The sequence below is a fragment of the Cavia porcellus genome, unplaced genomic scaffold (assembly GCF_034190915.1).
Source record: "Cavia porcellus strain 051 isolate PalLab524CR breed Dunkin Hartley unplaced genomic scaffold, mCavPor4.1 scaffold_8, whole genome shotgun sequence".
NCBI classification, from domain to species: domain Eukaryota; kingdom Metazoa; phylum Chordata; class Mammalia; order Rodentia; family Caviidae; genus Cavia; species Cavia porcellus.
The window spans coordinates 42,487,419-42,720,597 of record NW_026947491.1 but is presented as its reverse complement, the minus strand read 5'-3'; the positions used below and the strand labels follow the sequence as shown (position 1 = coordinate 42,720,597).

Here is a 233,179-nt window from a genome sequence, read left to right as displayed (position 1 = left end):
TAGTCCCCATTTGATTTTATCAAATCTGCTTGCATCCCATGTCTTCTTCAGACCCAGGGTCCATGTTACCCAGAGCCTTTGATCTACTTGGAGCATCAAGCCAAGACACAAAGTTCTTGTGATAAAGTTCAGTAGCAATACTGCACCCTTTTGCATAAAGAGCAGTAGGACATACAAAGATGAGTAAGGCACAACCAATGCACTCAAAGAATTTCTAATCCAGAGGGAGAGACCACAGACTGCAGACCAAACAGCAAGCCCATGATAATACCACATGTGTTTTAGGGGCCCATTACAGTGGGTTCAAACTATTGCAGGGGATAATGTACAACTGAGTGTAGGGTTCACGGTTTCCAAGTCTGTTTGGTTTTTTTCTTCACGAGCTAGGCTTGGTGACACATGCCCATAATTCCCTCACTTTGGAAGCCTAAGGCAGGAGGACCACAAATTCAAGCCCAACCTGGGCAATTTATGGAGAACCTGTGTCAAGAAAGTGTGGAGGGGGGCCTGGAATGGTGGCACAGTCCTGCAATCCCAGAACTTGAGAGCCCCACAATCCTCCCGTAGCCTCTTGTGTGGGGCACTGTGCCTGGATCTTTGTTTTGTTTTTGTTTTCAGACAGGGTCTTGATAAATTGCCCAGGCTGGCCTCAAATTTGGGGCTGAAAATAATCCTGTTTCAACCTTCCAAATGGAAATGGCTGGAATTACAGGAGTGAATGTGCCCTACTTTTATTACTTTTGAGGTTGTTGTTGAGACAGGCTCTTGCTATATAGTCCAGGCTGGTCTTGAATTCACTAGGTAGTCCAGATTGACCTCAAACTCGCAGTGATCCTGCCTCAGCCTTCCTTCTGTGTATCCTCCTTTTATAAGAAATGAAGTTAAATCACTTGCCCAGACTGCCAGTGGAAGAGCTGGAACGCTCCTAACCCAAGGGTTATCACAGGCTTCTCCTGAAGATGACTGGGCAAGCTGATAAGCCAGTGCTGATGGCCTGGGAAATGGTGATGCCAGGCTTCAGGAGCCCAGGGCCCATGACCAGAGCCGCTGGGCGAGGGTGAGCTCCACAGTCTTCAGAAAAGTGTGTAGGGTTGGTCTGCAGCCACCTGGTGCTGCTCCCCTCATTACCTCACCTGCAAAGGTGGGGGAGTGTTAAGCAACTGTCTTGGTCATTAAATCAAAATCGGGAGTGGGGAGGAGCACTAGAGCAGGTGTGGTGGCACAGGCCTTTAATTCTAGCACTCAGGAGACTGAGGCAGGAGTACCAATTCCATAGCAAGAACCTCCCCAAAGTGGGGGTACACTGGGCTGACAGGCTGTCTTAATGTTGGAACCCCCATTCACAGGATTTACCAAACCTGCCCTTCCCCAATTCTTATCATTCTTTCTCTGTTCTTTTGGTCTTTCAACTCCTTCCTCTTCCACTTGCCCACTACTTCTCCAATCTGCTTTCCCTCAGCCCCCAAGTCTGTGTGGTTTTTTTTTTTTTTTTTTTTTTTTTTGGTACCAGGGCTGGAACTCATGATCTGGTACTTGCCAGGCAGGTGCTCTCGCGCTGAGCTAAATTCCCGGCCTAAATCTGCCTTTTCTTAGCTCGTCCCATCTTCCACTAACTAGTCAAGCGCAGTGACACTAGCCTGTCGTCCCAGCGCCCTGAAGGCTAAGGCAGGAGGTTCACCATGAGTTTGGGGAGAGCCTGGGCTACACAGCGCATTCTAGACCAGTCCGGAGTACATACAGAGACCCAGTCTCAAAAATAAGCCACTTAATAAGCAAAACCCCTCCCACCATCAAGACAGCCAAACCAGAACATTGTATTCCACTGAACTTTGTTCTCCCATTTCTCTTGTCTACTCGGACTAGAAGGCCAGGAAGCTGTTGTTCTTAGACAACGCAGCCCTCGGTCCATCCTGGGGCCAAGGCAGAAGAGGGCGCGTTCAGGACCGCAGTCCGTTCCGAGTACGCAGCCCCGCACAACTGCTGGGCGCCGGCTGAGTGGGGTCCAAGTTCCCCCTCCTTTCTGGGACCGGCGCCTAGACTTGAACCTGAACTTGACTTTAAACACTGAGAAGGCCAGTCGACCACTTAGAGAAAAGGCGGCCGCTGCGAGTCCCCGCCGTCCCTGCTCGGCCGAAGGGAAGCTGGCACAGGGACCCGCTCCTATTGCACCCCCCAAAATGAAACACCATCCAGCGGCCCCCGTCCCCGCCGACCCTACACTCCCTTCCGAGGACGGAGCCCCCGGGGCCTGCGGGGCTACCGGCCGAGGGTCCCCTCCCTCGCCACCCTCGCCAGGGCTCCCCACGGCCCCTCCCTCCCTCCCTCCCTCCTCGCCAGCCCGCCGCCCCCGGCGGCCGGCGCGGGCGGTGCAGCATGCGGCAAAGCTCTTTGCATAAATTATGCTCATGACGCAGCAGCTAAAAAAACCCAAGTAGCAGAAGGAGGGAAAAAAGGGGGAGGGAAAGGGGGGGGCGTGCAAAGGGGGGAGAGGAAAAACATAGACAGTACCTGCCCGCCCCCCCCCCGCGCTCCCGCCCTCTGCCCGCGCGGCCCCCCGAACCCCGCGGCGAGGCCCGGCCCGTGGGCCCGGGGCGGCGGCGGGTCCCGACCGGCTCCCGGGCCGAGCCGAGCCGCGCTGGCTTCTTTGTCTGCGGGCGGCGGCCGCCCCGGCCCCGGCCCCCTGGCCCGGGCCCTGAGACGAAGCCCTGATCGCTGGCCGCCGGGCACGGGGACGCAGGCTCGGGCTTCGGTGAGTAGCGGGGTCCGGGGCGGGGAGGGGTTTGCACGGAGGGGGAGGGGGCCGGGCAGGGGAGGCTTCGGGTTTGGTTAATATGCAATGCCCGTAATTAGCATAATTTATATATTTATGATAAAGAGAGAAAAAGGCGCGGGGCCGGGGCGGCGGGCGCTCTGGAGCGGGGCGCGCGCGGTGCCCACCTGGGGCTGCGGACCCGGGCCGCGCCCTCGCCCGCCCGCCCGCCTGCTCCGGCCCCGCTCAGACCGAGGGAGGCGCGGCCGCCAGGTGGACCCGGCGGGACCTGGCCCTGGCCCTTCAGCCCTCGAAGCCCAGGCGTGGGACGCAGCGCCAGAAAGCTCTGCACCGACCCTGTGGCGGCCGGGGCCGATTGCGCCCCGCAGGGGACTTCGTCGTTCGCTCGGGTTCCCCGCAGTCAGGTCCAACCGAGGCGGCCTGGGCGACCTGACGCCGGTCTCCTCCCAGATGAACCTACTGGGGAACGACGGAGGGACCCGGGGTTAGAGCCCGGAGTGTCCCTGGAAGGCTGAGGGAGTGACGGGAGGGTCACCGTCGAGCAGCGCGAGAGCGCTTCATAAATATTTAATCACGGTATTATTATTAATAATAGTCAGAATAATGGGACCTGTATATGCTTCCTCAGTATTCGCACCTGGTGAGGCCGAGGAAGCCTAGAGGGCCTTCTAGCGTCCACTTTAGCCTGGCAATCCGCCACTCAGCTGCCTAAAACTGGCACAGAGCAGCGGCTGCCGGACAGAGGGACGTAAGAGTCAAGCAGCCTTCCTTGACCAGAGACGGGAGGCTCTGCGCTGAGATTATAGCCTCTTCCGTTCCTCTCATTCCTTGTTTCCAGAGGAGAGGGCTGCTCTTCCTTTCAGCGCATGCATATCTCTTCCCCTTACCTTGGCAGTCAAGGTAGCCAGCGCCAACAGGCAGAGGCCCTCGGAGGAATGATTCCAAGAATTCCATTTCGAGGGAAGCCCTGGTGCCCAGGGTGCTGTTTCTGTAACCTGGGACTCCTTTGCATTCCTGCTGAGGAATTTCATTCATTCCTTCATTGGTTCGAGGAAAGTAGCCACTAAGTGTCATACCTTGAACAATCCAGGTAAAGCTTTTTCTTCTGTCCTGCAGCTTTCATTCTGTGTCAGGCAAGCAGATCATAATAAACATGAGCACAAATAAAATGATACTATAACCCAAGTGGGATGTGCGTGTGTGTCTGTGATGAGCTTTTTCTTCCTGGAGGTACTTACCTGGCAGTTTGGAAAAGGGAAGCTGAGGATGTGGCTCAGTGGTAGAGGTAGGAGGCAGGCAGCTTGTGCAGGTCCCAGGTTCAATCCCCAGAACCACAAAGAAGCAAATTGGAGCCAGATGCGATGGTGCATAGCTCTAATCCCAACACTTGGAAGACTGAGGCAGGAGGATGGCACACGCAAGGCCAATCTCAGCAATATCTAGACTCTGTTTTAAAGTAAAATAAAAAAGGGGTTAGGATATAGTTCAGTATAGAGCACTCTGGATTTGGTTCCTAGCACTGAAATAGATAAACATCTAGCTAGATAGGCTAAGAATGTGGCGCAGTGGTAGAGAACTTATCCAGCATGTATAAGTACTTGTGTTCAATCCCCAGCATAGCAAAATAAACAAACAAAATAGCCGTTTCATGGACACCTTCTATCTTTCCTGGGATGAATCTAATTGAGTACAAGGGAGTAGGCAGCAGCAGAAGAAATGAATTTTTTTTAAGAAGCTAAATTTAATCTGCCTTTATTAAACTGGTCTTTGCTAGAGCTGGCCAAGGTGAAGCACACCTGTAATCCCAGCACTTGGGAGTGTGAGGCAGGAGGATCACTGTGAGTTTGAGACCAGCCCAGGCACTACGTAAAGGAGTTCAAGGCCATCCTGACCTGTACCGTGAGATGCTATCTCAAAACTCACCCATTCCAAAAAAAAGAAAGAAAGAATGAACGAACTGAAGAAAGAAAGAAACTAGTCTTGACTCTTTGTGGTGAGTGTTTTAGAAAGAAAAGACCAGTTGCTACCACTCCTATCTCTGTGTCACTTCCCACTGTGAACGTTGCACATGCTTCTGGCCTGTGTGCCTCGCTGGTCCACAGACAACTTGTAGCCAGCCATTGCCTCCCCCCAGGGCTCCAGGGTTGGGATGGGTGCTTCTGGAGCAGAACTAAAAACCTGTTTTCAGTTCCTCCTCATCCCGGGGCCAGAGCAGTACCCACTGACCTGCCTGTTTCCTGAGAGGCCCTGCTGGGGTCAGGAGGCAGGTAGGTGTGGCTGCTCTCCTAGGCTCTCTAGGTAAACATGGGGACAGGGAGAAGGGTACTATGCTAAGCATTTCACTGACATGCACTCGTGGGATCCTTAGAACAGCCTGCTTAAAGCTCAACTGTTTAATCCATGAGGATCCCATCTTACCTAGTCAGCATGACTATCATCAATACAAAAATCAATAAATACTGGTGGGGAGGCTAATTACCATTTTAAAAATAAAGAGATCAAAACTCAGAGAGGCTAAGTAAGTTGCCCAAGATCACCCAACTGTTTCAGGACTGAATGAGCCAGTATTTGAATCTAGATTTTCCTTGAAAATGGTACCCCATCTTTTTCCTTCCTTCCTTCCTTCCTTCCTTCCTTCCTTCCTTCCTGAGAAGGCTCTTGCTATGTGACCTTGAGCTTGTGACCATCCTCCTGCCTCAGCGTCCCAAGTGCTAGGATTACAAGCATGCGCCATCATACCTGACCCGTACCTTGCTCTGACTTTCAGCTTTTTTTATCTATAAGATGGGGATAATGTTCACTGATTATGGTTCTTTTGTTTGCTGTTGTTGTTTTTTTGGTTTTGGGGATTTTTTTTTTTTTTTTTTTTTTTGAGACAGCGTCTTGCTGTATAGTTCAGACTAGCCTTGAACTCACTGTGTAGTCCAGGCTGGCCTCGAACTCTTGGCAGTCAGTCCTCTTACCTCAGTCTCACCACCATGCTGGGTAAGTTAATACTGTTCTTGGTGTCTAGTGGAATAATTTCAAAGTAAGCTTTGTAGGATTTTTCAGTGAGAAAGTAGAGAAATAGGACTGGGGTCGTAGCTCAGTAGTAGAGTGCTTGCCTATCATGCTTAGGGCCATGGGTTCTGTTCCTAGCACTGTGAATACACACATATACAAGCACATGTGTGCATGCACACACATACACACAAATAAAAAGAGAAAAAAATTAGATAACAAAGAAGTACAAACCTACCTACAAACAGTCTACCTACAAACAGTCACACAGTTGGTCAAACTGTATTGTTTATTTACTTAATCACTGGGTCTGTGGCTTTGTAGGGCTGGTATTAGAACTGAATAATAGCATTTATTGAACTCCTATACAGTCTCCTACAATATTACCTCCTTCATTATGCAACACTATACCTTCATTATAGAAGGTGGGCCCTTGTTCAGGACCTCACAGCTAAGCAATGGTGAACCTGAGAGGTGAATCTAAATTCTTAACTCTTACACTAAAGTGAAATATGTTATTAAGATAATATATGTAAATTGTTATACCTGCCACTTTCTGAGCACTTTGCATGTGCGAGGCATTGATGTGAATGTTGTACATGCATTAATTTATGTCCTAGGCAGGCATGGTGACCCATGCCTATAATCCCAGCACTCAAGAGGCTGAGGCAGGAGGATTGCCAGAGTTCAAGTTCAGCCTGGACTTCATAGTGAGAGGCTGTCTCAAAAAGACCAAAAAAAATATTATTTGGTCTTCACAGTAGTCCTAAGTATGTGCTGTTATTTCTGTTTTTACAGATAAGGAAACTGAGAAGTGGACATTAAATCTTTTCTCCAAAATCCTGTACCTGGTAAATATCAAAGTTGAGGTTACTGCAAAGGGTGAGGCAGGAGGATCAAAAGTTTGAGACCAGTTTTCCTTAGTGAGACCCTGAATCAGAGTAAAAATTAAAAAAGACGAGAGTAGCCCTGTGGTAGACCGCCCTGCGGTTGGACCCCCAAGGGTGTAACAAAAAAAGCTGGAATTAGGAGCTCAGTGATCTTACTTCAGAGGGTGCACCCAACTCTAATAGTCCATGTAAAGGCCCTGAATGATTATTATCTTTCAGCAGGTAGCATGGGGCCAGGAATAGGAAAGGTAAGAAAACATACAGAAAATCCACAAGGCAGCGACAACTTGACATCTCATCTGCTTGGAGCCTGGCACAGGGCAGGTACTACTCTGGTGCAGGAGGGCTGAACTGAAGCCGTATGGAGTGGGTGGTGTGGTGAGCACAGGGAGGGCTCTGGGTCTCTGACCTGTGAGCCAGTGAGTGGGATTTGCTGCTGGAGAAGCAAGTGTGAGGTGGCCTCCAAAGGGAAGGGCAGGCTGACAGCAAGGCCCGAGCATCTGCTAGAAAGCTGAAGCTGCCCTTTGCCGAGACGGGGAAGGCTGCGTGCGAAAGGCGCAGTTTGGGGATAGAAATTGGGAGTTTGGCTTTGGCGTGTGAAGAGGGAGATGATGTACACAGTGTGCAGGCAGTTGGATGTATGAACCCAGAGTTCCCAGATACAGTCCAGGCTGCAGATTGAGGCTTGGCAGTTGTGGGACTGGATGAGACCCCCTGGGGAGGGAGAGCAGACTGGACAGGCTGCACCATTCAGCTCAGCCCCAGCTGCCTGTGGTCCCAGTCTTTTTTTTTTTTTTTTGGTCTTTTTCCTTTTTATCGGTACCAGGGATCGAACTCACGACTGCCTGCTTGCAAGGCAGGCGCTTATGCCGCTGAGCTAAATCCCCAGCCCCGGGTCCCAGTCTTTTTAAAAATTACAAATAAATAAAGAGCTGAGAGATGTAGCTCAGTGGAAACATCCTGGGTGGTGGTGAGGGGAAGGTGACTTCCCAATAAATGTGACTTTCCTTCACATGAAAATGGTTAGACTGAAATTAAGTTAGTTTCTGAAGTGAAGTTAGCAACGGAAAAAAAAAAAAGAAAGAAATTAAGTTAGTCTACCCAGCCATTCCTCAGAGTCTGCTAACTTTGCACAGGGAAACCCCCATCAAAGACTATAGTGAGGAGGTGTTTTAACATCAGAAACTCCAACCACATTGAGCGAGGGATTAAAACCACCCAAATGTGTCTGAGTAACAAATATGCGTCCCATACACAAGTTCCATTTTCCTACATAGGGTAAGATTCTTCTTATATGAATTGTCAGGCTTGAAACAGCTTCCTGGGAACAAGGATCTTGGGGTCTTCCACTGTCTACTGTGACACTTAAGCATACCCTATCCTAACTTTTTCTTTTGCACCAGGAATCGAACTCAGGACCTCACTCTTTCCAGGCAGATGCCAAATCACTGAGCTAAATCCTCAATCTCTAACATACCCTATAGGATTTACCTTTTTATTTCCTTTACCTCCATGGTGGACTGGAGGCTTGTCAAAGAAGAGAAATTTTTTCCATTGCATCCCAAAAGCCCAGCACAGAGTAGCCACAGACATACTTGTTGCTTAAACAGAGGCCAAGCCATCTCAGGAATTCTCTTAGTAGGAGCTCAGGCTGCTCTAGGAAGTTCTGAGTTGGGGTTTCTCAGCATTCCTCCCGCGTTTGGGGTTTCTCAGCATTCCTCCCGCGTACCTCGGGATATTGCCTTAAACTGTGGCAGTTCCCAGAGAAGAGGGGCAAGCAAGCCAATCCTCTAGCTCATCCCTTTGTACTGAATCTCCTGGATGGCCTTGGACCTGTTTGGTTCTTAGGTTAGGGCAAATGTCTCCGCACCCACAGATCACTCTGTTCTGGGGTTGCTTGAGTTTTAGACACCAGCACCAGAGAGCAAGGATAAGTGAACCATCTGGATGCCTTGCCAGGCTGGCTTCAAGAGCTTATCAAACTTAACTCTCTGAAGAAAGAAGATGAGAAGGCGCTGTGGGGCTCAGTTCCTGCCCCACCCAGCTTAAACCAGAGCAGTTGCACTGTGATCTGTTTATGCTGTCTTGAAACAGACAGTTGATTGTCTCTCTTCCCTGATCTCAGGATGACATGATATGGCATCCTGACATCAAAGGAGGCCACTGCAGTGTCCTTTCCCCAGTCACTAGGGAAATGGTCAAAAAGCAAACTGAAGATGGCTGTTAGTCAGTGGGATGCCAACTTGAGGCTCGGGGGAACAAAGTTCCGGGCAAGGAAAGGAGCAGGCCCAGGAAAAGCATAGGGAAGGAGAACACCTGGTGAACGGTCACAGTGCTAGGTATCTACAGAGGCGTTTGTTATTTGAGAGACAAATGTGTCTTTAGGCTGCCATTCAGCCTGGATTTCCAATGGCTGAAGTCTGGTTAGTCTGGTTAGTGGACTTAGGTGAGGCCAGAGACTCTAGCTCAGGCCTGACCTTGCCCTTGACACAGAGGATCAGACACTGAGCACACAAATCTTCATAACTCAACAGACTCAAGGGAAGAGGAGCTCTGAGAATCACCCATGCCAATCTGTCACTTGTATCTGATAGAGTGAGACAAGCCAGCAGTAGGCAATGGATGTGCAAATGCAGAGTTCCCCAGTGAAGTCCAGGCTGGATGGAGATGTAGATCTGACAGTTATCAGACTGGCTGCAAAGACCTCAAGAGGAAGTGAAGAGGGGAGGGGATGAGCTGCACTGTTCAGCTCAGCCCCAATAACACAGTCACAAAGTGGACGCTTCCCTCTCCCTAACTATGCCTTGGCGTGGCCGTGGCTGACAGCAGTGAACCAAAGGTCTCAGGAGGACCATGAGCAGGTTTTCAGCCCCTCTGGAGCAGATGCCTCAATGGCTGGCTACTGCCGCCTTTGCCTGATGGCCTTCATTGGAACAGAAATTTCTTCTCCCCGTGAAATGTGTGTATCAAGCTATAAGGAACCCAATTCACCATGTACACCTTTCCTTTCAAGTTTATCTCTGCCTCTTATTTTAATTTGCAGATGGCTTTCTTTTTGACTTCTGTTTATAGCAATCTCAAATCTCACCCAGAAGTGGTGGTAAATTGCCAAGTTGTCTGAAAAAGTCATGGAAGACTCCCATGTGCAACATTTGGGCAGGCACAGGAACATCGTCCAGTCGTGAAGCCAGAGCCCCAGTGAGGTAGGCAGATGCTCACCTGTTCTTCTAGAAAATTCCTCTGCCCCTCCTAAACCCCTGTCCTACTTAAAGAGGGAAAGCTGGTTTACTTTTTTTTCAAATGGCTCCTTATCTTTAGTTGCTTGTCCTTCCCTGACCCCAGCTTTAGAAGTGTTGGAGAGAGGAGAGGAGGGAAGGCACCTCATGGTTCTCCTTGACTGCTTGACTGGGGAACATTTTGCCTAGGGGCAAAGATGCTAAAACCCAAGCATTTCTCCTCCTATGTACACACCCCAAAGAATTAGAAATTGATGTTTAAACAAACTGTGTGCAAATATTCATGGACGCACTATGGACAATAGCCAAAGGCAGATACAATCCAAATATTCAACTAGTGAATGGATAGACAAAATGTATTTGATCCACACAGTAAAATATTATTTAACCATTGAAATGAATGAAATTCTAATACTACGTACCACTGCAAGGGTGAATGTTAAAAACGTTATGCTGAGGAGAAAGAAGGCCACATATTGTACAATTTCATTTCTATGAAATATCCACAAATCCATAAAGAGAGAAAGCAGAGTGGTTGCCAAGAGCTGGCAGAAGGTGTGTGCGAGTGGACATGGGTTTTCCTTTTGGGTTAATGCAGTTGTTCTAGAATGAGAGACAGTGATGGTTGCACATCATTGCAAATGTGTGCAATTTCACTGAATTGTATGCTGTGGAATGGCTAAGCAGAGGCCAGGAATGTGGCTTAGTGATAAATAGAGCACTTGCTCTGGGTTCAGTCCCCAGCACAACAAATATTTTAAAAAATGGCTAATTTTATGTTCTGTGCCTTGTCTTTGTCTGCTTGGGCTGCTGTAATGAAATATCATAAACTAGTTAGTTTATAAACAACTCACATCTCACAGCTCCGAGGCCTGAGAAGTCCATGGAGGAAGGCCTGTTCCTTCCTTTTTGCTGTGACCTCGCACAGTGGAAGGGATTAGGGTGTCTTATAAAGACACTAATCCTATTCATGAGGGCTCTTCCCTCATAGCCTGGTCATCTTGACATCATCATCTTGAGGGGTAGGATTTCAGCATACAAATTTGGAGGAGACACAAACTTCAGACCATAGAGTGGGTGGCTGGGTGAGTTCAATGGTAGGGTGCTTATCTAGTCCAAGTAAGGCCTTGGGTTCCATCCCCAGCTCCACAAACAACAGCAACAAGCAAACCTAGGGGCAAAAGAGGGAAAAGTATGGAATCCAGAATACCTCTCTTGGTTTCCCCAAGTATAATTCGGTGAATAATGTCTTTACCTCCCACCCTGTATTGGCATGTGTAATACATCAATTAGTGTTACGTATTTAGCCCAAGGTAGGCACTCAGAGGAAATGTTAATCGACCTGTTTCCTATATAAATGTCTAAACCTATGTATCCCTTTTATTTCTTATGACTGATTTGTGGCTGCAGTCAACCTGTCCCACATGGGGCTCACCCATTCCTCACTGCGTGTGGCAGGCTGCTTGCACCATCTGGGATGTCCTGCCTCTCATATGTGTATAGGCCATCGGGGTCCTTAGGTCACTGCTGCAGAATCACCTAGGTAGGAGTTAATTCTGTGGGATTCATCCACTGTGTCAGAGTTCCTGAGGGTTTTAGGGGAAAGGGGCCTGGAGAGATGAATTTTTAATAAGTGTCCAGATGGTAATCACACATATTAAAGTCTAAAACCACTGTGTCAATTTGTGCCTTTTTTATTTTTTTGAGATGCTTATTGCTACATTGCCAAGGCTGGTGTGGACCCTGGGCTCGAGATCTTCCTGTCTTAGCCTCTTGAGTAACTGGGTCTACAAGCATGTGCCACTAGCTAATTTATGTCCTTACTATCTTTTTCCAGAAGTTCTATCCAGACTTCTTCCCCAAGAAGCACTTTTGTCTGAGCTTCCGAGTGTCTGTCAGGTCATTTCGGTACTGCTGAGTATGCTGTCTTCCACTGGACCAAGGAAGCCCCAAGGACAGATGCCTGGCCCTGCCTTTCCTTTGTCACTCTAAGCACATTACCTCCTGTGTGTAGGTTCCCTTGGGAAGCTGTAGGAAGCAAGATCCTACAGTTCTTAGAATCCTGTTCTAGCCAGGCATAGTGGTGCATGTCTGTAATCTCAGTACTCAGGTGGCTGAGACAGGAGGATCGATGCAAGTCTGAGACCAACCTGGGCTACAAAGTGAGCTCAAGGCTAGCCTGAACTGCATAGTGCGACCCCGTCCCAAAAAGACAAAAAAAAGAAGAAAACCAATATACAGGCTGGGCATGGTGGCTAACGCCTGTAATGCCAGTACTCAGGAGGTTGAGGCAGGAGAATCATTGCAAGTCTGAGACCAGTCTGGGCTACAAAGTGAGCTCAAGGCTAGCCTGAACTGCATAGCAAGACCCTGTCTCAAAAAGACAAAAAAAAAAAAATCCTTTTCTCTTTTGTAGTTTTACCTTCCTACCATTCTATTTTTGATTTTTCTAGGTGGTCTGGGAATTTCATTACTGTGTCACATCAGCGCTTGCTTTTCCAATCCTATCTTACCCAGGATACGCTAGGTGTGGGCCAGCTACTACCCTAGCCTGACCAGCAACCATGGATCCTGGGACCGGGTCCGAGTCATCTCTGACTGTCAATGAGCAGGTATTTTCCGGGCCAAGACGAGGTGAAGATGGTGGGCCAAGGGATTCGGGCAAGGGAGGAGGACTCCACAAAGCCCCCCAGCATGGGTTTCAGACCAAGTTTACAGCTACTTTACTTGTCCAGGAGAAATTGCTCAGCCTGGATTTCTCAGGAGCTAAGTTTGGTGATTTAAGCTGTGACTTTAAAATAAAAATTAGAGTACATAGATATATTTGAGTTTACATGAAGAAAGAGTTGATCATCAGGTGATTTAATCTATTTTCTTCTCACTTATGTTTTGTGATATTTTTGCAATGGCTATTTAATCTCTGTATCATTTTTAAAGGGAGAAAAAAGACTAGCACCTCTTAAAATGTAACTGGAGTGAGATCCCTCATAGGTCAAGTTTGAGTCAGCAGAAGTGACCTGCTTTGCAGGATTTATTTCACACACACTCTCCCGATGGATCACATTGTCACTTTGTCCACCCAGTCTCTGGCTGGGTACAGTTTTCAGGTTCAGAAGTGTGTTGTGGGAGGTTTCAGACACTGTTTGAGTGCCAGAGATGACGGACACAAAGCTCTTTCATGCATGTTTTTCTCTGATCTCTCTCTCTCTCTGATTCTCAAAGGGCCCAAATGGCAGCACTTCAATGCTGAGATAAGGAGCTGAATGTAGGGAGTAGGAGCAGGAAACCGAGTGTCCAAAGGGCCCAGGGTCTACTTGGTCCTGGGTGCATGGGTGGCAGATGTGCAGGACTGAGCAGGCCAGTGTGGGGCAGGAGAGGCTGTATCTTCAGGATGCCCAACCCTTTTTCCAGGAAGTTAACTTGCAGAAAAATCTTGGCCCTTCACTGTATGGTTTTGCCAATAAAAGTATCCTGAGTTTAAAAAGTCAGGCAGCGTTGTAGGCTTCAATTCCCAGCCCTTTATGTTGAGAATCTTCCTGGTGGTTTCAAGGGAAGAACAGATGAATTTGTTCCCTGGCCCAATTGAAGGTGTGAATGTCATGTCAGGAGGCCATGCTGCAGTGTCCTAGTTCCCCAGAGGACATCCCCGCAAGTTGTGGGTAGGTCATTTCCTACTCCTTTCCTGAGTTCAGAAAGGGAAGCAAATAGAAGTAACTCCCAAGGAGTTTGACTCTGTGGGACTCTGCGCAGTTCCTGTCAGACCCTCTTCCCTGTCCCCAGGGCCTGCTTTCTCCTAGCAGCTCTTTCTCTGGAATCAGGGAGAATGGTGGTTTAGCCTTGGCCATGGCCAACTAAGAGCAAGCATGTTTCTGGGTATGAGGTCTGCTTCCTGAAGTGTTCATTTGTCTGTCCCCTAGCCACACCCAGAACTTAACCCCAAGGTCCATGCAAACCCCTCCCCCAGAAATGTCTCCATCTTCTCCTTGTAGGTCATCGTGATGTCAGGCCACGAGACCATCCGAGTGTTGGAAGTTGGTGTGGATGCCCAACTCCCTGTTGAGGAAGATGGCAAAGGACTGGAGAATGTGGCTGCCGAGAACTCCCATGGCAGGGGTCCTGCTGAAGCCAGTGAACCTGCTGGTGAAGCTGGGCCAGGCAACCCAGATCCCTCTGCAGAGTCTGCTGGTATGAGCCCATCACTCCGATCTGGTAGCACACCCCTGGGCCCCTCCTGTGGAAAGCTAACACCCTGGTCCCAGGGTCCAGATGACATCAGGATCTTGTCTTCCTGTCCATTGGACAGCCTTTGGCCTTGGGCTGTACTGCTGGCCAGCAGGGATACTCTACACTCCTTTGCCTAGCTTTCCTTGCAGTCACTACCAGGCCTAAACTGGGATCATTCAGGATAAGATGGAAAGAAATGTCAGGGCTCAGTTTAGGGGATTAAATCAACTTTAGAGGGGTCCTAAGTCCAAACCACACTGTGAGGCCCAATGCAGAGGACTGGGCTCTCAGAATCCTGCCAACCTTTCCAACTCCATCCTTTTGTGGTTGGGCCAGGAGGTCTTGGAGCTAAGCATGGAACGACATCTTATCTTCCTCAGACTAAGGGTGTAGATTAGGTAGAAGCCTGAGAAAGTTTGCTCCTTCTTCTCAGATGTATAGGTACGGTCCCTCTGTAAAGGTGACCTTATGGTGACAGCCAGATTCTGATGCAAGACACTTGTGAAAGTGAGGCCTGTCTGGAGGGCAAGTGTGGTTGCAGCCCTGCTTGTGGCCCTGGAGTGCCCTTTTGTTAACTTTCCTTGTCGGCACCTTGCAGACATCTCTTTTGTAGGAAGTCTTGGCTTCGTTCACCAGTTTCCCTAGAATCCCATGACTCATCCCTCCTTCATCTCCTCTTGTCTTCTGCTGCATTCACCCATTCCCTAGATGGGAGATTTGGGCTGGCAGTTTGAGGCCAGAGCTGAGAGGAAGAGCTGAGAACAGATGGGAACAGACAACCTCAGAGGAGCAGCAGCTCCTGAACAAGGAAACCGTGTGGCCTCACTGTGCTCTCCTACAGGTTGGCATGCAGGTCCTTTGGGACCTTAGTGACCTCAGTTACTTCTTCTTTTGAATAAAGGAGTGACAAGAGACAGGACCATCTTTCCCTAGCCTGGAAATGCTCTGCATATGCAGGCTGAGGCCTGGATGGACCCTTACATGCTTCCAAGAGGCAGTTCCCTGGACAGTGGGCAGGACAGACAAAGATTCTTACGTCTCTGTCACCCTTTCTATTCAGTAAAGCCATTATGAGGTTGCTCAGGAGGTTTCTTGGGGTTATCCATGGTGCCCCAACTTCAGTTTCTTCTTCTGATGCTGCGGATTGAACCCAGGGCCTTTGTGCTGAACTACATTCCCTGCCCTCTCCCTCCCTCCCTCCCTTTTCCCCTCCTTTCTTTTTTCCTTTTCCACCTCCTTCCTTTTTCTTTCCTTTCTTTCTGTCTTCCTTTCTTTTCCTTTTTTTTAATTTTGAGAAAGGATTTCACTAAATCACTAAATTGCCAACTGGGCTTGAACTTACAGTCCTCCTGCCTCAGCCTCCTGGAGTGCTGGAATTACAGGTGTGCACCACTGTGCTCAGCCCCAACTTCACTTTTCTTATCTTTTGATCCATTTTTCATCTCATTTTTTTTCTAATGCCTTAATTCTACTCCTTATCAAATTTACTTTAGGAAGTGGATTCTAAGCCAGGAGTGGTGGTACATGCCTGTAATCCCAGCACTCTGCCAGTTGAGGCAAGAGGACTACAAGTTTGAGTCCGACCTGTGTTAACAAGACTATAGCTCATAATTTTTTTTTTCCTACTGGGTATCGAACTCATGACCTCATGCTTGTCAGGCAGGTGCTTATACTGCTGAACCAAATCCATGGCCTTAGTGTATCTCATAATTTAAAAAGGGATTGGGGTGTAGCTCAGTACAGAGGCCCTGGATTCAATCCAGTAGGGGGAAGGGAATCCTAAATTGATTATTAACACGTTAGCATGAATGTATAAATGTTTATGGTAGTATACCTCTTCTTTTAGAGGTTTGTATTTTTAAAACATTTTATGAAAGTTTTTCTTCCCATGAAATAATTTTACTGTTTGTGTGTGTATGTGGTATCGAGGGTTGAACCCAGGGGCATTGCTATGAGCTATATTCCCAACCCATTTTTTTATTTTAGACAAGATCTCACCCAGTTGCCTAGACTGGGCTCCAACTTCTAATCCTCCTGCCTCAGCCTCCCAGAGTGCTGAGATTGTAGCAGAATCCCAGCTAGAAACTGTATTCATTGTCAGGCAGATGCAGAAGTATTTCAGTTGAACTAAGAAGCTGCCAATTTAGATTGATGGGACCTTTCTGGTTGTACAATATGAAGAAAGATTTCCTTTTATTAAAACAAAACTAAGTAATAGGAAATTTTTTCAGAATTAAAAACAATCCAGTGATTTGTGTCACTCTTACTGTCTACTCCTTGTCAGACAATATATACCACCAAAGGTAGAATATGGAGTGTGACACTTGATTCTTTCCCTTTCTTTTCTTTTTTCTTCTCTCTCTCTCTCTCTTTCTTTCTTTCTTTCTTTGCACAAGGAATCGAATGCAGGACCTTGTACTTGCCATAAAGCTGCTTCTGCCACTGACCTATATCCCAGGCCCATCCCATCCCATTTCTTTTTTTTTTTTCCTTCACTCCATTTCTTGATGTGCTCATTTCCCTTATTGACATAGACCCATATACCTGCTTCTGATTTTGGCAATCATCAAATTGATTTTTTTCATTCTCATAAATGATGCTGCCTTGAACATTTTGTATTGTTCCTTTAACTTTTTAAAATTCTTATTTGTGATGTAGTCCACTCACATTCCTTTTGATAAGAGGTTAATTGTTGACATAAGTCATCATATGGAAAGATAAAAATGTTGTATTATCACTGCAAAGAAAAGCAGTTGGCTTTAAAGTACCACATGTCCGTTAGCTCAGAAAATAAACAATGATAAAACCTCAATTGAGTGGTCCTGTGAAAGAAAGAAACTCCATATGTATGTAAATGCTTGGGTTCTGGGGTCCTAGTCTGGAAATACATTCTTATTTTTAAAAATGTTTCATTTCTTTAGAGGTTAAGCAGTTCTCATTGACAGCTGTCAGGTTCACATTTTTTCACTTAGCTTTTTGTGTCTCATTACATTTTGTTTAACACAATTCTTTTTTCTTCCTTTCAAATCCATTTTATTTCAAAGAGAAAAAAATAAAACACAATTTCAAAACACAACAATCAGGAGGCAACAATGGTACATACATTGTGCACTGCCTTCTCTAAATTATTCACCCAGAGCACAAGACATCTGCATTCAGTTGTTGGAACAGTATCAGCACAAATCCTTCTCTTCAATGAACTCAGAGCAATTAGTAGTACAACTATCTTAATTATAATGTATATAAATATATTTATATACGCACATATACATATACATATACTGTTTCTTTCAGCTTCTCATACTAGTGAGACAATATGATGTTTACACATGACTGTCTGATTTACTTTACTTATGAGTATGGGTTCAAGTTGTATCTATTTACCTGAAGAAGACTCCAGTTTGTCCTTTATGGCTGAGTAGGGCTCCATTTTATAAAAATATCACATCTTTTTTATCCATTCCTCAGTTGCTGGGCATTTTGGTTGTTTCCCAGATTGTGCTGTTACAAATTGTGCTGCTATAAATATGAGTGCACATATATTGCTATAGTGTGATGTTTTTAATTCTTCTGGGAAGATACCCAGAAGGGGAATAACTGGGTCAAACGGATGGATCTCCAATCCTAGTTTTTTGAGGAATCTCCACACTGATTTCCACAGTGGTTGCACCAGTCTGCATTCCCACCAGCAGTGGAGAAGGGTTCCTTTCCCCTTGCAGCATTTGTTATTGCTTGATTTCTTGATAGTAGCCATTCTTTGGAGTGAGGTGGAATCTCACTCAGGGTTGTTTTTTTTTTTTTTTTTTTGGTCTTTTTCCTTTTTACCGGTACCGGGGATCGAACTCACGACTGCCTGCTTTCAAGGCAGGCGCTTATGCCGCTGAGCTAAACCCCCAGCCCCACTCAGGGTTGTTTTAATGTGCATTTCTTGAATGCTCACTGATGTTTAACTGTTTTTTGTATTTCTTCATCTGAGAAGTGTATACTCATCTCAGATGCCCATTTTTGGACTGGATTTTTAAATCTGGGAGGACTGATTTTTTTGAGTTCTTTATATGTTTTTGATAGTAATCCTTGGGCTGTCTCTTCACTCTGTTGGTGGTTTCTCTTTCTGTGCAAAAGCTTTTTAGTAAGGTGAGATCCCAGCTGTTGATTCTTTGTGATAGTTCCTGTGCAATTGGGGTTTGTTTGTTCATAAAGCTTTTGCCTACCCCAATGTCTGTAAGAGCTTTACCTACCCTATCTTCCAGCAGATTTAATGTGTCTGTTTTTAATATTTAGATCTCTGATCCATTTCAAATTTAGTTTAGTACATGGTGAAAGATATGGGTCCAATTTTAATCTTTGGCCTATGCAGAGCCAGTTTTTTCAGCACCATTTATTAAAGAGTCTACCTTTCTTCTAGTGAATGTGTTTGGCATCTTTGTCAAAGATAAGGTGACTTAGTGTGCCTGGAGTTGTTTCTGTATCTTCTAATCTGTTCCATTGATCTTTGGGTCTGTTGTTTATTGCCAATACCACACTTTTTTTATCACAGTAGCTTTTTAGCATAATTCCAGTCAGGGAGTATGATACACTCTGCCTTGCCTTTGTTGTCCAGAATTACTTTTTGTTCCAGAAGAATTTTAGGATTATTTTCTCTAATTTTGTGAGATATGCTATTGGGATTGCATTGAATCTGTATAAGAGTTTCAGAAGTATGGCCATTTTCACTATATTGGTTCTTCGTACCCAAGAACATAAGATATTATCTCCATTTTCTAATATCTTCTTTAGTCTCCATTTTCAAAGTATTGTAGTTTTCAATGTAGAGATCTTTTATATCCTTCATTAAAGTGATTCTAGGTATTTCATTTTTTGGGGTGCTATTGTGAAAGGTGTTGGTTCCCTGATTTTTCTCAATGAGTTTGTTATTTATGTATAGGAAGGCTATTGATTTTTGAGTGTCGACTTTGTATCCAGCTACCCTACTGAATTTGTTTATTAAAATCTAGCAGTTTTTTAGTAGAGTTTTTGGGGTCTTCTAAGTAGAGTATCATGTCATTTGCAAATAATGATAGTTTAACTTCTTCCTTTCCTGTCTTTGTTTTATTTCTTTCTCTTGTCTAATTACTCCAGCTAAAGTTTCGAGGACTATATGTTAATATATAGTCTCTCTCTCTCTCTCTCTCTCTCTCTCTCTCTCTTTTTTTTTTTTTTGTACTGGGAGTCAAACTCAGGACCTTGTGCTTGCCAGACAGGCACCTGTGCTGCTGAGCTATATCTTTGGCACACAAGTCTTTTAAATTTTCCTATGCTCAGATTACCTGTTCCTTCCTTGACCTTTTTTCAATAGTTAAACTGTTTCTTACCCCTGAAGACAAGATAATCCTTTTGTTTCCATTCTTTTACTGTTTTGCAAGGTTTTGTTGTATACCTCATGTCACTTTAATTTCCTGAACATGCTGGTTTTATTATTCTATGCTGTGAATTGTACTCTGAGTTAGGTTGATACCTTTCCAAATGGAAACATGAACTAAGATTGCAAGGTTGGGCAAAGCCCTTAACTTTATTTAATTCAGTGGTTCCCACTACTAGCCATGTGCTGTATCACAAGGAGTGTCAGTTGCTGGCCTCTGCTACTAAACATTCTAAATACTAGGCCTAGGAATGTATGCCTAGCCAGTGTGAAGAAGCTGGGAGTTGTGGTGCATATCTGCATACCTGTAATCCCATCTATAAGAGGCTGAGAAAGAAGAATTGAAAGTATGAGACCATCCTGGGCATTTTAGTAAGATGCTATCTCAAAAGAACTGGAGATGCAGTGTCTTGGTTACTCTTCTCTCTTTGCTGAGACAAAACATTCAACATCCAAAATGAAGGAAGGAAAGGTTTATTTAGCTCACTGTTTGTGGAGGTCAGTCCAGAATCAGCTGGCTCCAAGGTAGGGTGGCATGGTACTGGGTAACACTTCAAGGTAGCAGCCAGAGCAAAAGAGGTAGAAGCAGGCTACTTCCCGCTCCAGGGCAGGTATAGCATTCACAAAATCTCCTTGCCCTCCTTTTGCACAGAATAAGGATATGACTGTCTGCTGAGTCTCTTAGTTAAACTTCTGAAGGTCTCAAGTTGATATACTACATCAGCCATCCATGTAGCTCTATGGCAATGTGTCGGCCATTTGTGTGCAAGACGCTGGGTTTGATCTCTGACAGAGCAAAAAAAAAAGAAAGAAAAATAGAAAAAAGCAAGCCACTGATGTGTCCAATAGCCATCTAAATTCCTTTCAGCATGTATCCTTGTGTGAATTGTAACCCTTTTTTTCACCATTTGTGACTGCTGCGAGGTTTCCTGCTGGGCGCATCCTATATCTTTACCAAGGTAGCAAGAGGAGGTGAAAATCTCTAGTTCTGGTGGTTCCCTTGGAAGCTTGCAGAAACTGCTCATCTGAGTTCAGATTTGGGGGGGGGGGGTGGCAGAGAAAAGTGGTGGGCCTGGAGACGCCTGAGAGCCTGTAGTGTGGTGAGGACATGTCCAGTTTTCAAGAACTTTGCCCTGTAGGAACTCCTGCCTCTTCCCTAAACAGCAATTCTGTTGATGTCAGGGCCCAGAATACCTTCTCCTGTCAGTTCTAGCTCTTTGCCTCTCTGCGTTTTGTCTGCTTCAGGTCCTTCTGCTGTTATGCGGCAGGTCTTAAGTGTCCTATAGAGCCAGGAGATGAGGGACTGATCCCCAGCTGTGCAGAGACCTGCCTTGTCTTCATCTAGATGAGGGAAGAGGGTAGCCTGTCATCCAGATGTGGCATGGGATTCCCCAGCCTCCTTGTGTCACTGCAAGTGGCACTGGGCAAGCTGCCTTATGGGTCAGGGAAGGTCATCAACTGGCCCTGAGTTCTGTAGAAATATGTCCCGGGGCTGAGAGTGTCGCTTGAGGCTGTAGACAGGATGTTCCACTCCACCAGGCTCACTCTGCTTGTTCTTCTTTCTCTCAATGCCATCTGAAGTGAAGTCAATCCCAGGGATTCCTCCGGGCCCTGCCCCTGCCCCTGCCATTGCTACCTTCAGCCAAGCCCCAAGCCAGCCTCAAGCATCGCAGACCTTGACACCACTGGCTGTACAAGCTGCCCCCCAGGTAAGGGCCACCCCAGAAGCTGGACAGAGCAAGAGATGGGGGGGTCATGGAGCCCTGCATGAGGTGGTCCTGGGAAGAAGCTATGGCTCAAGGTCTTGCTAGGTTCCCTGGTCTACTCCTGACCTAGGACCAAAAACGAGGAACCATTCTTAGGCCATCTGCTGGGGTCCAGAAAGGATTATAAAAGCTGTATTAACTCTTTCATGCTGTCAGAGTTCCTGTTTATCCAATACTGAGGGAATATCCTTGTCAGTCCGGCCAGCCAATGCGTGGAAGAGTTAATGGATTATTCAGAGTCCTCATTTAGAGCCAGAGAGTGGCCCCAGCACAGTGAGCAATTGCTTCAGGGATCCTGCAGGCATGCGGAGCCCTGTGGCCTTTGCTGCATGCCCTAATCTCCAGCCAGCCAGTCAGGGACTTCCTTCCCCAGAACTTCTTGGAGGCCTCTTTGGGCTCCTGACTACTTGGTTGCAGCCTCTTCCCCTGATGCTTGACCACAAAGCACTAGTCCTGTGGGCCATGGCCCAGGGAAGGTCCAGGAGATAGCAGACTGTGGGAGAAGAGGCCTGGGTTGGGGTAGGCCCAGCCCTGACTTGGTCTGGAGGATTCCTCTGCAGGCAGAATAGTGTGATCCAGGCACTCCTCAGGCTTGGGCTCCAGCTAAGGCCTGGCTCCGCCCGCCCTCTGTGGCCTTTCCCCATTGCCCTCAGAATGCTTTGTGTGTACTCACCTGGGTCTGACAGACCCAGTTTTTGCACTGTCAATGTTGATTTTTTATTTTTTCTTTTCTTTTTGAAATCTTGTTTACTTTTACAGGTCTTGACTCAGGAAAACTTAGCCACAGTTCTGACAGGAGTTATGGTTCCAGCAGGGGCAGTTACTCAACCTCTTCTTATCCCCATCAGTATTGCAGGTCAAGTGGCTGGGCAGCAGGGGCTGGCCGTGTGGACAATACCTACAGCAACTGTGGCTGCCCTCCCAGGACTGACTGCTGCTTCTCCTACGGGGGGAATTTTCAAGCCACCGTTAGCTGGTCTCCAAGGTAACGGCCACTCTCCCCAGGACTGCACCAGGCCCCCAACACCCTTCACTACCGCCCCTGCACGTGTGCTTGCCATGTTGGACTCAGAACCCGCAGCCCACCCAGGGTGACTGCCCTGGAGTCTGGATCCAGTGTCCCAGGCGCCCAGTCACAGAGCCGCTGCTGCTCCATCTTGGGACTCTAGGCCAGGACACCAGGCTGGCCAGCAGGCCTTTCTTTCTTCAGCGACTGTCTGAGACTGCCCCCTACCCCCACGCCAGAATCCACCCAGTGACCAGCCTCCTGCGAAGGACTGCAAGAAGAGTCGACATTTGGTTCTTGATGTTGGCATGTGCCAGCCCTTCAAGGATCGAGGGACCCGTGGCTGCCTGCCCCATGCCCGCTGCCCCGACCCCTGTCCTTCTCGTGCCAGATCCCTTAGGATTGGAGCTACTCCGGGCTGTGGCTAGGCATTTGAGCACCTCTATCTCTGCCTTGCTCCGTAGCAGCTGCTGTGCTGAACACCGCTCTCCCGGCACCCGTACAAGCTACCCCACCAGCCCAGACCTCCACGCCAGCCCAGCCCCGGCCACCAGCCCAGCCCCAGACGCTGTTCCAGACCCAGCCACTGCTGCAGACCACGCCTGCCATTCTACCGCAGCCCACCGCTGCCACCGCTGCTGCCCCCACCCCCAAGCCAGTGGACACCACCCCACAGATCACCGTCCAGCCTGCAGGCTTTGCATTTAGCCCTGGAATCGTAAGCTGCTGCCCACACCCCGGGCTGACCAGGGATGGACCAAATCTTGGCCAGTGGAGGAACAGCCCTTTGCCAAGGGTTCAGCAGCGCCCTCACAGAGATGGGTTCCTTCTGAGTTCTCTTTGGAGCTATCAGCTTGTCCAGCCCAGACAAAAGAGGACATCCTCTGCCCAGAGACCTGGGCAGATGCTCCAGAACCTGAGCCAGTAGACCAACCTGGTGGGTGGGATGGTGTCTTAGGGATTGCAAACTAAGGTGCAGCCAGAAGCTCCCACCCCCGTGCCAGTGTGTGTCCAGTGTGGCTCCTGGCTTGGTAGCAGGGCTGCTAAATGTGACCTGAAGCTCATCAGCTAACTCCAGTCTGACCCTTCTACCCTCGCAGCCTGGCACAGCCTGACCGGTTCCATGGCTGTGACCCCACTTCCCCTCTGCCTCTGTAGTCCCTGTATACTGTTCAGTTAATGGACGTGGGCATTTGCCCACCCTGTGCCCTTGGCCCACTTCCCTCTGTCCAGGTCTCTTTTTTGCCTTGTGGTCTCTGAGCAGTGCTCTTCCTCCACCCACAGATCAGCGCTGCTTCTCTCGGGGCACAGACCCAGATCCTGGGCTCCCTTACTACAACTCCGGTTATTACCAGCGCCATCCCCAGCATGCCGGGGATCAGCAGTCAGATCCTCACCAATGCTCAGGGACAGGCAAGTGATCAAAGCGAGGGCTTTGGAGCTGGGGGTGGAGGTCTGTTAAAGCTCACAGGAGGCAGCCAGGATCAGGCTGCTCTTCATAGGTCTCTGCCACTACCGAGGGGAGCAGGGGTACAGCCACCATTCTGCCTTAGCGGCATTCGTTCTAGTTGAGGAATTTCCTTTATGGAGCACCCACTCAGAGCAGGGACTGGCATTGAAGTCTCTCTGGTTCATAAACAGACCTGCTGCTGTCCTGCCACAGGCCCGGGGGGAGAATAAAGACAGGACCCTGCAAGTAAAGAGCCTTCATTTTCTTGAAGAGGAAACAGGGCAGAAGGAGTTTGTCCAGCTCAGTCTCTTTTCCTGCCAGTGTGGGGACTTGGGTTGGGGTGGAGCTGGACTCTACCTTTACATCCGGTTCCCTGCCTTATTTCCTCCTAGGTCATTGGAACACTTCCATGGGTGGTGAACTCAGCTAGCGTGGCAGCCCCAACACCAGCTCAAAGCCTGCAGGTCCAGGCTGTGACCCCCCAACTGTTGTTGAATGCCCAGGGCCAGGTGATTGCAACTCTGGCCAGCAGCACCCTGCCTCCTCCTGTGACTGTCCGGAAGCCCAGCACACCTGAGTCCCCTGCTAAGAGTGAGGTACTGGGGGTGGGGTGTGGGTAGGGAGGCATGGGCGCCTTCCTTTTAGCCTGCCGTGCAGGGTAACATCTTGTAAAACTCCTGGGAAAGCAGGGGCCCTCCCAAAAGTGAAGGGGAGCCTCCAGGTAGAAGGTTTACATGAGTCCACACGCAGGTCCTACCCAGGGAAGCTGCCCTCTCTAATCCCCTACCACACATGCACTAAAACCTGTCTATACCCTCAGAGGCCAGTGCCACTCTGAAGAAGTCCAGGGAGGAGGATGTGGTCAAAGCAGCCTGGGCTTCGGGCCGCTTCAGGGTAAACAAACTGCTAGGAAAGCCTTAGGAGTATTCCTTACCCCTTCTCCTCTCTCCCTCTTTACCCTGTAACATGGCTTTGATTATTCATTTATTTGTTCATTACAGAAGTTTGTTGTTGTTCAGTGCTGGCGACTGATCCCGGGGCCTTCACATTGAGCTGCATTCCCTGGCACTCTTTTTTTATTAAATCTTGAGACAGGGTGTCACTAAGTTGCCCAGGCTGGGCTCAAACTTGCTGCTGTCCTGTCTCAGCTTTCCAGAGGGACTACCAACGTGAACCACCAATAAGCATTTATTTATTTATTGCCCACTGTATTCCTTTGCTGGCTCAGCGTTGGTGATGATTACAAGTGAGCACAAAAGTCTATGCCAGGGACAGGAATAAGCCACTTGAGAGTCCCAGAGAAGTAGAGCTCTGACCTCCCAGGGCATCTGGCAGGGATCCATGGAGCAAGAGCTTTGAACAATCCAGAGGGATGGGTTGAATGCGACAGTGCTGTTTTGGGGGAACTATAGCAAGTGGCCACCCTAGAGTGATTGTTCTCGAGCCTGTGTCTCAGAAACTCTTGGAGGACCCACCAGGCGAAAAGTTGCTTTTTCCAAAGGCCTGAAGTGGGGCCCCAGAATGTGCATTCTGAGTTACCAGGTGACGCTGAGGCCAGAGGTTCTCAAATATGTTACAGTGCTCCTGAGCTTTGTAAGTAACCACTTAGCTTCATCTGAAAAATAGGAATTATAAAGGTGCTCATTTCAGAAGGCACAAAGGCCACTGACACTTTGGTACACAAAGACCATTTGCAAAAAGTTGTTTTAAAATTTTGTTGCAGATTTTTTCCTTTTTATCTGTGAAATTAAACGGATTTGGGAAAAAAACACAATTGTTCTCACTGATATTACTATTATTAAGCAGTGAGGTGCTAAGGTTTTTTGTTTGTTTGTTTTGGTACTGGGAATCAAACTTACGACCTTGTGCTTTCCAAGGCAGGCACGGTGCCACTGAGCTACATCCCTGGCCTGTCTAGGTTTTTTAAACATGGAAATAGTTGACCAGATGTGCTTAAAAAAGAAATCACTGTGTCACCCAGGTGGATCCAAGGTCTGGACAGTTATGAAGTTGGGATGATTGTCACCGGATAGGAGGCACTTCTGTAGTTTTGAACTAGAGCAGAGCCATGGGCATGGAGAGAGGATAGATAGAGCTATTGGACACAGAATTCAGTGACTTGAACCATCCTAGAGAAATCTGCATTCACTTCCTAGAAAGTTCTTTTTTCCCATCTCACTAAAAGTACTGATTTCACATATTTATGGTTTCTCCTGATGTATGTGTTTGTTAATGTGTGTGTGTGTGTGTGGTGGTGGTGTTTTTTTGAGATAGTGTCTTGGTATGTAGTCTAAGCTGGTCTTGAATTTGAGGCAATCTTCCTGCCTCAGCCTCCTAAACACCGAGATTACAGGCAAGTGCCACCACACCTGTATGTTTGTTAAAATTCTAATGTTATATGTCATGCAAAAATGTAAAATCCCTTGGGTTGGGGATGTTGCTCAGTGGTAGATGTTTGCACTGGGCCCTGGGTTCAATTCCCAAGACCATCAAAAATAATAATAAAAGAAAAATCCTTCTTTTTTGCTCTCCAAAGTTGATTTCTGTTGGTAGCTTGCTTAATATGATTACAGATTTTTCTGAAAATGCATTTGTACTTTTAAAGGTATTATTCCGGAAAAATTGCTTTACACTTAATTCAAGGTAGTTAAGAGAGACACTGTATTGTTCTTACTGACATTGGTGATGCTGGTGATGAAGTCACACCCCAGGAAAGCGTCCCACTTCTGAGCTGCTGCCTCAGCCCTACGTTACCTTTTGAACAGCTCTGTGTTCCCCTGTAGAGAGGTCCCGCACTTACCTGCTGGCTCCCTCTGCATAGATACTGGGGGCCTGGGAGGCTCTAGAATCGGGTTTAAGTTTCTCCTTTGAGGCAGAGAAAGGAGAGACATTACCGCCAGCGGGGGCACTTGGGATTTGCCTGAGTGTACGGGAGCACTGTGATCTGCTCCCTGCCTGCTCCACAGGAGCTCCAGCTTGGCAGGGATAGTTGCTGTCTTATTCCGAAGGTCATTACCAAGGAAAGGGTATTAATTAGCAGCTTCTAATCTTGCTTTTCCATATGACACAGGTGGGAGTGCGCTGGGGCATGATGAGGATTTTAATGCCCATTTCTGCTCTGCCTCTGGTCCATGCAGGGACTTCAAGCCCTTAAGCCAGGTAGAGGGCAACAGGGGCTTCCTGTCTCTCTTTTCGTAGGTGCAGGCCATCCAGCCCACACCAGCCGTGCCCCAGCCTGGTGTGGTCATCGCCAGCCCGGCTCCAGCAGTCAAGCCATCTGCTTCTGCTCCCGTCCCAATTACCTGCTCAGAGACCCCCACAGTCAGCCAGTTGGTGTCCAGTAAGTGGGTCCCACAGTGGAAGAGTGGAGAAGTGGGAGAAGGCATTTATTTGAGCACCTTGACCTCCTCAGCTACTGTTTCCCTTAATAAACCCTGTAGATATGGATTGCTCAGTGGGAGGCTGAGGTAGGAGAGTCCCTTAAGTCTAAGAGTTCAAGGCCAGCCTGGGCAACAGAGTCGGACTCCATCTCAAGTAAATAAACTTCCTGGAACTGAAAGGGAAAAGACCCAGTATGAGAGGCAGGCCTTTTCCTCCTCCCCTCCCTTCCCACCTCCTTCCCTTCCTTCTTCTATCTTCTCTCCTTCCTCTTCTTACCCTTTTTTTCCTCTTCTGGTTGTTCTCCTCTTCCTGCTTCGTGTGGTACCAAGGATTGAATCTAGGGCTTTGTGCATGCCAGTCAAGTGCTTTACTCCAGGATACCTCCCCAGCTCTTTTTATTTTGAAACAGAGTCTCACTAAATTGTCTAAGCTGGCTTCCAGCTTTTGATCCTCCTGCCCTGGCCTTTGGAAGCTGAGATTATAGGCATGTGCCACCATGCCAGCAAGGGCTTGGTTTCTTTCTTTCTTTCTTTCTTTCTTTCTTTCTTTCTTTCTTTCTTTCTTTCTTCTTTCTTTCTTTCTTCCCTTCTTTTTTTTGAGATAGGATCTTGCTATCTAGTACAGGCTGGCCTTGAACCCTTGAACTCACTATGTACCACAGGCTAGCCTCAAACACAAGGCGATCCTCCTGCCTCTGCCTCCCCAGGGCTGAGATTACAGGCTGCACCACGAACCCTGGGAGGGGGTTGGCCTTGTTCCCATTCCTGCTGGACTGAATTCTGGGTATGATGACGGTGGAAGCTGCTCGGCTGGCTGTTTGGCTGCCTCTCCGTGAGGCTGAGTCCTTGGCTGCCTCTGCTGTGGTCTTGTAACCCAGCGTTGGAGGGAAGTGGATGGCCAGCTGATGTGCTTGGGGAAGACCAGGGAGCATGGGGCAGGGTCAGCAGTTAGAGCTCATCCCTGATAGGATGTCTCAGAGGCCTTTCCCACATCTTCCTTGGCAAGAGTGACAAGGTATCAAGGTGCCACGAGCCTTTCCAGTGCCCTTGTCCCTTACCCCTGCACCAGTCCATACTAATGGGCAGATAAGCAGTGACGTGGCCCATCTTATACACTTTTCCCTGGTGCCTTCCTCTGGCCTAGAGCCGCACACTCCAAACCTGGATGAGGATGGGATCAACTTAGAAGAGATCCGGGAGTTTGCCAAGAACTTTAAGATCCGGCGCCTCTCTCTGGGCCTTACACAGACCCAGGTGGGCCAGGCTCTGACAGCGACAGAAGGTCCAGCCTACAGCCAGTCAGCCATCTGCCGGTGAGTGAAGCTGTCCTGGACAGGTCGGAGCCTACTTTGTACCTGTGGCCCCCTGGGCACTCATGGGAACCTGGACCTCCAGCCTCTTCCTGTATCCCTCTGCTCCTGTCTTCTTCCAGATAAGGAAGACTGTCCTAAGGAGGAGCATGAACCCCGGTGTAGCCAGAGACTCCCCTTACCCTCTGAAATTTGCCCTCCAATCCTCAGGATCCTGAGTTCTATCTTTTTTGGTAAAACCCAAGACCCAAATCAAATTCAGGAATCCTAGCAGGAAAGGAACACAGCTTCTCATATCAGTTAGAAACCAGGACTGCAGTTCTGTCTCTGCCCTCAGCTGTGCCATATCTGGTCACGAAGCCATTCCCGCTTGGTACTTAACCTTAAAGTATTAGACCCGAGTTTCCCATGAGCTATCTACAAACTAATTATATGTCGACATCAGAACCAGAGGTGGGATGGCAAAGTTTCAGACACGAGTAAGTGTGTTGCTCAGTGATAGCCAAATGGTTTTGTCTGCTCTATGGCAAGACTAGAGTGACTATTAGAGCAACCCCTGTGACACTTCGGCTCAGCCAGAAAGAGCAGGCTGGTCAGTACTGAGAGCCTTCAGAGGCCACTCCTCAAAAAGGCTTGCCCTCTGGATGTGAAAGTTCTAGTGAGGTTGTTTAGCGCACTGTCAATCACCCTGCTGAGCTGGCCACGGAAATGGTTTCCCTGTGTGGGCCTGGGAATCTGAAGAGTCTGAGAAGCTTGGATTCTCAGAGGAGGTGGTGAGGGGACACTGGGTCAAATCTCAGCAGCCCTTGAGGAGCAGTCCCTTGAGGTAGTGCTTCCTCGAAGGTTTGCATGTGCTAAAGAGACCGAGATGCTCTCTCTGTCTATTCCCTCACGTGTGTTGGCCACAGGTTTGAGAAGCTGGACATCACACCTAAGAGTGCCCAGAAGCTGAAGCCGGTGCTGGAGAAGTGGCTGAATGAGGCTGAACTCCGGAACCAGGAAGGCCAGCAGAACCTGATGGAATTTGTGGGAGGTGAGCCCTCCAAGAAACGCAAGCGCCGCACTTCCTTCACCCCCCAGGCCATAGAGGCTCTCAATGCCTACTTTGAGAAGAACCCACTGCCCACGGGCCAGGAGATCACCGAGATTGCTAAGGAGCTCAACTATGACCGCGAGGTTGTGCGTGTCTGGTTCTGCAATCGGCGCCAGACCCTCAAGAACACCAGCAAGCTGAATGTCTTTCAGATCCCCTAGGGCTCAGCTCCAGCCCTGTGTTCCAGCACTTTGTACTGTCCCTCTCTTGGCACCCAGCTGTCGCCACTGCCATGACAGTGCCTGTCATCTTGCAATGTGCGACTGTGCCATGCTTGCCCTCAGTCATGAGACTCCACTGTGTGCATGTATGTCGACGCCTTCCTCGTCTTCCCCCCATATCTTACATCCCGGGGAGGGCAGAGGGGACCCCAGGAGAGCCCCAGGCTCTAGGCTGGGCATGCCGCAGGAAGAGGTTTGCGGTGATACCCAGAAAAGCACTTTGCTAACATGGTATTGGAAAGTGAAGCTTCTGTCTGAGCCAGGTCTGTAGCAGCTCCTGAAGACCCTTGGCCATTAGCTCTTGTTTTCCATGGCATTCTCTTCCTTCTTTCTTTTCTCCTTGGCTTGTTTGTACTACTGTGGTAGGTGTGACCATTGATCCAGTGGACCCACAGCCTCCTACTGCCCTCCCCACTTTGACTACAGGCACGTGGAACCCCTGAGAGGACCCAGGAGATAAAATTTAGAAAAGTGTGAATTGCTGCTCAGAAAGCTGGACACAATGTCTGGCTTCAAGGTCCCTAACCCCTGGGGCCGGAACATGTGAGCGCCTCTCCAGTTCATTTGTGGGAGAATATTGCACTAAAGCAGAATCTTTTTATTTTGTGATCCATTGTGGGAGGAACAGGACCTGGAGTTGTCCTGGGTCTGCTGCTGGAATTTAGTGACAGACCATACTCCCAGATTTTAATCCAATCTTTGTACTTGCAGCCTGGGGAAAAAAAAATAAACTACATTGCCCAAGCCCACAGGCAGCTCTGAAAAAACATGAGGAAAGGAATGCTGAGTTTCTGTCTCTTTTTTCTTTTTTATACTTAGCTCAATCCTATACTGAAGCAAATGCAACAAAAGGCCAGGTAGGAGGTATGGAATTTAGCTCAGAGGCACAGTGCCTGCCTGGCAAGTGTGAGCTCATGAGTTTGATTTCCCCTAGACACCCCCCCACCCCCCCACCCAAACCCCCCCAACCCCCCCCCCCCCCCCCCGCCAAAAAAAAAGACAAAAGAGGCCAACCAAGAAGGAAGGCCCTGGGGAAAAGGACAACATCTAGAAGGAAAGGATCCCCAGGGAAGTTTCTGCTGGGAGTTGACTTACTCAAATTTCCTTTTTACCTTTAAGCCTTGGACACTGGAGAAGTCTCTTTGTTGGGTTGTAGACTGGTGCTGCATCAGAGTTTACTAGAAAAACAGATATAACACAAGATATACAAATGTATAAAAAATTACAAGATTGGTTTACAGTAGTCAGCCACAAATGGAATGAGGGAGCGTGCAGAGGGTGCCTACAGCTAGAGGTTGAAGGCTCTAGCCTAAGGGCTAGAGCTTACGGCAGTGTCCATGCAAGTCTGTATCAGGAGGCCATGGGTCTAGGATGGAAGGCTGAAGAGTCCCAGGCAGAAGCCGAACAAATCTATGCCAGAAGCCAGGAGACTGCGATCAAGCTGAAGGGGAAGAGGAGCTCCTCTGGAGCAGCAGTATGTAGGCTGCTCCCCTGGGGTAGGTGTAGCACTCAGGCCATCTATGTGGCCTCCACTTGCACAGGCTGAGAACCTTACAAACCAGGGACCTTGGCCCCCTGCTGAATCACTGTTTCAGTTCTGACCTTCTCAAATTGACACAATGAACAATATCCTAGGAAGGGTAACTGCTTGTCCTCTGCACCCTGGGGTGTAGAACTGCTGGGTGAGTTAAGCTTCTAGACTTCTCAAATTGACACAGTGTATAAACTGTAACAGCAAGCAACCCCCACAGTGCTCTTCTCAGTCAGCATTGCCCCAGATTAGGATGGCTTTAGCCTCTAGAGGGAGTAGCTATGTGCAAGGTGAGTTGACGTCTCATCAAGCTGCTAAGTGAGCTGACTTCCTTATTGTGACTAGCCAGCCCTGAGAAATCAGTGGGTAAGCCCAGGAGGTCAGAAAAGAACTAGGAGATTTGCATGGGTGAACCCAAACTTGCTGTGGAAGCTGTCCTTGAAGACCACCAGTCCCTGGAGTGACCCACGCTCTCTACTTGCATCCTTACAGAACCTGGTCCCAAGCAGGTCCTCTACTGCACCTCATGTCACCTACCATGAGGGAGTGACCCCAGGAAAGGGCATATCTTTTTCTCTGTGGGTCATGCGCAGAGCTACCTCTTAGCTTAGCTTGCTCTGGGCTGCTGTGTTTCTTCTCACACCTCCTGCTGGTCCCTTCAAAGCCCTACAGTGCCAGTGTGGTCACCCTCTTGGGATTCCTGCCAGGGAGAGGATAGTTGTGTATATCTACGTTTGTCCCCAGGTACGTTTGTACTAGCCAGACCTGGCAAGTGTGCGGAAGGGTGAGGAGGAAGGTGGGCAGCTCGCCTGATCCAGCCTCCCAGGAGCAAGTATGTCTCCAACAGGGAGGCTTCACATGCTGGGTCCGGGGACACATGTGCCTCTAGGAGAGGATGACTCACTTGAGAAGAATCTCATACACATGTTCGGTCGGAATCATGACCATATCAGAGTTTGTTAAGGATTTTGCAGATTACCCTTCAGGAAATTAGAGAGACATAAGTTTTCACACTCAAATGCTTGCAGTCAGGGGTGTGTGTGTGTGTGCGTGTGCGTGTGTGTGTGTGAAACAAATCAGTTATATCTGGTGCCCTGGGAATAGCATAGAAAACAGGGTGTGGACGTGCAGGAGGATACCGTCTGTTCTGCGGCATGGCAGGAAAGAAAAATCATGAACCATGGGTCTAAATCAGGGTTTGCTATATTTTCTCAGCTTCTCTCTCATCTAAATCTGTCTTCCCCAAGCTGGCTAAAACTAATCTTTCCTTTCCTCCACTGGAAAGATGCGTTGGTCTTCCAGAGAGATGGAGTATTTGCAGCTGAACTCCCCAGGTAGCGGGGCACAAGATGGTCTGAAGCACACTGAAAGCAGAGCTCCCTGTTGTGCTATGACCTCTACCCTTGCTCCCCTAAACTTATGACCCCAAGAAAGCAGGTGGGGCCTAGGCCACTCACCGATGAGGTTTTTTTTGTTTGTTTGTTTTTATTTTTAACTACTGATCAAACTCATGACCTCTTGCTTGTCAGGCAGGCACTTATGCCGCTGAGCTAAATCCCTGGCGATGAGATGGCTTTTGTGGTTGGTTTTTGTTTTTCTTTAGGATCAGGCTCTGAAATGAGTTCATATTAATTTGATTTTGAAAGCCTCCTTTTGGTGTTAAGCCAGAACATGGTGGTTCCTTTGCCCTGGAAAGACAGGAGAACGGGCAGAAATGGCTAACTGTATAATTTGTGTTTGTTTTGTTTTGAAGTGAAAGAACAAAACTTTTTTCTTTTTTTTTTTCCCCTTTTTTTATCAGTACCAGGGATCAAACTCACAACTGCCTGCTTGCAAAGCAGGCGCTTATGCTGCTGAGATAAATCTCCAGGCCCCACTTTCTTTGTGTGTGTGTGTGTGTGTGTGTGTGTGTGTGTGTGTTTAGAACAAAACTTACTATGGCCCACTGAATCAGCTGGGGCCTTTGACCCTGCACTGACCATGCCATTCTGTTCAGGCGGAGTCCAGGGAAGAATTTGGTCAAGGAACTAAGGAACACACTTGAGTTTGGAACGAGAAACACTGATGTTTTTGTGTTCTTGGGAATCCAGTCATTTTCCTATGCCCAGATTCCCTTTCCTGCCTCACAGACAAGATTCTGACCTTGGGGTTCAGACTGTTGCCCAGCATGGACAGCACCTACTGACCGGCTAGAGGGAAGGGTGGGGAGGGCAGACTAGGGCAGAAGCACTTGATGTAGTTGTGTGGAATAAACAGTATTTTTTCTTTTGTAACTGGTACGCCTGTTTCTTGGTTACTGCCTAAGATGGAACTGTAAGGGACCCAGTGACAGAGGCCGGGGAAGTAGCAAGGTGTGTCTTTGCCCTCAGCACACAGCCTGGATAATCCCGGTGCAAGATGAGGACCAGTGCCTGGATTCTCCCTGCATGGGCCTTTTCAAGGCTCGGCCACAACCTTTCCTGTGGAGCTAAACTACCATCTCGTGCACAGGACTCCAGAACCCTCTGAGGCCTATCTGGACCCCAAGCACAGATTGTGCTATTGTGTACACTTGTAAGTTCAAGGGATGGAGATCTTATATCGGGCTGACATAACAAAATACCTTGGACTGGGTAATTTGTAAACCACAGAAGTTTCCTGCTCATGGTTATGGAGACTGAGAAATCTAAGATCCAGGAACTAGAAGATTGGTATCTGATGAGGACACTCTTTCCCATTGATAGACATCTTTACACTGTAACCTCACATGATGGAAGGACATCATGGCTTTTTTCTTTATTTTTTTGTGGCAGGGCAGGGGAAGATTCTCACATGTAGTGTAGACTGGGCCTCAACCTTGCGGCAATCCTCCTGCCTAAACCTGCTGAGTGCTGGGATTACAAGTGTGTATCACCATTCCCAACTTCCACGTCTCTTTTTTAAAGGCACTGATTCTGATCACAAGAGCTCCATTCCTCTGTTTTAACCACTTTCCCAAAGCCCTCATCTCTCAATTCTATCACTTTGCATTGGAAATTATGTTCCAACATAGATTTGAGGAAACAAAAATTCAGACCAGCAGTTGCCAAGAGGTGTGTCAGAAAGATGAGTGACAGCGCTTGTGTATCAGACTGAGGGCTGCACCTGTGTATGTGTGAGGTCCTTTGCCGAGTAAAGTGGGGAGACCAAGGTAGCCTGTAGGCTGGGCCTGGGTCTGGGGTACATTCTGGTATGGAACATCAAGGAGCACTAGATATCTAAATTCTATCTATTTTAATTTTAAGTACTTAAAATTTTAATTTTAAGTACATGTTTGTGGTATGTAATGTCTGCATTCACTCTGGGGAATTGATACAGGTTCATAACACATTTTTTTTTCTCTTTTTCATTTTTATCGGTATCAGGGATCGAACTCATGACGGCACATTTGCAAGGCAGGTGCTTATGCCGCTGAGCTAAATCCTCAGCCCCATCCATAACACATTTTAATTCTTTTTAAAAAAAATCTCCTTCGCCTCTCTCTTCGCTAAACATCTAAATCTTCCAGGTCATATAAGGCACATTTATGAAGGTATATTGAAAGCTGCCCCAGGGCTGCCACCTGAGCTAAAAGATGGGCGAGTGTGGCTGGCATGAGTGTGGAGGGAAGTTCATGCCGTGTCCCCTCCTGCCCTCCGGGGGAAGGGGATCCAGGCTGCAGAATCTAACCTAGTGGGAGACCGTTCCCACCCTCTACTCCCTTTAACTCTAACCAGCCGTGCTGCACGATGATGCCACCATCCTCCACGGCCCTTATCCAGGGAGGTGATGATGTCTAAGACTCCAACACAAAGCTAGGGATCCGAGGAGCTTTGTGGTCCTTTAAAATGCTAGGACAAAATATCAAATAAAAGCCGGCATTTATGCCAACATAATCTCACATCCCTGGCACTTGCTGCCACTCTGGGCTATGACTCTTAGCACACAGGCCAGAGACACCATAGCTACTCGATGATTGTCAGATAGGTAACAATGCATTCTTCTCCTCCCCTTCAAAGAAATAGTGAGACCCTGACTTCAGGCTCCTGGGAGATTGCAGGGACAGGGACTTCTGCCTAGCTCTGCAGGCTTTGGATTGTGAAACGTGGGAGTGGATGGAATCTGACCCAATAGTGCCAGTGGCTCCACTGGGAGAGTTCTGGGAGCTGCTATCTCTGGCTCAGACTAGTTGAGAGTGGCTCCTGGCAGCTGGCCCAGGAAGGCCTTAAAGCCAAGGAGGGGTGTGTGTGTGTGTGTGTGTGTGTGTGTGTGTGTGTGTAGGGATTGCAGCTCTAATTCCCAGGCATAGGAACCTCATTGCTCTATGGATGGTTGTGTGGGGTGGAGGCGGTGGAGGGAAGACGACCAGCCTTTTATGGACTGGAGATGTGGGTTGCCTTCTTGTCTAGAGAGCAGACAGGAGAAGAACCTGAGATTGCTTAGGCTGTGGAGACTGCTGTGGAAACTTAAAAATTTCGTTTCATTTCAACCAAAGAGAAGCTAGACTGGGTCTTGGTCTTCTTGGCTGGGTTGCAGTAGGATGGGAAGAGTAGTCGGGGCTGGATGGTCAGTACTCAACACAGCCTTCTGGGTTTGCAGTTCTTCTGTACCTGGAGGAAAATGCCAGGGAGTGACTTAGGAACCCAGAAGTTCTGACTGGCTTGAGGAACAAAATAGAAAGGGAAGCCTGGGAGTAGAAGGGTACTGACTGCAGGAGTCTGAGTCCTCACTTCTCCAAGAGAACTGATTTGTCTTAAGACTTAGGCGGCAGGATTTGTGCTCCCAGCACTCAGGAAGCTGAGGCAGGCGAATTGCTGAGAATTCAAAGATAGCCTAAACTAAACTACACAGCCAGACCCTGTCTCAAAAAAAAAAAAGACTTAGGAAAGATAGGCGCTAGGGTCTTCTTTTTGTCTATAATAATAACTGCTAACCCCAACCCACCACTAGGCACTCCTCTAAGCACTTAACATCAACTTAAGTGCCTCTAAGCACTTAACATCCATTACTCAGTTAATTCCCACAATATTCTATAAACTGAGAAGTATTATGATACCCATTTTATAGCTAGGAAATTGAGTTCAGGCAAGGTAAAGAATCTACTTAAAGTTGCTTTGCTATGAGCAGCTGACCCAGGATTTGAACCCGGGGGAACTCTCTAAGGTTTTTGTTCTCCACTTTGCCCCAAACGGGTTATAAGAGGTGGGCAGCATCCAGGATTTGCTGTCTTCCTGATCTTTTCAGTACCGTTGCCCTAAGTTTTCAATCTCCAGGGTAGAGCTGGCTCTATCTCATCTATATAGTGCCTGAGAGCTTGGCGTGATGGCACATGCCTGTAGTCCCAGCACTTAGGAAGCTGAGGTAGGAGGATTGCAGGGAGTTTGAAGCCAGCCTGACTACATTGTGAGGCCCTGTCTCCCAAAAGTAAGACAAACAAATAAAACAAAACAACAGCGTCTGCTTCCAGGACTTACTCTAAGAAAATGAACTCTTTATACAGAGTTTTAAATTTATTCAATAGGCTAGAACACCTCACTTGGAGGTGTTTAATTATTGTTTGATAGGAGTCATGATTTTTGTTTTGGGATGAATTTATGGGTACAAAAATTTAGTCTCTTGATTGGTGTGGCTGGATTCCTAGAATATGGCTGCCCTGGAGTCTTTGTTTGCAGTCTTGGTTCTCCAGTTTCACTCTTAGTTACGGTGAGGAAGGGAGAAGAAAGGAAAAGTCACTCCTCTAGTGACAACTCTAAGGGGAACTCTAAGGGGAAAGGCTGCTAAATTCTTTTCTGAGGGGAAACTGGCCTCAAAGGCCTGAGGCTGTGGGGCTGACCTGAAAGTTGGGATGGGCCAAAGCTGAGGAGTCATTTGTTATTTCACCTCTGTTTACTCTAGCATTAATAAATATAAGGAGGGCCTCTGGGAAAGTTTTCTATTTTGGTTCAAAATTTAGACTTAGACTCAAAACATCTCCAAGACATATATGTTCACTATTTTTTAATACTTTTCGGAGGACAAAGCTCACGGTAGTCCTGAGTAGGGTACAGTTATCTCTTCCAGACCTCTACTATGACATCCTGGAAAAATCCTCCTGCCTGAGCCTCATGCTTGCTCCACTTCCGAGGCAGACCACTAGCCCTAAGCCTTTTTAAATCTACCTTTTGAAGTATGTTGGATCTAGGGTGAGTTGCAGTGTATTTTTTATGTGAAAATAAATTTAATTTTATATAGTGTTTAAACTATTTTCTGAGTAAATGTCCATTAAATAATAATTTTTAAAAACCCATTCCCTTTGAACTAGTCTTCTATGGATGAAAAATGCGTTTCATTCAATATTTCTTCATAGGTTCAATTTACTGAAAAGTCAGTGTACTTATCTCTACAAGCTTCAGAACTTGTCTCAAAAAGGAAAAATAAGCAAATTTCTTTTGGGTTAGAATCAGCTGCAGAGCCTGCATAGCATGATGCCTGTTGTGCAGCAGGCCAGGTCAGTCATAGTTTGCTGGGGGACTCTGGACAAGCCATTTAATTTTCCTAAGTCATTGTTTCATTCTATGTGAAATCAATCTAATAATGATATTTTCCTTATAGAGGCAGGTGAAGATTAAATGAAGAACCTACGCAGCTCCTCAGGGCTTGTGCTTAGGAAGTACTCAGTAAATATGACCCTATCATTTTTTTGTTGTTATTTGCTCACGGAATGTCTAGGACAAAGAGGCACTTAGCTGCTAGTTTATGTAAGATCTGTCACATAGTTAAGAATATGTTCTGTAAGTTGTGAACATAATGAAGCAGTCACTCGTGGACCTACTATTCAGTGTGAGTAAACTATTACAACTGTTGAAATACTTTCAAGTTCCTTTCTTTTTTTATCGGTACCGCAGATCAAACTCACGACTGCCTGCTTGCAAGGCAGGCACTTATGCCACTGAGCTAAATCCCCAGCCCCCCAAGTTCCTCTCTTAATTGCTTCTCTTGTCTTGCCTCACCTGGGATCCCCACCTAAGATCGTTTTTTTTTAAGGGAATGCCCTAAATGATATGTTGAATAATTTTTCTAGTTTTTGAGCTTCATTAAGTGATAGTACGTTACGTGAGGGCTTCTGTATTTCTTCCTTTCAATTCTAAGATTGATTTATTCATGCAGTTGATACAGCTTTATTCATTTTTAGTGCTGTATAATAGTCTACTGCACTCAAATTTATCCATTTTCTTGTTGGTGGACATTTTTGTTGTTGATATTGTTTTGCTACCAAAAATAGCCAGGTGTGATGACACACATTTGTAATCTCAGCACTCCAGAAGCTGAGGTAGAAGGTCATATAGCTACATAGTTAATAAATAATGTAAAAAATGAAAACTGTGCACTGTGAATATTCTAATATAAGTGCCCTGACATATACATATAAGTTTCTCTAGAATATATGTTAGAGTGGTGGTGTGGAGTCACAGGATAATTTTCAGGATAATTTCAAAAGAAGTTGTAAGTCTCTTTGATTTTGATGACTTTCCTGTTTCCTCATATCAAGAAAACAAAACAAAATTTAAAAAAAACTTTGAAGAAGATTGTGACTGTGTGTATGAATGGCTATTAAACACATAACATACCTTATGATATAAATGTTATTAATATATTAAACCAATCTCAATAGAGAAGCAGAAGTGGACTAGGTGTGGTGGCACATGCCTGTAATCCCAGCACTTGGGAGGTTGAGGCAGGAGGACCTCCATGGGTTTGAGGCCAGCCTGGGCTGCATAGTGAATTCAAAGCCAGCCTAAACTACACAGTCTTAAAAAACAAACAAAAAAGTGGACAAGTGGAATATAACATTAATTTAATCACTATTTTATGGTATTTTGGTGCTGTAATTAATTCTTACAAATTTAGGAAGTATGATTTTCACTAATTTATGGGTTAGAATAACTAAGGCTAAAAGTATAAAATTACTAGTCTAAAACTATGTAGCTGGTGGCAGAGTTGTTCAAACAGGGTATGGTTCTGTTTCATAGGTGTTTTTAGAGACTTTGGACACATTGCTAAATTACAAAAGATTCTGAACCCTTAAATCCCTGTGGGGCATCTCTCTTTTAGTCTGTGAGTCAAGAATTCATGTCTTTATCCAGAAGTACCCATTTTGAGATAAAACTAGCTCAGCAGAAGAAAAGTTGATCAAAAAGTTTTTTTTTTTTAATTGGAACTGAAACTTAGGACCTGGTGCTTGCAAGGTAGGTACAATGCCTCTCAAATAGATATTGGTTGTTTCTGGAATGAACTAAGACTTGAATTTCAGAGCTAGTGAAGATAAAATGAACATAAACTTGGAGCTCCAAAGAGGAACCCATGGCTAAGACCACAGGGCATGTTGTCATTGTCAAGTAAACCTCTTTCCTCATTCTCTTCCTTTTTAGTTCAATGCACCTTCTTCTAAAAGTATTACTGGATGCAGGAACTAAGTTACTTAGGATACAATCCTGAAAAAGGCCTATTCTCTATCCTTCAGGAGATCACAGTCTAAGGAGAGGCAGATATATACAAAATATATAATTATTTATATATATAAATATATAATTATTTATATATAAATATATAATTTATTTATAAATATATAATTTATTATATATATTTATATATAATTAATAAATTATATATTATTTTATAATAATATATTATATTTTAAATATATTACATTAAATAGATTATATTTTATAATAAATTATATATTATATTTATATAATTAATAATTATATATAAATAAATTTATATATAATTAATATAAAATATATAATTCAATCCAGATGAGGAGGTAATTAATTCTGTAATCCTAGCTATTTGGGAGACTGAGGCAGAAAGCTTGCAAGTTTGAGACCAGCATAGGCAACACAAAAAGACTCTGTCTGAAAAAAAAAAAGTGACTTTAAAAATTCAAGGTAGAATGGAATACAACAATGGACTAATAGTTACATAGATATGTCTTAAACCAAAAAACACCAGATTTAGGAAGGCATATTGAAGTTGTTACAGTAATTTAGCTTGTGCCAATTTAAACCATTAGTCTTATCTTCTTGTTGGTGAAATGACTATCATTATATTTACCTTTATCATTGTAATCACAAAATTGTCTTGCAGACTACTGACAATGTAATAACATGATTTTATGTTTTGTTTTTGGTATTGGGGATCGAACTCATGACCTCACACTTGCCAGGTAGGCACTGTGCCATTGAGCCATACTCCCTGGCATTTTTGGTCTTTTTGAAAAAGTCTCGCTATGCAGTTCAGGCTGGCTTTGAGTTCACTGTGTAGCTCAAGCTGGCCTCCAACTGGCGGCAAGTCTCCTGCCTCAGACTTCTGAGTGCTGGGGTTACAGGTGTGTGCTCCCACGCCCCTCTTGATTTTTAAAGTTCTAATATTCTTCCATTACAATCTTTAAAATACCACATACTTTTACCTGTGTCATGCTTTCCAGTCAAACTCAATAAACACAAAACATTATCAAGAGAAGTGGGTTTTAAACATGATCCTGCTTTCTCAACAGGGAAGTTTACGAAGACAAGATGAACAGTTAGCAAACGTGTGCAGGAGGGGCTGTTTGGGAAACAAAGTCCCGTCAAGAGGTAGGAGGCTAAAAGGAAAGCTCCTGCTAAGCTTTAGGGGGCCGATTTGGTTCGCAACGCGAGTCAAAATTTCGCCACACTGACAGGCACACCACATCCATTCAGAGACCGCCCAGCCCACCGCAGCGGGCGGGGAGTCGTAGCGTATCTAGCCTATCATCGCTGCAGACACTGACAAAACTCTCTTCTTCATTGGCCAGTGACTGGATGACGTCATGTTCTCCTGGCCGGGGAAGGAAGATTGGTTGGCGCTGGAGCAGCGGGTGGTGGTGGGGCATGCATGGTCTGGGTTTCTAGTTCGGGCTGGACTTTTTCCTTCCATGTTTTCATGCCGTGGGGAGCTGTGCGGTGCGGCGAGTGGGCTCAGTAAAAACCTGATTTGATTCGAAGAGCCGAAGGATTGTTTCGGGGTGAAAAGGGGTGACCGGAAGCGATCTTAGAACTGACCGGAAACAGGGCCTGGAGGGGAAAGAGCTGGTCCCTAGAGGGAGGGGGCTTCCCGCAGAAGGGGCAGAGGACGGTGGCGGGGCGGCTGGAGCGCGGAGCGGGCTGCCAGTCGCTGCTGCGGCTGGTCTGGAAGGCGGTGAGCAGCTGCCGCGAGCGAGGGGTATAGCGAGCTCGAGCTCAAGGAGCAGAGCTCAGAGCCCACCTGTCTCTGGGAAGTCTGGAGGAGTTGAGCTAGGGGCGCCTCCGGCTCCTGAGTGCCGGGCAGCAGGTTTTGTGGAAGCCGGAGCAGCCGCGAGAGTGGAGCTGCGGGCACGGGCGATTGTTAGCTGTGCGGCCAGGCAGGTCGCCCGTCGGAGTGGCCGGTGGGGACTGACTGTGTAGCCTTGGTTTGGAGTTTTGGACTCTCCTACCCCTCTGGGGGTAGAATTACGCTCCGCGCCTTTGTACCAGGAACGGTGTCCGCTGGGGCAAGGAAAGAGCCAGGATGGCCTGGGCTCTGAAGCTGCCTCTGGCGGATGAAGTGATTGAATCCGGGCTGGTGCAGGACTTTGATGCCAGCCTGTCCGGGATCGGCCAGGAGCTGGGTGCTGGTGCCTATAGCATGAGGTGAGTGAGATTTTCCTAATTCCACCTTCTGGATGAGAGAGGCAGGGTAGAGAATGTGAGAGGCCGAGGGAAAGGTGGATAAGATTAGAAAGGCAGTCTGCAGGTGGGACGAAGGGACTTTTTGTTGGCTGAGTAGTGGGTGTTGTGGAAGAAATGGAAAAGCTTGCAGGGAACGTGAAGTCTGTGCAGGGCCCGTGGAAGGAGGGAGGGAGAGGCCGGGGGAGCGCGGAGAGGCTGGGGTGCTGACGAGGTCTGGAGACGGATGAGTGCGCGGTGAAGTGCGGACTCTGGCGAGGACGGTCGGGCTCAGTGTGTGCGTGTTTATGTGGAGGCGGATCAGGCCAGGGTCGGTGAGTTGTGAGCTGGGGCTTCGCGAGGAACATCGATTGGCTGCTTGTCGGAAATAAGTGGGAACCTGGGGGAAAGAAGTCTTCGTCATTTACCTCCCCGCTAGTCCATTTTTAAAAGGCTTCACTTAATTCGAGGAAAAGCGAGCGGCAAAGAGAACTTTTAGATGTTTCTAGACCTTCATGTATCAGGCCATTTGTTAATAATAGACAATAAATCTCCTTGAAAAGAGCGTTATACTTGTGCTGCATTGGCTACTTGGTTCCCCCGTGTGTGGAAATGTCGACACATCTGCATTTTAGGGCTAGCTGGGCGGTAACTGGGGTTCTAAGGCCTTAGGAAGGTCCTTCTAAACAAGAAAATAAAGAGACTTTGGAATCGAACACTTTCATTGGCTTTATGAGTTAGTAGGGGGAAGGTGGGTGCTTTTTGGGGGGCAAAGTTGACAAAATTTTCATTCTGGTATTAAGATCCCTTGAAAATTATGTAATGTGAAATTCCTATATCCCTGCTGATTCCGAGTGGGCTTTCCTCAGAGAAATACAATTACGAGTTAAGCCTCACACTTAAACATTAGTATTCTTTGGTTACGGTTAGAATAATAAAGTATCTTAACTATTTTAGTGATTTTTCAGTGAAATTTGTTGTTACACATTTCTCTTAGTCTTGAAAAATTTAACCCTAGTTTTAACTTGAATGGGTCCTTGTTAAGGTAAATTTGACTGTAAAAAGAGATTAACTTGGTCTGAGAGTAAGTGCTCTGGCCTTGAACTTGGTCCTAATGTTTGGCAACTTACATATTATTATTCATGTGAAGAGTACCACAGCAAAAAGTTTGATTTTGTTGAGGTTGCTAGAATTTTGGATAGAAATAACAAATATAACTCTACCTGTAATACTTATCATTAACAAAATAGTTTAGTAGCAGTAAACATTTGTTCATCTGCTACATGAACTGTGTTATGCTGTGCATACCATGTGACCTTCCATTTAAGAATATTCATAACAAATTTTGGTGATCTTCACAGGTATTATGCTTGTACATTTACACATTTGGAAATTTTTTTCCAAATCAAATTCTTTTCCAGTTTTCAAACATGGCTTTATAAAACTGGGTGTGGTGGTACACACTTGTTATCCCAGCACTTGGGAGGCTGAGCAGGAGGATTGCTGAGAGGTTGAGGCCAGTCTGGGCTACATAGTGAGTTCAAGACCAGCCTGAGTTACACAGTGAGACCCTGTCTCAAGAAAAAATACCACTTTATAGAAAACATTTATTCTGGAAAGTACATCATGCCAAAATTTTAAGTACTTTATTCATCTTCTTAGCATGTATTTTTTTGACTTGTAATGCATGTTTAATCTTGTGTATTAATTGGATATTATCAAACTTTAGTGTTCAGAAGAGTCATTTAGTGCTTGTAAAATAAACTCATTTTTACATTACTTACAGTATTAAAAGTTCCTATTTCTTCACATCATTACATCATTTAATTTTCCATTAAAATTGTTTTGTTCATTAAAAGAATTATTATAACTGAATGTGCTAGTGAATACGCATTTCTCTTAGTCTTGAAAAATTTAACCCTAGTTTTAACTTGAATGGATCCTTGTTAAGGTAAATTTAACTGTAATCCCAGCAAAGGGAGACTGAGACAGAAGAAATATTGTGAGTTTGAGGCCAACCTTGGCTACATAATGAGTTCAAGGCCAGCCTGCACTGCATAATGGGAAGCTGTCTTAAATAAAAAACCAAAAAATTATTAAAGCAATCCTACAGTTGTGAAGTAGTATCTTACTGTAGTTTCTTCTCTGTCTGTGTCTTGCTCTTCCTTTTTTTTTTTTTTTTTAAATTTTTTATCGGTACTAGGGATCGAACTCATGACCGCCTACTTGCAAGGCAGGTGCTTATGCCGCTGAGCTAAATCCCCAGTCCCATCTTGCTCTTCCTTTCTTTCTCTTTTTACAGAGTCCTACTCTGTAGTCTAGGATGGTCTTGAACTTGGAACAATCTGCTTTAACCTCAGTGCTGGGATTGCAGCCCTGCCATTTGCATTTTATTATAACTAACAATGTTGAATATCATGTGTTTGTTGAATATCATATATTTATATATATGGTTTAGCGAGGTATCTATTCAGGTCTTTTGACCAGTTTTTAATTGAGTTGTGTTTTTTTTTGTTGTTGTTTGTTTTGTTTTGATCCTCCTAGCATAGCTTCCCAGAGTGCTAGGATTGTAGGTGTGTACCACTATGCTTAGTTTTTTTTTTTTTTAAATAAGCTCTCATTATAGTTCAATTTGGCCTTGAATTCACTATGTTACCCAGGCTGGCCTTAAACTCGCAGTGATTCTCCTGCCTCAGCCTCCTGAGTGCCTGGATTTGGGGTTACAGGCATGTACTACCATACCTGGTTCAAAGTATATTCTTATTTCTCTAGTGATTTCCCCTTTTTATCCATTAGGTGTTTAAGAGTATATTGTTTAGTGCTCATATCAGCAGCACATACTTGAAAATTGTTAAGACATTTGATTTTAAATGTTGTTATCATAAAAAAGTGCTGTTGTGTGGTTATGCACATATTAATCAGTTTGATTTGGACTTTGGTTACTCTGACATCACATTATGTCCCTAGGCTTTGTTCATTATTCTTTTCTAATCTTTTCCATGAGTACTTTGAATTGTCTTGCCTTCATGTTAGCTGTTTGTTTCTTCTGTCTCCTGAGATCTGCTGTTAAACCATTCTGGCGAATGGGTTTGTTCTTGTTGCTGTTTGTGTTTTGAGACAGGATTTCACCATGTTGCATAGGCTGACTAAACTGGCAGGTCTCCTGCCCCAGCCTCCCAAGTAGCTGGGACTGTAGGCACACCACTGTGCACAGTCTGCTAGTGAGTTGTAGGCGTTTAGGCTGGGGATTTAGCTCAGTGGTGTAAGCACCTGCCTGGCAAGCATGAGGTCATGAGTACAATCCCCGGTACCAAAAAACAAAAACAAACAAACAAAACGAATTGTAGGAGTTTAGCTATTGTACTTTTTGTCCAGAATTTCTGTGTTGTCCCTTTTTATAGCTTTTGATGTGTTTTATGATACATCATTCACCTGATGTCCTTTACCTTTTTAAAAAATTTTCCGTAGCTCTTTCAGCATAGTAAAGATAGCAAATTAAAGTTGTTGTCTGGCTAGTAAGTCTGGCTTACCCAAGGGTCGCATCCGTCAATTCCTTCCCTTTCTTCTTGTCTTCCTCCTTCCCTCCCTTCCTCTGGTCTTTCTTTTTTTCTGTCCTACTTTCTTGTTGCCTCATGTGCTTTGTAAAGTCTTGGGAAATGAGCATTTCTGTGCATCTTTATGTCTTGGCTCTGTAAATGAGACTTTGCTGTCTCCCTAAGGTAACTGTTACTTGGTGAAGACTGTAGCCATTTGTTTAGTGACTTTTCCAGTTTTTTTTTTTTTTTTTTTTTTTTTTTGAAATAGGGTCTTGCTATATAGTTCAGGCTGGCCTTAAACTCATGGTGAGCTTCCTGCCTCAGTCTCCCAAGTGCTGGGGTTACAGGAATGCACCACTATGCCTGGCTATAACCTCAGTTGTTAAAGGACAGGTCCTCTGTTACTCACTGTAGCACTAGCGAGCTGCAGTACCATCTTGGGCCACTGTCCCTGCCGCTCCTGTCATGGTGCTAGGAGCTGGAAGCTGACAGATGTTATGCCAAATGCTGAAATTTACCAACCTTTGCTTCATCATCCACTTTTTTTTCTCGAATGCGGTAAATGTGTGATTAGACTCTGGAGTTCTAGAATAGTTGCTCCAAATAGCTGGATGTGGTGGTATAGGTCTGTAAGAGGCTGAGACAGGAGGATCACTGTGATTTTAAGGCCAGCCTGGGTTCAGAGTGAGTCCAGAGCCAGCCTGAACTACATAGCTAGACCCTTTCTCAGAAAAACAAAACAAAACAGTTGCTTCCCATGCCAGCAGTTGTTTTAGTGATGGGACCAATTCCTGGAACTTTCTAGTCTGTTAACTTTTATGACCTCTGACCCTTTCAACAACCTTTTGATTCATTTGGTCCTACTTCCGGTCCTACATACTCTGCCTCCCCTACCCAGTCTGTGCTCTACACAGAAGCCTTTGTAAAGGCCTGTGTGTTCTGTTTACTTAAAAAATCACCTTAGCCTCGCATTTTCTGCACTTGTCTGGAGCTGGCCGCTCCCTGCATGTAGCACCCAGTGAGATGTGCCAGGCAACCACAGTGGACTTGGGCAGAGTAGTGTTGGCCAGGCTGGAGCTGCTACTCCTGGTACTGCTTCTACCCATTCATAGTTATTCAGCCAGTATTTCATCTCAGTAAATACACTCAAAATGCCTCTGCTGCCCCAAATCCAACACACGTCATCACCAAGGAACGTGGCAGTGCCCTGTAGGCAACAGCCAGTCTCCTTGTGGTCTTGATGTCTCCATGACACCAAGAGCTTCCGTGATCTGTTTAAATGTGTAGTAGGAGGAACTACCAGATGTTCTTGTAAATCCTTAATGTACCCTTTCAGTAGTAAGGATTCAGTGCTGAGTTAGTCTTGAAAAATGTTCACATTGTTGTCACTTTTGTCTTGAGAACTGAACTTTTTTAAAACTTTTTTGTCTTTGGACTTGACATTACATTTGATTTTTGACCAGTGATGTATTTGAATCCACTTCCAAAGTCAAACAAATTTGGTAAATCTTGCTTACCCTTAGTCACATGGTAGACATTTCCTATCACCTTTTTTCATTCAACAAGGGTGCCAGATTCGTTTAGTAAACTCTTCCAAAAAGTAGAATTGCACTGACTTCAGTTTATTCCAGAACGTTGTTTTTAGTCAGGTGTGGTGCCACACACCTGTAATCGTAGCACTTGAGAGGCTGAGGCTGGAAGATTGCTACGAGTTCAAGGCTACCCTGAGATACATAGTGGGCTGAAAACCAGCCTGAACCACATAGTGAGAACCTGGGTCACCAAAAAAAAAAAAAAACCATAAATGCTGATTTAGGGATGGGGATGTGGTACATGGTAGAGTGCTTGGCAAGACCCTGAGTTTTATCTCCTGTGTAGTACTAAAAAACCCAAAATCCAACAGCAAAAAAGCTAAAACAAACCCCAAAAGGCTGCTTTTCTGCATATGCTGAGTACTTTTTTATACTTTATTTATTTTTTGGATGCCAGAACTCAAACCAGAACCTCTAGATTCTAGATCTCTATAGTTCCACATTCTAGATAAGTACTCTGCCACTGAGCTATACTCCAGCCCCTTAAAATTTTTCCTAGGTCTGTTTTGAAGGTACTGTTACAAATCTTAAAACTGCAAAGACAAATGTATAGAGAAACCAAAGTTAAATCAGACATTTGGGAAGTAAAGACTGAACTAACTTGCAGTAAATTCACAAAAACTTTTAAGAATTTGTTTTTGTACTGGGGATGGAACTCATACCTTACTGGGTGTGGTGGTGCATGCCTGTAATCCCACTACTTGGGAGGCTGAGGCAGGAGGATTGCTGTGAGTTCCCAGGCCAGCTTGAGCTGCATAGGTCAAGGCCAGGTGAGCTACATACTGAGACTGTGTCTCAAACAACAATAACAAATAAAAATAAATAAGTAAATGGAACTTTTTCTGGGGCTGGGGATATAGCTCAGTGGTAGAACACACAGAGACCCTGGGTTCTGGTCCTAGCATCCCCCAAAATTTTTTTGCAGAGAAGATTCTAGAAAGATGGTAAAATAGAAAGCACCACGTATTTATGATCCTAGATAACATTTGCACTGGCAGAATCTGTATAGTGCAGCTGTTTTTCAATTTTGGAGTTTATTGACGTTTTTGCACCTGTGAGGGAAATGAGCCCCTTTACCCAAGAATTAATTCATCTTGGTCAGTGTTGGCCCTTGGCACAGTTCAGCCATCAGTGCCCAGCCCTCAAGCCCAGCAGGCAGCTGTGCACTCATGTAATGGCTTAGACAGAGCTCACAGGACCCAGGCAAAAAGGCCCCAGCTTCCAGATGTCCGGGGATCTGTGCTCTGACCTGCCTGCTGCTTCTGATCACAGTGGTGCAATGTGGCAGTGGCATGGCTGTGCCACCTCCTCCCTCTGTTGAAAGCTGGCCTGTCAAATGAAGTCTAGAGAATTTGAAGGGCTGGCATTTTTTCCCCACCTTCATTCTTTCCCTGTCTGCCCTTTGAGAGTCAGACACTGAGGACTGGTACAATCAAAGCAACCAACATATTTGTGGGGAACGAAGCAGTTCCTGTCATGTACGGAGGGTTCAGGAAAGATCTGATTTTTTGAGATGTAGTCTTGGTATGAAATTCAGGCTGGCCTTGTATTCACTATATTGCCCAGGTTGGCCTCAAAACTCACGGAGATCCTCTTGCCTCAGCTTCTCAAGTGCTGGAACTATAGAGGTCTGTCACCTTGCCTTATGATTGAGAAGATTTTTTTTTTTTTGTCTTTTTCTTTTTTATCGGTACCAGGGATCGAACTCACAACTGCCTGCTTGCAAGGCAGGCGCTTATGCCATTGAGCTAAATCCCCAGGCCCGATTGAGAAGATTTTTAGGTTTATACTTCAAGTTGGTCCTTGACACAGAGACAGTGTCAACACAAAAGCAAAAAACAGAATAAAACACCCCCCCCCCCCAAATCTCAGTGAAGGTGAAGAATGAAATTTCCAGAGTTATCAGTTATTGGATTGACATATTTAGTTTTCTTTCTTTCTTTTTTTTTTGTCTTTTTCCCTTTTATCAGTACCGGGGATCGAACTCACAGCTGCCTGCTTGCAAGGCAGGTGCTTATGCCGCTGAGCTAAATCCCCAGCCCCCGACATATTCAGTTTTCAACAAAATAATCACAAGGCATAAAAGGAATCAAGAAAGTATTTATATATGCTCTGCAGAAGTGAGGACAGAGTCAGGAAAGTATTAGCTCACCAAGTAAGTGTTTCCGGGTCCAGGGTTGCTCGCCTCTCCTTGCATTGAATTCCAGGTTATTCTAGAATTGAACAAAATGAGCAAAGAGCAGTGGCGGACTTATTCCAGAAAGTAAGAGTGAAGAGTGGGAGAAAAACTGGCTCTGCAGAGTGAGCTTGGGCCAAATAAAGAGAAAAAGGGGAAAAAGGAAAGATAAGCAACATAGAGGGTTTGTTATCACTAGACTTGTCCTGTAAGAAATGTTATAGGGAATCCTGCAGGTTGCAGTGAAAGAGTGTCAGACAGTAAGTCCTATGGGAAAAAAAAAGATCTATAAAGATAGGTACACAGGCAGTTATAAAACAGCATTGTTGTAATAATGGTGTGTAAGTGTACTTTTTGTTCCTACATTTTTATTTTATTTTTTGAGATAAGGTCTTGCTTTGTATTTCAGGCTGGTCTTGTCTTTTTCTTTTTCTTTTCTTTTCTTTTTTTTTTATGGGTACTGGAGATTGAATTCATGACCACACACTTGCAAGGCAGGCTCTTATACGGCTGAGCTAAATCCCCAGCCCCTCAGGCTGGTCTTAAACACACTATGTAGCTGAGACTGGCCTCAATCTTTAGGTGATCCTCCTGCCTCAGCCTTCTGATAAAATTATGCTTTTAAATACAAGGTAAGAAGATATAATTTCATGACATCAGCAACTTAAAAGGGACTGGGAAAGAGACAGAACTATTAAAAGAGCAAAGTTTTTGTTATTGAAATTAAACTTGTATAAGTTTGATTACTGTTTGTTAATTTTAATCATCATGATAATCACAGAAAACAGATAAAGTATATGCATAAAATTAATAAAAAACTTTCAATGTTTTACTACAAAATCAATGAAACAGGGTCTGGGGTTATAGCTCAGCAGCAAAACACCTGCCTGTTAAGCACAAGGTCATGAGTTCGATCCCCAGTACTCCTCCCAAAATATCAATAAAACACATAAGACAGTAATGCAGGAAATAAGGGACAAAAAGCAGTAGGCATAGAGAAAACAAATACCAAAGTAACAGAAGTAAGTGCTTCTTTATCAGTAATCAGTTTATATATAAGTGAATTATTTTTCCAATCAAAAGACAGGAAAGGCTATAGTATTTTTTTAAATGCAATTTTATGCTGCCTACAAGACTTTTCACCCCCTTGCTTTTTCGAGACAGTCTCCTTATCGAGTCCAGGATGGCCTTGAACTCACTATGTCCCAGGCTGGCCTCAAACTCATGGTGGTCCCTCCTGCCCTAGCCTCCAGAGTGCTGGGATTACAGGTGTGCACTACAACACTTAGTTAAGACTCAGTTTTTTTGAGACAGATTCTCACTATGTTGCTTAAGCTGGTCTCAGACTACTAGCCTCAAACAGCCCTCCTGCCTCAGCCTTCCAGGTGCTGAGACTAGAGATAATATGCCACTACACCCAGTTTAAGAGACTTATTTTAGATCTATAAACACAGGTTGAAAGTGAAAGGATGGAAGAGGATATTCCATGGAAATGACAGCCAAAAGAAATTAGGAATGACAAAACAGCTTTAAATCAAAAAAGTTTACAAGTGACAGGAGATGCTGGGGGTAGTGGCACATGCCTGTAATCCCAGTACTTGGGAGGCTGAGCCAGGAGGATCACCATGAATTCAAGGCCAGTCTGGGCAAAATACGGACTTCAAGGCCAGTCAGAACTACATAGTGAAACTGTCTCAAAAAAAAAAAAATGACAAGAGATAATATTAATAAATGGTTCAGTACAGCAAGGTGTAATAGTTGTAAACATATGCAATAACATCAACACAGTTTTCAGAGTGGGATCTGACAGATTTTGAAGAGACATAGTTGACAATAATAGAGATTTCAGTATATTATTTTTGATACTAAGTAGAACTACCAGATAAAAGTAAAAAAGTAAGGGCCAGGGATATAGGTTAGTGGCACAGTTCTTGCCTGTCAAGTATGAGGTCCTGAGTTCGATTCCTGGCACACAAAAAAAAAAGAAATAGAAGAGTTGAGCAAAACAAAAAAACTAATTTAACAGACATGTAGTATGCTCTACCCAACAACAATAGGACAGACAAGGGCTTATCTCTAAATATAGGTTATTTATTTATTTATTTATTTATTTTTTGGAGACAGGGTCTTGCTATGTAATTCAGACTGGCCTTGAACTCACCATGTAGCCCAGACTAGTCTCAAACTCATGATGATCCTCCTATCTCAGCCTCCAGAGTGCTGGAATTATAGATGTGTGCCACCATGCCTGGCTTTAAGTAGATTTTTTTTTTTAAATAGGGAAAGACACATTACCGGGGCTGGGGATTTAGCTCAGTGGCATAAGCACCTGCCTTCAATCCCCGGTACCGATAAAAAAGAAAAAGACCAAAAAACAAAACAAAATTAAATAAGACACGTTACCATTAATCATCCTCAGATATTTTCCTTCATTTTAGACACACTTACCCATCATTCTTGCCACTTCCTGAAGCAGTTCTGGAAGTCCTATTCCATGAATTCCTTTACAAGGTGTAATAAAAAATACATTGCTGCTGAGTGCCTTCCAGTGGAAGGGCAGGCTTGTAAAACATGGAGGGTCCTCATCCCCCTTACTCATAGGAGCAGGTACTGGGTGACTTCCACATCATGTCAGCCATGACAGTGCATCTAAAGGCATAAAAAAATAATTAGAGGACAATTGGTGAAAAGATGGTTCTTTTGAAAAGATCAACATTATTGATTAACCTTTAGTTAGATAGACTAGAAAAAAAGGCTCAAATTACTAAAACAGGTAAAAATGAAAGTTTTGCCAGGAATGGTGGCGTATGACTATAATCCCTGCATTTGGAAGGCTGAGGCAAGAGAATTGTCATGAATTTGAGGCCAGCTTGGGCTATATAATGAGTTCAAGGTCAACCTGAACTGCATAGCAAGACCCTGTCTTCAAAAAACAAAACAAGGGGCTGGGAATTTAGCTCAGCAGCATAAGCACCTGCCTAGCAAGCGCGAGGTTGTAAGTTCAATCCCCGGTATCAAAAAAACCCCAGACCAAACCAAAACAAAACAAAAGATGAACATACTATAAAAAACCACATGCCAACACATTGGGTAACCTAAATTCCTAGAAATTTAGACTAAACCATTACAAAATAGAAAATCTAAACAGACCCACAACTGGTAAAGAGATTCCATTTTGTAATTGCATCACAAATTTTCATGAATCTAACTGCTTCATTAGTGAATTCTGTTAATGTTCAAAGAACAGTAATCCTTCTCAGACCTTTCTAAAAAAATTAAAGAGGGAGAAACATTCCCTAATTCAGTGAGATCTGTATTATTCTACTACCAGAATTCCACAGCAAGGCTATCTGAAACTGCTCCTTGTGTGAGTCCTGGAGTCCAAAGCCTGGAGAATCTGGAGTTTTGATCTCTGGCAGGAAAAGGCTGTACCAGCTGCAGGAGAGGAGAGCACATTCACCTGTCCTTTGACCTTCTGTTCTCTCTGGATCACATATGTCCATCATCTTCCCACAAAGTTCACCAGCACACATGCCAGTCTATTCCCGAAAGTTCCTCAATGCCAGAGGTAGAAGTAATGGCTTCCCAGCTTTCTAGGTATTCCTTAATCCTGTCTTGTTGATGTGAAATCCACCATCACCCCATGTGATCCAGTGGTTCCACTTCTGGGCATATACTCAAGAGTCACAAGCAGAACCTCGAAAGGAGATTAATATGCTTGCCATTCATTGCATGATTCGCAATAGCTAAAATGTGGATATAGCCCATGTCTTCACAAGATGAATGGATAAGCATACAGTGCAACATTAATAGCTCTAAAAAGGTAGGAAATTCTGTTATATGCTACAACGTGGATAAAACTTGAGGACATCGTGAAGGAAAGTTTTGTATGATTACACTTATGTGCAATACTGAGTCAAATTCATAGAAGCAGAACGCAAAGTAAGTGGTTAGGAGGGTCTGGGAGGGAGGGGGTTTGGGTACTGGTGTGGTGGTGTGCACCTGTAGTCCTAGTTACACTGAGTCTGTGGTGGGGGGATCAGTCAGCCTGGTGACAGTGTCAAAAAAAAAAGACTACATGGATACTTTGCCACAATAAAAAGAAATTAGAGACCTGAGTATGTGGCCTAGTGACAGAGTGCTTGCCTAGCATGCAAGGAGCCTGGGTGGAGGGTAGATAAGGTAAAATAGGGAAAATAATTTTTAGAATTGGAGGTTTGCATGAATACTATAAAGATTTTGTGATTAACCTTCACCCAAGTTTCCCATAGGAATTTTGCTGTATTTGCTTTATCCTCTTTCTCAGAGTTTCTCACATAGCAATATTTTTTTTTGTTTTTGTTCTTCTGTTTGTTCTTTGGGGTCTTGCAATGCAGTTCAGGCTGACCTTGAACTCACTACATAGCCTCAAACTAGCTGTTTCCCAAGTGCTGGGATTGCAGGTACGCATCACCATGTGCAACAGGATTATTTCTTTGTTTGTTTGTTTGTTTCTTTTTTTTTTGATACTGGGGATTCAACTAATGACCTTGTGCTTGCCATTCAGACGCTTATACCACTGAGCTAAATCCCCAGCCCAGAATTATTTCTTTATGAATTATTTAAAGGTGAGTTGCAGATTTAATGTCCCTACCATATAAATACTTCAGTGTGTATTTTTAAAATTTTATTGATTTATTTACTTATTTTTTTGTGATGGAGTTTTGCTGTGTAGTTGAGGCTGGCCTTGAATTTGCTATGTAGCCCAGGCTGGCCTTGAACTGGTGATCCTACTGCCTCAACCTCCCGAGTGCTGGGATTACAGGCAGAAACCATGTTTTTGAGTACTTATTGTGGCCATTTCTTGTTGATATTAGGGTAACAAGACAAATAAAATACAAATGTGTCTTGCATTTTTATGGGAGAAGTAGAAAAGATTATAAACAAAGATAGAATAAATGGTGAAAAATACGCAAAAAATCTGGAAGTTCAGCCTTCTGGGTGGTGTGTGTGGTGGGGGTAGGGGTTAGCCAAAGCTAGTGAGTCTTACAGGTTCTTTTAGTGAACTCAGTTGACAGCGTTAGAAATACCTTGAGAACACTGGAGTCTATCATAGCTTTCCACAATAGCCTATGCTGTGTTTCCAGATGGAGCATGTACTTTAAGCTTTGGTCATATCCTCTTTTTCTTTTTACTTGGCCCAAGCGTGCTCTGCAGATTGAGTTTCAGTCTCTTCACTTTTACTTTCTTGAATAAATTTTGCCACTGCTTAAAAAAAAAGAACGTTGAATGGGCACATTGAATTATAGTGCTCTCCCTCAGAAATTGGTTTTTTTTTTTTGCTGTACTGGGTTGAACCCATGTGCATGTGAGGTAGCATATACTCTAGTGACAACCTACCCCTCGATCCTTTTTGTCTTTTATCTTGAGACAGGGTCTTGCAAAATTGCTGAGGCTGACTTGGAATTTGTGATCCTCTTGCTTCAGCCGTAGCTGGAATCACAGGCATGCACCACCACCATGCCTGGCTCAGAAATGTTTTGAACAGGTGCTGTTTTATTACAGACATTGAGTCACAGTGCAGAAGGATAAAATTTGCTTGTGTGTTCACTGTTCCCCGGCTGCCTAAAACATACCCGGGTATATACAGTATTGGATGAGTGGAATGAATAGGTAGATAAACTTGGACTCATAAACCTGCTGTTAGCTGAATAAACTTGAGCAAATTACTTGGCATTTGGAATGATGAGAGCCTCATTTTTTTGAAAGGAGTGGGGAGACAGTTCCGCCCTCTCTGTAGCCTCATTGTGTGGGTTAAATATGAATTTAAGTATAAAACTATGAATGAAAGTAATTGAGTGGGTGTAAAGGAGAGTAGCTAGGGGAGCAAAGGGAAGGAGTGAGACATGAAAAGGCAAAGGGAAACTGGCCCAGCTCTAAGTGGGAACCGACGGATGAGCTAGCATGCCGTCAGGACTGCACTGGGAAGCCACCGAAGCGTTATAAACAGAAGCGACATTTTTAGGTTTACTATTTTTTGTTTGTTTTTTGCTTTTGAGGTCCAGCGTCTCATACGCACAGCCCTAGATTGGCACTTTAAAAGGGTTACTCTGGCTAAAGATAGGAGACTGATAAAAAGCCAGTTATTAAACAAAACAAAAACCAACAAAAAAGGGAAAGTAAAACCAGTTATGATGCTGGAGAGGGGTTGAGCTTAGTGAGCTTGGTATGTTATGCTCTGTGTATCCTTAGAAATCTAAGTTAGCTCTATCAGTAAAAGACAGGGAGATGTGTCATCACCGTACTGGGGACATCTCCAGGGAATGTGCTGGCCACTTTAGAAAATGGAGCTTTTATCAAAGATGTGGTCTGTGGGAAGAGGAATTTTCATAGCCCTGTGAAGGGCTGGCGACTTCACCTTGCCATTTTGCAGGGCTAGAATTTGGTCCTCTTAGGATTTTCTCAGAACTCATTAGCAGTGAAAAGTGTGCTTGTATTTCAGTATAGAGAGGAATGGGACAGTAGAGAGACTGTCCTGCTTTAAAGCCAGATTTGGGGTGAAGGCGGGGGTACTGAACCTAAGTGATGCTTGCCTGTAAGGAGGAGAACTTCAAGGAAAAGGAAAACAAATATAAATCATAACTAGTAGACATTTGGGACCTAAAAAGTTTTGAGGTTCAGCTCTGTAAAGGGTCTTCTTTTAGTTAAAGAAAAGCCTAAAGAAGAAACAACGGTTGATGTTTTCCCAGTTGGCTTGTAGTGTGGGGAGATTCAGAGGTCACACTGGATGCTGATACGGGAGTTCTCCTTTCTGTTTCAAACTGTCAGATTCCTTGGACACAGAACCCACAAATATTTTTAAGTTGCCTTTTTTCTTGCTGTCTTTTTGAGACAGGGTCTCGCTGTGCTGTTTAGGCTGAACTTGGGCTCATTTTGTGGTCCAGGTTGGTCTCAAACTGGCAAAGATCCTCCTCTGCCTCAGCCTCCCAAATGCGAGGGTTACAGGTCTTTTCTTTGTCCTCTCCTCTTGTCTCTCCTCTCATCTCTCCTCTCTTTTCCTCTTTTTCCCACCTAGGAAGTCAGTGATTTCAGAAATTTAATAGAAGAAAGTCTTTCTAGTACCAGTAGTGCCCAGGTGATGTTTTCAATTAGCAGTAATTTAATGAGATTGAAGGGCTGGTAAGAGCTAATCCTGTCATGTGTGGAAAAAAACTGAAAAAGCAGGCCTATGTGTGACACGTCTCCTGTAGTAGGGCTTTGCTAACTCAGATTTTGATTCAATTTTTTAATATCTCACAAGGTTTCCAGAAATAAATTTGTATCTGAAATTGCTGAGATACTTTTTGGCTTCCAGAATAAGTAAAGTTAATATTATAAATCTCAAATTTATTATTTGAAATTTGAGGTTTATAATAACTTTCTAAGCTAAAGGAAGATAAAAACACATTGCTTATGTTACCAAGGACCCAGAGTCAGAGGCTTAACTGGGGAGTCCCAAGTCCTTTTTTTGGTACCGGGAATCGAACTCACAATCTCACACTGGCCAGGCAGTCACTTACACCACTGAGCTAAATCCCCAGCCCAAGTCCTTATTCTGGAGTCGAATAAAGAAAATGGTGAAGTAAGTTAGGAATTTTTTTTTTTTTCCTTTTTTATCGGTACCAGGGACTGCCTGCTTGCAAGGCAGGTGCTTATGCCGCTGAGCTAAATCCCCAACCCCAAGTTAGGAATTTTTCTGTTTGGCCAAATACGGAAGACAGAGAGGCTAGTGTGTAAATCAGTGTTTACTGGGGAAACAGGTTTAATGCAGGATATACAAGTATATGAAGATTGACAACACTGGCCTACAGTGACTGCTGAGAGTCAAAGGTGGAAAAGTGCCAAAGGGCTGGGGATCTGAAGGGTCCAGTAGAAAGCCCTGGAGCTCACTGCTGTGTCCGGTGCGAGTCTGTATCCACAGGCACCGGAAGCCAGGAGGTGATGTCCAAGGTGAAGACTGGAGCTCCAGCAAAGAAATAGAAGTGAGCCTTCCTTCTCTGTGGCCCCTTTACGCCACTCAGGTGACAACCCTACCCTGCCTGGGTCTTCCAGTTTTAGTAAATGCCCTCACCCACACCCAGAACTATCCTGATCCAGTTTAGTTGGATGTTTCTTACTCAAGATGACACAGTCAGTTAACTGTCACACATGGGAAACCTGTGGTGACAGCGGCTTTAGAATCATATGGAAGCCAGGAGCCAAGAGAGGTAGCGCAGAGCCTTGGGCCGGGGCTGGGGGCCCGTAGCCCAGTGAAGTGTGTACACAGCTTAATGGTGTCTTCAGGCTGCAGCCTAGTGGCAAGTGTGACTTTCCCTGGGTCCTCTGGAGTCTGGACTTGCTTACTGTTTTGAATCTTGCTATATTGTTCAAATGCTTTAATATGATTTTCTTTACCTGAAAAATGAAAATAAGTGTATTTTATTGACAATCAGTTCCTGAATTCACAGCATGTGTTCATTTAAATGTAATATAAGCAAAGCTGAGTTATTATTTGTATTCTGAGATGGTTTGTGCTTTATTTTGTATTTTTTCCTTAAAAGTCATGGCTTTTGGAGTGGTGTTCTTGGTTTTTCTCTGTGTGGTGGCTGGCCTACCTTTGTCCTTCCTTCCTTTGTTTTTTGCAGTATTGGAAATTGAATCCAGGGCCTCCTACTGAGCTATATCCCAGGCCTTTTTAAAGTTTCGTTTTGTGCCTGCTCTTGCTGAGTTCCTCAGGCTGGCCTTGAACTTGTGATCCTCTTGCCTCAGCCTCCTGAGTAGCTGGGAACTGGGATTATAGGTATGTGCCACCACTCATGGCCTTTTTTTTTTCTTAGTAGATCTACTCTTAAGTAATGTTAACTTAGTATCTTACTTTGCATAGTCCCTGTTTTTTTGTAGATCAGTTATTTAGAAGCTTTGTAATGAAAGGTTATTCTACTGTCTTATCACATAGTAAAGGTTATTGTACTGTCTTATCACCCCCCCAAACAATAATACTTTATCAGTTCTCATGACTCTGTTCATTGACTATGCATTGCCAGCTGTGGTGGTGCATGCCTGTAATGCCAGTACTTGGGAGGCTGAGGCAGTGGGATTGTCATGAGATTGAGGCCAGCCTGGGCTACATAGTGAGGTCAGGCCAGCCTGAACTATGTAGTGAGACCCTGTCCAAAAAATCAAAACTAACCCCCTCCCCCCCCATTGACTATTCGGGTCTGCTTTATTCAACTGAGGCTGTAGTCATCTGGGGCTCTAGGCCAGTGCATCCAGGAGGGCTCACTCTTGTGTATGGTGCTTGCTGCTGCTGGGACCCTGACATAGCTCATGTTTGCGCTCTCTCTCCATCGCTCTCTGTCTCTCTGCTTCCCTCCCTCTACCTTCCTCCTTCCCTCCTTCTCTTTCTCTGTCTCTCTCTGTGGTCTGAGTCTCTTTTTCTGTATGTTGCTTCCAGCAGAGTGGCCGTACTTTTTTTAATTCATTTTTTATTTGAGACATGGTCTTATAACGTAGTTTAAACTGGCCTTGAATGCACCTTGCAGCCTAGGCTGGCCTGGAACTTATAGCAGTCTTCCTGTCTCAGCCTACGGAGTACTGGAATTACAGGCCAGCATTATCATATCTGGCTTAACATTTTTTAAAATTAGCTGTTTCTTTCTAAGGAATTGACCATTACATTTCTTTTTTTTTTTTTTTTCATTCCTCTTCAGTGAAACCATTACATTTCTAATGCTCTGAAATGGCCAACAGATCATAGAAAAATATGTCTAGGTTCCTGCTTAAAACCACAGACTTCTTAGCTATGAAGTTCAGGGTTTCCAGAAGTGTGAAGGAGAAAATAAACTCCCCTCGAGGATTAGTCTAAAGAATGGAACTGGCATGATGGTTTCTTCCACTCTTGTTAAAATAGCTCCCCAGCCCAGGTTCAGCATGGAAGGATGGCTGTGAAAGCTAAGACAGGGGATTCAGGGCATCAGAGACCATCTCTGGAGATTAGTTACCAGAAGACATTTGGCTTAATCGTCAGGGCCAACCTGGGCTACATATTGAATTCAAGGCCAGCCTAAACTACAAGGCAAGACTGTCTCAAAAAAAAAAAAGAAAAAAAGAAAAAACAACAACAACAAACAAGCAAAACAACAAGACCCAATAAAATAAAATTAAATAAATTAATATAGCTACCACATATATAAAAGCTTAGTGTAATATTTGGCATCATTAGAATTATGAAATTTGACTGAATTTACATAGTGTTATTCATAGATCTTATCCTTGGATTATTTAATTTTCCTGGTACATAATTCATCCAAGAGACATCTGTTCTGTTCTGTTTTTCTTTTTAATTTGTTTAGATATGCAAGGCCCTCTTTGATACTCTCTTTATTTATCTTGGTCATTAATTGAGTTTTTCTAACAACTGTTCTTTTCTTCCTGCTTTCAAGATGAATGTTTGGACAGAAAACCTAGAAGCAGCCAGACAGACATAGTGGTGCATGCTCCTGATGCCAGTTACTTGGAGGTTGAGGTTGCAAGATTGCAAATTTAAGGGAGGCTTGGGCAATTGCTGGAGATGCTGTCTCAAAATAAAAATAAAAACAGAAATAAAAATAAAAAGGGATGTCGCTGTAGCTCAGTGGTAGGAACACTTGCCTTCCATGTGTGAAGCCCAGAATTTAATCCCTGCTACCCTCCCTGCCCCTCACACATACATAGGAAGGAAAGGAGGGAGGGAGGAAGAAAGGAGTTGAGAGATTCTTCTGTCTGCTTCATATTAGTTAGTAATTACATTGAAGAGTGAGCTTGTGCTTGCCTGCCTTTTCTGTAGGTCTCAGCATGTTTGACACCATTTTTATTCCTCTCTCTCTTGCGGTCTCTGTCTCCATTTCTCTTTCAGTACTGGGGATTGAACCCAGGGCCTTTGAATTGAAGTATATCCCAGGATCTTTTTTTTTATTTTTTATTTTGAGACTAAGTTTCCCAGGCTAGCTTGGAACTTGGGATTCTCCTGCCCCAGACTCCTTAAGCTCAGAAATCCAAGCTTGTACCACCACGCCTCATTTCTGTTTTGTTTCATTAACTTGCTTTTTTCCTTTATCTCAGATAATGTGAGACTTTCATTTTTGAACCTTAGATAATGTCAGAATTTCATTTTTGAACCTTGGTTCTGTTGTCTTCTCTTTTAGCAACTCAGATAATGGGCTTAGGTTCTACCCCTGCTCTGCGTGAAGCCTGTTCTCTGAGCCCAGAGGCCACAGTGGCCATGTGCCATGTTCTTTCCATCTGACTTGATTACTGCTTTTTTTAAAAATAAATACTCCACATCAAGCTGTGTCCTTAGCACTTTTTTATTTTTTATTTTGAGGCAGTTTCCTTAAATCACTAAATTGCCCAGGCTGATAAGCTTCAATATTGCCAACCTCCTGCCTCAGTTTCCCAGAGTGCTGTGATTGCAAATGGGCTCCGTCCCTGGGCTTGGTTATTGTCTTTTGAGGCTCTCCACTTTTCTGATCACTTTTTTCTTATTCTGTTTATTACTTGTACTTTCTGGGTGATAAAGCAAGGTAGACTTTAATACCTTAAGTGCTGGTTTTTAGTTGAATGAGATTTTTCAATAGTGGAAACTTTTTTTTATCATTACTTGTTATAGAGGATACCTGGGCCTACCTACAAGATAAACTTAAGTTTTGTGTTTACTGGGTAGTTAGGAAATCTCAGTGACTTCCTGTTAAAACTTTGGCCTTATCTGCTTTCCAGATCACCTCTCTGATCTGGCCTTTTTTCCTTCCTACAAATCCCAGGAAATTAGCCTACTTTCTTCTGTTAAACAAAACTATAGTAAAATTACTGCTGTAACAAACCAGGTGTCATTTATGCACACCTGTAATCCCAGCTTGTGGGAGGCAGTGGCAGGAGGATTGTGAGTTTGAGGCCAGGCTGGGCTGCATAGTGAGTTCAAGAGCAGCATGGACAATATAGAGGCCCTGTCTCTGGATATACAGAGAACCCTTTCTATTTCTTTTTTTCCTTCTGTCTTTCTTTCATTTTTAATGTTGAGGCAGAGTCTCATTAGGTCTTTAATTACCCAGGTTGGACTTGAACTTGCCATCCTCCTGCCTCAAACTCCTAGAGTGCTGAGATTACAGACATGTGTCACTATGCCCAGCTCAACTATAATTTTTAGTATCTCTCATCTTTAAAGTTGTTGCTATCAATTATTTACTGGATGTGGCTTGCCTTTTTGAGCTGTAGCTGACCTAAAAATTAGCATGCTTTATCATGTAGTGAATGCTAAATGAGGCTTGCCAGTGAGAAAATTGAAGCTCGAAGTCTGAAGATCTCAAGTTAGTTTCTTTCTTAGTTGCTATTTACTATTTTGCTTATGCCAGGTAAAAACTCTTTAAATCTCTCTCTGCCCCTTTTCAAGGCTCTTTTTAAAGACAGCACCTCAGCAACTTGTAGGTGTGAAGGGAGATTATACAGGGATGAATTAGTAGAAAGTGTTCAAGGGAACATGCCGCAAACCTTTGTAGAATCTGCTCGCTCCTGACACTGCTTCTGTTCTTCTCTTTATTCTACTCAAATGTTTTCTGCTATCCCTCCATTCTAAACTGTGGGTTTCCAGTTAGGAATGCATATTTTAAACATATTCTCAATTTATACATTTATTTACTTACTATTTTTTATTTTTGTCTTTTTGATTCAAGGTCTCTCTATGCAGTTCAGGCTGGCCTTGAGCTCACTTTGTAGCCCAGGCTGGTCTTGAACTCCCAAACCATCCTACTGCCTCTGCCTCCCACGTGCTGGAATTACAGGCGTGAGCCACCACACCCAGCTGTTTTTGTTTTGAAATAAGCATGGACCTACAGCTATTCACAGTGATCTTTAGCTTCCCTCTCTAAGAATGTAGAACTGAATGCTATTCTTTGATCCCACTCTGGAGTTAAAGAAGGGCAATATAGCAAAGATATGAATAATTCACATTTATTTGGGACTTAAAATCTTTGGTCAGGAAATACAGTTTTAGACATCTGGATTGGGTATACTATTTTGAGTTAATTTTAGCAGTAACTTTTGGAATAATTAAAAAAAATTCTAGTCCAAGTGACAGTGCTTTGCTTAGTCATGGAGTGTTCAGTGTAAAGCCAAACACATGATGCTGAGTCAAGGCCCTGTTCCTATCTGTTAACCTTGTCTGGCTAGAAGAAGAAAAAATAAAAAAAATTTGAGAAGAAGAAAAAATAATACCAGTGGTGGCAAACCAATGGCACACCCAGCCGTTTGTTATTACTGAAACTCTAAACATTTAGGTTGCCATCACTGCTTCTACTTTCCTAAAGAGTTGAGCTGTTACTACGTTGCAAAATACTATTTTCTGTAATTCCTGGTAATCTTCATTAATCTTTCAAGAAATTATGCATTGTGGTATATTTGAGAATAACATGGCAGTAAAGTCGTCCAATGACTGATGCTGTGTCTCTAAAGATTTGTGATATTTTCTTCATTTTCTATACTGTTGTGGGAATCCTACAGAGGGAGCTCCTGATTTTGAGAAGTAGACTTGAGACACAATACTTTTCTAGAATATACTGTGCTTCTATAGTTTTGAATTTTCTCCAGGGAGTTACAGTATATTTCATCTAACCCAGTGATATGAAAGGAAGAAGGACCCTCCACTCTCTCCACTCAAAACTCCATTTATGAGCAGCACACACGTCTCTATGCCTAAAGAACAGAAAAGCACCTTTTGTATTTCTGGGCTTTCTTTTGGCAAGTAGAAACTATTTAAAAACATACACATCTAGGCTAAGTGGATTCAAATAATAACATATATTCTTATAACCTTGCTATTTAGACATCCAGAGAAAGAAAAATTTCTTTTTTCTTCCTTCCTTTTTTAGTGTGCATCCCATCTTAAATTTAGATATTACTACAACTGTGTGTCTTGGCCAATGATCATAACATTTGCTGTTTCTTTTTTTAAATAAGAATTTATAATGTGGTTTTTAAGATTTACATTTTAATTCCCAGCACTGCCCAAAGAAAGTCACATGAATATAATCAATCTTCTATCAGTAGTGTTTTTGACTGCACAAATTAATTACCCTATAATCTAATGTACTTTCGGAAGGGAATGTATACTGCTGGGGATACAGGTGGGTGTAAGGAATTGCTTTTTCATCTGTATATAGTAAAATTTGATCTTGGTTTATAAGTGTAATGTTTAAATTATATTTAAAAGTTTGCATATATTCCATTTTGAATGTGGAGAATATTGAAAAGAATTACTAGACCTCTTCTAATCTTTTAGAAGAGTCTCAGTTGTTTGCATCAGGTACTCTATTTCTTTCCCTTTGTATCTAGATGTACCCTATGGCTTATATATATTTTTTATGAAAAGCTTTGTTCATAAGAAATGCACAAAATGAAGTGAATAATTTGAGGAAGCCTTTTGTACTCATCTCCCTGCTTTAAGATCATTCACATGCTATACTGATTTATACTCTCACTCATTCCTTTCCTCTATTCAGTTTTTTTAACATAGAGTTCGTATACATTGAAATACACCGATTTAAGCTGTACAGTTAGAACCATGGAGCACACTCCGATCATAGCATAAAACATTTTTTTTGTCATCCCCAAAAGTTACCATATCCCTTCCAAGAGAGTCTGTGCTTGGCCAGGGAACCATTGTTCTCTTTAGTTTTACCAGCTGTACAGTGTCACATAAATAGAAGAGTGTCATGTAATTGAATCATACATTACGCATTATGCCTAGCTTTTTAGAACTAAAAACAAAATTAAATCCTTCGCTTTTATTTTTCCTTTCTTTTTTGCAGTATCGGAGTTCAAACTTAGTTCCTCATACTTGCGAAGCAAGTGCATCTCCACTGAGCTACTCCCCTAGTCCCTTGTCTAGCTTCTTCTGTTGAGCATTGTATTTGAGATTTATTTATCTGTGTTGTTGCAGTCCTCTGTTGCTGAGTTGTAGTCTGTTGTGTGAATACAAACATAGTTTGTGTACTGGTTCTCTTAATTGTGAACGTTTGAGTTCCTCTCTTTCATTTTTTGCATTTATGTGTGATCAGTGACAATACAAGTCTTAGAATGGACTTATGCTTTCATTTTTCTTGCATAAATACCCACAAGTAGAACTGCTGGATCAAAGTACAAGTATGTATTTAATTTTATAAGAGGCTGGGGATTTAGCTCAGTGGCATAAGCACCTGCCTGGCAAGTGCAAGATCGTTTGACCCCCAGTACCAAAATAATACTAATACTAATACTAGTAATCTTACAAGAAACAACTAACACTTTTTCTAAAAGTTATATCTATCATTTTACGTTTCTATTGGCAAAATATGAGGGTCTGGTCGCTCTACCTCCTTGCCAATATTTGAGCTGTCAGTCTTTCATTTTAGCTCTTGTAATAGTATCGTTACATATTTTTCTCAGAATAGAATATATTTCATTTTAAGAATTTCATGTTTTGTTTTGAGATCATTGGAAATCATCTATAATTTAGCATAATTTTTAAGACTGATATTAAATTAGGGTAGCTAGTGATCAAGATTTAGGATGTGAGCTGGGCATTGTGCGTGCCTGTAATCCCAGCACTTAGGGGGCAAAGGCAGGAGGTTCACCATGAGTTACAGGCCAGTCTGAATTACAGCAAGATCCTATCTCAAAAAAACAACATTCAGGATAAGGCTTAGGATACTCTAACCTGCTAATCTATGACTAGAGTTTACGAGGACATGTTTTTACTAATCTTACATCTATTTTAGCATCTTATAACTCCCCAAATATTTTCTCATGTATTTGTTCTTGACAGCAAATGCAATTCCCATTTTGTAATTGAAGGAATGGGACCTTGCCTGAGATTTCAGGAACTGAAACTTAGGACTTCTGACCTCCTCCAGTTCTCTTCCCCTAGCACCTCAGAATGACTGATGTTACCATCTCAATATTAGCTTTATTCCACAGAATGCTGTGTCACTTTGAAATGTATACTGGCCATCAGTTTGTTCTTTTCATGAGACTTCTAAGGAATCCTAAAAATTGTTATAGTCTTTATAGTAGATGAACCATGTAGTCCACTCTTAGGCTCAAATGATCTTCCTGCCTCTGCCTCCTAAATCCTGGGATTGCAGGAATCTGAGCCTGACAAGAGATACATTTAGAATGGAGGCTCAAGGAGAGTGCCAAGCTCCCTATAACTCATTTTCTCAGGAACTAATCAAGCCCTACAAGCCCTACACTCACTTCTTCTTAGAGTGGTGTCCCTGATGGGTTTCACTCTGTAGTTCAGGCTGGCCTTGAACTCACTATAGGGCATGGGCTGGCCTCAAACTTGCAGTAACCCTACTGTCTCAACTTCTCAAGTTCTGGATGCCACTGTGCTCAGCAGGCCTTACTCCCTTAAAGTTTCCACTAGCTCAGCACTGAGGACTAAGCTTCTAGCATAAAACCTTTGGGGGCCATGCTCAAACCAAATTCAAATAATAGCCCTAATTATTCTTACTCTTTTTTATCCTCACTTTATATTTTGGAATTCTGCATATAATTTTCAGGGAATTTTTACGAACCCCTGTCTGTAGCTCCTCGAAATAGTGTCTTTGGCCACCTTGGTGGTTTTAGCAGTGACTATTTGTCATCACCTACATTGTTGTGGTCAGGGGAGTGTCACAGCAGGTGAGCTGATTTGAATGATTTGGATGAAAGGACCAAAGTAATACTTCAGGCTTTCCAAAGCAAGGTGCAGTTAAATCTTTTCATTACTAAACCCGCTTTTGCCCCATTGTCAGATATTTATGTTATTCATTTGTTTTATTTTAGTGATGTCCTTGCATTGCCCATTTTTAAACAAGAAGAGTCAAATCTGCCTCCTGATAATGAGAATGAAATCCCACCTTTCCAGTATGTGCTTTGCGCTGCCACTTCTCCAGCCGTGAAACTGCACGATGAAACCTTGACATACCTCAATCAAGGTTAGATGCTTCCTCATTCGTTGATATTATTACAAACTTCCTGGGTTGATGTCCCTAGAAACACACTTACGTAAAAAGCTAGATCTTTCTAGTGGGCTTGTCAGACTAGAGGCCTTACTTCAGAGATTTGAGTTTTAATGTCACACTTGATATATATTACTGGCTTTTTTGTTTATCTGCTTATTTTAGTTTTGCACTCCCTCTTTTTTGTGTGTGTTTTGAGACAAGGTCTTGCTATGTAGTTCAGGCTGACTTAGAACTCATTAGATAGCCCAAACTGACTTTGAAGTTGCAGCTGTCCTGCTGCCTCAGCCTCCCAAGTGCTGGAATCCCAGATCTGCACCACCATGCCCAGCTATTGAGCTCCCTTTTTAAATCCATATATCCTGGACATCTCCAGTGATTACTGGAAAAGTATTTTCATCTTCAGCTCTATTATGTAGCAGTTTTATAGTCTTAGCAAGTTTTAAAAAATTCTTTAATTTTCTTATCTGTCAGTGAGACTGATAATACCTCCAAAAGTTCCATCAGTTACAGGAAATAATGTATGAAAGTATTCACAGTCCCTAGCATCTGGTAAAGGCTTATTTTTGTTGTTTCTAGTACAAGGAATGTTATATAGTCAATTAACTGAATTTTATCCTTTCTGAATCTAGGTAGATTAATTTGTGATGAGTATAATAATGTAATTACATTTTCTTCTAGGACAGTCTTACGAAATCCGAATGCTAGATAATAGGAAACTTGGAGAACTTCCAGAAATTAATGGCAAATTGGTGAAGGTAAAAGAAAATGAATAAATCATTCTTCTGCATAAGTAATTTTTTGGACTAATATTCTTTTGTTTCTGTAAAGAGCTCAATGGCATCCCAGGTACCATATTTGGCTGGCAAGAGGAGCACACTGATATGTTAGGGGGGGTAAGCACCCCGCTTCACATGGGGTTTTCAGAGCTGCAGAAAGCTCACAGGTCCACATTCAGGGTGGTCCTGTGGTTTAGTAAAGTTCTATTTTGTGGAGTAAAGTAACCACCTCCAGATCTTCAGATAACTTTCTCTTCAGCTAGCTGGAGCCCAAGTAGCAAGGAAAACAGAAACCATCTGAATAGGGGGTCTCTTTGTCTAGACCAACCTTAAGGATTTTGAGAATTCACAGCACAATTGGGACAGAGTTGTATTGGAAACTGTAAAAAATGATGAGAGGGATTAACAGACACATCTAAAGAGTAAGCGAAACAAAAGGGAAATTGATACAAATAGACCCTCCCATACCTCATTGTTTAAGGGGTTGTATGATGGGTTAGCAAGCAGGTAACTTGGTGAGTTCTTCATACATCCATGAAGAGCTGAGCTGGCTGTTACATGTGTAATAGTAGAAGCACATGGAAATGCTTCACATAGATCCTGGTGTAATGGCGCATTCCTGTAATCCTAGCCACTTGGGAAGCTAAGATAAGAGTATCACAATTTCCAGGCTAGCCTGGGAAGCCTAGTGGGATGCTGTCTCAAAACCACAAAAAGCAGAGGGGAGAAATGTGGCGAAATGTGGCTCAGTGGTAGAGTAGTCGTTTGACATGCATGAAGCCCTGGGTTTAACCTCCAGTGCCCGGGGTGGGGTGGGGGGTGGGAATACTGCGTGGCCCTGGGTTTAATCTCCAGCACTGGGAGGAAGACATTTTCATGTAGGAGTCTTTTAACATTTAAGTAATTATACCAGTTAACTACAAAGATTATATGTGAAATGATAAAGTTTATCCTGCAGCTTATTTATCATAAAGCTTGGAACAATACAAGTATTAGAGAGAAATGGTACATACTTTTAAATTGTGTCTAGAAACCAACTGGTAGTAACTGCTTGTTTCCTTTGTCAGCACTGATTTTTAAGGGATCCTGTTAATCAGTTTTATTGTTCCTTTTAGAGTATATTCCGTGTAGTATTCCATGACAGAAGGCTACAGTACACTGAACATCAGCAGCTAGAGGGCTGGAGGTGGAACCGACCTGGAGATAGGATCCTTGACATTGGTGAGTTAAGAGAATAGGTTGCTTAGGAAATGCCTTCAACCACAGACTCAGAGTCGATTTTCTTTCCTAGATATTTACCTTGGTTCCTGGGCTTCAGAGACTTAATTAACATTGCCTATATGATGATGTAAAAATTCAAGTTGGAAATATAAACACTTTGATTCCTTTTTGTTTTTTTTTTGGTATTCAGAATTGAACTCAGGGCCTCAAGCTTGCCACACAGGTGCTTTACCACTGAACTACATCATGAGCCTATCCATAACATTTATATCCATTACTTCAGCCTGGTTTGTTTTGTTTTTAAATTGTAATGGCATTCAGTATAATTTGTTACAATGGCCGCCTGTGCACGCCTGTAGTCCTAGTGCTTGGGAGGCTGAGACGGGAGGATCACCATGAATTTGAGACCAGTGTGGCCTGCTTAAGCGAGTTCAAGGCTAACCTGCCCTACATTGTGAGACCCTGTCTCAAACCCATGCATCTAAAATTGTTGTAAGGTATAACAAAATGTAACATTTTAGCCATCTTGCAGTTCAGGTCATTAAACACATTCACTTGTTGTATAACTACCATTACCATCTATCTCCAGAATTTTTTTATCTTGCAAAATTGAATCTATATCTATTAGTCAATGTGTTTATCCCCACAACCCCTGGTAACCACTGATCTGTCTGTCTTTATGAATTGGATTAATCCAGGTATATATAAATGAAACCATGTATTATTTGTTGTTTTGTGATTACCTTCATTTACTTAGCTATGCCTTCAAGTTTCACCATGTTGTAACATATACATCAGAATTTCCTTTCTTGCTGGGCATAGTAATCTTAGCTACTGAGGAGGCTTGGGTTGGAGGATCAGGGTCACAAGTTTGAAGCAACCTGGGAGACTTAGATCCTGTCTCAAAATAAAAAAGATGGGGATATAACTCAGTGGTATAGCACTTGCCTAGCAGGTGTGTGAGAGCCTGGGTTCTTTCTTTAGCAACACACACACACATGTACACACACACTATTTTCTTCCTCTTCAAGGCTGAAATGTACATATATATATTATATATGATATATATTATATGTATATAAATATATATAACAGTTTGTTTACCTATTTTTCTGTTAATAAATGCTAGGATTGCTTCTACCTTTTGAGTATTATAAATAATGAATGATGCTATGAACATGAATGTACAAATGTGTTTGAATCTCTGCTTTTATTTCCTTTGGCTGTATACTCAGAAGTGAGATTGTTGGATCGTATGGTAATTCTATTTTTAATTTTTTCAAGGAAAAGCTATAGTATTTTCTACAATAATTGCTCATTTTACATTCCTACCAGTATGTTCAAAGTTTTTGGTTTTTCTTTCCTCCTCTTCTCCTCTCCTTTCTTCCTCCTCCTCTTCTTTCTTCCCTCCCTCCCTCTCTTTCTTCCTTTGTGGTACTGAGATCAACCCAGGGACTCATGCGTGCTAGCCAAGCAGTCTATCACTAAATTACACCCCAGCCTGACTGTGTATTTTTTTTGTTGTAGCTATCCTAATGTGCGTGAAATGGTGTCTCTTTGTAATTTTGATTCAATTTTCCCTGATGATTACTGAACTGAATATTTTTTCATATGCTTATTGACCATTTGTGCATCTTTTTTTGGAACCATCTATGTAAGACTTTTTCCTATTTTCAAATGGTTTTGTGGTGATTGTCATTGTATAAATTCTTTTTTTTTTAAATTAAAAAAAAATTTTTTTTTTAAATCGGTTCTGGGGATTGAACTCACAACCGTGCACTTGGAAGGCAGGTGCTTATGCCACTGAGCTAAATCCCCAGCCTCATATAAATTCTTTATATATTCTGAATGTTAATCCCATATCAGATAAATCATGCACAAATATTTTGTCCCATTCCATGGATTGCCTTTTCACTATGTTCATAATGTCATTTGATGTACAAACTTCTGAATTTAAGTGGGTGTGGTTGGTGCATGCCTATATTTCCAGCACTTCGGAAGCTGAGGCAGGAGGATTATTGCCAGTTCTAGGTCCACCTGGGTTACATAGTGATTTCAGAGCTAGCCTGAACTACATAGCAAAACCTCATCTCTAAAGACAAACAATAAAAAAAAAAGCTTTGAATTTGGGGCAGTCTTAATTTATCTGTTTTCTAAATTTACTGTGCTTATGGTGTCGTTTCTATCTAAGCACTGCGCGCTAATCAGTTGTGCCACTGGAGCTCCCTGTGGTGTCATTTCTAAGAAATATTAAAAATCTGATGTTACATAGCTTTCTTTCTATGTTTTCATCTAAAACTTTTATAGTTCTAGGCCTTACATTCAGGTCATGGATGACTTTGGAATCCATTTTTATATGTGGTACAAGGGGCCAACATTGTTTTGCATGTGAATAGGTATCCTAATACCATCTGTGAGAAAAGCTGAAAGAGTATTAGCATCCTTGTGGAAATTTATTTGACCATATATTTGACTTATTTCTGGACTTTTTATTCTACTCCACTTGTCTGTATGTCTTTTTTTTTCTTTTTTAGACAGGATCGTCTGTGTTTCCCAGGCTGACTTGCGATCTTCCTATCTTAACCTCACAAGTAGCTGGAACTGCAAATGTATAAAAGTGCACCAACTCACATGGCAATATGTTGATCTTCGTGCCTATACCATGCCACGTTGGGGTGTGTTTTTGGGTGGGCTAGTGTTTGAGATAGGATGTTACTATACAGTCCAGATTGACTTTGAACTTGCTATGATAGCCCATTCTGGCTTTGAATTTGTGATATTTCTACCTCAGCCTTCTAAATGTCAGAATTACAGATATGTATCACCATGCCTGGCTAAAATAGCTTTTTTTGGACAGTACTGAGTATTGAACCCAGAGCCTTTACAATGAGCTACAGCTTCATCTCTTTTTAAAAATTTTTTATTTTGAGACAGGATTTCATTAAATTGCTGAGTGACCCAGCCTGGGCTTAAACTTGTGATCCTCTTGCTTCAGAGTGCTAGGATTACAGCCATATGCCACTGTACCCAGATCATTTTAGTAAGTGTAGCTTTGTAGTTCATTTCAGGTCAGAAAGAATGGGATCATCCAACTTTCGTTTTTATGGATTTCTTTGGCTGTTGAGCTCTGATTTTTGTTTGAGTGGTATGTAAATGGGGCTAAGTTTTTTCACCAACATGATGATAGTTCCTTGGTTTTACTAGTGCCTGATGGACCAGATTAGTTGTATGCCATTAGCTAAAATGGATGTTCTGGGATTGGAATCTGTGTTTCTTGGTTTGCAGTTTAGTTTTTTTCTATTTGCCTCGCAGAATTTGCCTTTTCTAAGTAATAGGGTGTAAGGGGGGGATCTTTACAAATATACATCAGTCTCTATTTTTGAGGGTCCGTTTTTATTTTGTTTTGCTTTTTTTTTGGCAGTGCTGCAGATCGAGCTCAGGGTCTTGTACATACTAGGCACAGACTTTACCATGGAGCCATACCCAGCCCTCCTTAATGTACTTTTAATTCCACCATCTCCAGTTGGTTAATATTTTTATCATAAACATAGTAGCTACACTAATTTAAGTACTTCTAATTTTACCTGAGAAAATTGTGCTTCTTATACAGATATTCTGAGACCTGTATGATATATTGACCTTAAAATGAATCAAACACAATCAACCCTGTAGAGTAGGACCTACTTAATATTTCCTTCTTTCTTTCTTTTTTTTTTTTTTGGTACTGGGGATCAAACTCAGGATCTTGTGCTTGGCAGGCAGGTGCTTATGCCACTGAGCTCTTTCCCTGGCTCCCTACTTAATATTTCTTCTTTGAATCATTGATGCCAAAATAGTAGTGTACTTATCACACATTTATAATAATAAAAATATCACCTAGCCTTATCTCTTAACTTGACTATTAGAAGCCAAGGAATGATATTTGGGTATGTGCTAGGTGGAATAAGAGTCAAAGTTTTACTGAAACCCAGTAAATGTTACTCTGTTCCTGAGTATAAGATTCGTTATTGTGTTATAAGATTATTTAATAACTTGGTAAGTCAGCATCAGTCTTTGTGTTAAAATTTTCCTGTTTCTGTCTTTGAAATAATACTTTATGCTGTTGTACAGACACTGTGCTTGACATGTCTACAGTAGTCCTCTTATTATGCTTCTAGCCATAACATTGATCTTAAGACTGTACGGGAAACGCATTATAAATTACAGTTTTCATGGTAGGAGAACTAGTTTGTAGACCCAGTCCACCTTTAAGTATATATATGTTTTTATTTTGAGTCAAGGTCTCATTATGTAGTTCAGTTCAGATTGGCTTTGAACTTCCTGTATAGCGCAGGCTGGCCTTTGACTCATAATGACCTTCCTGCTTCCACCTCCCAAGTGCTGGGATTACAGCTGTGTGCAGTCATGCCTGATTTAAATAGATTTTTTTTTTTTGGGCAAATTGAAAGGAAACTGCCTTAAATTGTCTTATTTTAACAATTTAAAAGTGGAGAAAGGGTCATTTGCAGACTAGGGGTAGAAAAACAAAGAACACATCAGTGAGCAAGCAAAGCCAGTCTGGGAAGCAGCGTCATAAGCATGTCCCTGCTAGACTGGAACAGCCAGACCCCAGCCCCTTCTGGGCACCGGCTGGCAAACAAGAAGTAGCATATTCCCCCCCCCCCCCCCCCAATAAGCGACGATCATATCAGGAGAAACAGGCTGTGATGATAGCTGTGGAGGTGAAATGCAATTGGATGCCTGTAGTGCTTTGTTGTTTCAATGACCTTGCAGGTGTAGAGCCAGTGCTCTGACCATGGGTTCAGAGGATAGTGGTAAGCAGTGCGATCTCCTTCTTAGGGTTGCAGCCATTGTTTTGTTTTGGTCTTGTTTTGGAAGTCCTGTATCGTTTCCATTGTTTTGTTGGGCTGGGTTTTACTCTCTTTTGTTTGATTGTGTCCAATCTGATTGCAGGAGTAGCTGTTTCAAATATAACAAGATACATTATGGTAGCAATTTTGGATTTACTATGAGCTGGTTTTGAAGTGGTTTATTGCATTCACTGGTTTGATTTTATTGGTTATATCTTGTTCTGTTTGTTTGATTTTTAATATATCTGAAGGTACAGCTATTTTGAAGACATCAAAAGGCATTATGGTTAACTATTGTTAATTTTGTAATATTTTTAGGCCAGTACCTCTTACAGTGGTTTGATTGGTTTTATTATGTTTTATCCTTTCTAAAACAAAAAAAATTTTAAAAATTGGAGAAAGGATTCTTAGGAGGAGAATGCTTAACAATCTAACATTTTTTGTTGGTAGAAAAGGAGTTTAGGATTTGATACACAAGAATCTCAGTAACTAGAGGTTAGTGATACAAGAACCAGTGCTTTCTCACCTAAAATTGAGTAACTTTGGATGTGCTGGTTTGTACCCAGTTACTTAAGAGGCAGGAAAATTTCTTGAGAGCAAGATTTTGAGACCTGTTTGGGCAGTATAGTGAGACCTCATCTCAAAAAATAAAAATAAACAACTCTCAGTATTGTTCTCAGTGATTACTGTTTTGTTTCTCAGATATCCCAATGTCTGTGGGTATCATCGATCCTAGGGCTAATCCAACCCAGTTAAATACAGTGGAGTTCCTATGGGACCCTGCAAAGAGGACATCTGTGTTTATTCAGGTAAGGCACTGTAGATGTGGTTCAGTTCTAAACAATATTCGTCACTGCCAGTTAGTTTCTTGAAAGATAAGATGTTGTACATTTGAAATCTTTAAAGTTTTTGATGTTGGGGATTAAACCCAGGATCTCATGTATGCTGTGTAGGTTTACATCCTATCTGCACATCTGAGGTTCTAGTCTATCAGGTGCAGAGTCCTCAAAATGTGCTATGCCCTGAGTTTTCAGATTGCTTTTCTAATTACTTCAATTTATTTATTATCTCTCCAAATGCTTATAATTCTTTTTACCATAACTCACTTAACAATTATGTAGCATATAAATTGTTACAGTTTTTCATTGTTACCCATAAGGTTATTTTGAATATCTGTATACTTTTTGTTGTTGTTGTTGTTGTTGTTTTGGTACTGGGCCTTGCACTACAAACTTAAATTTTGATTTGCACCAAGTGTGGTGGTGCATGCCTGTTAATTCCAGCACTTGGGATGCTAAGGCAGGAGGATTTCCTTGAGTTGAAGGCCACGCTGGACCACATAGTGAGTTTAAGACCCTGTGTCAAAACAATAAAAATTGATTTGCATGTCTGATTATATCCTTTGGGTAGATTCTTCAAAAATTTTTATAATAATGATAATTAATAGTTCTTTGAGTACTTAACACTTAAGTAGACATTGTATTAAGTAAACACTTTGCATATGTGATTTTAAGACTAATGAGGCTTAGACTCAGGGATTTAGCTCAGTGGTGTAAGCCTGCCTGGCAAGCATGAAGTCGTGAGTTCAATCCCTGGTACCAAGAAAAAAAAAAGATATTATATACATAATATATATATTTTAAGACTTATGAGGCCTAGAGAGATCAAGTAATTTACCTAGGCTAGTGATCAGTCAGGCAAAGCTCAACTATTAATATTTACCAGTTTTAAGGTGGGGTGTGGGTCAGTGGAACAGCACTTGCCTTGTATGCATGATACCCTGGGTTCAATCACCAGCACTACAAACAAAAAACAGTCTTACACTTTATTAATAGCCAAGCAGATATTTCCCCTCCTGTTTCTGTGAGCCTTCTTATTTACAACTTTCTCTGCATCGATTGTGCTTCCTCTTTCTAAAAATCTACCATAAAGACATTTCTCTGAATGCCTTTGTGTGTGTGTTTACGTGTGTATGTGCATGTACGTGTGTGTATGTGTGTCACTGGGTATTGAACCCAAGACCTTGAGCATGCTAGACAATTGCTCTATCATTGAGATGCATCACCAGCCATTCATAGTAGCTTTTGATAACCTTTGGTCTGTGTGTTCACTTTTATTTGTAAGTCATTTAAGCTTTTTTCAAAGATCAAAAGAGAAAAAGTTTTTTTTGTAGGTATTCATAAATGCCTATTAAAAACCCATAGAGCATAACATTGTGTCCCACAAACCCATCTCTTACTTTTCTGCTGTAAAGTTTTACTTCATTGTAATGGTAGCCAGTTGTACATCTCCGTACCTTTGCCTGAGGGATACAGGAAGCAATCTATGTGTTTACTCACTTGGTGCAAAGATAAAATATGTACAAAAGTTTCAAACCAGGATTTATACCCACATGATGTTCTATGGAACAGGTTTTTGTGTAGGTTTACCTGAGCATCACAGACATATAATACACCCACACCACTCTAGGATTTGTTTCAAAAGAAAGTTTACTTGTTGAGTGTGAAGGCACAGTCCTCTAATTGCAGCACTTGGGAGACTGTACAGGAGGATCACAGTGAGTTCAAGGGCAGTCTGAACTTCATAGTGAGACATTGTCTAAAAATTCAAAAAAAAGTTGTCTTTTGATTATTCTGGTAGAAGTAGCCCAATTTGGTACAATGGCACATGAAAAACCACATTTGTAAGTTTTAGAGGAGGTCAAAAGTGAATCATCAGAGTACTCATGCATGGATAATGACAGTGATCCATTATGGAAAAATACATGATTTCACAACAGAAGAGTGGTGTGGGTGGATGATGATGATGACTTTGATGTTGGCCCTGTGAGCCAAGGTTCCTGTGACAGTGAGATGCGGCAAAAATCAACTGATAATGGACACAAGGAACACACACCTTGGTTCAGATGACGAAGAAAACACAATGTGAGTACATATATGACTAGTTGAAGTGTTACAACATAGTCATGCAACCAACTGGAACAATCCAATGTTAGAACTAGGTCTGGAAATACAGTAAGGAGCTTGGCAAGAGTGAAATGTTTTGGACAGATTGCCTGCACTGCCATTCAGTGATAGAAATTGTAGCAGGTGAAGCTACAAGATGCTGTGAAATAGCCAAAGACTGAGATAAGGTAAAATGTTTGTATGGACCAACAGCCATATTTAAAAAAAAGTCTCATTAGCCTCATTAGCTGAGCTGAAAGCATTTATAGGTCTTCTGTACTTAGTAGGGATTTCTTATCATAATCACAGGAATATAAAAGACCTACAGAAGAGCAGTGGGTCAAAGTATGGCATAAAAATTTATACCTTTGTAGATGTAAAGACTTATTCTGCTGTCAGTTTAGAAATTTTTCCTGGAACTTAGCCATCAGTTATAGTAATAAACTGCATTAATGGATGATGTTGTGAACAGACTTGTTGTTCCCATTCCCAAACAGTTGGTTTACCAATTTCCAATTGACATTACATTTGCAAACCGAGCACAAGTTGACCAGTGCAGAAATTCCAAATGAAATGTTGCAGTTTCAAAACAGAATTATATAGTACAGTCTTCGGATTTCAGAGAGATTTATATTGGCCTTGTATATGGCAAAGAAAAATGAACTGGTACTGATGATATCAACATTTCACCATGATGGAAATATTGATAGGGAAACATTGGACAAAACAGAAGACTGTGATGGAAACTTTCTGTAGCAAAACCAAATGCAGAATAGATATTGTTGATGAGTTATGTAGTAACTATGATGTCATTTGAAACACAAAGCAATGGTTTGGCCAATGGTTTCATTTTACTCTATCCTAAACGTGTGGCATAAATAGTTTGATAATTTACAAAGAAAATAACAAGTGCAAAATAGCATGGAGAAATCTTCCTAGAGGATTGGAACTGGAACTTACAAGAGCTCTGTTACAGTAAAGGAAAAATAAAATGTTTCTGCCCAGGGAACTATATAAAAAAATTGTAGACCACACTGGTGAACTCAAAAGTGAACAGGCAGGTACAGCATAACAGGAAAACCAAAAAGATGTCAGCTGTGCCCCACAAGAAAGGACAGGAAAACAAAACATCTGTGCTATCCATGTAAGTGATGCTTATCTATGGAACATGCAATTTTCTTATGTGAAGACTATGTTGAGTGTAACAATTGAGGCAAAGATTATTTTTGTTGTAGAGTTCTATTGGTATTTTTATTGTCATTCACATCGGTTTTCTTTTCATGTTATCTTGTAGATCTTGTAAGAAAGTATACACCAGATGAGAAAATGTTGATGTTTATTCTAAGTATTCGTTGCACACTTGATATTTTATTGACATCTTATTTGCTTGCTAAGTGCATGTTGTACAACATAGCAGGAATCTCCTGACAGAACAGGAAGAGAAGAGAGGTGACAAGAATGGTCTGCTTGGGCTGGATATTTAGCTCAGTGGCCTAAGAGCCTGCCTGGCAAACATAAGGTCATGAGTTCGATCCCCGGTACCACACACACACACACACACACACACACACAGAATGGCCTGCTGCATAGGAAAGGAAAGCTAAGAACATGTGCTGTCAGTGTAAGCAATATGTGTATATGGAACATGGAGTTGTCACGTGTGAAGACTGTGTTGGGTGTGACAATTGAAGCAAAGATTATTTTTGTGGTAGACTTTTGTTTGTGTTTACATTGTTGCTCATATAGCTTTTTATTTCTGATGCTATCACTTTGATTTTTTTTCTTTGTCTTTTTCCTTTTTATCGATACTGGGGATTGAATTCATGACTGCCTGCTTGCAAGGCAGGCGCTTATGCCACTGAGCTAAATCCCCAGCCCCTATCACTTGGGTTTTGAAGCAAGTAACAGTTGATGTGAAAGTTTTGTTGTCTAAATATTCATTATACATTCAATATTTTATTTTATTGGCATCTTATATTCTTATTACTTAGCTGCGGTGATTGAAGTAAAGATTTTTTGTAGAATGCTATTGGTATTTTCATTGACGTTCTTATAGGAACTTATTTAATTAATTAATTTTATTGGTACATTTTAAGTATACACAATGATTATATTCCTTATAGGGAATTTATACCTGTACTTGATTCTTTTTTTCCCATTCCTCTGCCTTACCTTCAATTGCTCTTTACCTCCTTATTTACAAACGCTTTGTTTCCATTTTTTTCTTTCTTTTCTCATCATTTTTTTCTTTCCTTTCCTTTTCCTCTCCCTCATCCCTAACTTCCCTTTCCATTTGGATATTTTCCTATTTCTCAATATCTGTTACACATTTTTGTCCTTATTTATACTTTCAGTTTCTCACACCAGAGAAACAATTCAGAATTTACACATGCATGTCCGATTTTTTTCACTTACGAGTATGGCCTTGTTGTGGTCAGGGTTTACAAGGGAAAAGATTTAATACAGGACACATAATTTAAAGGATTATTTTATGATACTTACCCCAAGAATCAAATGCAAAAGAATGTAGGAGATCTGTCCACACACTGGAGACCCAAAGAAACCAGCTGGATCCCACAGCAGTGTCCTGCATGAGTCCAGCTGAAGACCTAGAGCCCATGACAATGTCTCATGCAAGTCTGTACCAGAGATCTGCACTGGAAAGACCCAAGGTCAGTGGTGGAAGCTAGAAAGTCTGCACTAGCAGGATAAGGGATTGTGCCGGCAGGCTGGGGGATCTGCTCTGGCGCCAGGAAACAGCATCAAGATAAGGACCAGAGCTTCACTGAAAAAACCCTTAGCCACCCTTAGTGACAGTGAGGATGTAAGCTCCTCCAGTGATGAGAACAACTGATTTTATATCAGGAAAACCAGCACAACAAACTTCTCCAGGAGAATCTACAGCACACCATCTTTCCCTCCAGTTCTCCTTTTTATGTTGTTGGCAGAAATCCTCAGGTGGACCTTCCACATCTAGCACCGTGCTGATTCAGCTCAGTTGGGTGTTACAAGTTGCCCATTATTTAATCCACCACAGGCCTAAATGTGCATCCACTGAGCTAAAAGAAATGTCTCAAGCTTATCCTTCTTTGTATACTCATTGTATAAAAACTACTATAAAAAGTACTTCATTATATAAAAAAACTACATCATCTTTATTCATTCATCAGTTGCTGTTTCCAAGATTTAGCTGTTTCAAACTGAGCTGCTGTAAACATAGGTGTGTGTATATCACTGTGGTATGATGCTTTTAATTCTTTTGGGAAGATATCAAAAAGAGGAATAGCTGGGTTGAATGGAAACTCTAGTGTTTTTTTAGTAATTTCCCCACTGATTTGTACAGTGGTTGTACCAGTCTACATTCCCATTAACAGTGGAGAAGAAGGGTTCTTTTTGCCCCACAGCTCTGCCAGCATTTGTTATTGGTTGAAATCTTGATAATAGCGATTTTTTTCTGGGGTGAGATAGCATCTCAACATTGTTTTAATTTGCGTCTCTCAAATGACCAGTGATGGTGAGCATTTTCATATATTTATTTGTTGTTTGTACTTCTTTATCTGAGAAATGTATTCATTTCAGATGCCCATTTTTAGATTGGGTCTTTTTTTTTTTTTTCTGGTCTGTTCTGAATCCAAAAGATTGGGTCTTTAAATTTGGTGGGGGTTGGAAGGCTGATTTTTTTTGGTGTTCTTTGTATATTCTAGATAGTAATCCTGTATGAGGAACAGCTGGCAAAAATTAATTGCCACACTGTGGTTGTCTCTTCCCTCTGTTGGTTTCTCTTGCTATGCAAAAGCTTTTTAGTAAGATGAGATGCCAGTTGTTGATTCTTTGTGATAGTTTCTGTACAATTGAGGTTTTCTTGGTAAAGTCTTTGCCTACACTGGTGTTATCAAGAGTTCTACCTATACTATCTTCCAGCAGATTTAATGTTTCTGTTTTAATATTTAGATCTTTGATCCATTTCAATTTTAGTTTACCACATGGTGAAAGATTTGGATCTAATTTTAATTTTCAACATGTGAAAAGCCAGTTTGTCCAGCACCATTTATTAAAGAGGCTATCTTTCTTCCAGTGAATGTGTTTGGTGCCTTTATCAAAGATAAAGTGGCTTAATGTGTCTGGAGTTGTTTCTGCATCTTTTAATCTGTTCAGTTGATCCTTAGGTAGATTTTTCTTGATCATGGCTAATAGGAGTTCTGTATGCTTCATTTATCTGTATGTCAAGTTGTTTTTCCCTGCCAGGGTAATTTTTTGTCATGACATCTGTGAACAGGTTTTTAATATTATTTGTACCATCTCTTGCATTTTCATTGACTCCAATCAATTTTATGTTATTCTTCTTTGCATTGTCTAGCTGCTGCTGGAATGATTTCTTGTGGTCCTTTGCCGTTTTTAAGAAATCTTTCTTTTCATGATCACTAACTACAATCCTGTCTTCTGTGTCTGAGATTTTGTCCTCACACTGGTTCATTCTGCTGCATATACTTTAAATGTAATTTTTAATCTCCTAGATATCTGTTTTAATCTGTTTTATGGATTCCATTTCTTTCCTGTTGGGTGTTCATAGTGTCTATCATTTTCCTAAGCTCCTCTGTTTTTTTTTTTTTTTATTTGTATCTGCTCTTGGGTCACTAAACATGTCTTTCATTATAGTCACCATCTCTGTAGTTATGAGAAATTATTTCTGATTTGTTTTTTTTCTAGAACCTTGTTCATTTGCTTTGTTGTTGCCACTTCAGAGAGTCAAGGTGGATGGCTTTTGCATTGTTACATTTCATTGCCCCCTGGGTTTGCTTTTGATGAGCTGGAAGTCTGGGGCTGCATCTTGTTTGTCTTATTTTGTAATTTTTTTTTAACTCTATATCCTGGGTTGATGCTTGTAAATTTATTATGGTGAGTAGCTTTATCACTAGTATTTACAACCTTTAGAAAATGACTATTTCTTGGAGAGTCGTCCATGTGCGTCTGGCTTTTGGGTTTTGTATCTGTTGCCCAATCCTGCCACTTCAATTTAATGAGGATGAGAAGTTGCTGCCTATTTGGCCAACCACCTGTTTCTTTCTTTCTTTCTTTCTTTCTTTTTTTTTTTTTGTGCCGGGGATCGAACTCATGACTGCACCCTTGCAAGGCAGGTGCTTATGCCGCTGAGCTAAATCCCCAGCCCCATACCCCCTGTTTCTTTAGCAGTGGCCTGTAGTATTTTTCAGAGGCGATTTCAGTCTTGGTACATGAGGAAGAACAGCTGGTTAGAACAATTATATTATTTTGGCTAAGTCTTACAATCAGCAATAAAAATAGAATCAAATACAGGCTAGAAAATGACAAACTGAAATAACATTAATTTTTTTTATTTTTTTTATTGAGGTAACTATTAATTTGCTAGTAATTCATTTGAGGTAACTATTAATTTAGCTGTATGAACTAGATTTGTGGTTATATAACAAAATCTAAAATGAACCAGTAAATTATATGTAGGAAATAATCCTTCAATATGGAAATGTTACCGAGAGGAGAACATTTAAAAGGGGAAAAATAATGAAATAGAAGAAAAATGATTATTAGGAGCAAGGCTGGAGGACAAATGAGGATCTTGCAAACTTTGGGAAGCTGGTGCAGAAGATGGGGAGAAGGGAAAATGAAGAAATAAACACAAGAACAGTAAAAAACATCAACAACAAAAAAACTAGAAACCACATTCACAGTCATAGAAAAATAAGAACAAACAATGAAACTAGACCAAAAGCAAAACAAGAGAGAGAGAAAAAAAAGTTCACTTCAAGGCGTGTCTTTCCTACCACTGATAGACAATGTGGGCACAGTACAGATCTACTTCATTCAATCCCAGCAAGCCAGCAGCAGCACCATGGTGGGGCAGAGGATGATCGAGCGCATTCAGACTGGCCTCTACCTTACTAGACTACATCCAGACTCGCCCAGCCTGCAGCATTTTCCCTGTCCCCTGCTGGCTTGGACTCAGTTGGAAACCACTAGGTGGAGCCAGTAGCCTCTTAGGGACCTGAGCTTAGTTGGCTCCTCTGCAAAACTGCTCCTGGCCAATCGCCTTCTCTAATGGAATGTCTGTTTGGGACAATTCACCAGCCACAGCAATCTGCTGCATCTTCCACACCACTACACTTGTGTGCTTCTCTATGGTGGCCTCTGGGGTTGCTAATCTCTTTGATCACCAGCAGTTACTGTGCACCTGTAATTGCAAGCCACCCATCCCATGCAGTGAGTTCAAGGCTCAAGGAAAAAGTGCCACCTGTCTCCTCCTCCCTCACTGAAGTTTCTCTCTTCCCTTTCTCCATGGGCTTTAGTTCTTGCTTTTGAACTGAGTCGGGGGGTCTCACTCCCCTCCTCCTTTTCTTCCTTACATTGCTGTATGCCTGTGTTTGGACACCAAATCTCAGAGAGGCTGTTTTTCTTCTGCTCACCACTGTGCTATTTTCCCAAAAATCTCCAGGAATTTATTTTTTATGTTATCTTTTAGGGTTTGTAAACAAGCAGATACACAGTTGATGTGAAAAAGTTGATGTTTATTTTAAATGTATAATGCATGTTAAGAATTTAAATTTTTTTTTTTTGTCTTTTTGACACAGAGTCTTACTATGAGTTCAGGCCTTGAGTTCACTTTAGTAAACTGAGCTGGTCTCAAATTCACAATGATCCTCCTGCCTCAACTTCCTGAGTGCTGGCATTATAGGCATATGCCACCATACCCGGTTTAATACTTTATTTTATTGACACTTTTTGTTCTTATTAACTATACATTGCATAATATATTAAACCTCTCCTGACAAAACAGCAAGATCAGCCACATGTCAATTATGTCTCACAAAAATGCCACTACCAAAATACAGCTGTCAGTGTAAGCGATACACATGTGTGGAACATGCTGTTGTCATGTGTGAAGACTGCTTTAGGTGTGATAATTCAAGCAAATACTGTTTTTCTGTAGAGTACTATTGATATTTTAATTTTGGTTCATATAGGAATTTGCTCCTGTTAACATATAAGAATTTGCTACTGTTTTTTAGACTTAGTACACCAAAAACAAGTTTCTGTTGAAAATTTTAATGCCTTTTATAACAATAAGAATTAAAAATGCAATACTTTATTTTTATCATTTTTTTCCTGTTAAGCACTCATTGTTTAATATAATAGAACTCATAAAATTAATAATTCATCAATAGAAAGATTCTGAAGAATAAACATAGGTATGACACACCCATGGTTATGCCACTTTATGGCAAAAAAATGCGTTATCCTCTGAGGTTTTGCTGTAGTAGTCCCTCCAAAAACATTGAGACTTAGCCAGTAGTACTCAACGTTGTGTTCTTTCAGGTCCACTGCATTAGCACAGAGTTTACTATGAGGAAACATGGTGGAGAAAAGGGGGTACCATTCCGAGTACAAATTGATACCTTCAAAGAGAATGAAAACGGGGAATATACGGAACACTTACACTCAGCCAGCTGCCAGATCAAAGTCTTCAAGGTATTTGTGGGCAATGTGTGGTTTCTTGGTTTCTTCTTCCTTCTTTCTATTTTAACGTCATTTGACAAGTTAGAAAGTCAGCTTGTCTATTTTTTAAAAGCTGTGCAAACTTAGTCTAACCTAGAGTCTTCAAGTAATTGCTAAGATAATTGGTAAAGTAATTTGTGGGGGGATGGGCATAGATATAGGAACTGGAAAAGGAGCAAAACCTATCGATTGTTACTGGAGTGTGTTGAAGTTACAAGCTCTTTGGAAGTTCAAACATTTAGATGTGTTGAGTATTTTGCTTACATTCATACTGAGTATTCTTTATTTTGGTCTTTATTTTTAACACATGGATAAATCTTTTTTTAATTTTTATTTTTGGTGCTGGGGATAAACCCAGGGTCTTGTGTATGCTAGGAAAATACTATCACTAATCTATATCCCCAGCGCCCAATAAATATATGCTCCTTAAAGACATAGAATAATATAAAAGTATCCAGAAGACAACATTGAAATTCCCCATGTCCATGCTTACTCTGATTTCCCAGCCTCACCCCAGAGAGGGCCACGATACACTTTTTACACATATGCGTACATTTTCTCTTTCTTTGAAATACAAATGGGATTATAGTATGTGAATTATTTTAAGACTTTCAGTTTGAATTTTTCTCATATAGCTGTGTTCTTTCCAGGTCTTTACATTTGTCCTTTTCAGTCATTTGTCTTCCCTATTTTCACTCTTAGGTAGAGTGAAGCACTTTGTATGTACATTATTGTGCATTTGTGTTTATTTTCCGCATGACCATTTAAGTTTAAAGATAATATTGTTGGCTCAAAGGATGAGCAACTTCAGTTTAAAGTGTTTTTCTTTCCAGCCCAAAGGTGCAGATAGAAAGCAAAAAACAGATAGAGAAAAAATGGAGAAACGAACACCTCATGAAAAAGAGAAATACCAACCTTCCTATGAGACAACCATCCTCACAGAGGTAAAATTTTGGTCTATAATTTTGATGATAGTTTCAGTCCATAATTTTCATCTTTTGTGTGTATGTGTGCATGTGGTGCTGAGAATCCAACCCAGGGCCTGTGCAAACTAGGCAAGTGCTCTACCAGTGAATTATGCTCCAGATCTTTAATTTCACTTTAAAAGAAAAATCTGTTACTTTTAGCCTGTTCCAAATTTACTTTTGAGCATATTTTCTTTTGCTTATGGAGACTTCTGAGTAAGATTTGCTAATCAAATTAGAATGTACTATTTGTATAACAGTATTTTAGTGGAGCACTAGGCTGAAATGTGTCTTTTATCTAACATCCTTTGTTCTTAGTGTTCTCCATGGCCTGAGATCACATACGTCAATTCCCCATCACCTGGTTTCAACAGTTCCCATAGCAGTTTTTCTCTTGGGGAAGGGTAAGTCTGTGAAATGAAACTGGCTTGTGTTTGTACTAAATATATATTCTTCCATTATGTTTCCATAAACCAGATCTTTCTAAATCAGTAAGTACTTCTATTTGGTCATTTTTTGAGTTTTTATATTAACTGAGGTTTGGATTATTTTCAGAGGAGACTGAAAGTGTTTTATGTAGCTGTTTTTCCTCCTTTGACTCTCCTTGTCCTTGAAGTAATACTGGATATGAGAGCATATATGGTCCGTTTTTAGTGATTGAGAAACTAATTATCGGGGGTTTTTTTTGATTTATCCTATTACTGCTTATCTTGTGGTTATTTCACTTCCTGATCATACTTGCATCAGACAGAGGTCATCCGCAGTGGGAAGCACAGTTGTATGGAGGCTAACATCTGTTTTGTTACTTCTGAAGAATGCTCCTAACATGTAATTATAATGGATCTTCGATCATTGGGCAAAAAATATTGAAGCAGATAGCTAACATAAAAGTTTAGAAGTATTTATGAGATGCATTTAATCTTACCTTAGCATCTTGTACTAGGAGAGGTAATTGAATATTGATGTAAATGCCTACCTTAGTTTTAACAAAGCTCCCATATAGTCCTCACATTTAACATGTATTCCATGTAACCATATTGAAATCTGGAAATAGGCTACTAAATGTGGGGCATATTGTTTGGTTGTATTTGTTTTTGGATTTATTTAGACGTTGTGTTTGACCTGCTGCTCATCTTTTTTTTATTAGTGCACATGGACGGTACAGATTTAATGGCTGTGATCTTGGCAGATTTGTATATGCATCTTACGTACTTTGTCATTTTCACTCCTTATCACTGCTCTTGCGCCGCCCTCTCCCCAGTCTCATATTTTTGGGGGTGTTTCGATACCTTGATCTACTTCTGATTTAATTACAGCTGTGTTTTGTACAGTAACTCTTGTTTATGTAGTACTGTAATTTTTGCTGATTGTGCTGTATACTACTATAGTTTTGTATTTTGTTACACATTACAGAACTGCATATGAGTTACGCAAATCAAAGCAAAGTCATCCAGTTAGAGTCTCCTTTCACCACTTCTTTGTTTTGAATGTTGTAATGTACATACTGTATACAACTCATTTAGCAAGCAATTCATTCAACTACCTATTGTAGAAACAGAACTCACTCATTAAAGGAGCAACATCTGTAATGTAATAATTAAGAATATGCAAATTATTCAAAATGTGACACTTAAGAATAGTTGTAGAAAGAATGCATGTTACAAGGGCTCTGCGGTAAATTAATTACTGTGTTTTAATATGAAATTTAAATTTTGCAGCTAAGACTAAAAAGAAAAAAATTTTTGTTTTGCTTTTGGGATAGAGGCTCACTGTGTTGCCCACGCTGGTGTTAAGCTCCTAGGTTTAAGAGATCCTCTGGCATCAGCCTCCCTAGTAGTTGGTACTACAAGGACGTGCTAGTGCACCTGGCTAAAAAGGGATCTCTTGAAAGAAAATACTCAGCACATCTAAATTTTGGGGCAATTTTGAATATTACATAGTCTAAATTCTCAGTTTAAAAACTCTTTTGTTCTATTTGTTCTATACTTCATCATTAGGCTCAATTTTTTTCTTCTATAAGAGAAGTAAATATTAGGGAAGAGGGACAAACCATAGACAAAAGAAACTACGAAGAAACACAAGGATGCAGAGTAGCATTTACATCACAAATTAGTGCTAATTTTTGAAACTACTTTAAAAATAATTGTTTTTAGCTGAGTGTGACAGTACATGCCTGTAACCTGGAATGTTGGGAAGCTGAGGCAGGAGGATGCAAGTTTGAGCCCAGCTTGAGTAATTTAGTAACTAGGTGTATGTAATCAATAGCCACTAGTTTAAAAAAAAAAGGTGGAGAAAAACATACAGTTCAGTGTAAAGGGTAGAAAGGTAATTCAGTGTGAAGGCTCTGAGTTCAATTCCTACCAAAACCAACATGGTAAAAGTATGTGATCAAATATGATAACACTGCTTAAATTTTGTCCCAGAATTTTCCTGTATGTATATATGTGTACATATTTATATGTTTAATATAGTAGTAGAGCAATGAAACTTTTACATTTTGATATCCTTCTATAAAGATATCTTTCATAAATTCCTTACTTTTTGTGTATGTTTGTGGGTGCTAGTGTTGAACGCAGTACGGTGCACATGCTAGGAAAGTGCTGCACCACTGAGCTACATGCTCAGCCCCTTGTAAATAGTCTCTGTGCCATGCTCTATCTCCGTAATTTCAATTTGCTTACCTTTTGATATTTTTCTGTTTCCTCAGTAATAAAAATATTGCAAATGACATAGTTTCTTCTCCTTACACAAAAGTCTTCAGGTTAAATTAACACATAACTGAAGTATTGGGTCAAAGAATCAAAATGTTTTATGAGAAAATGCAGAATCTTTTAAACCTCAGCTTAAGACTTGTGAAGATGTAGAATGAGATAATGAACACTCATATGTGTCATGAACTCACCCTTTCATTTTCAATGTTTCTTTAGAAATGGTTCACCTAACCACCAGCCAGAGCCCCCACCTCCAGTCACTGACGTAAGTCTGAAGCTAAATGTGAGTTACTTGCAATGTCTAGTAATATTTTGATGACCATGATTCTATAGAAATGTCCAACTTTTGATGAATGTTGTTAATTCATTCATAAAGCAAACATTTACTGTATTTTTACTTTGAACCACTAATGTGCTAGGGACCGGAGATAAGCAAGTAATACAAGACTTGTCGATAGCTGATAGTTTTTTGTTTGTTTGTTTGTTTGATTTTTTTCCTGAGATGGGATCTGACTATTGTCCACTTTGATTTGAACTCATGGGCTTAAGTGCTTCTCCCAAGTAGCTGTGAATTTGAGGAGCTTATAACCTAGAGGAGCTGAAAGGGATAGAATAAGAATAAAAGTTTGGGTCTCTCTGATAGTTAGAGACAGAGAATGATATGGTACAGTGTAAACAATTTCCAAATAAATTAAGCTAGAATGAGAGAGAGAGAGAGGAGAGAGAGAGTGTGTGTGAGTGTGAGTGTGTGTGTGTGTGTGTGTGTGTGTGTGTTTAGCTGTGTTTACTTGGTAAGGTAACAGAATAATCTATTAAATTACCAGAAAAAAATGTTTGCTTCCTTTCAGAACCTCTTGCCAACAACCACACCTCAGGAAGCTCAGCAATGGTTGCATCGAAACCGTTTTTCTACGTTCACAAGGCTTTTCACCAACTTCTCAGGTTAAATCTGCTTTTCCTTTCACCCTAGCATGGGATATTCTTTTGCATTCTAGGAACTCTTAATATTCATATGGTGGTTTTGGTGGTATGTGTAACAGAGAGGGAGGGAGACAGAGACAGAAACAGAGAGAAATATCTTAGTGGGTTTTCTGATAAAATGAATTTCAGACTTGGACCAGCTGCAACAGGGCTTTGAGTACTTTAGAAGAAATACTTGTTTTAACTCACTTTGATTCTAAAATACTTATTTTATATAACATCCTTTTTTTTTTTGGAGAGAGAGAGTTTCACTATGCAGTTCAGGCTGATCGTGAACTCATTTTGCAGCCCTGGCTGTCCTCAAAACTCAAACTCTTAGCGATCCTCCTGCCTCACCCTGCCTAGTGCTGGGATTACAGGCATGTGCCACCATGCCAGGCTATATAACATCTTTTAAGATGTATATTCAGTACAGTATTTTATCAAAGAGCATTTGGTGGTAGTCTGAAATTTTTCCCTTGATATTTCTATATTGTATTTTATTTATACAATCCACTTTTATTTGTTGTTACTGTCTATGTTCCAGTGATGGTAGGAATACACAAATGGGTATGGCATATTTCCTGTTCAAATAGCTTATTCATCATATAATGTTGAAAAAATCAAGCTAAAATAAAAACCCATTAGATAAGTGTTCCTCCGGGAGTGTATATAAAGTGAGATGCTTATGTGAGGCTGAGTGTTAGGGAACATGTGTGATGAGGTAAAAGTTAAGAGATGAAGAGAAGAGTCATTGGGCAGAGAATGGAAAGATATTTCAAGTGAGAACAACTTGAGCATTTGGCACCATCAGAATGCTGAAAGCATATGGTTAGGTGGAGAAGTTAATTGGATGACAGTTGAGATAGGAGAAGAGGTAAGAGCCAGATCGTCAAGGACCTTATGTCATGCAAAAGATTGTGGATTGTAGTGTACTAGCCATGAGGTGTTCTTGTAATAGAGGCTATTTTAGCAAAGAGGGTTTTTGCCTTTATTGCCTGTTTTCTTACATTTATTCCAGGGGCAGACTTACTGAAACTAACTAGAGATGATGTGATCCAAATCTGTGGTCCTGCAGATGGAATCAGACTTTTTAATGCATTAAAAGGCCGGTATGTAATTAGTATTAAATTATCAATGGGGTTGGATATCACATGGATTGAGGTTCAGGGATTCTTCACAGTATTCTGTGTAGCAAATTTATGTATCAGATATAAATAGATGAAAAATGTAGTTTCATACATTTATTCTAAAGAATTCCCATAATTTCTCATTTTTCACTTCTTGGTAGTTTTTTCATTCAGTAAATGCTCATTGTGCTTATCATGAGCCAGGTAGTTTTGTAGGCCTTAGAGATTTAGCAGTGAGCAAAACAGGTAAGTTGTTAAGGAGTTTATTTTCTTATAGGAAGAGAGATAGATTTAGAAGTATTTTGCCCAATGATAATATCTTTGAAGCAAAACAATCCAAAAATCAAACAAAAACAACACTCTGGGCTGTGTAGTACCTGCAAATAGTCAAGAAAGCACTCTCTGAGTTGAATGTGGTAGCGCGTTTCCAGCTACTTAAGAAGCTTGGGCACAAAAAAAAAGAAACTTGGGTAGGAGGATCATAAGTTTCAGGCCAGCATAGGCAACTTAATGAGGCCCTATCTTGAAAGAAAAATTAAAAAGGGGCTGGAGATGCAACTCAGCAGTAGAGTGTACCTGGGTATAATCTTTAGTACTACAATAAATTGATACAGATATTTAGGTATAGATAGTGATAGAGAGATGAATATATACATACAGACAGACATAGGGAGATACATAGATCAACTGAAAAAAACTTTTTGTGGTGAGATATTGAAGCTTATAATAAGCTGGGATGTCATATGAGGCCTCAAGAGGTCATTTGTAAGCTTGGGTGAGAATTATTTAATTGTCTGCTTACATAGGTGGTACAGAAAGGAAGAGTATTTTGTAGTCTTTTTTTCCCCACTGTGGTTATAGGAGATCAGGCCCAGGGGATGATCAGACTTATGTATATTAGGCAAGCACTCTAACAAGTTATACCCTCAGCACCATGATTTGCAATTTTTTTTTTAGGTACCTGTTATGATTATATTTATCATAAGGAATTTGTACCTGCACATGATATACCTTCCTTTTTTTTTTTTTTTTCTCATTCTCTTACCCTTCTTCCCCTCCTTACTTACAAAAGCTGAGATTTGCAATTTTAAAGGGAAATAGTAATGTTGATGGAAAAAACATACAGTTACCAAATCAGTGCCTAAATAATAAAACAAATTGTGAAGAATTTGTATTTGTGCTCCTTACAAAGACTACTGAGTTTGCCTGTAATCTTGAAAAAATTTAAGGAAAGTGTTGGTGATTGGGAAAAAAGAATGGCTTTTATTTTAGGCATGTTATCTTAAAAGTGCTTAGGAATAGGAAGGAAAAGATGATCAGATCAGCATTTGACTATGAAGTAAGGTCACAAAAAGGGTTTAGTCTGCCTAAAAGTAATGGAGGAAATAAAGTTCTCCAGTTTAATCTGGGCATGGTGGTGCACACCCTTAATCCCAACTATTGAGGCAGGAGTATCACAAGTTCAAGGTCAGCTTGGGCAATTTAGCAAAACTCTTGTCTAAAAATAAAAAGAATGGGGGATAAAGGTTACTGGTTGTCTTGTTTATATAGTGTGAGGGCCTAGGTTCATTCCTCTAGCTCTGCAAAAAAAAAAAAAATCTATCTATCTATATATATAGATAGATAGATAGATAGATAGATAGATAGATATAGATAGATATAGATATCCTTTTTTTTAAAAAAGTATATCATGAACTAGGCCCACAGAACAATGATTCATACATTTTGAATACATGTTTCTAACTTTTATAACCAAGGTCATGAACCCATGCAACTACAGGCGCAATCATTATTTATGAAAAGGAATGACAGCCTAGTCTAGGGTGTTGTGAAAAATACATGCACAGTATAAGGAGAATGAGGTTTTTTTTTCATGTAAGAATCAGGACCCTGGATTGCTAAGATATGCATTTTCAAGGAAGGCAAAAGTTCAGAAATTTATATGATGCCTCCTGTTAGAACTAAGGTAACTTAAACAAATACCACCATGGAGAAAACATGACAAATGTATTGCATTTGACCCCTGAGCTGCCAATTTCAATCCCTGCTGTTTATTGTTAACACAGAAAAAATCAGTTCTTTCTGAAATTGTACTTACTGTACAGAATAGAAGACAGTGAGCTCTTCTCTTCCCCTCTCAGGATGGTGCGCCCGAGGTTAACCATTTACGTCTGTCAGGAGTCCTTGCAGTTGAGGGAGCAGCAGCAGCAGCAGCAACAGCAGCCACAACAGAAGCATGAGGATGGAGAATCAAATGGTACTTTCTTCGGTAGGTTGTTCTGGACAGACAGGACACGTGTGAAGAACGGTGAAGAAGTGACTTGTGACCATGTATGATGGGAATTAATCACACAAGATTCAGCAGTTGCTAAAAGTGGTACTAACTGCTTACATTTACTGAGCTCTCATACTTACCATGGGCTTTTCCCAACGCTTTTTACACACTTTAACATTTACCACTAGTAATCTCCTCTTTGCTGTACATTTATTGTACATTTTCTTCACCATTTAGATGAGGAAAATGAGGCTTTGGGATATTAAATAACTTGCTGTGGACACAAATTTAACAAAAAGCTGAGCCAGGATATGTACCCAGGCAGTGTGATCTTTTTGTTTGTCTGTTTGTTTTTGTTTTTTGAGACTTTGTTTAACTATGTATTTCATGCTGACTTTAGTGGCAATCCTGTGTCAGTGTCAGGTGCCAGGATTGCAGGCATGTGCCATCAAACCTGGTGACAGGCAGTGAGATTTTTAAGTCCTCCAGAAAAGTGAGCATTCCTAGTAATCAGATCACCTCTAAAAGTAGAAGTGGCACATGCCTGTAATCCCAGCACTATAGAAGCTGATGCAGGAGAATTGCATCAGAACTGTCTGGGCAGTTGAGGTACCTTTAAGACCTGTTTCAAAATAAAAGAGAAAAAGAAGAGGCTGGGGATGCAGCTCAGTGTGAAGGGCCTGGGTTCAGTCTTCAGTGCTGCCCACCCCCATCAAACAAATAAAAAGCAGAGAATTTTGTGCTGACTGCTGTCCCTCTCTCGCTCTTGCAGTGTACCATGCCATCTATCTGGAAGAACTGACAGCTGTTGAGTTGACAGAAAAAATTGCTCAGCTTTTCAGCATTTCTCCTCGACAGATCAGCCAGATTTACAAGCAGGGGCCAACAGGAATCCATGTGCTCATCAGTGATGAGGTAGGTTTTTCAGTACAACTGAATTAGGAGATGATAATTGAGCAAGGGGAGTTCTTTTGGATAGGCTGTGTTTTCTGGACCAAAGAGTTTCAAACTAACTTTCTTTTCTTGTTTACATTTGTTTTTTAAGACATAGAGTCTCACTTTGTTGCCCATACTGGCCCTGAACTCCTGGGCTAAATGATCTTCTTGCCTTAACCTCCCTAGTAACCGAGACGATAGGCCTGTGCTGAGATACCTGGTTCAGACTTTTTGCTTTCTCCTAAACTAATTTTTAAAAATCTCATGTGTATTCCTTTGTAAAGTCTTAGGTTGACTTAAATTTTTTTGTTTTAAGTTTAAATAGTTGCAAAAGACTTCCTATTTGGAGATTTGGCAAGTGCAAGATCCTGAGTTCGATCCCCGGTCCCCCCCCCCCCCCCTTAAAAAAAGTAAAAATTAAAAATAATATTCTTCCCATGGCGGCGAGGTGATGTTTTTGCAGAGCATGGTGGCACATACCTATAATCCAAGCACTCTGAGGATCACTGCAAGTTCAAGGCCAGCCTGAACTACAAAACAAAAACAACAAAAGATGTCACTCTTGGGCACATATGTGACATTTATAAATGAAAGCATTACATTGTTATTCTAACTATATTGCCTATAACCTACATATGGGGGTGACCCTTTGCCATCAATACTAGGCATTGAAATTCTGAGTGATTTAATAAAAGCATTATCCATTTATAAAATGTTACTTTGCCTGTTTATGAATTAGGATTTTTATATCAGTTCTGTTTCCTACAACTCTGCTTCCATTCACTTTTCCCATCAACTTTTATCTTACCATAACTTTTTATGCTTGAACATCATCTATTATCTCACCTTATTTCTTTGAAACAAGTTTATTTTAACCAAAAATTTTGTCTCAACAAAAGTTGAAAATCACTTCTTTTGACTAGATGTCATAATTATAAAACTGATTTAAAAAACAAAGTAGCTCCTAAATATTAAGGAAAGGACTAGGATATAGCTCAGTGCTAGAGCATGTGCTTAGTGTATATAAGACTCCGTTCAATCTCCAGTAGCCAAAAGGGGAAAAAGAAAACAATTTATTAGGCAGAAATATTGGTCTGTTATTCCCACCAATTGGAGAGGTGGAGGCTGGACAGCATGTTTGAGACTAACCTGTCTCAAAATAAAATTAAAAGGGATGGAGATACAGCTCAGTGGTAGAGCTAGGTACAGCCTAGCATGCATGAGACCCTGGATTCAGGTCCCAGTACTGCCCCAAAACGTTTATTAGGCACACTGCCATTAATGATGTTGATGGAATTATTCCATTGCTCACCCCATAGCCTAAAACACAGTTAATTCTTTTGTCGGTAAGTAGTTCCACTAATTGCCAAAAAGACCAGAGTTCAGCATCAGTTTCATCATGTTTTTCCTTCCCGATCTCAGTGCTGTGGAAACTGATTCACCTAAATTAATAGATGGATGGAATCTTATTACAAGACCCTGCATATCTTTGAACTTCTGAGTTACATACTGAAAATTACATAATGATGTTACCAAGAAATGTTTTGAGTCATCTTATCACTTGACAGTCCATGATTAGGTCACTCTTCAATTCTGGTGACTCAAATGAGGATTTGTTACCTAGTTATTATACTTTACCTCTGCAGTTCCACTTCAGCATTCTGAGGTTTTTGTACCCTCAGCAGGGTACCTTAATAGGATTCTAGAAGGGTGAAATTCATGTTTTTATTTTGTAAGTTGGGAAATGGAGACTTGGGAAGGGAAAATGGGAAGGAAAGCTAATGAATTTTTGATATGGAATATACAGTGTAGGGAAGTTGAAAAACTAGAATTCAGTTCTTCTATATGGGATGTTGCTGTCTTTGTACCCTTTGGAAAGCCTTAGTATTATCGCAGGGAAATGTATACTTCACTTTAAAGACCACAGTTCTAGATAAACATCAAACATGGGAAAGAAAAACTCAAAACCAACAAACACCAAATAGGTTTATGCACCATGCTTTTCAAAAGTGGGAGGAAAACACTTATACAATTCTATAGAAATTCATAAAATACTCTTATTTGAGACCTGTAAAACCCATCATATAAACTCCTCTGGATGTGGGATAGTCCTTAGAAACATAGAAATAAGAGAATGGTTATATTTCACCTAAATCTAATGTCATGGAAAGCCACATAGTTAAAAATAAATGGAGCAAACCAGCATTTTTAATAATCAGCAATTTTTTTGCTTGTTTTCAGATGATACAGAACTTTCAGGAAGAAGCCTGTTTTATTCTGGACACAATGAAAGGTAATAACTCAGACAAATAGCTTTTTTCCCAAGGAGGTTTATGGCTCTTTGCAGTCTGGAGTGTAGCTCAGTGATAGGGTGTGTGATTAGCACGTACCCAGTCCTGGGTTCCATCCCTTGTAGCCACTCCGCTCCACAAAAAAAAAAAAAAAAAAAGCTTTTTTCATGTTTTACTTCTTTGAGGTGGGATAGGGAAGAAACTGTGTGTTAAATAGAAAAAATAGCATTGTTAGAGATTGTTCCTTTGTGTGAGTTGGTTTCTTACTACTGTCAGAGACAAAGTACACCTGATAACTTTCATCTACTCCATCTTCTGTGGACAATGAAGAAATCAGGGTATGTTGCTTTCTAATGCATATTACAGATGTTCCTTGGCTGATGATAGAGTTATGTCTTGATAAACTCATTAAGTGGAATATACTGGGAGTTGCAAGTGCATTGAGTACACCTAACCTATCAACCATTGTACCTTGGCAACACAATGCATTGTAGAATGTCAGTTATTTACCCTGGTGACCTTGTGGCTAATTGCTACCACCTAGCATTATAAGAGTGTATCATATCACATTATTCAAAAGATCAAAATTCAAAGTTTAGTTTCTACTGAATACATACCACATTTGGATCATTGTAAAGTCAAGAAATAAGAAATCATAAATGGCATCATCATGAGTGGGGGACCATCTGTACAAGTACTCTGTGCTAAATACAGCAACGAATGTGTCGCTCTTTTCTTGCGCTGGCTTTGTTCCCTTCACAAGAACCCTACCACAGATTTTTTTCTGTGCTGTTTTAAAGGTAACTAAAGATGATTTCTCTTTCTCTCTCTTTTTTTAACAGCAGAAACCAATGACAGCTATCATATTATACTGAAGTAGGAGCGGGGCATCTCACTCTCAATGGCTGCTGTTTCCTTCACCTCCTGAAAACTGTCCCCTTGAAGGGGACATGATGGAGAATTGGTTTGAAGGTCTGCAGGAACCTGGCTCATCTGGCTGTGTGGGGGATTTAGCCCTGGACGCAGAATCCCAGCCCTGTGTGTTTTTGCCCCAGACTCCTCTTAGTACACACAGATTACTGCCCAGTGTGGAATTCTGCAGTTACCCTTTAGTTGAAATTCTGGCCCAGTTGTCAAATATCAATAGGAATTCCACATTATTTAGGATTATGTAGGCCATAGTGATGATGGGAATTGGGTGATGTTTAATAGAAAGATGTTAAATTTTGTGATATGGAGCCATATAATTTTTTCTAATATAAAAGTGAACATCTATATTCATAAGACTGGGTCCTCACTGTCTTTTGCATCAAACGTATTGTCATGTCTGCTTTTTATGCCATAGTTGGTCCCTGAAAACTTCATTAATGAGTAGGAATACAGATAGTTTTTCTTCTGGTTCATCTGTAATACTACAGCTAGTGGTCATTTTGGCTAATGTTGGAGCCAGGCAGTGCAATAAGTCTCCATATGGATCATCTTACCTCATCTTAATAACCCTATATGAAGTAGGGTTCCCTAAATGAAGACAAGAAAACAGGGACACAGAGGGGCTAAGTGGCTTGCTAGATAACAGGCAGCTAGCAAAGACTCCCTGGCTATTATTATTCACCATCCACTGTCGCCAGTGCCACCCTTTCTGTCCTGTGTTCACCATCATTTCTTACTGTGGTTTTTCTGGGGAGCTGAGGGATTAACCACAGAAGGAGATAAACCACATCTAAATGATGATGAACAAATCAAGACCTGCAGAAAAATGTTAAATGTCATCAGTTACCAGAATCCAGAATTGGAGGTGACAGAAACTCACTCAGGCTGATCTGTAACTCCCAAGTCATTGTTCTTGAGTGACATTCTCAAAATATTTATTTATAAATGAGTTTGCATCCTCTTTTGGTGTAGGAAGTTCTTTTACACATGTAGTGTTCTTTTATATAAGCTTTACAAGAAACTTATTCCTGTCCCATTCACAGTCATACAATTTGTTTTTGTGTCCTCCTTGAGAATGATAGTGTGTGGATGTCTTGTACACGTGTAAATGTGTGGCATCATGAACCTTTCTCACATGTAGTTTTATCTGGAAATCTCTTTACAAATTATGTTGAGGTGAACAAAGATTATGTTAAAAGATTCTGTATTTGGATTGTGCGTGAGTGTGTGTTTAAAGCATTTGATAAAGTTTAACTTTTACACAGAAATTTTTGTTCATTAAAATCAACTGCAACATGGTCTAGTTTCTCTTGGTTTGAAACAAATTGAAAACCTTTAAAGCAAAAAGTTAAATCAATGCCTCAATTTAAAACTGACCTGAGAAATTTGACATATTAGCACAAAATGTTTTTTAAGTTCCCATTTAATTCCCCAGTGTTCCCATTTTGGGAAGACCTTCCTAGTTATAACATACTCCCAGCACTGGCTCTCAGAACGTCTGTTGCTGTCCCTAGCAGGCTGTTCTTGGTTATAATTTTTTTCACTTTTTTTTTTTTTTTTTAATGTTAGGATGGAGGGTTGGACTAGGTGATTTTTAAGAATATTTAATTAATTAATTTATTTATGGTACTGGGGATCGAACTCATGACCTTGCACTTACAAGGCAAATCTTTGAGCCACTGAGCCAAATCCTTGGCCCCTGGAATAGGTGACTTTTAAGGTCTCTTCCAAATCTGTGAATTTGTGATTCTTGGGTACTACCCATGATGCATACAATACCATTCATATATTAACTGTAAATTATACCTTTTAATTTTACTTGAATCAGGGTTTTGTTAGAGTAGTCTTCACATTTGTGGAAATAAATTTATATAACATTTTTAGGGGGTTGTTTGCTTAGTTTTGTCTGTTTTTTGAAACAGGATCTTGCTCTAGTTTAGACTGGCTTTGAACTTAGTAGGTAGTCCAGCCTGGCCTCATACTTATGATCCTCCTGCCTCAGCCTCCTGAATATTGGGGTTGTAGGTATGTGCTACCATGCCCCACTTGAGTTTATATAACATTGTAATTATAGATCTTTAAATTTCCAGAAAATATCTTAGGCTTTTAGGCTTTCTTTAGTTCTTAATAACAACAACAGTAATAATAGTTGTTAATTATTAATGAATATACATAATAGTTATTAATATTAAGTACAGTTATTGTATCAGTGCTATATAAGAATTAGTACAGTGATAAAATATAATAACGATTTGCTTTACAAAATTACATGCTATTGATTTTTTTCAATTAAATGAAAATTTTAAACTAGCTTTTTATTGTTAGTTATAAATTCAAACAATCGAGAAAGGTCTTTTTTTCTAACCTCTCAGCCTGCCCCCATACAAATACTCATTTGTGGTCATATTATACTAATGATATGTGATTTGATTTTTGTACTTAATGTATCTTGAACATCTTTCAATATTAGAATTTATAATTCTACACATTTTAAAATATATCATTCCTATGGATATGCTTCAGGTTAAATATATTTGAACATGTGTCTTAATGAGTTTTTTGTACATATCTCTAAAATGTTCTTAGAAGTAAAGTTTACTGGATTTTATCTTTTTAACAATATGACAGTTTGTATTTAAAGTAAATGGTTTGCAGGGCATGATGGCACACATCTGTAACACCAGCACTCAGGAGGCTGAGGTGGGAGGATTGTCACGAGTTTAAGGCCAGCTTGGATTATACAGTGAGTTTGAGGCCAGCCTGAGCTACAAAGCAAAATTGTGTCTCAGAACTACTTCCCCCAAAAACTACATGGTTTAATATTTCTGTTAGAGTGAGCATATATAAAATGCAGATTGATTAGCTCTTTGGCCCTTCTGAGATGTGAAATACCCTTACATTTGATTTACCATTGTCTGTACTATCCCCTTGAAATGTAATAGATTCCATGGAGAAAAATATAAAGACATCATAGCTAAAAGGGAGTTACTGGGAAATAAAAATGGGGAGAGCTTGTTGCACAGCTCTAAGGATTGTTAGTGACCAAATAAATTATGGCTACTAAGCAATAAGATTGTTTGTCCAGAATTATGGCCCAATAAGAATGTTTGCCCACATAAATGATTTATTTAAGAAGCCCTTTAAAGGGAAGAGGAATGGACATCATGTTAAAGTATTAACTAGAAAATGATGACATCAAATAGAAGACAACCCAAGACCTGAGAAAGCAAAGTTCACATCAGGGCAGATTCTGTGACTCCTGGAAGTCTTGCCTGGGTCACTGGGTTTGTTGTACCAGAACAATGTGATCTCAACAGGGAGCTGGAGATAGTGGGGACTTGGCAGGAAGAGACAGCTCAGGGTCCTGGAGCCAGCCATTTCCAATACATATGAGATGCGTGCTTTCAAAACCCTTGGTGTCCCAGATATTCTGAGAAAGTCATGTGTAGAAGATAGCCACAAAGATTGGGACCATTCACAAATCCCCATGAAGGGATGAATGAAGCTGCTGTGTTCAATCTTCTTTTTTTTTTTTTTTGAGACAGTCTCACTATGTAGATCAGGCTGGCCTTGAACTAGCAATCTCCTGCCTCAGCCTTCTCAGTGCTGGGATTACAGATGTATGCCACCATGCCCATGATTAAATTTTTGTTTCATATCAGCATCAAAGCTGAAGTGACAGTGACTGCTGCAAAATGGAACATGCTGGGAAACATGCCCTGCGTGACATATAGAATAATGCCACCAGCACCTGTTTCGTCCCCTATAGTTTATGTTTTCTTACTTCTTTTAATGCCTTTGTTTTTTTTTTTGGTCTTTTTTCATTTTTATCGGTACTGGGGATCGAACTCAAGACTGCCTGCTTGCAAGGCAGGTGCTTATGCCGCTGAGCTAAATCCCCAGCCCCAATGCCTTTGTTTTTTACTTTCACCCTTGAACTTATATTTGTTTCCACTTTTTCTTTTGTTTTTCTACAGCTTTCTTCTTCCCCACAGAGACTTTCTCTCTGGTTTTCCTTATGAAAAAGACTAAGCTAAAATAACAACAGTATTGTCTTGGGAATTGCAGGTTTGGCATTTATATTCTCAAATTCAGAGATTGAAAAACTATATATGAATTAAGTTTTTTTTAAGTGGATTAATGTCAGTTATAAGGGAGCTTGTTACTTAAGGTGATATGTACTACGTATTTATTGTACCAATAGTAAGAGCTTTTGGGACATAAATTATAGCTGGTTTATTATGTGAATCAGTTTTCATAGACTTAAAGTAAGGTACACATTATTCATTTTAATCATTGCAGATTCCTGTTTGCTTCCTGAAATCTGATGTCTGGTTTTTCATTTAAGGATTTAGTTGATATCTTTCCCAAGTCATCTTAATAATTTTGCTTCAGATTTCCATTTGCTTCCTTGAGTTTTAAACTTGTCCTGTTTAGGACTGGGGAATGAGGCCTACTTTTCTAGCATCTGCCAGGCCCTGGTTCCATCTTCAACACAGAGCCAGGCCTAGTGAGGTGTGTCCATAATCCTAGCACTGAGGAGGCTGAGGCAGAAGGATCACTGTGAGTTCGAGGCCAGCCTAGACTATATAGTGAATTCAAAGCCAGCCAGAAATACATAGCGAGACCCTGTCTCAAAAAAACCAAACAAAATTCAGCACTGAAAAAAGATACAATAATTGTAGGGTTGTTGGGGAAATTAAAAATGTAAAGAGTATGAAACCCAGTTTTGTTGCTTTTTAGTTGCTCAATAAACTAAGAATATCAATGACTTAAAATCACCTCTCCATGCAGCTGTAACTGCAAGTCTGATATATAAACTGCCTAGAACTTAAAATCTGACTTACAGTTTCCATCTGCGGCTGCTGTTTGTAGTGCCCGTTCTTAATCTTACGTCTTTTCTTCATAATCTTTGACTTTTACTCAAAAAACCCCACCTATTTGCAATTTGTGCTTTCTAAACTAGCCCATTTGTATGTTGGAGCATGGTCTAGTGTTACTGTATTTTTGTGGCACTGGGGATTGGACCTGGGGCTTCTTTTTGAGTTATATCCCCAGCCCTCTTTATTTTGAGACAGGGTCTTAATAAATTGCCCAGAATGGTCTTCAACTTAAAATCCTCCTGGTTTAGCCTCCCAAATGCTGGGATTATAGGCCTGAGACACCAAGCCTAGCCAGTGTAAACATAGTAATACTAGCATTTCTGTCACTTTTCTTTGCAGTTCTATTGCAGCAACCTAAAAGTTCTGTTTGTATCCTTCCCTGGAGGTTTTTGAACAGCTACCATTTGACCTTTACCTTTCTTAGGTCCTATTTAGTTTTAGGCTGGAGTAGAATTGCAGTTATTATAGGTGAACTGGCACCACTAGAGTAACTTACCCAGTGGTTATATCATACAAACAAAATATGGTCTATGATAAGTAGTTGTAAAATTTGCTGCAGGTCCAGGTGACATTTTAAGTGATGTAGAGCTTACTGTCAAACTGAATTCTGCTGACTTCTGAAAGAATGAGCTGTCTTAGGTTTGGGTGTCTTTGGGCACTGGGGCTTTTGTTACTTTGATAGATCTCTATTACTGTTAGAACTCTGGATGTGTGTGGCTGTGAAATATTTATTTTTTAGCCTGCCCACCATGCTCTTTAAGTTGTTTGTTGTTTGTTACTCAGCCAGCTACAGAGTACTCTGGAGCCTTTTCTAGAAGAATAGAACTTTCTGAACAACTGAGTACAAAATTTATGATTAAAAATAACATTTACAAGCACAGACAGTTGTAAATTATGCATAGTAAAGCATAGTAGCTAATTAACTTTCACAAAACTCCTTGAGATAAATACTGTTAGGCACATTTTTCAGATGAGGAAGCTAATACTTTTCCCAGAGTTATACCACAGTGGAGTAATAGAGGTTTATAGTTAGTCTAGCTCTAGATCCATGTTCTTAATCTCATCATGGCCTCTGAATTTCAGCTATTATGATATTTCATAATATGATAAAATTTCCGCTATGATGATCAGTGCCTGGTACCCTAAGGAGTGCCTTATTGTGATCTGCTGTTGTTTTCATTTCACCATTGCCTGCTAGATGCTTGTAGTCTCTGATGTTACCCAGGGGAAGGAACTGGAATTCTTGGCATCTTTTTCTAAGCCATCCAACCTCATAATTTTAAAGAGGGGGTGGTTTGGTAGCCAGTTGATTTGGCTTCATAGTTTTTTGGATGCAGCAAAAAGTGCAGTAGGAATTGGAACCATCCTAACTTGAGGTTTGTTGATTTTTGAGACACTCTTGGTTTCTATAGCCTAGGCTGGCCTCAAGCTACACATCCTGCTTTCCAAGTGCTGGTATTATAAGCATCTCCTCCTGTAACCTGAGTTTAAATCCTGTCAGCCATCCATCGATTCAATACATATCTACTGTGCTCCCAAATGTCAAATATTGCACTGGGTTTTGTACTGGGTGCTGAGAATACAGTAAACAAAACAATTCCTTTGTCATGGAATCTAGTTAAGTGAAAGAAGACAAAAAATAAAACTAAGAACAAAATATGAGGCAAAGAGAGACCAAGAAGCATTATTTCAGAAACGTGGCTAGGGAAATTATTTGGCACACGGGCATTTGAGCAGATTAGGCAAAGGAGTAAGTATGTGGCTCGCCGGTGGAAGTGTTCCAGGCCAGTGTTCTGAAGTAGACTATGGGAGAGGGAAAGTAGGACAAAGGATGAAAGACTGAGTAGGAGGAGGAGCCACAGAATATACCTAGATCTTACAGACTTTAAGTTGAGGGAGAGACCAGAGATAAGAAACTTAGGCTGTTTGTCTTTGGCAAGTCACAACTTAAGGCTTGGAATCTTTGGTTTTCCCCATCTTGAAGAAGATGGGTTGTAAAGTTCTGAAAATCGTCAAAGACCATGGGAGGGTGTTTTTTGTTAATATGTCATCTAACTGACTCTAGCCTATGGTACATAACTGAAAATAGTTGCTTGTATTTTCTTTATAACTTGGGGGCAGGCTGCAGTGAACTGACATTGCTGCAGACTAAAACCCCATGAGCGAGAATCACGTTCCTTAGTCATGGGAGTATGATCACGGAGAAAGGAAAAGAGCTTTAGAGGAGAGTTCGTCTAGTTATTTTAAGATATGTAGCCAAGGGTCTCCCGCCTTCCCTTCAAAAGGCTGCGGTGGCACCAAACTTGCTTTTGCAGGATGCACTTCTGATTCCTCCACTTTTGCCGATTCTGCAGCCCATTTGCTAGCTTGATCCAGCTTTGCGGCACTCGCCGCCTCCAACTCCCGGCCTGCCGCTGGCTCAGGGCCGGTACGCGGACTCCATTTCCCAGCCTGCTCCGGGGCTCGGCCAGGACGTGCCGGCGCCTATAAGAGCCAGAGCGCTGCGGCCAGAGCCTATTGTTAGCCGGAGCCGGGGCGGTTCTGGGCTATTCCTGCCAGGGGAGCCCGCGCTGCCGGAGCCGCCCGCCCCACTCCGCCTGCCGGCCGGCCTGCCCATTCACCCTCCTTCCCCACCCAGCCGCCCTGGGAGCTCCCCTACCGTCGCCGCGGGGCCCGGGACTCGCTCGCTCCTCCCTGTTTCCCACCGGGCTAGGGCGGCGGCAGCAGCGGGGGCGGCAGAGACCATCACGGGAAGAGGCAGCTGCGGCGGGGCCGGTAAAGGGCCTGGGGGTGCGGGGCAGAGGGTGCCGCTTCGTCCTTTCTCGGGATCTGCCCTCAGGCGGCAGTGGAGGAGTGGTCAAGCCCAGAGACCAGCGGATGGAGGGGTCAGAAAGAGGGAAGCTCGAAGGGGAGCGGTCGGGGGGCGGGGAGCTAGGACGCCGCTGGGAAGGAACGGAGCCGGGAAGAGGCGTGGGAGCAGGGGGCAGCGAGGACGCGGCCCGGACTGTGGGGGCAGCTCGAGGGAGACTGATGGGCGGCGTGGAAGCCGGCAGGATTGCGGATGAGGATTGAGGTTCGGAATGGAGTGGAGAATGATGTAGGATGGAGGGAAGTGAAGGAGAAGGAGGGGAATAAAGGAAAATGTGGGAGGAGTGGCTGGGAATTTGTGAGTAGTAGGCAGGAAGGGATGAGGAAGGCTCATTCGGGGTTGCAGGTTAGTCGAAATCAGAATGTATTGAGAGCTGAAGGGTTCATCATGCGTGATCATTAAAGGAATCTGGTGCCTTGACGTGACTCTTCAGCTTTGGTTTTTAATGTCTCCTATTTTGCTAGCGTTGTGTGTGAAGATGAAAACATCATTTGCCCTGCTTCCTAGGTTTTTTGGTCTTGGGTTTTTGCACAGGCCCAAAACACACAGCCCACTGCGATTATCCATCCCTTTTAGTGCTGTGGTCTTGATTCATCATTTTGAAAGGGTTTTAGAGTGCAGTGTGACACACAAACCGTTCTTCAGTATGAAAGGTTAAAAGTTGTCCCTGAGAGACAACACTGTCCCCTTGTCCAGCGGTTTTCACTTGACGGTAAATCCATGGTTGATTCACATTTTCCTTCCTCACTGGTTTTCCTCCCTGTACATCTCCAAACATAGGTTGTGCCAGAGTTTTAAATAACTCGATATTCCTGAGAGGCAGTGCAGCATCATGTTCCGGTTCTCCCAAAGATCTTGTGCCCTCTCTAGGATGATAGTTTAGACATGGAAAAGCGAAATTCAAACCTTGTGTTAGTGAATGGGTAAAAACGAGTGTGGGGCTAAGAAGAGGGCTTTTTTAACAGGAGGTTTTCACTTGAGTACTTACAAGCTCGTGATCCTGGTGATCACGAGGTCACATGGAACCATGAAATTTGTAGTATTTGAGAATCAGTCACAGTAAAAGGAGAAACAGGGCAGACTATCTTACTCAGGTTTAGCGTAACACTTAGCAAGTTTTTTTTCTTTTCATTCAAGTATACAGCTAGTAATACTGATTTTACTAGGTCCATTGACCTGTAGTAGAAGATGGGGAGGCCTGGGGAAGCTCAGCGGCACAGCACCTGCTTAGCAAGCGTGAGGTCTTGAGTTCATCTCCAGTTCCAAAAAAAAAAAAAAAAATAGGTAGATTGGGTTCCACTTAAGCAAAGAGGTTTTCTCCTGTAGGATGTACCTTGTGTTAATCCTTTGGACTCATAAGAATGAGGTTTAGCCAGGAATTGCTGTAATCCCAACCCTTGGGAGGTTGAGGCAGGAGGATAGCTCTGAGTTCAAAGCCAACCTGAACTCCATAGTGAGTTCAAGGGCAGCCTAAACTGCATAGTGAGACCCTAGTTCAAGAACAAAACAAAAGAATGAGGCTTATATTATTTTTTTTTTACATTTTTTTTGTTTTTTTCTTTTTTATCGGTACCAGGGATCGAACTCATGACTGCCTGCTTGCAAGGCAGGCGCTTATGCCGCTGAGCTAAATCCCCAGCCCCGAGGCTTATATTATTTAAGCTTTGAAAATACATTCTGCTTCCACCAAATTTTTCTTGTGAAGTCCCTTTTGCTGGCTTCACGTATTCTAGGTTTTCTGGTTTGTTTTGATGGTTATGGGAGTCCCTAAAGGCCTCAAAAAGTTCTATCAAGTACTAAAATACACATGCTGGTTTTATTTTGGGCTAACCTAGTGTCTTCTATATTTCGTGAATGTGAACTATTTCTTATTGCTGTGGGCAGTGTTTAGCCAGAAACACTTGAGGAAAGACCATAAGGCAGGAAGCTAGAGAATGTCAGATAACCTTTCATTTCACTGGCTTTGAAAAGCTTTTATAGAAGGATGCATTTATTTGTCCAGTAGCATTTGTTGCTTGGATTGGTCATTTTGACAGTTAACTGACAGTTATGACCTACATTTTCATTCCTTCCTTTGATTATTTTTGTGTGGGTTTAAGTACTTGGATTATAATTTATAAACATTGATCTTGAACACAAGCATTCATCCTCTACTAGTAAGTGTTTGAGAGAGGTAAGAATGAATGATTTCTAGTTCTGGTTTAAAAGATTAATTTGGTGGATTAGAAAGTATGGAACCTATTCTAGTTGTTACTGTTGCAAAGAAAGATTTTTTCCAGGGCCTTGTGGAAGTGGATGAAAGGGTTTGTTCTTGGTGACCAAAATGAACACTTTTGTCTAATACAAAGATGTTCATACCAGAGAGTTGAAAAAAGGAAAAATGGGTTGAGATGTAACCCTGTAATTATTATTAGTACACAATAGATGGGATTTTTAAAATTTAAATAATGGCAGTGATGTCAGAAAGTGATGCCAACAGATCCTAGGTAAGGAAAATGAAGCTGGAACAGTAGAGTCTCCTTGACAATTTTCTCCCTAGTTAATGGAGTAGATTTTTTTGTTTGTTTTTGTTTTTGTGGTGCAGCAGATGAAACGCAGGGCCTCTATGCCAAGCCCTTTAATGAGATAGGTCATAGGTCATGGTGCATGTAATTTACACACAGATGGATTCTAATTAGTCTCACACAGTTTAAGGAAAGTATTTTTGTCCTGGACTTTGTATCTTTTTCTTTGTCTTTTTATTTCTTTCTTACCTATTTTCATCATTGTCGAGAAATCTGTAGAAGTGGGGGGAAAGCATACCAAATAAAGGAGCAAGAAATTGGAATAAACACTAGAGATCCCTGCTACATACTAGTACACAGAAAATAACCTGAAGAGAAGTTGTACTCTTGAGGGCAACTAGTTAAGACAGTGGAGAATTTCAGTAATAAAGGTGATTTTGGACCAAGACCATGTGGATCCTAATAAGAAATAGTGAAAAGGAAGCCACACTATCGGAAGCAAAGGGACACCTGAGAGAACAGGAGTGTACATTTGCTTCTAGTCATAAATCCCCAAGTGCTTCCTGGCCAAGGAAAGGGCCATTTATCTAATGCTACCGTTATCTGAAGTTTAGTTAAAACTGAAGGGGAATAAGCCCTTTCTGAAAAAGCAGATTTTTAGCTCAGACAGATTTCTTATGTTGATAAGGTATTGATTAAGTGGAAAGGAAAAATTAAATTCAATAGTCAATCTTACTCTGTTTTTTCATTGTACCCACGTAAGTATTTAATTACAAGTGTGTTTGTCCACACCCACTTACAGAATGGAATAAGAAATGTTTCAGTTTATAGGTATCTTTAAACCTAGCTAAAAATCCATGAAAAAGTCCAGAATATGACCTCAGATTCTGACCTAAAAAACAGAACTGATAGTTTGAGCATGTTTTAAAATTTAATCATAATCTTATCAAATACTTGATCCCTCCACCAGGCCAGATTTATCTGAGGAACATGCTTATCTGAGACCCATGATAGTGAGGTTTCTTAGGTACATCTTGTGACTTGAATGCAAAAAATTTGATGTGATCTGGATAGATTAGGAAATCACTCCTCTAAAGTACTTACTATGTTTGGTTGACTTTGTACAACTGATCCAAATTGCTTCCAAGTAGCTCTGGAAAGTAGCTTTGTAGCAGGCATCTCTTGCCACCACAGTGTATATATTCTGGGTAGCTCCTCTGCAGTAATGCAGCCCTGTCAGTCTGGGCAGTGCTGTTATTCCTGCTGCATAATTAGCAACTAGTGAGATCATAGTCTGGGGAGATTCTGGCAATGCTGAGGCGAAGCCAGGGAGTCTTCATACCTCATCACACGTGGCTTCAGCTCTGACAGCATTTCTTCTGCGCAGATCCATGTCCTTCTGGAATTTAATTGCAAAGTCAGAGAAGGAGAAAGATTTGTACCTGAGAAATGAACTCTCAAACTCATTGGTTGTGTGAAAAACGTGTTGAAAACACTAGCCGTCTTAGCGATATAACCAGAATAAATTGCCTCCTCTTTTGCTATTTATTTTCCTTGTGGTTTCTTTCCAGAGGGCAACGAGTGTAAAGCTACATTTTCCTTGCACAGAGGATGACAATAGACCAGTATGGAATTAGGAAAGATTCTGCTTTTTTGGTTGGAGGTGCTGGGGATAGAACCCAGGACCTCAAGCATTCTTGGTAAATGCTTTCCCACTGAGCTATACTTCTACCCCCAGAGTCTGTGTTTGAAGGCAGCACAAATTCTAATTTTGGGTCCTTTAGTAGAGAATTTGCCCTTTTTAGGAGGCTGGAGAGACATTTTATACTGGCGAAGATCTAGGTCAAGGGTTTTCCTGACTGCGTATGTCATTCAAAATTGAGAGCCCAGAGCAGTGTTTCCCAAAGTGTGCTCTGAAGATTATCTGCCCCCTAGCATACTTAGGAACCATGCAGGTTTGGGAAACATTGCATTGTTATGTTTTCACCCAGCTTTTGCCATGTGAATTAGTGTATGTTTTCACCCAGCTTTTGCCATGTGAATTAGTATATAAAAAGACTTCTAAACTGTTTCCACCATGAGCAGTTTTCCTTTTCTTCTTTTTTTGAGGAAGATAGTACTGGTGATTGGACCTGGGGCCTGCTCACTAAGCTATGTCCTCAGCCCTTTTTTCATTTTTCATTTTGACATTGGGTCTTGCTAAGTTGCCCAGGCTGGACTTAAACTAGTATTTCTGCCCCAGCCTCCCAGTGTGTGCTGAGATTAGAGGCCTGTGCCACCTCATCTGTCTTAAAATTTGTTTGAGATCAGATCTCACTGAATTGCCCAAATTGACCTTGAATTTGTGACTCCTCTGCCTCAGATTACTGAGTCGGCAGAATTATGCTTGTGTACCACAGTGTCCAGCCATGAGCAATTTTCTAAACTATTTTGACATAACAGTTGTGTTTCCATGTAAAGACTATTAATATCGATGGAGTTAGTATATTTAGTAAGACACACATACTTTGGTGAATGCCATGCTATGTTATCACAGGGAAGAATAATTGGGTCTTGTCAGTATAGGGAAACCGAATTCTGTCTTTGGTCCCCAGTCCATCTCCCACTGATCCCTGGAACTCTCAGAAAAGAACAGCTCTTACCCTGGGCTAATGAAGCATAAGCCAAACTGGATTGGAACCAGAGGTCTTCCTTCTAATGGGAAGGATCTACGCATCTCGTTTTTTGCAGTGATTGAGACTGGAGGAGTTTGAAAGGGAAGTAAAAGTAGGAGAACATTGACAAGAATATTGGGTAGAGAGAAATGACCTGGTCTTGAGAAATCAGAAATCAGTGCTAACTCAGCTGCTTACGAAATAGAAAGCTAAGAGTATACCCCAGGGCAGGGGTCCTGCCTTAGGATGTGAATGCTGATTCTTGTTTTCCGCTGGCAGAATCCTAATGCACCTGGCTAGCTGGTGGTGAGCAGGGGCTTTGAGGCCAAGGAGGTCGGCTTCCTGAGGAAACCCTTGGAAACCAATGGATGCATTCACGAGCTCGGGTCTCAAGAGGAAGTTTGATGATGTGGATGTGGGCTCATCAGTTTCCAACTCAGATGATGAGATCTCTAGCAGTGACAGTGCTGACAGCTGTGACAGCCTCAATCCTCCTACAACTGCCAGCTTCACACGTGAGTGAGCCACTCCTTCCTATTGGCACCCACGCTCCTCAAGTGCAGAGCCCTTCAATGCTCTTGGTCAGCTCCTGCCAGCATGGGGATTCATCCTTATGTTCCTGTGCTCTTCAGAGGACCTGGTGCTCCCATAACCTAGACTCAAGTTAATTTGAGCTGATGCTACTCATCTTGGGGTTTGTTGATCCCCAGAATGGGATGCATTAGATTGAAAAAGGAGGAATTCAGGACTCTACCGTGCCCTGGCAGATTTCCATGGGTTTTCTGAAAATTGTGGCTTACATAAATGCTTACTGCCTAGACAACCAGGGAATCTCCAGGTTTCTTAATTCTTCTTCTTCTTCTTCTTTTTTCTTCCCTTATTTTGTTTTTTGGGGACAGGTTCTTTTATGTAGCCCAGCCTGGCCTTGAACTTGGGGCATCCTCCTGCAGCCTCTGAGTGCTGGGATAATAAATATGTGCCTCCATGCTTGGCAGGTACCTTAGTTCATTTTTAATTTTATTTTAGATAGGATCTCACTTGTACTCTAGGCTGGTCTTGAACTTGGGATCTTTCTGCTTCCCAGCCTCCCCAGTGCTGGGGTTACAGGCATGTGCCACCATGCCCACCTTGGATTTTTAAATTCTTTTTGTTTTGTTTTGTTTTTTAGAGACAAGGTCTTGCTACGTAGTTCAGGCTCATCTTAAACTCACTATGTAACCTAAGTTAGTATCAAACTCCTGCCTCAGCCTTCTGAGTGCTGGGATTATAGGTGTACACCATTACACCTGGTTGGATTTTTTAATTCTCATGTCTTACTTAGTTCTTGGAAAGAACTTTTTATACGGTGGATCAGGGGTTGCCCATGGGCCACATCTGGACCACTGCCTGATTTTATAAATATGGTTTTATTGGAACACATTTAATTCATTCTGTCTGATTACTTTCATACTTTGGCTAGTAGACTAGTTTACCAGAGACCTCATGACATATGCAACCCAGAATATTTACTACCTGTATCTTTTGGGAAGAAGTTTGCCATCCTGCTGTAAATCAGTACTATCCGATAGAATTTTGTATAGGATAAAATCTGTTATATCTGCATTGTATCCAAATTGTTCAGTGGTGGCCATTAGCTGTATGTGGCTCTTGAGCTTTGGAATATGGTCAGTGCAACTGAGGACCTGATTTTTAAAATGTATTTAATTTTAATTAACTTCAATTGCCACGTGTGGCCAGTGAAACTGCAGATTATTATATCCTGAAAGATCACCTAGCAATCCTCTTCCCATCTGCTGTCTAAAAATAGATTTTGTGGTCATCTGTTTAGGTGAAGTCAATCTGGGGGCAGTGCTGTGAACCAACTGAGGTTCAAGGCCTTCCAGCCCAGTTTAGTGGCACATGCCTATCACCATAGCACTTGTGAAGCTACAACAGGTGGACTGTGAATCCGAGGATGGCCTGGGCTGCATAGTGAGGCCTCCTGTCTCTCAAACACGAAGAAGAGGACAGATTCCTTCCAACTGTGCATTTATGATTTGAAAATATTAGAAAGTTCTCTAACTTTAAAGAGTACATTTGGAGGTGAAAAGTTCAGAGCCAGGAGAGATAAAAAGAATAAAGGTCCCAAAAAGCGTATCTCTGGGTTCATAACCTCTGTCTCTGCTCCTTTCTTAGCCACATCCATTCTGAAACGGCAGAAGCAGCTTCGGAGAAAGAATGTGCGCTTTGACCAGGTGACTGTGTACTACTTCGCCCGGCGCCAGGGTTTCACCAGCGTTCCCAGTCAGGGAGGTAGCTCTCTGGGCATGGCCCAGCGGCATAACTCTGTGCGCAGCTACACACTCTGCGAGTTTGCCCAAGAGCAGGAAGTGAACCATCGAGAGATTCTTCGTGAGCACCTGAAGGAGGAGAAACTTCATGCAAAGAAAATGAAGGTGCCTAAGGGATGTGGGGTCTCTGATTCTTCCTGAATGCTAAGACAAAGTAGGAAATCTTCTAGGCTCTTTTAGATAGGGGCTCACTGTGTAGTCCAGCCCACTTTGAACGTGTAGTCCAGGCTGACCTCAAACTTGCAGTCCTCCTGCTTCAGCTTCCTGAATCCTGGGATTATAGGCATGTGCCACTATATTTGCTAGGTTCATTGATTTTTGATTTGACTGTTGTCATTGGCATGTAGGGATTTCACATCTTTCTCATAAGAGTCTCAGAGCAGGCTGGGGATTTAGCTCAGTGGCATATGTGCCTACCTTGCAAGGACACTGTCATGAGTTTGATCCCCAGTACCAAAAAAAAGTCTCAGAGTTAGAATCAAATCTCAGTCTGAGCCTCCCTTCTGTTTGCCTTAGGAGGGGATATTTACCAGAGATAGAAAAATACCTTCTCTAGAATTCTTCCTACTTACCCCCTTATCCCCCAACAAGTTTCTTTAAAAGTTTAAATGATGAATACCCAAAGTGTTTTATGTCTGTCAGTTGGAACTCAAGGAAGCACAATTTTCAATTTCTTATCAAATTATTGTCCCAGCTTGATGTGGTGGGACCTTCCTGTAATTCCAGCTACTCGGGAGGCTGAGGCAAGAGGTTTTCAGTTTAAGACCTACCTGGGCAATTTAGTGAGACCCTGACTCAAAATGAAATTTTAAAAAGGGCTGGAGATATAATTCAGTAGTAGAGTGCTTGTCTAGCGTGTGCAGGGTCCTGGGTTCAAACAGGGTAGTACCCTGGGTACTACCAAACCAAACCAAACCAAACCAAATCCTCCTTTACCTGAATGCATACAACAGGTTTAAGAACTTTCAGGTTCTCTGAAAGGATCCTTCTGTTTCTGTAACCTCCATAATCCCCAGGTGATGTCTTCTCCTTCCAAACAACAGCAGCATTATCACATAGTCATTTAGCTTTGTGTGATACTGTGCCTACCATCTGATACATTAGCAATTCTTTAGTTTAGGAGAAAGGGGCTGAGGGAACATCCAGCTCAGATCTTTTAGTTATTTATTTTTTCCTCTGATGCTAAGGTAGAACCCAGGGCCCCACGCATGCTGGGCAGGTGCTTTACCACTGATCTACACCCCAACCTCAAATGTTTCTTGATACCCACTATCCTAAGATAGTGTTAGGACTGTTTGGACACTTTAAGGCCACAGTTTCCACAAATCCTCAGAAATTAGCCTAGGGCTGGGAAGTAGCTCAGTGGTACAGCACTTACTAGCATACATGAGGCCCTGGCTTTGATCTCTCACACTGCACAAAAACACTTCTCCCAGGTTTTTGGTAGGCCCAAGTAAGCTGACGTATGTTAAAAGAGATGGCAATGTTATTTCCAGGGTTGCAGGTGACACTCACCAAGATGCAGAACTGTGGCAGAGGGAGTAGGAAAACTAGATCTTTCTCTTTTGTCTCTTTGAGAGCTCTGTCTGTCTCCCTAAGCCTGTTCCTAGGCCTCCACCTGTTTTTCTAACTAGAATGATGTCCAGGCTTCCTTGACTTCTGTCTGAGGAATTCCATCATTGACCTGTCACCTTCCTGCTATTATAGTAACAGTTGAGCAAATAAACACTCCTCATCAGTTCTAATAAAGGTCTTCTTCCTTTTTCCTAGAAGAGAACTCTTGTGTCCTAAATCTGGTAGAGGAATGACCTGTCTATTCTGTCTTCTTCTCATAGAAATTCTAGGAACAAAGCCAGACAAATCAAACACTAAGATATGATTTCTACTTATTAGCAGAATATTTAGTGAGCACCAACAGTGGTGGCACCTAAACATCTTTGCATGTCAAGAAAAATGCCTTACTTTACCTTTCTTAGAAAATTTTCCTATTTTTTTTGCACTCTATGAGGAAGGCAGTTGATCTCAAAAATATATATATTTTGTATGTCATCTAATGTTTGTTTTCTTTTTGGGTTGTTTCAATTATTCTTTGGAGCTCTGCTGCTTTAATTACCTATATTTTAAAAATTATTTTTATTATTCTAATGTTTGCATTAAGACAAATATGGAATCCATTATTATGAATGGTATGAATTAGGAATCTACTGTTCTTTTTGTTTTTGGAGACAGGGTCTTGTTATGTAGTTCCAAGTTGGCCTTGAACTCACTTTGTAGCCCAGGCTGGTCTCAAACTTGTAATGATCTTCCTGCCTCAACCTCCCACGTGCTGGGATAACAGGCATGTGCCACCATGCCTGGCTATGAATCTAACTTTTCTTTCCCAAAGAGTATTCAGTTCTCCCATTACCACTTTTTTTTCTATCCTGAGACAGGTTCTTACTATATAGAGCTTGCAGTGATCCTCCTACCTCGGCACCCAGTATCATTTAATGACTAAAAGGCTCTCAGTGATTTGAAATGCTACTTCTCTGATGATGTTAAATTCTTTCATCTTAAACATGAGGTTTTGCATCTCTATTTCCTTTTGAGAGGTTACTACGAGGGAGGGTGTTTAGGAGGAGGCCAGCCCTGGTGGCATAGACGGGAGCAAGTGTAAGGTCTACAGGAAGCCTCCAGTAGTTGCCTTTCTGGGACAGAAGTGATAGGCTGCAGACGCCTCACGTTACTTCTCTCCTCATTGCTCACCTCTACCCCAACCAGCCAGGTGTGTGGCTTCCTACTCAGGCCTGTTGCATCACATCTCTCCCAGGAGTTGTCCTTTCCCAGCACAGCTCTCTGGGTGTCTGATGAAATAAACCAAACACTTTGCTTGCTTGCTTCTCATCCTGCTGGCAGCATCCAGTGCCCTAGGGATTATTAGGCCCCGTTTTCTTTGCTTGGATTCTCTAGTGAGTTTGCAGAGCTCATTTAGCTATAGATTGTCTTCAGTCTGTCTTTCCATACACATTCCCTTTCCTGGCTCTATTTGTGTCAGCACAGAAAACCTAGATTATTGCTTGTTGGTAGCATACTCAGTATTATTTATACCATCCTATCTTACACATGGAGCTTTTCTTTAAAGTCAAAAAAGGCTTAGAAAGGAGAAAGAGTCCATTTCTTTTAGATCCTGGGCTACAAGTAAGGAATTTCTCTGGCAGCTAATAATAATTTGCTCCTACCACTAAAATGCAGCTCTTCTGAGCATGTACTGATAATTGTCCTCTGTGGGGACTCAGGCTCACTGACAAAAACCTGGTAGCCTAGTGCCACACTTCAGTGTATCCTTCCTTAAGAGATTATTTTGGAATCTATGAGATACAAGTTGAAGGGAGTTTTATAAGCTTATCTCTATATCTCAGGAACATCTAGCCAGTACTATACCGTTTCCACCCTATGTTAGGAGCAGGTGAACCCCAGTTAGGGGAAGTATTTGGGATGGGGACAATGTTTGAGGGAACAGGTTATCTCCTAGGAGAGAAGATAAGAGACAGGTTTTTGAGAAACTTGGACCCAGAAAAGTGATGTCTCTTGTGTTATCAGAGTGGAGGGTTGGGCACCATAAGATTTCTGGTCTTTCTGCTTTTATTCTCTCATTCCACACTGTCTAGCATGGTAACTACTTGTCACATGAGACTATTTAATTTAAAATTTAAAGCTCAGTTTTTCCGCTGGGCATGGTACACAACTATACTTGCAGGATTTGGGAAGGCTGGGGTAGGAGCTTTGCAACTTTGCTCCGCTGAGGCAACTTAGCAAGGTAAGGAGACTCTGTCCCAAAATTGGGGAGAGGGGCTAAGGATGTAGCTCAGTTCAGAGGCCTTGTTTCAGTCTCCAGTATCCTCTCAGCACACACACAGAAGCTCTGTCTGCTTCTTAGTTTCCATGTCGAAGAGCTCAGCAGCCGCATTGGGAGCGGCCTCTGTGTGAGGCAGTGCAGCTGTTCCCCTGACCGCAGAGGTCCAGTGTACAATGGCACTCACTGGGGGCAGGCTTGCATTGCTAATGCTCCCAAGGCTGACCTTTCTGTCTCTTGGCAGCTGACCAAGAACGGGACAGTGGAGTCCGTGGAGGCTGATGGCCTGACACTGGATGACGTTTCAGATGAAGATATTGATGTGGAAAATGTGGAGGTAGATGATTACTTCTTCCTGCAGCCTCTGCCCACCAAACGGCGACGGGCCCTGTTGAGGGCTTCTGGGGTCCACCGCATTGATGCTGAAGAAAAGCAAGAACTTCGAGCCATCCGTCTTTCTCGGGAAGAGTGTGGTTGTGATTGTCGACTGTATTGTGACCCAGAGGCGTGTGCCTGTAGCCAGGCTGGGATTAAATGCCAGGTCAGTCAAAGTTGGCCAAGGTAGTGTGTCTGCCCCAGGACCAGGGCATGTGGTATGGGTACCAGTGAGGATGGGAGGCTGCCTGTCCAGAGATGGAGTCTCTATCCGTAAACATGTTGCAGTTCCATAGCTCTCCTCCACCAACAAAGAAAACAAGCACGACAAGATTCTTAGGCTGTGGAGGTATCTATTATCTTTTTCTCTTTCAAATGAAATGAAGGAGCTGTTAGCTAAGGGAAAAACAGAGCCTAAAATACTTACACTTTTGTAACTGTTCCTTAAATACTGATAAATGTCTTGAGGTTAAAAAGAAAGAAGGTAGATCTATAGATTCTATATCTACAAATACTTGTATTACCTCTATTCCAACTTTGTACAAATCAAAATGGCTTTGAGATTCTGTAAGTCAGGATCAGGTTAATAGATCTTAATACCTGAATTAAGCATCTTTTGTCTGCTTTCTGACAAGGGACAGTTGACACGTTTTGTTAGAAAACAGCAGTATCATCCTAGAGAATGAAATTTATTTGGAACTTGTATTCTGAGAATATGGATGCTAAGTCCTTATAGTTGAACATTTCCTAATCAACCTTTTTATTTTTAGGCAAATAACTGTAGCAGATTGGGCCAATTAGTGCTTTTTATATTGAAGTCCCATATAAATCAGCCTGTTATTCACAGACCTGTGAACAGTTTTAGAAAGACATTGAGTATGCATATGTGCTTACTTGCTTATTCATGTTTTTAATGTTTAATTGTAGTGTTTGTATTTTTTACCTTTCATTTTGGATATGAAAGTGAGATAAGGTAGAAAGCATCTCCTTTCCTGGTATCTCTGGTCCAGAGATCTCCAAGCTAATTATCCTGTAACTGCTTCAGAAACTCCCTCACTAGTCTAATCCCTCTGGAAAAAAATAAAGCCGATAGGGAGAAATTCTGTTCATTGTTTGAACCTCCATTCTACCACCTTAGCAAACTAAGGTGTCTTTGCTTAGTTACATCAGAGTGTATTGCAGATCTTTGGACTAGCAGCTCTTTTCCTCACAGTCCCACACCAGTCACTGCAAAAGGCCATAGGCATGGTTCCAGCCTTTTGTTGTCCCACTGAACCAGGTAAGTTCTGGAATTCCCAAGGTATGCAGGTTTCTTCTCCTCTGAGGACTGTCAGCATTCAGAGAGGTGTCTCTGGGCTAGAGGAAGCCTTCGATGTGATTTTTGTCTACTTTTTACTTAGAAGAGGAAGCAAAGCCATAGGGAAAAGTAAATGACTCTCTTGAGGTCATGTTATTCATCAGTGGCTGAGCTGGAATCCAAATGCAAGTGGTCTGATAACTACCATCTAGTGCTCGGTTAGCTTGTGCTGCATGTTATGTTTTGAATTGGTTGTTTTTGTTCTTATAACACGTCACATGCCAACTACCTGTGTTTGCCAGTTGATGTTTCTCTGTTGGATCCGATGGTCTCCTCTTGCCTCAACCTCTTTGTGTCCCCTTAGGTGGATCGCATGTCCTTTCCATGTGGCTGCTCCAGGGATGGCTGCGGGAACATGGCTGGGCGCATTGAGTTTAATCCAATCCGAGTCCGGACTCATTACCTCCACACCATCATGAAGCTGGAGCTGGAGAGCAAGCGGCAGGTGAGCCGCCCAACAGCCCCAGAGGAGGAACCCTCACCTGCAGCTGGTTGCAGCCTGACGGGAGTGCAGGGCTCCGAGACACAGGACTTTCAGGAGTTCCTCGCTGAGAATGAGACAGCGGTGATGCACCTGCAAAGTGCAGAGGAACTGGAGCGGCTCAAGGCCGAGGAGGACTCCAGTGGTTCCAGTGCCAGCCTGGACTCGAGCATCGAGAGCCTGGGCGTGTGCATCCTGGAGGAGCCGCTGGCTGTTCCTGAAGAGCTGTGCCCAGGCCTCACAGCCCCCATTCTCATCCAGGCACAGCTGCCCCCAGGCTCCTCTGTCCTGTGTTTTGCTGAGAACTCGGACCACCCGTCAGCCTCAACAGTGAGCGGCCCACCTTACTTGAACAGTGGGCCCCTGGTCTACTACCAGGTGGAGCAGAGGTCAGTTCTGGGAGTGAAGGGAGAGCCAGGTGTGGAAGAAGGCGCAGCATCTTTCCCCAAGGAGAAGGATCTGAGTGTCTTCTCTCTCCCCGTCACTTCACTGGTGGCTTGCAGTCCCACAGACCCAGCCAGCCTCTGTAAATCAGAGGTGGAGAAAACACCTGCTCTAGAAGGGCTGTTGCCAGAAGATTGTAATGCTGAGGAGCCCGAGAATGAAGACTTCCACCCTTCTTGGTCCCCCTCAAGCCTTCCCTTCCGCACGGACAGCGAAGAGGGATGTGGGGTGGAAAAGAGCTCCCAGCTGAGTGAGGACCGGCCCCCCGAAGAATCTGCCCTAGAACTCCCTCTGGCAGTGTGACATGGGGTGTAGATGCTGCCTCTCACCCACTATTTATTCCCTTATTTTATCTAATGCCACTTCAAGGCTGTAGAAGCAGCTGCTGCTCCCATGTTATTTTATTGGGATCTTTGGGGGAGTGGGTAGGAAAGGATCGTTTGTACCAGTATTTTTTAAAAGGGAAGCAGTACCGAGAAGGTCATCTCCAGCCTGACCTGGAGATAGTCTTAGAGTCGGCCACACAGTGCCCAATACTGAGCTTTCTGGGCCATCAGAACAAAGAGGGAGGATTTCATAGGAGGAGCTGGGTAATTCAAGCAGCTATTCTTTATGTAGGGACCAAAACACAAGAATCTGAACAGCATGGCAAAGTCCTGGCTTTCCAGGGCTCCAAGGAGGGTGCAAGGTCATTTCTCTCTGGTTATTCCAATACTCCCATCGTGGTGTGTCATCATCATGCAGTCACAAAGGTCACCAGGCAGGAGCGAGGAGGGGTAGAAGGCTCTCTTGCTTCTATACAAAACCTCCAGGATTTCTAAAAACCTGCCTTCTTTGGACCCTTATTTGGTAAATAAGTTAATATTTGACATGTTTGGTCTTTTCTGACCAGCTCCCCACACTGGGGATTCCTGGTCTGTAACTTGAATTACGGTGTTTCTTTCACATGCTGTTAGGTACTAGAGTTTAACTTGTGTTCTTTTAATCCATCATTTTTCCTTTGAAGAAAAAGAGTGAGTCTGGCTGGGGATGTGGTGTAAGGAGCCGAGGCTTCTCCCTGTGTCTATCACTAGCACTATTGGGTAGCCTCAGGCAGAGTTCACCCATCTCACAGGAGACCCATGTGAAGCATTAACTGTCCAGAGGAGGCCACAGGACCAGCCTACTGTCTGGAGAGATGACTTGCTTTTTCACACTCCCCCACAACAAGCTGAGCTTTAAATAGAATGTAAGATGTGGCAATCTAAGGACAACTACTAATTTTTATTCTTTTTTTTGTATCTAACCTTGTGATCCTTGTTGGATATATGCAGGGTTAGAGTTCTTATACTATTCCAGTACAGCTCCAAAAATTGCACATGTTTACTGAACCTCCTTCATCTTGATGATACATAGATAGGAAGCCAAGCCAATTCTTAAAATGTCACACACAACTCCCAAGTTCCAAAGGATTCAAGATCTGATTGTAACTTTGGAAATGTACAGGATGGGTCTCAAATTCTGTTCTTACCTCTGTCAGTGATTCCTGTTCCTCTTATATCCAGCTTATGTTCTAAGATGTACTTCACTGAACTCCACTGATTTCTTTTTATTGTCAGATTTTATCTTCGCTTTAGTTTAAAATGGACACCTTAGGGAGCAAAACACTATTCTCTAGCATCCTGTACACCATGTTTCACTTCCAGAATGGTTTATTAACCAGGAATGAAAAGCATAAAAACTTTTGGTGGCAGGAGAGATAACTGTTCATCCTTTCTTGCTCATAAACCCTTTTCTTATGGGATAGTTAGGGCTCTGGTGTCTTAAAGTAGATTTTATGTGTGTCAGCAGCATTTCACCTATAAAACCTGAGCCTGAAGGGCCTTGTAATTGGTATAGCTACACATTTTAATCCATTCCGTCTTATCTATTCATTCCTGTTTTCATTTAGCTTTATGTTTGGAAAGGAGTTCTTTGTTAGGTGCATAGGTCCATGTCTATCCCCAGCCTCACAAAACAGAGTTTAGGCTCGTAAGTACCTGAGCTTTAGATGTTCTTCCAAACTGAGCCACACTCACCCTGACCCCTTGAGATTGGGACTGTCAAACACAGGACTGAAGCTTCCCTCAGAATTCCGCCTCATGGAGAAAAGACTCTTTTTAAAAATTTGTTGGAAGGAAAAGGAAGCTTTATAAATCGTCTCCTTAGGAAGCTCCAGCTTAATTTAGTGGAGAGATTCCAATTGCTCAGTAAGAAAGATATTAACTTTCTGGATTAAATGAATTTAAGTTTGTAATTATTAAACTCACTGTCAGCCCACAAGATATTTGATATTTCTGCAAAACTCCAGTTTCTGTCCAAACCCATCCCTTCATTAACTCTACAATTCTGACACACTAACCCCAAACTTCTGAATGCTAAATATTAGCACTCAGCATTAGCTCTTACCAAGCAAAGGGCCTTTTCTACAACCTAATCTGTCTCATTTCTGGTGCTACCTGAATTGGACAAAATGATAGCTCATGGTTGCTGGGAAAGGTAGGCCTGTGATCGGAGATGTGGATTGCTTCAGTCCCACTCAATCTAGGCCTAGATAAAAGAAATGAAGCTTCTTATCTCTTTTCCTATACTGTATACAGGTAGTATTTTCAATGTGAATCCAAAGCTTGTCTGGTTCTCTGAAAACAATTTTTTTCCCCGTTAGGTTCTTTACATTGTGATAATGCCGTATTTAAAGAGAATATTTAAATGTAATATTAAAGAAATATTCAAAAAGAATGATGTGTTATTCTTTATCTTGGTGGGCCAGTTATTCGTTAGAGAAAGGATGCTTCTGCAGTTTTATATATAAAACTAATTAGGTTAATTAAGAATTAATGCCACTAATGGGAATGTGTTGTGATGAAGTGTGGAATATTCTCTTTGGAACGCCAGGAGCCTGCTGTCCTACCTCACCTACCCATATATCCGTCTTCAGCTGGAGCAAGGCTTGCCTCTGCCCTCTTAGGCCTTTGTCCATAGTCTCTATTTCTTTGTTTCTAGTTACTACTTTAAAATGTTCACCAGAAGATCAAATCAGTTTTTTCAACACTTAGAAGTTTCTATTCTAACCAGTTAAATATTAGGTTATGTCAGTCTTACAAAAGGAGCCTTCACAAAATGATGAAAGTGTGTGTAAGCTTCGTCACCTGGTTTCAGGTAGTCTTTACTTGGATTTAAAAACAGTGCTTCATGCATTTACAATAAGTTATTACAGAACCACAGGTCACAGAGGTGTACACAAGCTATGTCCAACTTACTGTCCTGCTACAGATTGTGCTTGGCCTTCCAGGGTGGTAATCAGTACCTTTGGGTTTTGACCCATGGCCCAAAGAAGCCACTGTCAGTTACAGCTGGATTCTGCAACACAGTGGAGGTAGCAAAGAACTGAAGATCCCTAGGGCCTGTCCAACAGCCCAGAAATTAAGACAGTGTGGAAGTGAAGGCTGTATATTTTGGGGAAGGAGTCAAGCAGCACTTTTTAATCATTCCTTTGGAATGTTCCCATAAGTTTTAAGTCATTTTAAAAAAATGTTCAAAGGAATTTAGAAGGAAAGCGAGTAGTTAACCCTTGCCAGTTAGGAGGACAAAAACTCCTATTTTTGGTCATATCACAAATGAGGCAAAGGAGCACTCAAGAACATGCATAGATGTAAATGATCCAGTCCCACTAGTAATGTTCATGCCAGCTGGGAACCCTTCAACAACAAAAACCCCACCTGTTATAACGAACATGGGAGCTGATACATCTGTATGAGGTGATTCCCCCTGGGGTAAAACAGTTTATAAGACCTAAAAGGAACACTTTATGGTAAAACCTAGCACAGGTATTGCTGTCAACTCCGGCTTACTATAAGGGAGACAGGTGACACCTTATACGGGCCACCCTCGGGAAGAGTTTAGTTTGAGCTGTGAGTGGAATGTCTAGTTCCCACAAGGGTAGTGGCTGTGAAGACATGGCACCTGCTCCTCAGCACACCTAACTGCACATGGACTGCAGACAAGTGCTGTTTGGTCCCACGCCGCTATATTAAATGACTGCAGGACGGTGCTGTCCGTTCCATGGTTCACTCAGCGCCTTGTTCCAAGGTAGTTGGTGGAAAGTAGGACCACGTTGTGCAGCAAGAGGGACAGCTCGGTTTCTGAAAACACCATCAGTGTTAGTGGGTTGGCTGGCAAACAGTTTGCCTTCTAACTGCCTGTGTGTATAAGAATTGAAATGAGGCAGTGAGCCACATACCAATTAATGTGGCATTAAGAGGCTGATGTTTGTTCTCCAAGTTCTCTACTCCATATAATCCCCTGCATGCATGCTTTCCTGTGCTTCCACCGTTTATATAAACTCATCTCTTAATTCGTGATTTTCATATGATGGAAGTAGAAAATTCAGGGGCAGCAATGGTACTAAACACTATCTTCACTTTAGGATTCTGATAAGATTTGGCACTGTAAGGGACATTTCTCAGCTTCCAGATTAGTTGACTTACTCTGACATGCAAAGGCCTAGAAACCAAACAGGAGAGCAAAAGGCTTAGAACCTACCCTCAATATGGGTGTCTTGAACTGTTTGTTGAGCCAGTACAGTGTTGCTGTTTTGTTGTAACTGTGATGTCTTTGGTATTTCTCAGCTAGGACAATTTCTGCCTCTCCCTTGACTCCCCAACTCCAGGAACATTTGGCAATGTCTGGAGATACTTTTGATAGTCATAATTGAGGCAAAGGGGTCCTATGGCATCTAGTGGGTAGAGTCCAGGAATATGGCTAAACATCCTGTAATGCACAGTAGCTTCCCCACAACAAAATGTCAGTGATGTCAAAGCTGATAGAGTCTGCATCAGCTCAGCCTCCCCCGCCTTAGGTTCCCATGGTCCCATCACTGTCTCTTGTCTTACAGTTGATGCCATTCCTTGCCTAGGCATGGAGCAGGCATGTGAATTTGTGTTCTTTCAACTAGATATACATGTTAGATAAAGGCTTCACAGTACTTAATAACTACAAAATCTCAGAATAAATACAAAAATGACTTTCAGTGGCATAACAATAGAAATGTGTTACCTTTCATGTTGCAGGAAATCTGTAGCCATTCCCCCAGCCAAGTTCGACACCTGTCTTCAGCGATATGGGTAGAATTGAGGCCACGGAGGTAACAAGCCTGTAACACTCAGAAGAGAAATGGTCCTGAAAAATCACATGGCGAGTATGACAAGAAATTGGAAATCTACAAAAAATCCTAGATTTCCTTTAAATGAGTTACAACTTCATCCCCATGTGAAACCTGAATTAGTGACGGATGTGATAACAAGTAAAGAAAGGCTGCTATCATTTGGATCTTAAATGTCCCCTAGAGGTCCATGTGTTAAAGCCTTAGGCTGAAATAAGTCTGTGGAATTGAGGAAGCCTCAAAGTGCTCCACATGCTCCTGGGAGGAGGCAGAAACTGTAAGAGGCAAGGCCTCTTGAGAGTCTTTTTGGTCCTGGAGTGTGCACTGTGGGACACCTCTCTCAGTCTCTCTTGCTTCCTGGCTGTCATGAGTGCACGGCTCTGTCCTGCTACGTACTCCCTGCCATGGCGTGCTGCTGCCTTATCGGTACTAAAAGCAGCCTGGCCAACTGGTTATGGACTGAAACCTCCAAAACTGTAAGCTGAAGTAGACCTTTATTCTTTTAATTGGCTTATCTCATGTATGTGTTAAAGGAACACCTACACAGTTGAAAATGGGAGGTCTGGAGTATAATGTTCCTCAAGTACTCAGGCTGAGGCAAGAGGATCACAAGTTTTAGGCAATTTAGTGAGAACTATCTCAAAACAATAAATAAATAATTGTGTAGTATCCTTGATTTATTTTATCTTTTTTTTTTTTTTTTTTTTGAGATGAAGTCTTACTTTGTGTTAGTGGTTTACAGGCTGGCCTTAAACTTGCTATGGAGCTAAGACTGACTTCAAACTTGCACTAATCCTCCTACCTCAGCCTCTCAAGTGCTGGGATTCCAGGCATGTGCCACCACACCCAGCATGTCCTTAGTTTTTAAAGTGCTATAAGAAAAGAAATACAAAACAAAACTACTATGGGCAATTCTTCCCACTAGTTTAGTACATGAGAAACAAAAAGAGAAATAAAACTAAAGAATAAAGAGCTTTGGTTTTGATATAATAAAACAAGGAGCTTTCCTAAGCTTCCAGGCCAATGTGGGCTACTACTTGATACTTCAATTAAGCCTTTACCGATTTCACTTCCTGAGCAGTGAGCTGGCCAATCCCCAGTTTTACCAAAGCCCTGTCCAGTTGGTGAATCACAGTGATACGAGTTTTCAAACGACGTCTCAACCACGGAGGAGGCAGGTAAGGTGTGAGAAGCATGGCCCGGCTCAAGGCTTTCTGTAACAGCAGAAGAGGAGAAAGTCAAATCTTACCTCAAACATCTGAAATAGAGTGAGTCTATGGAAGAAGGAAAGCCTCAAAGTGCTCACCAGTTGCAAAGCCTGGAGCTGGTTTATGCCCAGAGGGTGGTCACAGAAACACTCCCTGAGAGCCAGGATGTCCTGTACCGCTGGGTGGGTACCATTCTGTATCTTGGGAGAGGTAAGAGGTTGGTACATGTTAGGAAGGTCATGATGGGCCCCCTTTCCTAATTTAATGCACAGCTGATCTAACGAGAAGCCTAGTTTCTAGGAAGATTAACTGGAGAAATACCTTGGTGCATAGTTCTGTCAGATGCCACTGAAGCCCTGCATCAGAAATGAGAGGGATGACACTCTCTAAATAACTAATGATTTCTGAGTGGGACTGCTTCCGCAGAGCATGATAGATATCTAAGAAGTCAATTTGTTGTTTGGGGGTCCAAAAATGTTTGATCAGTAGTTGCCTAGGAAATAAGTACCTAAAAGGAAAAAGAATCACAAAGTCACAATGGAAACTATGTTTCAGTGAGCTGAGCAAGCATCTGGCAGGCATAAATACTGGGAAAAAGGGATGGAGACACTGTTTGTCTACCTTGATGTCTTTTTTTCTTAAATAAATTTAGCCAGAGGTTTAAACATACACAGAATGAAGCACAGTTTCAAGCAACACTGCTGAAACGGGATGTGGATGGAAGTAGGAGGAAGAGCGCCTGGCATGCAGCAATCCGATAGCACTTTTGAATTGCAGCCCACGAAGAACATTTTCGGAACTGAGTTACAGACAGCTGGACACCATCTGATGTGGACGCCCTACCTGTAGCACAGTCCTTACGCGTACACATTATAAAAGGCGACAGATTTAGTTTTAATTACATCCCATGTGGTAGCTTTAAAATGGCCACAAATTTTCTGGCATTTTTCTTCTGTACATGTGAGGCTTATGTTCTGTTTTTCATTTGGGTGATTCATTTTCAGTCAATAGAATTCGGCAGAAGAAAGTCTGAACTCCAAGACTAGGCCATCAAAGGTTACCCAGATTGTCATTCAGTGGAATACTCACTCTTGGAGCCCTGACTGCCATGTAGGATCTCCTACCATCAAGGGGCCACAATCGAAGAGACCTTATGTAGGCACTCTAGTTGACAGTCTGTCTTCCAGCCATGACTGGTAAGGTGCCAGACACAGCAGCAACCTTGGGCCCTCCGGAGCAGTTCACTCAGCAGTACCACTGAGGAACCTCTGTCCACACCACATGGGTGAGAAAAATCTATCAGCTTTCTGAGCTATGCCCAAATTCATGACCCACAAAATCATGAAAACAATGGCGACTTTAAGCTATTAAGTTTTGAGGTTGTTTGTTATGTAGCAAGAGATAACTGGAACACCACGTAAGGTAGCAGTTTAGAAGTGTCATCTTTGGATATGAAGTAATAAAGTGATGACATCAGAATATGAAATACATTATGTTCCTGAAGAAAAAAAATGTGTCCCCAGTTATTAACACCTCTCAGGGAGCAAGATGCTGACTCGGACTGATGGAGAAGAGCAAGCTCTTATTTTGAATCACCCAGGATGGCAAGAACACCTATTGCTGCCATCTTGGTGTGTTCCAGGCACCAGGGTATTACTGACTGGCTTTTATGGACCTTGGGATGATGAGAAGACTGGAGCAGCAAGTTTGATAACCTCTGTCTAGCTTCTAAAATAAAAAGTTATTAAGATATTTTAAATTAAAAAATATACTTAAGATGCTAAGGAGATGCATGACTGTACTCACATTAGCAAGAAGACCAGGTAGTTGGCAAAGGGCGGAATGGAAATAATACCTAAGAAAAGACACTTGGTGACATCTTGACGGAACTAAACAGAAATAAAGACAGGAGCAGTTTTAAAGTAAGTTAAATTCATGTAACGGATCATACCTCCATCCCTCTGTGCAGTCAGCTATTATGGCCCAGAAAAAAGATCAAGTTTGTTTTTCTGACTACTACTAGCTGGAAAGGTCCCTGAGAAGAGAACCTTCAATTTGTTCACTTTGGTATGCTAAATAATATCTAGTATAAGCTCTGACACATCAAATCCCTGACGTGAATTCTCCCTGAACTGCAGAATTGGTCCTAGATTCTTACTCTCAGTTTCAAAACTGTTCATCAAGTCAGTAGCAAATACTGGCTAGCTGCCATATGTATCCTTAAAGGTTTTCATATGTGCAGAAACAAACTGGATTTTACTGCTTACAACTTTATACAGAGAGCACACCAGAAACTATGGAGTTATGCTATGGAGGCCTCCAATTCTGAATGAACTTAGTTTGACAAATAATTACACGCTCTCATTCACTTCAATACTTTGATCTCACAGCAAAGGGGAAAGGCATGATCAGAAGTGAACACAAAAGGAAAAAAATTGAGACTTTGGTTAATTGTAATTACCTCGCCATGAACTTCTGCATATCTGCCCCTGGCCCATACCTGTCTCAAATGCTCCATCTCCCGGTATGGAAGTTGATGAAACTTTATATTGTGCTTCCACATATTTGTCCTTATTCTTCTAGCCTGTTTGGCATCAGCCCAAAACATCTGTAATCCTGCCTCATTAAAGTAGAGGACACAGAGTGTGCCGTTATCCATTTCAAATCTTACCACTTCTTACTCTGTATACACATAGACACACAGACACACACACACATCCTACCCCAAGACTAGATAAAGCTTTAAACTATTTGCTTAAAATGCTCTTGAGGTTGACATCCTTCTTTCTCCAGCATATTATCTTTCTTCCAGCTATGTTAGTTTCCTGTTCTTCTGCTATGGAATGATCACCCTCATAGACTCTCACTATGTTAACCAGACTGGTCTCAAACTTGTGGGCCCAGGTGATCTTCCTGCCTCAGCTTCCCAAATAACTGAGACTATAGGCATGTGCTATCATGCCCACCTGTCATAGGGAGGTCTTGTTCCATTAACCCTATGCATTCGCCAGCCAGATACTAATATTTTCTTTCTGAAACATTTTTATAAATAATATAACTCAATATATGTCTATGATTACATTTAAAATCTTTACTATATGAAAAGTCTTACATTTATCTAGGACTTTAGTTTTTTCTTAATTTAAAATTATTGGTACATTCTACATATACATAATGATAACATTCATCATAGGCAATCAATCTGTCCCTGTACATGATATATTCCTTTTTTTTTTTTTTTTTTGTCCTTTTCCTTTTTATCGGTACCGTGGATCGAACTCACGACTCCCTGCTTTCAAGGCAGGCACTTACGCTGCTGAGCTAAACCCCCAGCCCCTATATTCCTTTTTTTCCTATTCTTATTCCTTCCCTTCAACCCCTCTTCAGCACTTCAGTTTTAAAAAAATTATTTCATATCTGTGAACAAATTTATGCCTACATTGGCTTCAAAATAAAACAAGAGAAGGCAAGCATATAAATAAGACTGGCGGCCATGAGATGATGTGCTGTTGAGTGCATGGGAGTTAACTATATTATTTTCTCTACTTTTGTGTTGTTTTAAGATTCCATAATTAAAGGTTTTTAAAAAACAAAAATGCTCTCAGACTTTTCTTATTTGGTCCTAGTGATAGACCTTGGGGACAGACAAGGCAGCTATTCTTATCTTTATAGATAAGAATAGGTAACTTAAAAAAAAAAGCTAACTTCAAATCCCTGAAATTAGTAATAATTATTATAGTATTCAGAGTTGACAATGTGTAACTTATTATATAGTGTTATAAACACAGCATATAATGATATTAATAGTTAACATTATTAGGCATCTATTATAGATTAGCCCTGTTCTAAGAATTTTACATATATTTATTTATTCACAACAAGATGAGAAGGATACGCTTGAAACCTTTCTAGGAAAATGGATGCACCTTGAGTCCATACTCTTACATGAAATAGATTAGACACACGTGTAAATATCACACTGTTTTTCTGGTGTGAGAAACTGAAGGTATAAATAAGAAGCCAAATGTATAACAGGTATTGTGAAATAGGAAGAAAATGTTCAAATGAGGAGGGGAACAAAGAAGAGGGGAAAAGGAAAGGAAAGAAGGGAAAAGTAAAAAAATATGAGAAAAGAAGGAAACCATGTAAATAAAGCTTCTGTAAATGGAGACGGACAGAGGAGTTGAAGGGAGGGGAAGGGAATGGAAGTAAAAACAAGTTATATTGTGTACAGGTATAAATTCCCTATGATGAATATTATCATTATGTACAATTAAAATGTATCAGTAAAATGACTGAAAAAAGGACAATGTAGTCAGTGGATACTTATTATTTTTATACTAAAGATACGAAATCCAAGGGACAAAGAAGTTAAGTCACTAGTTCAGTGACACAGTCACTAAGTGACAAGCCTGGATTTGATTACTTTTTTTGATACCAGGGATTGAACTCGCGACCTTGCACTTGCCAGGTAGGCGCTTATACCGCTGAGCTAAATTTCTGGCCCAAGCTGAGATTTGAATCAGGCAGTCTGGTGCAAGTGAACATTTGACATTATGTATGTAATTTCTTAGTCAAGTACATGTAGTGCTATTTCCAGTACATGATATGTAAGATAGGTTTGTGTAAAGTACCAGGCTACATTTTTTTATGATTCTATAACAATAGGTAAGTCACAGGATAGGTCTGTGCAGTTGCAGGTTCTTGCCCTTGTGCAGGACAAGAAACTTCTCTAGCCAAGAGTGTGGTTAAGAAAAATACAAGGATAGACCTACATCATCCTCCTTCTTCTGTGTTGTCACTCATAACATTTTTCTAGAAACATTTTCAAGAATGGCTAACTTAAAGGAATTAGTTGAATGCACAAACATTTGTGAAATAGAAGACATCCCAGCTCACATTCCTATAGCAGAACCTGCAAATGATCTCACTTATTCTAACTCTCTGACATTGCTGAAAACTGATTCCGGGATTTGTATCAGATCTGTTTTTACCTTTCATGAAGATTGTGTACAGGATATAGAAGCGGGGAAAATGACGATCCAAGAAACGATGGTATTTCCCATTAATCGCTCTTGTCTTGGTCACCACATAAGAGATCAAGCTCTTCATATCTGCCTTTGGAGACAGGTGAAGCTTTGACGACCTACCAGGAAGATCAAAGGGACTATCTGGGAACCAATCCTAGAAGCCCCAGCACACTTGGGGTCTCCAGTGTAAAACACAAATCTCATATACGACTTGAACCTTGGAATACAAAGAAGATCCTGAGTTCAAGGAGATATAAGCAATCGGATTGAGAGGGACAGATTCGGCAGAAAACAAGTAGTAAAAGAAGTCAGGAGGTGGTATAAGCCTGGTCGTATAAGCGTGCAAGTCCTGGGGAATCTGCATTGCAAGCTAAGGCCAGAGAGGCAGGATCTGGATAATAGCGGTAAAACCTGAGCTGAAAAGGGGATGCTGAAAAATAAACTTAGGACACGCGGGAGAGAACAGACAACAGGGCACTGGGAGTCCACAGATCAGGAACCAGTTCCTTAGCGGAGATCGGGGTGCAAATCCTGTGCAATATGAAAAAATTCCGGGCAAAAGGCGAGAAACCCCGAGAATTAAGCAAGCAGAATTGAACCACTGGAGGACTCGGACGTAAAAAAAAAAAAAGGCTTTATCTCTCCAAGTTCCTCACCGAAGGGCTCCCCAAGCAAGGCGGGAGCGACCAAGTTGTAGCCTACGGGTGACAATAGGTCCAGGAGTGATAGCCGAACCCCACAAAACAGCTCGAGCCCAACACACCCTGGACAGCGCCATCTTCACTACAAGGGTGGGGGAGAGAGAAGAGGTCGCCTCCAGGTCAAAGTTTACTGTCTCACAACGCATGCGCCCTTCCTGAGCGCTGATTGATACTGGGGAAGGATTCCACTTTCTGAGTGTGGAAGAAGGATCAGGATTGGACGAGGCGATACTTCCGGTTTTCAGACGCCGGAAATGGGCTCTCCTGGAGGGAATTTGGATTTCGACCGGTGGTGGGTTTGTAATCCAGAGGACACCGTCTCCTTGAGGGGGCTAGTACCCTCTGCGATTCCCTAGGGCCTCAGGGCCTCTCGGCGCTGCCCTTGACCTTTGCCTGTGGCCGGGTCATCGAGGCCTGGCCCGTTAGGTATCAGGTGTTAGTATGGCAGCCTGGGGCTCTAGTGCCTTGGTGAGGTGGGAGGGCCCGAGGCGCCCCCTAGTGGCTTCAGCGGGATAGGCCGGGAACTGTCCACTTTGCTGTCAGGCTGGCGGGGGTGGGGGGTGGGAGGAGCCATTGGGCAGAACAACTGCTGAACCCTTTTTCCTTTTATTTGGCATTTCTCTGAGCTAGGTTGGTGTAAAGTGTCTTTCCTTAAATACCTGCTGAAGTCCAAGCTTGATATCAATTTAGATGGTACTTTTCTAAGAGGCTTTCTCTGGCCACTCTTTCTGAAATACTGCCCACAAAAACCATATAGAGCCCCCCCATTACTGTTATCTTTTTTTTTATAGCACTTGTTACCTGTTCTGTTTATGCATTTATTCCTCATTTTTTATCATCTCCCTAAACAGTGGGCAGACACTTCTGTTCTTCCCTTTTTCATTGCTGCACCCCCAACACTGGGTGTCATACTTGACACATAGTAGGTGCTTGATAAACTGTTTTAGTAAACAAATACTTGAAACTGAGAAGTATTCCTAGAAATGACATTTAGCTGCTTCCAAGGTTAATGGTTTTCTTGGGCATGTAGGAAATTTAACTTCCATGGAGGATGGTAGAAAATCTCATCTGAAAACTGGATCTTAGTGATGCCATTTCCTTTAGTGTATGTGACCCTGGACATGTGACTTAGCTGTGTGTTTATTTTCTCCACACTAATGCCTCTGTTATGAGTTCTGGGAGGCTCTGGGGGAGGGGAGAATAGTTGTGAAAGTTTCCGAATCTGTATCATGTTTTATTGTTCGCAGAACTCTATTAGCACAAACTGTTTATGATTGTACTATTCATTTAGTGAGAGGAAAAGTTCTGGAAGTATGGTCTTGGTGTGGGCCATACTTCATATGTGTGGAATAGACATAGGTGGAATAGAAGGTTGATAAAGACATAGTCTCAGTCCTCAGGTAATGTCACAGGTCTTCTCAACTACTGTGTCAAGAATCTTCAGTTCTAAAATTCTATGACAGTTCTTTAAAGTAGGCAAATCAGAGATACTCTTGTGGAGGAAATGGGAAGGAACTATACCTGGAAGGTACCAATTTTGCCAGTCCATGAGAACATTCTAGGAACAGGTATGCTGTTAGACATTACAGACCTCTGTGGGGGATTTTAGTAAAAAATTTCAGATAGTGAAGGCAATATGGGGGAATGCAAAATGGATCCTGAGAGCCTTCTCTCTTTCCCTTTTGTCTTTTTTGGAGACGGTCTCAAGCTGAACTCGAACTCACTGTGTAGCTCAAACTGGCCTCAAACTCAGCGATCCTCTTGCTGTCAACCTCCTGTAAGTGCTGGGGTTACAGGCATGTGCCACCACACCTAGCTCTGAGGGTCTTATTTTCAATAGGAAAGCAGTACAACATACTAGGCAGTATAACTTGCCAGGTGCTGAATTTGGAGAGACCTTAAATGATTTAGAGTGGGTTGAATTTCATGACCTGCCCACAGTGCCTTCAGTAGCCCTGTCTGGCCAGTGAAAAAGCCAAATAGAACTTGGGGAATGACTCCGGCTATAAGGAATTAGATAACTTGATAGTCCTATCCGGGACCTAGGACTACTCAGGCACTTAAAGAGGATTTAGCTCAGTGGCATAAGCACCTGCCTTGCAAGCAGGCGGTTGTAAGTTCGATCCCCAGTACCAATTTAAAAAAATAAAAAGGTAGAAAAAAAATTAAGTTTAAGTAATAAGAACTGTGGGAGTAATAAAACCCAAAATGTGTAATTGTCATTGTACAAAAGAAAAGAAAGTTCTCTAAAAGATATAACTGCATATATATTTAAGTGTATAAGATAGATAACCATATTACTGAGTTTTGTTGGATCACTGAACAAAACTGTTTGCAGTCTCACTGTTTGAAAGTCCCTTCTATAGGTTTTATTTTGTAACTTCAACAACTATTTCTAAGATAACAATATGTAATTAGCTAGTGATTTCCTACTGTTTATTTTTTTCTGAAAGTCTGTATAACTTGTACGCTTTTTCTGTTTTTTTTTCTTTTTTCTCCTTAAATAAAAATTTAAAAAAATCAATTCCATTCTCCCTTGGCTGTTTGCGTGCTGCTTGGGATTTAGCTCGTGACTTTTCAGCATTTCTCTAAAACTGGACTTGCAAGATCAGTTCTGCTTTACTTGGGAGCAAAGGCAATGAATATTATTTATTTCTAATATCTGGTTTCATTATATTGATGATAGAATAACTGGTGAAGATTATACTGTGTTCCAGAACAACTGCGTACTGATCTATGCACTAGGGGATGGGTTTTCAACCCCCAAATGGTTCATGACCCTGGGCAAAAGTTCTAGAAGTGGTCTGATTGCATAATTTGATTAGGCTGGAGTGTAGCTCCATAGTAGAACACTTGCTAATCATGTGCAAGATACAAAAAACCCAAAACAAACAAAACATTGGTTCTAGAGATAGTGTAGGATAAAATGCAAACTTTCTCCATCCCTTATGTGGTAAAGGATGTGTCAGTGTAGGGATCCCTGGTTATTGGAGGAATTTCAATGCCTGTTCCCAAGATTAGGAAGAGAACCACATGTGATTGAGATGTCCTGCTGCAGGAAGCACTTGAAAAAGCAAAGACATTGACAGCCCATGTGCCAGTTCCTGGCATCCCTCCACCAGATATGTAAATGTAATTAAATGTCACCAGTACAGGAGATGGCATGAACTGGGCTGTCAGGCAAGAACGATAAGGATAAAAGTTACCTCTATATTTTTGATCACAGTTCTGGAAGGGAGCTGAAATTAGATATATCCCTTTAGAACAGCAGTATACAGTGCTTTACTACACAGGTAAAAATATTGACCAAGTCTCTATCGATCACTGTGTGAACAGGCCTACATATAAAGGATGGGTTGGATGGCCTATTTCACCAGCTCTAATCCACTTTAGTACAGATGCCTGTTGGTATGCATATTTACAACGTGTGTCCTCTCCAGTGACTCCTAATCTGGAGATAATGTTAGGCCCAGTGTCTTAGTTACTTTTCTCATTGCTGAGACAAAATACCCAACACCCAAAATTAAGGGATAAAAGGTTTATTTAGCTCATAGTTCATAGATATTTCAGTCCATAGCTGGCAGGCTGCAAAGCAGAGTGGCACGGCAGACAAGCATTGTGGAGGAAAAACAGTCTGTGGCAGGTAGAAGATAGCAAAGCAAGCAAGAGACGAGCACAGCTTTCTGTTCCTTAGATGTGATCCAGGTTACTTAGGGTGGGTAGCACTCACCTTCTTAATCTTAGTGCCCTTGAGCTAGCATCGCACTCTGAATCAATCCCAGCATTGCATTCTCTAGATCAAGCCACCTCTGAAAAGCCCCACCTATGACTGCATGAGGCTTTGGGGGGACATCTAGGCACAAGCCTTAACACTCATAGTTACCTATAAAATCACCTCACCATGCCAAGTGACTGAATGCCTGAAACCTTGCAATTGTGTTAGGGTAGTGATGGTGAACCTTTTAGAGCTTTTCAGTGATAACCCAGTTACCTGGCCAAATGATATGAAGCTTTGGGGACCACTTTAGATCTAAACTGTAACGCCAGGACACCCATTTCATAGGCCATGCTGTCTGGGTTGGGCCTAACTAAGCACATGACTTACCATGGCACATTCATTTGCCGTGTATCCTTCAGGCAGCAGGATTGGTAGAAAGAATGGCATTTTAAACATGTGGGCCCTATCAGGCAAACCTACCTTGGCCAGCTGGAATAAAGTCTTTAGACAATTGCTAGTAAATTTAAATACTCATACCATGGCATGCCTGCTTCTTAGGAGCTCTGGCCCCTGCTCCAAAGACTATCCACATCCAAACTACCTTCACTACCAGCACTAATGCAGAGCATGCTGTACACTGGACAGTGCAAACATTGAAACTCATGTAGGGGACGAGTCATTGGGGGTTGAAACAACTTGTTCTCCTTGGATTAGTCAGGTATTTCTTGCCACAGTATGAGGAGTCTGGACATTCTAATTTTGTCTTTACTCTCTTCAGACTGTGGACCTGTGGTCACAGCTTATTTCCTGAGTGCACTAAAGGAAATATCTTGAAGTGCTGTAGTTGGCCTGCTGGTCTGGTGTGCCATTTTGCCATTATGTTCAGGAATCACTCAGACCCTATCCTGTTGGCCACACGCCCTCCTGTGCTAGCCCCTAGGTGCTATCACTGAGCCATGTCATCTAACAGAGATGATGCCGCCAGTGTTGTCTTGTTGGATGGTGAGTGTTTACCTTCATCAGCACTTGATAAACATTGATTTTATTTATTTGTAGCTGTAGTCTTGCTTATGTACAGCACATGCATAGCATTCAAAGGGCAAGGGCCTGGGTTTGATCCTCCGCACCAAATAACTAAAAAATAAATATTTGTAAAACTAAAGGAATCTAGGGGCTTAAGGGCTGTATGTGTGAAATTAGGGATTTGGATTTGATATGAATAGAATTACACAAAGAAATGACAGGATGAAAGCAATGTTTTGTAAAAAGTGTGGATTGATGTCCAGGACCGATTACAATGGGAAGAGATTGGAGATTAAGTATACCAATAAGGTTATTACAAAGATATAGACCAAAAAAATGGTAAGATTCTGCCCTGAAATAGTATGGTCAGCCCCAGATTTGTGATGCAGTAAGTATAAACAAATTGCAGCTCCCCTAAATCACTCATCATTTAGCTAGTCAGCTTGTTATGGTTGATACATTGTGTCAACTGGAGAAGTTTAGAAGTTTAACTAAGAGACTCAGCAGGGAGCTAGGGTCCTTACTTTGTAAACATCCTGAGCCTGTGCAAGAGGGGGGAATGGAGATGGTGTGAGTGCTACAGGGTATCCTGCTTACAGTATAAGGAGAAGAGGCTTGTTCTTCACCTCCTTTTTTTTTGCTCTTGCTACATTTGTGTCTTCTGCCACCTGTTGCTCCTGTGCCTGCCACATTGCCTTGGAGCCAGCTGATTATGGACTGAAACCTCCACAAACTGTGAGCTAAATAAACCTTTCCTTCCTTAATTTTTAGTGTTGGGAATTTTGTCCCAGCAATGAGGTAAGAGTAACTAAATGTCATCTCTGGCCTATTATGAGCATTTGCCTCTCATTCTGCAAATATTTGAAAGCCTGCTTTATAGATGCACTGATAGGTTACAGGAAAAACAGGTGAATAAGAGGCAGGGTTTTTCTCAGAAAGCTGAGGTTTAATAGAGAAAACTGATATTCAGGAATAATCATGCTAAAGTGCAATAAGTGCTGTACTAGGGAAACAAAGTGTGGTGAGTGTGGAGAAGAGAAGCAGCAGATTGGCAAGTTCTGGTGAAGGCAGTGGTGGAGCTGCAGGCAAGGTGAAGTCAGGTGTGAACTAGGTCATGGAGGAAACTGGGCTCACCTGGAAGCCAAGTACTGGGAGGACCGTGTGCAGAGACAGGGAAGAATGCAACTTGTCTGTTTGTCCATCAGAGAAGATAACTGCCGTTTTGTCACCTTTAGATATGAATTGGTTGAGTGTGACAAAATGATGTGGGACAGGCTGTTCTTCCCAAGGCACTAGGACAGAAACACCCAAGGATAAAATAATTTAGATAGGCAGTGGTTATTACAGCATTATGAAACCTTCTGGGACCTTTAAAATTTAGTTCCAAAGTCAGTTATGGTGGTGCACGCCTGTAATGCCAATATTTCAGAGGCTGAGGCAGAAAGAGCACCATGAGTTTGAGGCCAGCCAGGACTACATAGTGAGACCCTGTCTCAAAAAACTTTTTTTTAATTTTCTTTTTAGACATTTTTTAAATATAAAATTTTGAAATCCAGATAAAATCTGTTATTTTCTGTTCAGGATTATAGCGGGAGAGGAGAATAACCAATAATATGGTGCAGTATGAAAACCTCTGCAGAATATCAAACAAACTTGACTGCATGCACATCTGTTGAACCCAGACTCCCCAAAACCCAGTCACCTGCTGCAGCACTGTATGCCCTAATGTCAGTTTCATCTCTAGGACAGTTCTCCTTTCTTTAAGTGAATACTTGTTTTCTGATCTTTTGTGATTTTACAGTTCAAGATTTCTCCCCTCTCACCCCCGTCAGTTATTCTCAGGAATATCATTTTTTTCTTTTGTAGTTTTTTTTTTAAAAATAAACCAAATGCATCTCTCATCTCCTTAAATGTGTTTAATTTCTTTGGTTCTTTTCAACCTTTCCTTTCTTTTCTGAGTCAAACCTTTTCTGATACTGTCCTTTGGTTTTTCTTTCTTTTGTTCTCTTTCTCCTCAGTTGAGTCTGAGGACAGCAGATTCTCTCTTCTCTCAATCATCTAAAACTCTGTGTTGGGACAGATGCTGTGTGGTGGTGACAGATTATGTAACTCTGTGTTATTCCTCCCTCCGTCTTGATTCCTCTGCTTTTTAGGTACATTTTCCTTGTCTTAAAAGGCATTCTTGTTTTCCAGCTTTGGGCCCTCTTTTGGTTTCTCGGCTTCTTTTTCTTTCCCCACGTCTTGCCATCAGCATCAGAACACTTTCACTGATGTACAGCTGTTTGTCAGAAATCTTCTCTTGCTCTGCATCCTCACCTACTTACTTATCTTTTGGTTTCTCTTCTGTTCTCTGTTGTTAGAATATGTCTTTACTGTCATCTTTCTGAAGAGGGGACTCGAACTCCAGTTGAGATTCAACATACTCGTTTTTTCTTGATTTTCTGTTTTCTTTGGGATCTTTTCTTATTGTTGTCTTTAAAACTCTTATTTCAATCTTTTTAACTTTAATTCATTAGTTTCTTTTATATCATCCTTTTTGGGCTTTTTGGCATCCTTTCATACTTCTTTGAATTCCAAAATTCTTTTCTTTGTCCTTAATTCACAATTCATAGTGAGAAATACGTCTTATATAAGTACCCTATTTGGATCACTAGTATCACAAACAAAAGATAACAATAAATAAAAACCAAAAAGGACAACAACAGTAAAGTACCTCTAAAGTTATATATTAAAGTTTCACAAAACACTTCATGACCCACTAATGAATTAGAAAGCCACGGTATAACTTGTAACTGGAGGTAGACTTCCTGAATCAGAGGATAGAACCTTTTTCCTCTGTGGTCTCAGGCAAGCACTCTTTATCAGTGAGCTGCTCCCAAGGAGGACAGGGGTGCATGTGTGTTTTCCAGTGCCAGGCATGAATACACTAGGAAAGCACTCTTCCACTGAACTACACCCCAGCCAAAAGGGTGCATTTTAAATACTGTCAAATTGTTCTCCAAAGTGAATATGTCAGTTTTATACTGTGTGACAGACCTGATTTCTCAGCATTCTTACCAACTTAGTAGTCAGACTATTAGTTTATTATTAGGCTAGATATGTGAAATATATCTTCTCGTGAGCTTAATTTTCATTTTCCTGATTACCAGAGAGGTGGGATAGAGTTTTGGAGATATTATTGGTCATTTGAGTTTCTTCTCAGAATCATGCATACAATTTGCACGTTTTTCTATTGGGTTGTTTATCTCCATCATCATTATTGGTACGTAGGAATCCTTGACAGTTACTGTACACCTGTAGTTGCAGATGTCTTTTACCTATCTCCTGTATATTTCTTGTATTTTGACCTTGTTTGAGAAAATAGAGACATAGATACAGATATATACATATTATTTTTTAATTTATTGAAAATTAAAATTTTATGTAGCTCAAGCTGGCCTTAAACTCATGATGATCCTTCTACCTTATTCTTCTGAGTTCTGGGATTAGAGGCATGTGCCATTACACCTGATTCTAGTTTATTTACATGTTTTGAGGCAGAGTTTCATTTTGTTTCCAGACTGGCTTTGTGCTCCCTGTGTAAACTGGGCTTGCCTCAAACTTGTGATCCTCTGCCTTACCTTCCTGAGTGCTGGGACCACTGATATTCACCTCTATGCCCAGGTTTAAGGAGTCTTTCAGATAGAAATTTTTCTTTTGGATAGTTCTTATAATCAATTTTTTGTTTTAAACTTTTATTAGTATATGTCTATAGTATATAATGATTACAGTTATTGTGGGAAGTTAGTACATAACACATAATTCTTTTTCTCATAGTTGATATAATCAAAATTGCCCACTGTTATTAATTTTTTTCACAATTTGATTTAACAATTTTGCCTTAATATCAGTAAGATTTTCCTAGAATGCACAAGGCCCTGGGTTCAATCTTCAGTAGTGCCAAAAAAAATCATAAGCATATTGTCTATTGGGTATGGAGAATATAGCTCAGTAGTGGAGAGCTTGCCAAGGGTATGTTAGCCTCTGGGTCAATCCCTAGGAGCCCCCTTCAAGAACAAACAAAACAAAATAAAGCAACCAATAAACAACAAAAAAAGAAAAGAAAAATATATTGTATACTTTTGAAATTGGGTGATTTTTTGTTTTATTTTTACAACTTGTGTTCGTTATCTCTTAGGTTTTAATTTTTCCCTTTTTTTCTTTTTAAAAATTTTTATTAGTAGTGTTTATAGTACATAATAATTACATTCATTGTGGAAGGCTGGTGAATGTACATAACACACCTCAATTATTTTTTCCCTTTCTCTCTACTTATTTTTGTTGGCCAACATCGGATTCATTTATTTATAAGTTAATAATCATACATATAGATCAACAACCACCAAATAGGCCAAAAATATATAAAACATATAAGACAATTATATTAAGTCAAGATATACTTTTAGATATATTGTTCATGCTGGATTATGAGAACTTTTTTCTCTTTTATCTTGACCTTTATATGTTGAATTTCTCAGATAAGAGAAACTATGAAATATTTATGCTTATGTGTCTGATTTAATTCACTCAACATTATGGCCTCAAGTTTTCCTACAAGTCACTCAAGTTTATCCTTCCTTATGGCAAAGTAGTTCTCCATTATGTATAAATACCACATATTCTTTGTCCGTTTATCTGCTGATGGACATACAGGTTGCTTCCAAAATTTAGCTATTATGATTTGTGTTGCTAGAAACATGTATGTGCATATATCACTGTGACATTGTCCTTAACTCTTCTGGCAAGATATGTAGGAGGGTAATAGCTGAATCAAATAGAATTTATATTTTTAAAGTTTTTGGGAACCCACATACTGATTTCCATAAAAGTATGAGTTTGTACTTCTACCAACAATAAAGAGGTACTCTTTTCTCCCCCCAGCCTTTCCAGCATTTGTTATTGGTTGATTTCAAGATGGTAGCCATTCTTTCTAGAGTAAGATGGAGTCTCAGTGTTGTTTTTATATGCATTTCTCAAATAGCCAGGAATGTTGAACATTTTTCTTGTGTATTTATTGGCTGCTTGTACTTCTTCATCTGAATAAGTATGTGTTCATTTTATATGCTCATTTTTCAATTGGGTCATTAAATATGTGGGGGAGGTCTAATTTTTTGAGTTCTTTATATAGCTAAGATATTGGAACTTTGAGGAGTAGCTGAGAAAAATGTTTTCCCATTATGTAGGCTGTCTGTTCACTCTCTTGGTGATTTTCTTTGCTATACAGAAGTTTTTTAATTTTATGTGATTCCAGTTGTTGATTCTTGGTATTATTTCTTATGCTACTGGGGTTATGTTCAGAACATCTTTTCCTAAACATATGTCTTCAAGTTTAACAGATTGTTTCTGTTTTATTTTTTATTTTTGGTACCGGGGATTGAACTCACAACCTCACGCTTGCCAGGCAGGCGCTTATCCTGCTGAACTAAATCCCCAGCCCTTTGTTTGTGTTTTAATGTTTAGATTTTTGATCCATTTTTATTTTAGTTTAGATATGGGTCTAGGTTCAGTCTTTGGCAGGTAGATAGCCAGTTTCCCCAGCACAACTTGTTGAGGAGGCTATCTTTTCTCCAGAGAAAATATTTGGCCCCTTTGTTAAAGATAACGTAGACTTATTTGAGTATCCATTGATCTACAAATCTGTTTTTTTTTTCTTTATCACTGTAGCTTTATAGTATAACTTGAAGCCTGGAATTGTGATGGTCCCTGCCTTGATCTTTGCTGTCCAGAATTGCTTTCCTCTCTTCTAGGTCTCTTCTGGTTCAAGGATTATTTTCTCAGGGAATGCTATTGTATTTTGATTGAAATTATGTTAAATCTGTATAATAGTTTTGGAAGTATGGCCATTTTGACTATATTGGTTCTACCTGTTCAAAGACAAGGCTGTTTTTCCATTTTCTGATATCTTCTTCAACCTTCATTTTCATGCTATAGTTTTCATTGTAGAGGACTTTTACTTTCTTGGTTAGGTTAGTGTTTCATTTTTCTTGATGCTATTGTAAAGGATATTGTTTTCTTAATTTCTCTCTCAGTGAATTTGTTATGGATGTACAGAGACATTATTGATTTTTGAGTGTTGACTTTGTATCCTCTTATGCTATTTAATTATTAATTCTAGGAGTCTTTTGGTAAAGATTTTGGAATCTTGTATGTAGAGGAACATGTTATCTGCAAATAAAGATAATATAACTTCTTTCATTTCTATCTATATCCATTTTATTGCTTTCTCTTATCTAATTGCTCTAGCTAATGTTTTGAGAATCATATTGAACAGGAACAACGGTAGCAGACATCCCTGTTTTGTTCCTGCTTTTGGAAGAAAGGCTTTCAGTTTCTTTCCATTTAGTATGATTTTGGTTGTTGGTTTGCCATAGAAAGCTTTTATCAGATTGAGATAAAGACCTGCTAACCCTTTTTCCCCAGGGTTTTTATCATTGAACTTTGTCAAACATTTTTTCTGTGTTTATTGAGATGATCATGTGATTTTTGTCCTTGATTCTTTTTATTCAGTTATTGATTGGAATGTATTCAGTTATTGATTTGAACCATTCCTGAATCTCTGGAATGAATTCTACCTTGTCATGATATATGATCTTTGTGATGATTTGCTGCATTCTGTTTGCCAATATCTTACTGAGGATTTTCACATCTATATTTATTAAAGGGACTGGCCTGTAGTCCTCTTTTTTGGTTGACTGATTTTCTGGCTTTGGAATCAGAGAAATGCTTCCTTCCAGGAACGACTTTGGAAACACTTCTTCTCTTTCAATTTCATTAAAGGGTTTGAGGCATATTGGCATTAGATCTTTCTCTAAAGTTCTTGTAGAATTTATCAGAGAATCTGTGGGGACCTGGGCTTTTCTTAGTTGGTAGGGTTTTTAAAAATTATTACTTCTTCTTCCTTTTTTTTTTTTTTTTGTCTTTTTCCTTTTTATTGGTACCAGGGATCGAACTCACGACTGCCTTCTTACAAGGCAGGCGCTTATGCCGCTGAGCTAAATCCCCAGCCTCAAATTATTACTTCTTCAGTTTAACTGACTGATACTGAACTATTCAGGATTTTTATTTATTCTTGGATCAGCTTTGGTAGTTCATATGTATCTAAGACTTGTCTATTTCTATTGAATTTTCCATTTTATTAGAGATTCCCAAAGCAGCTACTGATAATTCTCTGGATTTCAGCAAAATCTGTTGTAATTTTGCTTTTTTCATTTCTAATTGTATGAATTTGGGCCTTCACTTATTTTTCTGACTCTGATTCATTGTTTCTTTGTATTTTGTCAATTTCATTAATTTCTCCTATGATCTTTATAATTTCTTTCCTCATACTAACTTTGGTTCTTGTTTTTTTAAGGAGCTTGAAGCACATCATTAGGTTATTTATTTGAGCTTACTCTGTTTTTCTGGTGTGGGAATTCGCAGCTATAAACTTCCCTCTTGGGACTGCTTTCATTGTGTCCCATAGGTTCTAGTATGTTGTACTGGCATTGTTGTTTGATTGTAGAAACTTCCTAACTTATTCTTTAATTTCACCTATGACACATTGATTTATCGAGGGCATTATTTAACTTCCATGTGTTGGTTTAATTTCTGTAGTTTCTTTTCCATTGATGTCTAGTTTCATTGTACTTTAATCAGATAATGTACATGGTATAATTTTTATTCTTTTGCATTTGCTTAAGCATGCTTTCATACTAGCCAGTATGTGGTCTGTTTTGGAGAGAGTCCCATGTATTGCTGAGAAGAATGTTGTTGGATGGAATACTATGTAGATGCTATTAAGTCCATTTGTTCGAAGGTTTGGCTTACCTCATATTTTTTGTTGATGTTTTTGACTAGTTGATCTGTCCATTTATAACAGTAAGATATCGAGGTCCTTTATTACAATTGTATTGGTGTTCGTCTGATTTTTCATGTTCATTGGGTGGGTGCATATATTTTTAGAATTGTTGACTTCTCCTGTTGAATTTTTCCCTTAACCAATATGTAGTGATCTTTCTCTCTTCTCATCAGTCCTAACTTGAAATTCACACTGTTTGAAATGAGAATAGAAACTCCTACTTTTTTCTGAGTCCTGTTGCATGGACCATCCTTTGATTTTTAATTTGTGAGTTTCTTTTTGAATTGTGTCTTTTTATTTTGAAGAGAATAAAACCAAACAAAATTAAACAATAGAGTCAATCAAAACAAAACAATGAACATAGTACATGACTTTAAAACAAAATACAAGGAAATCAATAATGGTTACCATAGTGCCTCTTGTTATATTCAAAAGAACTGTCCATACCATCAGGCATAATAAAATGAAACAAAATAATACAGAATAAAATCAGTCCAAACAAAACAATGAAAGCAATACAGGTCTTCAAAATAAAATAATAGGAAGTCAATAATGGCTATCATAATATATTTTGTTATCTTTGAAATAGCTCTTCTTGCCATCAAATATAATAAAATTAGACAAACCAAAACAGAATAAAACCAAACAGAACAATGAAAACAATATGGGTTTCAAATAATGATAATAGATTAACAACGGCCACTGCCTTCCCTTTTTAGACACTTGACCTCTCCTTTCCCTTTCACAGTATCTATTGTGCATTGTGGATCCCACTAACTCCTTTAGTTTTTTATACTAGGAGACAACACAGTATTCACCCATGTGACTCTGAACCATTTCATCCATGAGCACGATCTTAAATTGTATCCATTTACCTCAAGAGCCTTGGGGTTATCTTTCTTTACAGCTGGGTAGCTTTCCATTGTATAAAAGTGCCATGTCTTTCTTATCCACTCTGCAACTGATGGGCAAGCTTCCCCCAATTCTTTCTGTCCCCTGTCACATAGGGCATTGTTCTCTCTCCTTTGACTTTCAGTTTGTAAACTCCTTTTTGAGTTAAATGTGTTTCTTGTATAAAGCATCTTGATGGATCCTGTCTCCTGATCCATTCTGCCTATGTTTCTTTATATTGTTGAATCGAGGCCATCTGTATTAGTACTTATGGCCAACCTGCTGTGCCTTGTCTCTGCCATGCTGTTTTCCTGCTGTTGGTTTCCTACTTTTCCTCTCTATTCCAATGTCTGCCCCACTTGGTAATTCCCCTTCTGCCACTGTTCCTGGAACCATGTTCTTTTTTATCTCTCTCTAGAATGTCCTTCAGTATTCTTTGTAGGGTTGGTTTGGTGGTCATGAATTCTTTCAGTTGTTCATTGTCATGAAAGTATCTTGTCTCTCCATTAATTTTGAAAGCTAGGTACGTCAATCTGAGTTGTTTTCTTTAAGGAATTGAAATACTTCAGCTTCTGCTTGACTTAATGGTTTGTGTTAAGAAGTCTATTGTGATTCTGATGGGTTTTCCTTTATAGGTGATCTGTTTCTTTTTTCTTTTTCTTTTCTTTTCTTTTTTTTTTTTTTGTCTTTTTCTTTTTCATTGGTACCAGGGATCGAACTTGCGACTGCCTGCTTGCAAGGCAGGCACTTATGCCGCTGAGCTAAATCCCCAGCCCCTGTTTCTTTTTTCTAATAGCTTTTAATATTCTGTTCTTGTGTTGAATTTCTGGGATCTTGATTATTATGTGTCTGGGTATGGATTTAATTTGGCTATGGCCATCTGGAGTTCTATAAGCCTCATTTATCTGAATGTCACTTTCTTTTCCCATACTTGGGAAGTGTCCTGATATTATTTCTGTAAATAGTCTTTTTATGTCATGTGTGTTGACTCCTGCTCTTTCACTCACACCTATTATTCTTAAATTATATTTCTTTGGGTTGTCTTGCAGCTGTTGAGTTATTATTTCCTGGTTCCTTATTATTTTTAAGAGATCTTTCCTTTTATGATCACAAGTTGCAAACCTGTCTTCAAGGTTTAAAAGTCTATCTTCAGTTTCTTTCAAGTAGTTTTGCCAGCTTTCAGTGGAGTTTTTAATTTCCTGGATATCTCTTTGAATCTGTTTCATGAATTCTAAATTTTTTTATTTTTTTATATTGTTCATTCAAGGTTTCCCTCATTTTCCTATGCTCCTCTGGTTTTTTTAAATTGATGTCTTTTTTTAGAGGTGCTTAGCAATTCTTTTATTGTGTTTTTCATTTCTTCTTTTACCTGAGATAGCATTTCTGTTCTAACTTCTTTTACACCTTATGAAGTTGTTTCTTTACTTCAGTTGCCATCCCCAGAAATTACAAGTATGTGTCTCCCAATTTCGTCCGTGTTTACATCTCCTGGGCCAGCTCTGCTTGTGTTGGAGGCCAGAATCTGCCTTTTGCTTCTTTGTCTTGATATATTCCTGGGTTCTTCCGGACAAGAGGGTAGTGGAGTCCCAGACACTTCCTGCAATGGCTACAATTTCTCTTAAGCGAGACTGTTTGCTTCTCCTGGCCTGTGCTAACTATGGGTATCTGATGGTGGCCATTGGGTGCCCTGATGCAGGGCTATCTGTTGCTTTTCCCAGCCTGCATTGGCTCCCCAATGGCTGCTGGAGTGTGTGTGTGGCAGGGCCAGCTGCTGCCTCCAGACTGATCTGGTTACTGGCGGGGAACGTTGGCGATGGCTGCTAGAATGTACGTGGGGGTGGGTTCAGTCCAAGCAGTTTCTACCGTCTGCTCCCAGCTAGGAGCTGCTGAGGGAGCCAGCCACAGTTCTGGTTCTGGGCTTATCCAGCCCAACTCCAAAATGGCTCCTGGCCAACTGATCACTCCATGGGAGGACTGAGTCCCCTGTACTTACCACCAGCCAGTGCAATCCTCTGTGTCCATCACTTCACTCCACTGCCAGTCTCTTTGCAGAGGCCTCTGGGGTCACCTGCCACCACAGCCACCATGACCATGTGTCCCCAGGTTCCAACAGCTCCTATTGCACAGTGGGTCTGGCTCTGGATGAAGGTGCTGCCAGCCATCACCTTCTTCTTTGTTTAAGTTTTTCATTTTTACTCTCTCAGTGAGCTTCAGTTCTCACTTTAGTCTCTCCCGGGGTCCAGGGGATCCATTTCCTTCCTTCTTGTCTTCCCTAAGATGCTATATTCCAGCATCTGGACTGTTTCAGAGAGGCTGTTTATTCTGTTGCTTATGTTCTGCCATCTTCCTGGAAGCTCCAAGTGTGTTTCTTATATACTGCATGTTGTTGGGTTTCTTTTCTTTTGTTTTTGGTACCTGGAATTGAACTCAGTCTTGCACTTGCCAAGCAGGTACATATGCCACTGAGCTAAACCCTTGGCCCTGGGTTTTGTTTCTTGATCCTTTCTGCCAATCTGTGTCTTTTGACTAGAAAATTGAGAATATTAACATTGAGAGTTATCACTGAGAGGTGCTGACTTGTTGACATTATTTTCCTTTTGTTGATTTCCTTACTTTTCTTCCTTTTGCTTAGTAGCTCGGCAAACCATGTGCATTCTTTTTGACTCTCTGGCATTGTTGGCTTCATTGTCTCTCTCAGGATAACATTGAGAATTTTTTTGTAACACTGATTTTGTTACAGTTGAGTGAGCTGAAAATAGTCCAGGTTCTTCTATACAACAAGGAAAGAAATACTTCATAGTATGTAACAGTATGTAGTAAGTAGCCACATTTATTGAAGACCATGGGATGGTAGCAGCAGGAACAAGCAGAAGGGCAAAGGGGAAAAAGGGACTTGATAAGTCAGGCTTCCAGTTTTAAAGGGTTGCACACCTCTCGTCCTAGGTGCCTATACTGTTATTGTTTCTGGTTTGTTTTTGTTGTTTGTCGCTTTTGCTTTTTGTTTTTCTTCTGTATCCTTTTTTTTTAAATTAAATTAAAAAAAAGAGTTTTGTTCCCATGATGATAGACTTCTGGTACTCTGAGTGTAATTTGGCATAGACAGGTTTTGTTTTGTTCATGACAACTTGGGGTTGGTTCTGTATGCCTCATTTTTTCTGCCACTATTTCTGTGAACAATTTTTTATATCATGTTGTATTGTCTTTTGATTTTTCACTTATTCCAGTTATTCTTAGTTTAGTCTTCTTTGCATCCTCTAGCAGTTGTTGGGTTCATTCATAGTGTTCTTTTGTTTTTAAAGTGTCTTTGAGTCACTGGTTTTTAAAGGCATAATTGTTTTCTAATTCTGAAATTCTGCCTCACAACTGTTGGTACTGTGAGTCATACTTTCAGTATGATTTTTAATCTCCTGGATTTCTGTTTAAAACCTTTTCAAGGCCTTTACATCTTTGGTAAACTGGTCCTATCACCCTGTTTAGCTCATCTAGCTTTTTATTGGTGTCTTCTGAAAGCACCTGCATTTTTTTGATTACTGCTTCTTTTATCTGTTCAGTTGTATATTCTTTAACCCTGCTGAGTACTTCTTTGGGTGTTTTTCTCTTGTGTTATCCTTTCCAGTAATTCATGTGTGTGGCTTATGCTGTCCACCTCTTGGTGTTCCAGGGATTGGCTTTGGGATGTTAGGACTTTGGGTAGACATCTGGCTGTCTTGTCTTCACATTTCTATTGTCTTTCTTTGTTTCATTTTGTGCTGAGGTTTGTGGGTGCTTATAATCTAATGATTTTGTTGCTAGGGTAGATATCTCTTTAGTTGCTTTTTAGTGATGTATTTTGGGTGTGACTAACTATAATCCTTTGCCATCGCCCCAAAATCTGACCAATTTGGGTAACTTGTGGAGGGAGAGTGCAGTGCAGTTAGCCCAGTAACTGAATTCTCTGGGGATATACTCTAGTATTGCCAGTGTCACAAAGGTAATCTGAGTGTTGGTTTACAGAGAAATAGTGAAAATTATGTAACCCTGTTAAAATTAAGTGAATCAGTTTTACTAGTATAATCCAAGATAAATTATATATTAACATACTATAATAACCACCTATATGCCACCCTTAATCCTAAATCAGAAATTTGCAATTATGGTGTAAACATGAAGACAGTCCAGGTATTAACTTACAGCTAGTAGGTCCTAAATGCATATGTTATATCTTCACTAATACCAATCCTTCTACCTGAGCCTCCCAAGTGCTAGGATTATAGGCATGCACCTCTATGCTCAGCCTCAACAGCATTTTTAAAGAGCTAAGTATCAAAAGGTTAACAAAGCTTTGTGGTTAGAGTATTAGAGATACTGGATTTGGAAATGCAAGAGGAAAGCTTTGCAACCTTGAGATCTATGGTATGAAAAGGAGGAAAAAGAAGTGGTACAAAGGATCTCACTGGGGAGTCGAGGGGTATTTAGAGAATTAGGTAAAGGTAAGAGAAAAAAAAAACTGGTGAGAAATAAAAGGTGAAAGAAAAAGAGGGAGAAATGAAGGAGAAACAGTAAAAATAAGAGAGAAGTAATCAAAGAGAGAAAATTTTAAAGGAAAGAGAGGGAAAAAAAAAGAAAAAGAGATAAGAAGCAAGGCAGAAGGATGAAGGTTTGCCAAACCCCAGGAAACTGGTGAAGAAGAAAGGAAGGAAGGAAAGAAGATTAAAAACAAAAGAAAGCAAAACAAAATGTAAAAAAATGAAAAAAAAATGTGCACAGTCACAAAAACACCCCCCCCCCAACAAAAAGAAATTTCTTTTTGAGTTTTGTTTTGGTTTTGGAGACAGGGTTTCACTATGTGTCCCAGACTGGCCTTGAGCTTGTGGCTATCTTTGGTCTCAGCTAGAATTACAGACCTGAGTCACCATTCCTGACTTCTTTGTAATTCTGAAAGTGTGGTTTTCTTCCAGGATCTACAATTTTGGGGTAGTGTCCAGTTTGAGACATTAAAGAAGGCTGTCAGATCCCGGATCCATGCGGATGCAATCACTAGCAGGAGGCAGGATCAGCACAAGGGTGACTTTCAAATCACAGTGATACAGGCTGAGCCTGGCCTCTGGCCATGGGGGTGGGGGGTGGGGCCTGAACCCTCTAGCTTAATCCTCTCTGGAGGTCTCTTGCTGGCCTGACCACAGTTCCCTGGCCATGGTTGTCTCCCATGGCTGTCCCTCCACAAGTCACTGTGGAAGCCTTGAAAACAAGCCAACACTCAGCTGCTGAGTCCCGGGCTGAATGGAGCCCTGGAATGGCATCCAACCGCTCTCTCCAGGGGAAATGGCAGGAGGTTGGCTGTTGCAGCAGAGAGTACCCACCAGTCCCAGTCCTGTGCATTGCTGAATTTCTCTCGGAAGACTCTATGGAGTACCCCTCGTTCACTTTGTCTCTGAGGATTTGGTTTTCCTTATTTAGGAGCCAAGAGCTAGGAAGAAAGTGCAGAATGCGCCTTCATTGTTCTGCATTGTGTTCTGCCTTTCAAAGTTTCTCTGTAAGTCCAGCGTTTCTGCCAGATCCTTCCTGGCTCCTGGGGATCCACCTCACTCCTTTTCTTCCCCAAGTTGTTATTTTCAATGTCTGACTTCTGAATCTTGGAGAGGCTGAGTTTTTGCTTGCCACTCTGCTATTTACCCAAAATTCATTTCTCCCATTTCTCCCTGTCTTCTTAGGCTTCTGGAGCTCACCACATGATTTTTCACCATCTCTGGTATTCTAAGCATCTTAGTTTCTCCTTCAAAACCTTTCTCCTGGAAAGAAGAGAATGGGAATGTAAATGAGGCCACTGGTTTAGGAGAATGGCTCTGTGAAGGCCTACAAATAAGAGATCATGGGAAAATCTGAGCATGGTGGAACATGCCTGTAATCCCAGCTCTTGGGAGGCTGAGGCAGGAAAAGTGCTTTAAATTCAAAGCCAGCCTGGGCTTAGAGAGAGAGGGAGAGAGAGAAAGAAAGAGGAGGAGGAGGAGGTGGAGGAGGAGGAGAAGTAGTCACCAATCATGGGAAAGATGAAGTAAAGAGATTTATCAGAAGAAAACTCTGTAAAAGGTGATGCCTAGTGTTGGTTCCTCACATTTCATGCCAAGGATCATGCTTCAGGGAGGAAAAAGGAGTGAATTGAAAGTGCATCTGAAACCAATTTGTTAGAGAAGCTTATAGAAGAGGAGGTAAGCACCTCTAGAAAACTGTATTCCAAAAGTTCAAGAAGTAACCTAGATTGCAGTAAATGCATTCATAATCTTCTTTAGAAAGGCATTGTTAATCCCTGTGTGCAATGGACAATTAAGGCAGTCGCTGAACTAAATTAAGAAATACTGTTGGTGAACAGACGCAGAATTTATGAAAATTAGATAAGTGAAAGATAGTCCTGTAACAGTAAGAAAGGGAGACCAGAGCTTGCTTTGGCAGCATGTATACTAAAACTGGAATGATACAGACAAAATTAGCATGGCCTCTGTGTGAGGATGACATGCAAATTCGTGAAATGTTCTATATTTTTTAAAAAAAGGAAGATCAATCTAGAACTACTGTAGATAGTGAAGAATTAGCATCAAACATTTGCACAGTCATTTCAAGGATAAGAGCATCAGTGGGTAAAGGACAGTGGCTAATAGAGACTGGTTATAGGAGTTCCAAGTTCAGGGACACTGTCACCAATCTGTTGAGGAGGGTGGGTCTCTTGCCTTCTGATTTCTCCCACCACTCACCATCCACAGATGCCCCACTCCAAGTTTTTCTCTTCCAGGCAATATGGCTTTTGTTAAGGCTTGAGAGCAGGGAATTTTTACTTTGTGTTAGTCCTTGGCTCCAAATAAGGGGACCTTTACCCAGGATCAGCAGGAACCACCCTTGGGAGCTGCTTTGTGCTGCCCGGCACGTCCACAGCAATTAGAGTAAAAGGACAAAGTTAAGGAAAGTCTTTGAGGGACCTCTCCTCAGCCAGCTTTTGCAAGGTCAGCGGGGAGCCCTGCCATCGGAGTCCACTACGGGAGCTTCACCCATCTCTCTGCTAGGGCCGTGTACAGAGCTGCTCCTCCATTTGGTTCCTACAGGAGCAAGGAAGCCCCTGCTTTGAGGTTCTCAGAATCTGGGGGCCTTAGCACATTCAGAAAGATCCTAAGTGTCTTACCCAGCTGGTCAATCAATCAGTATTAGACCTCAAGATTTTTCATTTTGTTTTTTGCTTTTTGGTGCACAGGACTGAACCCAGAACCATGTGTGTGCACATTCTTTGCCATTGAGCTATATTCCTAGCCTTCAATGACCTCAACGATTTTGTAGTTTGCTATCACTGTCAGCAAAATTGTTGCTTCCTTGTAGGAAAATATGTTAACATTTTCACATCAAGGACAAATGTACATGTTAATAAATGCAGATATGTTGCTGAGGCTAGAGTTATTGGCCCTGTCCTGGAATCTTTGCCCACACTGTTCCTTCTGAGTCCTTTCGCAGAGATGGTCATGCAGTTTGTTCTGGCTCCTCAGCCATAGGTGTGCTTCAGAGTCACTGAGCGAGCTCTTCCCTAACCATTCCTCAGAAGTGTCTTATCTCTACCTCTAGTTCTTGAGACTCCTTGATCTGCTTTTAAATTTTATTTTTAAAATGGAATTTATCACTCACTAACACATACTTATGAACTTGTGTATTGTCTGTCTCTGCCACAAAATCTGAGTTTTCTGTGGGCAGGAACATTGTATGTGTTGGTCATTGCTAGTTGCCAGTGGCTGGCACAGTGCTTGGTACTAGCAGATCCTCAGTAAATACTGTTTTTACTAAAGGAGTGAAATAAGCATATGACCCAGCTGAGGTGTCAGACCACTCCCTGCATTTTTGCTGGAACCATAGGAAAGGAGACATTTTTCACTTGGTATCTGCAGTGATCAAGGCAAAATAGAGTAAGAAGGTGGTTGTGTCCATTGTGCAGAGACCTGCCTGACAATAAAATCATGCTGGTTCCAAAGCAGAGTCCAAAGGCTGAGAGTCAGAAGACGAAAGGTGGAGAGTGGCGTGACAACATCATTTGGATTCCCAGATTCAGTCCTGCCCTAAGCAACCTGTATCATTAGGTTTCCCAGTCAGGTGAGTGATTCAGTTAACTTGAGCACAACCAGTTTCAACTGGGCTTCTATCACTGACTGTCAAAACACAAAACAAAAGTTGTTCCTGTTAAGCCTTTATCTATAAAGTATGTACCACATCCTCAGAAGGCTGAGGGAGATGGATCTCCATGAGAATGAGGCAAACCTGGACTACATAGTGAGTTCAAGGCCAGTGGAATACATAATACTTTGTCTAAAAAAAAAATGTACTATGTCAGTTTCCACTTGTTGCTTAGTATACAAAGGTCCCCTGCCCCTTTGTGACATTGGTGATTGAACCCAGTGCCTCACACTTGCTGGGTAAATGGTACACTGCTGAGCTGTGTTCCAAGTTCACTCATTCATTCACTCATGTATTTGACACAGGCTCTTGCTATATAGTGCAGGCTGGTCTGGAACTCACTATATAGCTCAAGCTGCCCTCAAACTCATAGTAATCGTCCTGCCTCAGCCTCCCAAATGCTAGGATTACAGGCATGCACCAGCACATCTGGCTTCAGGTTTTATTTTGAGGCAGAGTCCCACTGTGTTGCCTGGGCTGGCCTCCAACTTCTTGTCTTAGCCTCCTGAGTAGGTAGGTTTAAGGAATGCATCACCATGCCTGGCCGACTTATTACTCAGCTTTAACACACTTATGTATGGTAAGTAGGGGGGCAAACTGAAGGCCCTAGAAATTAAGCTATCCAACGTTGTGCAGCTAATAAATGGAGTGAGTGGGCTTTTGACTAAATCCAAGTCTTACGCTGCATCTCCCCAGTTGCTTTCTTAAATATTTGTATAGTTTCCTCATAAATTTATTTTCTCTCAGTAGAAGAGAAGCTCATTTAAAGGCAGGACATTTTTTGCCTAGTGTCTCTCATCCAGTGCAGAGAGCAGCCTGTTGGAGGAATGAGACCAAAAGTGGAGACTGAGTTTCATTGACGGGAGACAGATGATTTGCCAAGCATTCTTTTTCTCAGCAAGGAACTGCAATTAGTTGACTGAAATGATGCATTTTTCTACTTTTTTGGTGGATAGAGTAAGAAATGTATTTTAATCAACTTGGACCACACATAAGTATTAAAATACAATTTCACAAACAATACCTGCTTTATACTTGTGACATTTCTAATCTTTTCTATTATATGCTTTTAAAATTATAATTGCAACCCAGATGGTTACTTTTATAATCCAATCATGGATTGAGACTTGGTTTGAAAAAGATTGTTACAGGTCACATGTATGTCACCTTTCATTTGTTTTAGATAGGGTGTCTCTGTGATGCCCATGCTGATCTCAAACTTCTGGGCTCAAGCTATCAGTCTCCTAAGTACCTGGACTACAGATATAAGCCACTTTATCTGGCTTTAGGTCATATATATGTAGAGTCAAATTCAAGCTTATATTTAATGTCACCAATGTTTACATCAGTGATGTGCTAGCATCAGTGATGAAGCACAGTGAATAATGTAATAATGTGTATCTATCTTTGTGAAGCTCACAATCTAGTGGCAGAAAATAGAGAACAAACCTACATAATTAATAAGAGGAAGAATAAAGACAAAAATTTTCACAAGTATATGAGAGCAGACAGGTTTCAGCTGTGAAAATCAGACAGGGTTTATGGCTCAGGTGGCATTTGACTGAAGTCTTGAGCACTGGACAGAATCTGAGTGCTGAAAGTGAGGGTAGAGGTAACAGTAGGATCAGAGGGTAAAGGAAGTCCAGGGTGTGTCCAGGACACAAGGAGCTTAACTGGAATGAAGGGATTGCATGGTGGAGAGGTGGAAAGAAGGCTGGAACCATGGGACCAGGAACTTGAGGATCAGATAAAAAGTGAATTCTGTATTTAAATGTGACAATGTGAAATACTCTTTCCACTGGCAGGAAGTAGGCACTCAACAAGAGCTCACTTCTCCTTTTTTCTCCTGTGCTCTGTAAGCAATAGGGAGTCACTGAAATTTTCTTAGTGAGGAAGAGAGATAATCAGATTGATCAAAGGCGCATTGCAGTTGTTCAGAGTAGTGGAGGCTAAGCAGGAAGGTGGCAATAGAAAGAGAAAGGGGAAACCATGTAGGTAAACTTAGTAGTTGTCATTTTTTGACAATGAGAATTCCATGGGAACTTACAGACTTAAAATCTCAGAGGCTAGGGGCTGGGGATTTAGCTCAGCAGCATAAGCGCCTGCCTTGCAAGCGTGTGGTCGTGAGTTCGATCCCTGGTACCGGTAAAAATACAAAAAAAAAAAAAAAAATTAAAATCTCATAGGTTGGCAACACAGAAGAATAGTAAGAGCTTGCAGGTTTGAGCAGAGGCCAAAGATACACTTATGTTCTTCTAGCTGGATATCTAGGGAGAAAGTTCTGAAGATATAGCTCAAGGAAAGAGGCTATGGAGAGAGTCATTTTGGAGTCACTGTCAGGAAAGTGTAACAGTGGCATGGTAGGGAAGGGAAGCTGCCAGCTTTGGAGGCCTCCTGGAGGATGCAACACTGAACACAAGGAGGACCTGGCCTTTTAGGAGGGACACAGGCAAATGATCAGCAAAAGCAATTCGAAGGGACAGAGCTAAAGAAAGAATTGTTCAGTACAGGCTTGTGGGACAATGGAAAGGACAACCCTCACCCAGTTATCGGGGTCATGGGAAGCTTTCTGGTAAAGGGAACATCTAAAGGGAGACCATGTGGAAAGATTTAGCTAGGTGAAGGATGAGCAGAACAAGAATGTTCTGGCCTAGATACTACAAGAAAAAAAGATAGGGAGACAAGAGCCTGTCGTGCATTTGGGGAACTAAAAACACCCCTGTGAGATTGATGCCATGCTCATTTCCAATAAAGAAATGAAACACAAAGATTTAACAGCTTTTCCATGATTTGCCAGCTGGCCAGATGTGGACTTCAGGTCAATTTTTTTTTTTTTTTTTTTTTTGTACTGGGGATCAAACTCACAACCTTGCACTTGCCAAGCAGGCGCTTATGCCACAGAGCTAAATCCCCAACCCCAGGTCAATTTTATAGTTGTATGAGGTTGTCTTCCCATCCTATCATGTTCCTTAAATGTCTAATACTGGCTATAATACTGGTTGGTAAAATTGAAGTTAGTAGAAGAGGACTACAGTTGGAACCTCAAGAAAGCCTGCATTTAAAGAGAAGGAGAAAAGTACTAACTGAAGGCATAGAGAAATCAAGTTAGAACAATCCAGAGAACAAAGTGTTACGGAAGCCAAAGACAGGGTTACAAGAAGAGGAGTTCTGAAGACTGTGGGAGAGTTGGTTCTTACTGTAAGTGGTCAATATTGATCTCAATTTATCAATGAGACTAGGGTTTCCAGAATGGATCACAAAAGGCAGGGCATAAATGAGGGCTAAGGAGGTAGACTGAGTGCAGATTACTTTTCAGCAACTTTGATTTTAAGTTACTGGGAGGAGTGAGAAGAGAAGCCAGTTTCGAGGCAGAGATCTTAACTTTACTGATGCACAATGAAGGTTCAGTTATCCTTCTGGTGGGGTGAGCCAGGTGAGTCTTCACACTCCCACACAGATTAGGCACTGGAAGTGAGTAGCTGGAGCAGGGTGACTGACAGGTCAGAGCCATCTGCCAGCAGCATTCTTACTCCAAACAACTGGGCTAACCAGTCCTTCATTCTCAAAGGGGGTCTTGGGCCTCGTGTTTTGGCACTCATCACAGGAATAGCATCCAAACTACCAGAGTCAAGGGAGGGCTATCTTTAGAACAGATTAGAACTGAGAGACCTAACATACAAAACTCAGATAATACATTTTGGGACATCTCCACACACCTGGCCTTTGCTGGGACCATATGTACAAGGATAAGATAATTTCCTCTACTGAAAGCTAGCAATTTAACGGGGGAAGGAAGCACAAAACAATAATCACAGCAAGGGTCTGTATAGAGAACCCTTTCCCATCCTTGTTGTTGTCCAGGAAGGTTTATAACTGTAATCCCAAGGAGAAGTTATTTGGATTCTAGTGAATTAATTCCAATCTATACTTCCAGTGTAACCCACGGCTAGAAGAAAGACAGGCATATATACAGTTATGGGGAACCAAGGGGTCCTAAGCCCCACCAAGATGGCGGTTCACTGGTACAAAGGCTTCAACCCAGAGCCCTTCCCAGGTTTTATTAATTCTCTATGAGAGCAGTGGCTCAGGGATGAGTGACCATGAGAGTGGCAGAAAATATGTGACTGCCATGACTACCTGAACTGGGCTGGTAGGAGGTCTGAGATCACACCTGCGACAGGCAGGGGGCAAAAAATGCAGAGAGAGCAATCTGTATAACAACTGAGGTAACAGCTAATAATTTAGGGTCAGTGCTTCAGTTCTGATGCACAATTCTTTTCACCCTGGGAAGTCATAGCCCTTCTCAAGACTGATAGCATGGAGCACGGCTCTCTATCCCACTAGGCTCAGCCACATATTTGGGAGTCACTGGGTGGGATAACACTTCGCTTCAGAGATTACACATCAGCTCCACAGCCAGCCCAATTCATATTGCTTAAAGCCAATTGAAAGGACAAAGAAATAACCTAGCCAGTTCTGTACATATCAAAATGGAGATAGGGCCAAGTTTATCCAAAATGGAGACAGTTGCTCTTCTTTCCAAGGAGAGTCAAGGAGAGTCATCTCTGTGGTTCCCCACAGGGTTGTGCTTATTGGTGTTTGTACAAGAAACATGATAGTACATATAAGATTCTAAGTAAATATATACAGAATGATTTAAATACCTTGATCAGGGTAAGTGCTTGGGTAAGAAACAGAATGTAGGACTAATGAAAGCTGCCTGGAACAACCAGGCACTAATCACAGCAGTGGATTTTTTTTTTTTAAAGAGCAGAATATATTTATTGAGAGAAAGAAAGCTTCTGTCAGAGAAAGAGACAGAAGAGGTCCCAAGATTGTCAAAGATTGTCTTTTCTAAGGACTTTTTATAGAGCAAAACCACGATGTGAGGTGGATCTAAGGTGGGGGAAAATGGGAACTTGCAAGGCAGGTGGGCATGAGGTGGGACAGAACTATGGTCATCCAGTGAGATTAGGAATGTAATCACTTAGGTAAAATTGATTCAGTTGGGATCAAATGGGGAGGCCAGTCACATAGCAAGTGAGTATGAATACCCTGGTAAGGGTTTGGATTAGTAATTCCTCTGGCTTCCTCAAGTTGATAGATACCTATTTAGAATATCAATCCCTGATTTATTTTTATTTTTATTTTTTGTACCTGGGATAAAACTCATGACCTCTGGCTTGCCAGGGAGGTGCTACTCAGCTGAGCTAAATCCCTGGCTCAATCCCTGATGTTTATTCTTAGAGTATGGTTGCATTTGTTTTGCCTTTTGTCTTGAGATCAGGCCCATGGCAGAGGTGTCTGTTTCCTCCAATGTTGCAAGATATCTGGGCTTTTGCACTGGCTCTTTCGAGGTCCTAGTCCTGTCTGACTACCTATGATATTTCTATCTAACTCAGTTGCTATAACATTTCCCCTGTGAGGAAGTAACGCGAACTGCCTGTAATGAGAGGGTAATGGGTGATGACTGGCCTGGCTTCTTCAGGCTGAAGGAGGTTGTGGTTGTTGACTGGCAGTCAAGGATACTCTGCAGAGGTTCTGTCTCAAGGCCCTTGATAGACACCAGGCATTTTTATCTTGGGTAGGCATACAGCTTTAAGTCTGGAGGAGACAAAGGCAAACAAACAAGTATATATGGGGCAAATAATAGGATTATTAGGATACTTATGAGTACATTTACAAAGATTTCCACCAAGAGAAGCTAGTAATAGCTTTCTATAAGGAGCAAAAGGATGAGGTTCAGGAAATTTTAGAATCTGACATGTCATTTGACTTATGATCTAATGTCTTGAACAGTTATTGAGATATTAGCAGAAAGATCAGGAATGTACACACATTTAGTTTTTACAGTACCCCTCTGTGCTGCTGTTAAAATGTCTAAGGCCATCTGATTTTGGAGGACGACCTGTCTCAATTCTACTTTTTTATTTGGGAGAGGGAGACTAGCTGTGGTATTATTTAAAGCCTGCTGAGTATAGTTAATTAAGGCCTCAATATATGTCACATAACTTTATCTCTGGACAAGATCTGCTGGATCCCAGTTGAAGGGATCTAGCCTATGTGTTATTGGTTACATCTGTATGATGCCTTGGGGGTTGGCACCTTCTAGGCGAGATCCAACTTTAATCAAAGCATGTATAATGAAAGTATGTATGCAAAGGCATGAATAACTGAAGAATTAGCATTAGAGCTAACAGGTAAGTTTAGAAACTGTTTCTAAGGGATAGCAATTGTAACCCATTGGCTCATAGGCCCCTTTATTGATATAATTTGTCATTTTGTTATAAATCTCTCTAGTTGTAGTTCTAAATTTTTGATAATGTATGAGAACCAGATTAAGACATTATTTTGACAAATGAAAAACTGTCTTAAGTTTTTGTACATGAACAACAATATATACTGTATTTGTAAAAACCTGTCTCAGCATCACTGATTAATTGGTAAACTGGATATACATTACAGCATTTAGACCTGATAAAATCTCTCCAGGATTGGAGTTGGGCTTTTAGCCATAACCAAAAGGAGTGAATGAAGAGAAAGTTATCCCAGTTATAGTTTAAGCAACATATGTTTTGGTGACTATTTATTGAGGTACAGTACCTGGAAATAAGAGTTGAGAAGGACCAAGAGACATGGGCCGATGTCCAGCAATAGTCTGGTTTTTACCTTTCATCATGATTACTCAGGGCCTCTCTGTGGAGATGAAGGTGGAGGTGACAGTCTGGCCAGAGGGAGGAGGCAGAGTGCCATGAAGCCCTTTAATCTTGCTGGACCAACTGACAGGGTGGTTTTGAACTCTGGGATCTTGACTTCAGAGGGCAGTTCAACCCCCATTTGTCACATTTATAGTTAGGGCATGGGTTTGGGGGCCTGGCTTTCTGCCATAGAATCCTTCAGGCTGATATCAGATTGAAGCTGTCCTATCAAAAATCAGTTTGAGTTCTTGCAAGAAGAATTGAAGACAGAACTTTTTGATTGGAACTGTTTTTCTAGGGATGTCCTGGTACACCTACTTCCTCGGCTGATTTTCCATGGCAAGAAATTATTTTCTGCCTCAGTACTGGGGATTGAACCCAGCACCTTCACACTGAGCTACATCTGACCCCTTTTAAAAATTTTTTGTTTTAAAACAGTTTTGCTAAAGTGCTAAGTTGCCCACACTGGACTTGAACTTGAAATCCTTCTGTTTCAGCTTCCTAGGGGTCTGGGATTATGCGTATGCACCACACATGGCTTAGTTCATTTTTTTACTCACATCTTAGACTCTTGCTAACCAATAAAATATTCTAGCAGTTTTTACTTGTCTACCTTTAATATTGTAATGGATAAGAGAGTCAAAGAATATTTTTAGTAGCTCTAAAGGCCATTGTAGATAATTAGAGTGATTTGTTGGGTCATTTATTCCTCCTGTTCCCCAGTCATCATCAATAAAAGACTTGGGGTATGAAATTGAGACTGGGGTTGGGCTGGGATTGCTTTCAGGTAGGCAGGGGCATACATAGCGTGGGAAGAAGGGAGCAGAGCTAGTTGGGATGGAGGAAAACCTTCACTGTGAGGCTTAGGAGTACCTGTGAGTTGAACTGGATGTACTGGCCAATATGTCGTGGTCCCTTCCAAGTGTGGGCTGTTCTGTGGGGCCCTGGGAAGTGGCACTGCTAACCTAGACAGCACAACTGGGACTACAGAACCACCCTCCGCACTCATCTGAATCTGCACATACTATTGCCTAAATTAAACTTTGCTGCTTTTTCCTTACCATTGCATGGCACATCCAATTCTTTGTTCATTGTGCACAAGAACCTAGAAATCCTTCTAGGACCCCGTCACTCACGGTAACATCTTGGTGGGCCTAGTCAGAAGGTAAGCCCCCTCGTGGGGAGATTTTATACTTCCTGTCTTCTCTTTTCCATTTTTCATGTCCTTGGTTGCTCATTGTAAGTGTGGTCAAGCAGTTAAATAACATTAAGGTATCTGCCACATGAAAAGGAAACGCCCACAAAAAGGTAACCCAGCCATAGAATGGAGAATTTTAGTCTCTGCTGGGAGCAAAAAACTTCCATGTATCTATCAGGATTTTATTTGTGCAATCTCTCTTTCACTGTGAACTCTTGTGATTTGGGAATTCCTGTTCAGCAGCTAGAGTCTCCTAAACCCCTTGGAAAATCAGCACTTGTGCATAAAAACACCAAAGATCATGAGGCTTGTGCTCCCTTTGACCAGAAATGGGAAGAGATGTCAGGAGGCATTTTCCAGAATATGTAGCAGCTTCCCTAGGTATTCTTCTGTTTTAGTACACACTCTGTTCCTGGGTTAGATGGGACTCTGAAATTCTTGCTTGCCCAGGAAGCAAGGATAAGGGTAAGGGTAAGGATAAGGACAAGACCTCATTCAGTTTTAGGAAAAGTTGCTCATACAACCAGCTGTGGGAATGTAGTCTGGAGAGAACATCTCAGGGTCACACCAGAGAAAGCAATCTCCAAAAGCACACAGCCTTTTAGGTCCTAAACACTTTAACCTCAGGGAGCTCCTCTAAACTGCTCTTTTCACCTCTCTCAAAAGCAAAGGGCAAACAGTGGACCTGGTTCAATTCCCGGCCAACACAGTGTTTCTTTTCCTATTTTTCAAATACTACAGTGTACTTCAGGCTGGGGGTTTAGCTCAGTGGCACAAGTGCCTTTCTGGCAAGCACAAGGTCATAAATTCGATCATGAGTTCAATCCCTGGTACTAAAAAAAAAAAAACACCAAAAGGACATAAGCTCAGTCCAAGTGATGTCATCGCTCTACTTTTAGATGTCCTAGGCCATGCAGATTCAAGCAGTCATTCGTGTAGCTCATGTAATCCTTGGAACATTGTGAAATCTATGGACTCAAGTCTAAAAGGAGCCCACAGGTTCATTTTTCTTCTCTCTCTTTCTCTCTCTCTCTCTCTCTCTCTCTCTCTCTCTCTCTCTCTCTGTCATAAGAAAGTTCCAGTCCTTTCTTGTCCCTTCTCTCCTCTTAGGCTTTCACTGGCAGAAAATTCAAATCCTGTAACTTTTGTTTGATATTGCCCTCTTTCCCTGAAAATAAGATCTAACTGGACAATAATCAGCTTTGAAAACAAGGGATTACGAACAACAGCCCTAATCAGCTTATTCTTGCCTTACATGCCATCACTGTTCTCTTGCTTAGTGGCTACTCTGTAAGGCCCCTCACCAGTAACTGGAAGAGATATGCTCATCCTGCTCAGGTCACTCTGTCATTCCAACCTCTGGCAACCCACTCCCTGGTTGCCTGGGACCTGGCCAACCCAGCTCCATGGGGCCAGATTGCTCTGCTAAGCTTGATTCCCAAGTGTAGTATGATGACGACACCTGGGGCAGCCTGGCAAGGCCATCTCAGTAGTCACTCAGCTCAAGGACCCTAATCTACACCCTCACAAGAGGCTCTGTCCTCCTAAAAGAGAGGCCAGGCAGGGACTAAACGCATTATTGATAAGTTTTGGGCTACTAAGGTTGCTGGTACCACACCAATCCCCATGCAACACATCTCAAGTTTTATTGGTAGTCAAACCATCAGGAGAATGTTCCCTAGTGCGAGATCTCAGAATCATCAGTGAGGCAGTGGTGCCTGTTCACCTCCCACATGGCAGACCCATATACCCTCCTTGCACAGATCCCAGGAGGCACTAACTGGTTCTCTGGCTGGTTCTTTGGCTGGTCTCAAGGCTGGTTCTTTTGTATTTTCATGGTACCTCACGTGATTCAACATAGTCATCTGATGCCGGAAGCAAAGTGGGCTTGGTACATTCTTTGGGCATTAGCCTTTTTCTCCAAGACCTTCCTCTCCCTGCATTTAAGATTAATTGTAAAGTTCAGGTGTCTTGGGAAACTGACCTGAAGCCTATAGAATCCTGTTGCTATATAGTTGCTGGAGCCCTGGACCTACTGTCCTTCATTATAGGCCTTCGTCAGGATTCCTGTTGGTAGTTTCCCTATGGCATCCAATTTTAGCCTGAACTATGGCAAGACTTTACAGTTTTTTACATTTTTTGGGAAGCCTGAGCTATGGCCACATGGTAAGCATCTCTAAAGTCCTGCTGACAGAAGAATCCACCAGTAAGTAAACCCTGATCCAGTCTATCAATTGCAGGTAGCCCTCAGAGAGCAGTATGTTTCTATAGCTTCCTGTGTGAACAGAGTCATAAGTATGTGCCATTGCACAGAAAGCATTTGGGACTCAACTGCTAGTTGGGGAAGACTTTATCTTAGGTATATTTGAATGATAGAGGGCTTCTTCTTCTCCCTATTCCTCCCTTTCCTCTTTCTCCTTCTGCTTCACCATCTAACCTAAGAACTGGCTTAGGTGGGATCTCTGAAAAGCTATATTTGCTGCCACTCAAAAAAGAAATCTCTCTGTGTGTGTGTGTTTTTTTTTCCATATGGGATCTCACTGTGTAGCCCAGGTTGGCCTCAAACTCCTTGTTCTGTTCCACCCTCCTAAGTGCTGGGATTACAAGCATCACAATTATGCCTGGATTCTATACATGATTCTTAACCAGGTTATGAATTTTAATAATTGGAAAATGCAGTATGTTTTTTCATATTGCAAGCTACAGACATGATAGTTATAGGTGGGCAAGTTTTATTAGAAGATAACAGATTTTAAAAGGCTGAGAAATACTTTTATACACACTCTATCCATTGTTTTAATTATAAAAAAACTCAATTAGGGTAGCTTTACCCATCGGACATATAAATTAAAAGATTTACCTCTATCAGGCTCAGGCTTCTCAGTGATAGCGAACCGTTTGGAGCTTTCAATGGTACAAACAGCCCACTGTGGCATGCATGCCATAGTTTTGCTGCCAATGTACTTGTTTCTACTTTAAATTTCTCAGTGGAAGCCAGCATGGTGGTACAGTACATTCCTGTACTGTAATCCCAGCTACTGGAGAGGCTGAGTCATCAGGATCACAAATTCAAAGCCTAGAAAACTAAGCCAGTCCTCTTTCTTTCTTTCTCTCTCTTTTTCTTTTTTTCTTTTTTTGGAAAAAGAGTTAGGCATGGTGACACGTGCCTGTAGTCCCAGCACTCTGAAGGCAGGAGACTTGCCATGAGTTTTGAGGATAGTGTGGGCTACATAGTGATTTCGAGGCCAGTCTAAACTACATAGGGAGACCCTATCTCAAAACTATGTAAAAAGAAGACAAAAATAAAAATGGCTAGGAATGTAGTTCAGCACTCCCTGGGTTTAATCACCAGTATAAAATAAAAACAAACAAACTAAAAATACATCTGTGTAAGTTAAGAGGGGTGGGAAATTATAATCAATATGAAAGATGGAAAAATTGTAAACGTGCCTATGGCTGGTGATTGCTACTCACTTTCTGAAGGTTTTCGTCAGAGAAAAGTCACCAGGATTTTTCTTGTGAGCACAGAGCTTTCTGATAATGTGGATGCCGGAGCACAGGTGGTGATAAAACTCTCACCTTCCTCCTCTGCAGGGTGGGAATGGTGAGAGATGGTAGCCACCACGAGATGACGTTCTCGCGAGACTTCAAGGGGTGGGGATAGAAGACTGAAAAGGTGGCTGTTATTTATTCCTACAAGCCACCTGTCACCAAAAGCAGGTTTTTCCTCTCTCTTTCTCTTCCTCCCTTTCTCTGGGGTAGGGGATGGAACCAGAACCTCTCCCCTGCTAGTCAAGGGCTGTACCACTGAGCTAGCTACAGCCTTGGCCCCAGAGCCTTGTTTTTCTAAGGCCTGCTCCACTCACACCCAACATGGTTTCCGAGGGACTGGGGAGCCATGGGAACCAAGCTTTAGAAGCTTGACTTTTCCCTCACTCTGAGCTAGTCAGTAGAGGTCACTGTGGTGCAAAGTTCCATCAGCAGGGTAGAAAGCAGTTGTGCTGCCGAGGAATCAACTGTGAGACCAGATGGTGGTGCTCTGGGGTCAGAGGAAATGAGTGTCTTTGGCATGGAGCTGAGGCTCTTACTTCAGCCACTTACATCTGGAGCCTGAGGGTTTGGTCTTTTTTGAGGCAGGGTTTCATTATTTGGTTCAGGCTGACCTTGTACTTCACTATGTGGCCCAGGCTGGCACTGAACTCACAGTGATCCTCCTGCTTCGGCCTCCTGAGTGTTGGGATTACAGGTGTGCGCCACCATGCCCGGTTTTTGTGTTTCTTTCAAGTCACATTCATCTGTGCAGAAAAATAGCCATTGTCGTGGTGAGAACACTAATAGGAGTGGCAGTGAAGGACTTCCCATTTTTGGAGCTGCCTTTTGAAGAACTGGTTCATTAACTACTTCATCGGAGTCCCAGGGGCACTGTTCACAGTAGTTTGTACACAGTCAAAAGTGCTCAGTAGACAGCATAGGAAAATTAAGATAGGTAGAATGGAGAGAAGAAAAATCATAATTTTTAAATTGTAGTTTTAATAAAAAGCTACAGGTTCAGGACACAAACTCATTCAAAAATTCCTAAGACCTTTAAAGACACAATAAGCCTAGACTATTCCCTTTTACCTTAAACAGACCTTTTCTATCTGTGAATATAATGTCCCTTTTCACCTGTAAAATGGGCCTTTCTCTACGATGGGTTCCAGTCTATCACCTGTGATGGCTCTCACCTAAGGTATGAATAGGTTATCACCTTTCCCCTGCAGAAAGGACTATCATCTTTCGTCTATAAATACCCTCTTTTCATTCATTAACAAATTTACAGATTTCTGCCCTCAAAGTCCCCCAAAATATATGCAGCTCCAGAACATAATGTTTCTCTTCTTTGAGGGCCACAGTCTCTGTCTTTGAGTGTGTACTTTTAAAGTTTTGCCTGATAAATCCCCTCATGACTGTTTCTGATGCACCCTGAAAATTCTCTTTCTGTGATGGAAGTCAGTGAGCCTGCAACCTGTTCTGTGGGTAGAATGAAAAAGGGTGCCGCTCTCCACTTTGGTGACCTCTTTGGACACTGTCCATGAGGACAATGCTGGGTATGGTGGCACACACCTGTAATCCCAGCTACTCAGATGGCTGAAGCCAGAAGATTGCAAGTTTGAGGCCAGGCTGGGCAAGTTAATGAGACCCTGTCTCAATGTTGGGAGCCGCGTCTGTGATAGCTCGCCTTGCGCGGCGGACGTGCGGCCTGTGGTAAAGAGCAAAGCCTGAGGTAGATTACCCCTCCCATCGAATATGTTAGTTTCCTGCTTACCGCGTAAACAACCCGCTCAACAATATAGTCTGCCTGGCAACTGATGATGTTAGCCAATCAGCTTGCCTTGCTTACTTTAACATGATTGGACACTGTACCCGTATATATACCGGTGCCACCCCTGGGCGGAAGAAGAAGCCAGGTAGAAGCCCAGAAGTAAAAGCCCAAAAGGAGCCGCGGAGAGCGGACCGGTAGAGGCTTTGGGGCAGACTGAAGCACAAAAGGAGCCGCGGGGAGCGGACCAGAGGAGGCTTCAGCTGGGAGAACCCAGGGCAGGCTGTACGGAGAAGAAAAATAAAAAGAAAAGGTTGTCCACTACCAGACTTTGTCGTGTGTCCTTCCTGCCGGCCGGGAGCGGACATCGACATTTGGTGGCCCGTACGGGGACTGATCACCCCCGAGACGTGGAAGTGGACAACGCTCCAGTACAGAGCTGCGAGACAGGTGAGTTGGGGATAAGCCTGGGCTCTGGGTGGCGCGCACCTACAGGGCTTTTAGACTCCCCTCAGGCTCACGCGTAAGTGGCGGATTCCTTGGGCCTCACGCGGTGAGTAACATATTAAAAGATGGGAAACATGTTAGGTAGCAACACTAAGAGCGAGGGTGGTTGTGGAGAAAGCTCTCAAGAGCTTACAAAAGTACGCAGGGTATCTGAGCAGGCCCAGTCAGGGAGCTCCCGAGAGGGGTCCGTCAAGGGGAACAAGGATGCTAAGGAGGAGGACGGGGCTCTAGCCTCGGAGTCGTCTGACTCCGAGGACGAGGGAAAGTTGAATGGCAAGGAGGCCAAAGAGACCAGCTGTCAGGAGCCTAAATCGCTCAATAAGGAGTCGCAGGGTTCTTTTCCAGTGTTGCCCCGCGAATTGCGCTCTGCTCAACCTGGTCTGCGGAGGAGTAGAGAGCTCCTGAGCGCTCCCCGGCGCGAGAGGGAGGCGAAGCCTTCCGCCCCACCTTGGGGGCCGTTTCCGGAGGCGATTCCTCGCCACGAGGCGGCCGCCTGGGAGCTCTCTCCCCTTTCGCCAGAACAGGAAGTGATGCACGGGCCCCCATTTTCCGCCCAATCACGGCCGCTGTCTTATGCTCCGCCGCCGGCGGGTCGGTATTTTTACAGGCGGCTTTGGCAGGGGGGACGCTTGTCTCATGAGGTACATCCACCTGGGATAGATAGTGGCCCCTACGGGATATTTCCTGTACAAGTAGCTATGGGCCAGGGACGCAATGTATGGGAGCCTTTTGAGATAAAGCAGATTAGAGAACTTAAAAATGCAGTTACAACCTTTGGGCTGACTGCGCCTTACACCATTGCCATGCTGGAGAACCTGTCTTCTGGGCCCCTCACCCCCGCGGACTGGATTCAGCTGGCAAAGGCGTGTCTGCCCTCGGGCAGTTACCTGGATTGGGGAGCCTGGTACGCAGAGTTCTCTGCAGAGCAGGCTGAGAGAAACGCCAATCGGGGAAACCGGGGGTGAAACAAGGAAATGCTTATGGGAGAAGGTCGGCACGCTGATGACCAGACCCAGTTCCCCGGCGCTGTCTATGAACAAATCAATGCCATAGGGCTCCGCGCCTGGAAACAGGTAAGTGGTGCCGGAACAGCCTCCTTGTGTCTTTCAAAAATAATTCAGGGTACCACAGAGCCATTTGTTGACTTTGTGGCCCGAATGCAAGATGCTGCCGATAAGATATTTCCTGATCCGGGAGTGGCTCAACCGCTGGTAAGACAGCTGATTTTTGAGCAATGTACAAAGAAGTGCAAGGCAGCGATAGCTCCTCATAAAAACAAGGACCTCAACGCCTGGATTAGGATATACAGAGAGATAGGGGGGCCGCTCTCCAACTCGGGAGTGGCTGCTCTCCTGGCCGCGGCTGTACAGCAGAGGGGACCTCGCGGGTTAGAAGGGGAATGTAAGGCTAAAGGGTGTTTTGCCTGCGGGGAGCCAGGACACATTAAACGTCATTGCCCAAACAATACAGATGCTAGGCCTCGCCCTAGGAATGAAAAACCATATGTTTGTGGGCGATGCAAAAAGGGATCACACAAAGCTGAGGAGTGTAGGTCGGTCTTTGATGCTCAGGGCAACCGTATTTGTGGACAAGATGCTAGAGAGCCAAAAAACGGCCAGAGGGGGCCCCCTTCACAGGCGGGCCCCCGCCCCAGAGACAGGACAGCTCAGGGTGGCAGCCTTCAACAAGGGCCACCCCTGGGTCAGCAGGTGTGGACCTCAGTGTCGCCTCAGGACTTATATTAGTGCCTGATATGGGTGTTCAAGTGGTTGAAACCACCTTTAAGGGACCGTTACCCGAAAATTCCGTGGGTCTGGTGATCGGGAGATCCTCCACGGCCCTTCGGGGTCTCACAGTAGTCCCAGGGGTCATAGACTCAGACTACACAGGACATATTAAAATTATGGTTCAATCTCTTGTGGGTACTATGGTAATCAATAAAGGAGACAAGATAGCGCAGCTCTTGCTGCTCCCCAGTCTCCACAAGAGATTTCCCTCAAAACAGAAAATTAGAGAAAGTCAAGGTTTCGGTTCCTCAGGGGAAGTCTTTGAGGGACTCCATATGACACTTGGTAAAAGGCCCATGCTCTCACTTAAGGTCAATGGCAAGAATATAACAGGGCTCCTAGACACAGGAGCTGACCGTTCCATTATCTCCAGAAAGGATTGGCCTTCCAACTGGCCCACCAACACTGCAGATAACACGCTGCAGGGCCTGGGGATGGTGTCAGCTCCTCAGGTTAGTGCTTCAACCCTGCTCTGGTGCGATGAGGAGGGTCATCAGGGCCATTTCCAACCGTTTGTGTTGCAGTTGCCAGTGTCTCTATGGGGAAGGGACATCCTCACTCAGATGGATGTCACGCTTACGTCAAACTGCTCCCCCCAGGCTAAGGATATACTCAGGAACCAGGGATATACCCCCGGCAAAGGCTTGGGCAATGCCCTGCAGGGTCGGACATCCCCAATACCAGTAGAAAACAAAAAAGGTAGGCAAGGATTGGGTTTTTCTTAGGGGCCGCTGAAGAAGCTCTCCTACCCACTTCGATCAAAATCACCTGGAAATCAAATGATCCGGTTTGGGTACCTCAGTGGCCCCTGCCTAAGGAGAAGCTATCAGCCTTGTCAGAAATAGTACACAACTTAGATTAGGACATATTAAGCCGTCAACCTCCCCATGGAACACCCCCATTTTTATAATTAAAAAAAAGTCTGGCAAGTGGAGGCTGCTCCATGATCTAAGGGCGGTCAACGCGCAGATGCAGCCCCTGGGGGCGGTCCAGAGGGGGCTGCCAGCTCTCTCAGCCATCCCTCAGTCCTGGCCAGTTTATGTTATAGACCTTAGAGACTGTTTCTTCTCAATTCCCCTGCACCCAGAGGACACTCATAGGTTCGCCTTTACTTTGCCCACCATTAACCAAGAAAGCCCTGATCTCAGATACGAGTGGGTAACGTTGCCCCAAGGTATGGCCAACAGTCCCACTATGTGTCAGATTTACCTTGATTCCCTACTGGCCCCCCTACGAAAATCCTTTCCCAAGATAAGATGTATGCATTACATGGACGACCTTTTGCTCAGCGGCAGGGACCCAGACATGCTAAATAATATGCTCAGCCAGTTGGTCGAGGCCCTGAGACAAGCTAATCTGCATGTTGCCCCCGACAAGATTCAGGGAGGAGAAATGGTGACCTACTTAGGCGCGAGAATCTCCCCTATGCTAGTCTCTCCGCAGAAGGTCACCATTAGGATGGATGGCGTTAGGACCCTAAATGACATGCAAAAGCTATTGGGAGACATTAATTGGATTAGGCCATATTTACATATACCAAATTCAGATCTCAAACCCCTGTTCGACCTTCTGAAGGGAGACCCAGATATAGCCTCCCACAGGAGGCTCACTCCTGAGGCAAGAGCTGCCTTACAGAGAGTAAAAAAAGCCTTAGGTGGGGCTACCTTACACAGAATTAAACCAGGGCGACCCTTTGATGTCTGTTTGCTACAGACTAGTCTACAGCCTACAGCGGTGATTTGGCAGAAAGGACCACTACTGTGGATACACCCTAAGGTCTCACCTGCAAAAGTCATAGAGCATTACCCGGAGGCAGTCGCTTCATTGGCCCTTGAAGCGCATGATAGAGCTGTCCAACATTTTGGCTCAGGACCACAAGCCATCCGAGTACCCTATACCGCCAGCCAGATCAAGACCCTGGCTGCCTGCATAGATACATGGGCCATTCTGAGATGTGTTTTCCATGGGGATATAAACAATCAATACCCTAAAGACCCTATCTTGTCATTTGTCACTCAGCACCCTATAATTTTTCCAAAGGTTACTGCCTCTGAGCCATTAGTCCTAACAACTACAATATATACAGATGGCTCCAAGACGGGGATAGGTGCCTATGTGATCCTAGGCAAGCCCCCGGTTACCATACAATTTAAACCAGATCAGCCTCAGGTGGTAGAACTGCAGATCGTTAAAATGATTCTTGAACGGTTCTCAGAAGCCATTAATATTGTCTCCGATTCTAGGTATGTGGTCAATGCTATGCAAGTGCTTGAGACTGCCAGTTTAATTAGATCCACTTCCACAGTGGCTGGACTGTTCCTGTCTATCCAGACATTGCTTCAGAACAGACACCATAAGGTCTTCACCACCCACATAAGAACACATACATCCCTGCCGGGGCCCATGGCACAGGGGAATGCGGCTGCTGACACTGCCACTCGCCCGTTATGGATTTTTACCTTACTAACACCAATCGAGCGAGCCCGTGCCTTCCATGATAAGTTTCATGTTAATGCCAGGACACTAGCAAACCATTTCCATGTTTCTAGAGCAGATGCACGAGATATCGTGCGACTATGTGACTCCTGTGCCACATACAAACCTGCCATACCGATGGGAGTAAACCCTCGAGGTTTGATCCCTGGTGATGTTTGGCAGATGGACATCACACATATACAAGAGTTTGGGACTCTTAAATATGTTCATGTTTCCACAGACACCTGTTCTCACGTCATATTCGCAACAGCAGAAACAGGTAAAAAAGTGTCTAATGTGATCAATCATTGCCTGGCGGCTTGGGCCGCATGGGGCAAACCAAAAATATTAAAAACTGATAATGGACCAGCCTATATAGGCAAAGCCTTCAATGAGTTCTGCAAAATGATGGAGGTTCAATTAAAACATGGTATCCCATACAATCCCCAAGGTCAAGGAATCATTGAGAGGGCTCATAGAAGCCTCAAAGAAATTTTACAAAAACAAAAAGGGGGAGTAGGCCAAGGCCTGGCCCCAAAGGCACGATTATCCATGGCACTATTCACATACAATTTTTTAAATTTAAATAATGATAATCGCTCCCCAGCTGTGGAGCACTGCAACCCTTCCCCCAACCATAAAGGGTGGGTGAAGTGGAAAGATGTCCTGACAGGACAATGGATGGGCCCGGATCCAGTGGTCAGCTGGAACCGAGGCGCGGTTTGTGTTTTCCCACAGGAACCGGGACGAGAACCACTGTGGATACCGGAGAGACTGACACGGGCAACAAAGCCCTCGACTGAAGATCAGACCTGCCCTACTGGAGATCCATCACAGACCAACCAATAAGATGAATAGAAATAGCGGTAGCCCGAAATGGACAAGAAGATCCTCAGGCATATGCATGGCTTGCTCAATTGGCCCACGACCGAGTCTAGATATGGCGGGCATCCCTCATTCTCCTCCATAAGGTGACAATACACAGCAGGGTAGGTGAGTCAATGACGGGTAAGAGCGTGCCTCCCCAGCACGACTCGACCTAAGCCAGGCCCTACCCCATCCTGCACGTAAGCCGCTGGACTGTTAGATGCTGCCCAGGTCTAAATTTCTCTCCGAGGGGATTTCTTTACGGAGAGGAAATGAGTGCAAGCTTGTGTGCATCCAGGTTCCGTCCAGTTTGTGCCTGGCCCTAGAAAAAGGACGAGGGCCTCAGGGCCTTGGCAGACCATGGCATGGCCAACCAGGGTCTAAGCCAAGGACCTACGGTGGACCTACACATAGGGCATAAGCCTCTGCACCCAGTCCAGGAAGGGCTACGATGCGCACATTCATAAAAAATAAAATAGGGGGAGATGTTGGGAGCCGCGTCTGTGATAGCTCGCCTTGCGCGGCGGACGTGCGGCCTGTGGTAAAGAGCAAAGCCTGAGGTAGATTACCCCTCCCATCGAATATGTTAGTTTCCTGCTTACCGCGTAAACAACCCGCTCAACAATATAGTCTGCCTGGCAACTGATGATGTTAGCCAATCAGCTTGCCTTGCTTACTTTAACATGATTGGACACTGTACCCGTATATATACCGGTGCCACCCCTGGGCGGAAGAAGAAGCCAGGTAGAAGCCCAGAAGTAAAAGCCCAAAAGGAGCCGCGGAGAGCGGACCGGTAGAGGCTTTGGGGCAGACTGAAGCACAAAAGGAGCCGCGGGGAGCGGACCAGAGGAGGCTTCAGCTGGGAGAACCCAGGGCAGGCTGTACGGAGAAGAAAAATAAAAAGAAAAGGTTGTCCACTACCAGACTTTGTCGTGTGTCCTTCCTGCCGGCCGGGAGCGGACATCGACATCTCAAAATTTTAGAAAAAAGTCTAGAACAGAACTCAGTGGCAGAGTGCTTGCCTTACACATGCAAGGCATGGAGCTTATGCCCTCTAGAACCTCAAAAAAAAAAAAGCATATGTAACTTCATGAAATAATTTAACTATCAAGTAAGGCATCAGGGGTCACGTTAGCCAAAGAAGTAGCTCTCTATATTACATTAGACCTAAAAACTTTCCCCAGAAGTATTTTGCAAATTTAGGTATTATGTGGTATCTATTTATAGTATCTTCCTACAGTGACTTTCACATTTGACCTGCATACTCCCTGACTTTTCTCCAAATGTGATTTTACAGCCTGATTTAAGCACAGTTTATGGGTTTGCATGTATAGCCACTCTTCTTTCAAGCAAGAAATATATTGTTTTTATTCTTCTGGTAAGATTACAAAATTGGGGAACTTACGGGGTTATGTGTAAAAAGCCAGCTTCTAATAAAGCATGGTTAATCTGTTTTTAATGTTAAGTGTGTAGTGAGAAAGTAGGTTTTTTTTTTTTTTTTTTTTTTGGACCAGGGATGGAACTTAAGACCTTGCACTTGCCAAGCAGGCGCTTGTGCCACTGAGCTAACACCCAGCCCAGAAAGTAGATTCTTTGAGTAGCCTGGCTAGAAATTTCTTTACTTTGCACAATCAATGTGCACAGATGTCAAATTTCTCTGCCAGCTGTCCTCAATTTTCCTGACCTTCATGGAGCATATTAATTCAGCTGCCTCAATATTTACTGTAGTGGAATAAAGCAGTTGGATTCTTACCTTGCCTGTTTTCTAAAAAGGGCAGCCTTGACTGAAATAAGTATACTCATTGACAGCACTAGAGGAGCCTCATAGTAGGTACAAATAACGCTTAATAATTTTAATTACCCTGTGCCAGTGGAGAAACATGCACAGCACAGTGCGCTGAGATCTAGAAGGCAGACAGACATGTTTTCAGATATCTCCACATACCTCCTTTCCCCAGGTGTTATTCCTATCAGTATAAGCCTCCACTATTGAGAACACCTTGATATATCATCTTAAAATACAGAAGCCATATTCTTAATTTTATTTCAGTGACAATTCTGTGTGTGTGCGGTACTACAGATTGGACCCAGGGCCTTTCTCTGAGCTATATTCCTGCCCCCTCTCCCTGTTTAAAATTTTTGAGACAGGGTCTTGCTAAGTCACAAAGTTGCCCAGGCTGTATGCAAGCTCACAATCCTCCTTCCTTGGCCTCTCAAAGTTCTGAGATGACAGGCCTATGCCATCATGCCTGGCTTTCAGTGAAAATGCTTTCTTTCCTAGGACTGGAGTCTTTGAGAGCAAACCTAAGTCAAGACAGCTTTTACTTTAACAAAATGTAGTTAACTTTTTAGAACCCAAGGACAGTTACACATTTGAGGTCAACAGTATATTCATCATTGAATATGTGCTTTGGTTTCTTAGCATAGGACATCTAGACTGAAACATATTTGCTTTCTTGGGGCAATGAGTCACAGTTTTCCATATATATATATATATATATATATATATATATATATATCCTTCCTACAAGTATCAAAATGAATTCAGAAATATTTACATTCATGGTATTGGAGACTCTACATGAACGAAGTGCCAAATGGTGAACCAACTTTGTATAACATGGCCATTCTCCTATGATGTAGTATATATCCATTCTAAAAAAGAGTTTAAGAAATGTTAATTATTTTTCCATAGTAGGGAAAAATTAATTGGTGAACAGAGTGTAAAATTTAACATGGATATAGATAAATAACTGCTACAATTATCAACTAACTTTCAGATTGGTTTAGCAATAAATAGTATTTATTCATGAGTCTGGGGATGTAGCTTAGTATACTAGTATACTTAGTATACTAGAACACTTGTTCTCAGACTCTGGGTTTAATATATCACAGAGAGGGAGAGAGGGAAAGACAGAGAGAGAGAGAAAGAGAGACGGAGAGAGAGAGAGAGACAGAGACAGAGACAGAGACAGAGACAGAGACAGAGAGAGAGAGACAGAGAGAGAGAGAATTTAAGTTACAAAAAGAAACCAACAAGAAATACTTTATTTCTGAGCTGACCATGATTGTTGACTTGGAAATCAACTTTTAAAACATTAAGATTTAATATACAAAGAATTCTGTTTGATACTTCTGCAGTATATTTGCTATATAATGACAATTCATTCTTCAAACTAAATAATTTTCAGAAGCCTCATTTTTTTCTTGTTTCCAGCACATAGCTTCACTTTTTGGATACATCGAAGAATCGAGGTCTAATGTAATCCTTATACATAGAATAGAGAACACCTAGAAAGAGAAAGATGTCGTCAATAGAATGCCCATGGGATATAGACAGTACAGTCTTCCCACTTGTATTTTTCTGGAATTAGCTCACAATTTAAAAAATAAAACAAACAGAATCTTCTCTTACTGTGTTTTGCTTGGATCATACAAACAGCCCCAAAAGTAAATAAATCAACAAAAACTTCTTAGTTCTGTAAGAACAGTATCACTCTGAGTTTATGCTGTTAACTACCTGAAGTCTGAGTTTTAAAATATTGGTGAAATGTTAGGAAAGTGAGCAACTTTGACTGGATATTGAGATTACAAACAACAGTCATCAGTTCAGCAAACATTTATTCAATGTTTCTTTGTGCTTAGTACCAGGAAAATGAAAGTGAACAAATCGAATCCCTCTTCTAGGGGTTTACAAACGAGAGGATAAATTAGTTATGAGGGTAGGCGGATGTTGTCTGTGACTTGCACTAAGTCCTAGGGCAGAGCTGCTAAAGAGAAGCACAGGGGAGATGAGCTGAGAGCAGAGGGGACATTTCTGTGTTAGTAAATGGAGCCAGATTTAAACTATGACTGATTCCCACTTCCTGTCCCCAGTCCAAAGCTCCAGCTGTCGTTGTCTAAACCAGATCCTTCGCTTTTCTTCTCAGTTATTTCTGAGACTGCTTGTCACTATTTTCATAGAGTTCACAGAGGATAAAAGGTCGTTAAGTTACTCTCGTTTCTCCAAGTCATGCCAAATTGAGGCAGACGTCTGCATAATTTCCTAATGAGACAGTATTGTAACTAAAGTTATGACAGTCTAAAATTCAAGCCCCCCCCCAAAATAAAATAAAATTCAAGCCCAAAATTTTAAAACATGGAATTATTGTAGTATCTATGGAAATAATATTCTCAGATCCAGAAGGAATTCTAGGTCTCATTACCTTATTTGACTTACTAGACACAGATAATTCTTACCTCCTGTCTACCTCCTATCCGTTGCCGTTCCCTGAAGTTATGATCTCACCTTTTTTCCTGTCTCATTTATACCTGTTGCTTCTCTGGTAAGCAAGTTAGATTTCTGAGTGTGAGGCCCATGTATTTATTATTGTACTTATGGCATTTCTGCATCACATATGTAGGTAATACTCAAACTTTTAAATTATACGTAAATTATATGTTAAGCATGTTCTGAAGTACCAATCAATTTTTTTTTCTTTTTTAATTTTTTGAGACAAGGTCTTGCTTTGTAGTTCAGGTGGGTCTAGAGCTTGAGGTGGTTCTCCTGCCTCAGCCTCCCAAGTGCTAGAATTATAGGCATTTGTCACCTACCTGCCCACCTGAAGTACACATTCATTTTTAAACAATAAAATGCTATGGTCAGTTTTTTATATTAGTAACACTCTTCTTTTACATTTATTTTTATTTTGTTTTGAGACTTAATTTTGCTGGCCTTCCATTTGTGGTCGCAAGCAATTCTGCTGCCTTATCCTCCAAAGTCACTTGGACTGGGCTGGGGATAAGCTCAGTGGCACAGCATCTGCCTGGTATATGTGAGGTTGTGAGTTCAGTTCCCAGTACCAAAAAACAAAACAAAATGAGACAAAGTAGCTGGAACTACAGGCCTGGGCAGCTGTGCCTGGCTAGCTTTTTTATTTTTATGGCATAATATTTTCTTTCCATATCCCCATGGATCTCCTATGCATAGAATGTGAGTAATTTGGAGATATCTTCCATGGGGATTTCAATCAATATAGTGACTAAGAATTCAGGCCAGGAGATTGCCTGTGTGAGCATGAATAAATGACTTTTCCTCTTTAAGCCTCAGTTACCTTATCTGTGAAAAGGTCTAACTGCAGTTGCCTCGGAGGATAGAGTTGTGTTGTGCAATGAAGACTTGGTCTGGACTGGGGATGTAGCTCAGAGGTAGAGCACTTTCCCACACCCACAAGGACCTAGGTTCAATCCACAGCATCACAATTAAATGAATAAATAAGGGGATTTAGCTCAGTGGCATAAGCACCTGCCTGGCAAGCATGAGGTCGTGAGTTTGATGCCCGGTACCAAAAAAAGGCAAAACTTTCCATCTGTACAAAACAAAAACTTAGGGATCATATTTGACCCTTTCCCTTCACTTGTCCAGGCATTTGGTAACCAAATCTTCAGTGTTCCTGGAACTTGTCTCTTCTCTATTTCTACTTCCACTGCCTTTGTTTAGATCTAACTCATAGTTTCAGTGGTTTTTACTGTCTTTGTTTTCTTTTCCTTTGTAAGACACTTTTAAGCATTTTGCTTTGTTTTGTTTTTTAAGATATGGTCCTGCTTAGTAGTCAGGCTGGCCTTGAACTCCCTACGTAGCCTAGGCTGACCTTCTACGAGGGGCAGGCTTCCTGCCTGTGCTCTGAGTGCTGGGATTACGGGCTGTGCACCCCCACACCTAGCTGTTCTAGAATTTTCTTTTTTACTTCATATTCCATGAAATGAAATATGTGGAGAAAATGCACATAAAACTTGAATGACAAGATTAACAATTAATTGTGGAGTGAACACATAAAATGACTCAGGGCATTTTAGAAGCCTTCTAGGTTTCCTTGGCTGATCATAGCCCCCTTGCCTTTCCACAGTTAGCCTCTCTCTGGGTCTAGGATAATTCTTTTCTTCCTTGTCTTTGTAGTTTGACCATCCGTTTACTCAACAGCTTTACATTGCCTGTTGAGACCTTTCTGCAGAGTAGGCACCACTTTAAATTACCAGTCTGATGGGCACCATCATGCCTTTCACACTGCTGTTTATCTGCTGCCTGAGCTCACGGTTGCTGGTCGGCAGCCAGGTCCACATCTGCAGGTGTTTCTGAATTTTTCTCAGCTTCAAGAGGTCCTGGACTTGCTGTGGTCCAGCTCCATGATATCTCCCAAGAAGGGAAAAAAGAGGACTCAGTCAGGTTTCTTTCTGCCTTTTTGGGTTTCAGCTTGTCATTGAAAATTCCGGTTTATCTTTCTTTTCCAAAGATCCGTGTGAAGCAGATATGAGGCACACACCTGTGATCCCGGCATTCTGGGCAGCTGGGGCAGGAGGATGGCAAGTTTGAACCCTGCCTGGGCATTGTAGTGATTTAGGGAGACCTGTCTCAAATGCCAGATCTTTGGCATTAGCTGTCGTGAGTGTCTTAGAGCACTCTGAACTCCGGGCAAGGTAAACACGCACACACGCCTGATCGGGACACGGGGGGTACAGTGCTCGGAAAAGAAAGACAGGAGAGACACCTTTACTGTCTGCACCGCGTTACACTGCACTGCACGCACAATCTTTATTTTAGGATTCATATATAGTAAACCCGATCAGTTCACAGAGCCCAGATAATTAAGTAGTGAAAAGGCATTCTTTGTGGCAAGCTACAACGTGACAGACTACAATGTTTATTTTAAAGCTATCTAAGTGAAGTAAATAATCACAACCAGTTTTCATAACTTCTCTAGCCCAGGAAGAAATTCATTAGCTCAAGAATGTTGTTAATTTGTCTGCTGTTAGTGTCACAAAGGGTGGCCAGGCACTTCCTCAAGACTTTTGCAAAACAAAGCCAGCTCACAGTATGGATTCCAGAGGGTGAGGGGCTCACTGAGAACAGGCATTCCTATTCTACCTCCTTCTCGCATACCAGGGCGGCTATTGTAAATTGCAGGTTAGAGGGGGTTGGGCCTACAAAGTGACACCTCATCCCCCACAATTAGCTAATTGATTGTGGCGTCCCTAACATTGAAAGTGGTGGGCACCATGTAGGCGGAAAGCAAAGTCTGACTTGAATCCTCACTGCAGAGATCTGTGGCCCCGGGACCAATTCCTAGATTTGAATCACTTCGCAGACTTAGGTGAGGAAGAAGCCAGTCCCCTAAAGGAAAGACACTGTTACATAGGCTTCAACTCCTAAAATATTTTGGTACAAAATACATACATTTTCATGTACACATGCACTGTATATTCTTTTCTAGTCTTTCCTAAAGGGACCTGCAATCAACTTCCAGGGTACCTATGTACCAAAGAACATAATATAATCAAATTTGTGGGGAATTCTTGAATTTTGATTCTGAATTGACACTGAGTCCTACTTGGGTAGAATTAGTGTGCTGTGCCAGTCAATCTAGGGATCCATAAAGTCAGGAGGTCAGTGATATTTTGCATAGACAAACTCAGCCTGTTAAAATTTTCATACTGGGGTAAGGCTTATTATAATAAAGCCAGTGGATGCCACTCAGCTCAGTAGGAATCAGCCTTGCTCAAAGATGGATGAACAGACCTTGTATCTTCTTTTAGGGGAGAATCTGAGTTTTTTTTAATTACGTAAGGGTGGCTGGGTTTGCTCTTGTTTACTTGGAAGCTAAGTGTGACTAAAAGAGGCTGCCAAGTGGGCAAGGGCTGGACAGCGGTGTGTACTGTGCCAACTGAGCTAAGCCACAACTACACTTTCCAGAATTCCTATCCCTTTATTCCCCAGTCAGTGCACAAGAGGTATTTTAAGGTGATTTAAAGACAGAAGTGAAGCGCTAGTCAAACTTTTTATGCTTGAAAGGCACCATTGCGGCACATTTTTATGTATCTGTTAGCCTGTCTAGTTGGCATGAGCAGCAATCAAGGGCCACTGAAGCACCTCTGAATTTCCTCCTTCACTTTCTCTGACTTGGACATGGCCGGGCTCATGTTCAGCCCCAGGAGGAATGATACTGTCTTTTTCTGTACATCACTCTCATCAGTGAATTCAGAGGCCAGGAGCTGGTTTCAAAAGCATAGGGGCTAGGGCTGGGGATTTAGCTCAGCGGCATAAGCCCCTGCCTTGAAAGCAGGTAGTCGTGAGTTCGATCCCTGGTCCTGATAAAAATGAAAAAGACAAAAAAAAAAAAGCACAGGGGCTTTCTGGGTCTGTGGTTGCAGCCGGGGAGGCTCTGTCACAGGCCTCTCTTCGCACTGCAGGCAGGGTCTCCTAGAGAGAGAGCCTGAGTAGCAGCAGATGCTCCTCCACCTCAGGCTGTGGAGCTTTCAACAAAGGAGGAGAGTCTGAGGAGCCGGGAAACAAAGCTTGGCAGGAGAGGGGAGCCAGAGAAGTGCCAGGGAAGTTACGGGTAACAATAAACTTGTGAACTCATCCAGCATGGCGGCAGAAGGGCCTCGCTGCTCCAGGGGACACAGTTTTCACAGTACTGCCATGTATGGGCAGAGACACTCAAGGGCCATATTTATGACTAACTGTGTGACAGGGTTATTTTTGTTTCTGTTCTATGGAAAATATGAAGCATCCTACAAAGGGTTTTAAATGTAAGTTTTTCCACCCACGCTGTTGATTGCTAGTTGTAATAGTCTGATCATGACTGAATAAATAATGTCTTTTTAAGAGTGTACGATGTAAAGTTAGTTTATTCTGAAGCCATATTGGTAAACTTGTGTTACATTGTGAACATATGAAATTTATTTACAACTATTTAGTGAGAAATCATTGTCTTCAGAAGCTTCGGTATAGTTGAAGTAGCAGTTGTGACCTTCTGTGTCCCTCATCGTTGGATGGTTCACCCAAACACAGTTACAGAATTATTTAGTTATAGAAATGATTGTTGTTACATTCTATGCAATATTTAAATTTAATAATGGTACCAGATAAAATGGTAAATGAGAGTGAAGCTTGTGGTATCACTTCATTATCATGTGTAACCAATAAATGACTTCTCTTAAAAATTAAACCCACCATGCCAGGTGTGATGGTAACACCTGTAATCCCAGCACTTGGGAGGTTGAGGCAGGAGGATCACTGCAAGTTTGAGGCCAGCCTGGGCTACACGGTGAGTTTAAGGCCAGTCAGAACTACAAGGCAAAACCCTGTCACAAAAACAAAAACCCACCAGAGTTCTGGTCTGTCATGTGTGTTCTAACTCACCCTTGCTGGCTCTTGATTTTCCTTGCTTCTCCCTGTGTATATCCATCTTTCCTTCCTACTTGCTTGCCTGACCACTTTAGCTGTCATTCCAGAGTCATAAGCGAGAGCCTCCTAATGCCTAACTCCAAAGACTGATTTTAAATTCTTTTCTGATATTACTATGAGTACTTCTGTTTCTCTCATTAAACACTGATGATTCACCTGCCATAACAAGCTATGGAGAGTTCCACTAATATGCCATGCTCCTGCGCCTTTGCTTTTTTCTTTCCTAAAATCCTGACCTCTGCGTAGGTGATAATTCCTCCATCCTCCTGGTTCATCACACAGCTAACGTTCTTGAGGAGCCTTCCTGACCTCCAGGCCTAGTTAACACCCTCGTCCTATTGGTGCTTCCGTACTACTTACGAGGCAGCTTCAATGACTTCACTTTTGGCTCTCCCTGCCTAAGGAATCTAAAATATGTGGGACTGGAAACTGACATTCTCTTACGACACTCTCACCTTTATTTCTCTGGACCAGCACAGTATCTAGCACATAGGAAATATGCATCACAGGTTTGCTGAATGATGAGAATGAGAACTGTAACTTTGGGGGAAGGTTTCTTGTTTTTGGTTCAATACATAAATGTCACAACTCATAGGATTAAGACACATAATTACCTTATAACCTCAGTACACAAGCCCACACCCATCGTTCTGTGCTCTTTCAATGACTCAGGCAATCTGCACAGCCTGAAGGGAGACCATTACACTGGGACTTGTGCTCATTAATGCAGATTTTAAAATTTAGAGAATTTATATCCCCAAATAGATTTCTTTTTAGGTTTATCTAATCAAATAGCTAGTAGATTTAGCCTTGGTGTAACACTAATCAACTACAGAGATTTTACTCCTGTTCTTTAAATCTGACTGTGGAGATCTTACTTGCTTTGTGAATTAATTTTAAAAGATTTGGAAAAAATGATCTGGGCATGATGGTGTACACATGTAATCCTAGGCTGAGGCAAAAGCATTCTAAATTCAATCTCAGCATAGGCAATTTAGGAACTTAGTGTGAGAGCCTGTTTTAAAAGACTTTTTTTTTTTTTTGTCTTTTTCCTTTTTATTGGTACCGGGGATTGAACTCACAACTGCCTGCTTGCAAAGCAGGCACTTTTGCCACTGAGCTAAATCCCCAGCCCCCTTAAAATAAGTTTAAAAATGGCTGAGGATTAGTTCAGTGCCAAGCCCGGGTTTAACCCCCAGTACCACCAACCAACCAAACAACCAAACAAACACAGTTTCACCCATGGCTCAACTTTGTAATAAAATGAAAACAAGGCTGTTGAGATTTGTGGTCTCTGAAAATGTCCTTCTTCCTAGTTAAACCACATTAATAACTGTATCTGCTGTTCAGTGGGCTGGGAAGCGTCATCACTGCACTTACAGATTTACAGTTGTATAGGGTAGGAACTGTTTATCTTTTATTCAGTACTGAGGATACCAACATATTCCTCCAGTTCTCTACTGGTGGTTTTGTTAGTTTTTATAAGGTTTTATTAGCTTAAGATGCTGAGAAATTAAGCCCACAATTGGGCAGCAATACCAGCCAAGTAAACATCGTTTTTCTTACCCCTCCCCATTGTATCATTTGAACACAATATTCATCTTCTATAAATGAACAGAATACATAAAACTACCCTGAAGACAGCTGAACATGAGATCCGCACGGAGACGTTTACCTAGAGTCACAGCTCCTACAACAAATCCTTGGGCAGCAACTCGCATGTGAAGAAGGTGAACGGACATTTTCTCATCTCTTCTGTACTTTAACTTGTAAAGACCGTAGGACACCACAGTGACAAAACCTGCTAACCCTGTGAATTTTAAAAGTATATATCACATAAACAGCAAGCAAGAATTCTCGAGAGCCTAGAGAATTAACAGAAAGACTGTCTAAGGAATGAACAGTTTGAAAATAAATAGGCAAGATGCAGATTGAGTATCTGTATCCAAAATGCTTAGGACCAGAAGTGTTATGGATTCCATAATTTTTCAGTGTTAGAATATTTGGTGTCCTGAGGATGAGACCCTCAACACAAAATTCATTTGTGCTTCATATACACTTTACTCACACTGGCTGAAGGTAACATTAGTTAATATTTTTATTTATTTTATTTCATCATTGCAATAGACATTTATTTAAAGTAATACATCTGCATTTTTTGGTAGTACTAGGAGTTGAACTCAGGGCCTTGCACGTGCTAGACAAATGTCCTACCATATTCTACCATTGAGCTAAACTCCCAGTTCACAAATAATTCTTTTTTTTATTTAAAGAAAAAAGAAAACTGAAAAAAAAGGTAGAGATAATAATAATTTTGAAGAAAATATTAACACTAAGAAATTACTAGTTGATAAGTTACATATTGTTCTATTAGAAATATTCAGGTTACAAAATCAAAGCATAAAAGGTAGACAGATACTCAAACATTCACAGTGCTACTGCAAATAATTCTTAAATTATATATTTTAGGTTTCACTGATATCATAAAAATATACCTTGGGGGCAGTGGCACCCACAAATTTTAACTACATAATTCCCTATCTGCTTCCTTTTCTTTCTGTTTTATTTTCTGAATACTCTTTTCTAGATGTGCTTCAAGGTGAATTATCCTCCTTAAATTTTGCCCTCTGTGGGTCTTTTTTGTCATTGTTCTGGGAATTGGACTCACAACCTCATGCTTGGCAAGCCAATGCTGTGCCACTGAGCAATATTTCCAGCCCCCCATCTTTTTTTTGAGACAGGGTTTCACTATGCACTTCAGGCTGGCCTTGAACTCACTTCATAGCTGAAGCTCGCCTCAGACTTTTCAGCAATCCTTCTTCCGCCTCAGCCTCTGAGTGCTGGGATTATAGGTGTGCACCAGCAAGCTCAGCCTCTCCTTGGCATTTTAGGCAGGATCGGATGCATCATTGCCAGGCCAGGGTTCTCTTCCTTCAAAGTGCCTGTTACAAAGATTTTCAGAAAGCCTTTTTGTGGCTTCTTTTGCATCTTCCTCCTAGTATATTGTATCATCTCACATTAATCCTAGCTTATGAATCTTATAGCATTTCAATATTGCTATTTTTTATTAGCGTGTGCTTATAGTAACTATGTTTGTTTTGGGGACCTGGTATGTGTACGTAACATATTACAATCATTTTCAGTTCCTTCACCCCTCTGTCCCCTATTCCTTCCCCCAGTCTCCTTCCTCATTTCCAAAAACTCTACCTTCTTCTTTTCTACCATTTCTTCTTTGTTTTATTAATACATTTATTTATATGCTAGATTTCTCATGTAAGAGAAACCATGTGATATTTATTTTGTATCTCACTTAATATTGAGTTCCAATAATTTTCCTGCAAATGACACAATTTTATTTTTCTTTATGGCTAAATAATAGTGCATTATGTATAATTACCACATTTTCTTTATCCATTCATCTGTTGATAGGCATGCAGGCTGTTTCTAGAGTTTAGATATTGTGAATTGGGCTGATATAAATATGAGTATGCATGTATTACTATAGTAGAATATTCTTTGGGAAGACTATATCCAGAAGATGTATACTTGGGTCAAATGATATTTCTATACTTTAGTATTTTGAGGAATGTCCCTATGGATTTTTCACAGTGGCTGTACTAGTTTACATTCCCACCAGAAATGTAGGATTGCTCCCCCTGCGTCTTTGCTGGCATTTGTTGCTTTCTTGACAATAGCCATTCTGACTGGAGTAAGAATCTCACTGGTTCTTATGGTACTTGAGATCAGACCCAGGGGTGCTCCATTTAGCTATGTACACTTTTTAAATTTTTTATTTTAAGACAGTGTCTTTTTTTCCCTTGATATCCTGATACAAGTTAAGACAGTGTCTTGCCAAGACAATCACCTAAATTGCTCAAGCTAGGCTTGAACTCATAGTCCTCCTGTCTCAGCCTCCCAGAGTGTTGGGTTTATAGGTGTGTGCCATCACGCCCAGCTTCAGTGTTATTTTGTTTTGCTTTTCCCATTGGCTGAACATAATGAATGTTTTTCATGCACTTATTGGCTATTTGTGTTTCCACTTTCGAGAAGCATCTATTTGATTCATCTGCCACTTTTTTGATTGGTTGATTTGGTTTTTGAGTTCCTTATACACCCTAGATACTAGTCCTCTATGAGAAGAGTAGTTGGCACCATTTTTGTTTCCCCTTCTGAGGATAGTCTTTTCATTCTGTTGTTTCCTTTGCTGTGCAGAAGCTTTTTAATTTTTAACTCTTCATATTATTTCCTGTGCTATTTGAGTTCTGTTCAGGAACTTCTTGTCTATACTTATGGCTTTTCCTTATGTTATCTTCCTGCGTTTTGAACGTTTCTGTTTTCATTTATAGGTCTTTGACTTACTTTTGTTTGATTTTAATACAGGGTGAGAGAGATCTACTTTTAATCTTCTACATATAGATATCCAGTTTCCCAGAACCATTTGTTAAAGAGGCCAACTTTTTTCCAACTATGTTTTTGGTTCTTGGTCAAAAAATCAGATCACTGAAGGAAGATGAGGCTGTTTTTATGTCTTTTGTTCTGTTTTACTGGTCTAAATGTCTATTTTGTGCTGGTATCATGCTGGTTTGGTTACTATATCTTTGTAGTATAACTTGAAATCTGGAATCGTGATGCTTCCCACTTGGCTCTTTATGCTGAGGATTGCTTTGGCTATTCTGGTTCTTTTCTATTTCCATATAAAATTTAGGGATTTTTTTCCTCTATGAAGAACTTTATGAAGAATATTATTGACATTAAACCCACGATCACTTTTGGTAACATAGCTATCAAAACAATATTAATTCTACCTCTGCAGGAATGGAAATGTCCTTCTGTTTTCTAAAGTCCTCTTCAATTTATTTCTTTAGAATTCTGAATTTTCATTCTAGAGTTTTTCACCTCCTTGATTAGGTTTTTTCCTAGGTATTAACTTTTTTGCAGCCTTTTTTGCAGCCATTGTGAATGGGATTGTTTCCCTAATATTTTTCTCAGTGGGTTCATTATAGGTATACAGGCATACTATTGATTTTTGTGTGCTGATTTTATATACTGGGTAATATTATTTTTTGAACACCATCTACCACCTACCATTTGGACCTGATATGTACGTGGTAGGCAAGCACTCTACTGCTGAGCCAAGCACTCTACTGCTGAGCGACATACTCAAACCTTTTTAAATTTTATTTTGAGACATGGTCTCACCAAGTTGCCCAGGCTGGTCTTGAACTTGTGATCCTCTTTTCTTTCTTTTTTTCTTTTCTTTTTTTTTTTTTTTGTCTTTTTCCTTTTTATTGGTACCAGGGATTGAACTCACAACTGGCTGCTTGCAAGGCAGGCGCTTACACCACTGAGCTAAATCCCCAGGCCCCGAACTTGTGATCCTGTTGCCTTAACCTCCTGAATAGCTAGGGTTACAGGCACATGCTTGCAAGAAATAACCAAAAGAAAAGAAAATGATACAAAATGTGTTCATTGCTATATTGTGTCTGAGGCACAAGCTAAACAACTAACATGGTAAGAAACCCCATATAAGGGGTTATGCAACTCCATTCTGTCACAGGATATCCTGTAGCTACTGTTAAAAGAACTATTTAATGATACATATCCAATTTTAACATTATTTTCTAGCAAAAACTTAGCCTTCTTCCCATAATCAAGTCAAGGTTCTGTGCTTAATTAAATCAGTCTGTTTCTTTTGGAGATTAAAGTCAGAACATGTACTGGTTTCATATTATGTTTCTGTTGTTTGTATAAAATTGAATTTTGCTAAAAGCACTTCCATCTTTCTACTTTAATCAACCCAATGTTTCTGGAAAAACAATTTAATATACAACAGGCACAGTGTTAATTTCTGTTCATAACAAGAATCTGCTCAAATGGCAATCAAGTACTTATATTGTTTTCCTGGTTAAAAATGGTAAGGAAAATAAGTCATTAAATAATTTGCTTCCATTTCTCATGGGTGCTCTTACAAGTCTTAATCAAATTAAGTGAAACTTCTCTTTTTTTAAGTGAAAGTTTTAAGCAGAATATTGTTGAAAAAACAATTGGTTTTTTTTTGAGATAGAAATAATGATACACAAATTTGCTGCATTTATAGTGATAATGGAAGCACATGACTCATAGATACTGTGAAGGTGTTATGGAACTGATATACTCACACCTATATAAGTCAGATCTGGGTAACTTATTTAAGTTCTTAGATGAAATGAGCATAAGGAAAGGAGCATAGCTGCATTATACAATAACAATGCTCAGGACAACCTAAGCATTCATAGAACAAGAAAGAGAAAGCTCAGATTTTAAAACACAATATTGGTGTTTAATATTTTTCCATTACTGGGATCAAGCCCAGGTACTCATGCATGATAGGTAAGCACTCTAGCACGGAGCTACATCAGCTCATTTTTATCTTTTTCCTTTTTATCAGTACCAGGGATCAAACTCATGACTGCCTGCTTGTAAGGCAGGCGCTTATGCCGCTGAGCTAAATCCCCAGCCCTATCAGCTCATTTTTAAAAACCCAACTACATGTAGTACATGTTGAAAAATGTAAATGTACCCTAAATATGTGTGAGAGAGGAGAAAGGACTACAGGTTTAATCATAATGCTACTTCTTTATTTTAGTCAGCAATCAGAAAGAAAGAACAAGTGACCCTCCAAAGTTCAAGCTCTCAAGTGGACAGGGAAGCCCAAGCTTCCCATCAGAGCTTTGCTCTGAGTTGACTCCCAGGTCTTTCAATTCTGGGCCTCTCGCTTCCAGTGGCACAGAACTTTAGAAGTTTTTAATGGTGCTCAATAGTAATGGAAGATACAGAAAAATCTATAAATAGCAGACATAAGATCTTGAAGGTCAGAGTTACTTACAGGACAAAGAGACAGATATTTTAAATACCTAATAATAAACTGTTGCTGAAACTGAGTCATGACAGAAAAGCTTAAGTGTACTCAATCCATTTCATTCCAACTGATAATTTTAGGTAGATGTCTGATGAAATGGATAAAACAGAATAAACTTTGATGCATTAATGAATGGCGGGTAACATTTGGGAAGGACATATCGTGTATCAGAAACTACTCTGAAAACCTGACTCATATTAATACTTAGAGGTGGTTAACTTCAATTATCTAAAAAGTTAAATAATACAGAACATTTCAATCCTTAAAAGATCTAGTGTAAGGCATTATTGAGTCATTACACTTTCCAGTATTCAGTTGAGGCTTATACTTACCTACAGGGACGAAGGGGGAGTCTCTGGATTTCCTGATCAGTCGGGATAATTGGCCTTCGTCCTCATGTGCTGGCCACTGGCTATCAGAAGACATTTTTCTCTCTAGTAACACTACAAGAGCAATGTGACTGCTGTGAATCATTCAGAAGAACCCACTTACCCTCTCCCAATATACCGCTGCTTGTGTGTTCCTCTGTCTTCATTTGCTTGGCATGCCTTGTCTGTTCAACTGAAATAAACAGTTGTCTTCACACAGAGTTCATCCCCCTCAGGTCTCACTATCTAGTCCAGGATGGCCTCAAACTTATGGTTGTCCTGCCTCAGCCTCAGCCTCAGCCTCTAGAGTGCTGGGATTATAGCTATGCACCTCCACACCTGGAAAAGTCATCTCATTTTGAGGGTAAGGAATATTAGAGAAAAATGTACACACACAGAATCTGACAATCTGATACCATAGAGTAAAAATTAACAGAAATCATAATTCTGTGAGTCAATATCCTTTTACTCACAGCATTTGACATCATTGGGAACCTCAAGAATTTTTCTCCAAACACTAAAAACACAGCTCCTTTTACCATGGCAGTGTCAACACAGCACAAATACCTCCAGATTCACAGGTGATAAAAGAACACTCACTCCAGTTCTACAGAAAGTGCAGACCATTGTAAGGTCGCTTAGATTATTTACCAAGCACCTGTGGTGTGCCAGGCAGTGAGCAGGGCAGTGAGAGATACTCTTCTTCATCTAAGATGAGTGGAGACACTTTGGGGAGCAACCACAGTTACAACAGGTTTAGCAGCAGCTCAGTCTGTTACTGTGCAATCTACTGTGTTCACCCCTAAGCTCAAATACAGTGGGCTCATCCTATGAGCCCAATTTCATCAGAGGGCCTGAGGAGATAGCTCAGTGGTGGAGCATTGCTTGCTTAGCGTGCTGGAGGTCCTGGGAGAGGGAGAGAGGGAAGGAGACAGAGAGAGAATCACAAAATACAATCCCATAAGAAGTGGCAGAAGCACAATACCTTCACCTGCGGAAGCACTATGCCCTATCACCTCTTCCGTCTCCTGGTCTCCTGATGTTCTTTGAGAAAGAGGCTGTGGATAGAACAGGTATTGTGAGGCCACCCCGCATTTCCCTGATGATAGAAAAGCTGAGAGCCCCACCCCCAAGGGAGTGGCCAACTGGTACTGGTCAAGATCTCCACTACTCCTGCTAAAAACTCAAGAGAGCAGCAGCTGGCCACTACCTTGCACTGTGGAACACAACAGTTATAATCATGAAGGCTGGAGGGGGATTTATTTACTTAAGTCTGTCTACATCGGGAAGCTCTCAGCATCCCTCTGTGACTGTAAGTCTTGATGTTTGATATCTGGGCTCGAAGTCCAAGGGAGATGACACAGGATCTTTGCTCTGAATTTGGCTGAAGAAAAGGGCAGGAAATAGGTATCCAAGGTCAAGATTGTCAATATATATATATATATATATATATATATATATATATATATATATATATATATATATAATATATGTATATAATTTCATATTACATTTATTTTTATTGAGGCTCGGTTATATTTTGTAAAGGGAAGCAGCTCTAATAACTTTTTTAGGCTGTGGACCAGGTGCAGTGGCACACATCTGTAGACCTAGCACTCAGGAGGCTGAGGCAGGAGAATAGCCACAAGTTCAAGGCTGGCCTGGGCTACATAGTGAGCTCAAGGCCTGCCTGAACTATATAGAGAAACCTTGTCTCAAAAAAAACAAAACCAAAAACACCTCTCCTCCAAAACCTCCAAATACAAAAAAACTAAAAATGTTTTCAGGTCCAATTTTCGTTAGGTCTGTTTTCTCTTTTCCTAAACTGTGTGGTGCAGATTTTTGGGTTTTTCAATATGTACCTTTTTTGAAGTATCCTAGATTTCCCCTACAAAAGATTCAGTCTTACAAGTCTGGCATCTAAATCCCAGAGTGAGTCAGTCAGATCTTTCCCTGAAGGATGAGAAAGCTGGTGAGGCCACAGAAGGAGATGTGTTAGTTTATGCTGTAAACCATTCCGAGTTGTTAAAATCCCCCAAACAGCCGGTCCTGTTTCCTTCTTTCTGTTTCTTGGTTCTGCTTGCTCTATGCTGACTGTACTGGTAGACTGGTTTCCCCTCCGTGAGTTGCAGCCCTTCCTGGGCTACATCCTTCCAGGCTCAATCACACAGAAAGGGAGAGAGTTCCGGGCCCAGTGTTCCCGGCAAAGTCCTCAGCTTCCCTTGGCACAGCGTTCATCTCAGGGCTTGCTTCTGAACAAAGTGGGATGCAGGGTTGGCCTAGGGTGGATTCCCCACCCAGTATACTTTTAAGAATCTGCACAGTCAGAATCTTCCTGGACTGCAATCCTGGAACACAAGTGAATGAAGATAGAAGAGTGTGTAATCTCTATATACTGAAAGAAGCTAAATGGATTCTTTTGCATGACTCATGGCAACCACATTGACCTATTGACACTAGAGAGTAAACTGTGTTCAGATAGCCAGTGGTCAGCAGATGGGGATGAAGGTCAATCACCTTGAGTGATGTCTGTCCCTACAGGTAAGCAGAGGGGCATCTGGGCACCTGGTCCTCATACCTGCAGCTCCTGCTGGTGCTCAAGCCTGTGGAACATCACTGTGGATTCAACCAATCGGAGGCAGGACAGGAAAGTGCTGGGGATTCTGCTCCCTGTGCCGGACCTGAGGGCCATGCAGCATGGAGGTGGTCTTCGGTGGGTGTGGACTTGGGGTTGTGGGTGGGGGTGAGGGTGGGGGTGCTGTGGCCTCAGAAATTAGCAAGAATGATGGGCCAAGTGTGTTGGAAGAGAGAGGAATTATTTTGAGAGGGATTAATGGCAATGTGTCTTTAATTGTAACAATCTTTAAAATTTAATCATTCAGCATATTTTTATTACACCTCATCATCCAAGCTGGCCTTAAACTTGCCATCCTCCTGCATCAGCCTCCCTGTAAATGTTTATACCCCTCTCTCTTAGTTATTTTTCTCATTGCTGACACAAAATACCCAGCCCCCAAAGTTAAAAGGAGAAAGGTTTATTTCAGCTCACAGTTTGTTTTGGTTTTAGCTGATAGCTGACTCTGAGGCAGGGCAGCATAGCAGAGGGGCACCACAGAGGAAAAAGAGCTGATGGTGTGGCAGGCAGGAAGCAACAGGCGGTAAGCATCCAGCAATGGCACTAAGCCCCCTTCTTTCTGTCCTTTTATATTTTATACAGACCACCAACCTATTGATTGATGTGACCTATATGCAGGGTGGGACTTCTGTTATCCATAACCTTAATTCCACTATCATATCCTTAACCTACTTTTAAACATCCTAGTCCAGCCATCTTCAAAACCTCATTTATGACCATGAAGGTTTGAGGGGACATCTAGACACAAACCATAACACCCCCAATCTTGTCTAGAATCCAATCAAGATCACATACTGCATTTAGTTATTATAGCTCTCATCTGAAATATTGCATTAATTGTCAGTGTCTTTCATAACCCTGAATATCTGCCAACACAGGCCATTTATTTAGCAGAAAGTCTCTCAGTTTAGTTTTTTCCTGATGTATGTTTTCTCATTACCCTTGAAGTTATGTATTTTGGGCAGCAGACCACAAACACGTTGTAATTTCTTGGTATATAATTATCAGAAGGCAAAAAAAAATTATCAGAAGGCACATAAATCACTTTCTCTTGTCCTCTGATTCATTGTTGTTCTCAAATATTTGCCAACTGGCTGGCTCCTCTGTAGAGTAAATACTCTCACACATAACCAGATTCAAGCTAGTGTCTGTCATCACTGGACACAAGTTGGGAAGTGTTCCTCTCCTGGCTTGTTATCTGTTAACTGGCAGACTGCTGCCTTGATCATGTGGATTACAACGATGTCTGATGTAAAGTTACTATCTTTCATTCTGTAATCAATAAGTACATTGCTAATACATGTTATTCAAATGTCCTGTTATTTATCACACTTTACCCTATTAATTTCAGTGTCCATTAATATTTTTTGCTTGAATCAGCTAATTCTGTTTGCCAAATGATTTTTATGAATGAATCATTTATTGTACATTAATTTTTGGAGATTCTCTTTAAAATATCTTTCCCTTTTCTTTATGTCGTTATTCACTTACATATACCAGTTTGGGTGCTTGGATTCCCATTTTGTTTGATCTGTTATTATGATTACTTATTTTGATGAGCAAATTGCTTTAGACTTGGTGAGTGGGAGGCTTTGAAAACTGCTTTCTCTGCCTTAACGATACACGCTCAGGAGAACTGGAACTTTAAGCTCCAGCCTAGGTTACTTAGACTCTGTCTCAAAATTTAAATAAATAAATAAATAAATAAATAAATAAATAAATAAAGGGGCTGGGGTTGTAGCTCAGTGCAAAGGCACTGGATTCAATCCCCAATACTGGAAATAAAAAGTCATGTAATTGGTTTTGTATGTACTTTTCTACATTTTGTTTTTGTCTCCCTCAGCCATGTTTTCAACATTCATCTGTGTCGATCAACATAGTTGATCTCAGTTACTATGTGATATTCCCTGAGTTTGTTTATGCATTTGTCTATCAGTGGCAAATGCACTGGTCTGAATGTTTCATTATTATAAACATCATATTTCAGGGAATATCCTCAAGCGTATCACTGTCTGTTAATGTATAAAAGTCTCACTTTGGGAGGGGTTTCAGAGGGTGTTTATTTGCTTGTTTGTGATATTGGGGATAGCACCACACGTGCTGTATCACTTAGTTACATTCCTAGCCTTTCTTGTTTTTAAAATTTTGAGAGAGGATATTGCTAAATGTCTAAGCTGACCTCAAATTTGGGATCCTCCTTCCTCAGTCTGCGTAGCTGAGCTACAGGATTGTACCATCAGGCCCAATCAGAATTCTTTTAAAACCACAACTCATGGTAAGAAGTACATTTGATATCAAGTTCATACAGTTCATACATGAAATAAATTTAACAAAATAATACTTGTACTTATTATACCTATTTCCTATTCTTTTGCATTTTCTTCTATTTAAATTTTTTTTTTTGGTCTTTTTCCTTTTTATCGGTACCGGGGTCAAACTCATGACTGCCTGCTTGCAAGGCAGGTGCTTATGCCGCTGAGCTAAATCTCCAGCCCCTTCTATTTAATTTTTATAAAATCCTGGACAAGGCCACTAAGTTAATTTCATGAGTTAGGAATGGATTAAGAAGATGCTCTAACTCTAACTTGGCCAGGCATATGATACATGCCTATAATCCCAGCACTTAGGAGGCTGAGGCAGGAGAATCACTGTGAGTTCAAGGCCAGCCTGAACTGCATACCAAGACCTTATCTATAAAAAAAAAACCTAGAAGTAGATATTTTGGACCAAAGAGTATGTGGTATTTTTCTTTCTCTTTCCTTTTTTCTTTCCTTTTTTTGTTTTCTGATTTTGCCCCTTCTTTTTATTTTATTTTATTTTATTTTTATTTAAGGAGAAAAGAAAAGAAAGAAAAAAAACAGTGAAGGGGTACAAGTTATACAGATTTACAGAAGAAAAAAATGCGCAGTAGGAAATCACTAGTCAATGGATTACATATTGCCATCTTAGAAATAATTGTTCAAGTCACAAAATTAAAGCTTGTAGAGTGGACATTCCAACAATGATACTGCAAACAGTTCTGTTCAATGATCCAATAAAACTCAGTGATATCATTTTCTATCTTATACACTTAAATATACATGCAGTTATATAGTTTAGAGCACTTTCTTTTCCTCTCTTTTGTACAGTGACTATTACACATTTTGGGTTTCATTGCTCCCACGGTTCTTATTGCTTTTTTGGAAGAGAGTAAAACCAAATGTGACATAACAGAACAGAATCGGTCAAGTCAAAAGGGTGGACATAATAGATAATATAAAAGCATAATACAAGGTGATCAACAATGGTTACCATAATGCCTCCCGCTATTTCTAATAGAATTGCCTATATCATTAGTTGTAATACAATTGAACAAAACAGTAAAGAATAAAACCGACAAAACCAAAACTTTGGAGATATTGTAGGTCTTCAAAAGTAGATAAAAGTCAACGAGAATGGGCGTTATAATGAATCTCATTATCTTCTCAGCTGATGCCTAAACTTTCGAACCTGATACTATCCAGCAAAACAGAATAGAGGAACCTCAGTCAAAAACAAGATGGTGAGAGTAATACAGGGCTTCAAATCGAGATAATAGAAAGTCAAAGTGGGTTACTATATTATATCCTGCTATATTTTCCCCTTTAATTAAATGGATAAAAATAAAAAAGTAAATAATGGAGGAGTGGAGATTGAGAAAAAAGAGGGCATAACAGCGAAACAGGGCAGATCAAAACATAACCATTTAAGCAGAATAGTGTTTCACCACCAGATATTTCCGACCCAAAAGTAGTTACCATATTGACTTCCTCCCTGAAGTCCTTGAGTACAACTTCATATACTGTAGCATTAAGTATATCAAAACAATGTAAAACCATTTAAGAGAATGACAGCATTATAGAGTATTTAGAATCGACTAACAGAAAATGAACAATGGTCTCTGTATAATCTCCTTGTCTTTAAAAGGTTTTTGCTTATACTATCGTACATAACAAAATCCAATAAGATACAACCTGTTTAGACCATTGGAGACAGAAGAACAAAAGCTAGATGAGACTTCAAAACAAGATGGTACTAAATCAGCATTACCTATTAAGATGTCATTTTCTCCAAAATAGCTGTTCCTATCATCCAATCTTCTCTGTCTCATTTCTGTTAAGCTCTTTTTCTGTCAGTAGCTGTCAGTTTGTCTTCTTCATTTTGTTCTCTGCTCCATTCATTGTGGCCTCCCCGCCACTATTTCTGGGTTCTTTGTATTTTTCTTTTTTTAGAATATCCTGCAATACTTTCTGTAGGGTTGAATTGGTGGTTGCAAATTCCCCCAGTTCCTCCTTATCCTGGAGGCACCTCGTTTTTCCATCAATTTCCAGGGACAGTTGTGCAGGATATCTCAATCTTGGCTGGAGATTATTATCTTTCAAAGCTTGAATTATTTCCCCCACGCTCTTCGTGATTTGATGGTTTGTGCAGAGAAATCTGCTGTAATTCTGATGGGTGTTCCCTTGTAAGTGGTCTGTTTCTTGTCTCTTACAGCTTTTAATATTCTGTTCTTGTATTGAATTTCTGGAATTTTTATTATTATATGCCTGGGTGTTGCTCTGTTTGGGTTGTAGGTGGCTGGGGTCCTGTATGCCTCATACATCTGAGTATCTTTACCTTTTGCTAAATTAGGAAAATTCTCCTGGATTATTTCTGTGAGTAGCTTTTGTAGTTCACTTGTTTGTGTCCCTACTTCTTCTTTTATGTTCTTAATCCTTAAGTTATGGCTCCTCTTATCATCTTCTTGTCTTTGTATTATTGCTGTTTGTTTCTTTGTTATTTTTAAGAAGTTTTTCATTTCATTCTCCCATATTTCAAGTCTGCCCTCCAGTTCAGATAGTCTGTCCTTAGTTTCTTTCACGCTGTTATGCCAGTCTTGGATAGACTTCTTAATTTCTTGATAGTCCCTTTGAACCTGCTTCACATACTCAATGCTTTCTCTGTTTTCTCCATCAAGCAATTCTCCCCTCTTTTTCTGTTCTTCCATTCCACCATCTGTTTTTTCCTGGGTGGTGCTTAGCATTTCTCTAACTATTCTGCATACTTCTAGCTTCAGGTCGTTGATAACTTCATTCCTGAATTGGTCTATGAGGCTCTCTATATGGCGCTTAATGTATATTGGTGCGGTGTCCACTATTGCCTGTTTCTCAGGATTGGGGGCCGAGGAGCCTTTTTTGTTGCTTCCCTTCCCCATATTTTCTGTTCCTTATAAAATGCAAGCTTACATAGGAGGCCCGGCTTCCCTGCCTGTCAGCCGCAGCCTGATCAAATTGCGCTGGCTAGTTGTTCCCGCCCACCGCTGCACACCAGGGAGTCGCGGAGGAGGCAGCCTACGCGGGAGTCAGTTGCTCCTCCAGGCCACGGTCAGGCTCTGGGATCTGGGTTAGGCCAGCCTAGGGAGTCCGCCAGCAGCGTCACTCAGGCCAGGCACCTTTCACCAATCCCGTCCGAGAGAGGAATGTGTGGCTGGAGTTGCCACCGCGCCCTGCTCTTACAGGACTGCCTGAGCCCAGAAAAACCTCCTCTGGAGTCAAACTGTGGTAGGGGGTCAGTTTCTCACTCACCTCGCCACCAGTCAGTTTTCGTGTACACCTCCTTGTCCGTCCTGTTTTCGACTCCGTTCGCAGACTCCCGTTCCCAGAGCTTCTGCGCGTCTCTCCTTGCCGAGCCGCTGTGGAGGCAGCCAGCCACCGGGCGGCGGGAAACCCAAATCGCAGTTTCCAATGGCGCGGGGTCGAGCCTCTACACCCAGTCTTTTCTGTTCCTATTTTAGCGCCAGGACTGTATTCTAAGTTGGTTTCTCTCAGCCCAGTTCGTTCCTGAGTCAGCAGAGCATATCTCTACTGGTTCGTGTCTCCTTAGTCTGCTTCATTCCTGGCCTCTGAGCCGAGCCTTTCAGAGAGCCTCCGGTAGTTGCTGTTGTCTGTCCGCCATGTTCTCCCGGAGTCCCTTGTTTTCTGATTTTGTTTTGTGGTGTTGAGGAACAAACCCAGAGCCTTGAACATGCTAGGAGAGGGGCTTTTTTCTTTTTCTGGGCTGCAGCTTGAGCCAGAAGTCCTGCATGCCAGGCAGATACTTTACCCCTGAGCTATATCCCCAGCCCAGTAGGCACGTTTTTACCTATAGTTGATCTTGTCAGTTGATCTCCAAAGTGACTGTGTCAATTTTATACTGTGTGCAAGTACTAGTTTCTACATATTTACCAACACTTAGAAAGCTGAGATTTTTAGGTTATCAGTAGTGCAAATATGTAAAACAATCTTGAGTTTGATTTATATTTTCCAAATTAGTGGAAATGTGGAGTAGGGTTTTATAAGAAGCACTGGTCATTTGAACTTTTGGGAATCACCTGTGCTATTTGCGCATTTTTCTGTTGGGTTATTTATCTTCTTTATTATTATCGGTTTGCAGGAGTCTATTGCAGATACTAGACACCAGTATTTTTCATTTACACATGTTACATTTATACAGGTCTCAGTCTGTAATTCACATTTTAACACTGTTTAAGACGCCTTAGAGGTAGACTTTTTGTTGTAGCTCATTTTTCTTATAGTACTGCGGATCAAACCCTTGCTTTGTTTCTTCTAGGAAGAAGGAAGCTGCTGCCTTGGCACATTCTCCATCTGTGCGTACTGCGCACAAGCCGTGTGTGTCTTACCTAACTGAACCAGTGTTAGTAAGACTTGGAGGTTTGTTTGTTTGTTTATGCTTCATTCCCTGGTAGTGTTTGAGACTGAACCCCGGACACATCCCTCATCACAGAGCCACCCTGTAAGCCCAGAAAGACTGCAGGGATTTTGTGCTGTGGTATCACTGCCAGAAAGATTGTAGTGTCAGAAATAAAGGGCACACAGGTTCACGTCAGATGCCCATGTTAACAGTTGTAGATGCCTTTCTGGGGTGGGGGCGGTCGGCCTTTTCTCTGAAGCATCCTCCTAACTGTTCCCTGAACATCCTCTCCCAGATAGATGTCTGTGCGGTTTGCTCTCCTACTTTAGTCAGATTCGTACTTCTGAATCATTTGGCGAGCTCTTTCTTCGGCAATCCTTATCTCTACTTTTAGCTCTTGGTGCTCTTTATTTTGCCCTTAAAATTAAAAAAAAAAAAAATAGAATGTGTCACTTTCAGACATACTGGCTTGTTTATTTGTCTCTCCCATGCAAGGGAAGTTCCCTGAGAACAGAAACTTTGTATGTCTTGGTCATTGCTGTATCCTGGTGCCTGACATATAGCAGATCCTCAAGAAATAATATATTTGTTAAATGAGGAAGCAAACATAAGCAAGGCAGAGTGTTCCATGGGATTTGGAACTGAAAGTGTTCCACCCGCTTAGACTTAAGAATTATCTACCAGTCTAGACCAGGTGGTGGCACTGTTCCATCATGCAGGGAGACTTTCCTGATAGTAAAACTGTGTTCTAAATCACAGCCCTAAGGTTGGGGGTCATAAAACAGACAAATGGCAAGGCATGATGGCTTGTACCTGTAATCTCAGCCATTCGGGAGGCTGAGGCAGGAAGATTCCAATTTGAGGCCAGTCTGGGCAACTTAGTGAGGCCCTAAAAAATAAGGAGTGTGGTTCAGTCACCAAGACTGCTCCCACAGGAAGAGTGGGTTTTCAGTGTGGCGGGAAAATGATGATCTCAACTTACCTAATGGGTAAAGGGCAAAGGAATAAATGAGTGGTGGGGAGGTGCAGTGAGTGCAGATCACTTATTCAGCAATTTTGATTTCAAGTTTCTAGATAAAGAAGGGGAAGCCAACTCTGAGACAGAGACCGGAGCTTTATTAGGATGCAATATACAAAGTGCATATATAAAAATAATACATTTTTGAAACACGTCCTGTATAACCTGGTCTTTGCTAGTACCAAGTACACAGAGATTAGATAATATCCTATGCTGAGAAGCTAGCAATTTAGTGGGAGAAGGAAGCACAAAAATGATAATCACTGCGAGGGGCTGTCCTTATTTGTGTTTGTACAGTAGCCCCAGCCTGTACTGGGCACAAAGCAGGGTCTCAGTAAATATATATGAGATGAGTTAAAAGTTCTTGAGCAGATTAAGAAGTGTTTGGGTAGCAGCCAGAATGTAGGACTAACTAAAGCTGCCTAGAGCAGCCAGGCAGTGATCATAGCAATGAGTATGTAAGGAAACCTTAAAGAATAGGAGTTTTCCAAGTAAAGAAGAGGAAGGACAGCAAGAGGTCATTCCAGGCAGCTGTTTTAGAGAAAAGAAAAGCATGATAGAAAATAGTTGGAAATAGATGGGTGGAAAACATAGAAGGAATCGTACCTAGGATTTTCTTTTCTTTCTTTTCTTTTCTTTTTTTTTTTTTTTTTTTTTTTTGTGGTACTGGGATCGAACTCACAACCTTATGCTTGCCAAGCAGGCACTTAGGCCACTGAGCTAAATTCCTGGCTCCTAGGATTTTCTATATGATCCAACAGAGGTATAGGAGATGTATTTTTTAAAAGGCACTTGAGATTCTTTAAGGAAAGAATTTCTGCATGTCATTAATGGTACCTACCATTACAATCCTTGTAACTTTCTTTTCTTTTGTATAAAACCATTCACATATCCAGCAAAAACACTACCAGTGTAGTGATTGTAAATGTAACATGGCCTAAAAAGAAGTACAATTAAGCCAGGCCTGATGGTGCCGTCTGTAATTCCAGAGCTGGAAAGACTGAGGCAGGAGGATTGCTGTGAGTTCAAGAGCAATGTGGACTAAAATAATGAGCTCAAGGCCAGCGTGAATTGCGTAGCAAGACTTTGTCTAAAAATAAAAACAAAAACAAAAAAACGTAAAATCAATTGGTGGAAGAAATAAGTGTCCTAGCCAGCCCCAAATTCTTTATAGATAGCATCACATTCTTTATCAGGGTAGACAATGTGATTTATCCCTTGTACTTACAGTCATTTATACCTTATGAAATATCTTAACATTTAATTTATGTTTTCCTTTGGCTAATTTGCCTCCTTAGCTTCTACTTTGTATAGTTTAGCTAGTCCTAATTCTGAGAAAAATCAGTCTTTAATACCCAAGTTGTTATAACTTTTTATTTGTTCCTAATAACTTGATTTGTCCTATTATTTTGATATGATATGATTTCCAGTCTAGAGAAATAAACAATCACATTGCAAAAGAAATCAGTCAATTATCTTAGTGTTATTTGGATTTATTTCCCAACAAATGTATCATTTTACCATGGACCAAATATTGTTAGTGAGACAGATGAAGACAAGAAGCCAGACTTTTGAAAACTCAGCATTTCATAGACTTTTGTGATCATAACAAAATTTCGTTAGTTTATAATCAGAAAGGCAATCCAGTGAGTATCATTTTCAGTGTTAACTGTCCACTGCCCATTGGTAGAACAGTATAGTGTAGCAGTTTTCCATTGTCAGCTAACTGTAGTACCGGACATCTTAAAGACATTTAATCAGGAACATGAACTCTTAAGGCACATAGTGTCTTAGATTATAAGTCCCCTCTATTCTGGCCCTGAATCAAGGCTGGCAGCTTCCTGATGCAGTTGGTTTCAAGCAGGAGCCTAAAGAGATGTCTTTCTATGGTCTGTTGGCCATTTCAGAACTTGGATAATGAAATGGTCAATTCATTAGAAAGAAACACCTCTCCCTCACTGGTGAGCAGCTGTGAGCATGGCAGGCTCCAGCAGCCCAGGATGGGAGCCACCGGCGTTTACTGGGGCCCACGCCATGCTGGTACCTGGAGTGCCAGGAAACCAAGCAACCCCTCTCCCCTTGCCTGTTTTGTTTTGTTGAACTTCAATTGTACATGAAAATATGGAGAGCTAATTTGAAGAGAATGAGAGACTCTACAACAGCTATTAGTGACTTCCCTATTGTCTGGTTCTGAAGACCTAAAATGCCTTCCTCATTCTGTTCGGATCAGTTTCATACTATATTGTTTTGTATGAATTCTCTGTATGCAAAGACACCGACAACTACTTGGAAGAAAACAGACAATATGATAGACAGTGAAGATCTCAGGTCATCTAGCTTTGAAATTTATATCTCTTACATTGCTTTCCTATGTCCTACTGTGTTCTGTTTAATTTTACCCCCTTTAAAATAAAAATATAAAAAAGTTCCCTCTATTATCATCTATAATTGAGGTTTTTCACAGTATCTGTAAACTAGCTGTAACTTCTGAACTGAGAAGAGTTGATCCTTGGCCTCATAGCTAATTTAGATTTCATTTGTATTAATGATATCAGTAACCTGTTGAGTTAAAATATAGGGCTTTTTTTATCTTTGAGTTTAAGACTGGTTTCATATAGTTTGTCTAATTTTAAATCTAATTTTGTAACACAAGTTGTCTTTGAAAGAGTTCCCTGTCCTTTTCCTTCTTTATAACATTTACTCTGTATGTCCTGCTTTCTTTTATTTAGGCAAACTCATATTTTCAAGAAACATCTTTTTTTTAAAGTCAACTTTATCTTCTCTAAAATTCTTAGTATAATGCCTATACCTCTAGTGAAGTCTCTTCAGTTCTACCATTATTTTTATCACTTAGGAAAATATATCAAGGCAAATTCCAAATATGTCAGACAATTTTGAAAGTTGTCTATGAAGATATTTAGGACTGTATAAAAATATGTTCTAAAAGAATGGGAATCAGGTCGGGCATTGTGGCACCTGCCTATAATCCCAGCATTCGGGAAGCTGAGGCAGGAGGATCACTCCAAATTCAAGGCCAGCCTGGCTATGTAGTGAGATTGCATCTCACACAAAACAATTAATAAATAAAAAATTTTAAGAACTGAGAATCAGTAGAAGAGTTAGAAGTTTTTTTAGTTTTTGTTTTTCTGGTCCTGGACATTGAATCAAGGGCATAACTTATTCTAGGCAAGCACTCTAAAACTGAATTGCATCCTCAGTCCTGGAGAGAATTTTTGAGATTCTTATCTTTTCAGTGTAAGAATATCAATGTAACTGAAGATTATTATTTCCCAGTATTTTTTTCAAGCCAAGTGGATGTGTCCTAAAAGAATTTGGTGCATACCTGAGGTTTAAAAAAGTGAATTTGAGAGTTTGCCTTCTGAAAGTTTTTCAGCATAGATGATTCTAATAGTACCTGATAGATTTCTTTTCACTGAGGCTGAAGAGAAATTTTGATTCACAGTCTCTCTCTCTTTCTCCCTCTGTCTCTCTGTGCATGTGTGACATAGAGTCTCACCATATAGTTCAGGATGAACTTGAAATTGAGCTCGCTTTGGAGCCTAAGCTGGCCTCAAACTAGCAGCAGTCCTTCTGCTCAGCCTTCTGTGCTGGAATTACAGATGCATAGCACCAAACCCAGCCATTATTTCTTTCACTAGGGAAAAAAACTAGTTTTAAATAACGTTTATTTAATTTGTTTTTTTATTTGTTGTGAGCTTGCTGTAGAAACAATCTGAAATCCATTGTTAAATTCAGTGTTCTGGCTCCTGTTGGCAGTGGGTAGCATCTCAGAATGCCTGACCAGTGGTACAGTTTGGAGCAAAAACAAAGCCAGCAGGAGCAAAAACAAATTCAGCTTTTCCTCCCTAGTAGTGGGGATAGAACCCAGGACTTCACACTGAGATACCTCCGCAGCACCTCTTTATTTTTATTTTAAGGTGAAGATCTACCAAGTTGCACAGGCTGAGCTTCAACTTGTAATTCTCCTGCCTCAGCTGGGATTGTAAGTGTGCACCATCACACTTTGATACAATTCCAATTTTATAATAGTTCTGAGCCAGAAAACTTAATTTTGTTACAATAATCTAGTTTTTACCAAACAGAGTCAAAGAAAAATTAATTTATTTGTAAAGGAGTTTAGATTCATAAGAAATGTGTACTTAAGAAAACTGGGTGACAAAAGACCAAGAACAGCCATGTAACAGAACCTGCCGAGCACTTACAAATCACAAAGAAAATTATTCATCTTTGTAATCTAACATTAGAATTTTGACTGATAATATTTATCAAGAAATTGGATTTCTAGGAACCCTATAATTGTGGAAAGTATATTAATAGTGCATTTATGTAAATATAGACCTAATGTGTGTCTTTTTTTTCCTTTGGGATCCTCTGGAAATCCCAGTTAGCTTTAATCCTAAAGACTTAATTTTAGAATTTGTCAAAGGTATCAAAAGTTTAAAAAATTTTAATAAGACCATAGTAAAATAAAACCAAGTGATAAAACAAAAAATCTTTAATACACAAGACACCAAAAATGATGAAATATTTTTATATACATTACCTAATAACTGCAGAAAAACTCATCATTTCTATTGAGTGGAAAACAATGCTCCAGAAAACCCTCTGACATTTAAACACAGAGACTCACACTTTGGATTTGTAACAAGTCACCTTTGATATTTGATCAACCTCCACACAAACCTGCGAATAATTTTTACCTACTTGATCACGCATAGAATCTCCTACAAGATCTGTACCTTTTCAAGAACCTTTTGCAAGCTTCTCAGACTTTTCACAATGTTGAGGAACAGTCTGATGCAATACAGAACAGGGAATAATTAGTATTAATAAATTGGCAAGAAAATAAATTTAGAGTCTGTCCTAGGCTTACATGATTGTGGCAAGACCGCTGGCTGGCTTAAAGACAGATTAATCTTTAAGTCAACAGCCTGAACCGAGACTAGCAAACAGTGATGACAGCTGAGGATTCAACTCGTGCAAATTCCATCCTGCTCAGGAGGTGCAGTTAGCAGACAATCAGGTTACTAGTTAACTATGATCTGTGCCTGTGTGCTTTTCCAAAACTGCATTGTTTCTCAATTCTTGAACCTTGACTGCGTCAGTAGTTCACCCCCACTGCTTCCTGCAGCACCCCAGCACCCCATTCACACTGTGCACCTAATAAAGGCAAAGATACCAATGCCTCGTATTCTTGCCAGCATTGGGCTTTGACCATCCTGGTGCCTCCTGTAACTAAAGTACATGTTTAGTCTGTGTTTTATTCTGTCATCATACCTCTTTAGCAGATTGGTGGTCCTAGGCCAGGGCCCCAATATCACAACTTGTCTACACCTTTAAGAAAACTAGTTTCATTATTATGGCTGTGTCTAGATGTCGCCCCAAAGCTCCAAGCAGTCATGGGGGCAGACTTCTAGAATTTGTGATTGATTCATAGTCCAGTGTTAGGATTACAGGTGTGAGTGTTACAGCCATCCTATGGTGAGTAGCCTACATACAATAGCAGAGACAGAAAGAGTCTTATTTCCACTTTCCTTCCCTTTTGGCTGTTGTTGCCTTTGCGTTTTCTGATACTATGAACTGTTGTTCCTCTGCCATGACACCCTGTCTTGGAGTCAACTCATTGTGGACTGAAACCTCCACAAACTGAGCTTAATAAACCTTCTCTTCCTTACTTTTGGGCATCAGGCATTTTGTCTCAGCAATGAGAAAAAGTAACCAAGATATTTATATTTTATAACTTCTCTTTAGAAAACATTTCTCTTTCCTTACACACAAAGAGTGGCTCCCTTCCTATATACATTTATGGGCCAATTACCCATTCTTTTTAAAAATTTTATTTAAAGAAAAACTAAACAAAACAGAAAATAGGTAGAAATAATACATACATTCAAAGAAAAAAATGAACAGTAAGAAATCACTAGTTGATGTTTATATATTGTTGTTTTACAAATCGTTGTTCAAGATACAAAAATGGAACGTGTAAAGTGGGAATTCAAACAGTGAGACCGCAAACAGTTCTGTTCATCTATCCAACAAAAACTTAGTAACATGGTTGTCAATCCTATACACTTAAACATACATGCAGTTATCCATTTCTTCAATTATGTTTAGATTAAACAAACTAAAGCAAGTTAAAATCATTCTGAACAAAGAATAATAGTATTGCTGGATTTCACATCATAGCACTCCACGATCAGCACTGTAGTGTCTTTTTTAAATTTAATTTAAAGAAAGATTAAACAAAATAGAAAATGGGTAGAAAGAATACATAATTTCAAAGAAAAAAATAAACAGTAAGAAATCACTAGTTGATGATTACAGATTGTCTTCTTACAAATAGTTATTCAAGATACTAAAGTGAATCTTATAAAGTAGGGATTCAAACTGAGATTGCAACCAGTTCTGTTCAACTATTCAACAAAAACTTAGAAATATGGTTGTCAATCCTATACACTTAAACATACATGCAGTTATCCATCTCTTCAATTATGTTGAGATTGAATAAACCGAACCAGACTAATATCACTCTGAACAAAGAATAATACTATTGCTGGGTTTCACATTATGACACTCCAGGATCAGCACTGGGTATTTTAGTGTTTCTTTTTCTTCAGAGTATCTGTTCATTTCATCATGTGTCATCAGATCAGTTTTTATAAACTGTTTATAGATTCTACACATGCATGAGTCTTAACATGTATCTCTATCCTTTCTATATTAGAGGGAGAAACAAAACAAAGCAAGGCAAAACAGAACATATTCCTATAAACACAAGAAACGAAATAAACATATAAGACGACTGTACGAATCGTTTTACCATAGTTTCTGGGTTGTCTCTTGTTATCTCCAATAGAACTGGCTATATCATCAGACATAGTATAATTAAATGTCAGTACATAACAGTATTAATAAAAACACAACTTTGTATATAACTTAGTATACGACTTCAAAAACTGGCAGTTATCAAACCAGAATGTGTATTATTGAGTCTTGTCATCTTCAGTGTAGTTACTCTCAGACTTGATACTATCAATCGTATCAGTTTTGAATAAAATCTTCTCTGCCTCATTTCTGTTATGCTCTTTTTTTGTCATCAGTTGTCTGCTTATCTTCTTCATTCTGTTTTCTGCTCCATTCATTGAGGCCTCTCTGCCACTGTTCCTGGAATCTTAGTACTTTTTTCTCTCTCTAGAATGCCCTGGAGTATTCTCTGTAGAGTTGGATTAGTGGTTGCAAATTTCCCAAGTTCCTCTTTGTCTTGGAAGCATCTTGTTTCTCCATTAATTTCTAGAGACAGTTTAGCAGGGCATATCAGTTTGGGATGGAGGTTATTTTCTTTCAGGGATTGGAATATTTCACTCCAGTCTCTTCTTGACTTGATGGTTTGTGTCAAGAAGTCTGCTGTTATTCTGATGGGCCTTCCTCTGTAGGTTATCTGTTTCTTGTCTCTAACAGCTTTTAATATCCTGTTCTTATATTGAATTTCTGGGATCTTGATTATTATATGCCTGGGTGTAGCTCTGTTTTGGTTGTAGGTGGCTACACTTCTGTATGCCTCATATATCAGAATATCATTTCCTTTTCCTATGTTTGGGAAGTTTTCCTTAATTATTTCTGTGAATAACATTTGTAGTTCCTTTGTTTGTATCCCAGCTTCTTCATTTACATTCTTTATTCTCAGGTTATAGATCCTTTTGTCATCTTCTAGTCTCTGTATTGTTACTGCTTGTTTCCTTGTTATTTTTAAAAAGTTTCCCCTTTCATACTCCCACATTGCAAAATTGTCCTCCAGTTTGGATAATCTATCCTTAGTTTCTTTCAAGCTGATTTGCCATCTTTCCATAGAGTTTTTAATTTCCTGGTGATCTCTATGAATCTGCTTCATGTATTTTATATATTTTTTATATTCTTCACCAAATGGTTCTCTCCTGTGTTTGAGCTCCTCCCTTCTCCCATCTGTGTCTGCTTGAGGGGTGCTTAGTATCTCTTTTATTAATCTTGCTTTATTTGGCAAAATATCTCACTTTTGAACTCGTCTATGAGGTCCTGAATATATCTCTTTATGTCCCCTGGTGCTGTGTCTGATATTGCATGTTTGCTGTTCTCATTCTCCTTTGTATTTACCTGTCCTGGGTCAATGTTCTCAGGGTTGGGGCCTGGGGACTTTTGTTGTTGCTTCCTCTTCCCATCTTTTTTTGCTTCTTCCAGGAGGCCCCAGTTTCTTTCTTCATTGGTTACAATGCTTCTGAAGTGCGCTGACTAGATGACTCTTCACCCTGCAGTGTGTTAGTGAGTTGAAGACAGGGACAGTGTATGCTGGCCCCTCCCCTCCAGATCAGTCAAGCTGCTGTGGCCTGCACTACTGTATTACTTTTCGATGCCTCCCTCTAGACCAGCCAAACCTCCGAGGCCCCACTGCGCCAGTGTGGTTAGTGTGTGATACCACTGTAGGGACTTGACCTCGGGTAACCTATTGGGTCTCAGCCAGGTTGCATGACCCAGGCCTAGCTCACTCCACCAATCTGATTCGGGAAGGGAACAATTGACTGAAGTCGCTGCTGCCCCTTGTACTTGCCAGTTCTGCCCAATCCTAGGATGTTGTCCGCTGGAACCCCCCTATTTATGGAATGGCTCCACTCCTGTCACTCACCACAGGTCAATGTAGACTCCCTGCCAACTCAGCTCTCCATTTGGCTCGCTGACCCCTGAACTCAATGTAACTGCACCTCCAGTGAGTCGAAGTGGCAGGACCTTGGATGGCTTGGCAAGTTGCGGCAGGGCCCCTGGAAAGTCGTGGTGGGAACTCGGCCAGTTGTGGCGAGACCCCTCGGCAAGTCTCGGTGGGACCCACAACGTTGGCCAGTCACGGTGGGACCTCAGATGGTCAGCAAGTCGCCTTAATTTCTTCTTGGGATGAGAGAATTAATCTCCCTCTATTTGGGGCTCTCCATTCTGTATTATGTTGAATTCTAAGTTGACTATCTCAGGGAGCTTCTGTAGCCAGTTATTAGCTATCCACCATCTTTTTGAATCTTACATAGCTGCTTTATTAAATGAGTAATATTAAACAAGTTTCACCAAGTTATATAAAGAATGAAAGCACTTGGGTTCATGTTTAATATATGTGTAGTCATTTATTACTAAGTCAATTTGATGCCATGTAGACAGTAAATAAAAGTGAGGATAATGGAATTGGGTATGGTAAGACATGCCTGTAATCCCAGCACTTGGGAGGGTGAAGCAGGGAGACTGCTGGGAGTTCAGGCCAGCCTGGACTGCATAGTGAGCTCAAGGCCATCTAAGCTACATAGTGAGACCCTGTCTCTAAAAAAAATTATATTTATGACAAAATGGGAAAAGTTAAGATTTTGAGGTTACCTATTAATATGGCTAAATGTATCCAAGCTGACTCAAACTTTCACTCTTCCTACCTTGGCCAGCTACAAATAGAGTGAGTTACAGGCATATACCACAATGCCAGGTATGACCGCAGTTTAAGAATTGTCTTAAAGTGTTCACGTTGTCAAGCAAGGGCTCATCACCTGATAAACGTAGAGCTCAAGATTATGGTCTGAAGTTTTTATAAAAGAAAATTTTACCGAGTGGCCTACCAACAAGGAGTCTGAAACTAAAGCTTAAACCTGCCTCCCCAATTGGTTGGTAGTAGGAGATTTGTGGAAAGGGAGAAGAGAAAAGATCTTTGTTGGTTAGGTGAGAAGGAGGGACACGTGTTTACTTTGAGGGGTGTTATTTTTGCATGGAAGATTTGAGCCTGTGATGTCACTGACCAGATGGCCTGAGTTCTACTCATAGCCGTTCTTGCAAAACCAGTTCCAAAACTAAGAATCATTAGTGAAAGGCCTGAATGCTTTTCCTGAAAGCAAGTTATGGAACATGGAACAGCTTGCTTTCTTAAGGACGACTAAGCTTTTTTATGAGGTAAGTCCCACTATCTTATCTTACAGGTCCCCAGGAGGCCTTGCTATGTTTTTGTCACCTTGTGGGAGGAATAAGTTCTCTATCAGGTGCTTGTTTCAAGAAGCTCTATAGCATTAATTTCTTTAAGAATTGTATATTTCACAGTTCCCCTGTTGGCCAAGCAAATTACTTTTGGAGACTACTACGAAGCAGCTCTGAGCAGGATTTAAATTTTACTAATTGGCTTTCTATGTTTAACTCTGAGTCTGTCCTAGGCCTCAACCCCTTGCCTGGTGATGGAAGCTGATTCATAGTAAGTGAACCTCTGTGAATCACTGGTCCTGACTGAGGCCGGTAGTGGCCTGTGAGGCCAGAGATACCTCAAAAGGCAAGATAAGGCCACAGCTGCGGACACTTCACTCAAACATCAATTAAGTAGATAGACTGTAGCTGCAGGAATTACGCCTACTGTCTCACTTTTACCATGTCTTCATGATAAGACAGTTCTACTAAATTGACTTTGATTCATTACTTGGAGACATCCTTAAACTCACAAGGTCCTGCTTATTTCCTGTGCTTTCCTCAGTTTCCCTGCTCCTTGTTGCTGGACCTATTAAATAAAGTGAGTGGCCAGAAAAATCTTTGTCTTAGCCCTTGGAATCTTGAGCTCAACTAAAGGGTTTTGACCTTCCTGGAGCCCTGAAATCATACGATTTGTCTCATTTTATTTAAACCTCTGCCATACACTTGTTTGGGAGATCAGGGATCTAGGTCAGGACCCGATAAATTACAGGGTGAGAGGGCCAAAATTTCTAGTCCTTAAAACTAGAAAGTCTATTGCTAGGACCTGCTATATAGTCCAGCAGGATATCTGGAAATAAAGGCACTTGTATCTCTTTAAGGAGGAAATCTTTGGATCTCATGAATATTGCCAGTGATCATGACCCAGTTATTTTGTTTTGTTTTTTGCTTTGAGACAGGTTTTGCTGTGTAGTTCAGACTGACCTTGACTTACTCTGTAGTCCAGGCTGGCCTTAAACTGCCACAGTCCTCCTATCTCAGTCTCCCAAATGCCGGGATTTCATACAGATATGTGCCACCAGGCCTGGCTCTTCTTTACCTTACACATTCAGGAAAAATTTATAATAATCACAAAAGTAATGTGGTCTCAAAAGAAGTAAAAGCTGATGAGGGAAACAAGCATCCTAGTCAGCCACAGATTGATCAAACTTTGCAAGTTGTGTTTTGCCTTTTGAAATTCTCCTCTAGTCTTTACCAAGGCTGTGTTGCCTACAGCAACTTGTAGTATCCTGACTCTGAGGGAATAAGGCCGGGGTGGAAAACACCCACACCATACTTTTGTAATGTACTTTAGCATAAGGGTAGCCTGGTGTGCTGTGCCTGGAGAAAACAGGAACCCATCTGTGTATTCACTCACTTGGCAGATAAGGCAAGGTGTATACTGCAACTCCAAAGTAGCAACACTTAATTTCTGTATATTTAGGATTTTTAAAAAAAGTTTTCTTAGCTGGGCATGGTGGCACACAGCTGTAATCCCAGCACTTTCAAGGCTGAGGCAGGAGGATTGCCACAAGTTTGAGGCCAGCCTGGGTTACACAGCCAGTCAAGGCCAGCCTGGACAGCAGAATAAGATCCTATCTCAAAAAAGTAATGTTTTTTTTAAAGTGATTTTTTTTTTGGTAGAGTTGTTATAGCCTAGTTTTAACCCTTGTGCCTCATTTCTGTTCTGTAAGCGCCGCTCAGCCCACCCCCCTTCCCTTCCTATCTCTCTAGGTTAAGTTTCAATTTCCTGAGAAAGCTGTAAAAGCCTTAGGTATCAGTTTCCTGTAACCCCCTCCCCTAACCCTCATCCGGCTATCTGTAATAAAATGTGCTGTTCTTTAAGAAATGCTTAACTTCAAGGAAATTACAGGAAATTCTGTAAGTCCCAGATGCTATCTAACTGTGTCAGGGATTACAACATTCCTGTGGTTTTTAGCTTTAAAAGCTTAATCCCTCAGCTATGAAGTGGCGCAGTCTCCAAATTGGCTCCCGGGGATTGCATCGCCAAGGCCTGGCCTAAAATAAAGCCTTTGCTCCCCAAATTTTAATTTCTTGCTTCCTTGGGTTTTATTCCGGGGTTCAAGCTATCACAGAGTTAGCCCAGTTCAGTACAATGGTACATGAAAAACTAGATTCGCAAGTTTGCAGGGAGGTTGAAAGTGAGTCATCAGGTGACTTTTGCTCTCAAACTTGTGACAGGGGCTTCTTACTATATTACACAATGTGCATTTTCCATGTGTAAAGACTTTTTCTCAAACTCTCATACTAACAAAAATTTTTCTTCTAATTTTTTTTCCTTTATTTTACTTTATGTTTTGGTACTGAGGATCAACTCACGACCTCATGCTTGCCAGGCAGGTGCTTATGCCACTGAGCTAAATCCCTGGCCCTCTCCTGGTTTCTATGATGTGAAGAAAGAACCTTGGCTATCTTTAAAGCTGTACCTGATAGAGGAGTTTAAGAATATTTTGATAGCTCTTAAAATCATTGTGAAAATTTAGGTGACCTGGAATCCCATTTATTCTCCTCTATTCACCAGACATCTTCAGTGAAAGCCTTGGGGTGTGAGAGTGCGGCTGGGGATAGAGTAAGATTGGTTTTGGGCAGGTAGAGTTGAAGTGAAGAAGGGAGGCAGAGCTTGGTGGCATGGAGGCAAAGCTTCCCTTGTGAGGCTTGCAGTAGAACACCTGATGAGCCAAACTGACTGCCCTGGTCGATGTTTCATGGTTCCTCTCAATTGCGGGGTGCTTGGTTGAGCCCAAGATACTATGATGTGGCTCAGAGCAATGGTCCTGCCAGGTGGTGATACTTTTTTTTTTTTTTTTTGCCTTTTTCCTTTTTACCGGTACCAGGGATCGAACTCACGACTTCCTGCTTCCAAGGCAGGCGCTTATGTCACTGAGCTAAATCCCCAGCCCTGGTGATACTTTTTTTCAAGGGCAGAACTGTGTGCCTCCTAGAATGGGGTCTCTGAAAGAAAGAGGCTTGATTGTCAGTACCCAAGGGTAGCCTGGGGTGCTGTGCCTGGGGAGGTGGTGAGTGAATCGTGGCAAGATCTTGTTGTCCCCAGGCTGCCCGCTAGGATGGTGCAAGTCCCCCTGTGTTCTCAATGTGAGCAGATTCAGCCAGAGCTCTGCAGGATGCCTCTCCTGAACTGCACATCACACCCTAACCTCGGCCCAGTGTGAGCTCTAAGAGGCACCTGGTGCTGCTAGCTGCAGGGGTTCAGCCAAAGGGAATGGGCAGTGGAATGGGAATGGCTATCTAACTGGCCAGTGACACTTGGATTAGGTTGGCCAATTTGACACAGAGATAGGAGTCACTGGTATCCCAGCAGGTGGTCAGAAGTTTTGGGGTACACTCCCAAGGCCTGGGTTTGGCTAGTCAGAGACTTTGATATTTTGCCTTCTGCAGGTGGTCGGGAGGGGTGCATAGCGACTCCAGGTCAGCTGGGTCAGAACAGGGCCAGAGTGTGCTCTGTCATGCTGCCCTGGGAGGCCCAGACCAGGAGATTGAGGTACCTGGCTCCTGGCCTATGTGGCAGTTATGTGGCTTTATTCAAAGGAACCAGCTTTCTACAAAGAACACTCGAGAGAGCACTGGGAACGGGTGTGTGTGTGTGTGTGTGTGTGTGTGTGTGTGTGAGTGTGAACTCAGGGGCCAGGGAACCTTGCCTATTTCCCATGACCTGCGCTGAACCCAAGGGTTTAATGAAGATCAAGGGCCTGGACCCTCAGTCTCGCCTTAGCACAGGACAAGGTCTCACCAACCATTTTTGGCGGAGCCTGGGGTCTCACTCTGTCCACTGCAACAAAAAAACCTGACTCCAGGAAACATCCATGGAAAGCCTTTCAGGTGCGGAGCCGGAGCAGGCCATCAGCATTTGTGCATAGATTGCTTTAAGAGCTGTTAGGCCACAGGGTCCCTGTAGATTCCAGGCTTCAGGAAAACTGTATTTCTTGGTAGGGTCTTATTAAAGTATGTGGAGTGAGGGTTCTGTGGCTTCTTTTCTTTTATTTTCCTTTATTTTATGTTATTTTACTTTTTTGAGTCAGGGTTTCTGTATGTAGCCTAAACTGGCCTCAAACTCATAATCCTCCTGCCTCGACCACACTTAGATTAAAGATGTGTGCCACTGTGCCCAGCCTTGCACATGCTTTTTGATATTCCACCTTTGGGTTCTTTTCTTTTTTGATTTTCCCCAAACTCTCCTTCATACATGGAACTATTTCACAGAGCATTGTTAGGGAGGAAGCTGAGGAACCCAGGTTTGAGTTCCCTCCCTGTAAAATGAGGATGCAGTATTCTCACAATGAACATTGCTTTCAAAAGGGTATTGTGAGTTACAGGATGTCGCATCTTGAAGTGGAAAGCACAAGCAAACATATGGAAGGAGAGCTGGGCCTCTAGAAGCCTGTGCTGGCCATGATTTGAGTGCATATTGGTGAGGCCCAGGGAAGCTATGCTTCCCTTGATTTCTATGGAATCTGAAGCCTGACCAGTTCGTATCACTTCTTGGCTGCTAAACCTTTGTGCAAGTTGCTTAGCTTCTTTGTTCTGTGTACTTAAAGTGAGGATTGATAACAGTTTTATAAGGCTGTTGGTGAGTTTTGAATGAGTTAAAAGACTGGAGTGCTTGGAATAGTTTCCTGCATGTAGCAGTTTTGTTATTATTCTTATCTACTCCTGCCTTCTTCCCCCTAGAAATTTAGAACTTCAGGATTAGGACCTTATTACTTGCCCCTTGATCAGAATTCCTTAACCTATTGCCAGTGTTTCATCCACATCATTAACTTAATCTGAAGCTACAGTGCAATTTTACATGCCTAGCGGCTTTCTGCTTAGTGTTTTATTAAAAGTTGGAAGGTATTCTTATGCTCAGTCATTTACTGAGAGCTGTGTTGTTAAGTGAAACCAGGGAAGTTCACTGGGTGTCTGTGATAGATTCTTCTAGCCTGAGGTGTAGCTATCTGTAACATGACATCTGCCCAACTTGGTAGCAGGCCCAGAGAAGCAAGTTCTCTCTCCAAGAGTAACTTCTATGTTCTTCTAGTTCCAGAAATGAATCTTCTGCTCCCTTCTTGCACTTGTGCCAGGGCTTCAATCCCAAGATTCCACAACCACCCAAACCTCCACCCCCAGCCCCCAGTAAATCTTTCTGTTTCCTGTTTTACACAGCCAGATGCTCCTTCAAATCAGCAGTTGATATGTCATTTTGCCCTCCTCCCAAACTCCTCCTCCGGCCAGACCTGATGAAAGTCCTTCTTTGTCCTTACCAAGGGTCCTTCTCTGTTCTGCAGCCCTCCTATGCCTGCAGTAAAGGCCTGTTTTCTGCTTTCATTGTCTCTTTGCTGGGCCAAAATCATATCAGTCTGGTTTTTCATTAGGTGACACTTCATTTCCAGTCTTACTTGGCTTGTGCAGTTTATTTATTTTTCTTTATTTATTTGATACCAGGGATTGAACCACTACCTCAAGCTTGCCAAGCAAGTGCCTGTGCTGCTGAGCTAAATCCCCAGTCCCTATTTTGGACACAGTACAGAAAAGCTATGATTGTGGCATAGTGAGTTTTTCATGTTTCCGGAATGGCTGTGGGACTCAGAAGGGGAATTTCTGAGCAGCCTGGCAGCACTTCTTGTTAAGGAAAAGGGAAGCTTGGTTGGAATCTAATGTTACTACTGTTAGGAAATCAGTGTGGTCCCTTGCATTACCAGCCAGAGCTTCTAAGCAGCTTTGGTTCATTTTGACTCAGGGAAGTGAAGGTCAAAGAATGGTATCCACGAGGTAGAATCTTTGCTGTTTGACAGTCAGCACAAAGAGGTTGGCTGTCTGCTGCTGAACCACACATCCTTATTTCCTGTCTCCCCACCGGGCCTGAGGATATAATTGTCTGTGGACAGATGATTCCCTTCTTAGGGGCTTAAAAATCCCTCTCAGTTTCTGTTGGTGCCACCTGGGTGACTCCACGGAAGACTGCTTTGTCTTCTGGTTCTTCTTTTCCAAAGAAGGCGCTGTGGTGTGATTAGGAAGTAATCACAAAATAAGAAAGTGAATTTCTGAAGAAGGGCAAGCTTGCTGCAATAGCCTGCCAGCCAGATTTGGCTGAAGTACAGATGGTGTAAGTTTAGTGATTTAACTTTGGGCTAACACAGTGTAACGGTTCTTTAGGTTTGAAAATTGGATATTGGTATGGTGAGAGTGGAGGAGAGCGTTTTTGAAAGTTCTCCACAATGTGTGCTTGGATGAGAAGGCAAGGGGTGATAATGCGTTAAGTATTTAGAGCAGTGTTGTCATTATTATCATCTGGTGGTTTGAATAAAATATTTTGAAAAAGAAGTCTAGGACATTTGAATGGGCAGAATATAAGGAGTTGACTTTTTCTTTTAAGACAAATCATGTTAATCTATGAATTGTTTTTTCTAAACTAAAACCTCAATATTCAGGTTTAATTGGAGGCACTTTGCAATAAATAAATGTGTTTATTAATAAATGCATTTATTAAATTATTAATAAATAAAAACATCATCAACCTCCCCTCCAGAGTAGGTATGACATCTATATCTACAGGCCTGGTGAGGAGATGGGAAATAAGGATGTGTGGTTCAGTGCAGGCCACCACCATTGATTCATTATATAGTTTAATAAATATATATCGCCTGGGCGTAGTGGTGCATGTCTGTAATCCCAGCAATCCGGGAGGCTGAAGTAGGGAAACTGCAATGCTGACTACAGCCTGGGCAATTTAGCTACTTAGTGAGAACTTGTTTCAAAATTTAAACAAACAAACAAACTTAAAAAGGGCTAAGGATAGCACTCAGTGCAAAAGCGCTGGTTCAATACCCAGTACCGAAACAAAATCAAACAGAAATTCCACATATTGATTGAATAATTAGTGTTAATTGGCTCCTAGAAACTCAAGGAAGAACCCACCAGTTATACTGCAATGAATGAAACAACACACAGGTTTAATAAAGTATATGCTAATGAACTCAGAATAGAATATAAAAAAACTGACCAGGAATGATGAAAACACTTGTCTAAATTCCTCTTCCACTTAGATCAGCATAATTTACAATTTGTAGTGTAAAAACCAAAGTTTCTGGTAAAGATATGCATTCGGAAATTAGGGGTCTTTTGGAATTCCAGTGGTGTAATCAGTTAGCTCGTGGTACTTATATGGAAATTAGGGGTCTCATTGCTGGTTAGTCTTATATGGCATTCTTCTTTGTTTGGGTTTCAACTTTAATAGTCTGGTTTTGTTAAAACTCAAGTTTTCAATGATGGGATTCTAGAAGATAGGTATAGAACAATGATGGTGATTTTAGAGATCAGTGTCCAAGCTGCAACCTAAAACACATTTATTTATTGCAAAGTGCCAACGCTACAATTAAACCTGAATATTGAGGTTTCAGTTTAGAAAAAACAATTCATAGATTAACATGATTTGTCTTAAAAGAAAAAGAATACATGTGCCATAGGTTCAACCCCATTGGTATAGAATGTGTTGGTTGATAGAAGGATTTTCAAAAAGAAAGCAGAGGCTGTTCAGATAGGAGCAACCAGAGTGGAAAGGAAGCCCTTTTCAGCAGTGAGAGATGGCTGAGGTGAGGCCCTTTCACCTTTTGGTAGGATGCTTACCTTGGATATTTAAGAGGGGAATAGTCAATACATAGAAGACTGTCCTTTCCCTTCTAAATTTGGAATCCTCTGAGAAACAGATTGGATAACAAGTAGATGGAAATTTTAAAACTCAGCCTTATTGGCAAGGCTGCCTAGAGAATGTGTTGTAGTCTGTGTCCAGGTGGGCTGGCTCACGTCCCCTGCTCTCCTCAGGTGACTTCACCAACACGACCTGGGGACGCGGGCTGCCCGACTCCCAGCCCCACCACACTGATTGCTGTGGCAGGACCTAGAGGAGCGCTGGCCTGCAGACTAGGCCCGGGCCTCCTGTGCCTCAGCTGTCCTGGAGAGCCCAGGTTGTCAGAGGGCTGGGGAGTGAGACTGACATGTAGCAAGACTCTCCTCGGGGGAATCTGAAGCTGTGAAATAGTGACCCTCCACTGCCACTACCCTGGTGTGGTGCTTTCTTCTGCCCTTCCCGGAAGAGTGAAGCATGAATTTACATTGTTAGGTAGAACCAGAACAATTAAAGATCTGTGTCCTTAAAAACTAGTAAAGTCAGACCCAGTGTGGCGGCACATTATTGTAGTTCCAGCACTTGGGAGGCCAAAGCAGGAGGATCGTCCCAAATTCGAGGCCAGCCTGGGCTGCATAGCTGAAGCCCAGAATGAACTACACAGTGAGACCCTGTCTCAAAAAACAAAACAAAACAGGAAAAGTTGGCAATGGGGAAGGGGCTCTTAGTCCTGTTTGAAACATTTAAGGCAATATACAAAGATGGAGACTGGAAAGTTCCCTGGTTTATTAAAGGGAAGTTGGGGTGCTTATTAAAAAAACATTTTTCTATATCATTAAAATATATTTTGCTTCAATTTGGAGCAAAAATTATTCCATTCTATCCTGTACCACTTAGATCTTGTTTTTTTGTTTTTAGATTCATCTATATCACTAAAATCCTTTGCTCTAATTGGTTTTAAAAATCTTGCTATCAAAAATATGGTTAAGCAGCTGGGCATGGTGCACACCTGAAATTCCAGCACTCTGGGAGGCTGAGGCAAGAGAATGGCATGTTTTATTCCTACCTGGGCAATTTTACCCTTTATCAAAGAAGAAAGGGCTAGGTAAAAGAAATCACCAACAGAGTGAAAAGACAACCTACAGAGAGGAAAATAATCTTAGCCAGTTGTTCTTAAAACAAAGGACTAGAACACATGAGGAACTTAAAAAAAAAATCAGACTCCCCAATTTAAAGACCCAATCCAAAAATGGGCATCTGAAATGAATAAAAACTTCTCAAATGAAAAAGTACAAATGTCAGATAACAGATTGAAAAAATGTTCAACATCACTGATCATTTGAGAAATGCAAATTAAAATAATGCTGAGATTTCATCTTACTTCAGAAAGAATTCCGACTATCAGGAAATCAACCAATAACAAATACTGGCAGGGCTGTAGGGAAAAAGGAAGCCTTATGCACTGTCAGCGGGGGTATAGACTGGTGCAATCACTGTGGAAATCAGTGTGGAGATTCCTCAAAAAACTAGGACTATAGGTTCCATTTTACCCAGGTTTTCCCCTTCTTGGTATCTTTCTGAAAATATTAAAAAATCATACCACAGTGATATATTTGCACTCATGTTTATAGCAGCATAGTTTGTAGTAACTAAATGTTGGAAATAACTCAAGTGCTCATCAACTGATGTATGGAAAAAGAAGATGTGGGGGTTTTTTTTAATACAATGGAGTACTACTCAGCCATAAAGAAGAATAAATCTGAGACATTACTAGGTAAATGGATGCACCTTGTGACCATGCTCTTAGGGGAAATAAACCAGACACGTGTGTGTAAGTATCACATTGTCTCTCTGGTGTGAGAAACTGAAAGTGTAAGTACGGACCAAAATGAATAATAGGCACTGTGAAATAGAAAGAATTTGTTCAAAACGGATTTACCGAGGGGTGGAGGATGAGCAAAAAAGAATAAAATAGAAACAAAGCTTTGTAAATAAGCAGGGAAAGAAGGTTCGAAGGGAGGGGAGAAGAATTGGGACAAAAGAGGAATTGAGCTATATCATATACAGGTACAAATTCCCTATGATGAATGTGATTAATTATGTATATCTCAATTATGCCAATACACTTAATTAAAAACATACAAGTTACCTCAAATGCTTAAGAATTGCTTTTCAGGATTTTACCATAAGATTGTGTTTTTCATAGGTTTAAAATGAGTATAGAGAGTCAGGCGTGGTGGCATAACCTGTAATCCCAGCACTTGGGAGGCTGAAGCTGGAGGATCATTGCAAGTTTGAGACCAGCCTGGGCTACAAAGTGAGAGCGTGGCCAGCCTGAGCTGCATAGAGAGACCCTGTCTCAAAAAGACAAAACAAAGAGCATAGAATTGGTTACATCTGAAGAAAAAGAAATATTTAGATGCAATTATTTGTGTTGCATTTATCATAAATACATGTAAAGATCCATAGAATCCTGATGGAGGAGAAGAAATCAACAGCAATTACCTCCTGATTTCTAATTACTACTTGCAAAGTGGCCCCAGGATGGAGATTTGGAAGCTTTTCAGTGCTTAACAATCTCATTAAGCAAAATGTTATTTGGTTTCAACATTTGGAATTAGAATGAGGTCATTGAGATTAATATATCATTGTTACAGTGCTGAAAAGATTGTCTGAGATTTCTGTTGAACAACCTAGTGGGCATAGCATTGTAGGGAAGCTCGGATTTCAGCCTCTTCACTCCCCTACTCCACTGCCTTTGGGCTTGGGTGATTTCAAGTTGGTTTTTGTTATTTATTTTCTATAATGTGATTAAAAATGTTACGGTTGGGGCTGGGGATTTAGCTCAGCGGCATAAGCACCTGCCTTGCAAGCAGGCAGTCATGAGTTCGATCCCCAGTACCGATAAAAAGGAAAAAGTAAAAAAAAAAAAAAAATGTTACGGTTGATTTTTTCTGCAAATGATAATGAATTAGAATTTTTGATAGAATGAGAAAAAAATACTGTTCTGTACATGATTAAAAAAACAGCTTTTGTACAAATGTTCATATATGGATTTTTCATATAATTTTTACAGATATATGCTTTATTGTGTTTTGCTAATACATAAAATAGTTTAATTTGTTTATAACTGTCAGTTTAATGTATTTTTATGCTTTATCTTATGCATATTGTAACTCTTTCGTATGTGATTTTAACACTTGTGAAAATGTGTCACTGTGGGTTTCATCTGGTGTAATGTTTACAATTTCCAGTTCACTTGATTATACCTGATATATGTTTACATGGAAATTTTTTAACTAGGGATATACTCTGTGGTACAGTATCTTATTAATTTTATTAGTTTCTGGTTGGCACTTTAATTTTTCCAACATATGTTTTGATATATGCAAGTGAAGACCGTTTTTTGTGTTTCAATCTTAATCTCTTCCTACTGTTTTTTGTTCTTTCTTATGTTTTATCTGTACTCACTGAAATAATTTTAGGGAATTTGGTCCAGATTTTATTGCAATGAACAGAATTAACTTTTCAATAATGCTGCCAATATATTTAATAAATTCTTCTCCATTGTCATTTAAAAGCTGCATGAATATTGAGTAATGACATGTCCTATTATCTGTGGAGTTATTTTAATTTTTATGTTGCCATTATTTTGTCTTATTTTCTGAAGTTGATATCTTTGTTCTTTTCTTATATGTATATTCATTGTTCTTAATTTCTTTGGAAGCACTCATTTCTGGGTCTCTAAAACAATTATAAAATGTATATTCACCTTTAGATATTATGAGACCCTTATATTTAATCAAACTTATAATTTGAAATGTGTCATTTAAAAATTTTGTAATTTGATCTCTAATTCTTTGGAGTATTCTAAATATATTTCTGTGATTCATTCCTAATTTCATTCCAGTATTGCATAAGGGCTTGCTTTGCATGATTTCTATTCCTTTAAAAATATTATGTTCTTTATTATTGCTCTGAAAATGGTCTATGCGGGTGAATATTTCTTGTGGTTTTGGGAGGACTGCATACCAAGCAGTTATGTGATAAAACATTATGCAATATCCCTTTAAAATATGATGTTGATTTTATTTGTGACTATACAGAATTTTGTGCTTTCTTCAGCTGTCAATTAGTGATGCAGTTGTTTTGAAGTTCTCAGACATAGTTGTGAGTAAATAATTTTTCCTTCACAGACACAAAAGGCTGGGGTTATAGCTGGTGTGAAGCCCTTAAACCCCTAGTACCAACACACACACACACACACACACACACACGATTATGACTTCCTTATTTTTGTTAGGTATCTCTTATTCATATTCTGAAAGCTATAATTATTTTTATAGTAGTGTAACTCAATGGAAATCTTTTCATAAGAGTTGAGTCTGAGACCAAGAAATAGAAGGATGATGGCAGGTAAGGACAAAGGCCTAAATAAACTAAAATAAGTCCCAAAAAACTGGAGCACAAGGAACCAAGACCTGCTTAGAGTATAAAAGAGAAAGGACTAATAAAATCTGCTTTCCTGACAATGAAAGTCTAAGAACAGCGGCAACTGTATATCTTCATTTTTGTATTCCTGCCAAGTTTGAAAGCAATACCAGTGGGCATTCAGCAATGACAAACTGCCACCTTTAGCATGCCCATCAAAATTGTCCACCAAAGGCTGCATGTAAACTCATAGATTTCAGTGTTTCTGCAGTATCCTCCCCTGGAGCCCTTCTCGGCTAGTGAGAGCTTTTCTTGGTTTGTTCTAATAAACCACCACTGATCGCAGGTCTCATTGTTTGCTATCTACAAAACATAGACCCAGAAAGAAGGGTAAATTGGCTACTAATCATACATAGTAACAAAATGCTGGCTCTTAACTTACTAGTTCCTTCTTGCTGATTTTTTTCCCTTTTCTTCTTTTCAAAATCCTATTCTAAGAACACAGAACACAGCTGTCCACCTTGGTGTTGAGTCCTGAAGATGACAGGTGGTGATTTACAACTTTTTGTTAGTGTCTAATTTTTATTTGAAATTTGGCTTATGGGCTTCTTGAGATTCGACCATGCTGGGGTTGGGAGGACCTACCAAGAAATCAACTGGCCAGCTTTTCTGAAAAGTAAGCCATGCAGGCCGTGCAGGTTCTAGGGAGGGAACAATCAATGCCTGCTGTGAATCTACAGGAGCTCAGGCTGAGAATCAAACATTGCGCCCAACCCCTCCACCCCATAAGCATCCCGCTGGTTTGGAGGACAGGCTGAGTTAATAGCAACTAAGGTACATAAAGCAACTAAATGCTTGCATTGTTTAGTTGATTTTTGAGGCCTGGGGGTGGTCTGCGCATCTCTTTGGAGAATGACAGCATGCAGTATAGCAAATATGGAGCATTTCCTTCTATCTTGTCTTTGAAGTCCAATATTGCTCTCATTGTTTTGCTTTATTCAATGTTGTTTTGATTGGTTTTATTCTGTTTTGTTTTTGGTTTGATTTTGCTATACCTGATGGAACAGACAACTATATAAGATATACAGTGATAGCTATTGTTGTTTCCCTAGTATCCTGCTTTGACATTTTGTACCAATTTTGCTGCATTGTTTTGAGTGGCTTTGTTCTGTTTTGTTGGATTTTACTATCTTTAAAATAGGAAAAAAAGTTGGCTTACAGTAGTAGCAGAAATTTATCAGGTTTTCCCTCTTGGTGTTTGTTCTGCCAGCTTCACACTCAGAAGTCACATCTTGTGACTTAGGATATGAAAATGGATTTATAATCACAGTTGCCTGCCTAACATCTTATTTTTAGTTCAGAGTTGAACAACTATTAGCTTCATATTTCTTAGTAGTAATGCTTGCAAAGACAAACGTGTTTCCAGACTTGGCTTAGTGACTGCCAGAGTGATGTTTCAGATGCATATGGAATAATACAATATCCAGTGACCAGTGGCCTTTCACTGTAGGCCTTAGTCAGAATGCAAAGTGTTTCTTCTTGGTAGTTTTCCAGAAGCATTATTCATCCTGATTTGTTGCAGTATTTTGCCATTTCTACATTTTATTCTATTCCATTCTCTCTAAGTTGCCCAGGCAGATTTGGAACTAAAAATCTTCCTGCCTCAGTCTCCAGTAACTGGGACTCTAGGCTCTTGCCCTATTGTCCAGCTCATTTCTACATGTTTCAAGAAAGCCAGGGGAGGCATAATTTCCAAGGTCATTCTTTGAGTAAGTACTACCAATAATGGTGGTGGAAAGTTGCTCCACTTGACTGACCTACTTGTTTCTTCTGCAAGTTAAGATTTTAGGTTACTGGCGGGCTGGTACGGAATATTAGATTTTGAGTCCTAGATATCAGTATTTGGAGATAAAAATGAAAAGATTCTAAAAATTACTAAGTAGGTATAAAAGTGTGGTGTAGGAAAACTGTTGTGAGATTAGTGTTGAATTGATCTAGATCTTAATGATTGGGAAGACAAGGGAGAAGAAGCATATGCACTACTGGGTTTTTGTATTTGAATTTTTAACCATGTGAATATATTACTTAATCAAAAAATAAGCTAATTAAAATATGAATAAAATGAATTTGAGTTGGGTGTGAGAATGCATAGTTATAGATATGAAGCCCTTCTGCTCAGGAGAGGTCCACATTTGTAGTTATTGGAATTCCAAAAAATAATTCCAGTGTACCACTTCCAGTGCAATCCACAGTGAGAAGAAAGATGCTAAGGTGTATTTGTGGTTGTGGGGAGCCAAGGGGGTCCTAAATTCAGCTAGAACAATGGCCGACCAGAACAAGGGCCTCAACCCAGGAGCAAACTGGGGTTTATTAGCTCATGAAGAGGGAAGTGGCTCAGGGATGAGCGACTGAGAGAAAGCACTATGAGCTGGGCTAGGTAGGAGGCCTGATAGCATTTCCACAATATATATATATATATATATATATATATATATATATATATATATAGAGAGAGAGAGAGAGAGAGAGAGAGAGAGAGATGCAGAAATAGTAATCTGCATATCACAGATGAGTAAGCACCATGTGTTTAGGGGTAAGAGGTCAGTGCTTCACTCTGATGTGTAATCTTCATGCCCTGAGACGTCGTATTTCTTGATCCTCAGTCTCAGTGACAGTGCAGTGTCACTTGGCCTAGCTCTGCCTATTGACTTCTCCTGCTACACTCCATGGAGCATGCAGTGGAGCCCAGAACCAACTACTTTGACAAGAAGGTTGCCGTTCCCGAGAAGTTAGTGATAGGACACTGTTGCCTAGAAAAACACTGTTTCCTGTTATACAGATCTGATGGACTCAGACTCAGTGGTTTTGGATCAAATTTTGACAGTCAATCCAAGATTGGATTTTTGAAATCAGATTAAATAAACTATTTGGGAAGATGAGACCTTGGACATTGTCACTCATCTTTGAGCCACCTTCTTCACTGTTACAACTTGTAATTTTCCACAGATCACTCCACACCATGTTCCTGTTCTGTATGTGCCGCCCGCTCCCTTTTTTCTGTTCCTTCCTTAGCTGGGCTCATGAAGATAAGTTAACCACCAGCCTTGTACCTCCCCCACCCTTTTTATCATAGAAACATTCTGCACCTAGCCCTCAGCCCAACACACTTTCAGCTAGGTCCCCTTTTTGGCTTACCTCAACCATCAGCCTTGCAACATGCCTTGAAGGACCTCTGTAAGTACATTTTGAGACTTCTGATCTGCATTTGACTTTGTGGAAATGGGATGCCCTCACAGTTAGGAGCATTATTTGCTCAATTTGTCTCTTTGTAGGGAATATTTGTCTATTCCTATTTAGCGGTTGGATGGTCATATGGGACTTTTTGGTCGTGAAGGCATATTTTACCATCTTCTTAGGGAACAAAGGGCCTTAGACATCGGTACTATTAAGTGTCTTGTCTGCATCTTTTGTGTTTTCAGTGTCAGTGTCATTTGTATCCTTTTAATGGAACATTTCTCTTCACAGGACATGGGGCAAAGAAATTCAATCACCTCCCTTGATCCCTTAATACTTGTTCTTAATCATTTTAGGGAATTTAAACAGAGAGCCTGAGGCTATAGAGAACCAGTTCACCCGGGGTGCTCCCGAGTCTGTGTCTCACTAGAATGGCCATGGGGGATTCCGGGTTGGCCACCTGAAGGTTCTTTTGACATGCCTCTCGTGGAGGCAGTTTGGAGATATGTCTTCAGCCCCTCTTCCCACCCTGACCAAATTGTTTACATGCAGGTTTGGATTGATCTCATATATGATTCTCCCCCTTGGATAAAGAAATATACACAGGTTTCTTCACAACAGCCTCGGAACCTTCCACTGCTGGTGCCCTTGAAGGAAAAACCAAAACCAACAGTGCCAGTCTTAGAGGGAGATACTGAGGAAAACTTGCCCCCTCTTACTGCTGGAGGGATCGACAATCCCCTCAAAACAAGGAGCCCACTTCGCCTGAGAGATCCCCTCAGGCATTCAGTCCTGTTTGAACCCGGAGCCATTACAGATCAGTCTCCCAGGATTCCTCTTCTGCCACCCCAGCCTTGCTCCCCCTCTGAGCAGTTCCCAACCCTGAGGACCCAGCTCACTCTGTTTTTACCTATGTCCCTTTCTCTACTTCTGTTTTCTATAACTGGAAGGGACAAAACCCACCTTTCTCTAAGGACCCTCAGGGTCTTATTTCCCTCGTTGAATCCATTTTTTCCACTCACCGGCCCACTTGGGATGACTGTCAGAAGATTTTGCCAGTTCTTTTTCCAGCCGAAGAGGGAACACATTCGGTCACTGGGATCAAAAGCAGTTCGTGACCCTGATTGATAGGATTATTTCCAAAAGATGAAAAATATTTCCAAAAGATGAGAAGTATAAAACAAAAAGCGGCCTTTATTCTGAGAACACAGAGAAAGATGACCGGCACCCCCCACCGCTGGCGTCCAGCGATTTCTCCGGCGGACACGTGACGTGGGGGGTATGTAAGTAGCCTCAGTTTGGGGTGGAACCTAAGGAGGGCATTAGGGATGCACAGGTAGCCCATTGGTCCTAGGTTTGGCCCCATAGGTAAATTTCCAGGGGCGTGAAGATGGCATCACAGGTAAATTCCTAAGGGCGGGGGAGATAGGGGCTTCCTGCTTCCAGTTGAGGCTTTCCTGGCAACAGTGTCCTATCTGGGCCAAACCCCTTTCATATCCCGTCTTATGATTATTATTATGAAAAGGGGTGAAGATTTCTCTCTTTAACTACTTCCTGCTGGCAGAGGGCACTGTACTGGAGCCTAGGGGAGTTGATGGGATAAAGGTTGATGCCCAGGTAGAAGCTGGTGCCAGGTGTTTTAGCCAGGACAACTTCACTGGTGAATGCATGTATGTTAGACTAGAAAAACAAAGAGACAAGATGTTATGAGGAGACATGGCACTGTCATATTTAAGGACCCAGGTGAGGTAGAAGGAAAGGTGCCTTTGATTTAGACATGTTCCACGGTAAGGCAGTATTCTGAAAATTAAGTGTGAGGTTAGGGGGAATGATGTTATGAGTGGTGATTACTCCCCCATCTGAAAGCATAAAAGTTAAGAGGGTAGGTGTACAAAACTTGTCTCCGGTCTAGGAGTTGAACTGGAAAAAATAGGGGGAGCAGGGAAAGTGGTGGCTGTACCAGTATAGGGAAGGTAAGGACTTAGGCTTTCAGGGATGTCACATTTAACCAGACAGCTGAGGGTAGAAAGAACTATGACTGTTATCATATAGAACATTATGAAAATTATCTTATGCATGATGTGGGAGTCTTTAGGAAAGACTGTCAAGAGTCCTGCTGTAAAAATGATCATTAACAGAATGTAAGAAATTAGGAAACAAAGTGGATAACAAAACATGACTTAGCCTGTTAACTGTGGCTGCAAGGCCTTCGTGAAACGGAGACGGGTGGGTGACAGAAGATGAGATGACCCCTCAGAATGATCAGATTTAGGGCTGGGAGGGCACCTCTTAGCCTGAATGATGTGAAACCAGGATGGCAGTCTAGCAACTTTGATTTAGGCATGGGTCGCTGTAACCTGGTTGTATCAGCAGTTTACCTGATTGTGGGAAAGGCTTTTATGTCTCCTGAAAAAGTATAAACAAAGTGAGAAGACAAAATGTATCTGTCAGTCTTGACCAGGGTTGTCTGACAAATTGGTGAATAAGAAAGGAAGGGGGTGGTCTTATATCACTGAGGAGAGGTTTACTATCAATAACAGATGGAAGCTGTTGAGGCCTCAGTGTGTCTAAGTCAGCCTGCATAAAAGGCATTTTTAAGATTTAGGACTGGGACCTGCACAAAATAGGCCCTGTTTATAAATGGCATAGGTTGACCATCAATACCCATCATAGAGATTGACGACTTAATATAGCAGCATGAAAACTCAGGAAGACCTCTGAATATATGGCCTCTATGTCCACAAATATAGAGAATTGTCTTACCTGAGACTTTAGTCAACTTGGACTCTGAGAAAGACACCTTAAAGGGGGCTGTGGTTGCCCTGAACCCCCTCAGTCCTTGGCAGCAATTTTTTCAGCGATGAATCTGGCAGTGTCGACATTTCCTGTGAGGGCTAGAAGTTAGGATGGCTTACCCACTCTCTGGTGGCTAGGACAGTCCAGCAGCCTTGGAGTAAGGTCTCAAAGAATGCCAGGATGGGGCATTTTCTTGCCCAATGTCTTCTGCTGCATTTGAGCATGGTCCATGGGGGCCAGGCAGTTCCACCTTGTGTAGGTTTACCTGCCTCAGAACTCCAAGTGTCAAAAGTGTTAAAAATATGAAAAACCATATTGAGATCTCTCTAAGGATTGAAGGTCAAGTTTTGCCTTTTTGTTTGGGATTTGGACTATAGTAAAAGGTATCTGTAGAATTAAGTAAATATGCAGGAGTTTAACATTGGCATTTTAGATTAGAGAGCAGGCTTTATCTGGATGGCATACTGCTTTTTTCAGGGTGTTGCGTGGAATTACATATTTAACAAAAAAGGCTTTAGTTGATAAACAAGGCTAGTAAAATTATCAGGTGGCCAATAACCTTGATTAAATGGTTTGAGAATTGTAATAAAAAATAGCATCTCTTGAGCAGAGTCAAACTATTAAAAAAGCATGCCTGAGTGGAGCTGCTGAGCTGCTATTTCACAGCACGCCGGCAGAGCATGTCCAGGGTGGGGGTGGGGCAAGCGTTGGGATGTAGTACGCAGGGGTGGGCTGGGACTGCCCCCAGAAATGCGTAAGGCGGCAGCAAGGATGGCACATGGGGGAGAGAGGGGATGGGATGGCGCATGGGGGAGGGACTGGGAGGTGGCCTGACGCAGCGTGTGAAACTGGAACTGCTTGCGGGTCATGAGGATCAGAAAGCCAATTTAGGAACACAGCTGGGTTTTGATTAGCCTCCTGGACCTGTTGTAAAAGTTTGTCTGATATAATTCTGTGGGTCAACAGAGAAGCTACCTAATTTATGAGTAATCTGAGATAGATCAGAAAGGGAAAAAGGCACATGGATATTAACAAGTCCCTTGGGGCCAGCTTGCTTCCGAAGTGGTAGCAGAGCTTGAGGAGAAGAATGAGGAGTAGAGGGCCACTCAGCAGCCATCCATCTGGTAGACGCGTGTGAGCAATCATCTGTAGAGCAGCTACAGAGCTGCTGCCGGTCACCCTGGGAAACACAGGCAGATGGCGTCTCACTGTGTACCTTGCAGTGAGAGGATTGCTGTTGGCAGCACAATGAAGCATCATGTGCACTGCAACAGGGCGGCTGTTGCAGTTCGCAAGAGGAACTACAACCCATTGACCATGACTTCCGTCCCAAGATGGCAGCACCCTGTCACGTGGCAGAGGGTTGCAACATGGCGACCGTTCCTGGCGCAAGCCGGAACAGTCACGCGGCTTGCCAGAAGGACATAGCGACTGAGACCTAGTATGGTGGGTGGGCGGTGAGAATGCTGTAGGGGATAGAGAATTCTCAGGAGAACAAGAAATCGGAGACTTTGAGGACACGCTAACAGAGTGATTAGAGTTGCTGGGAGAGTTATGGGTCTTGGAAGGTGGAGAGGGAGATGATCGCACAGTGGGAGGTAACTGCGACACATTGGGACCAGGACTGCTGAGAGAATCAGGCATAGGTGGAGGGGAGAGTGGTCCAGCGGGAGGTAACAGCAGGGAACCAGTTTGGGGGTAGGCAAGCAGCAGCCAGGAAAACATCGGAAGAACATCCTCAAGTGAATCCTGAGGGCAGGACAGAAAAGTTTGCGGCATGATAGAGTTAGCTAAAAGTATCTCAGTGGGAGCACAAGACTTAATGAGAGACAGGCGTGTTCTCAGAATAAGAAAGGCCTGAATATAAGGGAGTTCTAATAACTTGTCGCTGGCCTGACAGAAATCATACAAATTCCTGAGAATGCAGGGGTCAAATGTTCCTTCCTTGGGCCAACAATTGCCGATAAGTGGGTAGGTTGGCCAGACCTCCTGGCGGTAAAAAGTTAATTGTTTAGTTTCTATGGTACTTTTAATTTTTAGAGTATGTAAATTGGAAATTAGGCATTGTAAAGGCGTCTTTTGGGAGTTAGAAAATACGTTTCCCATGACTGATTCAGGCAAGAAATAAGCCGTGGTCCAGAACAAGCCATCACTTGTTTGTGGCACCACATGCTGGCTAAGGTTCCAAAAACTCATATATTCCAGTCATCACTGAGAGATTTACGAGTGGAGCCCGCGTGGGGTCAGTAACAGTTTTGCCCATGAAAGTGCGAGGCTTTAAGGGAAATGAGGGCCTTTCAGTGTGGGTGGTCCAAAAAAATCTCTGCTTTGGGCTATCTGAACTCAAAGAACATGAGAGATTTTATAGAGTGTGGACACAGGTTAGCCCAGAAAGAACCCTGCCCTGGGCTGTCCTAAGGACGTGAAAATGCACAGACCCATGCGAATGGGGGGAACAGTTGGCTAGGGCTGCCCAGTGCCAAAAGTTCCCCTGAGAGTGCTCACCTGAAATCAATCTGGCTGATGGTGAGTATAGGCGCCTGGCAACAGGGACGTCTTGGGAGAGGAAAAAGCTCGGAATTAATCCAGGATGTTATCTGGCTTGTGAATCAGCTGGGGACTCAACTGGGTGTGTCCTAGGAGTCAATTGCCTGCCGATCCAAGTCACAGCACCAAATGATAGGATTACTTCCAAAAGATGAGAAGTATAAAACAAAAAGCAGCCTTTATTCTGAGAACACAGAGAGAGATGACCGGCACCCCCCACTGCTGGCGTCCAGCGATCTCTCCGGCAGACACGTGGCATGGAGGGTATGTAAGTAGCCTCGGTTTGGGGTGGAACCTAAGGAGGGCATTAGGGATGCACAGGTAGCCCATTGGTCCTAGGTTTGGCCCCATAGGTAAATTTCCAGGGGTGGGAAGATGGCATCACAGGTAAATTCCTAGAGGCAGGGGAGATAGGGGGTTGCTGCTTCCAGTTGAAGCTGTCCTGGCTACAGTGTCCTGTCTGGGCCAAAACCCTTTCACTGATGGAGCCCCTTCTTCTGGCCCAGCATGACTAAACTTTGTTTTCCCCTTGACCTGACCCGACTGGAGTCCCAACACGAGGCTGGTAAGGAGGCTCCTGAATGGTATCACCATTTATTCCTGAAAGCCCTTAAGGGCCCCACCAGAAAACCTACCAACTTATCCAAGTTCTCAGAGGTAAGGCAATTGGCTAATGAATCTCCTGTCAGTTTCTGGAAAGGTTGCAGGAGGTCTATTGCATTTATACTCCCATTGACCCAGTGGCACCAGAGAACACAGGGGCCATAAATATAGCCTTTGTGATGCAGTCAGCCCCAGATATTAAAAGAAAATTGCAGAAACTAGATGGATTTGAAGGGGTGCCTCTTAGACAGTTATTAGAAATTGCTCAGAAAGTGTTTGAGAACTGTGAAGACCCTAGAGACCAGAAGTTGACTAAAGTATTAAAAGTTTTAACTGAAAAAGTGACTAAAAGGAAAAAGTCCCGGCCACCTATTGATAAGAACCAATGTGCCTATTGCAAGGAGATGGGACATTGGCGGAAAGACTGCCCCAAGATGAAAGCAAAACTAGAAAAAGAGGCAAAGGCCTTACTGTCTTGCAATTAGGGACGTTGGGGCTCTCATGCCCTTCAGGAGCCCAGGCTAACTTTGTCTGTGGGGGGCCAACCAATTGATTTCTTGATAGATTCTGGGGCTGCCCACTCGGGCCCCATAGGAACTCCTATGGGGAACAAATTAAAAGTATTAGGAGCCATTGGCATCGCAAATGTTTATCCAAAATTCCAGGCTCAGTTAGCCTGACCAGGACCAAAGGCCATTTCTCATGAATTCCTATGGGTCCTGGAATGCCCAGACTCCTTACTAGGTCGAGACCTCCTACACAAATTAAAGGGTCGTCTCAGTTTTGAAATAGCCACCCCAATGGTGCAAATAGATGATAGCCCACTTGAATCTTCTAGTGCCACCAAGGTTCTAGTCCTATACCCAGAATGAGAAGGACATTTGCTATTGGAAAGCCCAAAAATTCTGAATGACAATAGCCTGTTACACTAATGGATACAAGAAATCCCCGGGGTATGGGCAGAACATAATCCTCCTGGCTTGGCAATAAACCAAGTCCCTCTGGTAATTGAGCTTCTACCACAAGCCTCTCCCATTTGCCTCAGCAATATCCCATCAACCTGAAGGCTCACCAGGGCATTGTAAAACATATACTAAGGCTGAAAGAACATGGTATATTGAAATCTTGTGTTTCTCCTTAGAATAGCCCCCTGTTGCCGCCTGGGGGCAACAGCTTCCCTGGGAAGCTGGGAACCCAGGACTACTGACCAGTACAGGATCTCAGAGAGGTAAACAAAAGAGTATAAGCCTCCACCCTATATTTTGTTGAGTTTACTGAACCCAGAACGAACTTGGTACTTTGTATTAGACCTGAAAGATGCCTTCTCCACTCTGCCTATTGCCCCGGTAAGTCAACCCATTTTTGCTTTTGAGTGGACTGACCCCCTCATGGGGGTCTGAACAATTGACTTGGACATGCCTGCCTCAAGGTTTCAAAAATGCGCCCACTCTTTTTGACAAGGCTCTAGCCAGAGACCTTCTGGGCTACAGAGAGGATTTTCTCCCAATATGACTCTCTTGCAATATGTAGATGGCCTCTTGGTGGCAACTGATACCCATGAATATTGCATAAGTGTCACCCAAGCCTTATTAGAGGTTCTAGATAAACTGGGCTATAAGGTCTCAGCAAAGAATGCTCATTTGTGCCAAAAACAAGTGACCTACCTGGGCTACCTGATCCACAAAGGGAAATGTACTCTCTCCCCTCAATGGATACAGGCCATCTGACAAATTCCCACACCTACAACTAAAAAGCAAGTGAGAGAATTTCTGGGAGCAGTGGGATACTGTCGACTTTGAATTATTAACTTTGCTGAGATAGCCCAACCATTATATGATTCATTGAGAGGTACCACACAAGACCTTCTGGAAAGGACAGACTCACAGGCCCAGGCTTTCAATCCCCTAAAGTTGGTCCTAACTTTCAATCCCTTAAAGTTGGCACCAGCCTTCGCGCTTCCAAACTTGCAAAAGCCCTTTTCCCTTTTTGTGGATGAAAAACGAGGAATTGCAAAAGGGGTTTTAACCCAGAGCCTAGGACCATGACAAAGGCCCATTGCCTATCTCTCCAAAACACTAGATAAGGTGGTGGCTGGATGGCCACCATGCCTGTGAGTGGTTGCCTTGGTAGCCCTACTGGTTAAGGGCCAAACCCCTTTCATATCCCGGGGCTCTAAGGACACAAGTTGACTTTTGGGAAGAAACTCACAATTGTTTCCTCTCATTCACTGGAGACCCTCATTAAGGCCCCCCTAGACCGATGGCTGTCAGGTTCTTGAGTCTTGCACTATCAGGCATTGCTCCTGGATCTGGGTACCATCAATTTCAGGGAAACAGCTGCCCTGAAACCAGCAACCCTGCTACCTGATGATGATCCCACTTTGCCTCTTCATGATTGCACCAAGGTTACGGAGCACCTCACAGGACTTGACCTGACTTGACAGATGAAGCCCTACCAGGGTCCCCTCCTATTTTTCTGATGGGAGCAGTTATATCCATCAAGGTAAGTGGGTTGCAGGAGCTGCTGTTACCACAGCATCTCAGGTTCTATGAGAACAAACTCTAGAACTCGGCACCCTAGCTCAGAAGGCTGAACTTGTGGCGCTGAGTGAGGCCCTAAAATTGGCAGAAGGAAAGGACATAAACATCTATACTGACAGCAGGTATGCATTCGCCACTGCTCATGTCCATGGGGCCATTCAGCAGGAACAGGGATTACTAACTTCAGAGGGCCAAAAGATCAAAAATGCCCCCAGATACTGGACTTGTTTGCTGCCATTTGGCTACCAAGGAAAGTGGCCATTATCCCACTGGCGTAAGGCCCACCAAAAGGGAGAAGACCTCATTACCTGTGGGAACAATTTGCAGATGTCATTGTCTGGGAAGCAGCCAAAAAATCAGTGGGGATTGAGACAGCCTCAGCACTGTTGTTGATTTCACCTACCCTATCAGAACCTGTGTACATTCAAAAGGACTTGCATCTGGCAGCACAACTTCAAGCAAAACCAGGAGGCTAATATCAACTGCCTGATAAATGAGTCCTCCTTCCAAAGGTTTTAGGGTGGGAACTCCTTCAGCAGGCTCATCAATCAACTCATCTGGGAGGATCCAAACTGGCTGCCCTATTTTGAGATAGGTTCTTTATTACTCACTTGTCAAGGCTGGCCCAGTTAATAAGTTCAAGGTACCCACAATGCCAGCTTGTAAATCCTAAGTGACCTCAGCAAACGGAGACCACTCATTATCAGGGAGCTATGCCTGGAGAACATTGGGAAATAGATTTTACTGAAATGGGAAAACCTGGGCTCTAAGGACACAAGTATTTGCTGGTAATGGTTGACACCTTCACTGGCTGGCCTGAGGCTTTCCCCACTAGGTCAGAGTCAGCATTAATTGTAGTTAAGAAGCTTTTATATGAAATTATTCCTCAATTTGGCCTTCCCTTATCCATGGGGTCCAACAATGGCCCAGCTTTTATAGCTCAAATAATTCAAAACTTAGCTCAGGTTTTACAGATTAATTGGAAGCTCCATTGTGCCTACCAGCCTCAAAGTTCAGGGCAAGTAGAAAAGATGAACCAAACCCTGAAGACTGTAATAACCAAAATGGCCTTAGGAACTGGTGAGAACTGGGTGAGTCTCCTTCCTTTTGCTCTCTTGTGCACGCGTTGCACTCCCTATGTTGCAGGGATTTCCCCTTTTGAAGCTCTATGTTGAAGACCCCCCCCCCTTATTCCTAAAATCTCTGAGGAAAAACTAGCAGAAATGACTAACCAGGATCTTATTAAGTCCCTCCAGGCCCTCCAGCCAGACCTGGTGTCCATCCATTGGTTGTTCCGGCAGCAGCATTCTCTGCATGAGGTGATCCCACCTAGGGAACAGCAACTGATCGCAGAACCAGGAGCAATGGTCCTTGTCGAAAGGCACCATCGAGAATCACTTGAGCCTCACTGGGAAGGCCCCTACACCATAGTTCTCAGCACCCCAACTGCCATTAAGGTTGCTGGAAAGACTGCCTGGATTCATCATTCCACATCATTCTGGTACCTCCCTCGGAGGATCAACTTACAGATAAGTGGACTGTAACCTCCTCGAAGGACCCCTTAAGCTTAAAATCACCAGATGTCCTTGATATGCCTGTATATTATAGTCTGTCTGATCCCTGGAGTTTCACTTTGCAAACCCCAACATAGCCCCTATTATGGGACTTGAAAATAACTGATTATAACACAGGTGAACTCCTGGAAGCCAATTCCACCATCCATGGAACAATTAAAATAGATTTATGTGCCCTGCTGAATAACATCCCCACAAGAATTAGACATAAGAGGATGTTACTAGGTTAGCACACCATGCAATATGATCAACTGCTAATGGGAGGAAAACCAATCAAGCCCTACAGAGAATGAAATAGCCAAAAAAAAAAAAATTAAGGTTCATCAGTTGGTATCTCTGTCTTCATCTCCAGTACCTTGGTGGAGTTGTTGACTCATCCAACACCAAGTACTGCTCCTATGCTGACAGTACAGAATTCTTTTGTTATGCTTAGAGATGTGTAACTATTGCTTATTGGAAAAATATAGATAAACACCTCAAATTAACCTGCAAGTCCTCCACTTCCTGCCAATTGAACCACTGTAATCCCATGACCTTCATGATAAAACATCCCACTAGCTCAATATGGAAGACAGGATTACATTATGGTATTAGGTTGTGGGTCAATGGATATAATCCAGGCAATTCCTTTACCATCCAATTTGTCCCTGGTCTCCACTGCCAATTGCTGCTCTCCCCAGAGGAGCCCTAGATTTAAGGCTTCCTCCCCGGTCAACTGTTAAGAGAGTCTGCCTCTTCTCTGGCCATTAACATGCTTGCTAATACTAGCCCAGCACTTCAGATGTCTGACCCCCTCTCTATGGACCCTTTTTTGCCTTTAGATATAGCTTTTC

At 41.8% G+C, this 233,179-nt stretch overlaps 5 protein-coding genes and 2 non-coding genes across 33 annotated transcripts; 5 read left to right on the top strand and 2 right to left on the bottom strand.

Annotated features, from left to right (window-relative positions):
• Nucleotides 1-2,387: 2,387 nt before the first annotated feature.
• Pou6f1 (POU class 6 homeobox 1) lies at nt 2,388-30,525 on the top strand. Of its 19 annotated transcripts, XM_063254766.1 has the most exons (14): nt 2,835-4,763; nt 6,569-6,621; nt 6,880-6,984; nt 9,733-9,863; nt 12,350-12,508; nt 13,886-14,081; nt 21,100-21,227; nt 22,044-22,269; nt 22,755-23,008; nt 23,575-23,703; nt 24,133-24,336; nt 26,939-27,080; nt 28,265-28,433; nt 29,339-30,525. In XM_063254766.1, the coding sequence occupies exons 5-14, from the start codon at nt 12,461-12,463 to the stop codon at nt 29,682-29,684; spliced, it is 1,842 nt and encodes a 613-aa protein (XP_063110836.1). In that variant the 5' UTR covers nt 2,835-4,763; nt 6,569-6,621; nt 6,880-6,984; nt 9,733-9,863; nt 12,350-12,460; the 3' UTR covers nt 29,685-30,525. The 19 variants fall into 19 exon arrangements, with proteins under 19 accessions (XP_063110843.1, XP_063110839.1, XP_063110842.1 ...); XM_063254769.1 differs by lacking the exons at nt 2,835-4,763; nt 6,880-6,984 and adding an exon at nt 2,391-2,749; XM_063254772.1 differs by lacking the exons at nt 2,835-4,763; nt 6,880-6,984 and adding an exon at nt 2,391-2,749 and having other exon boundaries at nt 9,704-9,863.
• A 10,585-nt stretch (nt 30,526-41,110) lies between these two features.
• Nucleotides 41,111-96,141, top strand: Tfcp2 (transcription factor CP2). Of its 5 annotated transcripts, XM_063254751.1 has the most exons (16): nt 41,113-41,939; nt 57,901-58,055; nt 66,092-66,243; nt 66,949-67,025; nt 68,162-68,267; nt 73,820-73,926; nt 83,410-83,562; nt 84,423-84,533; nt 84,873-84,958; nt 87,482-87,548; nt 88,114-88,207; nt 89,247-89,337; nt 91,497-91,624; nt 92,403-92,545; nt 94,808-94,859; nt 95,700-96,141. In XM_063254751.1, the coding sequence occupies exons 4-16, from the start codon at nt 66,969-66,971 to the stop codon at nt 95,735-95,737; spliced, it is 1,233 nt and encodes a 410-aa protein (XP_063110821.1). In that variant the 5' UTR covers nt 41,113-41,939; nt 57,901-58,055; nt 66,092-66,243; nt 66,949-66,968; the 3' UTR covers nt 95,738-96,141. The 5 variants fall into 5 exon arrangements, with proteins under 5 accessions (XP_063110819.1, XP_063110818.1, XP_063110821.1 ...); XM_063254749.1 differs by lacking the exon at nt 57,901-58,055 and having other exon boundaries at nt 41,111-41,939; nt 95,703-96,141; XM_063254748.1 differs by lacking the exon at nt 57,901-58,055 and having other exon boundaries at nt 41,112-41,939.
• Nucleotides 96,142-97,240: 1,099 nt separating this feature from the next.
• Nucleotides 97,241-120,273, top strand: Csrnp2 (cysteine and serine rich nuclear protein 2). Of its 2 annotated transcripts, none has more exons than XM_003475779.5 (5): nt 97,241-103,445; nt 108,977-109,212; nt 110,873-111,132; nt 115,104-115,400; nt 116,896-120,273. In XM_003475779.5, the coding sequence occupies exons 2-5, from the start codon at nt 109,062-109,064 to the stop codon at nt 117,817-117,819; spliced, it is 1,632 nt and encodes a 543-aa protein (XP_003475827.1). In that variant the 5' UTR covers nt 97,241-103,445; nt 108,977-109,061; the 3' UTR covers nt 117,820-120,273. The 2 variants fall into 2 exon arrangements, with proteins under 2 accessions (XP_003475827.1, XP_005006527.1); XM_005006470.4 differs by having other exon boundaries at nt 97,241-103,555.
• A 385-nt stretch (nt 120,274-120,658) lies between these two features.
• Nucleotides 120,659-129,746, bottom strand: Letmd1 (LETM1 domain containing 1). 4 transcript variants are annotated; one of them, XM_063254754.1, is made up of 9 exons: nt 129,590-129,746; nt 128,898-129,049; nt 126,404-126,519; nt 125,710-125,792; nt 124,225-124,411; nt 124,002-124,103; nt 123,757-123,909; nt 122,590-122,712; nt 120,659-121,676 (listed from the first exon to the last, which is right to left on the bottom strand). In XM_063254754.1, the coding sequence occupies exons 1-8, from the start codon at nt 129,709-129,711 to the stop codon at nt 122,593-122,595; spliced, it is 1,035 nt and encodes a 344-aa protein (XP_063110824.1). In that variant the 5' UTR covers nt 129,712-129,746; the 3' UTR covers nt 120,659-121,676; nt 122,590-122,592. The 4 variants fall into 4 exon arrangements, with proteins under 4 accessions (XP_063110824.1, XP_063110822.1, XP_063110825.1 ...); XM_063254752.1 differs by having other exon boundaries at nt 122,590-122,686; nt 129,590-129,745; XM_063254755.1 differs by lacking the exons at nt 124,225-124,411; nt 126,404-126,519 and having other exon boundaries at nt 122,590-122,686.
• A 19,810-nt stretch (nt 129,747-149,556) lies between these two features.
• Nucleotides 149,557-149,659, top strand: LOC111753364 (U6 spliceosomal RNA). The gene has a single exon (XR_002788171.1). It is a non-coding gene; the product is annotated as a U6 spliceosomal RNA (small nuclear RNA).
• Nucleotides 149,660-173,377: 23,718 nt separating this feature from the next.
• On the bottom strand, nt 173,378-186,698 carry Higd1c (HIG1 hypoxia inducible domain family member 1C). Its single transcript, XM_005006471.1, has 3 exons — nt 186,605-186,698; nt 181,050-181,184; nt 173,378-173,442 (listed from the first exon to the last, which is right to left on the bottom strand). The coding sequence occupies exons 1-3, from the start codon at nt 186,696-186,698 to the stop codon at nt 173,378-173,380; spliced, it is 294 nt and encodes a 97-aa protein (XP_005006528.1).
• A 12,095-nt stretch (nt 186,699-198,793) lies between these two features.
• Nucleotides 198,794-198,930, top strand: LOC111753308 (small nucleolar RNA SNORA2/SNORA34 family). Its single transcript, XR_002788127.1, has one exon. It is a non-coding gene; the product is annotated as a small nucleolar RNA SNORA2/SNORA34 family (small nucleolar RNA).
• Nucleotides 198,931-233,179: the final 34,249 nt, after the last annotated feature.

Coding starts and splice junctions, on each gene's coding strand:
- Pou6f1 (XM_063254773.1), top strand. CDS start 12,461: ATGGATCCTGGGACCGGGTCCGAGTCATCTCTGACTGTCAATGAGCAG. Junction 23,009..23,574: donor TTGCATTTAGCCCTGGAATC/GTAAGCTGCTGC, acceptor CTCCACCCACAG/ATCAGCGCTGCTTCTCTCGG. Junction 23,704..24,132: donor TCACCAATGCTCAGGGACAG/GCAAGTGATCAA, acceptor ATTTCCTCCTAG/GTCATTGGAACACTTCCATG.
- Tfcp2 (XM_063254748.1), top strand. CDS start 41,818: ATGGCCTGGGCTCTGAAGCTGCCTCTGGCGGATGAAGTGATTGAATCC. Junction 67,026..68,161: donor TTAATGGCAAATTGGTGAAG/GTAAAAGAAAAT, acceptor TGTTCCTTTTAG/AGTATATTCCGTGTAGTATT. Junction 73,927..83,409: donor GGACATCTGTGTTTATTCAG/GTAAGGCACTGT, acceptor GTGTTCTTTCAG/GTCCACTGCATTAGCACAGA.
- Csrnp2 (XM_003475779.5), top strand. CDS start 109,062: ATGGATGCATTCACGAGCTCGGGTCTCAAGAGGAAGTTTGATGATGTG. Junction 109,213..110,872: donor TACAACTGCCAGCTTCACAC/GTGAGTGAGCCA, acceptor CTCCTTTCTTAG/CCACATCCATTCTGAAACGG. Junction 115,401..116,895: donor AGGCTGGGATTAAATGCCAG/GTCAGTCAAAGT, acceptor GTGTCCCCTTAG/GTGGATCGCATGTCCTTTCC.
- Letmd1 (XM_063254752.1), bottom strand. CDS start 129,711: ATGGCGCTGTCCAGGGTGTGTTGGGCTCGAGCTGTTTTGTGGGGTTCG. Junction 129,050..129,589: donor CTTGCTTGGGGAGCCCTTCG/GTGAGGAACTTG, acceptor TCTTCCTGGTAG/GTCGTCAAAGCTTCACCTGT. Junction 125,793..126,403: donor AGATGGAGCATTTGAGACAG/GTATGGGCCAGG, acceptor ATTTCTGTTTAG/TTCCGTCAAGATGTCACCAA.
- Higd1c (XM_005006471.1), bottom strand. CDS start 186,698: ATGTCTTCTGATAGCCAGTGGCCAGCACATGAGGACGAAGGCCAATTA. Junction 181,185..186,604: donor CTCCCCCTTCGTCCCTGTAG/GTAAGTATAAGC, acceptor TAAAATTCACAG/GGTTAGCAGGTTTTGTCACT. Junction 173,443..181,049: donor TGTAGGAGCTGTGACTCTAG/GTAAACGTCTCC, acceptor TTCTCTTTCTAG/GTGTTCTCTATTCTATGTAT.